At 36.0% G+C, this 283,017-nt stretch overlaps 8 protein-coding genes and 3 long non-coding RNA genes across 31 annotated transcripts; 7 read left to right on the forward strand and 4 right to left on the reverse strand.

Moving 5' to 3' along the window:
• The first annotated feature begins 342 nt into the window (after nt 1–342).
• LOC127871041 (uncharacterized) lies at nt 343–26,355 on the forward strand. Of its 2 annotated transcripts, none has more exons than XR_008045066.1 (4): nt 343–648; nt 24,838–24,957; nt 25,249–25,323; nt 25,698–26,355. It is a non-coding gene; the product is annotated as an uncharacterized LOC127871041 (long non-coding RNA). The 2 variants fall into 2 exon arrangements; XR_008045065.1 differs by lacking the exon at nt 343–648 and adding an exon at nt 19,614–20,224.
• An 11,696-nt stretch (nt 26,356–38,051) lies between these two features.
• Nucleotides 38,052–109,793, reverse strand: LOC127871026 (hemicentin-1-like). 10 transcript variants are annotated; one of them, XM_052413635.1, is made up of 16 exons: nt 109,297–109,793; nt 91,289–91,330; nt 74,871–75,233; nt 73,691–74,011; nt 58,506–58,796; nt 58,091–58,390; nt 56,646–56,933; nt 47,006–47,323; nt 43,694–43,795; nt 42,541–42,687; nt 42,383–42,437; nt 42,192–42,227; nt 41,806–41,876; nt 41,435–41,447; nt 41,202–41,287; nt 38,052–41,075 (listed from the first exon to the last, which is right to left on the reverse strand). In XM_052413635.1, the coding sequence occupies exons 1-16, from the start codon at nt 109,364–109,366 to the stop codon at nt 41,035–41,037; spliced, it is 2,544 nt and encodes an 847-aa protein (XP_052269595.1). In that variant the 5' UTR covers nt 109,367–109,793; the 3' UTR covers nt 38,052–41,034. The 10 variants fall into 10 exon arrangements, 8 of the variants coding, with proteins under 8 accessions (XP_052269595.1, XP_052269594.1, XP_052269603.1 ...); XM_052413634.1 differs by having other exon boundaries at nt 41,202–41,290; XM_052413643.1 differs by lacking the exon at nt 91,289–91,330 and adding an exon at nt 91,399–91,473 and having other exon boundaries at nt 41,202–41,290; nt 109,297–109,791.
• A 2,524-nt stretch (nt 109,794–112,317) lies between these two features.
• Nucleotides 112,318–121,167, forward strand: LOC127871040 (uncharacterized). The gene is made up of 4 exons (XR_008045064.1): nt 112,318–112,470; nt 118,045–118,193; nt 118,793–118,916; nt 120,870–121,167. It is a non-coding gene; the product is annotated as an uncharacterized LOC127871040 (long non-coding RNA).
• Nucleotides 121,168–140,348: 19,181 nt separating this feature from the next.
• On the forward strand, nt 140,349–150,374 carry LOC127871031 (annexin A11-like). Its single transcript, XM_052413653.1, has 9 exons — nt 140,349–140,514; nt 142,587–142,662; nt 143,934–144,028; nt 144,662–144,775; nt 145,977–146,067; nt 146,441–146,589; nt 146,900–147,077; nt 147,378–147,490; nt 149,264–150,374. Exons 1-9 carry the CDS (start codon nt 140,470–140,472, stop codon nt 149,387–149,389), a joined length of 987 nt encoding a protein of 328 aa, XP_052269613.1. The 5' UTR covers nt 140,349–140,469; the 3' UTR covers nt 149,390–150,374.
• Nucleotides 150,375–153,380: 3,006 nt separating this feature from the next.
• LOC127871032 (galactose-binding lectin-like) lies at nt 153,381–159,200 on the reverse strand. Of its 2 annotated transcripts, none has more exons than XM_052413655.1 (4): nt 159,064–159,200; nt 154,835–155,161; nt 153,882–154,279; nt 153,381–153,597 (listed from the first exon to the last, which is right to left on the reverse strand). In XM_052413655.1, the coding sequence occupies exons 2-4, from the start codon at nt 155,149–155,151 to the stop codon at nt 153,473–153,475; spliced, it is 840 nt and encodes a 279-aa protein (XP_052269615.1). In that variant the 5' UTR covers nt 155,152–155,161; nt 159,064–159,200; the 3' UTR covers nt 153,381–153,472. The 2 variants fall into 2 exon arrangements, with proteins under 2 accessions (XP_052269615.1, XP_052269614.1); XM_052413654.1 differs by having other exon boundaries at nt 153,381–153,615.
• A 2,924-nt stretch (nt 159,201–162,124) lies between these two features.
• Nucleotides 162,125–175,741, forward strand: LOC127872500 (annexin A13-like). Its single transcript, XM_052415827.1, has 6 exons — nt 162,125–162,304; nt 173,352–173,442; nt 173,869–173,963; nt 174,352–174,465; nt 175,076–175,159; nt 175,605–175,741. The coding sequence occupies exons 1-6, from the start codon at nt 162,125–162,127 to the stop codon at nt 175,695–175,697; spliced, it is 657 nt and encodes a 218-aa protein (XP_052271787.1). The 3' UTR covers nt 175,698–175,741.
• Nucleotides 175,742–178,110: 2,369 nt separating this feature from the next.
• LOC127871028 (acetyl-coenzyme A synthetase 2-like, mitochondrial) lies at nt 178,111–211,994 on the forward strand. Its single transcript, XM_052413650.1, has 14 exons — nt 178,111–178,742; nt 181,006–181,102; nt 185,516–185,715; nt 187,749–187,924; nt 189,130–189,282; nt 189,930–190,081; nt 191,101–191,234; nt 195,875–195,967; nt 197,065–197,180; nt 197,495–197,621; nt 200,062–200,189; nt 200,739–200,802; nt 206,727–206,848; nt 207,797–211,994. Exons 1-14 carry the CDS (start codon nt 178,403–178,405, stop codon nt 207,965–207,967), a joined length of 2,073 nt encoding a protein of 690 aa, XP_052269610.1. The 5' UTR covers nt 178,111–178,402; the 3' UTR covers nt 207,968–211,994.
• Nucleotides 211,995–221,170: 9,176 nt separating this feature from the next.
• LOC127871024 (uncharacterized) lies at nt 221,171–228,828 on the reverse strand. 3 transcript variants are annotated; one of them, XM_052413633.1, is made up of 3 exons: nt 224,425–228,828; nt 223,777–224,316; nt 221,171–223,452 (listed from the first exon to the last, which is right to left on the reverse strand). In XM_052413633.1, exons 1-3 carry the CDS (start codon nt 227,318–227,320, stop codon nt 222,848–222,850), a joined length of 4,041 nt encoding a protein of 1,346 aa, XP_052269593.1. In that variant the 5' UTR covers nt 227,321–228,828; the 3' UTR covers nt 221,171–222,847. The 3 variants fall into 3 exon arrangements, with proteins under 3 accessions (XP_052269593.1, XP_052269592.1, XP_052269591.1); XM_052413632.1 differs by having other exon boundaries at nt 221,171–224,316; nt 224,533–228,828; XM_052413631.1 differs by having other exon boundaries at nt 221,171–224,316.
• Nucleotides 228,829–229,277: 449 nt separating this feature from the next.
• On the forward strand, nt 229,278–281,903 carry LOC127871027 (U4/U6.U5 tri-snRNP-associated protein 1-like). 5 transcript variants are annotated; one of them, XM_052413647.1, is made up of 19 exons: nt 229,278–229,589; nt 243,893–243,941; nt 245,760–245,815; nt 246,771–246,903; nt 248,587–248,689; nt 251,648–251,728; nt 252,588–252,684; nt 253,218–253,363; nt 255,017–255,166; nt 256,821–256,877; nt 257,446–257,564; nt 258,061–258,233; nt 259,486–259,607; nt 260,079–260,246; nt 261,690–261,800; nt 262,120–262,298; nt 263,537–263,762; nt 281,179–281,294; nt 281,819–281,903. In XM_052413647.1, exons 1-19 carry the CDS (start codon nt 229,361–229,363, stop codon nt 281,844–281,846), a joined length of 2,343 nt encoding a protein of 780 aa, XP_052269607.1. In that variant the 5' UTR covers nt 229,278–229,360; the 3' UTR covers nt 281,847–281,903. The 5 variants fall into 5 exon arrangements, with proteins under 5 accessions (XP_052269607.1, XP_052269605.1, XP_052269609.1 ...); XM_052413645.1 differs by lacking the exon at nt 263,537–263,762 and adding an exon at nt 279,021–279,246; XM_052413649.1 differs by lacking the exons at nt 262,120–262,298; nt 263,537–263,762 and adding exons at nt 277,607–277,785; nt 279,021–279,246.
• On the forward strand, nt 229,795–238,210 carry LOC127871034 (sentrin-specific protease 1-like). Of its 4 annotated transcripts, none has more exons than XR_008045049.1 (4): nt 229,825–230,020; nt 234,843–234,991; nt 235,579–235,702; nt 237,601–238,210. XR_008045049.1 is itself a non-coding variant. In XM_052413658.1 (3 exons), exons 1-3 carry the CDS (start codon nt 229,938–229,940, stop codon nt 237,673–237,675), a joined length of 282 nt encoding a protein of 93 aa, XP_052269618.1. In that variant the 5' UTR covers nt 229,795–229,937; the 3' UTR covers nt 237,676–238,210. The 4 variants fall into 4 exon arrangements, 2 of the variants coding, with proteins under 2 accessions (XP_052269618.1, XP_052269619.1); XR_008045050.1 differs by lacking the exon at nt 229,825–230,020 and adding an exon at nt 230,176–231,089; XM_052413658.1 differs by lacking the exon at nt 234,843–234,991 and having other exon boundaries at nt 229,795–230,020.
• LOC127871035 (uncharacterized) lies at nt 273,982–275,419 on the reverse strand. The gene is made up of 3 exons (XR_008045051.1): nt 275,210–275,419; nt 274,643–274,730; nt 273,982–274,148 (listed from the first exon to the last, which is right to left on the reverse strand). It is a non-coding gene; the product is annotated as an uncharacterized LOC127871035 (long non-coding RNA).
• Nucleotides 281,904–283,017: the final 1,114 nt, after the last annotated feature.

Raw genomic sequence — 283,017 nt, forward strand, 5'->3', positions numbered from 1 at the left:
TGGCAAGCATATATGCATTAGTAGGTTGTTTCGTGATTATTCAGAAACGACTACATAATTCTTTTGGTTCAGCCAGTGCAACTTAACAGAAATAAGTATAAAAAGTTTCTACATCTGACATCAATGTGCCAACTTAATACAAGGTAAGTTGTTTACATTATTTAAAATATTGCAAGCTTACAGTACTCAACAATAAACAGCTGGTACAATGTAATATCATCGTTTTAATTTTAATAAGCCCTTGGTTAATTACCCTTTTTAATGTTATGGATCAATGCATCTCTAACACCTTCAATCGACTTGTTCATGAAAAATATACACCCTCAGTGCATGTTATCCCATACACCATCAATCACTTACGAAGGCTCGATTGGTCATTCTCGGCTCGGGTACTACTTACCGGTACATGTACCCCGGGTACTCTTAACTTTACTTACATGTTCCCTGGGTACGGTAAATAAACTTAAACATACCCGCAAATATTAGATTGTATCCGAGTTGTATATCCGCCAAAAATCCGATGTCGTTAAACATGCTACCGATAACGTAAAACAAAATTGTTAACCTTAAACAACCTTCTCTTTTAAAAAATCTGCATCAACATGCTTTTTAGTTTGAGTGTTGAGAGGACGCCGTAGGAATAAGCAAGTAATCAAGAATACGTCTCTGTTTCTGCTTTTATTTCCTTCATGTATAATGACGATAAGGATTGACGACTAACATTGACGACAATGATCACAAGCATTTACGACTAACACTGACGACAAGCATTGTTAAATTAACGATTTAATTTGAATAATAAGATTATAGTACAACAGATATGCTTTTCAAAGTATAATATAATAGCATACACTCATTAGAATAAGAGGTTTCATAAATAACATATGAAACATTTTCAATCAATATCGAAATATCTTATTCAATATTTATTACACAGCATGAATTAATTGTTAAAACATAATATAAATACTGAATATGGTGTTCCCCATTTAACGGACCTTGCAAACCAAAAAATGTTTCTTTAAAAAAAATCTATGACGGTTAAAAGTGAGCGTGCGATGTCGCGGAAAATATTATACTTGACGACGTCATACAATGACGCGACTTTAAACAATTTAAGATTTAAAATTAAATCACATCATTGATTTTAACAATGAGTTTTGATAAAATAAATGCCATTGAACAGAAAATTGACATAAATGTAAACATAATTAATTTTTACAAAATACCCGACAACAACCGATTTAGTGTTAAAATTCCCGGGTACGTTTTAGTATATTTACCGTACCCAGGGTACGAGCCTTACTAACTGTATTATTATTATATCTCACCGACTACAAGGTACCTTTACCTTGTTGTGTTTATCAACCTGGAATTTATGTAAAATCCGGCTTTCTTTACTTTTTTTTTTTCATTCATTTGATTACACAAAACGTACCTCGTGGAAAATTATTTGAATCTTTGGATTTTAATGGCGACAAGCTGGAAGTGTCAATTTATTTTAAAAACGAATCTAAGATTTTAAGTATTGTGTGTTTTTCATGCATAATTCAGTGTTTTCCAGAAAATTGAGTACCAGTTATATGGCCGGCAACTATGCAGCAAAACAAAAGCATTTATGACATTTACTTGATATATTTGGGAAAAGAAGCAGTCATGTAAATGTAAGAGTAAATGTAACCGGCAGAATCGCTGGCTGCCGGTATTTAAAGAGAACACTGATAATAGTAAACTAAATCTCTACGACACGATTACAGCGTTGTAAAATTGTGTTTTGGGTGATAATGGTTAGTAATTCATACAAATGTTATTAAAAAATATTGTGCTTTAAAATTAATTTTGAGAATGGGATGGAAGAACAGAAAATGAAGAGCATACAGGGATGGAAATAAGTGGTTTCCCATGAGCCCGGGGCAAGTAGATTTTGGCCTGGGCAACTCAATTTCAAAAGTTGGTAAACTTGTTTTTTTTTTAATCTTAAAACAATTCAGTGCAATAAAAATTGAAAAACAATTGATCACCATGGATCAATACTAGTTAAATAACATTCATTATATAGGAATAGGACATGATTCAATTCAGGCTCATAATAATACATCATGCATTGAACATGTGTATTGTCAGCAAATGTATATAATTATCTATTATTTTATTAAAAAAATATAATAATATTCACATGTTCATATTTCTGGGCTCGTTATTCTTTATCTGGGCAACCAAAATACTAAAGATGGTTGCACACAATAGTAAAAAGTTAGTTTCAATCCCTGGCATATCATTGTAACTTTATTGTTTAACTGCATTGCATTAAAATTGTGATTGAGGTAAGCTTGTTGTTTATAGTATATTTTCTTTTGAGCTCGACTATTATATATGAAATATATATAGTGTAGCTATCCTACTCACCCCGACGTAGGTGCGCGCATTGGAATGTTTGCGTACCACCTCGAATATATTTCCTATGTCCATTGACATATTGCTTTCATACATGTATTTTGCTTCTTAACCAACATGACCCCAATGTATAAACAAAAGCAGATAACTGTATCAAGCATTTTGTAACAATTATGGCCTTTTTTTCACTAAGAATAAGCATATAATTGATAAATCTATTTTAAAGTTTGCGTACCACCTTTAAATTGCCACAACTTTTTTATTATGCTCTCCCCAAATTTTTTAAGGGGGGAGCATATAGTCGCTGCTTCGTCTGTCCGTCCATGCACAATTTTTGTCCGGGCTATTTCTCAGCAACTAATGACTGGAATTCAATTTAACTTAATGGGAAGCTTCACTACCAAGAGGAGACATGCATATTATCAGCCGGTTCTGGTCAGATGATTTTTCACAGAGTTACAATATATGGCCCTATGAAATTTTCCATTAACTGTACATATAACGCGATCTACCTGTTGGCGTATTCGTTATTACTGGGAAAAATCTAGTTTTTGATTAAATCACGAAAAAGTGTTGTTTTTTATTGCGCAATCGCTATAAACACGTGGCTTGGCCGGAAGTACATGTAGCCTTAATAGCAACCCCAAGACAATTCACCCCCAGGAGACAATTGACGGGCTAGACAATTCAAATTAGATTTTTCATACCCCAATTTTTCGATTTTCGTAATCATTTTTGTCGTACCCAAATGTTTTTCGTACCCAAATTTGTTCGTACCTAAAAAAAAATTCGTGCCCATTATTTTCGTACCCAAATGTTTTTCGTACCCAAATTTTTCGTACCCAATTTTTTTCGTACCCCTTTTTTTTCGTGCCCAATTTTTTTCGTACCCATTTTTTTCGTACCTAAATTTTTGTTCGTACCAAATTTTTTCCGTAACAATTTTTTTTTTTTCGTACCCATTTTTTTCGTACCCAAATGTTTTTTGTTCCTAATTGTTTTCGTACCCAATTTTTTTTTCGTACCCATTTTTTTCGTACCCAAATTTGTTCGTACCCATTTTTTTTCGTACCCATTTTTTTTCGTACCAATCTTTTTCGTACCCAAATTTGTTCGTACCCAATTTTTTTTTCATACCCATTTTTTTCGTACCCAAATAAAAAAATCGTACCCATTTTTTTAGTACCCAAATTTGTTTCGTACCCAAATTTTTATTTGTACACATTTTTTTCGTACCCAAATAGTTTTCGTACCCTAATTTTTTTTGTTTCCTTTATTTTTTTGTACTCTAATTTGTTTTCGTAACCAAATTAGTTTTTTTTCCTGCCCATATTATGTTCGTACCCATTATTTCTTCGTACACAAATTTGTTCGTACCCAAATTTTTTCGTACCCATATGTCGTACTCAAATTTTTTTCGTACACAAATTTGTTCGTACCTAATTTTTTATTCGTACCCATTTTTTTCGTACCCAAATAGTTTTTCGTACCTTTATTTTGTTCGTACCCTTTTTTTTTCGTACTCAAATTTGTTTTCGTACCCAAATTATTTTTTTTCGTACCCACTGCCCACATATTTTTTCGTACCCAAATTTTTGTCGAAATAATCGGCTTTCAATTTGATTTGATCTCCCCACTCATTCCATCCCGCGAAACCCTTAAGGTGTCGCAACTCTAGTAGTAAGTATGGAATGAGTGATGTATTGGACGTCATCATTGATGACGTTCATTCGAACGAATGATAAAGGGGGCTAAGTTTCATTAAGTTGGTGCATATAGTCGCGATTTGGGAGTCTTGAAAACTGGCCCAGCACGTTTGCTGAAATTTGACATGCATATGGACAAGAATGCGATCTACCTGTTGGCGTAGGCGTTATACCTGGGAAAAATCTAGTTTTTGATGAAATCACGAAAAAATTTCGCAAGTTTTACATAACCGGAATTACAAAATGCGTTATGTGGATATACCGATACTCTACCGAAATATCCGAAATCAAACTTTCATAAAAACAATGTTTCATTAGTTATTTCAGTGTATTTCGCAACAATCTATATTAAAATACGCAGTTTTTCGATAAATAATCAATATTAATGGGGATTTCGTGGGATCTCGGGGATTCCTGGGGATTTTGGTAATTAGGGGAACTTCGGTATTTCTTCACACCCGTCAAAATGGTTAGCCTTATTTGTAAAGAGTTAGACACTCGCTCATACAAAATGACAAGAGTTAGGAGCATTGTCGCAAAGGATGTCGCAAAGTCGTTTGCATTGAACATCCGAGTCCAAAAATGACAAGAGTTAGAAAAAAATTGCTTTAATAGTGTTTCATGGTGCAAGCAGTCAATAAACCTTAATTTATTCACAAGAAAATGACAAGAGTTAGAAAGAAACACGTGCTTTAACTGTGTTTTCGGTCACGAGCGGTCAATATACTTTATATATTTACATGCAAAATGACAAAAGTTAGAAAAAAACCTGTCGTTTGCATTGAACATCTGAGTCCAAAAATGACAAGAGTTAGAAAAAATTGTTTTTAATAGTGTTTCACGTTGCAAGCAGTCAATAAACCATAATTTATTCACAAGAAAAATGACAAGAGTTAGAAAGAAACACGTGCTTTAACTGTGTGTTAGGTCACGAGCGGTCAATATACTTTATATATTTACATGCAAAATGACAAGAGTTAGAAAAAAAACCTGTGGTTTGCATTGAACATCTGAGTCCAAAAATGACAAGAGTTAGAAAAAATTGCTTTAATAGCGTTTCACGTGAGTCCAAAAATGACAAGAGTTAGAAAAAATTGCTTTAATAGTGTTTCACGGTGCAAGCAGTCAATAAACCTAAATTTATTCACAAGAAAAATGACAAGAGTTAGATAGAAGCAGGTGCTTTAACTGTATTTTCAGTCACGAGCGGTCAATATACTTTATATATTTACACGCAAAATGACAAGAGTTAGAAAAAATCCTTTCGTTTTCATTGAACATCTGAGTCCAAAAATGACAAGAGTTAGATAAAATTGCTTTAATAGTGTTTCAAGGTGCAAGCAGTCAACACACCTAAATTTATTCACAAGAAAAATGACAAGAGTTAGAAAGAAACACGTGCTTTAACTGTGTTTTCGGTCACAAGCGGTCAATATACTTTATATATTTACATGCAAAATGACAAGAGTTAGAAAAAAACCTGTGGTTTGCATTGAACATCTGAGTCCAAAAATGACAAGAGTTAGAAAAAATTGCTTTAATAGCGTTTCACGTGAGTCCAAAAATGACAAGAGTTAGAAAAAATTGCTTTAATAGTGTTTCACGGTGCAAGCAGTCAATAAACCTAAATTTATTCACAAGAAAAATGACAAGAGTTAGATAGAAACACGTGCTTTAACTGTATTTTCAGTCACGAGCGGTCAATATACTTTATATATTTACACGCAAAATGACAAGAGTTAGAAAAAATCCTTTCGTTTTCATTGAACATCTGAGTCCAAAAATGACAAGAGTTACGGTAGATAAAATTGCTTTAATAGTGTTTCAAGGTGCAAGCAGTCAACACACCTAAATTTATTCACAAGAAAAATGACAAGAGTTAGAAAGAAACACGTGCTTTAACTGTGTTTTCGGTCACGAGCGGTCAATATACTTTATATATTTACATGCAAAATGACAAGAGTTAGAAAAAAACCTGTCTTTTGCATTGAACATCTGAGTCCAAAAATGACAAGAGTTGGAAAAAATTGCTTTAATAGTGTTTCACGTTGCAAGCGGTCAATAAACCTTAATTTATTCACAAGAAAAATGACAAGAGTTAGAAAGAAACAGGTGCTTTAACTGTGTTTTCGGTCACGAGCGGTCTATATACTGTATATATTTACATGCAAAATGACAAGAGTTAGAAAAAAACCTGTCGTTTGCATTGAACATCTGAATCCAAAATGACAAGAGTTAGAAAAATTGCTTTAATAGTTTTTCACGGTGCAAGCAGTCAATAAACCTAAATTTATTCACAAGAAAAATGACAAGAGTTAGAAAGAAACACGTGCTTTAACTGTGTTTTCGGTCACGAGCGGTCAATATACTTTATATATTTACATGCAAAATGACAAGAGTTAGAAAAAAAACCTGTCTTTTGCATTGAACATCTGAGTCCAAAAATGACAAGATTTGGAAAAAATTGCTTTAATAGTGTTTCACGTTGCAAGCGGTCAATAAACCTTAATTTATTCACAAGAAAAATGACAAGAGTTAGAAAGAAACAGGTGCTTTAACTGTGTTTTCGGTCACGAGCGGTCTATATACTTTATATATTTACATGCAAAATGACAAGAGTTAGAAAAAAAAACTGTCGTTTGCATTGAACATCTGAATCCAAAATGACAAGAGTTAGAAAAAATTGCTTTAATAGTGTTTCACGGTGCAAGCAGTCAATAAACCTAAATTTATTCACAAGAAAAATGACAAGAGTTAGAAAGAAACACGTGCTTTAACTGTGTTTTAGGTCACGAGCGGTCAATATACTTTATATATTTACATGCAAAATGACAAGAGTTAGAAGAGTTGAGAGAGGCCAGCAGTAAATATACGTCATTTATTCGAATGGAAAAATGACAAGAGTTAGAAGAAACATATCATTTAATTGTGTTTCACGAGGCCAGCAGTCAATTTACTCAATTTATTCAAATGCAAAATGACAAGAGCTAGAAAAACACTTGCTTTAATTGTGTATCACGAGGCCAGCATTAAATATACGTCATTTATTCACATGCAAAATGACAAGAGCTAGAAAAACATATCGTTTAGTTGTGTTTCACGAGGCCAGCAGTCAATTTACTTCATTTATTCAAATGCAAAATTACAAATGCTAGAAAAACACATGCTTTAATTGTGTATCACGAGGCCAGCAGTAAATATACTTCATTTATTCACCTGCACAATGACAAAAGATATTAAAAGCAATTCTTTAATTGTGTTTCATGGTGCCAGCAGTCAATAATACTTAATTTATTCATATGCAAAATAACAAGAGTTTAGAAGAAACTTATCGTTTAATTGTGTTTTATGTCGCGAGCAGTAAATATACTTCATTATTTACATGCAAAATGACAAGAGCTAGAAAAAGCACATGCCGGTACGCGGTGACCCCAGCTTTATTTGATTATGTTTGCATGTTGTTATGTATTGTGTAATGCTGTTTTTTGTATCGTGCAGTGCGGTTTTGGCCATTGATCACTTGCAATAAATAAAGGACCACATGCTAGTGTATAATGAGAAAGCAATACTGCAATAGTTTCAATGATAACAATATAATTGAAGGTCGCGGTGGTGTAATGGATTTGTTGTCCGCCTAGCAATCGGGAGTTCGTGGGTTCGATCCCTACTCTGGGAGCGTTCTCATTATCTCTTCGATAGATACCAAGTTCTGGTTCTTCCAAGGAAACGGACTCGAGAGTGTCTCAATAAGCCTTAGGATTTTGATGTAATCGAGCAAAAATAAATAAGCTTAAATTAGTTCAAACATTAACTTATGTAATTGATATCATTTGGCAAATGTATGAAGCCGTTTTACGATGGAAGTAATTAGTAAGCTTTAATAACGCCTTTGAGAGCATACTCAAGACACAACAGTGATTCACTATAGCAAAAATATATGCATAATTTATTTATAGAGCTTGAATTATACAAAAACAATACATAATACAAAAGGCTGTCACATACATGTTATGCTCGAGGAGTGGGCAAATGTATGAAGCTGTTTTACGATGGAAGTTATTAGTAAGCTTTAATTACGCCTTTTTTAGAGCAAATTAAAAAAATTATGTTTCGGTCGTCCTAAAGGTAATGACGTTATGCATTTTCGGTCATATTATGTACCGTAGTGATGTTACACATACTGATACATGTAGTGGAATGTTGCCAAAAATTTAATATGAAATTGTTCAAAATGATCTTACTTAAGTAAACTTCAACAAATTGCTTAATGTATTATTATTTATTCGGTTACTAATCATCCGATCATTATGTTTTACAACATTGCAATAAGTGAGCAAATATGTATTTAAAGTTTAAAAGACATACTCATAAATACATACTCAAGACACAACAGTGATTCACTATAGCAAAAATATATGCATAATTTATTTATAGAGCTTGAATTATACAAAAACAATACATAATACAAAAGGCTGTCACATACAAGTAATGCTCGAGGAGTGGGCTTTGTCACAGATATTGGCTATACAAGTTCAAAGTGGTTGGCATATGAAACATGTGTTAGGACTTATTATCATCAAAATACAATAAAGCTACCTTTACAATTCAGTAGAAACGAAAGTTTGTATAAATATTACTCAACACTTCATAGAGAAATAACTCATGAAAAAAATTATTGAACTTACAATATTTGCTTACATGTACATGTATTTCTTGATACTTAAGTTCCAATTCGGTATTAGCAACTTTATTTTCGTTTAAGTTCACACATATTTTTAAACACTGCGTACCCAGCTATTTTAATTGTATGTATACATGTATTTAACTCACGTTCATACAGTATCCTTTTATGTTTGATAAATGTGGCATAAAAAATCATCGATCTGTGAACACACTCCTTTAAATGTCATTAACAAATTTCAGACCCTCACTGCAACAACTAACTAACTCTACCACAATTTTCTAAAAATAATCATGCACAGTTCTTAAATTAATTTGAAATTAACACAAGAAAAGGCCAATAACCATACAAAACACCATTAACAAACAGTTATAGAAAATACATATGCAGGGCTGCGGGAGAAACACACAATTTCAGATTTGTATTGTATTGTATTGCCATGAAGAGGTAACACCTTCACACAGGCATCTTCTCCTTAATGGTAGTCCCTGTACAAAGAAAGAAGCAACAAGGGCTGTTTGTAAAACATGCATGCCCCCCTATATGGGCTATAAGTTGTAGTAGCAGCCATTGTGTGAATACGTTTTTTGTCACTGTAAACAACGGTGGTGGTGGTGGTGGTTGTGGTGGTGGTGGTTGTGGTGGTGGTGGTGGTGGTGGCAGTGGTGGTGGTGGTTGTCTTGGTGGTGACGGTGGTGGTGGTCGTGGTGGTGGCGGTGGTGGTGGCGGCGGTGGTGGTGTTGGTGGTTGTCGTGGTGGTGACGGTGGTGGTGGTGGATACAATGCATTACAAAAATGCAGTTAGCCTTACATTTGGTAAATTTTAAATATATTACAAGGGAGGCAAATGCTGTAACAAAACAGAACATGCATAAACGGTAGTTGTTTCCCTTGTTTGAACCATGCTAAATCCTTAAAATGCCTATTTCCAGTAACTGACCTTCACCTGTGACCTTTGACCTAGTGACCTCAAAATCAATAGGGATCATCTGCGAGTCATGATCAATGTACCTATGAAGTTTCATGATCCTAGGCCCAAGCGTTCTTGAGTTATTGTCTGACAACCACCTGGTGGACAGACCGACGGACAGACAGACCGACATGAGCAAAGCAATATACCCCCTCTTGTTCGAAGGGGGGCATAAAAAAACTATGATAACTACACAGAATGTTTACACATTTAATGTTTTAGAACATTTTTATTGTAAAAGAATATATTCTGTCATCATTGTTATTTGGTAAATTAGATGTTGATGTATCTCATTAACTGTGAATTCGAGTATTGGTATGCTTCTGTTTTTATCCCCACGCTTTTTGAAAAAAATGTGGGGATATTGTGGTTATCTCCGCCGTCCGTCGGTCTGTCTGTCCGTCCGTCCTGGCCACTATCTCCTCCTACACTAAAAGCACTAGAACCTTGAAACTTACACACATGGTAGCTATGAGCATATGTGCGACCCTGCACTATTTGGAATTTTGATCTGACCCCTGGGTCAAAAGTTATAGCGGTTGGGGTGGGGCCGCGTCAGAAATTATCACTCATTTTTTTAGGTTATTTTACATTTACTTCTTTATTTCTACACCGATTCACTTCAAATTGATACTGGACCTCTCTTATGACAATACGGTCAATCTCAACCATGCATGGCCCCATTCCCAACCCTGGGGCGCCCCGCCCACATAGGCCACACCCACCAAAAAATTCCATTTACTATAATTTTTTCATTTCTACACGGATTCACTTAAAATTGATACTGAACTTTTGTTATGACATTAGGGTCAATCTCAACTATGCATGGCCCCAATCCCAACCATGGGGCGCCCGCCCACATAGGCCACACCCACCAAAAAATTCCATTTACTATAATTTTTTCATTTCTACACGGATTCACTTCAAATTGATACTGAACTTCTCTTATGACATTAGGGTCAATTTCAACTATGCATGGCCCCAATCCCAACCCTGGGGCGCCCGCCCACATAGGCCACACCCACCAAAAAATTCCATTTACTATAATTTTTTAATTTCTACACGGATTCACTTCAAATTGATACTGAACTTCTCTTATGACATTAGGGTCAATCTCAACTATGCATGGCCCCATAACCAACCCTGGGGCCCGCCCACATAGACCACACCCACCCAAAATTGCCTTTACTATAATTTCTTCATTTCTACACCGATTCACTTCAAATTGATACTGAACCTCTCTTATGACAATACGGTCAATCTCAACTATGCATGGCCCCATTACCAACCCTGGGGCCCCGCCCACATAGACCACACCCGCCCAAAATTGCCTTTTACTATAATTTCTTCATTTCTACACCGATTCACTTCAAATTGATACTGAACTTCTCTTATGACAATACGGTCAATCTCAACTATGCATGGCACAATTACCAACCCTGGGGCGCCCTGCCCACATATGTCACACCCACCCAAAATTGCCTTTTACTATAACTTCTTCATTTCTACACCAATTCACTTCTAATTGATGATGAACTTCTCTTATGACAATACGGTCAATCTCAGCTATGCATGGCCCCATTACCAACCCTGGGGCACACCTAGGTCAAACATTCGGCGTGGGGATACGCGTCGGCCTCTGCCGCGCCATTTCTAGTTTAATTTTATTAGTATTCTGCTTTAACTATGTTGGGTCAGGCTCTTAATTTCTGTCAACGGAATGAAATATCAGCATCTTCCTGCATCATGTACACTCAGTGACCCTGTGATAATCCTTCTGCATCCTCCTAGAATCCTCCTCATGTGATTATCCTTCTTGCATCCTCCTACTGTGATTATCCTCGTTGCATCCTCCAACTATAATTATCCTCCTTGCATCCTCCTGTGATTATCCTCCTTGCATCCTCCTTCTGAGATTATCCTCCTTGAATTCCCCTCCTGAGATTATCCTCCTTGCATCCTCCTGTGATTATCCTCCTTGCATCCTCCTTCTGAGATTATCCTCCTTGAATTCCCCTCCTGAGATTATCCTCCTTGCATCCTCCTCCTGAGATTATCCTCCTTGCATCCTCCTGTGATTATCCTCCTTGCATTCTCATCCTGTGATTATCCTCCTTGCATTCCCCTCTTGTGATTATCCTCCTTGCATCCTCCTCCTGAGATTATCCTCCTTGCATCCTCCTCCTGAGATTATCCTCCTTGCATCCTCCTCCTGAGATTATCCTCCTTGCATCCTCCTCCTGTGATTATCCTCCTTGCATCCTCCTCCTGAGATTATCCTCCTTGCATCCTCCTCCTGAGATTATCCTCCTTGCATTCTCATCCTGTGATTATCCTCCTTGCATTCCCCTCTTGTGATTATCCTCCTTGCATCCTCCTCCTGAGATTATCCTCCTTGCATCCTCCTCCTGAGATTATCCTCCTTGCATCCTCCTCCTGTGATTATCCTCCTTGCATCCTCCTCCTGAGATTATCCTCCTTGCATCCTCCTCCTGTGATTATCCTCCTTGCATCCTCCTCATATGATTATCCTCCTTGCATCCTCTTCCTGTGATTATCCTCCTTGCATCCTCCTCCTGAGATTATCCTCCTTGCATCCTCCTCCTGAGATTATCCTCCTTGCATCCTCTTCCTGTGATTATCCTCCTTGCATCCTCCTCATATGATTATCCTCCTTGCATCCTCTTCCTGTGATTATCCTCCTTGCATCCTCCTCATGTGATTATCCTCCTTGCATCCTCCTCTTGTGATTATCCTCTTCCTGTGATTATCCTCCTTGCATCCTCCTGTGATTATCCTCCTTGCATTTTAACACGCAATACATGTATGATTACAATATGATGATTACAACAGACTTGCATTTACATAACAGCAGCCACAATTACCTTAGGCTGGTTGTAATGAAGTGCAAATCTGCTTATCGATCACTTCCACATTCACCGAAATTTAATCTGAACACACACAGAAGTGTTGTTTTCAATGCCGAGTGTGGTACATCATTTTAAAACTTCAGTATTATTAAAAGAAACATTGTAAATGTCTACTGTACAAAATATACATGCTTTAGGCATTAGGCTATGGGGAACAGTTTCCCATACAGCCACTGGACCCTTTTGTTGTTGACAATATTTGAGCCTGATTCGATAACAAACAAGAACATATAAATAAATTGATTATGTTTCTACTATTACCATATGTTTGCTACATAACAAGCTATTATATGTACCTACTTAATGAAAAGGTTTGTTTATGTCTATAACTGATGTTCTAGTTAAGAGTAAGGGTGTCACGTTTACAGATTTTTCTAAACGTTTAAACGAAATGAAATAAACGAAACGTTCCCGTTTAAACGGTATCAGGGGTTTTTCTGCCTATTTTGGGAAAAGGAGTCTGACCAAATTGGGAATTTTTTATTGACAAAATTGGTCATTTTGGGAATTTTTGCTTCGATGAAACGGCTCATTTGGGAAAAAAATGTGAATTAATCATGCTTAAAAAATTCAGTGGTTTAACAAATAAATTTGTTTTTATTTGGTTATTTTGTCTTCTTTTTGTAAACAGATGCAATATTGGGCATGTTCAACGTTAATTCAATTACTGCAGTTTTGTTTTTCAGTTACAGTTACACTCTGTGATAAGAACTAAACAGTTAAAACCTTATAGCAAATATTTTGACCAAAACAAACACTGGTTAGTCACACAAGTTATAAGACACTTCATTCTTAAAAAAAAAAATTTGGAAATTGTTTTTTTTTTATAATTTCGGTTTGGGATCGGGTCCGTTTGCTTTGGGAGTGCCTCCATTGTCCGGAGGCGCAGACAGTGCTGAAAAACCCCTGGGTATCCCTATGTCCGTTTTAAAATCATCACGCATCAGTGCCATCACTTCTTCAAACTGAAAGAAGTACTTATTTCCCGATATTATATTTAGTGCATATCCCATTCGCACATGATGTCATACTAAAACCAACTGTTCTCATCGTTGTCTAACCAATGGGTTACAATTTGTCTACTTACATGCCGTAATATTTTGACACGAATGTGAATTATTTACCAACATTCCTTAAACAAGAGTAAACCAGTTTTAAAGTTTATTACGTTTTACTTATAACACGATGTATATCAAAAGATGCATACTTAAATTTTAGTAAAATGTTCCTATACGGAGATTGTTCGCCATATCTCGAGAAATGAATGGCGATGAATAAACGTCGTGAATATTTCCTCAGGCCGACGCGCGTTGAATGTTCAAGAGGATTCGGGGCATTCTCATGCAGCAAAAGCCGGGAATTTCATGATGATGCGCGTTAAATATTCAAGAGGTCTAGTCCGTACATGGTGTATTGTTATGCTTACGGTATTATGAATAAGGGCCATCTGGAGCACAGGATACAAATAGTTTTTAATACGAGTCTTTTTCAGCAACGAGGGCCCTCTCTACACTTTGGAGGATTGGGGCCGGGGCCCTTAGAGGGGGGAATTTTGCGTCGTTTTGGGCGAAAATGGGAATTTTAGAAGATCTTTTCACCAACCATTGAGCACTTAAAATTGCGATATTTTCATATGATTTATATAAATAAACAACTAATCAAAGTTAGTAGCACCATACCAGCAGGCAACATAGGTATAACATTAAATAAAAAAAGGGAGGGGGGATTTATAGCTGAAATAGGGGAAAAAAGTATACTTTTTTCATGTTGGAAAGCCGCCGATATTCGGCAGTAAAAAATGCCAAACGAGGGCCCTGGCAGCTGTTAAAAAGCTATGAAACGTCACAACGTAATGAACTAAAACGAATTTTATTGATATAGACTGGCGTTTAAAGGTTAACTGTTTTTGTAAAGGTTTTTGAGCAAAACACGAAACGTGGCCGTTCAAACGTTTAAACGTGACACCCTTAGTTAAGAGTAGTAATGTTTTGAGTAAATAAATAAGTGGCGATAACAAAAAAAGTAAACGATATATATGTTTCTTCAAACTCTTGTCATTTTTAATATGAATATATAAAGCATATTGAAGGCTGGTGACCTAAAATACAAATAAAGCATGTGTTTATTCTTACTCTTGTCATTTTGCATGCGAATAAATGAAGTATATTGACTTTCCCCGGACCCAACCTGCCACCCCCATTTATCCCAGGGTTCCAGATTGTTAAATGTACACATATTGGGATTGGTTTGACTTTTCAACAAGGAATATTGACGAAAATACACAGTTTGAAAAAAGAACCTGTGTTAATGTATTATATAAAAACAAAGTATAAAACGCACTATGTGCCTATACTCCTATAAATATGAGGTCGATTTACATCGACCTCATATCGTTTAACGTTATTTTGCAATAGCATCGTTCCGACATGAATTTATGTCGGAAGCTTTAACGGCATCAAATTCATGTAACAGCACAGAATAATCATGCAATAAATTATTAAACATAAAATATAAACATTATTTTACTAATTGCATTAGAAAAATGTTTACACAAACTTACAAGTAATGATAGTCCAGACCTTAAAACACTACCACTGTTCAAATTCCATATTGTTGCCATATAGCACTGTGTAAATTGAAAGTTGCATAATGTTACCTCATTGGTCGGTTATAAATACATTGTTTCTCTATATATAGTATTCGATTTAGACGAAAATAATAATTTACGTGGAATGTCATATTAGTTTTCCATTAAAACTTTGATCTTGCCGTGTGTGTTTATGGACGTTATTAATTATGTTATTCATAAGACACGGAAAATAGTTAAAGCGACACTTTCATTTAAAGGTTTAATGTGAACAATATTAAATGAAACTCTTTTTGGTATTAATATATTTTATTGACATGTTAAATTCAATACTTGAAAAGGTGTTTAGTCTTTAAAAAGATGTCGCTGATATTGTTAATTTTAATAACTGTTAATATGCTTAATGTTGTATAAGAAATTGAATAGTTTCACTGAGTTGTATTCACGCCTAAAATCCGATATCGTAAAACGCGCAACGGTTAAGAATAAGGTCTGAATAAGTTTAAGTATTCAGATTCGAATATCAGCAGCTGTGCCAGCTGGGAAGCCCCGTTTTGGATTTAACAACCGCAAGCGAAACAACATACTTTTTTTTAAGTCTTGCACTTAGACTCCATGATCACAAGTATTGGTCCCTGCTGTGGCGTATGACACCATAGTGTTATTTAGTATTGGTCGGCACAGTATCTGATCATAACGAGATAATTGGTTTGTGCTGAACACAGGGGCAATAAAACCACAGATCTATCAATAAACAAGATTATTGAGATATCTTTTATTGAACACCGCGATAAAGATGCTCAAACCACGGACTCTAGATTACACGGATAAGAAACATGGCAACATTCTCAGAATCATCATTGCTATATGTGTAATCACCTAACAATTCGTCTAAAAATAATTTGTATATTTGAGTTGAAGACGATGTACTGTTATATAAGTCTGAATAAACTATCTGTCTGCCTGTCTAATTCTAAGCCGTCATCGTCCCAGTGAAAAAGAAATCTGATTTTGAATAGTTGGACATGATGCCCTGATGTCAAAATACGAAATGACCCGCGTAACACCGACCGTGATTTTCAAGAATCTTTATAATTTAAGGTAAATAACATTTCATATAATTATACACAATTCCCTCGTTGATAATTAACAGCAAACGATGAATGTTTTTGACACCCATTTTATTTCAAGTATGCATGCAAAGCCGAATAAAATCGAGAGGGTCCGCTATATACGCTGTTTCATCATAAATTTAACACCCTTTCTGTGTTATAAACAAGAGCTGAAATCGTTAATGTATTCAGATTTATTTATAATAAGCTTTATTGATATGTTTCGTGAACAAAATCCTACAATATATTCCATAAAAAATATAATAATCATGGCAAAGGAAATTCAATGGCCGGTTTCTAAACAAAAGCATAATCGCCAAAAACGTAGCATCAGTTAAGTGCGTTAGGAACGCGCGCTACTTTCTTCCGCCTTCATTCCTTAATTACTTTCGTTTTTAAACATTTTTTTTTCTATCGTATACAGAATTCTATTCTCCTAAGCAAGATGTAATTTTAAAAACTGAACTCCAAATATAAACGCTACAAATTGGTATTAAGTACCATGGTTCAAACAAAAATCTCAAACCTAAATTCAAGCACTTTTCAAGGACTTTTTAAGGCCAAATTTTCATTTTCAAGGCCGAGAACCGTATGTTAGTTTCCTTTAAAAAATGCATTTTCAAGCCAGATTAACACAGTATATATCATTAATTTGCTCTAACACATTAAAATAATTTCACAATAAATCATTTGTGTTATTTCTAATTATTACATACACATAAATGTTATCCATCCTTAACTCAATAAGTCTCACATATGTATTTACTTTTTAAAGTTATTACAAACAAACACACTGTCTCTTTATATGCTCACATCAAACAGACTAGTTCATTTCATTTAAACAGAAGTCAGTTACTATAACATTTTGTATTTCACAGGGCTGTTGTTGTTAATGTCTGTTTTAGATTGCACAGTTTTAACAATAGCACCTTCCTGTTTCACCAAAAAGCACAATGCAGGACCCCTGTTTGCTTCTCAATTTCATGTTTTCTTTGTGGGTTTCCCCTTTATCGTGGCTTTTCAAAGCGCTTTCACCCATTCCCCCCGACACCAATGGTCTTTATATAGACCCAACAATGTGCTTTTTAAATGTCATTTGTTTTCTGTTCCGAGGAACATTCATAAGTTTCGCGCAAAACATAACGATAAACGTCATTTTGACAACTTCTTTATGACCAGAAAATAGCGCCATGAATATTCATGTTTAAAGAATGTTGACGTATCGTATAAGTTGAAATTATTTAAGCATTTTTCTGCATATCATCGGTGTTTATGACCAGAAAGTAGCGCCAGGAATATTCAGTTAACCACTCTGGTTTGAAACGACACTTCCCCATCGCTGAATTTTTACTCGCGAAAATTGATCACAATGGCGAACCTCTGACGTAGCACACATAATCTGTGACGTGTACACTTAATGTTTCGTACCCAATAGTGTACGAAACTTATATTTTGGTACACATTTTTTGCGCGAAGGAATTTATGATAAATGTTCGTAATATTTTCCATAAGAACGATTCAAGTTTATGGCGATGATAAAAGTAATTTTGAACAAAATAAAAATTTTCAAGGCTTTTTTACATGAAATAAGTACTTTTCTAGCACTTTTTCAAGGCCAACCTTTGTTCAAGGGCTTTTCAAGCCTAGGACTCGTTTTCAAGCACTTTTCAAGCCCTGTGCGAACCCTGAGTACGAACATGTCAAACGTAAATCTAGATTCTAAAACTCCAAAACGGTATGATATTTGCAAAAGTTAAATTTATAACTCGCCGGGCTGTCGAAATCAGAAGAAAAACTTAATATATATTTATATATCTGTTTACTACGTAACGTAAGCTTTCTAATGATATATAATTTGTCAAAATCGGCCGAGAAATGAAACTATAATTCAACAAAAGACGTGAGTGGGTACATCAAAATGTATAACCTCGGCGCTTCGCTGTACGCTAATTGTACAAGATCGATAGCCACAACACGGTAAAACGCGTGGTGGTATAACAAAAAATGTGTATTTCTTGTGTTTATCTCGCTATAAATCCATTAATAACAACGGGAATATACTAAAACGTATATTTTTTTAAAGAGGAATTAATAAGCAACAAGATAACGTATAAACCAATAAAATCGGATGAATAGTTTTTGCATAAGATTGAATTTACTACAGTAAGGGTCAAATACTCGATTCATCAATATACACTCCGTGATACAACTGGCAGTTTTAACACACACATATACTTTTCATTTAATAAAGAGTACAGAAAGCTAAAAAGTGATGTGGTTTGTTGTACAACAACAATTGGTTATGTGTAACCTATTCAAAAAATAATTTCTTTCAAGATAATTCAATGTAATTCTATAAACGACAAACACACTTTGTGTGTTGTGTATGTTTATTTTTAAAAATGTACATAGGTGGTTTAAAAGCACAATTTTTACACATTTAAGAGGTAATCGCTCACATTTATGTCTAATTAATGATAATTTTATGCATTAGCAAAGATTTAACGAGAAAAACTGAAGTTTAAGTTGAACTCAATTTGCTATAGGAAAACGACGGTAGCCGTTTAGACGTAAGCGGGATAGCTTACGTCTAATTATTTGGACTATATGTGCCTATTGACAAAAGATTGAGGAACACTGGACAAGACCGTTTTCATCGAGAACACTCGAGTTGCCATGCCTGTTTATAATACCTATACGCATATTTTTGTCATTATTTGTAGTTGAAAAGTCAAACCAAACACAATAGGTGTACATTTAACAATCTGGAAACCAAGGGTAAGCTGGGGTGGGGGGTAGGGTCCTGGGGAAGGTTGGTAGGGGGAATTAATTATACTGCTGCTTTTTCAGTGAATTATGCAATATTCTATCTTAATATCCGCAGTATTTTGATAAATTATTAATATTAATAGGATTTCGGTATATCTACACACCGATTTAAACGCACTTAATGCACAAGGTTAAACAAACCCTAGTCATTTTTCATTTTAATAATGTATTTTGACTGCTGGTGACCTACCGGTACTTCTTTTGCCAAAGCCTTTGCTGCTGAAGCCAACAGCATACCTCGTATTTGTTTGTATTTCGTGGTCTTTTTATGCATTCTTCAAGTGATCCAAAAAGCACGGTCACATCCTTGGCCATTTTGAAGTGGAACAGTTTTCGGTAACTCGCAAGACAGAGAACGATTTGTGGTACACACATAACTCTTGTCATCTACCGTTCTAACTCTTTACAAATAGGGTCTACGCGTCAAAATGGTCGACTTCGTCAGAATGAACGCTTAGAAAGTATTTACAAAAAAACATCATCTCAAACGATGTAAAGTGAACGCTACTTATCTGTTTTGTAGATAAGCATACGATCCATTGGAAAACACTAACATTTGACATAAAAAAACGCCAGTGGATATGGAAATCTTCATCGTTTGAAATAGCAGACGGCGTCGACCAAAGGCGAAAAGAACGCGAGAAAGTATTAACAAAATAACATAATTAAAAATGATGTCAAGTGAACGCTAATTCGCTGTTTTGTAGATAAGTATACGATCTATTGAAAAACCATAACATTTGACATAAAACACCCGTGGATATGCAAATCTTCTGCGTACCAAATAGCAGACATCATGCGGCGTCTAATCTGAGTCTACGCTGTTTGCCAAGGCCGATAGTATAATGAATGGAAATGCACAAACTCAGCAACTGGCAAGCATATATGCATTAGTAGATTGTTTCGTGATTATTTAGAAACGACTACATAATTCTTTTGGTTCAGCCAGTGCAACTTAACAGAAATAAGTATAATAGTTTCTACACCTGACAACAATGTGCCAACTTTATACAAGGTAAGTTGTTTACATTATTTAAAATATTTCAAGCTTACAGTATACAACAATAAACAGCTGGTACAATGTAATGTCATCGTTTTAATTTTAATAAGCCCGTGGTTAATTACCCTTTTTAATCTTATGGTTAAATGCATCTCTAACACCTTCAATTGACATTCTCGGCTCGGGTACTACTTACCGGTACATGTACCCCGGGTACTCTTAACTTTACTTACATGTAGCCCGGGTACGGTAAAGAAACTTAAACATACCCGCAAATATTAGATTGTATCCGAGTTGTATATCTGCCAAAAATCCGATGTCGTTAAACATGTTAGCGATTAAAGTAAAACAATATTGTTTACCTTAAAGAAACTTCTCTTTAAAAAAAATCTGCATCAACATGCTTTTTAGTATGAGTGTTGAGAGGACGCCGTAGGAATAATCAAGTAATCAAGAATACATCTCTGTTTCTGCTTTTATTTCCTTCATGTATAATGACGATAAGGATTGACGACTAACATTGACGGCAATGATAACAAGCATTGAAAACTAACACTAACGACAAGGATTGGGGACTAGATGTAACATTGACGATTCTCTACAATGAATGAAATTAACAATAAAGAATGAATAATACGATTATAGTACAACAGATCTGCTATTCGAAGTATAATATGATAGCATACACTCATTAGAATAAAAGGTTTCTTAAATAACAATTTGAAACATTTTCAATAAATATCGAAATATCTTATACAATATTTATTACACAGCATGAATTATTTGTTAAAACATAATATAAATACCAAATATGGTGTTCCCCATTTAACGGACCTCGCAAACCAAAAAAAGTTTCTTTAAAAAAATCTATGACGGTAAAAAGTGAACGTGCGACATCGCGGAAAATATACTTGACAACGTCATACAATGACGCGACTTTAAACAATTTAAGATTTTAAATTGAATCACATTAATGATTGTAAAAATGAGTTTTGATAATACATTGTATAAATGCCATTTAACAGAAAATTGACATAAATGTAAACATAATTAATTTTTACAAAATAGCCGACAACAACCGATTTAGTGTTAAAATTCCTGGGTATGTTTTAGTATATTTACCGTACCCAGGGTACGAGCCTTACTAACTGTATTATTATTATATCTCACCGACTACCTTTACCTTGTTGTGTTTCAACCTGAAATTTATGTAAAATCCGGCTTTCTTTACTTTTATTTTTCATTCATTTGATTACGCAATTGTTGACGTATCTCGTGGAAAATTATTTGAATCTTTGGATTTTAGTGACGACAAGCTGGAAGTGTCAATTTATTTTTTACAATGAATCTAAGATGTATTTAATTTTTGTGTGTTTGTCATGCATAGTTCAGTGTTTTCCAGAAAAATTTGAGTAGCCAGTTATATGGCCGGCAACTATGCAGTAAAACCAAAGCATTTGTGACATTTACTTGATATATTTGGGAAAAGTAGCCGGCATCAAGAGTTAATGTAACCGGCAAGATCGCTAGCAGCCGGTATTTAAAGAGAACACTGATAATAGTAAACTAAATCTCTACGACAGGATTACAGCTTTGTAAAATTGTTTTTTGGGTGATAATGGTTAGTAATTCATACTAATGTTATTAAAAAATATCGGCTTTAAATTTAATTTTGAGAATGGGATGGAAGAACAGAAAATGAAGAGCATACAGGGATGGAAATAAGTGGTTTACCGTGAACCCGGGGCAAGTAGATTTTGGCCTGGGCAACTCAATTTCAAAAGTTGGTAAACTTCTTTTTTTTAAAGCTTAAAACAATTCACTGCAATAAAAATTGAAAAACAATTGATCACCATGGATCAATACTAGTTAAATAACATTCATTATTTAGGAATAGGACATGATTCAATTCAGGCTCATAATAAAACATCATGCATTGAACATGTGTTGTCAGCAAATGTATTTAATTATCTATTATTTTATTAAAAGAATGTATAATATTCACATGTTCATATTTCTGGGCTCGTTATTCTTTATCTGGGCAACCAAAATACTAAAGATGGTTGCCCACAATAGTAAACAGTTAGTTTCAATCCCTGGCATATCATTGTATCTCTATTGTTATAAGCATTGCATTAAAGTTGTGATTGAGGTTAGCCTGTTGTTTATGGTATATTTACATTTTAGCTTGAATGTTATATATGAAATATATATAGTCGAGCTATCCTACTCAACCCGGCGTCGGCGTGCGCATTGGAATGTTTGCGTACCACCTCAAATATATTTCCTATGTCCATTGACATATTGCTTTTATATTTTGCATACTTCATTACCGACATAACCCCAATCTATAAACAAGAGCAGACAACTCATTTACTGTATCAAGCATTTTAACAGAATTAGGCCCTTTTTCACTTAGAATTATATGCATATTATTGATAAATCTATGTTAAAGTTTGCATATGACCTCAAATATTTTTTATGTCCCTTGACATATTGCGTTCATACACCATGTATTTTGCTTATTAACCAACATGACCCCAATGTATAAACAAGAGCAGATAACTGTATCAAGCATTTTGTAACAATTATGGCCTTTTTTTCACTTAGAATAAGCATATAATTGATAAATCTATTATTAAAATTGCGTACCACCTTTAAATTGCCATAACTTGTTTATTATGCTCCCCCCCAAATTTTTTAGGGGGAGCATATAGTCGCCGCTTCGTCTGTCCGTCGGTGCACAAATTTGTTTCGTACCCAATTTTTTTTGTACCCAAATTTATATATGTACCCTTTTTTTTTCGTACCCAAATAGTTTTTTGTACCCTAATTTTTTCGTTCCCTATAGGTTTTCATAACCAAATTTTTTTTCGTACCCAATTTTTTTTTACACAAATTTGTTCGAACCCCAATTTCTTTGAACCCATTTGTTCGTACTCAAATTTTTTTCGTACCCAAATTCGTTTTGTTCCCAATTTTTTTTGTACCCAAATTTTTATTTGAACCTTTTTTTTCGTACCCAAATAGTTTTTCGTACCCTAATTTTTTTTCATAACCAATTTTTTTTTCGTACCCACATTTTTTTGTACCCAATTTTTTCGTACACAAATTTGTTCGTACCCAAATTTCTTCGTACCCATTTGTTCGTACTTTTTTTTTTTTGTACACAAATTTTTTCGTACCTTATTTTTTATTTGTACCCATTTTTTTCGTACCAAAATAGTTTTTTCGTTCCCTTATTTTGTTTGTACCCTTTTTATCGTACTCAAATTTGTTTTCGTACCCAAATTTGTTTTTTTTTTCCTACCCACATATTTTTTCGTACCATTTTTTTTAAGAAATAATCGATTTTCAATTTGATTTGATCTCTCCACTCATTCCATCACGCGAAACCCTTAAGGTGTCGCAACTCTAGTATAGTTGTAACCCCGCGAAAATGACGTCACTTAAGAATTTATTGGCGCGAACATTTTGAAAGCGGTATCTGTACAGGACGCTATGGAAGATGGCGGGTCTATCGATGGGAAGTTGCACATTTTCATGCGTATGCTTTTTACACGTCATTACCGAACGACCACTCATGTCCCTTTAAATGCATATTTGACCGTTTTATATGTATATTACTATCAACGTAAGTTACCTCTTTACTATCAATGTTTATAATAGCATGATTATAATCGACAGACGCTTATAGAAATGTTTTTTTCGAAAAATGTCATTTCCGAAACGGTCATTACCGAAACGAATAAAATGTTGCGGTAATGACAAGAACGTTTCGGAGATTACATTAAACATGCAATCTTGAAAAAAGTTTTTATTAGTATACTAAGAGTACTTCAATTGCTTATTCTAAAAAAAATGAAAAAATGAAACAAGTTACTTGTATAATTGTTTTCTTAAAAAATGAAATCAGATAGGAGACGTAGTCGTTTTATAATGTCTTTAACGGTAATTACTAATATCTTTTTCACCAACGCTGCTTGATAAAATTTTATAATGTTCGCATTGTTTTATCATAATTTTGATGAATAAATAAATAAATAAAAATAAATAAATAAATATTTTATACAGTCAGTATTCAGTACATACGGAATATGATGGATGATCCAGATGCATGGCGATTGCACCGCTTCAGCATAACGCAGCTGTATACTGCTATATAGAAAGAGAAACTTTTAAAATCAATATGCACTAATGACTATACAGTACATTACATTAAGCTTTTTGAAGTCAACGAGGAAAAGATGGAAGAAATAGAAAAGGAGATCCCGAAAAGATAAAGCTAGTTAAAAATACTATAAAAATACATCAGGTATTTGCAATAATTTAAATTGCTTTCTTTTTTTAATTACGAGTTAAGTAGTTTGTCGTTTTTACCCCAGGTCAACTGAGCTTAGCCTTTGCAAACAAGGTGGAGCTATATGCCAGACGCAGAGTAACTACGCTCTTGATTAGATACCAATGCACTTACAGAAATTGATATTCAGACAGTATTACTTCAAAATTTTGATACCAAATGCCCAAACAGGTAAACTCAACATTAAGCAGACAGATGACAATTATCCCAGCATGCAAAGGGTTCAACGTTGCAGGATAATGACGTTAATAACTTGTGTTTTTTTCAGGTGACAACTACTGAACAGCTGAAGATTAGTGCAAGAATACTCAGTTGTTCTAGCTGTGTGGATCTTAAGTGCAGGTGCTATATTCCCGAGGACACATGCTTTACTGACCATGCTAACGAGGTTAATCTAATAAATTGATGCACTTTATTAGTATTAAAACTGGATAAATTAATTGGCAAAACTTTCCTTTCGTTATAGCTTTAATTCCGCATATTTTATTTATTTAGCGCTATTGATGTAGAATTATATGCATTTATGCACACTAATTAGAATGGAGATTTTTTTTCATTTTTACATTCATTTGTATACTGCCAAGTGCCAACAATACTGGTCGCAAACACACTTTAGCGTTTAATATAAGTACATCTCATTCATTTATCATTCTGGACTAATTTACAGTTGTAAATTCAGATTGCTGTGAATACTGAGGTCTCAGTCGGGGGTCCATGTCCTGAAAATTCTACAGAAGATGTACCCAGTGAAAAGGTAATGTGATTTATTAATTATTATACACAAATAGATACATCTATGTATCGTGAAAAGTAATCGGAAATCCTAGAAGTTACATCCATGCGGACGTTATATGTATATACTAAAATGTTATGTCGCGTAGCAAGTTTAAATTTGTATACCCGTTGGTATTAAATATTTGCCAAAAACTGAATGCGTATTCTGTTATGATCTTTAATTAATATGACTCCGTCTTATGTGCACATTGCTTTCTTATTTCAATGTTATATAAACCATATTGAATTTTGCCCAATACGTAGTTTACGGAATGTGCAATCCGTCCGTAAACGTGCATAATATTATAGACCTTAAAGCCATTTATTTCAATTTTTGAATTTTTCAATATTCAGAGTCTTCTTAAGCCGGTTGATGTTGTTGACGAGTCACATGTTGGAAAGTACTGCATGGTCCTCTACGTTTACGATGGGCTATCCTATCCAGGGATCATTTTACCCGTTGACGAGGATTACGTTGAAGTCAAAACCATGAGTAGAGTTGGGCGAAATACTTCAAATAGGTGGTTCTGGCCTATGAGAGATGACGTACTGTGGTACGATAGAAAGTCAATCATAACACTTCTTGATGAAGAGCCAGTACACGTAACAAAGAGACACCTTAAAATAAACGACGACATTTGGGCTGCGGTTGAAAGTGCGCTAGAATGAATTTAACTGTTTATATTGTGCCAAACACTGCTAAATTGAATCGGACGCAAATAAATTGATGTTTAAAGTTAATTGTTTGAAATCAACGTTCTGTTCAACTTTTGAGTTTTGTGTGAATAGGAAGTTCTGCTTTACGTGTCGTTGGAGGAAGATTTTTGAACTGTGAAATCGAACATATGCATCAGTACATGTCAAATTAACGGACTTATATCAGTGACAGCGTGATTATTTACCATTGAAAAGTGTGAAAATGTGGAAATGTTGAAATGTTTATATCTTAGTCGACTTTTAATTAAGTTAGAATTTACTTATTATTTCTGAGAATAAAATTTTGTGAAACGTGTATTCCTACATTTTCGTAAACATTTACATTCCGTTTACCTGGGTGTATTCAATCACTATAATTACAGCATTAATACAAAACCCAATATTTACAGTAGTGCCGCGTTTCCAAATCAGTCTCGTTTCAATTATGAAAGTACGTTGCGCTCACAAACCGGCCAAGATCAAAACGAGACACTAATGTCACTATTGTTTTGTGTCGTGCTGTAACTGCAGTACTTAATGGTCGTATGATGTGATTTATATGGAAATAGAAATGATTAGATCACTATATTAAAAGAAGGATGAAATCACGTTATGTGTATGTCGAAGTACATGTTTGTAACTTGTTTTATGAGTATCTAGATTTACTATCTAGTCTACAAACATATAACAAACGAGTGTCATTCATTTGAGTTATAAAATATATATATATATATAAGTTGAACAATTTTTACTTGTCATTACCACAATGTTTCGTCATTTCCGCAACTATTTGTCATTTCCGCGACTGTCAAGATTTTTTAATATATTTGCAACTGTAAATATTCTGAAACATGAGTTCAAAGACATTCACAATTAAGTAAACTGTATGGATTTCAGTGAAAATTGTTTTTCACATTTGACACAAATAGAAGATAATCATCTCGAAATTGTATCTTTTTCGAAACAAAGAACTTCTTTGCAATCTACTTCAATTGTATAATATTTTCGTAAGTAACTTTCATGTATGAACGAGAAAATTGTACATATAACTATATTATTTGTGAAAATTATAAACGAAAACTAAGCCAATGAAATATATATAGTGTATTATTATATATTACATGATTTAGTACACTATATATTTTATTCATAGTGGCTACACATATTCAGGCTAAGTCCCTCGTAGTTTAGTGCCTACGCATCAGAACTCCTAATTGCTGCATATTGACGGATCCGAATCTTTAAGTAGCAGTTTTAGCAGAGTGATGTTTCATAACATGATATCTTATGTATAATTAAACGACCTTAGTACCTTTATGATTACATAATTATACATGCTTCAGATCAACCGTTTCGCTACAAGGAACGTTAGTTAAAATTGTTTAAGCTCGTGTACTTTGCGAAGATCAGGCGGTTGGGTGACTCGAAAACTGGACATATATGTATTGTCCTCGGTGGTAATGAAACAGTCATAGACCGGACGGACTCGTATGACTTGAAGGAATGAACAAACACAATAGTGTTGATTGAAAACGGTCATTTATTATAAAATGCCATAAAGTAGATACAAATAGAACATATTCTTTCCAGAAAGGCATAATGGGTGGTAAAAACACGCGTATACACATACAAAACATGAATTTGTGAATTTGAATGTGATGTCGGCGGTAAAAACACGCCCAAAAAGTATAAAAGAAAAATAGTTGATGCTTATAACAGTAAAATAATATACAAATGTCTTTTACACACAGGTAAAAACATACATAGTATGGGAGTCAAAACCTTATGGTGCAGAAAGGGTGGAGGTGGGTTGTTAATTTTGACCACACTGGATTACCACGTCACAGTCTAGAAGGAACAATTAAAGGACCACAATGGCCAAGACCAAATTTGATTAGTCAAAAGAGCCTATGTGACCCAACACTAAGGTTATATACAAGTAGTTAAATATAAGGCTTGAACAAGTATAATTGTAACAGACAATTAAACAATTAAGAAAGCGTACAATGACATAAACTCTTGTATGTGTTCATAAAATATTATTTATGTATTGTCCTCGGTGGTAATGAAACGGTCATAGACGGACGGACTCGTATGACTTGAAGGAATGAACAAACACAATATTGTTGATTGAAAACGGGCATTTATTATAAAATGCCATAAAGTAAATAAAAATAGAACAGATTAAATTCTTTCATGAAAGGCATAATGGGTGGTAAAAACACGCCACAAAGGGGACCGGAACGGGAACACCGCCGCCCGTGAATATGGTCACTATGGGTGCGTTTCACTAACATAGCGTATATTTACGCAACTTTAGGTTAACGCAGAGAATTTACGCCGAACGTAAATTAATGCGTACGCAGTTTCACTAAAATGTGCGCAAAATTTACGCTGCGTGTAAGTGTTGTTTAGCCTGTCAGGTGCGCGCGGACGCTTAAGAAAGTAATCGTCTGCAACAGTATCTAATGTAAAGCGAGATTATACGATTTTTTACAAGTGTTAAATTGTAATATATTGATAAAATATGTAACAATAACACAAAATAGGCAAAAAAAATTGCATTGAAGACGAATTTCATAGCATGCAGCAAAGACAAATTAGCGACCGGAGCCGATTGTGACGAATGTATTTATTTTATTTTATCAATATAAAGCATTTAATGACAAACTTCAAAACATGCCAAAATCTGTGAAAAGGCCCCTTTAAACATTTGAATTTTCTCAAATACGTTAGTAAACTAAAATGTAACATGTTGTAACATTAATGGATATATTGAACTTTTATTTCGAAAAGTAAGCATGTTCTTTGTGTATTTCCAAGTATTTTTATTTTGTTAAAATGTGTACTTATCATACAATTCATGCTCATTATCGATAGAATTTTATTGTTTTTGTTTATATAATCCACCGTTTTTCTGCGAATTTCTTTCTTCGCAATACGAAGTGCTATACCATTAATCGACCAAACAATGTCCCGTGTCTGAAAACCGAATTAACAGAACATAAATTTACAAAGCTGAAAATATCTCCACTCGTGCGTGGCTTTTGTTGTTCTCTGTTATCGAAGTGTCATCTGTTATCAAATGATCCGTATACCCGGCTTGTTTTTGATCGTCAACCAGGAATTGCAATTGCCAAATGCGATTTTGGCGATCGTTAACGCTAACGTAGCTATTATAATATAGCGCGGCCAATCTCAAAGTAAAGACGGGATCGGGTAGAATTTTATATAACTAATTAACACGTGATGAGTCCTATTATAAATGAACTTTTCAATACGATTTAACATTCTGGAAACTTTATTAATGTTAGGAGTGAGAGTATAATCGTACCGTTATATAAAACGGGATCGCGGGTTGATCCTTCAAATTACCGAGGTATATCTCTCTTTGACCTTATGAAGAAGACATGTGCAGGTATTATAAATGATATATTATTCAGGTTTGCGAATTCTATGATTAAATTTGACGAGGCGCATGCCGGGTATCAGAGCAGGATAATCGGTTGCCTGTTATATGTTTATTTTACAGAGCTTGGTTCAAAAATATATTTTAAGCCAGGTGGTTAATTCTATGTGTTATATATTAGGATTTCTCAGAGTTCGATGCCTTGGTGCATTATAAACTGTAATATCGTCTGCGTCTGCAATGCTTCGTGTTTGAGAAGCTGGGAATTTTTTTACAAGGTCTTAAAGGGATCTTTTCACGCTTTGGTAAATTGACAAAATTGAAAAAGTTGTTTCAGATTCGCAAAGTTTCGTTTTAGTTATGATATTTGTGAGGAAACAGTAATACTGAACATTTACCATGGTCTAATATAGCCATTATATGCATCTTTTGACGATTTTAAAACCTAAAAATTATAAAGCGTTGCAACGCGAAACGATTGAATAATTTGGAAAGTTCTGCTTTTGTCGTTAAATTTTGTGAAACTACGAAGATTGCTTATATAACGTATAAAATACGTCTAGTATGTGTATTCGGCGGAATAGCTCAGTAGGCTAGAGCGTTTTTACTTCAGGACTCTTGCAGGACTCCAGGGGTCACTGGTTCGAAACCTGGTCCAGGCAATGTTCTTTTCCTTTTCTTAATTTTATTCTTGATTTTTTACTGGAGCTTTTACGATCCAATGTTTACATTTATCGATATAAAGCATTCAATGAATAAGTTAAAAAATGCCAAAATTTGTGAAAAGGCCCCTTTAAAATCTAACCCCAAGGAAAAAGCTGAAGTCTTAAATAAACAATTTTCTTCTGTTTTTACTAATGACACAAACAGCTCATATCCAGATCTTGGTAATAGCCCGTATAAAAACATGCCATCAATTAATATTACGGTAAATAGTGTTAAGAAACTCCTACTCAAACTGAATCCTTACAAGGCCGCAGGGCCAGACCAAATCAAACCCAGAATCTTACGGGAATGTGAAAAGTACCAAGCTAGTGATTATAGACCAGTCTCATTAACATGTATTGCTTGTAAATTGCTGGAGCATATCGTTATTAGTTTTAGACCATATTGACAAGCTTAATATTAGTTATTTGATGCATTTGTTGGTTCTATTCTTAACTATGCCTCCGAAATATGGGGTTTTACAAAGTCTAAAGAAATAGAACGTATCCATTTAAAGTTCTGTAAACGAATGCTACAAGTAAGACTCAACAGTTGTAACGCATGTGTTTACGGAGAGTTGGGTAGATACCCACTTTACATAAATCGTTTTATAAGAATGTTAAAATATTGGTTTAAAATTAGATTGATTGATAATATTATTCTCCAAACTGTGTATAATATGAATGTTGTAGAGTGTCATAAAGGAAACATCAATTGGGTCTCACATATTAAACAGTTGTTAAACGATTATGGTTATGGATATGTTTTTAATAAACCTAGCTCTGTGTGTGTTAATTCTTTTATATGTCAGTTTAGAAATAGACTTATAGATACATTTAAACAGGAATGGTTTGGTACATTAAGTAACAGTACTGTATTAGACATGTACAGAGTTTTTAAACCTACAATTGTATACGAATCTTACTTGGATTTGTTACCAAGGAGTTTGCGTACCCAATTTGTTGAGTTAAGAATTTCTGTTCACTCACTGAGAATCCAAACTGGGAGATATGGGCGTAATAATATTCCTCGCAACGAAAGATACTGTGTTTGTTGCAATAGTAGAGATATTGAAGATGAGTTTCACTTTGTTTGTATTTGTCCATGTTTTAGTGTTTTACGACAAAAATACCTTAAAAGGCATTTATATGTTAATCCATCTGTGTTTAAGTATCATCAATTACTGACTTCATCCGATAAAAACGAACTTGTCAAGTTGTGTAAATATATAAAAGAAGCATTTGTAATTCGCAATTCATTTATCAATAATACCATATAGAGTCTAACCGGTATCACCTACAAATCTTTCTGTCATTATATGTTTAGAAAATTTACTATATGCTTTTTCTTCATTTTTATTTTGTGTGTGTGTGTGTTTTATATATATATATTTGTTTTCAACTTAAATGAAATGAAAACGTGACATATTTATTTTATACTGTTTGTATTAAGACGATGTACTTATGTATAAGTCTAAATAAAATGTCTGTTCTGTTCTGTTCTTAATATCCTGGTGGACAACCAACATGGCTTTCGAGCCCGGCGGTCTTGCGAAACCCAACTTGTGGGTTTTATCCATGACTTAGCTTCTACCATGCAGAGAGACCAGATGAATGTTGCCATCATGGATTTTAGCAAAGCCTTCGATGTTGTACATCACGGTAGATTGTTGCTGAAACAAGCCCATTATGGCATCACGGACACTACACACTCTTGGATTAAAGCATTTCTTGGTAACCGTAGTCAACAGGTTGTTGTAGATGGGGCTACTTCCACCATGGCCCCTGTAATTTCTGGCGTACCCCAGGGATCAGTTCTTGGGCCTCTTCTGTTTATGCTCTACATTAATGATCTACCTTCGTCTGCGAAGTCAGACGTCCGTCTATTTGCGGATGACTGTGTCATGTACAGATCGATCCATAAAAACTTTGGCTGACACTATTCAGTTTCAGAGAGATCTAGATAGTCTATCATTGTGGGAGCTGAAATGGAAGATGTCTTTTAACATAGAAAAATGTCATATCATGCATGTTACGAGAGACCGTAAACCATTAGAAACAGCCTACACTCTTCACAATCGACCTCTGTCTGTTGTAAATCAAGCCACACATCTTGGCGTTGAAGTAAGCTCAACTTTAAACTGGTCACCTCACGTAAATAAAATTAGTAGTAAAGCAAGCCAGAGCTTAGGTTTCTTAAAACGAAACATTCATTCTTCTAAAATGGAAACTAAGGCAGCGGCATATAACAGCATTGTTAGACCATCCTTGGAATATTGCTCTAGTGTGTGGGACCCTTACCATCAGAAGGATATTGATTAAATTGAAAACAATAGTGTTCCTTCCTTAGATCAAATGTTTCTGCTTTTATCCTGTTTTTAACTCGACTAATATTCTCACCACATGCACAGTAGTATATGTATATATTTAAGTCTTAAGGGCTTAAGGTGTTAGGTTTTGCACCTTTTTTATCACTGTTGATAGAATTTTCCTGAGTGGATTGAGTAACTCGGGTAACCTATCAATCTATTTCTTTTTAGCCCCCCACGCATGGCCATAATGTATCAGTATTGGACATAGCCATTATTATTAAAGAAGAAGAAGAAGAAGGTATTGATTGATTACTGTTCTATTGCACCCTAGGAACGATTAAAATTTGCCGAATACTTACAATTTGTATTATCTGTCCATAAAAACTCATGAAAACTCAGCATTAAAACCATTTCGCTATTAAAACCACTTTATGTCCCTGTAGCATACTGCATATCAACCAATTACTGTATGTCTCATGTTTTGTAGCAAGCTAAACCGACACCAAAGTAATACAAGTCAAGTATAGCATTGAAATGGATTATCAACCCATTAAAAATCTGTGTTTCCCAAAATTGCAAGTGTGTATTCAAGTCTACAAAATATTTTACTTAGACAGTTAATATTTAACTTTGGTAATTCAGTACCGAATATATAAAATGTTATCGCACTGACCTCAATGCTTTAATGTTTAAGGACATGATATGAAATAGATAAGTAAACAACACCAAAGTGAGCTGATTGATAAGAAACCACGCGAGTAAATTTATAATATATTATACCGGTATATACGATTTTGTCAAATATTTATGAATTTATATAAAATGTGTAAAAACGTATTATATATATATATTTCAATATAAATTAAAATAAAAGTTAAGAAGAACATGTATCGAAAAATGCGAAATAAGCCAGATATTTAATTCTGAAATTGAAAACGGCTGTACAGCCGAATTCGCCAGCATGTATACCATACATGTATGATGTGAATCTAAACTTAGTTTAACGGTTTATTTGAATTCCTGCAACGATATCTATTCATACGACACACGAACACTAACTCCGATCCTAATACAAAGACGAATGCTTCGGTTATTGTAGGAAAATATGTACGTCACAATCGGCTCGGGGCGCTAATTTTTCTTTGCTGCATTTTATGAAATTCGGCTTTAATGTATAATTTTTCTTGCCTATTTTGTGTTATTGTAACATATTTTATCAATATATTACAATCAAACACATATAAAAAATCGTATATACCCGCTTTAAGATTATCTACTAATAACTTCTGGTGCATTCGAAAATTTCAAGCATGATCGGCATTTTGACCTGATGCATTTCAAATCATTCATAAATGACTTAATATTGAAAACATTATCTCATTCTATAATTTTATAGCGCCATTTTAATGTTTTTTCTTATTTCATTATATTTCACAGTAAGCTACGTACCACGTGTAACAATTCAATTTGCCCTTGAGATGAATGCGATGTGACCTTATGCAGACATGAGTTTTCCTACACACAGATGCACACGGATGGGGATTAACAGTATATGTATTTCAGTTAACAAAATCTACATAGAATTACTAAGCTCATAAAGAAGAACATTTGATACGTACTTATCTACGTCTCCGCAAGTGCTACATCTGTCTTTCTAAAAATTTATTTTAGTCAAAATACAATATTACTGTTATTATTATATTTTTATAATTAAATCTAGGGAGTGGTTATTCTAATCATTGCTAATAACAAATATATATGTTCGTCTTAGAGGCGTTCGACGTACTCGTGGGTGAAATCGACGGGTATTGAAAATAAACCATTTTTCAACGAAAACATAATGAGAACCAAAAGGTTATTTACAAAAATCATAAGACATTATATCCAAAGCCTTTGCAAGCTTAGTCTCGGCTTTGAACTAATGAAAGTGAACCGTGAACCTGTTCGACTCAAAGGAGAGTTACCATACAGTATTGAACGTAAAAAAAGAATAAATGATATGTTGAGAAATGTGAGAAATTCAGCTGCTTTTCACACACACACGCACGCACGCATGCACGCACACACTCGCACGCACGCACGCACACACACACACACACATCTTGTTAATTCAAATGCAAGTTTCATTAGTCAACTACTGCATGCGCACGCGCTAGCTATTGTGTGCGCACGTTATAGCTATCATGTGCGCACGTAACAGATATCGCGCGCATGTCATAGCAATTGCGTGCGCAGGAACTAAAGATGTCCTCTTTATGCCACCGTATATTTACGATCGATCGAATATTATTTCATAAGCCGTGGTGTCAACATTGCTATTTTCCAATACGCAAACCAACACGAGTTTGGTGTTATCTTAAAGCCATACGGGGGTTGCGTTATCTTTGATTACAGAGTTTCATGCGATCGCATGAACATTAAAACCGCCGTAAAAATTACACATCGAAGTTATAAATAGACCGATTTTAGCGAGCACTATCATCCGATCAAATAATATTCGCTGCACAGGTTAAAGGTCCATTAACACTCAAAATCAACAAATATTTCGTAACATATTTCGTAAAATAAAGTTAATCAATAACAAATCAGTGTTCTTTATAGCAATAGCCAAAATGTCAACGCTAGATATGGTCACGTAACATAGATTTAACAAGATACAAAATGCTCTTTGTTATATTTTTGTGGTGCAATATATTCCATTTAAATTTCCCGCAACTATATATATATTCATACTGCACACGAACACTAAATTGGTTGATGAACATGTTTTAAAAATATTGTACCACAAAAAATAAAACAGATTTATTTGTATCTTGTTAAATCTGTGTTACCAGACCACATCTAGCGTTGAAATGTGGGCTGTTGGTATAAGGAACACTGATGTTTTATTTGTTAACTTTATTTTATGAAATATTTTACGCAATAATCGTTGATTTTGAGTGTTAATGGGGCTTTAAGTTTGGATATTATCTCTCTAGCTTTCTAAACACACGTTAACCTAGCTCGAACTCCGAAGCTGATGCCGGGTGAGCAGACTGGATCACCTGTTCTTCTAACAGTGGAGCTACAAATAGCGGATATTATTACATTTCCTTTAGGCAACATAGCGAAGATTTTGTATATATGTGTCGTGTTCTTAGAAAACTAGGCATAATGCTTGTGTGCGTAAATTGTCATCCAATATAAGCCTGTGCAGTCCGCACAGGCTAATCAGGGACGACAATTTCCGCTTTTATGGAATTTTTCGTTTACATCTTCTTAGCGAAAATCCCGTTTAGGCGGAAAGTGTCGTCCCTGATTAGCCTGTGCGGACTGCACAGGCTTATATTGGATGACAATTTACGCACAGGCTAATCTGTGATGATACTTTACGCACAAGCATTATGCCCAGTTTTCTCAGAACAAGACACATATAAAGAGTATGATTCCTTGTGTTTCGAAATGATAAGGCTCCATTCTAGTTTCTACAGAAAATAATTCAATTCATTTTATAAGACATCAGTTATATTTATGAAATTTATTTATATCACTAAAACTGTTTCGTTCGATGTAAAAAATGCATTAAAATAATGTTTATGTTCACAAGCGCTAGGTGGGAAAGGAATACAATATATCAAAGTTTAACAACTACGAATTGTATATTTTAACTTTATGTATTCTAGAGGAATCATGTACCAGCTATAGTGTGTACTAAAACTATATGTTAAATAATAACCAAATGCTTTATTATTTTACAGGCTTCTAAGAAGACTTGTTTCCATGGTTTGGTCGATCTGTTATGCATGCATAATGGACATGCATTACGTTTTGGAAGTGTTTTCACCAATGTTCTTATGTGTCCAAGGTAAACGTCGCTGTTATCAGCAAACATGAGATGTCGGAATATTGAGAACCTTTCAATACGCTGGGTATTGTTTTCGTATTATGTTAGCGGACAAATGTTATGTCTGTTGAACTAATACAATCAATGCTTTTATTTTTAAATAACACAATACCATCTCAAAGTATGTGCATATCACTGATTGTGAACCAAATCATGGGCGCGAATATTATTTTCGCGGGTGAATTATTTATGTTCATATCAAAATTATCAGCAGACGAGTCACGGCATTCGAAGTATGTATTACCCGCATAAACATGTAACTGATTTATCTTGACAGTCGCTTATATGGAACACTATCATTATTGAAATACAAATATTCATATATCACATGTAGCGTTGAAATTGTGGCTATAACTTTAAGGAACGCTGATTGTTTATGGCTTTAAACAAATCTATTCTCGATATTGAAACGAACCCATAGGCCAAGTTTGGCAATTCCAGCTTGAAAATTTCTAAATTAAGAGGCTTTTTGTTCATGAAAACGTTATACATGTAACGCTAAACAGCTTAAGTAACAGCCGTTAAAACTTAGATATTGTCATCAACTTTTAATTATAGATACCGTGTATCCCAATCAACGAGTGCCTTACAAACCATCGGAAAAATAAAACCATGAACTATTCAATTTGTATATACCTCCTTACGATACAAAACAAGTCAATGGTCCGTTTAATACGGAAACGGTTTTCACGAAAATCTGATTTGGTCTTATGTATTTGATACAAATATTTCACCATTTTTGCAGTCAGAATATCTATAGGATATATGTGTCGTGTTCTGAGATAACTGGGCATTATGCATGTGCGTAAAATGTCGTCCCAGATTAGCCTGTGCAGTCCGCACAGGCTAATCAGGGACGACACTTTCCGCATTACTGGATTTTCGCTACAAAGAGAAATCATTTAAACGAAAAATTCCATAAAAGCGGAAATTGTCGTCCCTGATTAGCCTGTGCGGACTGCACAGGCTAATCTGGGACGACAATTAACGCACAAGCATTTTGCCCAGTTTTCTCAGAACACGACATCATTATTCAACCAGAATTTCTGAGTACTATTGATTGATAACAATCCACATCGAGCGTACTCATATACTGAACGACGAGTTAATTGATGACCTGAATATTTGACCTATAGGGCTGTCAAAAGGTTGTCGTGCGTCATCGGGTCCTTGAGGACTATTTTAACATGATATTGCTATGGTTACCACGGCGATTGACGGAGAGCTAAGATCGATATGCAATGGAAGTTAACTTTTGAACGACTGCTTTAATGTCTTAAAATCAGTAAAAGGCCTTTTTTATCTGGCTCTCTGCAAGGATGAACATAATTTACCACTCGATTATCTGTGTATGTTCACCTAGTTATGGTCGATTTATCACGACCAGCGACTATTGTTTTAAAAACAGTTCCGGAAATTGTAAGAAATTGGTCAGTAAAATGCTGGCTCTTAAACGCGTGAACTAGCAAACTTTAGGCAAACAAACAATTTCTCCTTGATGCGTCGTAGTAAAACAATATTACTTGATAATTGTTATATTTAAGTATATACAAATGCTTTCGTTTGGCTAATTTGACATTTACTTTTCATTTTAAATGACCATCACAAGCACGATATTATCAAGTGTGGCACACATACCACATACAATTATTCCGCTTTCTGAGCCTTTGAATATGGAAACGGATGCCATACGGTGCAATACGGAACTTATATCGGGTGCTGGAGGTTTCGGTAAATGACATGTTCGGTAAATTGATTTATATAGTAAATGCCGTGGAGGTTTCGGTAAATTGGTTTTTATAGAGGTGGTATACCTACAACGAGGTGTTAATGACACCTATTATTGGCTTACAATAACATTAGGGGCATTTATTTGCAAACTGTGGATTAATTTTGAGTTGAGTAATTAATGCTATGCCTACGGTAAAGAATTAAGGGAAATGAATGAGCTACCTCTGAAAAGCGAATTCTGTTAGGAAATTGTAGGTAAATTTACGATTTAAATAACGCAATACTGTTGTGTTTTTTTATAATTGGTGCTTTTATTTAAATAACATAATAGTAATAATAAATAATGATTTATGACGGAATCAATACCGTAAGCACAACAATACACCATGTTCGGACTAGACCTCTTGAATATTTAACGCGCATCATCATGAAATTCCCGGCTTTTGTTGCATGAGAATGCCCCGAATCCTCTTGAACATTCAACGCGCGTCGGCCTGAGGAAATATTCACGACGTTTATTCATCGCCATTCATTTCTCGAGATATGGCGAACAATCTCCGTATAGGAACATTTTATTAAAATTTAAGTATGCATCTTTTGATATACATCGTGTTATAAGTAAAACGTTATAAACTTTAAAACTGGTTTACTCTTGTTTAAGGAATGTTGGTAAATAATTCACATTCGTGTCAAAATATTACGGCATGTAAGTAGACAAATTGTAACCCATTGGTTAGACAACGATGGGAACAGTTGGTTTTAGTATGACATCATGTGCGAATGGGATATGCACTAAATATAATTTCCGGAAATAAGTACTACTTTCAGTTTGAAGAAGTGATGGCACTGATGCGTGATGATTTTAAAACGGACATAGGAATACCGTTTAAACGGTAACGTTTCGTTTATTTCATTTCGTTTAAACGTTTAGAAAAATCTGTAAACGTGACACCCTTACTCTTAACTAGAACATCAGTTATAGACATAAACAAACCTTTTCATTAAGTTGGTACATGTAATAGCTTGTTATGTAGCAAACATATGGTAATAGTAGAAACATAATCAATTTATTTATATTTTCTTGTTTGTTATTGAATCAGGCTCAAATATTGTCAACAACAAAAGGGTCAAGTGGCTGAATGGGAAACCGTTTAACAGCCTTGGATTAAAGGTGTATTTTTGTCATCATGGCAAAAATTACCGACCAAACAATAATTCAAGAACTCCAAAGGTATTGTACTATCGACATAAGCTGTAGCAAAGTTGTGCAAATATATTTAGATTTGCTGGAAAAGCACAAGTATCACGAAACAGGCATTGTAAGCATTGTGATCAAAATCTGTATTACTGGTAATATTCATGTCCATCAAGTATATTTCAAAACATCTATAATTGACATTAAAAGAACAGGTGCCTTATTAAATGGCTATAATTTTAGTAACTCTTTATGCATGTGACTGCTAAAGAAACAGAGATATACGAGTGCCAAAATGAACGTGATTTACCCGCAGCCTGTCTACACATCTCCCCAAAGATAATACAATTTAGATAATTATACCAAAAAAAATATATTGGTTTCCACTATTATCTCCCACCTAATAGGGTAGGTAGGTCAGCTTAACTTGTATATAAATAACCTTTCGATTCCCAGTTTGATAAGAATATACAATGACATGCACAAATTTCTATTTAACATCATTTACCTAGTTATTATAGTGATTTTAAATTAATTTAGCGAATATTATCAAATGCTACAAAAATGATCGCAAAGTTTTTAATTAATTCAGCGAATTTGATCGAATTTAGCAATCATGATCGAATATCGACACTTAAAACGGTTAAGGGTCGGCACAACACTTAGTATCGGCAGTGAAAACAAAACAACGTTGAACGCCTGGCCCTTAGTTTAAACGGATAATTGTGAAAACATTAAACGTTTCTTTTTTAAGGTCACGTTTGGGATATATTATACCATTATTGTCCGTCCGTATAATATAAACAAATGAAGTGATGAGTATATAAAATATAACAAAAGTATGACACAATGAGGAATGGTTGATTATTGAATTTGTATTAAGGCATATATACAATATGCATGAATGGGTATATACATATTTTCATAGTAAAACAAAATGATCTATCATTTAATAATATAATTTAGTAATACAAATTTAATGTATTAAAATAGACATGTATATATTAAATATAAAACATATTGCTAATAAAAATATTGATTTAAACTATATTTTAAATATATTGTTTTTTAATGTGTCTTATTTATCGTTAACATACACATATATTCGATATAAAATATATTATTTACTTTCCATTCATTTGAATCTATCAATGAATACATGTACGCACAACGATCATTACACATTTCATCATAAAACATTCAACATAAAATGTTTAATTCCAAAATTAAACAAAGTACATAATTAGTCAACTGATACATTTATTTCCGAATATAAAGTGTCGAATTGTTTTTAAATTACTATTTATCCCGTACTTATTTATCTATGAACAACCGGATATATACATTAACTTTATTAAGAAACATAATGTGCAATGACCCAGCTCGTGTTCGAAAGTACACAAAATGCGCACTTTAATGAGAATTTCTTCTACTTCAGAACCGTTAAATAGCGATATTCACCAGTAGTTTGATAAACTTAAGGTGATGCTTTTTTCATAGTTATAGATTTTAAACAAAACAGTAAATTACTTTGTGTGTAGATAAATGAGACCGATTTGTCAATATTTCAATATATCTTTTTTTACACTAATCATTCGCTTAAAAACTAATTTCCTACTGGCCGTCTATATTCCGCTTGTAGGTCTTAATTATATACAAACGATTGGTTACATAGGATCAAATAATTGGAATGTTGATCTAACATACACATAACACCGATGCTGCAAAATGTCTATCATTAGACCATGGGTAAATTGCGTGTTAAGCATTTTCAAACGTTGTATTCACATACACAGCTGTTCCTGCAACACATAATATTGTTTGTTAATTTAATATTTGTTCAATGGTATCGTCTTTTTTTTCAATAATATTTGACATTAAATCATTTAAATGCATGTTTAATTGAGGGTTTAAAAAGATAACTTCACCTGAATCTAGATGTACAGCATTATTTTCATACAGACGTGTGTTTCCTGTCCTCGGCTGATGTCCTAATTCGGAGTACACATGCTTGCTGCTACGTATAAAACATGATATTCAATATGCAAGTGCATAACATTGAGATTCATTGTAGAAAGTAATATTGAAATTACATGATATATTTCAATGCACGCTTTTAAAGGAAATACTACATTGCAGCTTATGATAGGTGTTTTATTACCTCTGATGAGCATCTGAAACAGAAAACAAAGCATTATAACTTGTTTGAAGAGCTATTCAAAAAGCTTATGCGTGAACGCAACGCCGAACACAAGCGCCGTGCATCATTACATAATAGCAACGTCGCAAATATTTAGATTGATAGTACACATACATATAATCGAATTTACATATTAATATAAAATTGCCTTCTTGAGAACAACAGTTATTTATAATATAGTTCTAAAAACTAGCTTTTCCGCTATGAAGTTAAACGAAAACAATGAATAAAAGTGTAATTTAGTGGAAATAACTGTTGTTGTATCAACAGAGTAAGTGGATTGCAAATGTGGTAATGTAAGAAACTGACAGCTCTACACAAATACAACTTACCTAAACTATCGTAAGCATTTGTCCCTAGTTCATTGTCATTACTACAAGAGTTTATGTCAGGTTGATTGCGTCTAGAAAAAGAACACAGTGTTATGGTACTTTGAGACAATTTAATACTAGATGCATTTACAAATAATCTTCAGTTTCTTCAGCTGCATGTTTTACTTGTGACTTAGCGGTTGTTGAATAAATGGTATAGTTTCAAATTACTGCTTAAGTACTTAAATTCAATAACAATTACTCGTGAAATCCTCATAAGGTTTTTTTGTAAGTGTTTAGTGACAAATATTCATTTTTAATGTTTGTGTTTTTTAAAGAATACATTTGATTTCAATAACTCGATTAAATATGTTTGAATACCACAATTTATACGCAGTTTTACGTACCGAATATCATTACGAATTCCAAGGGACTCATATGCTCATAAAATCAAAATACACTCACTAAATATACAATAGTTAACAAAAGTAAATTGTATTAAAAAGATATGTTTTGACATGTATTAGAAAAGTGCTAAAATGTATTCCACTTGTTTCATTTGAGCAGTTTTAAATACTTTTTCAATCTACGTTTCGTACCATGGTTTATCGCTGAAACAGCGGAGGCCTCATACAGCGCTTGTCCGTTTGATTCTGAAATATGTACATAAATATTAATATTGTAAAATATAAATATTAATATTGTAAAAAATGCAATTACATAAACTCATTTTAAAAGAAAATTAAATGTATTTACCCTTTCGAGCGCATTTACAAATACACGTGAGTTCGTATTTTCTGAGTGCAACCACAGTTATCACTATGACAAGTAATCCAATTAGTCCTCCTACTATACTGCCGGCAATCACCCCGGATTTGGAACTGGTTGTGGAGGAGCCTTGATCTGCAACGGTAAAATACAAGTCGCCTTTACTACAAAACCAATACATGTTAAGACTCTGGTTAAATATAAAAATGAACGCGGACCATAAAATACACGTGCAATTTAATTTTCTTTATTCATTACAGCCTGAATTTATTCCGATGTGTCTACAAACTAAAGAAGGCTAATTCCTTGCATTCAATTGAAAAAATGTGCATAATATGCTTCGTTTACACAACACTGGTCAACGGAAACTGTTTTTTTCCTGTATTAGGCAAACTCCGACTTGAACTTGATACGACAAGCCCAAAAACAATTACAAGCGATATTTTCACGCACGCTTTCTATATTCAAAGATTCATCAATATAGTCAATGCAAACTAAAGTTACTAACAGGAAACCACATGTTGGTGCTTCGACTGCCCTTTACGTGGTTTATTAGGTGTCACATATATTATATTTGAAACAATTTTACTACTGAGTTTCTATAATCTAAACAGTACCGGAACTTAAATATTGAAGATAGACATACATATTATTATGTTTCTTATCTTGATTATTCATTCCTGTATTTTACAGTTTTTGCAAGTTTCAAACTATTTAATAGTGTTGAGTATGTCCTACATGGAACACAAGACCAACAAGTACGTCCAAAACATAAATGCAATACTTGTTTGCCCACAAGAACGCCTACTGGCGACTGTCAAACGACAAAATCTGGCTTAGTTTGGACAGGTCACCAGGCACGACTCTCTATGCAGGACTGGGCTTCAGGGCACGCCAGAGGGAGGTCGTCGTCGAGGCCGTCAGAAGAAAAACTGGATGGACAACGTGAACAAGTGGACATCACTTGCCATTTATAAATTACTCTTAGCAGCCCATAATAGACATAACTGGCAGAGGATTTATGTATCGTCGTCCTTCTTTTCCCTCCAAAAACCGAACCGGTCAAAGGAATGATAATGATGATGATGCATATGATGAAGCAGTATATGAATGTCTTAGTAACAATATTTAATTAACATACCTATCCGCATAAGTGTAGAAAATGTTTCCTTCACATATGACGAATTTCCCTTAGCATTTGAAGAAAACAACTCAATGCTGTACTTTGAATTGCTGCGGAGACCTGTGATAAAAAATGCATGTCCTGCTTTGCCATTCTTGATTGGTCTGGCAATTGTTGTACGGTCCAATCATTAGTTCCATCTAATCTATAACGTAGATGGAATGTCTGCTGCATACCTCTATCAAAACCAGATTTCCATGTTATATTTGCCGATGATTCTGTCACAGATTCGTAAATGACAGTCAATTCTGATGGTGGGTCGGGTCTGTCTGAAAATACTTCATCACCTGGTGAGCTTCTTTTGTCTAAAGCGTTTTTGGGAAAACAGAATATAAAGATACTAACGTGGTAATAATATTATTATTCAGCAATTTACACAAGACGCAGATAAGAGAAGAATATGTTATTAATGATTGACAATGAAAATACAGTTTAACAAGACCTGCATTCCTGAAACACAATGCCCGCTTTAGTGCTATGAAGCTACACAGTAGGTATTTAAGAGAAAATTTGTAAATCCAGGGCTCATTATTTCACAAAAAGTCAATGGACTGGAACGAAACTCACACTTCATTTGTGAATCATGTAGGTAGAGTAGACTCACATACGAAAAATCAGCTAAATATCTAAAAGTATTGCATAAGAAAACATCCAGAAAACGTTAACTATAGAGAAATCATAGGAATAGAACAAATTTCACACTTCATCTGTAGGTCATGTAGGTTTACTAACATACACAAAATCAGTTCAATATCTGAATGCGTTGCATGAAAAAACTTCCAGAAAACGGTTATTATAGGTCCAAGTCCAAGGCCCATATCTTCCCCCAAAATCAATGGACAGGAAAGAAACTCACACTTTATTTATCGTTAGGTCATGTAGCAAATATCAGCTCAATATATAAAAGCTTTGCCCAAAAATCCCTCTGAAAACCGAATGCCAGACGGACAGATGTACGGTGCAACTGCTATATACCACCCCTAACGGGCGGCATAAAAACATGTTGAATTTTAAGACTTTCACACAAATACAGTTTATTGCATCTTTTCCAAAACATTTGCAAAGGTTCTTAGTTTATGTTCCAAGAAAGTCAATTTATGTTCTTTGTTGGAAGTAGGCTGGGTTAAGAACGTAATCAATTATAGTGTGCATGCTGACTTCCCCCAGAGGCTTAATCATAATCGCCTACTAAATTATACTATATCAAAGTACTGACAGTACTGGTGTGACGATGCTTTTGAAAAGGATGGATATAAAAGCATCAATTTAAGTTTATCTACATCACAATTGTGTATGTGGGTACGAAAATTTTGGGTACGAAAAAAATGGGTACGAACATTTTGGGTACAAAAATTATGCCAAAAACATTGGGTACGAAAAACAATTTGGTTACCATGAAAAATGTGGGTACGAAAAACTAATTGGGAACGAAAAAAAATTGGGAACGAAAAAAAATTGGGTACAAAAAAAATGGGTAAGAACAAAATTGGGTGCGACAAATGTTGGGTACGAAAGAAAAAATTGGGGGTACGGGGAAGCAGTACCCGTGGGGAACTTGAGCCATTCAGCGAAACTGAGAGGCGGGTTACATTCTCGATCAAATATGACAAGAAATATCTTTAAAAAGATTTTCGACGTGTATTTTCTATACCACTTATCTTAAAAAAACGTTATGTTACAGTAAAACGTTTGTGGGTTATAACCTAACGTTACGTAGCAGATATGTACCAAACTTGACATGCTCTTTAATAAAACCATGCTCTTTAATTTCACATGTATATCATACCAAACTATATATTTCGTTGTTGCCTTTTGTAGGTTAATGATGTTATGTGTACGGACATGATTTCACATGCCAATGTGCATGAACATATAATTTTTCTCTTGTGATTTTTGTTCTTTCTCTAATTCAATAAGCTTAGGCATGTTTGTTCGTTAAGTACGGCAATACTTTCATGATGATTCCCGAAAGAAGGTATAAGCACATAGTCGAATACGACTTGAATACGTGAATTCGCCCATGAACACAAGGTCAGGTTAACTAAATCTCCGCGATATGACCTAATTTGTGTTTAAAACAGCAAACAATATCCAACAAACGAATGAATTATCAAACATAGTGTGTGCCCTGATGTGGCTCTGTAATTTCTGTTAGAAAAGTTTATTAAATATGCAAATTGTGAGAGCATGCATAAGAGCGAGTTTCATGGATGTCGTACGGCGATACCGGTCTGCTGTTTATATACCATACTCGCTATAACATTTACAAATGGCAGGTTCGAAATAATTAGTTTTCTTTACACTCATAATCGCGTTAAACGTTAATAATACACGTTTTCATTCGCAATTTATATACAGAATCACGACAAATGTCAAATACAATACAGAAAATGCATAGTTGTTTCATTGATCTATAAACATATAATGGATTGAATATAACTGATTTAAAAATAACGTTTTCAAACTATTACTAAATCTTTTTCCCAGAATATGCTGTCCTATTTATAGATGAGCTTCCTTTACCTTTATCAATGATAATCAGCGAGGTATGCCGATAAGAAAAATCGAGCTATCTCAATCGGACTGGCTCGGTCTTTTACATTGGTCGACATTGTGAAGAATGTGTTCATGGTATGATAACTTAGACGAGCTGCTTCGCAGCATCGTCAAAATGTCGACAGTGTAACACATCACAGGTCACAGTTAAGGGTCTTTCTCAGTATTCTTAAATGAAGACTATAAAGACCTTTATGAACTTTCTAATTACAATTTTCAAAAGATAGGTAGTTTATAAGTAGTTAAAGGATATAAGATAACAATGTATGAAGTTTCATAGCACAAGTTCAATTTTTCCTTAAGTTAAGAGAATAAACATTTTTCCATATTTAAGTACGGTAAATTTGCCTCCATTAAAATCATGATAGGTCAGGATGTAATCTATTTATGTATGAAGTATCTGAACAGTTGCTCAATTTGATCTATCTGTCTGTCTGTCTGTCTACCTATACTCTACCCCGCAAATACGTCATGCCAATTGACTTCTCAATACAAGATATCTATATATGTTATGAGTTTAGATAAAATATGTCAATTCATTTACCCAATAATTCTGGAATTCTACGATGGCTTCACACAGAGTAGAAAAGCTTGCCTTTTCTTATTTTCTTGTACACTATGTTTGAAGCTACTAACAATGTAAATGACATTATTAATGTGTATATATTTGACACAAGATTTGTATCATAAAATAAATAAATCACGCATGTTTACCTTCAGCATTGAGATAGAAGAGTGCTGACCACACTTGACTGTCTGATCCTGTAATAGTCAGCTTATATTGTCCATAGTCGTTCTGCTGTACATCCAGTAGCGTCATGTTGCACTTCGCAATGCTCTTACCAAACCCATGCAATGAGAAAGTTTCCTTTCCTTTTGACACCGGAAAAAATCCTGAAGTATTACATTTCTGCCACAAAACTTGTTCCACCGGTGGATATGCCAGGGCTGTGAAACTTAGCGCAGTATTTACCTGCTGTGCAATTGTCACGTTGTAGTCTATTGAAATACTTGGTGCCGGTCGTGGTGTGCCTATCAAAACAGTTAAAGCATTGATCTTACTCCACAACATATACAAGGACATAAAAACAAGACCTGAGCTTGATTCTAAGTACAATTCCCATAACTTCGCCAAAAATCAATGGACCGAAATGAATTTCACACTTCTTCAGTTGGTTATGTAACACTATAATAATCAAATATCAGCTCAATATCTTAAAGCATGGCATAAAACACTCAAGAAAATCGATTATTATAGTGAGAAGTTCTAAGTCCAAGGCCCATAACTTCGCAAAAAAATGGACAGGACCACATTTCACACTTCATCTGTAGGTCATGTAGGTAGACACATATAGTAACAAGAGGGCCATGATGGTCCTGAATCGCTCACCTGAATAACCTTGCTAAATCAACTTAAATTCTATCAGACCCATATACAATCCCAAGAAAGATTTCATTAATTAATACATTCTGACAAAATGTCATTAAGACGTGATGAAAACTGTGACCTCTTTCATCTACACAAGGTTTTACTAGCATTGGTCCGGTGAACTAATTTTTGACCTCAGATGACCCATATACGATCCAAAATCAGATATTATCAAGATAAACATTCTGACCATACTTCATTAAAATCAGAGGAAAACTATGACCTCTATTTTTTACACAAGGTTCTTCTATGATTTGACCTGGTGACTTAGTTTTTGACCACAGATGACCCTAATACAATCCCAACCCAGATGTCATCAAGATTAACATTCTGGCCAAATTTAATTAAGTTTGGATGAAAACTGTGACCTCTACTGTCTACAAAAGTTGTTTTTTTAATTTGACCTAGTGACCTAGTTTTTTACCCTAGATGACCCAAATTCAATCCCAACTCAGATTTTAACATGACAAACACTCTGACAATATTTAATTAAGATCTGATGAGAACTGTGACCTCTATTGTCTACACAAGTGTTTTCTATGATTTGACCTAGTGACCTAGATTTTGACCCATATGACCCAAATACAATCCCAACCCGGATTTCATCAAGGTAAACATTCTGACCAAATTTCATAAAGATTGGATGAAAACTTTGACCTCTATTTTCTACACAAGGGTTTTCTAATATTTGACCTAGTGACCTAGTTTTTGACCCCAGATGATCCAAATACAATCCCAACCCAGATTTCATCAAGACAAACATTCTGACCAAATTTAATAAATATTTGATGAAAACTGTGACCTCTATTGTCTACACAAGGTTTTTCTATTATTTGATCTAGTGACCTAGTTTTTGATTCCAGATGACCCAAATACAATCCAAACCCAGATTTCATCAAGATAAACATGCTGACCAAATTTCATACAGATTGAATTAAAACTGCGATCTCTATTGTCTACACAAGGTTTTTCTATTATTTGACCTAGTAACATAGTTTTTGACCTAGTAACCTAGTTTTTGACCCCAGATGACTCAAATACAATTCCAACCCAGATTTCATAAATATAAACATTCTGACCAAAATTCATAAAGACTGGATGAAAACTGTGACCTCTACTGTCTACACAAACTGATTGTTGACCTTTTTTGACTATGATTTGACCTAGTGACCTACTTTTTGACCCCAGATGACCAAAATACAATCCCAACCCAGATTTCATCAAGATAAACATTCTGACCAAATTTCATTAAGATTGGATGAAAATTGCGACCTCTATTGTCTACACAAGGTTTTTCTATAATTTGACCTAGTGACCTTGTTTTTTGACCTAGTGACCTAGTTTATTACTCCAGATGACCCAAAAACAATCCCAACCCAGATTTTATCAAGATAAACATTCTGACTAAATTTCATAAAGATTGGATAAAAACTGTGACCTCTACTGTCTACACAAACAAATTGTTGACGGACGCACGCACGCACTCACACACGCACAACGGACGCCGGACATCACACGGTCACATGAGCTCACCATGTCACTTCGTGACAGGTGAGCTAAAAATCAGCTCAATATCTGACAGTGTGGTGTAAAAAAACTTCCGGAAAACAGTTATAATAACATTTGTAAATGCAAGGCACATAACTTCGCAGAAAATAAATAGGCTGGAAAAAAATGACACACTTCATCTGTGAGTCATGTAGGTAGACTTATATACCAACTAGATGTAAGCCATTTTTAATAGGGTTCGAGTCCTCATTAATATCAACACACTGAACAAGTTTGAAAAGAATCGGATGAAAAATGTGGACTTTATCGGATAAACAAGAGAAAGTCTAACGCACACACACACACACACACACACACACACACACACACACACACACACACAGACAGACAGACAGACAGACAGACAGACAGACAGACAGACAGACAGACAGACAGACAGACAGACAGACAGACAGACAGACAGCAGACAGACAGACAGACACCAAGCCATCCCATAAGCTCTTCTGGCCTATAACCAGTAGAGCTTAAAGTTTGGTATGAAAAAAAATTTGCATACGAAAAAACTAGGGAACAAAAACATTATACCAAAAAAAAATTTGGATCCGAAATAAAATTTGGGTAGGAAAGAAAATTAGGGTAAGAAAATTGTGGGTAGGAAAAAAAATGTGGGTATGAAAAAAATGTGGGTTAGAAAAAAAAATGTGGGAACGAAATAAATTTGGGAAAGAATAAAAAATAACGAAAAAAAATTGGTTAAAAAAAATTTGGTAAGAAAAAAATTTCCATATGCAAACATTTGGGAACAAAAATTTTATGCCAAAAAAAAATTGGGTCCAAAATAAAATTTGGGTAGGAAAAATCATTTAGGTACCAACATTTTGGGCAGGAAAAAATAATGCCAACAAAATTTGGGGTACGAACAAAAATGTGGGTACGAAAAAAAAATTGGGTACGAAAACAAATTTGGGTACGAAAAAGAATTTGGGAAAGACAAAAAAATTGGAACGAAAAAAAATTTGGAAACGAAAAAAAAATTGGTAAGAACAAAAATTTGCATACAGAATAATTTGGGAACTAAAACATTATGCCCAAAAAAATTTGGGTCCGAAATAAAATTTGGGTAGGAAAACAAAATGGGTATCAAAAAAAAATGTGGGTACGCAAAACAAATTCGGTACGAAACACAAATTGGGTATGAAATAATATTTGGGTAACTGTACCAAACAAAAATTGGGTACGAAAAAAAAATGTGTACAAAAAAATTGGGGTACGAAAAAACAAATTGGAAATAAAACATTTGGGTACAAAAAAAAAATTAGGTACGCCAAAAAATATGGGTACGAAAAACAAGAGGGCCTGAAAGGCCCAAAGTCGCTCACCTGAGATATAAAGGAACTGACCTGCTCAGTGCAGCCCCAGGATATCATTAGAACAAATGTTCTGACCAAGTTTCATGCAGAGTGAACAATAAATGTAACTTTTAGAGTGCTAACAAGGTTTGACTATAGCCATATTATGATAAATTCCCAGACCGCTGGCGGCTATCTGTTTTTTTTAATGGCAACTTCGAGGCCGATATTCGGTTCCATTCCCCTCAAGAAAGAGTATATATTTCTCACCAATTTTGTAGAAAAAAATCCCCTCCAGAAGAAAAAAAGAGGGCCTGAAAGGCCCAAAGTCGCTCATCTGAGATAACAAGATATTATTGAGACAAATCTTCTGTCCAAGTTTCATGAAGATCGGAAAATAAAAGTAACCTCAATAGAGTGTTAACAAAGTTTTACTATAGCCATATAAGAAAAAATGCCCCGCACCCTGGCAGCCATGTTTTTCAACCAACCGGCATCATTGTTTAACTCGTCCAAGATATTATTGGGATAAATTTTCTGACCAAGTTTCATGATGATCGGAAAATACATGTGACCTCAACAGTGTTAACAAAGTTTTACAATAGCCATATAAGGAAAAAAGGCCCCGCCCCTGTGGTGGCCATGTTTTTCAACCAACCGGCATCATTTTTTAACTCGTCCAAGATATAATTGGGATGAATCTCCTGACCGACTTTCATGAAGATCGGACTATAAATGTGCCCTCTAGCGTGTTAACAAGATTTTACTATAGCCATATAGAGCCATATAAGGAAAAATGCCGGGCCCCTTGGCAGCCATGTTTTTCAAGCAAACGTTACCATTTTCGAACTCATCCAAGATATCAATAAGACAAATCTTCTGACCATATTTCATGAAGATTGGACAATAAATGTGGCCTCTATAGAGTGTTAACAAGGTTTTTCTATAGCCATACAAGGAAAAAGCCCTGCCCCCTGGCGGCCATGTTTTTCAACCAACCGGCATCATTTTTTAACTCTTCCAAGAAATTATTGGGATGAATCTTCTAACCAATTTTCATGAAGATTGGACAATAAATGTGGCCTCTAGAGTGTTAACAAGATTATACTATAGCCATATAAGGAAAAATGCCCTGCCCCTTGGCAGCCATGTTTTTCAAGCAAAGATTACCATTTTTTAGCTCATCCAAGATATCATTGGGACAAATCTTCTGAGCAAGTTTCATAAAGATCGGAAACTAAATGTGGCCTCTATAGTGTTAACAAGGTTTTACTATAGCCATATAAGGAACAAGAGATGTGTTTGTAAGAAACACAATGCCATCTATTGCGCCGCTTTGAAATAAAAGTTCAATATATCATTTGGCAGGTTTAGGAATTATCTCCCTTTTATAGCTTATTACTTCCCTTGGATTGTGTTTTTTTACTTTTGAATGTGAAGGATGACTTTGACCTTAAAATTTGTTTCAGATCAGTCTGCAAAATTCCCCTATCGCCTAATCGCCAATGCGAAGAAATCTCGGCTCTGAGGATAGAACAATTGAATATAGATCGCCTGAATTGCGATGAAAGAAAATCAAAGAAAATAAACAAAAACATAATCAATTTACACATTTCAGGTGTAAATTCTTACAGTGACACCGCTTGGTTACTTCCCTTAGTTTTATATCATTAGTGATCTCCCTTAGCTGTTATAGAGAGTTTAAAGTCCGACTCGCGTATTAAAAATGTTGTAATACTTTTGGTAAACTGAACTTGAATTCTACGCCGATAAAAGAAATAATATTGCGAATTTTTAGTTTGTAAATAAAGTAAAACGGTCAAATGTGTGTTATTAATAACCGTAACAGTGTAACACTTCAATATCTACACATGTCATAAAGTCGCCGATGACGCTTTTAAAATATCGGTTTATCATCATGATCACTGATGTAAAAGCTTATCCAGTCAAGTAGCATACATAGGCATTCACTCCAAACAACTAAAGGGGCCTTTTCACAGATTTTGGCATGTTTTGAAGTTTGTCATTATATGCTTTATATTGATAAATATAAACATTAAATTTCAAAAAAGCTCCAGTAAAAAATCAAAAATAAAATTTAAAAAAGGAAAAAAAAGTTGACCGCAGCAGGGCTTGAACCAGTAACTCCCGGAATCCTGCAGATAAAACGCATTAGCCAACTGAGCTATCCTGCCAAGCATACATAATATGCGTATTTTATACGTTATATAAGCAATCTTCGTAGTTTTACAAATTTAAACGACAACAACAGAACTCTCCAAATTATTCAATCGTTTTGCGTTGCAACGCTTTATAAATCGTCAAAAGATGCATATAATGGCTATATTAGACCATGGCAAATGTTCAGTAATACTGTTTCTTCACAATTATCATAACTAAACCGAAAATTTGCGAATCTGAAATAACTTTTGTAAATGTTGTCAATTTACCAAACCGTGAAAAGATCCCTTTAAGGCTTAGATCAAAAGAGCGAGTGTCATTTTGCCGACAGTTTTGATAGTTTTCTGTTCTGGAAGCGCAATTAGTACACCGCCTTGCAGGCGGAGTTAAGCGGTACATTAACATCGATAGTAACCAATGAGAACGCGCGCTGTGTATATACATATGCAGTTATTTACCTAAGCGATGAAATGACGTCGTTATGGACATGTATTTACGCACAAAAAGTTAACACGCGCAACACATTCCCAATAGTTAATATAAATACGATTTACTCTAGGGTGTTATACTGTTAACTTGTTTCATGTTTCAAAACTCTTAAAAAATAATTCCCCAGTCGATGCGCAATTTATTCTGAATTCATAACCATACACACGTTAACTAACTCACCCGTGCATAGTGCCAATGTATCCATACGTTGACGACTTTATTTTATATCCGTCTTAGTGTATTATGTAAGTAAATGCATACACATAAAAAAATATTTTTCAAAATATAGTGATCAATTAAATCAAAACACTTGAACTCCTGAGCCCTGGTGTTTATCATTCATATTATTAAGATCGATACCCGTGAGCATCGGTTTTGTATTTTTACTGGTAACTACTTGCTGCCGAGAATTACACTTTTATTGTGCTGCTAAAGCCAATCATTTTTAAACTGAAACTGAAAGCTACGAAGGAATAAAAGTTTGAAACCTGGAATACTGACTTGTTTACAATATTACGGTTACCCCCAAAATGCAATCTAAATATAACGACTGTTTTCGTCCTTTCATGAAACTGTCATTGTAAATTCATTCATTTTTCTGACTATGAAAAATTTCCTCTGGCTATGACATTTTTGAAGTATCATAGCCACATTGGCTATGAAGACAAAAAAGTGAGTTTTGCAGACTGTTTTTAAGAATATATCCTTTTAAAAATATTACTGCCCTAGTGTTAAGAATCTGTACCTGCCAAATGATATAAAATAGAAATTATCGCCCTTTAAAGCTTGTTACTTCCCTTGGATTTTGTTTTTTGACATTTAACCTTGAAGGATGACCTTGACCTTGACTTTTCAACACTCAAAATGTGCAGCTTCATGAGATACACATGCACGCCAAATATCAAGTTGCTATCTTCAATATTCCAAAAGTTATCACCAAGTTAAATGTTTTCCGACGGACGGACTGACGCCATAATTTTGACCTTTGACTTTTAAGGACGACCATGACCTTTCACCACTTAAAATGTGCAATCCATGAGATACACATGCATGCGAAATATCAAGTTGCTATCTTCAATATTGCAAAAGGTATGGCCAAAGTTTTAAATTTTCGGATGGATGCACAGACTGACGGACAGTACAACTGCTACAGGGGGCATTAAAAAAAAGGAAAAAAACTTTAGGTGGGGGGGGGGGCTGGGGATTCTGGGGTTGGGCCTGGGGGATGGTTTGGGTGGAGTCCATTGTGGTATGTCAGGTAAGCGTCGTTTTCTCAACGCATGAATCAAATCTGATCCTAAATAAAGAAGTTATGGCAATTTAAGCAAAAATTATTAATTGGACCATAAGATTTAAGGTGATTCAACGGTCAAGGTTAAATTTAACTTGCCAGGAACAGTTCCCTCGTGATAGTAAGAAAGTATTTGAAGTTTGAAAGCAATAGCCTTGATCCTTTAGAAGTTAAGTGCATCCAAACACAAACTTTAACAAAATATTCCGTCAAAATGCCAACCAGAGTTATCCAACTTGTCCTGTACAGTCCCCGTATGATAGTTAGTGAGTGTTACAAGTCTGAAAGCAATAGCTATGATACTTCATGAGTAAAATGGACCAAAACACAAAACTTAACCAAATTTTCAATTTTCTAAGTATAAAAGGGGCCATAATTCTTTCAAAATGCCACTCAGAGTTACATAACTTTGCCTGCACAGTCCTCTTATGATAGTTAGTAAGTGTTGCAAGTATAAAAGCAATAGCTTTGATACTTTAGGTATAAAGTGGACCTAAACACAAAACTTAACCAATTTTTCAATTTTCTAAGTATAAAAAGGGCCATAACTCTAAAGATAATGCTGACAGAGTTATGCAACTTGACATACAGAATTGTCTTGTTGCCATAAAGAAGTATTCCAAGTTTGAGTTAATTATCTTTGATAGTGTTAAAGTTATTCGACTTTATAAAAAACTTTAACCAAAGGTGAAGCCGACGCCGACGCTGGGGCAAGTAGTATTGCTCTCATTTTTATTCGAAAAGTCCAGCTAAAAATAATAATAAATAATGATAATCATAAATAAATAACAAGAGCTGTCACCATAGGATGACATATGCCCCCTATAAACGCTTTGATAGAAGATATGAGCATTTTTCGAAACCAAAAAGCAGAGTTTGAAACCTAAACGCGGACCCAAAGTTCAAGGTCAAGGTCATATGGGTCAAAATTTGTGTGCGTATGGAAAAGCCTTGTCCATATACACATGCATACCAAATATGAAGGTTATATCTCAAGGGACATAGAAGTTATGTCCGATTAGTGCGACGTGTATAAAAAAGCTAACAGACTGCCACAAAACCATTCACTCATGGCAATTATGTCACTCGTCGTCCGCATGATTTTACTGCAGTAATTAACTACCTATGAGTGCTGTCGCTCATTAAAAGGGTTCCTCTCCTTGGGAAATATTAATTTTCTAATACAGCCAAGCTCTGTCTTTAGGCGGCGGGCTTTAATTAGGTACAGTAATACATGTAATTGACAGACAAACGTAAATTGGCTCTCAACATTTTCAGCGAAGTGGAAATGGCTTTGCTCTTTAAAATAACACTCCTGAACATCGAGCACGCTAATTATCTCGCACACATGCCAAAAAATGTGTCAGATTTTTGGAAAAATAGCGTGAACTGCACAGTCTAGAATAGACACTGACAAAGTGAGCTTTTTTGACCGCTTTTTGTGTGTCCTGTGTCATGTGTCATCAGTCATACCTAAACTAATCATTCAAATGCCATCATCAGGAAACAATTTTAATGTTTCACGTCACTGTGACCTTGATCTTTGACCTAGTGACTTAAAAATTAATAGGGGTCATCTGCCAGTCATGATCAATGTACCTATGCAGTTTCATGATCCTAGGCGTAAGCATTCTTGAGTTGTCATCCGGAAACCATTTTACTGATTCGAGTCACTGTGACCTTGACCTTTGACCTAGTGACCTGAAAAAATCAATAGGGATCATCTGCAAGTCATTATCAATGTACCTATGAAGTTTCATGATCCTAGGCCTAAGCGTTCTTGAGTTATAATCTGGAAACCATCTGGTGGACGGACGGACCGGACCGACCGACCGACATGTGCAAAACAATATACACCCTCTTCTTCGAAGGGGGGGGGGGGGCATAAAAAGATGGTCACATTAGGCCAGGAATTATTCAAGGGTGACCTGCTTTCAATGTTGTTTAATTAGTGTGGGTTTAAATATGCATTAAAATGGGGATTATTTTGCATTGAAAAATCAAATTGATTTTATGAATGTACGGATCAAGTGGTCCTGTCTGAATGACTAATAAACATGGACAAAGTTAACCAAACTAACACAAAGTACAGCTATTACAACTTACATTTGACATAATAATTGATATTCCTCATTGACGCCCCATCCTTGTTGTGTTGATTTGCGATTGAACACGTGTATACCCCAGCGTCAGTGCAGCCATTTCTTATCGAAGACTCAAGCTGACGGCTGTTCTCAGTCATATTTATAGATACGCCATCTTTCAGTAAAGTTATTGTAGATCCTGGGTTACTGTCCACAAAGCAGGCCAATGTGGAGGTGACGTTTTCATTGACAGTGATATCAGAAGAACTCATATTTCCCACTATTCCAAAACGATCAACAGACGACTTATCTGAAATAAGGTTTCATAATACTAAGAGAATAATAAGTGGAGCAATAGTATTGAACAAAACGTAACACTAATGAGAATTATCAGAGTTACAATAGTATTTAACAAAGAAATGTTCAGATGAAATTAATGTAATTTTACAAATATAATTCAGAAACAACAAGAATGGAATGTTAAGCTTTTAACACAAACCACTTCTTAGAAGTTACAGCAGGGCCTTTGCTACACTTTGGGTGTTTGGGGCCGTGGCCCTAAGAGGGGGGAATTTCACGTCGTTTTGGGCAAAAAGGGGAATTTTAGAAGATCTTTTCACAAACCATTCAACACTTAAAATTGCTATATTTTAATGTAATTCGCATAAATATACATTTAATCAAGGTTAATAGCACGATACCAGCTGGCAACATAGGTATAAAAGTTTAAAAAAAATGTTTTTTTGGGGGGAATTTTAAGCTGAAATAAGGGGAAAAAGTATACTATTTTAGGGGGGCCCTGTACAGGATGCAAACAATACAACTTTTAGCACTGCATATCTTTCAATATGATCCTCATTTACTACACTAAGAATGATGCGTAACTACAAATCAAGTCCCAATTTCAGCTATGACATAAGCACAGACCATATATGCGCATCATGTGCATAATTCCAGTATCACAATTCTACTCAATTTTCGAATTCTTTGCAGTTGCACCAAATTTAATATAGAAAAATGAATCATACACAATAAAGTAACTCCAAAGTTATAATAAATCAACATACACCTCAACAATGCTGTCATAAATTATGGATAACAAGGCGGCCTTGATGATCCTTAAGTGCTCACCGCAATTCAGAGACACAAGAGTTAACAACTTTACAAAGAGAACTAGTTTTTTACCATGCTTTACCAACAGTTAAACAATAAAATTGTCAAGATAAGCATTCTGGCCATGTTTTATCAAGACTGAGTAATAAATGTTGCCTATAGTGGTTGCACTTCTTGTTAAAGATTTTAAATGGTGACCTAGTTTTAAGGTGCAGTTTTTTTGTTTTGAAATAAGCGTTAATATTGTCAAGATTACACTTCAGACCCAGTGTCATAAAGACAATAATTACAGTATTGTTAACCTTAAAATTCGATAAAAATAGACAGGTGACCTGTTAATATACAAACACTTACATAAAACATCAACATAAATGGAAGAGTTTGTGGATCGAATCACTGTCTCACTCCTTGACGTTACCATTGTGTTCTTTACAACACACAAGTATGCGCCTTGATCTGAGGTCTGGATGTTTTTCAGTGAGAGTGTTTGGCCCTCAGTAGTGCCAGTAGGTCGAGTCCAACTCCACGTATTAGGGGCAGGATAACTTGTACTTAAACACCTTATGTCCGTGTTGTTTCCTTTGACTACCTTGATTGTTCCAGGTTGTATGGATGAGCTGGAACCCACATCGTATTTGGGAGTTGTTGGTGGATCTTAAGAATTTAATAAGTATATTAACACAAAATATATATTATGAAGCATGTAAAGTATATATTAGTAATTGTTTATAGTTTTAAACAGGAAATTTATATAATAATACAATCTTACAAAAAATTTTGATGTTCAGAGCCATATTCAGTGTACCAGCCAATATATGACTAGATGTACATGTGCATGGCTGTTCAGAGCTACTGGCCACAAAGGCGATCCTCAATGAAACAGTTCCAGATAAAGATGAAGGACTGTCAATAGTTCCACCATAGCAGTTGTTCCACTTGAGTGTGGCTAAAGGGTTCCCACCAGTGACTGAGCATGTAAGAGTCTGCTGGGTGTCTCGTATCGCAAAAAAGCTGCCGTCGGCAGAGAAGCTTTCTATACGGGGTGGACTGTCAGGCGGAACTGAAACAAAGTACATTATGCAATCACAGATATAATATTTACGTGTAAATAGTACTATTGTCGTACGTATTACTACTTTTTTCGGTGTATTGAGTTTAATGAGTATCACTGACTCAACCTCAATTAATTACATCATTGGTCATTGATCTCAACTGCAAAACTGGACTTAAAAATTATCATTACTTTTGCAACAGTAGAATCAATTAAAATTCATGCATTTGTTTAAATAACAGAGGATATAACTTTGATAATGTGTATTTATTTATTTTATATTTTTAATAATTTATAACACATAATGAATGCTCCAGAAAAAACTAGAAACAAGAGGGCCATGATGGCCCTAGTTCGTTCACCTGAGAGGAGTCGTTTCATTTAATCTTTACCAAACGTCAAACTTGACCTAGATATTTTTAAGACAAACATCCTGGTAAAGTATTATCATTATTGAACCAAAACTCTTGCATATTGAGTGATTTTGTTTTTGTAAGATTTGACCTGGTGACCTATATTTTGAGTTGACCCCCATACCAAACATCAAACTTTGCTTACAAAAATAAATATTATGACCAAAATTCATAAAATCTGAAACAAAAGTGTGACCTCTAGATTGTGTACAAAGATTTTGTATTATAAAATGAAAATTTGGACATTCTAAAGGCAATAATTATGGCATTAGTTATGTGATATATATATAACCAATCTTTTCACCAAGTTTCATGATGATTGGGCAAAAAAATGTGACTTCTAGAGTATTCACAAGCTTTGTTTACTATATAAATATGAGAAAACTGCCCCCCCCCCGGCAGCCATGTTATTCAACTGACCGGAACCATTTTCGAACAAAAATCTCATATCAAGGAAACAAATGTTCTGACCAAATTTCATGAAAATTGGGCCCAAAATGTGACTTCTAGAGTGTTCACATGTTTCCACTATATACATATAGAGAAAAATGCCCCGCCTAATGGCGGCCATGTTTATCATCGATCTGGACCATTTTCAAACTTGTCCGAGATATTAATTAAACCAATGTCTTGACCAACTTTCATGATAATTGGGCGAAAATTGTGACTTCAAGAGTGTTTACAAGGTTTTACTATAGCCAAATCAGGAAAACTGCCCCCCCCCCTTCCTTGGCAGCCATGTTATTCAACTGACCGAAACCATTTTCGAACTTAACTCTCATATCAAGGAAACAAATGTTTTGACCAAATTTCATGAAAATTTCTAGAGTGTTCACATGTTTTCACTATATACATGTACATATAGAGAAAAATGCCCCGCCCACTGGCGGCCATGTTTTTTCACCGATCTGGATCCATGTTATTCAACTGACCGGAACCATTTTCGAACTCAACTCTCATAGCAAGGAAACAGATGTTCTGACCAAATTTCATGAAAATTGGGCAAACAAATGTGAATTTTAGAGTGTTCACATGTTTTCACTCTATACATATAGAGAAAAATGCCCCGCCCACTGGCGGCAATGTTTTTTCACCGATCTCGACCATTTTCGAACTCGTCCGAGATATCAATAAAGCCAATGTTTCAATCAACTTTCATGATGATTGGGCAAAACTTGTGACGTCTAGAGTTTTTACAATGTTTCTCTATAGCCAAAAAAGGAAAACTGCCCCGCCCACTGGCGGCCATGTTTTAAAACCGACCGGAACCACTTTTGAACTCAATCAACATATCATTAAGACAAACATTTTGACAAAGTTACATGAAGATTGGGCATGAAATGTGACTTGTAGAGAGTTTACAAGTTTTTTTCTTTTTTTTTTGACTTAGTGACCTAGTTTTTGACCCGGCACGACACAGTTTCGAACTCGACCGAGATTTCATTGGAACAAAGCTTCTGACCACGTTTCATGAAGATAGGACAATAAATGTGGCCTCTAGAGTGTTTACGAACAAATGTGTACGAACGGACGACGGACGTACGGACGGACGGACAACGGACAAAGACCGGTCACAAAAGCTCACCTGAGCAACCAGGTGAGCTTAGAAAACAGTAGATTAATACATGCACACACATATTGATTAATTTCACTCAATTAGTATACCAATAACTTATTTGACACTTGGAAATATACAATTTGAATACATTGAGTCAAATATGTAGTTACATTTCCCATTACATTTATCTTACACTACAATACATTTAATACCCGCTACAACAATTGAGGTCTTAGTAGTGGTGTTGTTGTCTCAAAGTTTATGAACTTGTCATTGTTTCTCATAGTTTTAAAGAAACCATGACGAACAATATGTGTTTGTGAAACATTAGCTATGTCCCCCCATATATTTGACCTTTAACCTTGACCTTTGACCTTGAAGGATGACCTTAACACCACTCAAAATGTGTAGCTCCATTAGATACACCTGCATGCCAAACATCAAGTTGCTATCTTCAATTTTGAAAAATTTGACCTTTGACCTTGAAGGATGACCTTGACCTTTCACCACCCTAAATGTTCAGCTTGTTTTCCAATCATGTCGCCACGGCGCTTGAAAATTTCACAGGCGCTTGCAAGCTCTGATCAGAATTTTGTCTGCATTCGGCAAACGACCTATCAAAACAAATGCACACGCTAACCAGCTGCGTGTGCATTAGGGACCTAGATAAGACTTGCGATTGATTTACGGGTCGTTAAAGGAGTCATTTATGGTGTTTGTCTTCTAATAATGATCGATAATGATCTATTTTTAGCGGGAATTAAAGGTATGCTCAATTTAATTGTTTAATTTTATGTGTCAACGAATTTTTCCGCAGTGTTTCAAACAAGAGGGCCTGAAAGGCCCAAAGTCGCTCACCTGAGATTCAAAGGAACTGGCCTGTTGTGTGCAGCCAAGGATGTCATTAGAACAAATGTTCTAACCAACTATCATGAATAGTGAACACCCTGGCGACCACGTTTTTTTAACAGACCGGATAGATTTTCGTACACATCAAAAATATCATTTAAACAAATTTTCTGATTAAGTTTCATGAAGATTGGACAATAAATGTGACACAAAGAGTGTTTTCAAGTTTTTCCAAATAACCATATAAGGAAAAATACCCCGACCCCTGGTGGCCATCTTTTTCAACCAACTGGAACAATTTTTGAACGCGTCCACGATATTATTGGGCCAATTCTCGTGACCAAGTTGCATGAAAATCAGATAATAAATGAGGCATATAGAGTGTTAACAAGGTTTTACTATACAGAATAGCCATATAGCCATATAAGGACAAATGCACTGCCCGCTCGTGCCCATGTTTTTCTACAAATCAGAACTATTTGTCAACTCATCTTAGATATCATTGGGAAATATCTTCTGACCATGTTTCATGATGATCGGACAATTAATGTGGCCTCTAGAGTGTTAAAAGGTTTTACTATAGCCATAAAAGGAAAAATGCCCGCCATCTGGTGGTCATGATTTTCAACAAACACAAACCATTTTCAAACTCGCCCAAGATATTATAAGAAAGGTGAATCTTCTGACCAAGTTTCATGAAGATCGAACAATAAATGTGGCCTCTAGAGTGTTAACAAGGTTTTACAAAAGCCATATACAGCCATATTAGGAAAAATGCCCCGCCCCTTGGCAGCCATGTTTTTCAAGCAAACATAACCATTTTTAAACTTATCCAAGATACCATTGAGACCAATTTGTTGACCAAATTTCATTAAGATTGGACAATAAATATGGCTTCTAGAGTGTTAACAATGCAAATGTTGACGCTGCACACAGAACAACGGACGACGGACGAAAGGCAATCGTCATGAGCACATTATGCTCAGGTGAAGTAACAAGAGCTGTCAAAAGACAGCACGCGCGACTATTCGAGTGCTTGACAATATAACGTAAGCCATCATGGGGAAATTGTTCATATTCAATAAGGTCAAGGTAATATAGTCATATACTAATTTGAAGAGGGCTATAATTGAAAGATATTGATCGCTTATGTTTTAAAGAAGTTGTACTTTATAGACGATTCTGAGTTCATGTATATTTTCCAAAATCTATTGAACATTTGTAAAAACATAAAATAAACTTACAATATTTTATTTCAAGTTTGATAGCAATAGCTTGGGTTGGATGGTTGGACGGTCCTTTAAAAATAAAATAAAACAAGGGCTGTTTGTAAAACACACATGCCCTCATATGGACTATCAGTTCTCGTGGCAGTCATTGTGTGAATACGTTTTTTGTCAACGTGACCTTGACCTTTGACCTAGTGACCTGAAAATCAATAGGGGTCATCTGTCAGTCATGATCAATGTACCTGTGAAGTTTCATGATCCTAGGCCTAATTATTCTTGAGTTATCATCAGGAAACCATTTAACTGTCTCGAGTTACTGTGACCTTGACCTTTGACCTAGTGACCTGAAAATTAATAGGGGCCATCTGCCAGTAATGATCAATGTACCTATGCAGTTTCATGATCCTATGCGTAAGCATTCTTGAGTTATCATCCGGAAACCATTTTACTGTTTCGAGTCACTGTGACCTTGACCTTTGACCTAGTGACCTGAAAATCAATAGGGGTCATCAGCCAGTCATTATCAATGTACCTTTGAAGTTTCATGATCCTAGGCGTAAGAATTCTTGAGTTATCATCCTGAAACCATTTTACTGTTTCGAGTCACTGTGACCTTGACCTTTGGCCTAGTAACCCGAAATCAACAGGGGTCAACTGCTAGTCTTGATCAATGTACCTATGACGTTTTATGATCCTAGGCGTAAGCATACTTGAGTTATCATCCGGAAACCATTTTACTGTTACGAGTCACTGTGACCTTGACCTTTGACATAGTGACCTGAAATCAATAGTGATCATCTGCCAGTCATGATCAATGTACCTATGCAGTTTCATGATCCTAAGCATAGGCATTCTTGAGTTATCATCCGAAAACCATTTTAAAATTTCGAGTCACTGTGACCTTCACCTTTGACCTAGTCATGATCGATCAATGTACCTATGAAGTTTGATGATCGTAGGCCTAAGCATTCTTGAGTTATCATCCGGAAACCATTTTACTATTTCAAGTCACTGTGACCTTGACTTTTTACCTAGTGACCTCAAAATCAATAGGGGCCATCTGGCAGTCATGATCAATGTACGTATGAAGATTCATGATCCTAGGCTTAAGCATTCTTGAGTTATCATCCGGAAACCATCTGGTTGACGGATGGACCGACCGACCAACGGACCGACCGACCGACCGACATGTGCAAAACAATATACCCGCTCTTCTCCGAAGGGGAGGGGGGCATAATAAACAAGAGATTGCCAAGCAGTATGGTCCCCTACCGGTGAAACTCCACCATTTTCAGTAAAAAAAATAATTTGTATTTGTTGCCATAGCAACCAGATTTTTGACGTAGGAACAAATGAAATGATGTGCATAATCTCCATATTGCCATCTATCCATGTTTCAAGTTTCATGAAAAAATACGAAAATATTTTTAAGTTATCGCAGGATCCAGAAAAGTGTGACGGACTTACTGACTGACAGACAGACAGACTGACTGACAGACAGACAGACAGACTGACAGACGGAGTGCAAACCACAAGGGGACAATGAATATTTGTGGTGTTTTTTTTAAAACCATGTTTCAGAAACAAAATCTTTTTGAGTGGGGAGGGTGGGGTGGGGGTGGAGAGGGGGGTATAATGATCTTTCAAAAATAAGAAAAAAAGGGAAAAAATAATTATTTTTTTTTGGGGGGGGGAGATTCTGGGGTGGGGCGTTGGGGAAGGTTTGGGTGGAGTCCATTGTGATGTGTCATGTAAGTGTTGTTTTGTCAAAGTATGAATTAAATCTAATCATAAATAAAGAAATTGTGGCAATTTAAGCAAAATTTACGAATTTGACCTTGAGGCAAGGTCATTCAAAGGTCAAGGTCAATATCAACTTGCCAGGTACAGTACCCTTATGATAGTAAGAAAGTATTTGAAGTTTGAAAGCAATAGCCTTGATGCAAGAAGTAAAGTGGATCTAAACACAAAATTTAATAAGATATTCAAAGTTACTAAGACAAAAAGGGCCGATATTCCATAAAAATGCCAACCAGAGTTATGCAACTTGCCCTGTACAGTCCACGTACGATAGCTAGCGAGTTGTTCAAGTCGCAAAGCAGTAGCTGAGATACTTTAGGAGTAAAACGGACCAAAACACAAAACGTAACAAAACGTAATAAAATGTTAACTTATCTAAGTATAAAATGGGTCATAATTCTGTCAAAATGCCAGTAACAATGCAATAACTTTGCCTGCACAGTCCCCTAATGCTAGTCAGTAATTGTTGCAAGTATGAAAGCAATAGCTTTGATGCTTTAGGAATAAAGTGAACCTAAACACACAACCTAACCAAATTTCATTTTTTAAGTATAAAAAGGGAACATAATTCTTACAAAATGCTTGATACAGTTGCTTGCTCTCGTTTATAGATTGGGGTCATGTTGGTAAAGAAATGTTCAAAATATAAAAGCTATATGACAAGGTACATATACAATATTTGAGGTGGTACGCAAACTTTAACATAGATTTATCAATAATATGCATATTCTAAGTGGAAAAAGGGCCATAATTCTTACAAAATGCTTGTTACAGTTGTTTACCCCTGTTTATAGATCGGAGTCATTTTGGTAAAGAAGTATGGAAAATATGAATGCAATATGTCAAGGGAAATAGAAAATATATGAGGTAGTACGCAAACTTTAACATAGATGTATCAAAAATATGCATATTCTAAGTGAAAAAGGGCCATAATTCTTACAAAATGCTCGATACAGTTGTCTGCTTTTGTTTATAGGTTGGGGTCATGTTGGTAAAGAAGTATTCACACTATAAAAGCAATATATCAAGGGAAATAGAAAATATTTGTGGTGGTACGCAAACTTTAACATAGATGTATCAAAAATATGCATATTCTAAGTGAAAAAGGGCCATAATTCTTACAAAATGCTTGATACAGTTGTCTGCTTTTGTTTATAGGTTGGGGTCATGTTGGTAAAGAAGTATGCACACTATAAAAGCAATATGTAAAGGGACATAGGAAAAATTTGAGGTGGTACGCAAACTTTAACATAGATGTATCAAAACTATGCATATTCTAAGTGAAAAGGGGCCATAATTCTTACAAAATGCTTGATACAGTTGTCTGCTTTTTTTTATAGATTGGGGTCATGTTGGTAAAGAAGTATGTACATTATAAAAGCAATATTTCAAGGAAATATTTGAGGTGGTACGCAAACTTTAAGATTGCAACGCTCACGGGAACGCTGACGCAGGGGTGAGAAGGATAGCTCCACTATATATATTTCATATATAATAGTCGAGCTAAAACAATGTGAAGCGGTACGCAAACTTCAACATAGATTTATAAAAAATATGCACATTCAAAGTGAAAAAGGGCCATACTTCTTACAAAATGCTTGATACAGTTGTCTGCTCTAGTTTATAGATTGGGGTCATGTTGGTTAATAAGTATGCAAAATATAAAGGCAATATTTAAAAGGAAAATATTTGAGGTGGTTCGCAAACTTTAACATTTACACGCTCATGCTAACGCTCACGCTAACGCAGACGCCGGGGTTAGTAAGATAGCTCCACTATATATATTTCATATATAATAGTCCAGCAAAAAATAACAGTAACAGGCCTTTATTGCGGCTGTGCGTAATTTAAGTTATGATTACTATAAATTGGAATCAAACGCCCCATTGCTCCTGCCCACTTAAAATGTGTTCACACTGTTTTCACAACAGATGTACTTTAAATTAAGAGGATCAACATTTCATGTATTCACATCCAATAATTACTTAAATATTAACGAAATATGCTATATACTTGCAACATTTTTTTTTCTTAAGTGTTTGTGCATGATAGAATGAAAAGATCTAAGAAACGACCAGTCCCTGTGTCAGAAAAATATTCAAATACTAATTTATTTGTCAGGACTTCTTATGAATCCTTCTCAGAGAGTGGTAAGGAGGAGGTAAGAATATAATTACTTTAAGAAATTATAAAAAAAGTTTGTAGCAAAAACAACACAACATAAAATCGCAAGTGAATAATAAATTTGAAAAGTAATTGAAACAGTTTATTAAACATTTGTTTTGCTGTTTTAAAGAAAAGAGATGTGTTTGTCAGAATCACAATGCCCCTACTGCGCCGCTTTGATTGATTGTTTTTTTTTTGTATTATATCTCTTTAAAAAATATTACTTCCCTTGTAAAAATTATCTGTACCTGCCAAATGATAAATAGAAGTTATCTCCCTTTAAAGCTTGTTGCTTTTTTTACCTTTGACCTTTCAACACTCAAAATGTACAGCTCCATGAACTACACATGCATGCCAAATATCAAGTCGCTATCTTCAATATTGCAAAAATTATGGCCAATGTTGAAGTTTTCGGACAGACGTCGGACAGACAGACAGTTAAAATGCCATATGCCACCCTACCGGGTGCATAATTCGATATTAAATATATAATTACATTTCAAGGCATATCTTAAAGAAACTTTATTAACATGTAGAACATGTTATTTAATGTTATAATATATGGCTTTAATGAAATAAATTGAGGAAAAATAAATAAATAATAAAAGAAAATGTTGTGTTTAAGTAGCTTCAAAGTAGTGTACATTTTGATTTAGAACATTTAAAAACAAGAAACCGTCGGAGACGGGTGATGCTCCACAAAGGTTATTTTTGTCAAATATTGCACTATATATTCAGATTAAAGGGGCCTTTTCACAGATTTTGGCATTTTTTTAACTTATTCATTAAATGCTTTATATTGATAAATGTAAACATTGGATCATAAAAGCTCCAGTAAAAAAATCAAGAAAAAAATTAAAAAAAGGAAAAGAACATTGCCCGGAGCAGGTTTCGAACCAGTGACCCCTGGAGTCCTGCCAGAGTCCTGAAGTAAAAACGCTTTAGCCTACTGAGCTATTCCGCCGTGTACACAGTTCAGTCGTATTTTATACCTTATATAAGCAATCTTCGTAGTTTCACAAAATTTAACGACAAAAACAGAACTCTCCAAATTATTCAATCGTTTCGCGTTGCAACGCTTTATAATTTTTAGGTTTTAAAATCGTCAAAAGATGCATATAATGGCTATATTAGAGCATGGTTAATGTTCAGTATTACTGTTCCCTCACAAATATCATAACTAAAACGAAAACTTACGAATCTGAAACAACTTTTTTCAATTTTGTCAATTTACCAAAGCGTGAAAAGATCCCTTTAAAGGAAACGTCTTGAGGGGCATAACTTTAGACAAAATAATATAATGGATGGTTTAGCAACTTAAACATTTCAAAGGGCCATAACTCTCTAAATAAATCATCTAACCAGCACCCACTAATAACATGCGCATCTCCTCAAGGTAGTTAAGCTTCCCATAAAACTTCATTGTATTCCAGTCAGAAGTTGGGGAGAAATAGCCCGGACAAGAATTGCACTATATGTACAGTTTATAGAAAATTTCAAATGACAATAACTCTGTAAAAAAAATCTTCCGACCATAACCGGCTGATAATATGCATATCTCCTCTTGGTAGTGAAGCTTCCCATAAAGTTTCATTGAATTCCTGTTATGGGTTGCTGAGAAAAAGCTCGGACAAGAATTGCATTATATGGACAATGGAAAATTTCAAATGGCCATAACTCTGTGAAAAATCATCCGACGAGAACCGGCTGATAATATGCAAATCTCCTCTTGGTAGTGAAGCTTCCCATAAAGTTTCTTTGAATTCCGGTCATTAGTTGCTGAGAAAAAGCTCGGACATGAATTGCACTATATGTACAATGGAAAATTTCAAAGGGCCATAACTCTGTGAAAAATCATCCGACAAGAACCGGCTGATGATATGCACATCTCCTCTTGGTAGTGAAGCTTCCAATAAAGTTTAATTGAATTCCGGTCATTAATTGCTGAGAAATAGCCCGCCAAGAATTGTACTATATGTACAGTTAATGGAAATGTCAAAGGGCCATAACTCTGTGAAAAATCATCCGACCAGAACCCGCTGATAATATGCACATCTCCTCTTGGTAGTGAAGCTTCCCATAAAGTTTCATTGAATTCCGGTCATTAGTTGTTGAGAAATAGCCCGGACAAAAATTATGCACGGACGGACGGAAACACGGACGGCCAGACGAAGCGGCGACTATATGCTCCACCCAAAAGTTTTTTAAAAAATTTCGCGCGAAGGAGGCCAGCCCTCTGCCGCACCATTACCCTTCCGGACTGCCTTGAAGCTGTGCCTAAACAAAATCCTGGGGAAATGCCTGAGCAATATAAGAAAAAATGCCCCGCCATTATCTTATTCAGACAGGAAAAAACATCAACGATGTTGTTGTTTTCAATTTTACTTTATATCTTATAATGATATCATTGGGCAAATCTTCTGACCAAGTTTCATGAAGATTGGACAATAAATGTGACTTTAAGGGTGTTAACAATTTTTGACTTAAGCCATATTAGGAAAAATGCCCCGCCCCCCTGGTGGCCATGTTTTTCAACAATCTTGAATCATTTTCAAACTCGTACAAGATATCATTGGGATGAATCTTCTGACCAAGTTTCATCATGATCAGACAATAAATGAGGCCTTTAGAGTGTAAACAGGGTTTTACTTAAGCCATATCAGGAAAAATGCCCCGCACCCTGGCGGCCATGTTATTTTTAACAAACCTGAACCATTTTCGATCTCATCCAAGAAATCATTAGAATGAATGGTCTGACCGAGTTTCATGAAAATTGGACTATAAATGTGACTTATAGAGTGTTAACGAGTTTTTATTATAGCCAGATAAGGAAAATTGCCCCGCCCCCTGTCGACCGTGTTTTTCAACCAACAGAAAATATTTTCAAACTTTTCAAAGATACCATTCGGATAAATGTTCTGACCAAGTTTCATGCAGATCAGACAATAAATGTGGCCTCTAGAGTGTTAACAAGGTTTTACTATAGCCATATAAAGCCATAGAAGGGAAAATGCCCTGCCCCTTGGCGGCCATGTTTTTCAAGAAACTGGAAACGTTTTCAAACTTGTGCAAGATATTATTGCGAAAAATCTTCTGACCAAGTTTCATGATGACCAGACAATAAATGTTGCTTCTAGAGTGTTAACAAGGTTTTACTATAGTCATATAGCAAAAAAATGCCCCGCCCTCTGGCGGCCATGTTTTTCAATCAACCAGAACCATTTTCTAACTTTCCCAAGATATCATTTACCAAATTTCATGAAGATCGGACCATACATGTGACCTCTACAGTGTTAACAAGGCAGATGTTGACCTCGCACAACACACCACACAAGACAGACAACAGACAAAAGGCGATCACAAAAGCTCAACATGAGCACATTGTGCTCAGGTGAGCTAAAAACAAAAAAAGAAGATTGCTTTTGTTGATAACACAAGGGGAAACATCAGTTTCTTGATACAAATGTATTGCACAATTTATTTATATGGGTAAAAAGATATAAAAACTATACAAATTAACAATGTTAATTTTCACGTTTTACCATTACAATAGGAATTAATTCATCGAAGAATATTCAATAAACAAGAGCATTACATAACGGTTGCCACGCTCGGCTGCGAAACTGGACAGAATTTATCTTTTTTATATTTTCTTAGAGGTCACAATGACCTTGACCTTGACCTAGTGACCAAAAAATGGGCGTGGTGTGTAGAACTCATCAAGGTGCATGTACATATGAAGTTTCAAAGTTGTAGGTGAAAGCACTTTAATTTTAGAGCCAATGTAAAGGTTTAAGCGCGACGCCGGACTGCGGACGGCGGACGACGACGAGGCTTTGACAATACCTCGGGTTTTCTCCAAAAACAGCCGAGCTAATAAGGATGTGATTAAGTATGATGATCTGAAATAATGTTAGTTAGTTATGTTTTCTAACGTACTGTACCATTAAACTTTGAAATAATTACATTAATACTATATTTAATGATTTTAACTATTCGACTGTTCTTTTGTAAATAAATAAGTTTAATAATTTGCTTTCTTAATTTTCTTAAAACTTGCCTCAAATGGTGGTGGTGGCATTGTTGATGATGTAAATTACTACGAATTATATTTAATTCTGATAGAGTAAATACGACGTTATATCTAACTGTTCCAGATTTTAATAATAATGATAACCTTGATACAATTGTTATTTCTGACCACTTTATTTTTGAGAGTAATCAGTCTTGGATATTGGTTAACAAAACATCAAAATAAGCAGATACATATCTCGACTGATGGGTATTTATTGTGGGTTAATTAAATGTGTCAATCACGGCTACGCGTGTAGTTTTGCGAGTAAAACAAAACAAAACAAGGGACAAAATTGTCGCAAAACCAGGTTTTCAACTTGAAAAAAAAGTCTGAACAAGGGAGACGATTCAAAATGTGCATTGTTACTGATTGTTCCTAGTCACCCCCTTGTGTCAAATTCAATCTATTTTAGTCGTGGCCACCTTGATTTCAATTTGGAAATAAATTGATAAAGGGAGACAATGCACAGTGTGCATTGTTACTGATTGTTACTAGTTACCCCCCTTGTGTCAAATTCAATCTATAGTCGTGGTAACCTTTACCTTGGAGATGTCGACGTAATTCTTTTGCATGACACACCGTCCAATGACTGTGAACAAATGTACCGAATAATGTTAACATCCCACAATGAATGACATAGTTATGGCCCGGACAAGATTATTTATGGCCATTTTTGACCTTTGAACTCAAAGTGTGACCTTGACGTTGCAGATATGGACGTAATTCTTTCGCATAACACACCGTCCAATGATGGTGAACAAATGTGCCAAATGATTTAACAAGAGCTGTAAAAAGACAGCGCGCTCGACTATTCGAGTGCTTGACAGTATAACGTAAGCCATCATGGGGACATTGTTCATATTCAATAGGTCAGGGTAATATAGTCATATTCTAAGTGGAAGAGGACCATAATTGAATCATATTGATCGCTTATGTTTTCAACAAGTTGTACATTATAGACGATTCTGATTTCAGACATATTTTCCACAAACCATTGAACATTTGTAAAGACATAAAAAAAAAAACTAATACGATTTTATTTCAAGTTTGATAGCAATAGCTGGGTCGGGATGGTTGGACGGTTCTTCAAAAATAAAATAAATATTTGTGTTTGTTTCAGCGTGTTTTTTTTCCTTCTTCAACTAGTACCGGGGAACGGTACCTTTTCCAAAGCCTACCTGTTGATTCCCAATTTTATAACCGGACCTTTCCCAATCTCCATATCTACCGTTCCCAACGATCCTTGGTGCCGTTCCCAATCGCCAGTGGCTTTTATTTTCGCTGGAAATATCTTTTGAAATCGTCGAGCCATTCATTCTCGGCCATTGATTTTTTTGCTGGACATCGTTGCGTAGAAAGTAAACAAAACTTTTCAAAGGGGCGCAACTCTAACCGTTGAGTAAAATGTGACTTGATTACATAACCGCGACGAGTGATCAATTTTTCCCGTGAAAGAATTCCATCGAAAAGACCAGTCTTCCTTACATCAATAAACTTTCTCAACACTTATTTTTGTTAACATTGAAAAAAAACATATTGAATTAAATGCTCATATTACATAAGATCTTTGTATAGTTTTTTAAGTGCCAAATCCGGTCAGAAACTTTTCGGATACGGATGTAAAAAAATACAAGTTTAACATACAAGAGCACCGCATAACGGGTGCCACGCTCGGCTGCGGGTGCAGTTTTTAATAAATGAAAGCTTGTCAGAATGTTTTTAATTACTTTCAGAGGTCACAGTGACCTTGAACTTTGACCTAGCGACCCAAAAATGGGTGTGACATGTATAGCTCATCAAGGTGCAGCTACATGTGAAGTTTCAAAGTTGTAGATTGAAGCACTTTGATTTAAGAGCCAATGTTCAAAACCTTAACAAAATGTAAAGGTTTTAGCACAACGCGGACGTCGGGCGACGAGCTGGCTGTGACAATACATTGGGTTTTTTCCGAAAACAGCCGAGCTTAAAATAAAAAATTAATGAGACATGTGTGTAAAATACTATAGTTATTTACAACATATACCGGTACATTAGCATTTTATGGCAGATAATCTTAATATCTTATTTCATGATTTGAAAAAATCAAAACAATATATAAGACTAACCTTTTAAAATTGTTGTTTAAGCATTCCATTTTAAAAACACATTTTGGTTATGTGTGGCTTTTCTCACTGTCTATTGTTGAAAGATTTCAAACCAGTCCAACTTAATGTTCTATTGTTGTTGTTTTGTGTTTTAAGTTTTTAATATAACTCACATAAAACATTGCAGGGCTTGTGGGACTTTTAAGGGCTTAAACAAAATTATTAATATTATTTTTTATGCAACCTCAGTGATTATGCCTATCACTAGAAGTTATTTTTTTCATTGACAGGCACATTCCTACTGAAGTGGCAATAACACAATTTTCACATGACATGATGTGATTGTCAAAATATCATCACTAGTAGTTTTTCTGTTAAAACCTAGAGCTTAACATGCTTTGTAATGCAGAATATAGCCCCTAATGATAGATAAAATACATTTTAAAGATTCCCAATTCATCAATTTTGCGACTCAAATTTTTCCCAAATCATTGATATTGCGACTCGTTTTTTCCCCAATTTGAAGACCGGTCAACCTTGAAATAACGAGGTTTGATTGTCTATTGAACTAATACTTGTGATTTAGCACTTACAATGTTTGCCATGACAAGACATACAATATTAATATTAATATAGTGCTATAGAACTTACACTGACAATAAAGTGTTATCAGTACAGTTGTAAGCTCCTTTGCTTACACGAGACAGTTAAACTAACCATTGAACTTACACTGAACGTTAAGCATTGTCTGTCGTGACGTAGTGCTGGCTCCTCCACTGCTCGCAATACAATACATCCCCACTCCACTGTCTGTCTTGCTGGGACTTAACGTGTATCTATTAGTAGTCATTACAGTCCGATCAGGGTTGGAAGAGTAACTGTAACTGTTGGAAGGAATAAGGGCACTGATCACCCCTGAACTGTTCTTGTACCATACTATTGTCGCACTGGGTAGTGAACGTGGAACGGTGCATTCGAAGGTGGCTTGCTGAGACACGTTGAGTGTTGTGACATCAGTTGAAGGACTGAGGGCAACGTTAGTTACTGGGACTGTAAACAAATATGTATACAAATGATTTTGAGCTTATGAAACAAATAAGTTTACATGTATGAAATCAGCAACAATACAACTAAGCAGGATATATATGAGCAGCCATGCATACGGGAAATGTAGTTGCTTATTTATAATATATTTTAGAAAGTGAAAAGTACACAAATTGACTGGAACGATCGTTACAGCAGACTGTGCGTTCAATCAAATGAAATGACTTTACAACAAGTTACCAACATATGCAAAATAATTATAATGTGATATGTGCATTGTAAATTTTACAAAGTTGTATCTCCTTATTCACCTTATATTACCTTTTTTAGTTTACACAATAAGTATCTGTTTATATTGATGTAAACCCTACGAGTAACACATGCACATATTTCACGTTTTAATACAGCATCTGTGTTTAATAATTATATTTATGTTGTTTTTAATGAGAGTTACCCTACAATAACCTTTAGATTTACAAAAAAAAGTTTGAGATCATAATTTTAAGTCCCATATTGAACATTGTGTGCTGCTTTTAAAATGATTGCCGTCATATAAGCATAAAATCTCTTGCTCATACCTATTTATAACAATCATTTATGCGGATAATTACATATACAAGCATTATGTAATCTTGTACCCTGATGGTCACATTATTGCAGTGATAATAGCATTAACCTTTTGAACATAATATATATATATATATATATATATATATATATATATATATATATATTTATATAGTTACGTATACAAACATCATCTAACCTAGTATGCTATTTGTAACATTATTACAGTCATAATTGCATAAAACTAGTGCACATAATTATATATTACAATCAAGTTTGATATGCAAAACTATCTTACCTTGCACGCTGATAGTAACACTATTGCTGGTTATCGTCGTGTAATTCGCTGATAGGATCGCTGAACATCTCCATATCTCTCCATGGTTACCCGAAGTCACAATCCTTACCACCATAGTCTGAGTGGATGCACTGGGACAGGTGTAGTTGTACAGTGTGGCATTGGGTTTAAACGGAGGAGCAGGATCAAAAGGCTCACATGATTCACTTAATATATACCCAACATTAGTATATGATTGAGTAGTACTGTTTGAACGTTTGAACCAGTTAAAATATAAGACTGTGCCTTCTGAGTACTCACACGTCAGACTTAACTGAGAACCTTCTGTCCCTAGTGGAACTGACAGCCGTGTCGCCTCTGCAGCTAAACATGAACAGAGATAGTATTATGTACTAGACTCCATTACATACTCGTAAACTTTCGTAAACTTTTATAATCATAAGAATGTATTTATTTACACAATACTGAGATTCAGTACATTTTTTATGGGCAAAGAGTTACATTAGCACTGTTCATCACTTTTGTCAAAACATTGCAGTTTTATTATAGATCAACCAACCTGCTGAGCCTGTTTTCACACCCTTCCCAAAATAAAATACGCTTTTTACCAAAAAATTTCTTCAACAAGAGCTTGTCACAGTAGTGCCAAATCCACGCCGAAATGTGTTTGCTTGTATGACAACATTTGTTTTAGAGAGTAGAATAATATTTGTAAAACATGGCACCTGTGTAATCTATTTATATTTCAAGGATCAATTAGTTATATAGTGTTGGAGTATTGCTGTAGAGAATAAAATATATGGAAATAATCAGTTACTGTTCTTGATCACTGTATTTTTCCTTAAACTCATCTATTCATTTTACAGTGAATACTTCAGTGTTCAAATTGAAATATTATTGAGGCCGAATATCAGCTTGCCCTCGTAGCCCTTGAGCTAGAGCTAGACTTTTATTCAGATTATTGAAATTTAAAAACAGTTGCAATTTAAATGTGCTTTTTTCAGTTTGAGAGATTTCAAATGAATATTTTATATTCTATGAAAAATGTTGTTTAACTTCAATCTTAAAAGCTTTATTGAATGTGCCAGATTGCACCATTTCACTCCTTAAATTTTAACATTTTATAGGGGGAGGTCCCCCAAACCTCCCTGACAGGAGGAAGACACCCCTCCCAAACCTTCCCGACTCGCCAGTACGCTGCTCGAGCACGCAAAAAGCCGCGCGCTTAATCACCGGCTAATCAAATAATAAAGCAGGCTACTCTATTTTTATGGAGAACACTGATATAAGAGCACCTTAAATGTTCAGTAAAAATATGAGACTGTGCCTTCTGAGTACTCACACGTCAGACTCAACTGAGAACCTTCTGTCCCTAGTGGGACTGACAGCCTTGTCGCCTCTGCAGCTAAACAATAACGGACATAGTATTTTGTACTAGACTGTGTGTGTTAAATTACAAAAGACATAAGAGCAAAGAAGTCCGTTCATAGGCTGCCTGTTTGCCGTCGATATATAAAAATTTATGGCATGTCCGGCGCTCCCTTCATTATGCATTATTCACATAACATTCCAGTCTGTACAATGTACTGTTTAAGTTTATATGACTGTCTGAATTGAAAAGCCAAAATTGACATTTGACAATGAGCAAAAGAGGAAAGAGATTTCTATCAATTAAATCCGTAATCTTGCAAGATTTATTAATTTTGTAAGTACAGCTGTACAGACAGATATATGGGTGTATGCACAGTAAGATGATGATATAGATTGTCACAGCCATCTGATTTTTAATTTCGACTGTTCAACAATTATGGAATAATAATCTCACATTTAAAAGAGCACTATACAAAGTTTTTATTTATTTAGATTGCTTGCGAGAAGCAATACATACGCACATCGGTTACAGTTTGGTAAACCTTAGAGCGAAACACTTAACCTGTAATTTGCCAATGCAAGCAGTTTTGCATCTTTGGGTAAATCATTACCGTGATTGTGTGTTTGTCACTAGCATGTGTATTATATTAATTTGATTGTATTGTGACAAAGTTTAACACTTAACACTTAACCCCTCGGTGTAAAAAAAAGCATTGGACACTATATAATATATATCAAATAACATTAAATGCACATGTCTATGCAAATGGTTTTAAACGAATAATGATAGATAACTAAGTAATCATTTTTTTATTTGAAAATACATCCGTATGATTTATTTTCTCAATTATATTTAGTGAGTATCACTTGTGTTCAAATAGCAATCCTGATTCTTTAAGCGTATTACTAACGCTTTGAATTACTATGTGTGTGTTGCAATATTGATACATAAGTTAAAAAAGATTATTTTTTGTAAACAATCTGTTTTTGAAGTTTATCTCATGAACTTAATCCATCCACATAACCGTATTTAAGGACAACACCTTGACGTTTTGTATTTTATCCATTTTAAAATCCATGCAAGATGATACATATTTGTAGACATACCTTTGTTCTGTGTTAAAAAATTGGAAGTTTTACACTGTGTTTAAGGTTACTTTGATGCAAACAGATGTACGCATGTAGTACTAGTATACATGCATGCATACATACGTACGCACATACCTACCTAACTACCTACGTGCGTGCGTGCGTGCGTGCGTGCGTGCGTGCGTGCGTGCGTGCGTCCGTCCGTCCGCCCGTCCGCCCGCCCGCCCGTCCGTCCGTCCGTCCGTCCGTCCGTCCGTCCGTCCGTCCGTACGTACGTACGTACATACGTACATACGTACAAACGTACATACGTACATACGTACATACGTACATACGTACATACATACATTCATACATACATACATACATACATACATACATACATACATACATACATACATACATACATACATACATACATACATACATACATACATACATACATACATACATACATACATACATACATACATACATACATACATACATACATACATACATACATACATACATACATACATATGAGTAATGCACATTACTACTGATATAGGTAAGGCTGGCATGTGGACTATTGAATTTTTTTCGCAGTATATTTTGAAATGTTCAAATGAAGAAATATATTTCTTCACCATACTGTCTGTTCTTGTTTGCACCAAGTATATAGCAATTACTATTCTCTCCATATCATGCTTCATCGAAGCCTTGTACTCTGCCAAACAGAACTTCAACTTTTCATCTGCAATATTGATAATTAAACTGATTTGTTCTTCAATTTTAATTGAACGATATTGACATGTTGACGATCCGATAGAACTGATATCGTACGCTATTTATAAATAGCCATACACAAAAAAAACTTGCAAAACCGGTTAGTTTTCTCATGTCTGTCAGGACAAAAAGAACCCCGCTATTCGAGGTAACGCTCAGTACTTATACTTTATATCAGTCACAAAGCTCGTTCATTATTAACACAGTTGTTCAAATTTCAATTATCAAGAGATATTGCTATGATCTTGCCTTTCGCTTTTATTATTTTTATTTATTTCTTATAAAGTAAAATGAGTACGAATTTCTATACTTATGTTAATGGTAATCGATATTTTCTAAGCTTATTAGTAATGTGTTCGTTGTGATGAAATGAGAATGATTTATTTTAATAAAAATTATTTTCCGTAAATGTCTGCGATAATGTTTTTCGTCCGCAATGTTGAACTAGTATAAATAGAGCCATACTGTCGTTTGGGTCGCAGTTGACTTCCGGTCGCTCACGGGAAATTTTTACAGAGACATGGAATACCAAGTAATGAAATGTTTCAGTTATACGAACCAAGGTAACTTACGATAGCATTATGACTATGATATAGTTTTTAATACAGGCTGTTGAAATGTGTATGTATTTTGTTGTTTCATATATTTAGCTTTTGCGATGTTGGGGCAGACTGACTGACCTACTGACTGATCGACCCAACGACGCAACAACCCAAAGACACAACGACCCACCGGGATTGATTTCTCGTCAGACCGACCCCGACCGACAGAATAACTGACATACTTTCTGAATGTAAGGTTCTTGTAAAAGTAGTTTACCGCCACATTCGATTATCGTCAAATCAAAAGCATGCTTATTGTAATCTTTTTAAGCCCCATGTTGCTCGCTGCCTAAAAACATGCAATCACCGCAGGTCAAGCGCACATTTTAAAATGAAACAGTCCGCAGCTGTTACTTGAAAGCATTAATGGACGTGGTATATTGTTCGTAACTTATCTTTCCTAATACAAAATTACAAGACAAACACAAACCAATAGAACGATCAAGCAAGTGTAACCGAAAAGACAACCGAGAAACTTGATTGGTATAAACCCAATAGAATGATCTCCCCGAATATCTTTCGCTGTTTTATCCGTCCCAGTTGTTATCCTCGGAAACCCGGATTTAAGTCCCACTAAAAGCGAATGTTAGTTTGGTTCGTGACCGCCATTAAGGAAAGGTGGCGTTTCCCCCGGTTTTTCCGGCTTCAACCCACAGAAAAAGAATACACCACAACTAAATATCTGTCAGCATTACATAATTAATAAAAAAAATGTATTATTAAAAATTCGTCCCATTTTTCGTGAGTCTAGTTAGTGAATAAATTATGAGTGTAAGGACACACAGCGGGTCATAACATAATGCAGTCGGATGCGCGGAAAGACCTCATAAAATTCGTTATACACACACGCGTCTGTCCGCTTCTACATCTTATGTGATGCTTATCAATAACTGAGCAGAATTCAAAACACTTTCAGGCATTATGTTATAGAACACTGCGTTTGCCTCAAGTATACGTATCTTATAATCTCGGAAGAAATATATTCGCATTAAGTTTATCAATGTCTGAGATTTTCGCATGTGTATAACATAGTGCATATATATTTTTCAGACTCACGCTGTCGTGTACGTCAATGAGAGAAATAGCAAAAATATAAATATAGATAAATAAGGTTATTTATTTAAAGTGCATATGCATTCATGATACCATTGAGACAATGACTAATGCAATATTGGACAAGAAAACTTACATCATAACGTGCATCACAACTATTCATTTACAAAGATTTTTATTTTTGTGAAAGTTTTCAAAAATATTTTATTGCGAATTCCATAGTCAAATAATTATATATTTTGAACCTGTTTAGCTCCTTAAACTGTTACACATTTAGTTACAATTAGCGAGTTTTATTTAAATGCGTGTAATTGGCAATTTATGGACTGATTAATACATTTTCGGAATTGCATCAATGTAGCGAAGAACCCAAAGAAAACTGCATATGTTATAGACAAAGACGCATAATATGCCGTGCGGACAAAAATGTATTTTGCTAAATCTTCAAGCAGAAAATTGATATCGTTATATAATCGGCGCAAGCCGTGAGTGAAGATCATGATTCCGATGAATACAAAACATTAATGCGGCCCGTTTTAAATGATAAATCGACGACTTAAGGATAGTGATCTCCTATTTTCTACCAATTTATCTATTTAGCATCTCTTGATTGTTAAACAGACTGTACCTAGTATTCTGTCATTTTGCATTACGTGCCAAAAATGCGTAATTTCTCATTTAACATTACGTGGTGCTAAACTGTTCAATTCGCATAAGTTTTATATTACTTTATGATGACAGTTTTGGGTATCACGCGGCTATTCAGCCACAGGAGTGATGTGTACACTCGCTTCTGACCTAGTAGGCTGACTTTTTACAACCCCACCCGATGGGTTTAGTAGTCGGTCATCATACTAGACTAATTGGGCTTTCTCCGGGTACTCCGAACACCTTATAACCTCGCCAAGTGAAAGTTTAAAATCAGTAATTCAAAGCTTTCTCATTAAAATATTAATAACTTTAAAATGAAATATTCAATGATGCTGGTTTACGACCCGCACAATCCAATTCCTAGCACAACGCAGCTTCGGAGTGCACACTTGCATAATCGACATACGCAACCAACTCTCACATGCACACACATTCACCGCACACTCTTGTACAAACATATATACAAGCATGCATACACGCGCATGCAAACATGCGATTATCGTGTGGCCGTAATAGGTTAACCAACTAAACAAAAGGGTTTAATCCGGGTCCTCCGATTACCTTATAAATCGCCCGGTTAAAATTAAAGTCCATATTTCAAAGCTATCTCATCAAAAATTAAATACTTTTAAAAATGAAATATTCATTGATGCTGATTCACAACCTGCACAATCCTATTCCTTGCACAACGCAGCTTCGGAATGCACACTTGCATAATCGACATACGCCAACAACACACACATGCACACACATTCAATGCACACTCGTGTAGGCACATATGTAAACGCATGCATTACGCGCATATACACATGTGAGTACCCGCCGTTCGTTCAAATGTGCGTATTTTGTTTGGCAATTCGCAAATCTAGCATATTCTTTTATTTCAACTTATCTTATAAAAACCATCTCTTTGATGAACAGCAAAATCGGCTCGCACGCCAATAGCATTGTTTCGACAAAAGAAGTCTTATTTGTCTCCATGTATAATAATTTGCTCCAGAACGTACAGTTTCTTTTTATTGTAAACCTATTTATTTTAGCTCGATTGCGTCGAAAGCCTAAGGATTAGATAAACGCTCTCAAGTCCGTTTCCTGGGCCTAGAACCAGTACTTGGTGTCTTTGGGGGAGATCTAAAGAACGCTCCCATGGTGTGGTTCGAACCCTTGACCTCCCCGGTCGCTAGGCGGACACCATATCCATTACATTACGGCGAACTTTTCTTTTTGATTACCTGTAATACAATAACGCAGTACATGTACAGAAAGATCAACGAAAAAGTAATTCGCCTCCTGCATGTCGGCAGTGATAAGGTTGATGCCTTTAGGCAAGCATAGAATGTTAATATAAACTGTTAATATATGAAGCATGAATACTATTTAATGATACAGTAAGTAATACAAAACGTTAAAAGCACTTGTCAAGGACAAGTTTTGCTGCTTAAATGCAGTTGAATAAAAACGAAAACGAATTCGGATAGTCTCTGTGTACAGCGTATTTTTAAATCGTAGCTGACCGTTATTACTTGTATTAGAATGATCGAATGAGTTTCGACAGGTGCTGCAGCCCGTGACGTACAAGTTAAAAAAACTTGGGACGCAAAATGTTTAATTCTTGAGATGCGAGAAAGACTTTTCCAATTAACCTCATACACGTTTATAAACTTTCATTTAAATGTTTAAACATAAATTTTATCATCCAACAAGAGATGTGTTTGTCAGAAACACAATGTCCCATACTGCGCCGCTTTGAAGCCATATATTTGACCTTAGACCTTGAAGGATAACCTTGACATTGATCTTTCACCACTCAAAATGTGAAGCTACATGAGATACACATGCATGCCAAATATCAAGTTGCTATCTTTAATATTGCAAAAATGTATATTAAATGAGTGATTTTGACCCATATATTTCACCTTGAAGGATGACCTTGACCTTCTTCCACTCAAGATGTGCAGCTCCATGAGATACAGATGCATGCCAAATCTGAAGTTTCTATCTTCAAAATTGCAAAAGTTATGGCAAATGTTAAAGTTTGCACAAACAAACAAAGCAACGAACCAACAAACCAACAGACAGGGCAAAAACAATATGTCCCCCACTATAGTGGCGGGGGACATAAAAAGGCCTCAAGGGATTATTTCTGAAAATAAAGAATGAATAATGCAGCATTCTGAGTTTTACACAATGTTCGTTGCTTGGATTCAACGGTTCGATGTTCAAATTTTGAGCGAGTAGTAAGTTTATTTGAAACAAGTGCAAGCTAATAACCTAGTTTGATGCCGACTCAACATCATGTTTACCCAAAACGAGATTTTGTTTTTTAATAGTCAGCGGCATCATATTTATGTCATCATCCTTATCAACAGAATCTCAATCATCGTCATATCATCATCATTATCATTATTGTCATAATCATCTTCATTAATATAACAGATGCACTAGTAAAATTCGCTTTCAATAGGTCAAAGCCCATACACATTTGAAAATGCATCCATGAATACTATGGTACATAGACAACGAAGATGAGTTGATGGTTGTGAAGATCCATATGATGACGGCTGTGATAATGGCGATGATGGTTTGTTTGTAATAACTTTTGCTAATGGTAATGATAAGAAGGACAAGTATACGCAGATAACAATACTTTGTACCAATCTATCCTACATTTGTGTTATGATCGCTAAAAACAAAAATCAGACACACTTAAGTGGGTCTTGTTGGTGACATTTGGACTTAGTCATCTGTATAACACCCACATGACGCCACGCGTGTTGAGCATTGCTCAGCATTGCACAAAACATACTATATACGAGTATTTGCGTTTAGACACACTATTTCTCAATCAACATTTCGAGAGTATTATCTTTATTTTATTGTTCATATTTGTTAAGTGACATACATGTATGCCAAATGTTTTTCAAAATCGAACAGCCTGTTTGAAATATTCGCTAGTCAATATTGCTGTTAACCTGAAACAAAATTCATTATGCTTGAGTTAAATCGAACATTAACATTTAAAAATTAGTGTGTGACAATAAGAGCAAATATGCATGAACACCTTATATTTAATTCCATTTAATGAATACATATGTTTCGTTTGCCTTTATGTTATCTTTGATTTTAATGTAAATTCAACAATTGATTACACACGATTTGCATGAATCGACTAAATGCATTTTCATTTAAATTAACCTGCATGCTCAAATAATCATAAATGAATGTTTGCGTTATGTTGCGCTTTCTTATAATCAAACGTCTCTTAACGATTATTTGAATGCTGACTCAAAATATCAGTTTTGTGGAAAACACATTGATGAGCTTAAAGCACAGTAATTTTTGGAAGAAATACAAATAGGGCCACGTAATATTTAAGCAACATGGTAATTAACATATGTCTATACGAAAGTTGCATATTCACTAGGACTAACCAGTTGCCCATAGATTGGTAACGCGTGTTTTTCGTAACATTAATTATGTTTTTCCCCCGCAATATCCAGTATAGTTAACCCGTTTTGAAGCAGTTCAATGTTTTGAGATTAAAAAACCCTTAAGCGTGGCATTTGTCCTTAAGCACTGTGTTCAAGATGGCATAGCAACCTAGTTGAGTTGATCAAATTACCTAGTTTCTAACTTACTCTATATAATGTTAGACAGCACGCAGAAGGCTATTTTGGCAGTAATTATAATCAAAACGAAATGTTAACATTGAATTCTGCACAAACAACAAGCGCTCACTGATTACTTATTTAAATAAGGAACAAGATAAGTATTGATGCAAAGCATCAAAGGGCGTCGGGAATTTCAGGGTAAAAGGCAGTCAATGAAGTTACATGGACCGTTTTTTTCTACTGTAAATATTAATATATTGGCCGATTATATTAAACAAAATAAAAAAAGATACTGGTCTAACTATTATCTATGATTGTGTGTTATAACCCCAAAATAACCATTATCTATGATGTTGTGTTATAACCCCAAATAACCATTATCTATGATTTTGTGTTGTAACCCCCAAATATTTCATAATTCATTTTATTTACATTGGTTTCCTTTTTTACTGGCATCCGTGAGCAATTTTCTTTAATGGAACAGAACTGTGTAGGTTTTAAAAAATCTGCTTCATCTTGTAAGCGTAACTTCATATTTTTCTCAACTTCAAGTGGAGATGATTCTGAACTTATTCTTACGTTGCTCATTTTCGATAGGGGTTGATAACTCATTGATATGAAAAAACTGTAAAAGATTTAATGTGTTTACGAACCCCCCCCCCCCCCCCCATCCTCACACACATATATTTCATGGGCATAATAAAAACAAAAACTGGTTACAATAAAACAGAATATTTATTTAAACTAAAATGTCTACATCAAAACAAAAAGTTAACATAGAACACAAATAAAATAATTTCATTCTACTGGGGCTCAAACCTTGGGCCTCTCACATGTGAAACGAGCGTGTAACCACTACACTACGGAACCGCTTGAAAAATCACCTTCCAACTAAGATATTAATAAGCTATTAATAGTCGGTTTAAATGTTAACTCGGAAGTTTAAACGCTGGATAGTGAGCGGGGTTAAAGGTCCATACCAAAGGGTCCATACCACTGGCAAGATACGGGTCAGGCCTGTGGCCTTCTTTATGTGGTTCTTTAAAAAAACCTGTAGGAGGACTTGATAGTAATGAGACCGGGGTGCTGTGATGGTGCTCTACATTGATAAGCGGCTGCTTCCTTTATCAAGACTCATTATTACAATTAGTAATACGTTTCGCGCTTTGCGCTCTATAGCGCCTTTATTAGACGCTAGGTGGTTGCTAGGATAGTTGAACAAAGAAGGTTTTAATGTGTTTACGAACCCCCCCCCCCACACTCGCTCACAAATATATTCCATGCGCATAATAAAAACAAAAAATGGTTACAATAAAACAGCATATTTATTTAAACTAAAATGTCTACATCAAAACAAAAAGTTGACATGGAACACAAATAAAATAATTTGATTCTACTTGGGCTTGAACCTTGGTCATTTCACATGTGAAGCCAGCGTGTAACCACTACACAACCGAACCGCTTAAAAAATCACCTTCTTACTAATATATTAAGGTAGTGGGAGCCTAATGGGTACTTTCCAGAAACACTCTTTGTTATTATTTCCACATAGTAAATTGTATATCACAACCAATTGTAAAATTTTAAAACTTTTTACCAGCCGGTTAACTGTTTATACTTGTATGAAAACACCTACCCCTTGACTCGGTTGGGCGTTTTCTATGGATTTACCCTATATCCAAAATATATAGTTTTTGTAACGGGATATACATATATTTTGACAATTAACTTAATAAACGTACTCGACTGATTTTATTAGTAGATACAAAATTAAAAATGTGTAATTGAAAGAGATGTCCAATAATATATGCACTTATCTGGATAAAATGGAAAATACGACAACAAATGGTTCCGTGACAATAAACTATAATTACGTTTTATGTCACTTGTAGTGTGATAAAATGCATATATTGTACATATTTATTTAACACAACATATTTTCTACACACTGAATGAATTTCAGGAAGTTTTAACGTTCCTATCTCAAGAAATTTTATTTTGAGTATGCCTACCCCAATTCATTTTCACGCAAGAAATTTAAGTATAAATTTGTATATCACTTCTTTTTGGGGGTTTTCTAGTTGCTTATTAAAAGCTACAGTTATAAACCATTACATGTGAAGAAATATAGCTAACTTTAAATTAATATTTATATAATAATACATTAACAAGAGCACCGCATAACGGGTGCCACGCTCGGCTGCGAAAGCTTGTCATACTTTTTTAGAGGTCACAGTGACCTTGACCTTTGACCTAGTGTGGCATATAAAACCCATCAAGGTGCATCTACATATGAAGTTTCAAAGTTGTAGGTGGAAGTACTGTGATGTAAGAGGCAAAGTAAAAGTTTTATATAAGAGGTCACAGTGACCTTGACCTTTGACCAAGTGACCAAAAAATGGGTGTGGTGTGTAGAACTCAAAAAGGTGCATGTACATATGAAGTTTCAAAGTTGTAGGTGGAAGCACTATGATATTAGAGGCAAAGTTAAAGTTTTATATTAGAGGTCACAGTGACCTTGACCTTTGACCTAGTGACTCAAAAATGGGAGTGGCGTGTAAAACTCATCAAGATGCATGTACAAATGAAGTTTCAAAGTTGTAGGTGGAAGCACTGTGATGTAAGAAGCAAAGTTAAAGTTTTATATTGGAGGTCTCAGTGACCTTGACCTTTGACCTAGTGACCAAAAAATGTGTGAGGCATGTAGAACTCATCAAGGTGCATGTACAAATGAAGTTTCAAAGTTGTAGGTGGAAGCACTATGCTGTTAGAGGAAAAGTTAAAGTTTTATATTAGAGGTCACGGTGACCTTGACCTTTGACCTAGTGACCCAAAAATGGGTATGGCGTGTAGAACTCATCAAGGTGCATGTACATATGAAATTTCAAAGTTGTAGGTGGAAGCACTATAATTTAGAGCCAATGTAAAGGTTTAAGCGCGACGCCGGACTGCGGACGGCGGACGACGAGGAGGCTATGACAATACCTCGGGTTTTCTCCAAAAACAGCCGAGCTAATAAGGATGTGATTAAGTATGATGATCTGAAATAATGTTAGTTAGTTATGTTGTCTAACGTACTGTACCATTAAACTTTGAAATAATTATATAAATACTATATTTAATGATTTTAACTATTCGACTGTTCTTTTGTAAATAAACAAGTTTAATAATTTGCTTTCTTAATTTAAACTTGCCCAAATGGTGGTGGTGGCATTGTTGATGATGTAAATTGCTACGAATTATATTTAATTCTGACAGAGTAAATACGACGTTATATCTAACTGTTCCAGATTTTAATAATAATGATAACCTTGATACAATTGTTATTTCTGACCACTTTATTTTTGAGAGTAATCAGTCTTGGATATTGGTTAACAAAACATCAAAATAAGCAGATACATATCTCGACTGATGGGTATTTATTGTGGGTTAATTAAATGTGTCAATCACGGCTACGCGTGTAGTTTTGCGAGTAAAAGAAAACAAAACAAGAAACAAAATTGTCGCAAAACCAGGTTTTCAACTTGAAAAAAAGTTTGAACAAGGGAGACGATTCCAAATGTGCATTGTTACTGATTGTTCCTAGTCACCCCCTTGTGTCAAATTTAATCTATTTTTAGTCGTGGCCACCTTGATTTCAATTTTCAATTTTAAAATCCCACAATGAATGACATAGTTATGGCCCGGACAAGATTATTTATGGCCATGTTTGACCTTTGAACTCAAAGTGTGACCTTGACGTTGCAGATATCGACTTAATTCTTTCGCATGACACACCGTCCAATGATGGTGAACAAATGTGCCAAATGATTTAACAAGAGCTGTAAAAAGACAGCGCGCTCGACTATTCGAGTGCTTGACAGTATAACGTAAGCCATCATGGGGACATTGTTCATATTCAATAAGGTCAGGGTAATATAGTCATATTCTAAGTGGAAGAGGACCATAATTGAATCATATTGATCGCTTATGTTTTCAAAAAGTTGTACATTATAGACGATTCTGATTTCAGACATATTTTCCACAATCTATTGAACATTTGTAAAGACATAAAAAAAATCTAATAAGATTTTATTTCAAGTTTGATAGCAATAGCTTGGTCGGGATGGTTGGACGGTTCTCCAAAAATAAAATAAATATTTGTGTTTGTTTCAGCGTTGTTTTCCTTTTTCAACTAGTACCGGGGAACGGTACCTTTCCCAAAGCCTACCGGATAATTCCCAATTTTATAACCGGACCTTTCCCAATCTCCATATCTACCGTTCCCAACGATCCGTGGTGCCGTTCCCAATCGCCAGTGGCTTTTATTTTCGCTGGAAATATCTTTTGAAATCGTCGAGCCATTCATTTTCGGCCATTGATTTTTTTGCTGGACATCGTATCGTAGAAAGTAAACAAAACTTTTTAAAGGGGCGCAACTCTAACCGTTGTGTAAAATGTGACTTGATTACATAACCGCGACGAGTGACTTGATTACATAACCTAGAACTCATCAAGGTGCATGTACATATGAAGTTTCAAAGTTGTAGGTGGAAGCACTTAAATTTTAGAGCCAATGTAAAGGTTTTAGCACGACGGCGGACGTCGGACGGCGGACGACGAAGAGGCTATGACAATACCTCGGAGTTTTCCCCGAAAACAGCCGAGCTAATAATACAATCTTAAGGTCACCTAAAGACAAAAGGCAACATATGAATACAGGCGCAGTTCACCACAAAATGTCAAAGTTGTCCCAATATTACGTAGCATAAAGATGTATAAGTTATCATGTTTCTTTAAACATGTAGCACAATAACATACAACTTATATTTTAATAAAAGCCGCCAGATTAATGACAACTAGATGTACATAATTTAGTATCAATATAAAGCTATTGCGTGATTTTGACTGGCTACGTTTCATTTGAAAGCCATATTATCTCGTTCCGTCACTTTTGGCACTGAAAAACTGACCGATTTTAGGGATCACTTCAGATAAAACATTTTTTTTGCGTTTGTTACTTTTAGTAGTCCCTCATTGTTTTTAGCAATTAAAGTATCCCTAAAGTCGTCCTCTCCGGAACTAGAAAATATGGCTTTCAAATGACACAAGGCCAGTCCATATCCCGCAATGTTTTCAGCTGTTTGGTCGCTTTAGAGTTCCTCTATGTAACAGCACGTCTAACAATCTAATGTTCTTTGCCTTTAAGACTTTTCATGACTTAAACAAACTGAATTATGGATTGCAGTACCAGTAAAGATGTGGGCAATATTGTCAGTAATTATACATGTTTTAAGTAAAGATCCCAGTACTTTAACATCATCAGGAGCACTGTGAGCGTTGCAGGTTGCCTGGAGAAGACGTTCACTAGATCTTCCTGTTTGTGTGACTGTCCAGGATACGATTTTTGAAAACCGGCAAAGAGTCAACAAAACTGCTTACACAATTACAAAACGTTTCATAACAGTGTGTGTTCTGCAATGCACTAACCAAAACCGGAAAATCAAACCTGCGCCCATTATGAGCAATAAAAATAGCTCTGGGAAACTTTGCAAGCCACATCATACAATCATGTAGAGAAGTTTTAATTGATACACTATCAACACTTCCACCATTTACACGAATTATGCCATGATCATCAACAGAGATGTCAATCACTTTCTGAGCTACGGAAGAAATTGTCACTGTTGTCTTCACATATGTCGAGAACTTAAAACCCGTCTTCAACTGCACAGCAGCAATCTGAGTAATATCATAATTCCCCTTTAAGTTTCATTTTGACGCATAATATGATCGTTGGTTATGAGAAAAATTAATTTCAATTGAAAATGATAAGAACATGAAAACGAAATAATGCCGTAGGTACTTAATAATGACGTCACAATGTTTTTTCATAGAATCCATTCGTATCATCATTAAATTATTAAATAACATGAATGAGCAATCGATTGGATTTAACAACACAAATGCGAAACTAAATTTCAAAACTGAATGTGATGGACACCGGAATGTTTCCTTATATATTACACGATAAACAAATATTCACTGGTCGGAAAATGTGTAAGAAGTCCAAAGATAAATGTAAATTGTACAATGATTAAACATTGATAGAAATGGCAGGTTAAAAAATGAAGACATGCATACCTGTTCCAAGCTTGGTATTGACGTCAAAGCATGGCGTTCCCCTAAGCAACACGGTTGACTTTTCTACAGTCATGGTTTTCACAAAAAACGAACAAATAACCACTGAGGCCATTTTGTAGTTCGCCAACAATGTTATATATTGTCAAAGGAATGGGACACAGATTACAAAACTGACCATACTGTAATTTGTTTAGCAAAACCTCTAGCTCAACGAGTCAATAAATCTTCCTCCATCCTCCCACCCACTTCGGCTTACTCTTTTCACGCCATTTAGCAAATGCGAATAGCTTTTACGTGAGTAATTTTCACACGAATCGCCATCGCAGAGCTCGGTAAATGAATAATTGTTATCGTACACAACGTTGTCGATCGGTGTTTGCTTCTTTTTCCATTTTGCAAATCGCTCGCTTTTATTTCACACTTTCATTTTGCTAAGAAAATGTCAACAACCGTGACGTCATGAACACAAACATTATATGAAACGAATTAATTTGACTTATATCTGTATTGTGTAGTCATTAAATCTTAAAGAGATAAGCAAGTTTAACTCTTAAATAATAAAATACAAATTTATTTCGTGTAATTAGTTTTATTTCCGGACTTTACCGTAGATATCGCTTATAGCCGAAACGCTTTCCGCTATTGTTAGAAAAAACACAAAATAAATATATTTTGATTATGTCTTGTGTTTATACACAACCATAAAGTTTCGCGTATTTGTCAAGTCCCTGTGATCTTTCCCCTGTGATCAGTTATTAATTAAAAAATTAGCTTTGCAATATTGGCAATGTATATTGTAATAAATATAATAGGCACAAATGCAGTACTTATTTACACTAATTTACACAAAAAATCACCACTATGCAAGATATTCTTAAAACAAAAATATATACATTGATCCGTAAAATAACTTCTCCACCCATAAGAAAAAAAATGCATTACATACTAGTCGCGCACTCCAGTGCGACGCCAATAAGAAACACATGCGAATTCCTTAATCAAGCTAAACATATTCGACATAAGGCTTTAAAAAAAAACCCCACACTATTCTTAGTTAAATCAAACAAAATAACTAGAACACATTTTCTTTAAGTATTACGATACGATATGTTTCTATTTCGCGCGTGTATAGGATTTTTTTTAACCTTACCGTCATTTTCTACTTCAAATACTGACTTCATATCCACCAAACCTACAACATATAATTATAATATAAAAATGCATTCTAGTAACTTTCAATATATTTGTTATTATTTATACCCGAGTCCCATTTCCGCTGTTGAAAAAGGGAAACAGAAACCAGCTCCTTTGTCCTTATTCAAGCCAAATCAGGAACTAGAAAAAAAAAATCTTTATTTAAAGAAGATAGACTTGTTAAGAAATACATCAGATGAAATTACATTATATGCAATTTATATAATACATTTCTTATATTCAACAAGGTCTTCTAACAAGATACAATTTACAACAAATACATCATCTTGAGCAATAAGAACAAAACATAAAGAATCATATGCATGCACATATAATGATATATATTATAATTTAAAACAAATGACAGACATAAAACTACAATAACCATCTATGCAAGAACAGTATTTAAACATTAAACTAATGTTATTTACTAAAACAACATGAAGCATGTTCAGTTTATTTCATAAAGTGTGGAAGAAAGATAAGCTTTTAATTTTTTCTTAAATGTAATTAAATTGTTTGTTTGACGTATATATTGGGGTAACGAATTCCAAATTGTTTTGCTAGAAAATTCAAACGATTGTTTGAAATAGTTTGTTTTGGGTATTCGCACTAGCTTTAAATCCCCCTTTTCGCAAGATCGCAAGTTATAGTGATTATTTTGTGAAGGTGTCAAAAGGTCACGTATGTATGTTGGGGTTTGATTGTGAAATGCCTTAAATACAATAACTGACGTGAAATAGTGATTACGCTGTTCGAAAGTCAACCATTTTAAATAGTGTTTTTGAATTAGTGTTGTACTTTTTATTTAAAATATGTGCACCACAACGCTTTTGTATTTTGACTATTCTATTAATTTCCGTTTTGGCCGCTGAACTCCAGGTAACGCATGCGTAGTCGGATATAGGTAAGATATAACCATTATAGAAGAGCTTACGCATTTCAAGGGTTAGATATGGTTTTATATTTTGCAAAAGAAACATTCGTGATGACATTTTTGATATATTGAATATATTAAAGCTTGGAAAAGCATCTGGCAGCGATGGTATTAGTAAAAGTATGCTAAAACATACATCTAAAACGGTATGTGTTCCCATTAGTATATTGTTTAATATGTCTTTATATTAATGTCAATTTCCAAAATTATGGAAAAACAATATCTAATTACCTTGTTTAAGAAAGGCGATACACATGATTGCAGTAATTACCGTCCTGTTTTACTACTCTCGTGTGTTGGTAAAGTATTTGAAAGAGTATTATTAAAACATTTCATTTTTCTAACTTTATGTTGGCTTACGATCTATTTCATAGTTCTGAAAAATACAATTTTATACATCTGTTCAAAACACGATTACAAGATTGTTATCTTCAAGTATGGAAATCAAAAATTGACAATTCTCCTTAAGCATTGCATTATAGATTTTTTTAAACTGATTTGTACTGTGAACCATATCTGAATATCAATATGTCTTTTGTTTTAAGGAAAACTTTGTCAAGTTTTCGTTGCTCAGCGCATGATCTCATGATTGAGAAAGGTCGACATTTATCAATAGATAGACATTTAAGATTGTGTCCATTATGTGTAAAAAATAATCTAAGCGTAGTTGAAGATGAATATCATTTCTTTTTTGAATGTAATGAATACGAAACATTTAGGCAAACATTCTCTAAACCTGACTGGTTAAGAAACCGATCTCATCAAATGTTTTATTCTATCTCATGCTTAAAAGATGAACATAATATAATAAGGATTGCTAAGTTTTTGCAAAAGTCGCTTGTGAGAAGAAAAGAAATTTTAAACATACATACTTGAATATATTTTTGTAATGCTCGATCTAACATTTTAATCATGTGTATCATTTCAGAAACTTTTTTCTTTTTTGCCTAAATGTTTCTAAAATGTATGATTATATGATTATGTATCACTCTGCCTGATATATCTTGTAAATGCTGTATTTTGGGCCGGTGGCCTATATTACTTAATAGAAATGTCTATGTCTATGTCTATGAAACAGGATTTCGGGTCATAGCGCTGTCTATCAACTGTTAGAAATGTAAGACTCTGTAAAAATCTGAATGAAAAGAAATAAACTTGTCTTGTTTTGTGTTCGATAGAGTGTGGAACAGAGGTCTTATTCACAAACTTGAAGCGTATTGTTTTAAACATGAATAACTATGGCTTACTTAATATATCTCAAACAGGTCACAACCAGGTCTTATTAAAGATACCATCTCTGACAGTAAGCCTATTAAAGCAGGTGTACCCCAGGGTCCTGTATTATTCTTTATCTACATTAATGATATATCTGAAAATCTTGATAGTCTTACTAGACTATTTGCTGACGACACTTCTCTTGCGTATGCTTCTAAAGACATTTCCGAAATAACCGCAATTATTAACTCTTACCTTGACAAGTTAAACTGTTGGTCAGGCAATGGCTTATGTCTTTAAATCCAAATTAAACTGAATTCAATTTTGTGTCGAACACCTTATCTTGAGACGCATTAAAACTCTAATTTCCAAATACCGTGTTATCATCATCAAACAACCATAAACATGTTGGGGTTAAATTGAGTTCAAATGCGAAATTGTCGTACGATGTAAATACTGTTTGTGATTCATGTTCAAAAATAAATTAATTTTCTTCAAAAACTTAAGTTTATACTATCGAAAAGCAACATACTTACAATCTATAGAACCTTTATTCTTCCAAGTTTTTCGAGTATGCAAGTAAAGTTTGGGACGATTGTACTGAATATGAAAGCAATAGGCTTAAAAACTTAATTGGAAGTTGCTAGAATTGCTTGTAGGTTACCCCTCTTCTGAAGTTAAGAGAACTTATATACAGAATCTGGTGTTGGGCCCTTAGCCTCGAGGAAAAAAATGAAAAAGCTAGTAACGTTCTATTAAATTCACTTTAAAGTGACATTGGACGCATCTAACTGTATATGCTATGTTTAAAGGTGTTTATCGCAACCGTTGTTTTTTTGGTGTTTTCACTTCATATACACTTATATTTGTTAATGCAACATCAACATACTACAACAATATCCCGGAGAGAGACAAATAATGCATTCGAATATAAACCGTACTTTCGTTTGACAAGTGACGACAGAAATGATTCGTTTTCCTGCAATGATATCTATTCATACGACACACGAACACTAACTCCGATCCTAATATAAAGACAGTTCCGCTGGGCTTTGAGGACTGAGGCAGTCATGTAAAATATCGAATATAATATACATGTTTTGATAAACAACTGTAAGCAAGATGAGTTGCAGATAATTGGTCAGTTACCATATTTTAACTAACTTGTTTGACCTGCTAATTCTTTTGAGCTCAATTCAACAGTGAAAAATGCCCAACATTTCACTAATTTCGATTAACATCATACAGTAATTCGTATTTTCCATCTACAATAAAATTTTGGAATGACCTTAATATAGACACAAGAGAAAAACCATCAATCTCGTCTCTCAGATCAGCGATAACCCCACAGTCATCTGTGTGCCCAAACTACTATAATATAGGCAGTAGAAAAGTAAACATTGCTCACACTAGACTTTTCGGAAGTAATTTATACTGCGATCTTTATAGATCAAATCGTATCGTTAATCCATCTTGTTATTGCTGAGCTCCTTGTGAAAATGAGTGGCATTACTTTTTTAAATGTTTAAAATGTGTACCCTTAAGGGGATTCACAATAAGCAAATTGAACCATAACCGTTTCTTAAGTTTCGCTATGTTGTGAACCCAACATGTCTTCGAATTTTAATGACATGGTGTTTAGAACGGTACAGGTTCAAAAAGACTGTTAATTGTGTATGCAATTATTATTAGAAGATAACTCTTATCAATAACTTAAAAATTAATTGTTTACCTACTTTCATGTTTAGTAATTTTTTTATATGTTACACTAACTGATTGTTTATGACCTAAAAAAATGTATTTAGCAATTTATGTTATACAATAATCTGGGAGAGGGATTCAGATATTATTGCAAAAACTTGTAATCCTATACCATGCATATTTCATGCAATAAATATGTTTAAGCTAACCAACCTTCATATACATGTACATTTACAATGCTTTGTTATATATGTAGGGCACGTTAGTTATATAATTTTATGCTGAAGGAAAAAAAAAGATTATTCATTATTTTGCCTAAATAAGGAAAAAGAAACTGGTTCCTTATTCAGTCGCGCAAAGAAAATGTTAAATAAGTAAAAACAATTATGTTGAAATGTACTAGATTTAATGTTTATTTCACATAAAGGTTCAAAATTGAATAGGGTTTAAGTTTCATAGAAGTGAAGTTAGTATTCGACGTAGAAAATGTCGGTTCGGTTTAAAAGAGAAATCCAAGAGCGAGGGAGAAACATCGATATGTATCGTGATACATACAGTGTATTCTTGCTATTTGGTTTTGGTTAATTTAAACAATGTATTTATTATTTTTCTTAAAACAATTTATTAAATACGTTAAATAAATTAGTTTGAATAATGTCTATGGAAATGTTCCTCGTTCTTTATTCGAATAAGAAACTAGGGAAAGGGAACCAATTTAATCTAAAAAAAACAAGGTAGCATTACTGCGTACGCGTTTTATAATACATTACGATATTACACTGAAGATTGACATTTACTGTCTGTGAATTGATGTTTAAGAGACAGAAAATAATGATGGAATAAAAATATAAATGTTTTATTGACGTTATGGAAGGACAAGGTTGATGAACATTGCCATTCTCATTCCTTCCGCTTTGTATGGGCATGCACAATAATTAAATACAATGCATGCTTAATGTTAGAAAGTAGAAAAAAATGTTCACAAAATTAATTATAAATAATATTTTGCTCCTCCCATTCCCCAAATGCTGACCAATATATACTACCCTTTCCTTCAATTTTGTTATTGGAAAGGTACTACAATCCTTTAGTTAACTGTACGATGCAAATTATACTTCAATCGTTTACTTGTCATTAATCAACAGGATGAATGTATTGCAGCTGTTCGCTATTCATTTAAGAGGGCACTGTAGCATCGCGTTTTGGTGTAAACCAAACTTTTTTCAACGCGACAGAGCGTCGAAATAGTGCATACATATGGTCAATAGCACTCCCGCTGATCTATGTTACAATGAGAGGTGCGTCTGTACGAAAACGCGATACGGCGTCATAACTACAACGGTTACAGCGTCTTGACAGTTATAGACATACACACGCGTTTAAACAGGTAAATTCTTTGTTTAAACTTACACATAAACGGAATATGGCATTTATTTTTATTTATTGATGTTTCTTTACTCGCTACCGAAGCTATCGATACATTTTCTAGCGTGAAATCATGATAAAAGAAAGAATTTCAAGCTCAAAACATAGAAAATCCAATTAATTCGTTGTTTCTGGCTTGCAGTTTCTGTCACGATAATTATTTTCAATGGTTTTTATCAAGTTCACTCTTTTACACACATGTGACGCCCATGTGTATAGTATTACTGGTGATTTCTATCCGATTTTGCAAAATAGTTGTAGCATGTCAACTCCGCGTACATGTTACGGTATCTTCTCTTACAACTAAAACACGTTACGGTGTCTTCTTTACAACGTTACAGCGCCTGCAGGAAGGCAAATTTACAAACATGGAGATTTCGTTCCACGATAATAGCATTTTGGACGTTAGTATGGAGGTCGTCATTGATTGGAACAACAACGATGTGCCTGAGGGAACATCTGGACCGTGTACATCGACGCCTATTGTCACAAAACAGAAGGTAGATCTGTTCTCATGCCCCAGCTGTCCATATAATACAAACTCTAGGGGCAATCTTTACCGCCATAAGCGTTCCGTCCACCAGAAGAAGAAGGACGAGTGTCCCACGTGTGGTAAAACTTACGCCTCCTCATATGATCTACGGACTCATGTTAGAGTTGTTCACGGAGAAACCCCATTTTTGTGTGAATCTTGTAGCCAGAGGTTCAATAATCGCGCTGCTTTAAAGAGACATCGTGATGAGAAACATGCCGATGTGTGTAAGTTCATTTGTGCAACATGTGGAAAGAAATACCACGAAAGGGCATATGAACAAACATATAGGTTCGAAACCGTTTTCATGTAAATGTGGAACATCATTTGGCTTCAAGTCGTGCTTAAGGCGACACTTGCAGACTTGCCAACAGCAGAGTACCAAAAAGGAACACAAATGTGACTTTTGTGGGGTAGTTCTTAATTCAAGGGCTGTACTGCTGGATCATGTACAAGAGAAACACGGAGACAAACTGTATACATGCCCGTGCGGGAAATCGTACTCGTGGAGGCCTTCCATGACACGCCATAAAAAGGCTTGTAAATCCGCCTAAGTAACTATAGGCCAGTGCACTTTCAAGTTTGACCTGTTTTCCTTGAATACTTAAGATCACTTTCACTGACACTGTTTGATATGTTCACTTCAATTCAATATGTTCACTTTTGGTTTGGCATTAGTCAAATGCTTTTTCTTTGGTAACGCATAGGCAAATAAAGTGCATCCTGATCAAGCAGCTCCTAAAGGAGCTGCCTGATTTGGAAATACTTTATTTGCAAAAGACGTATCAAGGCGTCAATAGTGCTGATTGGGTTAATTGTTTTCTTTTATGAATTTCTTTATTTAAACTAGCGATGTTGAATCAGGTGATCCATGTGTTTCAAATCGTTTTTATTTTAATCAAGTATCATGGTGTACCCTTTAATGTGTCCTTCTGACTAGTCGATACTATTTGTTTTTTTGCCGTGAGATATAAGATATATAAGATATGCGGCAAACAAACACATGTTCTACTTCTTATATGCTAACTTTATTTAACCTTATTCATTTTTGGCCATTTGATGCGTTTCAACGAAATTCATTTTGCGCGTGTGCAATATGACGTAGATACACGCGCGGAATTGACGACTTCATTAACAGCTTCATTGCTACAAATGACGTACGTCATCAGTTTGGCGCTCAGAACACGTTTTGTTGAAATAACTCGTCAAATTGTCAAACATTGATATACACAAAATACGATAGCATATAATAAATATAATACTTATTTGCTTACCGTAACATATTCGATTATATCATCACAAGTAATGGAGATAATTTCAACACTCACTCGCGCTACGCGCTCATGAAAATACGAATTATCTCCCTTACCGATGATGATATATTCTTTTATCTCACTGCAAACAAGCAAATATTTTCAATGTATTCATTTCACCACATATTATCATTTAGCTATCTGGAATGGCACATTTTTATTTTTTTCATTGAAGGCTTAGTACAGGATTTACTGTAATTACTAGAAGGACATTTTAAGGAGATGTGTTAATGCGCTTTTAAATAAAACAGACGCTTATTGTGAATATTGTCATTTATTTTTATTTTGTACCATCCGCATGCTGCTTTAAAGGGGCCTTTTCACAGATTTTGGCATTTTTTAACTTATTCATTAAATGCTTTATATCGATAAATGTAAACATTGGATCGTAAAAGCTGCAGTAAAAAATCAAGAATAAAATTAAAAAAAGGAAAAGAACATTGCCCGGACCAGGTGACCCCTGGAGTCCTGCCAGAGTCCTGAAGTAAAAACGCTTTATCCTACTGAGCTATTCCGCCGTGTACACATACTGAACGTATTTTATACCTTATATAAGCAATCTTCGTAGTTTCACAAAATTTAACGACAAAAACAGAACTCTCCAAATTATTCAATCGTTTCGCGTTGCAACGCTTTATAATTTTTAGGTTTTAAAATCGTCAAAAGATGCATATAATGGCTATATATTAGACCATGGTAAATGTTCAGTATTACTGTTTCCTCACAAATATCATAACTAAAACGAAAATTTGCGAATCTGGAAAAACCTTTTTTCAATTTTGTCAATTTACCAAAGCGTGAAAAGATCCCTTTAATTCGCCAATGTGCACCTTCATATTACGTTCGGGTCCGAGGCGCTAAAGGTCGTATCCAATTAAAGTTTCAGTGGCAGCTCATTCATGCCCCTAACTTCTTTACTGTTGGCATTGCATTAATTAGTCAATAAAAAATAATCACCGGCTTGCAAATATATGCCCCTGATGAAAGCCAATAATAGGTGTCATTAACACCTCATTGTAGGTATACCTCTATAAAGATCCATTTTACCGAAACCTCCACAATATTTACTATATAAATACAATTTACCGAACTTGATATTTACCGAAACCCATAGTTCCTGTCGATACTTTACCGTAACCTTAAACATGGTGTAGTAAATGCACTGTAACACTATCTGTAAGGCGCCGTAACATTTTAATTAATCAAAATTTATCTCGTTACACTTACATGCAGTTAATTTTGAGACATATCTTGATAAGATTGATTCAATATTCTTTCTTGCTAACGCTAGTTTGCATTTTCTTCTGTTTAATGTCAGACTTTGAATTATATTCAAGGATTTTATGAGTTGTCTATACAGGTCTGTATAACTTCCATTTTATTGATAAGATAGGAATAAATTACATGGCAGGCTATGAAAGAGGAACACAATATCCGTATCTAAATAAACGTTGGCTTACACATACAAAAACTATTTAAGATAACCGTTATTTACCATTTATTTTAACAAATTCCCGTATCGTCAACAAACTGTGGAAAGACGCCGTAACCGTTGTAGTTATGACGCTGTATCGCGCTGTCGTACAGACGCACCTCTCATTGTAACGTTGTTCAGCGGGAGTGAATAGGCCCTAGGTAAGGATTTATTAAGATTTGGCTATTTCACCATCGTCATTTTTATGTTCATGGATGCAGATAGGTGCTAGGCGCATTGGGTCACACCATACGCGGTGTTCAACCACCTGCTTACTGTAAACAATTTACTTGGTAACAAAATTCAAATAAACATTACAAATGACATTAATTAATTTAGTTTTTTTCTTTACCGTTTAAGGTTTAAACATTAATTCTGATTTGAATGGAAGTCTGCCCCATTATCTATTGAACACAGACCCGACTCAGCTTGGTAACGTTCAACTAGTTTGTGGTGGTGTTGCATTCCCATGTAATGCACAGGCAGCAGTATCATAAAAAAAAATTGCCCCCCCCCCCCCCGGACCATACCCCCCCCCCCGAGCTTACCCCAGGGGTTCCAGATTGTTAAATGTACACCTATTGTGTATGGTTTAACTTTCCAACAACGAACATTGACAAAAAATAACAGTTTAAAAAAATACCCCTCTTATAGGTATTATATATACACAAGGTATGAAACGCACTATATGCCTATTGCTGAAAGATTGTGGAACACTGGACGTGACCTTTTTCATTGAAAACACACATGTTCCCATGCAGTTGCCGACAAAAAGCAACTGGGTTCGTTAAAAGACAGTAAACGCAACAGATTACACTACTAACCGAGCCCCGTACTTATAAAGCTACGCAACAACTCTGCGAAATCTGCCATCATGCGGAAATGGGCTCCAATGAAGAGCAACGGTTACAAGCTGGTTGACGATGTCACGAAACCGAACCAGGGCTTAATCAACAGGCTTCTTCTGCATCCAAATATTGACAGTGCGTGGTATTTTAATGGGGCGGTATATGGACAAACTGTTGCCGGTGAGCGAATCAAATTCGACATATATGATAATGTGAATGATGTTATCGAAAGCTTTAGGCAATATAGAAGAAATGGCGTGAGCGGACACCCGGAGAAATGAACATTACTTGCATAAGTGGTATGTTTCTAATTTTATGACTGTACATCTATATTACATGTAAAACCAAAACAGCGCATTTTTAGCTTTAATCTGTTCTATGTTGAACCCGTTTGTGTTGTTATCTTCTAAAATTTATGTACGTAGATGTTTAACAAACACCTTAACCTAATCTTTGGAATAATCATATAACTTTAAAAAAAGACATTAATAATTTTTTTTTTCTAAAACAAAAAAACAAAACAATTTATGTCTAATTTTGTAGAAATTAGCAATTGATTAATCGAAAGCAGAAATCACACAAGTAAATAAAGATACTAACTATATAATCACCGGCTGGGTAAAAAAAAATAGACTATAGATTTATAGTTTCTTTTTTTAGCATGACCATATAGCCTTTACCAAAAACTACGATTAATTGCAAGCAGCAATCACAAAGTAAATAAAGATACTAACTATAAAATCACCTGTTGGATTGAAAAATTGACTATAGAATCATACTTTCTATTTTTAGCATGACCATATAGCACTTATGCAATAATACAGTGCAGAACATAGTCCTTATCTAGTTTAAAATACTAATCCCATTAATTTTAAAATCTGTGAAGATGTATGAACTACGGTTATGTAAATTACACATCAAATGTCATAATCAACAGTAAATATTCCCAATTTATTAACTGGTTGCTGCATTAAGATTTGTGGATAATGTATGCATTAATAAACCTAACCTACATAGTGATGTACAAACATTACAGGGGAACTATTGAACTAAATTACATCCTTTTTGAAAGTCAGAAACTATTGTATTCAATGTAAATACAGACATTGTACTTGTTTTTATTATGTTCCATACTCTGGCACAGATGATTGTGATGCACATTTTATGATTGTACTTGTTTTTATTATGTTCCATACTCTGGCACAGATGATTGTGTTGCACATTTTATGATTGTACTTGTTTTTATTATGTTCCATACTCTGGCACAGATGATTGTGTTGCACATTTTATGATTGTACTTGTTTTTATTATGTTCCATACTCTGGCACAGAGGATTGTGTTGCACATTTTATGATTGTTATCCCTATACCTATCCGTATGGGTCTATTACGAACAATGTATTGCTCTTTAAAGAAAAAAATATTGTAAATTGCAATTTCTACTGATGCTCTTAAATTATTGAAAATTAAACATCCTTATAATTATATTTTAACGGTTTATCTGATCACATTGATTATTTTCCTTTATACATGTAAGCTTGACAAGATAAAACTACATGTTCTTATATTGGCTCCTTTAAAACTACTCTATGCTTATAATTCTACTGTGAGTGGTAAGAACTACAACTATTGTAAACTAGCCTTTTCTTGTATACTATATCTCAGATGTAAAGATAGATATGAATGTAATTGTTCTTTACAAAATACGCAGTTTATCACAATGGTTAATTATTCAACTGGACTTGTTCGTTTTCTTTATTAATGTTTAAAATAAGAGTCTGTAAAGGACACATATTTTAGAACATAAATAAGTTTTGATATATGTTTTAAATATTGTCATGTCTATAAATGAATGTAATTGATATCTGCAACAAGTGAACTTTGATGAAAATTCTTATTATCCGAGATATGTATCCTTTCATTAATTATATGATTAACACGTGTACATGTGTAAAAAGTATGTGTAAATGCAGTTTTTATGAAATAAGTAAGTCTGGATTAAGTGAGCTTTCCATATAAAAAATTATTGCGAAATGTTCTAATTATTAGAAATATGAATGTCAATGAAAAATTTTTCATTTTAGGGATGTGTTTTTTCTTTCTTACCAAATGTTTTCAATGAATATAATTGATATCTGCAATACACGAATGTTGATGAAAATCCTTAATTTAATATATCTGGTGATGTTTTTTCTTTCCATAAATATATGTTTAGCTCAAATGTATTTGTAATAAGTATATTTAAGTGTAGATTTTTCCAAATTATCCAACTTTATTGCTTAATTAATAATTATTTAAATTATAAACATATAAAAAGTAGAAATAAAATGAACCATCATACATTGTTGCATTCGGGTTTTATTTGTGTGAATTATGAAGACAGTAGTTTGTTTGTCACATGTTTATGTTTCACCATACATAATACATTACCCATAAAATTACATATAATATATTTTCATATGTTGTAAATCATGTATTTTAATGTAAATAAGCCCCTATGTTTGATTGCAACCACAATCATTCATTATACCTTAAGCCTCCTTTTGTACTTTTTGTTATTTTGTTCTTATACTGTATGTTTGTGTTTAAGTTGCTGAATTGTTTGTGTCTAAACATGCAGAAGCTGAAAGTTATGAATATTGTATTATATATATTGCTCCAAGATACCTGTTTTGGGATTCATATTTTACAGCTCATTTTTCTTCCTTCTGTCATTATTTCTTTTCACTTCTTCACGTCTATAGAATCTTCATATTTTTGGATCTTTAATTTTTGTTTTCTAATTTTGTATGTATGGACGGACATCTTTAAAATAGAAACTTACTGGACAAACCCACATAATAATATTTACACACCCTCCCTCTCTTTAAATGATTAAATTATGCACTCTGAACGTAAAAGGGCTAAACAATAAAGACAAACGCATTAAAATCTTCAAATGGTTAGACGAAAAAAAATATAGTATATGCCTACTACAAGAAAGTCACTTGACACATACTTTAGCACAAACCTTAAAAGATGAATGGGACGGAGACATCTATCTTAGTGGACAACATACAAATAAACAAGGCATTGCCTTTCTGATAAAAAATAATATAGGGATCACAGTCAATAACTTTAACGAAATAATAATTGGCAGACAAGCAAGTATAGATATCAAAATACACGAAACAGAATTAACATTAATTAATGTTTACGGCCCTAACATAGATGATTCCACATTCTATGAAACATTACAATCCTTTATAATTAATAACCAAGATAAAAACATTATAATCGGTGGTGATTTTAATACCCATTATTAGACAAAAAGAATGGAAACCTTTATACTCATCCTAAAAATAGAAACATTTTAAATAACATAATTGAAAACTACAATATGATAGACATCTGGCGTACAATATATCCAAACGAAAGCAAATTCACCTGGCACTCAAACACAAAACCAACAATATTTTGTAGATTAGACTATTTTTTAATATCTGAATCTCTTTGCAACATTATTGACACGTGTAACATAAAACCAGGATTCATGACTGACCACTCTCTAGTTGAACTTAAACTGCACAATATACAAACTGAAAGAGGCCCAGGATACTTTAAAATTAACAAGAGCATCTTATTAGATACACAATATCAAACACAAATAAAACAGGAAATATTAAATACAGTTCAAAATAATAAAGATGCAAACCCAAACACCTTATGGGAAGTAATTAAAGGAAATATACGCAACACAACAATTAGATACACATCATTTAAACAAAAAGAAACACACAAACTTGAAACTGAAACCATCAAAACCATTGAAACACTTGAAAAACAATTGCACCAAACAAACACAAATGATACCACCGACATTGAAAATGAAATAACATTAAAAAAACAAATATTAGATGGAATCTATCATACACATCTCAATGGAATAATACTAAGAGCGCGTGCTCAGCATGTTGAACACAATGAAAAAAACACAAAATATTTCGCAAACATTGAAAAACGTAGAAGTGAACAAAAAACTGTACACAAATTAGTAGTCAATGGCAAAGATATAACAAACAGAACTCAAATACTAGAAGAACAACGTTTATTTTTCGAAACCCTCTATAAACGAAAAAATGTTGAAAATAACACCCTTTTTAAAAATACACATCACGCTTTAAACCAGGAGGAAAAACAACACTACTAACCGATCTCCTGCTCGGCTAATAACTTTAATATTCCATTAAATTCGACTTTCTCGCTACATGTCTGTGTTTTGCTGTCATATTTTGTCGATCGAATGCTCGGTTCTAAAACGCCATATCATTGGCCAACACAATGAGAACAACCAACCAGATGACGCGTTATAAAATTAAAATGGTGTGCATGTGTAGATGAAACACCGAGTGACATATAGCGTGAAAGTCAAATTTAATTGAATATTAAAGTTATTAGCCGAGCAGGAGATCGGTTAGTAGTGTAATCTCGTTGCTTTTACTGTCTTTTAACGAACCCAGTTGCATTTTGTCGGCAACTGCATGGGAACATGTGTGTTTTCGGTGAAAAAGGTCACGTCCAGTGTTCCACAATCTTTCAGCAATAGACAGATAGTATGTTTCATACCGTGTGTATATATAATAACAATACGAGGGTTATTTTTTCAAACTGTGTATTTTTGTCAATATTCGTTGTTGAAAAGTCAAACCATACACAATAGTTGGGGGGGGGAGGTTGGGTCCCCGGGGGGGGGGGGTAGGGTCCCCGGGGGGGGGGGCAAATTTATGATACTGCTGCCTGTGATGTAATGGAATATTCATGCCCTATGAATTTTCACCATCTAACCTAGTTCAAGTGTGTTCTCGCTTTCGAAGTCATGTCACAATAGCTGCCGGCCCGTAAGCGTAGCGTTGTATCCTGGCTAATACGATCAATAATTTTGTCGCTTCCACCGCGTTTAGATTACAGACTTTAGAACTGTGCAAATGTAAACTTGTAACATTGCAAGATGTAAAGATACGCGTTGACAAAGCTATACGTTTTTACATGCTCACAGTGAAAATTAGCAGTTCTTTTAATTTAATCTTACCAATGCGTATACTTTAGCATTCACCTTTGTAAAGAAGCGTTAGAGTTGTGACAAAGTTTTGTGCGTTGTGTATGCGATTTCAAAATAAAAGAAATTATTGTTTACATTTTTAACATTTTTTAATTATCCCCACGCTTTTTGAAAAAAAGGTTAGGATATTGTGGTTATCTCCGCCGTCCGTCCGTCCGTCCGTCCGTCCGTCCGTCTGTCTGTCTGTCTGTCTGTCCGTCCGTCCTGGCCACTATCTCCTCCTACACTAAAAGCACTAGAACCTTGAAACTTACACACATGGTAGCTATTAGCATATGTGCGACCCTGCACTATTTGGAATTTTGATCTGACCCCTGGGTCAAAAGTTATAGCGGTTGGGGTGGGGCCGCGTCAGAAATTATCACTCATTTTTTTAGGTTATTTTACATTTACTTCTTTATTTCTACACCGATTCACTTCAAATTGATACTGGACCTCTCTTATGACAATACGGTCAATCTCAACCATGCATGGCCCCATTCCCAACCCTGGGGCGCCCCGCCCACATAGGCCACACCCACCAAAAATTTCCATTTACTATAATTTTTTTCATTTCTACACGGATTCACTTCAAATTGATACTGAACTTTTGTTATGACATTAGAGTCAATCTCAACTATGCATGGCCCCAATCCCAACCCTGGGGCGCCCGCCCACATAGGCCACACCCACCAAAAAATTCCATTTACTATAATTTTTTCATTTCTACACGGATTCACTTCAAATTGATACTTAACTTCTCTTATGACATTAGGGTCAATCTCAACTATGCATGGCCCCATAACCAACCCTGGGGCCCCGCCCACATAGACCACACCCACCCAAAATTGCCTTTACTATAATTTCTTCATTTCTACACCGATTCACTTCAAATTGATATTGAACTTCTCTTATGACAATACAGTCAATCTCAACTATGCATGGCCCCATTACCAACCCTGGGGCGCCCCGCCCACATAGACCACACCCACCCAAAATTGCCTTTTACTATAATTTCTTTATTTCTACACCGATTCACTTCAAATTGATACTGAACCTCTCTTATGACAATACGGTCAATCTCAACTATGCATGGCCCCATTACCAACCCTGGGGCCCCGCCCACATAGACCACACCCGCCCAAAATTGCCTTTTACTATAATTTCTTCATTTCTACACCGATTCACTTCAAATTGATACTGAACTTATCTTATGACAATACGGTCAATCTCAACTATGCATGGCACAATAACCAACCCTGGGGCGCCCTGCCCACATATGTCACACCCACCCAAAATTGCCTTTTACTATAACTTCTTCCTTTCTACACCAATTCACTTCTAATTGATGATGAACTTCTCTTATGACAATACGGTCAATCTCAGCTATGCATGGCCCCATTACCAACCCTGGGGCACACCTAGGTCAAACATTCGGCGTGGGGATACGCGTCGGCCTCTGCCGCGCCATTTCTAGTTAATTGAATAGTTTTAATTCCACAATGCACATGATAAACTTGTGTGATGTCTCCACCTTAAGAATTAGCATTTTCGAAAATTGAAATATAAAATAGCAAACTTTGTTTATTAGAACGGATTTCATTTTACATGTATGGATAATAAATCATTGCAACATAGAACATATCAGCTGAATACTCAACACGTGCAACATTTCTGGTGATAAATATTACTGGCGGGGTTTCCCTTCCATAAAATTCTACTATTTCTTACAAAGCTCCGCTCATAATCGTCAGTCACGGCCGTTCTATCGATTAATGTTTTTATTTTCGTTTAATTCTGACAGTCGCATACATAAACTAACATTTAAAGATTGCACATAAAAGCACCAAAAGATACATAAATATAATTTTGAGCTATAACCAAAAAACTAAATTTGTTTACTTAATATTCCGGTGCGTGACGTTCATTGATAAGTCATATGATCTTCTTACTAGGGGTACGCAACCATTGGTTTTTATAGAATGAAATGAATGTTTTTGCTGCGTCTAACATTATTTCAGAAAACTTATGACTGATTTCCGTCTTAGTTTAGAAGACATATATTATCGTCATGAAGGATGCCGACAACATATCACTATGCTGTAAAACAAACACTATTCATTAGATGTAAATAATGCTTGTTAAACGTGAGTGACTCTTATTTATCTGTGATTAGTTTGTTCAGTATAAACCTTTAATATCCGTACATAGATTTTTTTCTGATCTTAAGCTAAACGCGCTGTTAACAGTTTGGGTAAGTAATCGCTGATTTTACCTGAGTTTTATTTTACCTGACCTATTTGAAGACGCAGATTCTAAATGATTACCTGTGCTGTTAAATGTCTTTCGTTCATTATCATTCTTCATCAAATGAACAGTTTTAAGACTTAAAAAGGTTATATAAATGCATTACATCAACTTATATTCAACAAATATACTCATAAGAATGCTCTCATTAATGAATGGACAATTTATTCAAAGTATAGTACTGTGTTCCACACTTGTTACTCAAAAGATGATTGTGCACGGGCAGTAAAACAGACCATCTCTTTATTTTAAAATTGCTTTAAATATATAATGTTCTTGTACCTTTTTCATCATAACGATGCACGCGTTTGCGAAATCATTTATTTTCGCAAAACGGCACTGTTTTCCGCGTATATTAAACGATGCGATTGCATATTCTTTCACAGTTTGACAATGTGACAGTGGCGTATCGTATCGTCCTTTTTTGCATAAATGTATTAATCTGTGAAAAAACGCGTTTTCCGTTTTCGTTGTGTGTTTTATTAGACTAGGACATAAGACTCCTTTAAAATAAAATCTTTCTAACATTGTTTTATACAGCAAATTATATAAAAATTAGACAATCTCTTCTCGTTTCCAACGGCACTTATTTCTATGAGAATGCTGTTGAGAATAAAACAAATGTAACTCATCAAGGAATATTAAGCAGTTACAATAGTTTGCACTCAAACCTCCATTTGTGTGTGATTTGGTGAATCGTAGTAAGACCAAACTACTTCCAAAATTGTGTAGTATTAACATTAGTTCGCACGCAAACATCTACACACTGGGATCTGAATCTGGGCCTGGTTATTTGTGCATAACTATCATTTAAGGATTTTTTTACATGTGAATTAATAAATGAAGCGCGTATGTTGCTGTGTGTAACCACTTAACCTTACCGATTACGATAATTCAGGTACAAGATTATTATCTTTCCGTTCTACATTTGTTTGCAAGTAAACATTTACTATAATATCGTATAGCATATTTGGTTTTAAATCGTGATTGTAAAGATAAAATATGTTTTTAACAATATAAGTAAAACATCATGTCTCTAATAATGTCTAAATGCTATTATTTTAGCAAGCTTTATTGTTTTTACAATTCCAAGTAAATAACATAAACATACACAACTAGTTAGGAAACAAACTTACTTATGTGGTATTTTATCCATGTTGAAATGAATAGAAGTTGATAAAAACTCCTGAATATATCCTCGTCCATATTGCAATTTTACATATAGGAAGTTTGAATCGACGATATGAATATGGCTCCATTCAGCCGATAAACACGTTCGCTATGCACACACGCTAGTTAAACCGTATATACATATACATCCGTTTAAAGGGACTTGTTCAAAGAAGTTTGCATTTGAAGTAAGTCGTCACTTAAAGCTTTAAATTGATAATTGGAAACATCGGACACTCCAGTATAAAACAATATTAATAAATGAAAGAATAAACTGAAAAAAATTAATTCCACCTTGGCGCAAACCATTGATCTTTGAATTAAATAGCTATCGCCTGAAAAACTCGGCCATTCAGGCTGAAACTCCCTTATATGCATTTAATATTCCATATATTGAATGCGTGTCTTGCCTTAAAATAAAACGAAAACGTTAGAAACACTTAACATTATTCCGTCGTTTCGCGTTTGTTACGCTTTATACGAGTACGTGTTATTTTATCAATGTGCTGATATGATGATTAGTCGTAAACGAACATTTATTTTCGGTAAAAGTCTACTTCGTGAGTGTTGTTTCGCTCCGTGATGTTTAATTTTATAACATCTGTAACAAAAAGTTGGAAACTTTATTGTCGACAATCGTTGAACAATCCCTTAATAAGGATATGTTTTGTACTAGTAGCAAATGTTTTTTTTATATACTAGTAGGACAAAATGGCCATGTCAACAAAGGATGTACTGGTATTAAATACGTCACTGTTGAATAACATCTTCACAGTATTTGCTTAAATAATAAATACTGTACCAAACAAGTTTCAATTTGAAGCCAGTTGAATCCAACTCGACAAATGTGACTCTTTAAAAATATATAGTAATTATAACAATGTGCTTAAACACTATCCATGTTGTCATATTCTTAAAACTGGCGTCAAGATTGTATATATAATAATTTTAATGCATGATATTTAATGGACACCACTGACATCACACCATCGTAAGCTAAACGCAGCCTCTAGCATAAGGAATTTTTATATACAAGTTATATACAGGAACATTTATACGAATAAAAGAGTTCTGTCCCTTACAACAATAATTATTTAATGATACAACTCATTCGATTGTTAAAATACACCATATCGATTTTCATGTAGTTAAAAATAAAATATAAGGCCGATTAACATCGAAAAATTAATACCAAGGCCATATGCAACCAAACCGGCAGTCAAACTCGCTTTCAATTTCACAACTGTTAATGTTTTGGTTATATTCGTTCGGTTACGATTTATAAGAGGAAATAACATTTTAATAATAATATTGTGTTCGTTCAGGAGATTTAATAAAATTTATGTTCTTAAGTCCAATTTCACAATGGGCCGCAATGTTGGAAAACAATAGCCATTCGCTTGGAATATACAAAAAAAAGCCAACATGAGTAAACAGTAAAACATCTGTGAATATAAAGGACAATGCTTCAATAAAAAATTAACGTTTGAAATTATATGGAACAAAATGAGTGTTTGAATAGACGGTACATTCTCAGAGAAGAGCAGAATAGAAAGATTATTTAGACTGTGTACATCCAATACAAGCTCAAAACATAATACAATCAGAGAAAAAAAACATTTTGAAACTAAGTTACAAACTAATTGTAAAGGCAGTAAGGATACACTATAAATTTTAATTGACTATGATATAATTTTAACAAAAAATAAAATAAGAAAGTCAATTAATCTACATAATATCTATGACTGAAAAGTGATACATATCCTTATTTTACTTTTTGACGTCAATAAACTATGGAATTTAACAACAGATATGTTCATGTAATAAATACGTTTTATTTATGTTTTACTTAGTAAACGGTAGCACGGACAACCAGATACGAAACGAAATTCATCCGCTACATGTATGTCCCGTTGATTTAAACAAAGACAATAACGTCATTCACGCGGGATATTGTTGCGTGCGAATCTTCCGGTCTGAATTCTCAACGGGTGGGCAAATTTTACAAAGTATAAACGTAGATTCTTAGGCAGTAAATACAAGTAGTATTCATACTCAAAGGTAGTTTTTAAAATTCTTTACATACCTAGAGTACAACTTCTATTTATAAAAACTAAACCATTCCTGCTTAATGGTGTCATTAACTCTGCAATTAGATTCACATATGAAAGAATTAATTTTAGTTATATTTGTCGTTTCAAAAAACTGGGAAAATCCGTTTTCGTTTAACAATGGGTTTACATTTGCAACCCGATCTTTGCATCATTTTAAACAATCAATCTTTTTTTTAATTCAATATAAGACATATACTGTATACATGTATATGATCATAAAACAAAGTGATACTATGTAGCAGCAATAATGTTCAAACATGTTACACAAAATATACAATTATATACTTTTTTGATCTTGTGGTTTCCTTTTGATTTAAAAAATATATATGTATTTATGTTTCTTTAGTTGTTTGTGGTAGGTGTTTTAAAAAAAGAAAAACAAAAGAATAGTTATGAATGATGTGGGTAGAAAGCATACTGGACTCGTTTATGACAGTTAAAATTTTTCCATTTTTGTTCAAATATATAGAGTGTATAATTATTAAGGGCAATTTCTTGTTCAATTTGAATCTTCAGTTTTAAATAATTGATAAAACAATTCATTGTATGTACTTGTTTTCTGTATTTCATGCTGAATATAAATATTTCATTAATATAATTATGTCATTCCCAGCGTTATTAACCAGTGTTCACCTACAATGGCCAGAATGCTCCGGGTGCTTTAAGTATCATTCAAGGCAGAACACTCAGTATTATGGGATACCAAAGGGGTCGAAACTTTAACTTCTGCTCGAGCAGAAAAAAATGCTGCTCCAGCAGCATTTAAATGCTGCTCGACCAGCAAAATACTGCTCGAGCAGCAAATTTACTGCTCGACCAGCATTTGTTCTGCTCGGGCAGAAAAATCCTGCTCGACCAGCATTTATTTTTAGATTATGGCATTAGCCAATCAGAACTCTTGTTATATTTGCCATTTGGTGCAAAACTGGTTTGTTTGGAAAAAATGGCTGCCGCCATGATGGTGCCTTTTACACATCTTCTGCAAGTTTATGTGACGACCTGTTTAAAGTTTAACATTGACACGCGGTAAGTGCTTTATATTTTGGCTGCAAACTAGTCGATCAAAAAATTGTTGCCATTCGCTTAATAAGAAAATCGATCATAAATGTCTAACGGCTGTTAAAACTTTTGCGAAAATCACGACGATGACTGATAAGAGTTGCTCAATGGGTGCGCAAGTGTAGGTTCTCTGTTTCTATCGATTTACTTTCTTAATGATTCTTAATTATTGCTTCCGACACAGGTGCCGATTGCCTGTGATTGTGCCTTTCTGGTTAACATTGTTTACGATTCTTGTTCTCCCCATACATGTATATCTGCTGTCCTAACTTTTACAATTATCCAAAATATCATGTCTGTTAACCAGTTCTCAGTGCCCCGGATCAGCTGCGTATCTGCGTCTTTCACCCTATTAAAATATTTAAAAATGCAAAGAAATACAATATCATGAGTATTGAAAACGCAACCAATTTGACTTTTACGCGAATTCGTCAAATTAACGATACAAAACTTCGATTAAAAATGCTTTGCTCATTTTAGGTATTTTCTCTTTGGAATTATTATTGTAACGCGGTGACGCTTACACTCTGCAAGCTTAGCAAACGGTCATAGTTATTCAAACGCTATGCGTTTTCAATCTGACCTAATTCGTCGCTCATTGTGCATGTATTTGTAAAGCGTCTGTAGTTTCAGTTTCTATTACGATGCGAAATAAAAATAGCTAAGAGAGGTCGAAAGACGTCCGAGATTGTTGCGCCAAAATATCAGCCGATCGCAAACTTTTTCGAATCAAGAAAGCAAGATCCAATAAGTGCCGAATCATTCGTGTTATCGATTTTGTTAGAAACTGTGCATACAGCAGTTGAGTTGACATCCAAAAAACATGATGGAAAGTCTGTGACTTAACAAATCTGTCAAAAGTATAAAAAGGCATGTCATTGGTTAGAAATTGTCGACATTTTTTAAAGTTTATATCATGGACAGTTTCAAGGATTAAAGATTTTACGAAACATCAGTTTATTAAAATTTATGATGATAGTTTACAGTTCTATTGAATCAATACAATTGTGCAGCGTCAACGGAAGTAAATCAGCAATTATTTAAAGGTATGCATTTTTATTACTCATTTCACTCTATATGAAGAATGGAATCACCCTATTTTTCAAAATCAATGGTTGAAAACCCTATTTCCCAAATAATTATCTGGGGCACTGAGTTCTCGAGGACTTTTCTCAATTTCAATGTAAATTATTTTTCACCGAGGCCTATTAGCTTGTTCAAAGCTAACAACATGTAAAATGTGAGTTGTGTCTGAATTACAAGTTGTTTAATGTTTCATAATTTAAATGTTTACAATTTACTATTTATTGAATAATTTGGCAGTGCATAATTAAGTTCTGGGATGTTATTTTCAGCTCTGAACTGCGAAAAAAATGCATAATAATTACATTGGTGGCACTATAATGAGTTACCTTTCATCTGTCCTTCCATTATAATGTCCCTAAAGCAGACTTCCCAAACTTTGCAGAAAGAGATTAGGCATTGTATTACACACTCATTTTAACCATGGCATGCTATTGTACAACATGTCTTGACGGAAATAATTTCGATAAAAAATATTTGCAGGAAATAATGTTTCCATTGCGAATCGTTTGTATCTTTTTATCTTTATTCTGAAATGCCCCTCTTAAGAATAATGTCATGTATAGCTGGTTTAGAATTAAGGATGATGATATGTCCTAACAGCATTTTGTCATGTCATTTACTGTACTTCTTAACCTACATGTATTTGAATATTCAGTCCCCATGTAACTACGTTCATATGTTGTGGACATTTTCATACAAGAATACAAACAGGAATATGTATTGGAGTTTGCTGTTAAAATTAACAGTCAATCGGAGGGTAACAGGTTTGTTTTTAACCAGAAGTGAGGAACTAAACGCAATTTGCAGGGAAAAAAATATATATAGCAGTGCTCCAGATAACATGCGTAAAGGCGTAAAAACGAATAAAATTTCTTAAATAACGATTTAGATTTAAAATCTTTGCATAAAGTTATGCATTGAAAAAATAAAACACGAATTCGACATTTTCGAACGTGCGTAAAACTTCCAGTAGCAAATTATATATGGTAAACATTTCATCCCGGGTCTGACTCGTCGAGGCGCTCAATTAAAACTACAGCTTTAAGTCAACGTCACTTTGCTGTTAGGAAGGGCCACACTTAAGAACGGTCGAAAGGCCAAACAGTCTCGATTCTGTTCTCCTGGTATTACAGGCGAGTCATTACTGTTTATTGTACTTTTTTAATTACACTTATCGTAATTTTTATTCACAAGTAATAAACAATATACATATTCAAAATGTCATTAAAATTAAATGTTAAATATATATTTTTGATATGACTTTAACGGCGACCAAAATGCCATTATGACCTAAGCCGAAGTGACAGTTACTGTTTTAAATAAAAAATCAAAATGGCCGACCGAAGCGGTGTATCGAAGCGTGGAAGGCAAAAAAAGCAAGATGAGCAAGATAGATGTGGGGTCTTTTGAGCCAGAAAAAGCTGTCCGATTATGGGAAAGCAAGAAACGGAAAAGAAAGCCAGGCTTTTCCAAGACTATAAACCAAAATGTTGGATTGCTGATGTGTCGAAAACAATGCATAAAAATTATTTGGTAATATAGTGTTAAGAATTAATTTTATAAATAGGGGGTAAAATAAGAATTAATTTTTATAATAGGGAGTAAATAAGAATTTGACCAAATTTTTATCTGGAGCTCTGATATAGAATGTCAAAGCACAGATTAATTCTTAAATTTTAATGTATTTTTCTTCTATTAAATTAATTAATAGCATAATTTTTAACCCCAATATTCAGAATTCACTTGAAGTCTTTATAGCATAGAACATTCTCAGAATGCCAAGAAAATATGCTTTAAATCTGCAAAAATATGCTCAAATGCAAATGCAAATACCTTAGAATACAATTCCATTTGATAAATAGTTATCTTAAACATCAATCATATACAATGTTGAATTTAAATTTCACTTTGGCAATCAATTATTAACAGATTTGACTTATTGTATGCCCCCAGTTGCTATATTTATGCTTAAGTGTGTGTTCCTGTTAATAGCATATTCCTGTTATTAGCATAATTTTTGCTGACATGGTATGCTAAGAACAGGAATCCACTGTAGCAACATATTAATCAAGAATTATGGTTTGAATCCGTGAACTATTATTTTTTATGGTGAAAGAAAATCTCCATGGCGCTTTTTCAAAAATTCCTAATCAAGCTTGGTAAAATAACACACAGAATAGCAAATTTATTACAGCGCCAACTTCCGGGTAAAAATGATTGATTTTTTTATATTCCTTAAAGACATGTGCCGCATCATATCCTATGGGTGATTTAAAAAATAATGAAGCCTAAATAAAACATGCATTTATTTTCTTACCATTAAGCATGTTTGAGCTCTTTTTCTATCTTACAGAAGTGTTTCCATGTGATTAACTTAAATGGGAAAATTCTTCTCAATAACTTGCTTCATTAACAAAATATATTGAAAAATATCCTTAAAATTGCCCCAAGTGTACTGGTTTTGCGTGACATTTTATGTAAAAGGCAATTTTCAATTCTATACTTCAATAAAACTTTCAGAAATATTAGGTATTGCCATCATTAAATAAATATATATAAATATATATGCTTTAAGAAAAATAAAACAATGCTTCTAACTTAGGTTGATATCTCTTGTAGCAAGTGTTCAAAGCAATGATGTTCTTGTCAATTTTGTGCCACAATTTTCAACTCTCTTCACGTATATTAAGAGGTGGCATCATAAAGTGCTTCAATATTTATAGGCAAAAAGTGTCCTTTTAACCTGTCACATGTTTTTTCTACACATTTGTACAGGTATTTATACAATTATTTGTTCATGTAAATTTTGAACAGCTGAATACTAAATGTGGTCAGAATTTGTCCCTGTCCCAAGTGTACATTTTGCAAGAAAGTTATTTTAAATTTTTCATAAGATAGAATTTTCAATGTTTTACATCATTTTCTTCAAACCATTAATGCTTATCACTAGATGTACTGAAAATTTGATGCCAAAACCTTGTGAACTTTTTTTGCAAGACAAATATCGCATTGTCCCAAGTGTACGAAATTTTTATCATGTTTGATGGACAGGTGATAGCTTTTAAAAAATAAACAAAGGCACCAATTTTCTGGAAAGAAGTACACAGAAGGGTGTAATCTCCAAGAGAAAAAGGTGGTTTCTTCACTCTGGGGGTGAACTACTCTTTTGTGAAATCTTTCAAAACCTTCTCATCCATAACCATTTGGCATAGGGATATCAAATTTGGTATGTAGAGACATCTAATAGTCCTCCACCAAATTTGTTCAAATTATGCCCCTGGGTTCAAATTTGAAACTGCCCCGGGGGTCTCAAAATTTAACATATGCTTATATACTTTACAAATCTTTTTGTCCATAACCATTGGGCCTAGGGTTACCAAATTTGGTATATAGTGACATCTTATAGTCCTCTACCAAGTTTGCTCAAATTATGTCCCTGGGGTCAAGTTTGACCCTGCCCAGAGGGTCACAAAATGAACATATGCTTGTATGAGGCCTATTTTGTGAAAACTTAAAAAATCTACTTGTCCATAACTGTATGGCATAGTGCTACCAAATTTGGTATGTATTGACATGTATTAATTCTCTTCTTAGTTTGTTCAAACTATGCCCCTGGGGTCAAATTTGAAACTGCCCCGGGGGTCACAAAATTGAACATATGCTTATAAATGGCTAATTTAGGGTAAACTTTAAAAATCATTCTTGTCCATAACCATTGGGCCTAGGGCTACCAAATTTGGTATGAAGTGACATCTTATAGTCCTCTACCAAGTTTGTTCAAATTATGCCTCTGGGGTCAACTTTGACCCTGCCCCGGGGACAAAATTGAATAAACGCTTATAAAGTGCCTATTTTGTGAAAATTTTAAAAATCTTCTTGTTGAAAACCATTCGGACTATGGCTACCAAATTTGGTTTGCAGTAACATCTTATTGTCCTCTACCAAGTTTGTTCAAATTATGCCCTTTGGGTCAAATTTGACCCTGACCCGCGGGTCACAAAATTGAACATTATATACCCTTTTTTTTTGCTTATTTTGTGAAAACTTTAAAAATATTCTTGTCCTTAACTCTCGGATCTAGGGCTACCACATTTTGTATGTAGTGAGATATAGTAGTTCTCTATGTGTCCAATAATTATGTTGATGAAGTTGGCAGTGGTAATGACTTGATATGTCTGTGAGATATGAATGCCAAAGTCTTTGTTTTACATAACATGAATTTTTATGTAAAAGTGGTGGTTCTACATAAATTCTACATGTTCTTTGCAAATGATGACCTCTACAAAGTTGTTCCAGGAGTACCATATTGCCTGACAATCTTTTGTTTTATTGTTAACTTAAACTGTACTTGATTCTAGCATGCCACTATACTTCTTTGAAGTAATTTGAGCAAATTTCTCACTGTTTAGTAATGTATACATTGTTTAAGGTACATTATAATTTCCCATTTTGTAGGTGGACTTCAATATGTATGATCTACTTATGCTGCCACAATGTAAAGGCAACAATCACTGGGTTTTGCTGGTTGCAAGTGTTATGTCCAGGACTGTAACCATTTATGACTCGTTGGGTGGTAACAACAAGGCCTTGTTCGATTTGTTCTGGTAAGGTTCAAAGCTGTAATTCATTTTTTGTCTTACCTGCTTGATATAGCAGTCACAGTAGTAGTTGGTGTATGTGCATTTTATGTGTGTCTCTGAGCTTAACCAAACTGTGATCGATAATTGAATATGCAATTTTTAATATAGCTTACCACATATGTTCTCCATGTAGAGAAGCTGTAGAGAAGCTGCAGAGCATGCGTTAACAAGAGATCAAAGGTCACATTTAGGAAGCTTTTTTGGCCAGTTCCAGTTATCATTCATCAGGCAATATAGCAAACAAGATATTCAAAAAACTTTGTAAATCTTATTTGTTTTCTATATTTGGATCTTTATCTTAAATATTAACTTGTAATGACCACCAACACTTAAAAAATGATAGGCTATATATAAATTTAAGCTTGCTTTCTTAGTTCATTCTTATTTATTATTGTGTCCTATCTCTCACACTTATGTGTTTCAAATAATGTGTTAATAGATTCACATATATATATATATGTTTGAAAACTGATTACCAAAACAATTTGGTATAGATAAAGTACCGCTTAAGTATATAGGCACATGATTTTTGTTGATTTTTACCAACAAAATATTTGTTGCAGCCAGTTCATGTGTCAACGAGCGCAAATTGTGAAAGATGGCTTGGAAAAAATCAGTTCAGAGTTCAAAGCGCCACCTTGCAACAAACAGCGCCACGGAAACAGCTGTGGAGTGTTTGCATTGATGGTAATAAATAAGCATTATATTTCTATATAGGAGTCACTTTGTCGTACAGTCGGTCGGTCTGTCTCGAAATTTCATCCGATCTTCACCAAACTTGGTCACATGTTGTATCTTGATGATGTTTAGGCCAAGTTTGAATATGGGTCATGCTGAGTCAAAAACTAGGTCACGGGGTCACTTAGTGTGTTTTAAACCGAAAGTTTGTCCGGACCATAACTATGTCATTTATCGTTAGATTTTAAAATAACTTGGTACATTTGTTCCCCATCATGGAACGGGGTGTTGCGTGAAAAAAGTACGTCGATATCTCCAAGATCAAGGTCACACTTGGAGTTCAAGGGTCAAATGCTTGTCCGGGCCATAACTTTATCATTTATTGTGAGATTTTAAAATCATTTAGCAAATTTGTTCACCATCATGGGGCGGTGTGTTGCGTGAAAGAATGACTTCAATATCTCGAAGGTCAAGGTCACACTTTGAGTTCAAAGATTAAAAATGGCCATAAATGAGCTTGTCTGGGCAATAACTATGTCATTCATTGTGAGATTTTAAAATCATTTGGCACATTTGTTCACCATCATTGGACGGTGTGTCGCGCAAAAGAATTACGTCTATATCTGCATTTTCAAGGTCACACTGTGAGTTCAAAGGTCAAAATTGGCCATAAATGATCTTGTCTGGGCCATAACTATGTCATTTATTGTGAGATTTTAAAAATACGTGTAACATTTGTTCACAGTCATTAGACGATGTGTCATGCGAAAGAATTATGTTGATAACTCCAAGGTCTTCGTCACACTTGGAGTTCAAAAGTAAAAAAAATGGCCATACATTTGGACTGCATGTCATGCTAAAGAATTCAAGAGTTCAAAGGTCGAAATGGCCATAAATGATAATGGCATTATCATTCTTAAAAATAGCCATAAATTTGATTCTCTTGTTTTGTGAAGACAGCATGCAAAATAGTCTGTGTCAATTCGGCACGTGGGGGTATTTGTCAAGTCTGTGACAAAGCTCTAGTTTGCTTAGTAAAGATCTGCATTAACTTTTATTCAACAAAATAATGGGAGAATGTAGAATATAATCATCGTACCTTTCGGTTGGTGCATTGGTTTTTAGAGCCTTGCATTTTCTTTTAATTTATAAAGGACATGATATTTATGCCCCCCTTCGAAGAAGAGGGGGTATATTGCTTTGCTCATGTCGGTCGGTCTGTCGGTCTGTCCGTCCACCAGGTGGTTGTCAGACGATAACTCGAGAACCCTTGGGCCTAGGATCATGAAACTTCATAGGTACATTGATCATGACTTGCAGATGACCCCTATTGATTTTGAGGTCACTAGGTCAAAGGTCACGGTGACCAGAAATAGTGAAATGGTTTTTGAATGATAACTCAAGAACGCATACGCCTAAGATCATGAAACTTCATGGGTAGATTGATCATGACTTGCAGATGACCCCAATTGATTTTGAGGTCACTAGGTCAAAGGTCAAGGTCACGGTGACCCGAAATAGTAAAATGGTTTCCGGATGAAAAAATCAAGAACGCATACGCCTAAGATCATGAAACTTCATGGGTAGATTGATCATGACTCGCAGATGACCCCTATTGATTTTGAGGTCACTAGGTCAAAGGTCAAGGTCACAGTGACCCGAAATAGTAAAATGGTTTTTGGATGATAACACAAGAACGCATACACCTAGGATCATGAAACTTCATAGGTAGATTGATCATGACTTGCAGATGACCCCTATTGATTTTGAGGTCACAAGGTCAAAGGTCAAGGTCACAGTGACCCGAAATAGTAAAATGATTTTCGGATGATAACTCAAGAATGCTTTTGCCTAGGATCATGACACTTCATAGGTACATTGATCGTGACCCGCAGATGACCCCTATTGATTTTCAGGTCACTACTTTAAGTTAAGTATGAATGACTTTTACTTTATTTCCAGACTGCCAAATGTTTGGTCATGAAAAAGCATCCCACAATGTTGTGACAGGCCCATGATTCAGTTTATCGAGACTAGTTGTGAGAAGCAGACTTCTGATTCCTGGAGTGCGGCAAACATATCTGTGCGACTCGATCACTCCACTGTAAAGACCCGCACGGCATTAAAATGGATATTATCAATATGTGTTGTTGCTCGAAAATATGTTTGTGTAGCAGGAAGTGCTTTGGGCTCGATTAATCTGAGAACTCAACAAAATATTAATAAAATCCTTCTGTGCCTTTTAGTTCTGAAAACAGAAGTAGCCAGTTGGTATTACACATCTCCTAAACAAGTACAGCACGATAAAACTTAAGATTTTATAATCCTAAATTTTTATAGCATTGTTATATCCACACAAAAATATTGATGATTGTGGTGCTCAGATTGCAAAACCACCTGTTTGGCAAAAATAATGCAGATGGTTAGATTATGATAACTGCAAGAAAAAAAGAATAACTCTGGAGATAATAATTGATATGATAATCATTGCTTGACAGAATCACATTTGACCTAGATATTTATTTATGTAGTGGTGTATTTTTCAATGAGTGCCTTAAGATTCCAAAACATATTGACTTAAAATAAATAATCCTGATGGCGTAAATGACTTATCATTTCATGTTCATGAACCGGCTTTAAAATACTTTGTAGACTTATCTGCTAGGCGGTGAGGACTTTTAGACCACCTGATAAACTTCAACTTTATTTGCCCTAGTTCAGTAACCGACTAAAGATATGCTAACATAATACTGATGACTGATGAGTCTGTTGTGTCTTATATTCTCATTGCTACTTAAAATATTAGGTCTATTTCAACGTTTAGACTAATAATAAGCAATTTCTTTAAATTGATATCCCAGCCAAATAAATTTTGAGTATTGATGGGTGCAGAACTAACAGAAAAGTTTATTTGAAGGGTTGTACCCTTATCTCACTTATTTAATAGTAACAATATAAAAAAAAAATTGGCAATAATTCTTATTTAAGAAAGTGTAGGGTTATAGATTTTGTGCATGACACCTCTCCTCATTGATATCTTTACATCCATTAAATTTCATCTTTAAATCGTGTATAGTATCTGTGATATAGTCCTGTAAAGTAACATCAGACATGTACATATGTACTAGGGTTATGTTTCTTGTGCATGGCACTTATTCTCATTGACAATTATACACCCATTAAATTTTATGTTGAAATCTTGTATTTATAGTTTCTGAGATAAAGCCCTGAAAAGTTACATCATACAAAAACATCAAAGGGCAATAACTGTTATTTAAGAAAGTGAAGGGTTGTGGTTCTTATGCATGGTTGTATAAATGAGATATAGCCCTGAAAAGTTACATCATAAAATAACAATAACAAGAAAGGGCAATAACCGTTATGTAAGAAAGTATACGGTTATGGTTCTCGTGCATTGATAATTATACACCCATGAAGTTTCATGTTAAAATCTTGTATAGTATCTGAGATATAGCCCTAGTTACATCATAGAAAAACATCAAAGCGCAATAACTCTTATTTCAGAAAGCGACGGGTTATGGTTCTTGTACATGGCACCTCTCCTCAGCTATATTTATACACCCATAAAGTTTCATGTTGAATACTTATATTGAGTTTCTGAGATAGAGCACTGACAAGTTTGTGAGTGACTGCACTGACAGACAGACCAACGGTACGTTTAAGTATATTTAGCGTACCCGGGGTACATTAAAGTATACTTAAGAGTACACGGGGTACTTTAAAGCATTACCCGAGCCGAAGCGACAATTGCCAATCAAGCTTATTGACATATTAAATAAATGATGATAGTGGTAACTATGATTGTGTGAAATATAATAAAATAGTTTTCCTGAATTGAGTGTACATGTGAATTAGCTAAAATAATGATAAAAACACCGATTGGGATTATATATTTCTGGAACTGAATTTGGTTCATAATCAGTTTTTAACTTTTTTAAGCTGAAATAATATATATATATATAATCTGAAAATATTTTCTTAAATCAATGTTATATCTTTTGTATTAAAAAAGTGCAACACTCATGACTGTAAATTAGGCATTACCATATTTCTTTACAACGTAATGCATGTACATCATCGATATATATAACATTTAAAACGAAAATCGTTTTAAAATTCAAATGTTTGCATGGTTTTAGAACTACTGTTTTGATATCTTTGTTGTGAACAATGTGTTTAGGTTCAACGTCCGAAAAAAAGATGTCCGAAAATAACTGCAAGCTGTAAAAACGCGAAATTAAGTTGAATTGAAACAACAATGCGTTAAATATTATTTTTCATCAATCTGACATTTTTCACGGCGACTGATCGGAGCAATATCACGGAGGTACTGTGAAAACGTCAGATCTCACGATCTGACAATATTGACGCTACACCGGTCTATTTCGTTTCCGTAGAGATAGCTAATGTCGTCCGTTTGTAAGCTCAAATTTGATTGGCTGACGGGTTCAATGGCTTATTCTAAAAATAAATGCTGCTCGAGCAGCAAATTGCTGCTCGAGCAGGAATTTTGCTGCTCGAGCAGCATTTAAATGCTGCTCGACCAGTAAATTGCTGCTCGAGCAGCAATATGCTGCTCGAGCAGCATTTAAATGCTGCTAGAGCAGCATTTTTTTCTGCTCGAGCAGAAGTTAAAGTTTCGACCCCTTTTAAGCGTCTTATTGTAACAGTAGCAGACAACAGGCATCAGGTTAATAAGAATAACTGATGTATTTATTGAACGTGAATTCCGGAGGGGGTTTCTTCCGTACACCGAATAACATCACGAAGTAACATGTTTTGAAATTACAAATAATAGTATAACATTATTCATCTATCAATGGTCATTAAAAGCTATGTTTAAAAGCAAATAATATCAAAATGTTTGCCGAAATAAACTATTGTGCTGTGTTTGTGTCACGCTCTAATTGGTGGTATTTAAGTCGGTCCATACAATCACCGAAAAGCAATCAATTTCTCTCTATATATTTGCAATATATCGTTTCTAGCGTGTGTTAACGGGTTTAATTAGTTATAAATGGTTATATGATTGTATGTCTATACTACAGTTTGCCCAAAATTGGATAAATATCGGCAATATACCGACCGAATAGCACTTCATGTGAAGACCGAAAAGCACTCAATTTCTCGCTATATAAATGAAAAATTGCGTTTCTATTGTGTGTAACGGATTAAATAAGTTATTAATGGTTATATTTTATGCATACTTATACTACCTTTTGTTTATTATGATGTATTAATGCCCAAAATTGGATAAATATCGGCAATATACCGACCGAAAAGCACTTCATGCGACGACCGAAAAGCACTTAGTTTCTCGCTATATATATATGAAAACTTGCGTTTCTATTGTGTGTAAACGGACTAAATTAGTTATAAATGGTTATATTTCATGCATATTTATACTACCTTGTGTTTATTATGATGTATTAATGCCCAAAATTGGATAAATATCGGCAATATACCGACCGAAAAGCACTTCATGCGACGACCGAAAAGCACTAAATTTCTCGCTATATATATATGAAAACTTGCGTTTCTATTGTGTGTAAACGGACTAAATTAGTTATAAATGGTTATATTTCATGCATATTTATACTACCTTGTGTTTATTATGATGTATTAATGCCCAAAATTGGATAAATATCGGCAATATACCGACCGAAAAGCACTTCATGCGACGACCGAAAAGCACTAAATTTCTCGCTATATATATGAAAACTTGCGTTTCTATTGTGTGTAAACGGACTAAATTAGTTATAAATGGTTATATTTCATGCATATTTATACTACCTTGTGGTTATTATGATGTATTAATGCCCAAAATTGGATAAATATCGGCAATAAACCGACCGAAAAGCACTTCATGTGAAGACCGAAAAGCACTCAATTTCTCGCTATATATATGAAAACTTGCGTTTCTATTGTGTGTAAACGGACTAAATTAGTTATAAATGGTTATATTTCATGCATATTTATACTACCTTGTGTTTATTATGATGTATTAATGCCCAAAATTGGATAAATATCGGCAATATACCGACCGAAAAGCACTCCCGCGACAGCACAGAATCACCGAAAAGCACTCAATTTCTTCATATTTACGTGAAAGTAAGCTATAAGTGCCGTTTATAATGGATTGAAAACATGAACGTATTAATTAAGTCATTAATGACTTCGTTAAATATTGATTCAAGTTTTAAAGATCAAGCACAATAGTATTTTTATTTGCAACCGAAAAGCACTATCGCGCCAGCACAGAATCACCGAAAAGCACTCAATTATTCTATATATACATGAAAGTAAACTATAAGGGCCGATTTTAATGGAGTGAAAAAATGTACATATTTATTTACCCGTTAATACACACTAGAAACGATATATTGCATATATATATAGCGAGAAATTAAGTGTTTTTTCGGTGCTTTTCGGTACTTTTCGGTGATTGTATGCACCCGGAAATAACTATGTATAGACATCGTGAACAATACATAGTGAGCAATCTACCCATATATACAATATATAATCATATCATAATATAAGTACTGTGCACGGTACTTACCGAAAAGAAAGTCGCAACTTCAAAAACGTCCCTCTCGTACATAAACTGGAGCGTTTTATATCCAGAATACGAGAACACTGTGTACGATCCCTTACACAAATAATCAGACAAGTACTTTGTCTGGCTATGTCCCACCACTAAAGCCATTGTTAGTAAATAAAATCAAACACAACAATTCGAGCACAAGGTCAATTAACACACTTTATATCAACATCGATTCATAAAATGTTTATATGATTTATATCGTGATCAAAGCTAGACTTGTATTGCAGTTATGATTTTTTTCTTAACAAAAAACTTCTTATTTAAGTATTCAGATCGGAACGGTTTGATAACAAGCTGTATATCTACCCAAGACAGAAATCTCCGATTGACAGGAAGTAAGAACAACATGCCAAGAGCAGATAAACATAAGTGGCACTAACCTGTGATCGCGACCATTGTATCCTTAATAAGCAGTTGTTGTTACTGTGTCCCCGGAAAATTTCAGGGTATTGCATGAACCATGTCACCAAATTGACATTTTACTGGTAATATCAATGTCAAAAGTAGCAGTAACAGACGAAGTTACCGTGACTTAGTGGTCTAAGGTGCCCATCTTCCTACCCAGGGGTTGTGGATTGATATGGCATCTTTTCGTATTGGTATAAACACGGCCGTAGGAATAGGTCCATTGTTTACATTACAATGGTATCAAATAATATACGGTCGGTTGGGAAAGTGATGATTTTATCACCTTTTCCGGGTAGTCCTTAAGGCATTTGCGCATGTAAAAACGTTAAAATAGGCCGACTTTGACCGCGATTTACAGGCTGAATCTGAACCTGCCTTAAAATATTTTTACATGGTTAGAAACTGTGGAGGTTCTCCTGTACAACAATACCATTATAATTAATATCGAGTCAATAATACTGTTTTTATAACCCCGCTTACCTTTTCCGGGTTTTCCTTAAGGCATTTTCATGTGTAAAAAAACCCGTTAAAACAGGCTGACTTTGACCGCGATTTACAGGCGGACTCTGACCCTGCCATAAAATATTTTGACATGGTTAATAACTGTGGAGTATCTTCTTTACAACGGTACCATTATAATTAATATCGGACGAATAATAATGCATTTATAACCATTTTCGCTTTGATGCTTCGCCTTATTTCATATTATGCTTTCTCACAATATTTTTTACATATTTAGAAACAGTGGAAGAATACCATAACAACGGTACCAAAACTGTATGGTCGGTTGGAAAAAGGATGCTTTTATAACCCCTTTTAGCTTTTCCGTGTTTTCCTCAAGACATTGTTCTGTGTAAAAAAACACGGTATTTTTCGGTCAACTTTAACCGCGATTTACAGGTTGACACTGTCCCTGTCATAAAATATTTTAACATCATTAGAAACTGTGGAGGTCCTTCTTTGCAACGGTACCATTATAATTAATATCGGACGAATAATAATGCATTTATAACCATTTGTATCGGTTCCGGGTTTTCTTTACGGCATTTGCGTGTGTAAAAAAAAAACGTTAAAACAGGCCGACTTTGTCCGCGATTTACAGGCCGACTACGACCCTGCCATAAAATATTTTGATATGGTTAGAAACTGTAGAGGATCTTCTTTACAACGGTACCATTATAATTAATATCGGACTAATAATAATGCATTTATAACCATTTATATCGGTTCCGGGTTTTCTTTACGGCATTTGCGTGTGTAAAAAAAAAAATTAAAACAGGCCGACTTTGTCCGCGATTTAATGGCCGACTACGACCCTGCCATAAAATATTTTCATATGGTTAGAAACTGTAGAGGATCTTCTTTAAAACGGTACCATTATAATTAATATCGGACGGATAATAATGTATTTATAACCATTTATATCGGTTCCGGGTTTTCTTTACGGCATTTGCGTGTGTAAAAAAAACAACGTTAAAACAGGCTGACTTTGTCCGCGATTTACAGGCCGACTACGTCCCTGCCATAAAATATTTTGATATGGTTAGAAACTGTAGAGGATCTTCTTTACAACGGTACCATTATAATTAATATTGGACGAATAATAATGCATTTATAACCATTTATATCGGTTCCGGGTTTTCTTTACGGCATTTGCGTGTGTAAAAAAAAACGTTAAAACAGGCCGACTTTGTCCGCGATTTACTGGCCGACTACGACCCTGCCATAAAATATTTTGATATGCTTAGAAACTGTAGAGATCTTCTTTATAACGGTACCATTATAATTAATATCGGACGAATAATAATGCTTTTATAACCATTTATATCGGTTCCGGGTTATACCTAAAAGATTTCCCGGGTTTTCCGATATTTCCGGGTTTTTTTCCTCGCCCGAAATAAGCATACATAGTTCAGTGTGCGAAAAACTGTCCATTTTCATTATAATTCATCTTCTGAGAGGGAAAAAATTAGTTTTAGGAGAAAATAATATACTTTTCCGGTGGGGGACTGCCGCCGAAATTCGGCGGCAGATTTGATAGATTGAGGGCCCTGCAGGGTTTATAAGATGCCCATATCTTTTCCATCTATTTAGGATTTTCAACAGATAATTCACACAAGAACGTCATGCGTTAAGTGTAGATACAAGAAAACATATAGAAAACATTGGTTAATAACAAAAAATGAATATAATTTATAACTGGCCATGTAACTCCGTCATTGTAAACAACACAGTTCATGTTTCAACAGTTCAAATAGCGTGTTAGATGCCCACCTAAATGGTTTCTATCACGTGATCCATTATGGCTACAACTGATCCGTTTAATAAATGCATGAATTCTGAGGCGAAAAAATGTATCACAAATACATTTTGCCTGCGCTTAAAAATGAAACTATTCCCTGAAACAGTAAGAGAAGGTACTATTCAATCAAGCTGGTGTAAAAGAAGTATCAAAACATTTATTGCTTTTCACCAGAACAACATTATTACGGTACTGATCTGGTAGGGTGCTGGAGGTTTCGGTAAATGACATGTTCGGTAAATTGATTTATATAGTAAATGCCGTGGAGGTTTCGGTAAATTGGTTTTTATAGAGGTGGTATACCTACAACGAGGTGTTAATGACACCTATTATTGGCTTACAATAACATTAGGGGCTTTTATTTGCAAACTGTGGATTAATGTTGAGTTGAGTAATTAATGCTATGCCTACGGTAAAGAATTAAGGGAAATGAATGAGCTACCTCTGAAAAGCGAATTCTGTTAGGAAATTGTAGGTAAATTTACGATTTAAATAACGCAATACTGTTTTGTTTTTTTAAATAATTGGTGCTTTTATTTAAATAACATAATAGTTATAATAAATAATGATTTATGGCGGAATCAATGTAAGATCTTCAATTAAGTTTAATGCTATTTAAAAAAGTTTCTTGTAAAATATGATTTAATAAAAATGATTTCAGTTTAAATATAAAGCGCAATAGTATTTTAGACCACCGATAAACACTCAATTTCTCAATATATAAACATTGGGTAGTTTGCCAACATAATGAATATGAAACCAAAGCTCTTGCCACGTGGAGGCCACCTCTTGTAAGAGCCAAATGTTGAATTTTATATTACATGTTTTATTATTTCTGTCTGGTTGAGAAAAACACAAGAAAAGAACAATATATAAAATCTAATACGTGTACGTAATTAATAAAAAGTAATATAATGATACGCGTTATGTTTTATAATTATGTTACATGCGCGTGCCATTGAACGTTGAGTTAAGCGAAGAGATACACATAATTGAAAACTGATAAAAATGACATCTAACACAACGCCAGCAGAATGAATACACTTTGTAATAGCAAGCTGCTGTGATGATCACTATCTTATCAACTTAATACACAGGCACCTGGCTACTGTACTGGAACAATGGGTTTTACGGCCGCAATAACTGATATCGTTTTTAACCTGAACAAATCCGTTGAATAAAAAAAGGACATATTTGAATATTTCATGTCATTTAAAAAAAAATGAGGGAGTAGTCACATATTAATAAGATACATTTATGACACAGTACAATATTAATACGACACATTATTATCATTCAGATTTTCCGCATGCTGATTTAATTTCATTTCTAATAAAAATGAGATACATTTATGACACAGCACAATTTAATGTGACATTTCAACCATATCAGTCATTCACATCGTTCAAAACTCGTCGGCGTCGAGCATGTGGATGGTCCCAGGGCATTGATATGGCTGATGATCCTCAGTAGATCAGTGGTTGTCAGCTTCTCCTCTTCGTAGTCATCCCATGCTTGATATAGTCTGCCGTGTATCGCAACATATTTCTTCCGTCTGATCTTCGTGAGAAGGTGCTGGCTCACCAGCCGTATATGAAGATCAACTGTCTCAGATTCCTCTCTAAGAAGGTTGGCCAACTTGTACAGACCAAGGTTTGCAGAACACGCTCGTGCGTTGATGTCACCAGCAGTATTTTTGTACACATGGTTAAAGAAGGAAAACGTTTGTTTATTTCACAGTTTGAAAGTTACTGATCGTGTATGTAAAAACTCGGCCGCTAATGTTAAAGCATGTTCACGATCTAAACATACATATCTAGATTATTTTAAGAATAATACCTTATGTGCTGATCTGATTGTAGGAAAAAGAAGCGAGGAATTTATTTATATAAGAAACAAACATATTTGTTCTTAGTATTTTAAACCACCGAAAATTTCTCATTATATAAACATGAGGTAATATGCCAACATAATGAATATGTTGCCCAGCTCTTGCCACGTGGAGGCCACCTCTTGTAATAAGCACATTATTATTATTTTTTTTATCTGATACGCTTTATCCTAATTAAACTTTGAAAAAGCCTAATAAGGCGAAATATATCAGGAAAGAGTGGAACTTGTTCTGTGTAAATTTATATTTATTCTTACTGGATACAAAACTGAGTGATACGCTTTAATTAAGGTTTTTATCAACTAATTGTTTAAAAACATATATAAAATACAAAACGATCATGACCTAAAGATAAACTTTTAATATATAATTTACCTCCCTTGATTAGAATATTTACAGGTTGCAAGCCTGGATAATTAATATTAACACTTTGCAAACATCTCTAAATTGATAAAATCAACTCCGTACATTTAAACAGATAATTTAATTAGTGCCAAACAACTCAATTAATGTACACGCTTATCGACAAAAGGTGCGATAATCCCTATTTAGACCAATTTACCGAAACCTCCACGGCATTTACTATATAAATCAATTTACCGAACTTGTCATTTACCGAAACCTCCAGAACCCCTTCTATCCAATTGCTTTTATTCGATCGTGGAAATGCCCCCATAATTGTTCAGTATGTGTTTTAATATGTATAAAATAAAACAAAGTTTATTTCATCAATCTTCGAACAAACGAAGTATAATGCGTCAGTGCGCACCTAACTACCGCATGAAGTATCATTGCAATTTGCACATATTTGCAGAGAAATAGATTAACTGAGTATTCTTGAAAATGCGAACTTCATACGTATTAAAAGCAAGATAACTTTTAGAAATATATAGCTGCAGGAAACCCTAGTTATGTCCCTTGCTATTAAGAAGTATCCAACTAGGCAGTTTTTGTCCTGAAAAAGAATAATGTCATCCCACACATTAAATGATAGTTCCTTATGTACTTTTTTGATAAGCTCTATTAGCGCAACTTTTCCAGCTTCCGGAATCATAGTGGGAATACACGTTTTCGACTGAAAAGCGGTAACAGGTGTTGGAGCTCATATGAAGTTTGTTAAACTATCAAACCTACAGGAAACCAGGGACCTATACATAGGTCCCTGAGGAAACTAACATTCGAATAATGGTATGGTTTAAGTATTTTGACGCAGGTGAATAAGCTTTATGGCTAATAGCTTAATGAATCCGAAACATGTACATTTAATGTCACTTGGAAGCATTGTTAAGTGCAAACAGGTTTTTCTTGTTTGTCACAAGAAATGTAGCTGGAACATGTGTATAACACTCATCATATGATGTAAATACTTCATTTGACACTAAATGTAATGTTTTGGACCACACGTGTGGCAGTTGGTTTACTAGTTTAGTTAACTACGAATATAATTTGATATTTTGAGCTTACTTATCCTACATTAGTAGAATGACTATTTCTATGACGGTACTATCCGAAATACCTCCGAACTCGGTTTAAACATTGTAAATAACCGTACATATGCTTTCATCCGTTAAATTAATAGCGAGTTTTCTCTTTAAAAATCCATTTTTATTAAACATTGAATTTGTGTACTATAATTTTAACTTCATGAATGCATAACGCAACTTTTAACTTATTCAATACGTGTTTATTAAACAAAACAACGAAGGAATGGCATAAGACAAATATTAAAAACGTATTTTTTTTAAATACCAACTATTGAAGGAGAAGTATATAAATATAACATGTCTGACAGGGTGACAGTAAATTTGTCAACTTGAGGAAATACTGTCAACCGAGGCGAAAACATGTAATATTTATTTTACTATACCGAAAAAAACTATTAAACTATTAACAATTTATATGAACCATGAACAATTTTAATATTCAATAATTGTATTTAATGTCAGCAATGAACAACCATTAATATTTTGACAACAATATTAAAAGAACACTGGTTAACATAGTCAATTTCTTAGCACAGAAACTAAAAATATCAATAGTTGAACAGTATTAAGTATGCCAATTAAAGTGTTTTCGAAGTCTAACAGTATTATAGTATTACAATTTATGTCAGATTTACAGATTTGTTCGTCTGTTTACAAAGGAAATGCAAAACTGCGTACTGCGCATGCGCGAATGGGACAGTATACTTTTTTAACCATTCCGCACGTGATAGCTAAGGTAGCGGGCGACAGTATTTTTTGGACAGTAAATTTTTTTCCGCTGGGTTTTTACAGTTTTTCTATGTCACGATGGCCTATGGGAGTTTGTGATCATTGTGAATAAAAGTGAGGTATAATAATCTTATATATCCAATCTGTTCATAGCCTTTCTTTATTGTCTCCCTCATTCGTATATCGAAATGCTTTCTGTTGTACACATGATACACGACGATATTACAAATAATGTCTTACATTAGGCAATATGAACACACGTGTTTAGAAAAAAGAAAACCCTAGAAACAGGCGATACTGTCTTGTAAATAACACTTGTTTATGAAGTAAATGCAATAGCCTCTACTGAAATGAAGACCATTTTATAATTTAAACTTGATTTAGCATTTTATGCGTAACATATATGGAAAAAGGTTGAGTTATATGCTACCTCGTTTATTAATACCTATTGCAAACGAAATTGGACATTGAATTCGTATGATGTATGTCATGAAAACAAAAGCCAATACGAAAGTAAAACGATCGCACAATCTGAAGAATGATTTGTTTATGTATCACATAACGAATTTACAGCAACCTACGTGTACACTTGTTAAAAGGAACTAAGTTTATGTATCACATAACGAATTTACAGCAACCTACGTGTACAATTGTTAAAAGGAGCTATGTACTAATGGACGCCTAGTCTTGAAATATATATCATGAAACATGACAAGTTCTTGTAATCTTTCAAATAAGTGTATAATCTAGTGCCATTCCATTTGTATTTACAAGAATCGCATATGGTCGTCCAATGAAATAATAACATCTACCATTGAATAATGGTCATGTCCCAGAGCAACAACTAGATCTAGTATAACCGCAGTAGTATGCTGTCGGAAATCGATATGACCATGTCAACAAAAACAAACGGCATTTAACAACACAACACTGATAATACATGCACACGTGCTTTACTGCCTACCGTTTTTTTTTTTTGGTAGTATTACTACTCCTAAAATATAAGAAACCAAATTCGTATATCATACTGGACATATGCACAAAAGAACTGTTAAAATTGTCTCATTAACATAAAACCCCAGAGCTTTGATATATAGTATGTAGCATAAGATGCTGGTCTTCAGAAATGTTTGTTATCAAAAGCAGCCGCACACCAGGGATCTTGAGTAGTATACTGACTTAACCCATTTATGCCTAGTGGACTCTCCCATCCTTCTAAGTTAGATTAATTTATTTCCAAAATTAGGGATGTCTTGTATATTTATTTCTATATTTAGAATATTTCTTACAGAAATTCCTTTAAGCAAACAGCGCAGACCCTGATGAGACGCCGCATCATGCGGCGTCTCATCTGGGTATGCGATGTTTGCCAAGGCCTTTTTTCTAGACGCTAGGCATAAATGGGTTAAGCAGGTGTTGTTTTCTGTTTGTATTATGTAATTGAATACTTTTAAATATTTTGTTATTTGATGGTATTTACATTTAGTTAGTCTAACTGATGAGTAATTGTTTTATGTCCACTGTATAATATTTCATTCCTAATGTTAATATATTAGTCTAACGTCTAATATGTACTCAACTCTTATATAGATTCGATGAGTATCTATATTTGACCATTTATTAAATTTGTAATTTGTTTTCTTGATTTTCTCCAATTTATTTGTATATATGAATAATATGTGAACATGTCCCTCTAATGCTCACAAAACATGTAAATTAAGTTCGTTAACACAACGACGAGAATGATGATGACGACGACTATGATAATGATGATAAAACTTACAAAATAACGATATACTAAGCACAACCAAAATGCATTTCGGTTTACTTTGTATAATGTACTTATTAAACGCACTGTGGCCGCTCTTTGATTTTGAAGACCGACGTTGATTTTAAACCACAGTTCGGTACTACAATTATCTCTGTTTAAAATAGCGAACAACTGGAGAGCTTTCTGCGCTTTGATCCCTGTAACTGGTTCCGCATTTAGAAAAAGATAAATTTGCTTCCTGATGAAGACTTGTTGTTGGTAGAAAACTTTATGTTTTTTGGCAATGTGCCAATTCATTTTCACATATTAATAGCAAGTGTCGCAGTACTTGCTCGAACACTTTCAAAGACAAGTATGTATAAATAGTTCGAAAACATTAACCTGGTACTCGTGAAAACACAATTAGCATACATTATACTCTTAGATTGTTTCCTGAATTTGCATTCGTTTTGTTCGAGCGCGTTTCGCGCAAGTTTAATTGGCCATAACATTATGCTTGGTGAGGTAAGCTTCAATCGATTTAAATTGCTTCGAGTATGAACACAAATATATTCATCGAAACGGTGTTTTTATATAATCAAAGGTCCATATTAGGTTAATAGCGACGAGTACTCACTAATCTTAATGGTAAAAACAAGTATGCATATTGATATATGCCCGTACTCTTAAAGGGGCCTTTTCACAGATTTTGGCATTGTTTAACTTATTCATTAAATGCTTTATATTGATAAATGTAAACATTGGATCGTAAAAGCTCCAGTAAAAAATCAAGAATAAAATTAAAGAAAGGAAAAGAACATTGCCCGAAGCAGGTTTCGAACCAGTGACCCCTGCAGTCCTGCCAGAGTCCTGAAGTAAAAACGCTTTAGCCAACTGAGCTATTCCGCCGAATACACATATTTGATGTATTTTATACCTTATATAAGCAATCTTCGTAGTTTCACAAAATTTAACGACAAAAACAGAACTCTCCAAATTATTCAATCGTTTCGCGTTGCAACGCTTTATAATTTTTATGTTTTAAAATCGTCAAAAGATGCATATAATGGCTATATTAGACCATGGTAAATGTTCAGTATTACTGTTTCCTTACAAATATCATAACTAAAACGAAACTGTGCGAATCTGAAACAACTTTTTTCAATTTTGTCAATTTACCAAAGCGTGAAAAGATCCCTTTAAAACACACACAATTTTCTTAAATCCATTTCCAAAATCCATAAACTAAACACATTAAAAAAGAATGTGCTATTATTGTCATTTTACAACTCACTGGTTCTTCGACATTCAATATTTTTATTATATACCGAACGATTCACAATTTTACCAGATGTGACTTCCTGTAAAACTGTTTTGAATTGTCTAATGTAATCTCATTTTTTCTTAATTTAACATATCGATAAAGACCATTTTATCTTTATTGTAATATACGAAATGGTTTCTCGCCACTGAAATGGTTTCTCGCCACTGTAACTACATTCATTTTCAATAGTTCACCCACACGGGCTTGATCAAATCATAAACATATAACAGCTACATGGTTGTGTATATTTGCATCTTTACAAAAGTGACATTAAGTAAAAACCTGACACGTGAGAATACGTGATTTAAGCGTCAAAATATTACACCAAACTGCACCTAAATTGACTTCCTTATAATAATAGCACAGTCTTAATAATCATACGTATATGAGTCGACCACGAACTTATGACAATACTGTTATATAAAATTATAATTTTAGGATAATACCATTAAATCAAATATGTTACCAACAATGCTGTACGCATATAACAAACAAATCTAAATCATACGCAAAAGATAATGTCTCTTTTGCTTTTAATAGTAAACAACTGTTGATATCCGTGTTATTCTAATATACAAATCGATGGACTACTTGCGGCCTGAGTGAGGTCAGATTTAAGACGTAGGGATTTCATTAAATACGTAGGAAAAGTGATCAAGAGATCCGTGATGGTATCTTTAAAACATGAACCGGAAAAAACAACAATTAAAAATATGGATAGTCACGTAAGTGATCGTCGATGGGAACTCATTAAATACGAAGGATCGATGATGGGGATATCCGCGATGTTATCTTGCAGACCTGAAGTGGACTGTTTACAGGACTGATTTTTAGCATAGTTGCGGTTACGCAACTATGCTTATGTTAGATCTACATTTCGAAAACCGACATGGAACGGTTGACCATTATGAAGCCTTACCTGATCAAAAATCTGACGAAATATCTTTTTAATGTATTATATGGTAATTCTAACATTTTTTTATTTAGAAACGTTTTTCTAACGTTTTCTTCCAAGAATATTGCTGACAACGTTTTTAGTGAATTTTTCTAAGACCGTTTTACGTGAAAAACCCTTCTAAGAAACTAAAACGAATTTCGTTCGTTAAACAATTCTGTTCTGGTTGATAATGATCTCACACATACTTTCTATTTCCTTTGTTTACTGTTCTGGGAGAGGTCAAATTCATTAGGCCCTGGTTTAAGGATATGTAGAATTTCATTGGTTAGTTATTAATAGAAATAAACATATTCTCAACAGAAAGTGGGACATAAAGCACTTTCGTTCTTTGTAAATGTGTAAAAAAAATAGCGGCGTACGATGAATGTTTTCTGATTTATGACATGGATTCTGACCTGCCTTTCTATGGATTTAATGAAGTAGAGTTTGAAAGTAACAGAGATGTGTTAATTGAAATTAAAATGATTTACTTTGAGCCAGAAATTAACGTTACGAGTAGAGCTAACGGTTTAAATGTGGCATCGAATTCAATGGATTCTCGCAAATTCTGGACGAGTGTTGTGTCTGTAAAATATTAAATGGAATGCCGTAAATGTATCGAGTCGGAAAAGAAAACGGATGGTTGCATACTGGTATGCGTGAAATAATGTAATTCTACCTATTTATTTTCATAGTTATGTCATTTTGTAACCATTCACATTCGTCACGATTTGGAATTCCCGTTTCTAAAAATAGAACATTTTGGTAGCATGAACCAACAAGGGAGGCGACTCGTGATGTCAGAAATTGTTAAGGTTACAATAAACTAAATAATCGAGTCATGAATATTCGAGTCATGAAGGTCTGTACTCTCTAAACCAGGGACCTATACTGTATAGGTCCATGTCTAAACAAATAATCATATTTTCCTCGAAGGCATGTTTTACACTTTAGACTTGTTCTGGTTTTATCGTTTGGAGATATTGATAGGGTAAGCATAGGTGTTCACTATTAAATACCTAAAATAGGATAAAGTTAGAGATTAAAGTAAAAAATGGTACTGCAAAAGGTTACAATCCACTAGAAAACGGCCGAAAAAAGAAGGTGCAAAAACAGTCGATTTTGATTTGAGTCGAACTCTTTTTTGGTTTGAACATGACATATCTTCTTTATTACTTAAATCGATTCAGCTTAGAATGCCCGTCAAGAAAATGTATGGTTATGGGGGTCTCTATGTGCAAAATGTTGTGTTTATTTTCGCTCAAATTTGTCGCTTTTACATTGAAACATATAAGGAAACAATTTAGTATATTTTTACCTAAACATTTACTTCAGCAGCAACTTCCCTGTATCTTGCAACTATGCTTTCAAGGCCATCGGCGCTCTCGTTGCGTACGTGATCAAATCAACATTAACAGGATGTTTTCCCGAATGTCGATTGCCCTCTGAATATTGTTTGATTGTGCCACTAGGATGTGACCTTAACCCATTTATGCCTAGTGGGCTCTCCCATCCTTCGAAATTGGATCAATTTATTTCCAAAATTAGGGATGTCTAGTATATTTATTTCTATATTTATAATATTTCGTACAGAAATTCCTCTAAGCAAACAGCGCAGACCCTGATGAGACGCCGCATCATGCGGCGTCTCATCTGGGTCTACGCTGTTTGGCAAGGCCTTTTTTTTAGACGCTAGGCATAAATGGGTTAATAAAGACACACACGGTTATATGTTTAGTTCACAACTATATGATTCACAATTTAAATAGCAGTTCAATATATTAATCCAGGTAGTCATATATTTAAGTGGAAAAGTGATAATATTTGAAGCAGTATTACATGACAGCCACATGCAATAATACCATACTTTTATAGGCACGGGCATACAATTCAGAGACAATAAGATGGTATGTCTGAGCAATATATCACGTTTAATTGACTGCCTATGAGATCAATACAATTGTTACATCTTTATTTAAATACTTGACTTATAAACATCATTTTTCATGTTGCAAACTCATTTTTATAACTTTTTACTTAAAACATGCTCTTTATATAGTTTTTACCTTTTTACACAGAGCTTTTTATCAAATGCTTAATATTTTTCTGCAATACTCTAAAAGCTTAACGCCCAATGCTCAAAGGGAACGTTTTACAACAAATTCTGGCTGGACGTTAAACGATTAATGTCGTGTGTTTACGGTTTTATAGTTAATTATACATATTTGTTTCACTTTTGACATAACTCGATAAGTCTTACTTGACTTTTTCTATTATATCTATTCATATGCATTAATTTTGAATGAATAACGGCTTAGTTAATCATTTGAGGTATGCACAGAATATTGTATATATAATTAAAAACAAAAGGCAATAACCCCTTTATAAAAGCGCTTGATACCCAGATATTCTTCAGCTGATGGAAGGCTGCTCGTGCTTTAATGACGCGGGTTAAAACTTTTGCAATCGTTCCTCCATTTCCAGGATGCTGCCCAGATAAGTGAAGCTGTCCACCTCCTCCAGCGCCTCGCCTTGGACTTTGATGTGTGTGTCGTTGATCTTCCCTCTGTTGATGGTGAGGCCCAGTCTAGCTGAGTTTTCCGCCAACATGTTGGTATTGTCATGTATCTGTTGTGTGTGGGAGGGAAGAGCCAGATCGTCGGCAAAGTCGAAGTCATCCAGCTGTTTCCATAGTATCAACTGGATTCCGTTTCTCTTCTGGTCCTTTGAGGTATTCACACGACCCAGTCTATGGCCAGCAAGAACAGGAAAGATGAGAGAAAGCAGCATTGGCTCACTCCGAAGGCGTCGGTGAGCTGTCTGCCATGAACGATTCTTCAGGTCATCCCTTCATAAGACTTTCGAATGATGTTGAAGATCTTTTCTGGCACTTCGTAGTGTCTCAGAAGTCTCCAGAGGGACTGCCGGTCAACATTGTCAAACGCCTTCTCATACTCGATGAGGATGACATACAGGGGCAAATTCCAGGGATTGTTACAGAATGATGCGCAGGGTTGCGATCTGATCCGTGCACAATCTCTCTGTTCGGAAGACGGTTTGTTGATCACGAGGATGAGGGTCTACTGCGTCTTTCATTCGGATGAGCACGATGCGATTAAACACCTTTCCTGGGATGGAAAACTTCATTATCCCTCGATAGTTTGAGCAGGAACAGAGGTCGCCTTTTATTTGGGAGCTTAATGAGATATTCTTCTTTCCAATCTGTTGGTAGTTTTTATTCTTCCCTTTTCTTGCATATCTTTCCATACGAGCGGATCGAGTAGCTCCACACTGGTCTCGACGTCAGGCTTCAGCGCGTCTGCCGATATGCACTTGATTGCCAGATCGCTTGTAACTGGCGGTATCACCGTTGTGCTCGCCGGAGCTGACATGTTCAGTAGCTTCTGGAAGTGCTCAATCCACTTTTTTCTTCTGCCATTGGTCATCTGCTATCACTCCTCCGGGTTTCTTTTTTTACTGGCCTTTTTGGTTTAGCATTTTTTCCTGCTATTCTCTTCGGTATTGAGTACAAGTAGGCAAGGAGCCAATTCCAAACAGTACGAAATATTAAAGAATTGTCGAAAGACACATACGTACAAAGCAAACTTTGCAAAATAATTAGACTGGGATAACAGGATATGAAAGGTCAATGCAACGCATTGGGGGATTAAAACTATAGTATAGATTTTTGTATTAAAACATTTTAGTAACTGGAGCGTCATTTGTTTGAAAATAATGTATATATTATTTTCTGAATCTATTGCATTTTTGAATTTTCGCTCTTCACATATTTGGACACGTTTCTGTAGGAGTGCGAGCACACTTTAGCACTTGTTTTTTCCTGGCCTACCAAGTTTGGAGATGTTATTGACTTCATTTACGCGTGCTTAGTGACACTTGAGAAAGTGCATGTGTTGCATTTAACTCTCTGCGTCAATCTAAGGGAACACTTAAGACCCCGATTAGCACGGCCATTATGTGGTTCAACAGGGCACGGACTATCTTTCAATCAATAGTATATAATAAGGCAGCGGTTGAGCGAAAGCATAAAATCATCCGATCTTAAGAGCACTGACTTCAAAATTTAAATTATACAGTTAAAGGTAGTTATGTGTGACTCTTACAAGGAACATAAAATGGCTACTCACACACAGGTAAATGGATTAACGTTTATTTCAAATCTGACTTTTAAACGTTATTATCAGTGTTCGTAACAGTAGTTAGTTCTTATTATAGTACTCATATGTTTTGATCAACATACACAACTGTAAACAATTGATTCTTTTTCTCGATCAGCGCCACACTTACATACCGGGGGCAATGATGAAACGGGTGACATTTATTCTTTTTCTCGATCAGCGCCACACTTACATACCGGGGGCAATGATGAAACGGGTGGTCTTCTGTAGAGCATCAGCCGTAGCGTGGAGACGCCACAAGGCGGAATCTCTTGTGCATGTGGTGATTAAGTCTATTTTGCCCTGCTCGCAGTCGTGAGGTGATTGTTCTAGTCTCGACAGGCGATTGTAGCTGTCCTATGGCTGTTTATTTCTGAACAGGCACTTAAAATTGTGTTAATTTTTTCTAGTCTGACTTTAATCTCCTCTTGGTCTTCTTCCGCTCCCAGCTTTGCCATTCTGTCTGCATCATCATTTCCGCGTATCCCGCATTCACCCATTTATGCCGAACTGACTCTCCCATCCTTCTAAATTGGGGCAATTTAATTCCAAAATTAGGGATGTCGAGTATATTTATTTCTATATTTAGATATTTCTTACAGAAATTCCTTTAAGCAAACAGCGTAGACCCAGATGAGACGCCGCATCACGCGGCGTCTCATCTGGGTCTTCGCTTTTTGCCAAGGCCTTTTTTGAGACGCTAGGCAAAAATTGGTTAAAGAGGTTCCGTGTATTCCGCAGTGAGAGGGGTCCACTGGATTACAATTCTGAAGCACTGAATGTTTAGTATCCAAAGGTTTTATCATGATTTTATGATAAATGTCGTTTAGTATATGGTCTACAGCATTTTATAGGGAATTGGTCATTTGCCCTTAAATAAGAGACTAGCGAACAATAAATTATATCTTGCTAATGTTTCTGGAGTTTCACTATGTCTATACATTTGTCACGCTGCGGTCTTAAGTTCGTAGCTATTAAGTGTAGTTGGTAATTATTCATTTGACCATAGCGCTTTCGAACATAAAAAATAATGTTCATGTATTTCGTACATCAAACGAAATAGTTTTATTGAAACAAATCGACATTATACAACTGATGCCTTTTACAACGCATTGATTTATTTTCGGTAGAATGGGGTATAATCATTTTGAAACACAACGAATCATACTGATTTTAGAAACAAAAATCATCGCTTTTTTGGCTTCATAAAACTGTGCAATATTCTTATCTTCGTAGCCTGATGTTTTTCGCTACGTCAGTTTGGGGATTTTTCCGCACGCATAGGGTGTTCTCACGTTCCATGTTCTTATGGTTGTTCCCTTGGTTGAAAGCTCGATCATTGTCTTAGCTCCAGTAGCTAAATGATCGTATTCACCCCTTTAGACAGAAAAACACATATTATATTCAGACTTATACAACAGTACATCCTCTTCAAACTTTAGACTGGCCTTGGAGTGCACGGTCTTTGTAATTCCGGGCCTCGACCAATCCTGCTGAGTATTCTTTTGTCGAGTCCTCATCATTTTCTTTTAGTGGGCTTGGATTACTCTTGGCGTCACGGGCCTCCTTTCCAGGCGGAAATGTTAACTTGGCAAATAAATAGATTTGTTTAAACGTTTTTTTAAATTTTCTTTAATGTATGTATTTAAAACACTATACTATTAGGAAAAGGCTACACTAAGTATAATACCAAAAAAGAGCGTTGATAAAAAAGTTTGCCAACCACGGGAATCGAACCCAGGACTTGTGAACGCAAAAGCGAACGATTACTTTACACCACAGAGGCATTGAGTATTCCCAGGCGAATAATAGAACAGATATAAAGTTTTGATTTTGACCAAATGATTGCAATTTAAGGCAAGTTAACTTTTATTAGTTATAACACATTACGTGAACGGAAGAAATCGAGGTAGTCAACTCGTCTGTCGTTTAGTTTAAACATAATTTTTAGATAAATAGGTCGACAAAGACAAAAAAATAATTAATCTCACAATCAGGCAACACATAAACAGAGAACACACTTATGACAGCTACTGTATTTTATTCAGGGAACGGTGGTGCCCAGCAAACCATTCTCAGCAGAGAAGCTTGCTCAGCAACTACACGAGGCTATGGACGGCCTAGGTAGGTTGTGTATGGTAGACTACGCTCTGGTTTGACTGTTTTTGCTACTCGCCAGTGATATTTAACCCATTTATCCCTTACGTCTAGAAAAAAGGCTTTGGCAAACAGCGTAGACCTAGATGAGACGCCGCATGATGCGGCGTCTCATCAGGGTCCGCGCTGTTTGCTTAAAAGAATTGCTGCAAGAAATATTCTAAATATAGAATAAATATACTAGACATCCCTAATTTTGGAAATAAATTGATCCAATTTAGAAGGATGGGAAAGTCCACTAGGCATAAATGGGTTAAGATGAAGATTTAGGTTTTGTCTTGGCGTAAGAACTATTTAGTAGGTTATTGTTATTAGTTATTATCCGGTATTAACTATGTTCTACTCGAAGTTAAAATTGAAGTTAAATATGCCTCTTTACAACAGTACTTAGAATGTATGTGTCGTGTTCTGAGAAAGCTGGGCATAATGCATGTGCGTAAAGTGTCGTCCCCCATTAACCTGCGCAGTCCGCACAGGCTTATCCGGGACGAAACTTTCCGCCTAAACTGGATTTTCGCTAAAAAGAGACATCTTTAAACGAAATATTCCATAAAAGCGGAAAGTGTCGTCCCTGATTAGCCTGTGCGGACTGCACAGGCTAATCTGGGATGACAATTAACGAACAAGCATTATGCCCAGTTTTCTCACAACACGACACATATACACTCACGTAACAAGAGATAACATTATGGTGCTATCTTTGTTACTAAGGGGGATTATTACAACAGGTAATGGCAAGGAAATTAACCCATGTATGCCTAGTGGACTCTCCTATCCTTTTAAATTGGATTAATTTATTTTCAAAATTAGGGATGTCTAGTATATTTATTTCTATATTTAGAATATTTCATACAAAAACTCCTTTAAGCAAACAGCGCAGACCCTGATGAGACGCCGCATCATGCGGCGTCTCATCTGGGTCTACGCTGTTTGCCAAGGCCTTTTTTCTAGACGCTAGGCATAAAAGGGTTAAATAAGCGTCATTTAATTACTAAGCGGTATTTTACAATAGTGCAGCAAGCTTAGACAATGAAATAGAATGGGTGTTATCTTTATAAGTAATTAGGATGACTTGAATAACCGCCTGGTTATTTCCGAAGTTTGACGTCTGGTTAAGCGGACAATTTTGTCACCCATGGTCAGGTTTTATACTTTTTCTAATTCAAATAACTTACCAAGCGTTCCAATTAAAACAAAATAAAATATGTTGTTGTTAATGTACCTTGTTTTAACGACAGGGACGGAGGAGAAGCCGATCATTGACGTCATGGCGTCCCACGACAATAAACAGCGTCAGGAGATCGCGCTCTCGTACAAAACTCAGTTTGGCAAGGTATGCGGGAAAATTGAATTTATGTGATAAGATGCAATCTTTGTTCTCTTACACATGTGTATTCAACTCGTAATTGTAAAGCATTTCTGAAAATAAAACAGCAACCAAATTTCGGATTATGATTATAATTGAGTCGCGTTCTGAGAAAACTGGGCATAATGCATGTGCGTTTAGTGTCGTCCCTGATTAGCCTGTGCAGTCCGCACAGGCTAATCAGTGACGACACTTTCCACCAAAACTAGATTTTCGCTAAGAAGAGACATCATTTAAACGAAAAATTCCTTAAAAGCGGAAATTGTCGTCCCTGATTAGCTTGTGCGGACTGCACAGGCTAATCTGGGATGACAATTTACGCACAAGCATTATGCCCAGTTTTCTCAGAACGCGACACAATTACAGTCTGATTATATATTGCATATTTATTATGGTTACGATAGACTTTGATTTCGGCCTTTACGCAGCCTCCATCCCCTGAGAAGACGATACATGTTCATAGCGAACTTAAACTACTTGAATGGGCATTTAACTGCTCATAACAATTAAACACGCTATAATTTTACCCTGCGAGCTGTACAAATGTACTCTTATACCATGATGACACTTATGATCAAACACCTTCCATAACCATTGTAGGACCTGCGAGCGGAGTTGAAGTGCGAAACAAGCGGCAATTTCGAGAACCTGCTTGTGGCCCTTCTGGAGACCCCTATCAACTACGACGCCAAGTCTATCAATGACGCCATTAAGGTATATGAACTTGGCAACGCAAGCACCGCACAGTGGTCTCCTCTTCTGTACTGGATTTTATCCAATATCTGAGGAGGTCAAACCTTTGCAATGGAGTCATCAAGTTTTTTGTAAATTATACTTGGATTTAACTCGTTTTATTTGATTAATCTCTTGAGATAATGTATTCATGCCGATTGTAATTATCACACACATGCATGTTTAGCTTATCTAAGACCAATGTGCTAAAAGTGAACATTTTGATCGCCTCTTGGTCGTGGTTCATCGTGCGTCGCGAAATGTGCGTCGTCAACATTCACCTTGTGAACAGCATTTATAGCCCAATCTTCCTGAAACATTTGTCCCCATAGTATCTTTGCCGACTTTGAATCTGGGTCACGTTAGGTCAAAAGCTTAGTCAGTAGGTTTAATTTATGAAAAAAGCTTGTTGATACTCTATAAGTCAAACTTTTTTCCAATCGTCATGATACTTGGTCAGAACATGTGTTTTATTGACGGCTGAGTTCGAGAAATGTTCCGGTCCATTTTAAATTTTAAAAATTGCCTCCGGGGGGGGGGGACTGATTTCCTTTTATAGCTATATTGAATCCTTGTGCAATATCAGTAAGTCAAATATTTTGTCCAATCATAATGAAACTTGGTCTTATCATTGCTCATGATATCGCGGCTGAGTGTACGGATCCATTGAAAAACATTATCGCCAGGGGACAGTTTTCATTGTATGGCTATATTGAAACCTTTTAAACAGTCAAGATGTCATATTTTTGTGCAATCTTTATGAAACTTGGTCAGAACAACTTTACTTTTCATATCTCGGCTGAGTTTGAAAAGGGTTCCAGTCCATTAAATTACATGGCCGACAGGGGGTGGGAGTGGCATATTTCCTTATATGGATAAAATGAAACCTTGTGAACTTTATAGAAGTCACTTTTTTATTCATGAAACTTGGTCAGTTAATGTGTTCTTCTGATATCTCAACCTAATTCAAAAATGGTTCCAAGTGAAAATCACGACCCGAAGACACATTTATATTAAATACAACACAAGCTGCTTAGATTTGTTTAGTGACTAAGATTCTCAGGTGAGCGAGGTTCGAACATTTTAATCGGTTGCACATCCAATAGTTTACTCTGACGTTTCCAAAACGGTGCCCCAAATTTGTATAATTGTTCGTGTTATTTGATCTTCATTTACTTTTTAGTTCGTGGGCACTGACGAGGGAGCGCTGATAGAGATCCTGAGTTCAAGGTCGAAGGTGCAGATAAAGTCCATCAAGGCGGCTTACAAAACACGTATTAAACTAATTCTTAATCTCGCACTTGCAATTGTGTTGAAACTCTTTCAAGATGTATAATTCATCAAAACCTGTTTTAACAGATGATAAAACCATAATTATAAATATAATTTAAATTCCAGTCGAAGCTAATGCAACATAAATGTTCTTGGATGTCTGGTTTTTATACAGCTCAAGTACATGAACATAGTTTAATACATTATATTTACATGTTCGTTGTGTACTGAGTGCAAAAGTAGTGTCTGGTTTAACTATTTCCAGTATTTAAGAAAGGCATTATCATGAAAAATTTAACGGTTGTAAATCAACATACGTCAGCTTATAATAGAAAGGACATATTCTATATCATTGTTTTTTCGTCCCATTTCTAGTGTTTAATAGCGACATTGAAAAAGACATTTCAAGCGACACAAGCGGACATTTGAGGCGCTTCTTGGTCTCTCAGCTTGCTGCCGGTCGTAGTGATGACGTTACTGTTGACGCTGGTCTAGCCGCAAAGGAGGCCGACGAGCTATTTGCCGTAAGATTGTTGTGTGGTACACTCTTGTTGGAAAGCAAACTCGCAAGTATTGATAGCATTATGTTTTGGAGCATCGGTTTGGCAAATGGTTTCTGTTTTATGGTCACAGCGATTCTATGAATAAGTTTACATACTATTGATTATAAGTCCAAAAACCAAGATACCGTTAGTATTTGTGGTGTCCATAACAGGTGTCCACAATGCTGAAGACACAGGCAAAAGTATAGTTAGGCCTGCAGAAGCCACATTTAACCGCACACCACATTTAAAACATCTATGAACTGTGTGTGTTTGTGGGTTTGTTATACAGGCGGGCGAATATCAAGTGGGCACGGACGAATCTGTATTTAACCGCATCCTGACGGTGCGGAGTTACCCGCAACTGTTGGCCACGTTCAACGCATACAAAGTGAAACACGGCAAGGAGATCGAAACCGCTATCAAGTCCGAGACGAGCGGCTATCTAGAAGATGGCTATCTTGCCGTTGGTAAGATTCAAACCCTTCATTGTCACCGTTTATCATACCGTTGAAAATGAATACAATTATAATTAGAATATTCTATAGTAGCTTTATTGTGTCAGAGGGCGAAACAAATGGTGCGGAGAGTCTTGTACTCGACCCTTGGACCATGTGCGATCGGGGCGAATATAATATATATATAATTTATATAAATAGTACGTGTAACGAAATTTGCATGATACGTTTGAAACGTGTTAAAGACTTTCCTTAACAAAATTGGCAAAACAACGCTTATTTTCTAAAAATATTTGTGTTTGCATTTTCTAGTGAAATTGGCACGAAGCGTTCCTGCCTACTTTGCTGAACGCCTTTACAACAGCATGAACAGGCCAGGGACCAAAGACAGCACATTAATCAGAGTAATCGTAACCAGAAGCGAGGTAGATTTCCAATTGTATGATCTATAATATATTTTTTCATCAACAAAAACATTACCTATTAGAAAATGCAAAAATGCTTTAGAATTCTTGTCTGATAAAGCAAAGTCAAGATGTTTCCAATTCGTAATGGAACAAGGTATAGTTGTTCATTGACACTATTGTTCGAATTTTGTCCTTTCAGTAAAAGCGGAAATAGTGCATTGACTCTGATACACGCTAAGATAAAGAAGACTTAAATGTAATAAACATGTATATAATTATTACAGATGTGTGATTCCGCTGGGCCAAGCGATTTCGTCTACCATGTCATAATTGTCCTCTACACAAATTGTCACTTAACCCTTTGAGCGCTGGAACCGGATTTTGAAGGCCTTTGCAAACAGTTCGGATCCAGATGAGACGCCACAGAACGTGGCGTCTCAACAGGACCCAAACTGTTTGCTATTCTGATAGTGGTCTTAGAAAAAAAATCGAAGAAAATGCTAATTTTAGAAATTCAGCAGACGACATTTTAGCAGACGACAAATTTCCCAGCATGCAAAGGGTTAGTTAAGTCAAACGTGCCTCCAACTTCTCTGGATGGCACATGCTTTATATAAACTAATACGTTTATCTTTTGTTCAACTGTTAATTAAAGAGGTAAAATTAAATATTTATAGTGGTTCATTACAAATGTAGTTTAAATCGCCATGGCGTTAAAGTGTGCCAGTCCCCATGTGTAACACTGTTTACTAGTATTAAGAATTTTGTAACGAACTGACTCACAAAAACTGTTCTGAAAACAGGTATCGCTCTTTATACTAGAACTAGTGTACTGAATTGCACCGCAAAAAGGTTTACTTGATGTAAAAGATGCAATAACGACAAATAATTTAACTTCGGGGGTTATGTGAAACAGCACATCAATATACCTTTTATGTGTCAAGAGATATTTTGTTAAAGTCATTCAGGCAACACACATCATGTAGTCAATACTGAGGCGAACTCTTAAAGCCTCTATAACGCTCAAATTCAACGAATATTTCGTAAAATAATTCGTAAAATATTCGTAAAATAAAGTGACCCCATAAATAATCATTGTTCCATATAGCAATTGCCGTAATTTCAATGCCAGATATTGTCTGGTAACATAGATTTTATGTAGATACAAATGCTCGTTTTTATTTGTGTGTATCGTAATGAATTCCATTTTGATTTTCCGCAACGATATCTATTCATACGATACATAAACACTAACATGGTACCATTTTAGTGTTCGAGTGTCGTATGAATAGATATATTTGCGTGAAATTAAATGGAATGCATTGTGTAAAACAAATAAAGTGAAAACGAGCATTTTGTATCTACACAAATCTATGTTACCAGACAACATCTGGCGTTGAACTTTCGGCAATTGCTATAAGGAACAGTGAGTTTTAATTGTTAAACTTTATTTTACGAAAATTTCTACAAAATGTTTGTTGATTTGAGTAGTAATGGGACTTTAATACAACGAATTGTAACAAATATGGATGCACATATTGTTAATAGTAATATTTACAATTCTTGTATTCATAAATGCTGCAAATTTGTGTAGCGTTCTGAGAAAACTGGGCATAACGCATGCGCGTAAATTGTCATCCCAGATAAAATGTGCGGACTGCACAGGCTAATCTGGGATGACAATTTACGCACAAGCATTATGCCCAGTTTTCTCAGAACACGACACATATAGTCACTGGTAAACCACATATTTACAATTCTTGTATTCATAAATGCCGCAATTTATTCCAGATCGACATGGTGCAGATTAAGTCGGAGTTCGAGCGAAAGTATGGAAAATCTCTGGCAAGCTTCATCAAGGGAGACACGAGCGGAGACTATGAGAAGTTGCTGCTGGCTCTGATTAAGGAGAAATAGAATAGTGGATAGTTGAGAGCGAGTTTATATGAACTCAATACTATTGTTCTAAACAGATAATACGTTGATAAATGTAAAACTTGGGTAGAATTTCAAAAGAAGCAGTAGCAAAAAATAAACAAAAGTAACGTTTTATTTAATTGCAAATAGTTATGCAAGTTGCACAACATTCCTCTTTCATATTAAAACGTTGGTTAAAGATTATCAGAATGAACTTTTTGGCATTGAAATCATATATACTCGCTTTAATAAGTTGATGCTGGGTCTTATTAAGGAGACATTTACTAAAATATGAACGTATCGTGCACTCTTTTACCCTGACTTTGTATTGATTTAGCTTAAAGTGTTATATTCTTTATAATATAGTGCAATCAACAATGTATTTGCAGTAGAGTAAATCATTTTTCTTTTCTTCTTTTACATGGAGAATCTTTCGTTAATATTAATTTTTGTTTATATTTAAACCAATTACAGTGTTATTATCTGTGTAAATGTAAATTTTGTAAAAAGAAAGTGTACAACAAATATTTGATAAAACAATCGGCATTGAATTGAAATTGTGATTGCAAAAGTAAAATTTCGGTGGTCGCACGTGATCTGCCTTGTTTGAGCGGTGTTGAACATCTGATTTGTGTCGTGCTCTGAGAAAACTGGACAAAATGCTTGTGCGTAAATTGTCATCCCAGAGTAGCCTGTGCAGTCCGCAGAGGCTAATCAGGGACGACAATTTCCGCTTTTATGGAATTTTTCGTTAAATGATGTCTCTTCTTAGCGAAAATCCAGTTTAGGCGGAAAGTGTCGTCCCGTATTAGCCTGTGCGGACTGCACAGGCTAATCTGGGATGACACTTTACGCACATGCATTTTGTCCAGTTTTCTCAGAACATGACACATTTGCCGGTTCATTTTGTATGTTGTCAAAGTTTCATGCTGCTTTTATTCTGTAACTGCTAGCGCATTTAAAAATAAACGTTCTTTCTAAATAATACTTGTCGTTTATAAACTTCGTGGTTTTTCGCAATATGGCCAAGATTTTGAAGGGACTTGTTCGCAGATTTTGGCCTGTTTTGAAGTTTTTCATTAAATGCTTTAAATTGAAAAATATAAACATCAGAACTAAAGAGCTTCAATATAAAAACAAGAATAAAAGTAAAAAAAGAAAAAGAAAGTTAACCACACCAGGGCTCGAACCACTGATACATAGAGTAAATGCCAGCGCCAAAGCCACTCAGGCGTCCGTCTTCACGTGTGTATGTGTGTTAGTCAGAGTTTATGTTCGGGTCGTCGTTGTGTCTTAACGACTACATTATGTGCGGACCTGACCATCAGTCTTCACATGGGTTGCCATTTATTTTATACTTTGTATAACCATCCACGTGTTGTTACAAAATATAACAATAACACAAGAAATTGAATTTTGTTAATCGTTTCGCGTCTGAGACGCTTTATAATTTTATCAATTTCTAACGATGATTTTTCGAAAACGAAAGTGTATTTTCACACACTGATGTACCTTGTTCATTTTTTTTTATTGAATCTGTGACAAAAAGTTGAAAAATTCTCATTTTGATAAACTGTGAGCAAGTCCTTTTAATATTGTAAAGTTTACTGCTTAACATTTTACGTATTTAGCGGGTACCAGTAAATTGAAACTAAGTCATTAGTTAAAACAGATTTACCTTACGGCAATTTACGATAAAATGTCATTATATAGAAAAACTGTAACCTTTCGATAACTACGAGAGATAAATATTGAAATATTTAAACAGGCAATCACAGAGTCAGAAATACAATTTGAAAATATACATGACCCTGAAACCCTTGTCCAAACTTATGATACTAAACTTTCAGCTTTGGTAGACAAACATGCTCAACTAAGAACAAAATCTATAACCCTGCGGCCGACTTGCCCGTGGTACACAGATGAGCTTCATGACGCTAAACACATCAAACGAAATTTGGAAAGAAAATGGCTAAAATCGAGACTTACTATTAATCATGAAATTTATAGAAACCACTGCGCCAAAATGAACAAAATTTTGAAAAAAGCACGCGTAGATTTTTATTCAGATAAAGTAACATCCTGTGGCCGTGATCAAAAGAGCATGCACAAAATCACAAAACACTTACTAGATGGCCCATCTGAGATAGCTCTCCCGTCTGGCAAAGCATCCGATGAGTTAGCACACGATTTCAATGATTTTTTCATAAATAAAGTTGAAGGTATCAGAAAAGATATTTTTGAGCATGCCCTATCTCATGCAAATTCAAAACAGAGTAATGATTATAACCCTACAGCACAAACATATAGTTTGACGTATTTCCGTCCGACAACTTAGGAAGAAGTTGAAAAAATCCCCAAATAAATCTTGCGAGCTTGACCCTATTCCAACTTGGCTCCTGAAAGAATGCAAAAATGAACTGCTACCAATACTGACAAAAATCATCAATCTTTCGATGTAAACAGCAAGTGTGCCAAGATCCTTTAAAACATCACGTATAAGACCTTTATTAAAAAAGCCCACCTTAGATAAAGAAACACTTATATATTGCATTTACCCATTTTAAGCTATTTCTTCTGCATAACTCGGGGAAAACTTTTTTGAAAAACATTATCATTAATAAACTGACCCAAATAGTATGTGATGCGAGTATTGCCTTATTTTATTGTTTTAGGGCAAAGATGCATAATGAGATTTTTTTTTAAATAACAATGTTTGTTTATAGGTTTTTGTTGCGTAGTGAATGTAGTCCAAACCACGAACACTGCTACCTAGTAATATTCTTCTGTTCTTCATCATTCTGACTCGTTTCAGATTGCTCCATTCACTACCATGCGTCCGATTACCTTGCCATGTTATAGTTTGTTATAAAAGGTATTATTTAATTATATGTAATATTTATAACGGTATCCGAAAAAGTGCTTTGTTTTATAAGTTCCAAGTATAAGGTATACACTTTCAAATTATATCCCATGCTGGTCTGCACATTGGCATAGATCTCCATTATCTACGAGGTCTTACTTATATATATATGTATATCTTTCAAAAGAAGCTTGCTTTATTTCTATTTCGAGTTTTCATTTGTTAAAGAAACGATATTCACAGAGCAATTGTAAGACGTTGCATTTTATTCAAACGAATACTATTGTATTCTGTCTTGCAAAACTCACCAACGCGCACTAATCTGTTCTTTCAGAACAAGACGTCCATTAAAAATCTGTTTAAAATCACATATCATGTCAACTGCAAGTATTTGAATGAATCAACAGTTTGTCAACAAAAGAGGTCGACGTTGTTTCTTTTCTCCTAAATATGTTGAGATCACGATTTCAACTTTTGCTTAGTTAAATTTCTTGTCTTGCCAACAGTCTCTCTACGCTACCATCGTTATGATTATGTTTTCGTATTGTTTGTGTTGTGTGAGTGTTTGGCTCACTGAATTAAAATTAAGACGTTGTACATGTTCTGTCTGTTATTTGCTGCTGATGGTGACTTGAGTTTTACTTTATTGTACACTTTTATTCATAAAAAAGCAAGAAACTACAACGGGCTTACATAGGTTAATTGTACAAGCATACGTTTAGCAACCATAACACAAGAACAAGAAAAGCAAAAAAACAAATTAATACGGCATCATTTAGTTACAAAATAACATCGAGTATTTGCGTATATGGACGATCTAATAAATTTAAAAAACAACAACAACCACCAAACAGATAAAACGTACATGAATAACACGCTAGAATATAGGTCCGAAAATCAAAATATCATCATAATATTTTTAATATTTTTTTCAAAAACAGGTCTCAAACCCATTCATGTAAATAACACCTGTGCAATATTGGGAATATGATAAATATTTTGTCCGTGTGTGTCCCTATACTACATGTACACAATTGGGGTAGAATTATTTAAAGGAAATTTGTCACTATAAAGTTCCAAAAAACAAGTATTTAAAAAATGTTATATATAACCGTGAATGCAGTTTCATTTTTATTTGAATTTAACTCGTTCATTTGCAGACGAACACAGATCTACGCAGCACAAAGGCGTTTAACGAGAGATTCCATATCCTGTCCTGTTTAGACCTTGTACTGCAGGTCTCTGGGTACCTCGGTCTCACTTCCAGTGTCGGCCAGAAGGTTGCTCTGGAACACAGACTTGTTTTCGTTTTGCTCCACGTCAAACACCCACTGCCAAGTGACCACTGTTTGACCAGGTTTCACTGAAATGTAAATTATTTGATTATATACATTACATGGAAACTGCAATGGATTCTATTTAATTAATTTAAAAAAAAAACAATTAACTATCTTGTATACATAATAAGCAGATTAGGTTTTTAATAGTTTTAATAACATATACATATATATATATATGTATATATATATATATATATATATATATATATATATATATATATATATATATATATATATATATATATATATATATATATATATATATATATATATATATATATATATATACCATTGATTTGAGATGTTGTGGTCGTTTCGTTGGACCAGGTCTGGGAGGAAGTTTGTTCCATCATGTATTTGATGGACTGCGAAGCTGACAAACTGAGAATTTCGATGTTGACACCACCAGAGCTCTCCCAGCTGTACTCAAATCCGCTTGTTTTGCTCTCAGTCTTGGACATGCCAACTTTGACCTCTAGTGTAAACGTATGCTCTGCCGACGGGTTAAGAACCATATGGATGATTTTCCACTTTCCGAACATTTTCGGGAAGCCGTAAACAAGCACCTCTTTATTCGGATTGCTAGGCGAGAAAAATCCAAACTTCATGGCATCGTGCTGTTCCCAGTGAAGGTTAATAGTTGTATGGTCTCCTGCGTCTGGTCTGCCACCTTTTGGATGTGCAAACCTGCGAATGTACCATTGTCAATGAGTATTAGTTCGAACTCATAAAATATTATAAATAACTATTATATGCTTTATTCGTTCTCAGTAGGGGATTTGTAGTGTGTGATGCTAGGTTCTAATATTATGTCAACAATAAAGGACTGAGCTAATACTTAAATGTTATTCATTTCATCCTTCCTCAAAATGTTGTAATTGTGTTGCTCTCTTGTATCTTAATTATTGAGTCATTTGATTGCAATTACATCGGATAATTTTCTTTTTAGTCTTTTTAATTTGCACGTGTTTGTTTTGTGATTGATTCTCGGCTAAATATGAACCCAGGCTTGTCAGCTTGCGTTATAATCCCAAATGATTTGCATTGACCGTACCAAGGCATTGTCCCAGTTATAATAATTGTTTATAATAAATATTTGTAAACTATGTATTGTTAGTATTTTATATGCAAATAGTAACTGGTCTTGAATATAAAAAACTGGAGGTTTAGAAGAATTTATCTCCTGTGTATGCCTCTGGAGTTTGCTTGTTATATGTGTACATACACATTACTCGTACTCACTTTCCTCCCTTGTGAATCACGTGATGGTTGTTACAGTCGAGAGCAAACAGCGCTCCCCAATGCCGAGCACTGTCGACTACCAGGTCTGTGTGGTCCCCAGGTGTCAAACTCCCTCCCCTCGGATGTACGACCTTGCCACTTGCCACGTGCTCAATGTATCCCCAGTGATCTACCACCGGTACAAATCGCCAGTGCATTCTGTCATGTATGGCGCTATGCAGGTCAAGGTTAGTTCCGTCGCCAGGGTTACTCCAACCGCCACTTGGATGGATGAACCTTCCGCTAGACAAATGCTTAATTACAAATGTCTCTGACATATTCGCAGTCCTATATTAAAAAAAAGAGAATGTTTAAATAGCTAGGAAGAACTTAATAATTCAAACGTTTGTTTAACTGTCTACGACGACACTTTTTATGATGATGATGATGATGATGATGATGATGATGATGATGATGATAATGATGATGATGATAATGCTGATGATAATGATGATGATAATGATGATGATGATGATGATGATGATGATGATGATGATGATGATGATGATGATGATGATGATGATGATGATGATGATGATGATGACGATGACGATGACGATGATGATGATGATGATGATGATGATGATGATGATGATGATGATGATGATGATGATGATAATGATTTTAAAACTGTACGGAACACCTTTACTTAGCGGTCCTCGTAAATAACATATTCTTCGTAACTAATGGCTAAGTGCGCGTAGTATGAAGACAGCAGCGATTTTGAAAAATCTGCCTAAAATCGAAAAAATAACCCCCAATTCGTGAGTATCGTGTAAAGTTTAATTAATTTTTGTAAAATATTCTGAAAATATTGACTAGATTTTGAATAATCTTAACATTAACCTGCCTTCAACGAAAACGGTAACAATATTGAGATTCATCAGATGCAACGTTTCATGTCTGACAAAAGTGAAGTCTTGTTGTTGTAAACCACAAAGTAAATTTAACTGTTATTTATCGGAAAGCCTCCCCAAAACATCCAGGGATTAACACTCAAACGCTTCCCTTCCCATACTGTTTTGATATTTTGAAATAAATCCACAACAAACGGGGCCGTGGGGGGGATGGCTCCCATCAAGAAATGTACAAGTCATAAGTAGCAACGTCGATGCAGGCGCAAAACGTTGTTAGCATGCGCTATTTAAGGGACCGCTAAAGTAGAAACTACTCTATTGTCATGATGGTACAAATAGATTATTAAAGTAAATACAGTAAACAAATAAACTCCACAAACTATTATCTCTAATAGTTAAAAACATAAAATTATCAAAACTGGGGTCACCGCCTCGATACGTTCAATTCAATTGGGACTTGAAAGCGGATTGATGGCTATCCGAACCTCACACTTACCCCAGAATTAATCAGAAAACGTTCCCACGTCACAAAAGATTTTAATAAAATGTACATATGCAGACAGAAAATGAAAACATGAAAACGCGACGCGCGAGTCGAGTATTACCCATTTTAGAGTTCTTGTGTCGGATTCATGAAATCTATGAAAACGATGAGGGTGTAGGTTTTAAAATCATTAGTTTACAAAGACATATGGTCCATCAATTTACAGAAATGTTTAAAAAAATAAGGTGTAAGAAAGATGTAAATACTTTTTATCCACATAACAAAAATAGCTCTACTGCTTACAGCCAATGGAGACTGACATATGACAACATTGACGATAAGAATGGTTTAATATACAAATACTAATGCATGATACGTTATTTGTGTGCTTATATATTGCATGCCTTAATTTGTAAGTGTTATTATACTGTAGAGAATCGAACACTCTGACTATCGATCTTATCGAACGAATGAAAAGAAACGAATACAACATTCGCATGCTTGACTTCTTTCATAAACGAAGGTATGTAACAATTATAATTAATAGTAATAATACTGATTATTTTTATGATAGATAAGTATAAATTATCTGATAATCAATTTAATCTTTCGAAAGTTCATACCTGTTTTTCTGAATGCCCTCGTTAAGAATAACTCCTAGTTAAATTTGATAAAATGACAGCGTCTGAATTTTCGCCTAGACTGCAAGGTATTCCATCTGTTCAGCCTTTTTAGTTCCCGGGAAAAAACAACTTATTCTACGTAACTAAGGACTGTGCGCGTCTATAAAGAAAGCTGCGCGGTATGTGTCAGGTAAAACACTATCGTTTTATTGAAGCATTTACAAACGGCGATGATCTCGTACTTGTTTTACTAACGAAAGTATAGAGGCAAATTGAAACACTGAGGATTAACGAATTAGAGTAAAAAGTTGATAAGCAATTTAATCTGACCAGCCTCAAAATAAAACGTTTACGGCGTTAGAATTGTTGCATTCCAATTGTTTTCACTTGTATTGAAACAGAAAAATTATACTGAATAATTATATTTTAACGCCCATATATTAGATACATGGTTCATCACACAGCACGCCTTGTCCAGCCAACTAGATTTCAAGACATTGTTTAAATGGAATACGATAAAACGTATATGTACCTTTGCTTTAAGCTTGTTTTATTTTAAGCATAGTATTAAGTTATTGTGAACGTATAACTATTGCATGGGCTCATAACACAATGATTTAAGCACTTATTAAAACAAGAGGCATTGCATTGATCATATTCGTTTCAACATCTTATTGATATACGTTTTACCACTGCCTTTGGCAATTTATTTTTCTGCAACAGAGCAAAATGAACAACAAGATCGTTAAACATAATACACTTCAATTGTGGTCTCCTTCTGTTTAGTACAGACAGATAGCCCTTAGCACATAGGCTTCTTTATAAAACGTGTTATACACATTTGCTTTATCACGGTCTTGTTGTTTTTTTTTCTTCAACAAGCGTAACTGTAACCAAGAAATCAAGGCCGACATTTTCGGTTTGTACCAGTCATACTATCTCTATACGAACCAGGTGCCATGCTATTATATATCGTTGTTTTTATTTTCTAATTTAAACTATAAACAAGACGATTTTCTTTATATTGCAAGCCATATATATTTTATTGTTGTTTTTTGTTTCAATAAAACAATGGTTTATTCGATGGTAACGGTAATGTTTAAGGTTTTATAAAACATGGTTTATTGAGCACGATGAATAAAATAAATAAATAAAACCCAGACATATCATTTTCTTGCATAATTAGATTTTAAAAAACTTATAAATGTTCATTCGACATGAAGATATGTCAACGTGACATGAAGAAGAGCAATGCTACATAAAAGGGTTCTTTCTTTTTCTCTACTGTATTTATATAGTTTTTCTTCTTTTCGTGTTGCTTAACCTTGAAGGTGTAAACATATGTCTCAAAACGGAGGCTCTGCTATTCAATAACATATCGAGATAGATACGCATGCTTGCATGGTATAACATTTCTGTATCAAAATAAAACAGTTTTTCTATCAACCTTTCTTTTTATGTTCGACTTAAAAGAAACTTAAACATGAATTCGCGATTTTGTATTTTGCGATTTGCGATACGCACTGATTTGCACAATGCATATAAGACAAACACAGAACATAAATGTACAGCTAAAATACCAGGACTTATATGTTATGATTGAATTACAGATGTTATTAAATGAGTTATGTATTATGTGAAAACGACAATCGGCGTAACTATTTTACCCGTAAACAGGACCAAGATTATTGGTTAGGGTAAACGTAATATTGTAATCTGAACTTGTAAGAATGGAAGAATCAATAAGACCTTATTTCGTATGTCTTAAACAAAGTTGCAAGTCTTCCTTTACCACTTTCCTGCAATTCCGTTACTTAATACTGTATAGCTATTCCGTTAAATATATTATTTATTGGTTTTGAACGTGACTTTTTTCACCAACCTTTCTTGGTGCTGACTCAAACATTTATAGGTATACAACGTTGAAAGCTCTAGTATTTTGATATATTCAAATATGTAATCAAACTTCGCTAGTAGAAAGAAACCATTTTGTAATTGATAATTCGTATTCAAGTTAGAAATAATTTATGAATTTTAAACAAATCAACGAATCAAATAATATTTCCGAAATATTTATCGTATTTTGCGATGTTATTAAGCAAACAACATAATCGTTTCTCGCCTAAGTTTTCTATCGTGTTAACCCTTCGATTCCTGTTTAGTTTCAACGCTTAAAAGAATGCTAAGCAGCAAAGCGAAGCTATAGTGAAATTGTAAATGAGTTACCTTTTTTATTCACATGTTGAGCAGCTATGTTCGCTTCTGAAACACTCCGACTTTGCATGACTGTGCCTGCTTTATTTAAATACCCCAAAATGAATAAAAAAAACAAACAATGTATCGTCTAAACCGTAAATGATAAAAAAACTTAAAATAGGATATACCAATTATTTACAGTAATGTTGCTATTAAACTCTGGAAACATGTGCAAGAACAAAACCGAGTGTGAACAAAGGGAACAATGGGCGTTAGTTATGCATGCTTTGTGAATTTGATCAGGCTTGTGGTTGCCCATTAATTCCATTTGGAAATGCAATACGGCAATTATATATTATTTATGCAGATGTGATGCATGTTATGATAACCACATGTCCATTAAGGAATTGTTACTGATACACACATGCTTTTTCACTAATTTTGTTAACAACGGAATAAAAAGGTATCATGTCCCATTGTGTAGTGTCACAGATGGTATCATATTCGAAAATGTCACAAATTGTATCATATTCGAAGAGTGAGGGATCTGATCGGTATAGAACATTTTTGATTTGTATCAGTTACAGTATAAAGCTATTATGCAACATATGTTATTATTTAGATATCGCATTAAATGTAAAAAGAACAACAACGCCAGCTTGTGTAATGTATTGTATTCGCAAATATCATCATGCCATAAGACTCCTTCCAATTCCACCAGGCTGAACGAAGCGTTTTTCCTCCACCCGTAATATCTCTCTATATATTATATTACGATGATCACATAATAAACAAGTGTGCTGTTTATTGTATGATATTTATCGAGTAACATCTGGGGCCAGCTGATGCAAGGTAATTTTTAGGTAAATCCACAAAAGAAACGTTACTATCGACAAATTGTCTAAATATTACAACACCCAATTACAGCTATCTGAATAACAAAAGAACAACATACAGTATTACTATTTGTATGTAATGCAACAATACTTGACACGTCCAACACCGATTGTAACAATTAAAAAACATAAAAACAATGTGATAACAAATTGTGTTAATATTTTTGTTATGTTCTGATATAGATAACTAATGGATAATGACTTGTTTCCGACTATTTTTTTATCAATTGTGGTTACCAGCGACAGCTTGTTGACAGAACTAACCGCGGTCACACACAAGGCTTCATACACATTTATACCTTCACACTAAGCATCAGTGACATGTGTTCCCTAAGAGTATTTAAAGGCGTTAAACTAACTTTCCATTAATTGATATAGAACAAATATTACTATAAAAATATCGCACTAGTTTGATCTTGATCAAAATTGATCGCTGATGTTACCCCCATCCCACAAATATATATTGAATTTTCTATGTAGTTAAACCTCTGTATAAACACACACAAGATCTATCTATTAATATCTAATAAATCCTGGCACAAACACACGTACAATTAATACACTTATTTCTCATCCAGTTCAAAATGATATATTTGCTGTCTCAAATAAAGAGTTATTTACTTGAAGTTGTATATATATAATGCTCTACTACTAACCTTATTCATTTATTAAGCAAAGTGCTCCCTTGGTTACAACCCAAATGGATTTGATTACACTTTTCTAACGTAATTGCCACGTGTCATTTTCTTCAAAAAAGAGGTCATGTGTTCATAAAAGATTTTGTTGTTTTCAATGTATAAGACATGGTTTTGCAGCAATACTTTGACAATCAGTATCTAAAAACTCTAGTTTAAATTACATTGTTTCTTAATAGCGACACTTTACTGGTAATAAAATGGTAATTATAATTTGTTTTATGTTTAAGTTAACTTTGTTTATCAAGAAGTAAATTAAGTAATTATTTATGGATGCAATTAAAATAAACTTATCAATAAATATACATAAATCAATAAATATTATATTTATATAAATATTAGTAGAATGACAACTTTTTTAAATTAATCGAACATATAATTTAATTTATTGCTCATTTCTGCCAAAAAATGATTGATTGTAAGCCAAGCAAGAAGTGTAAATTGCAGTTCAAGAGCTATCTGTGCATTTAAAAGATTATTTTCCCCATGATACTGAATTCCGAGACACAAAACTCAGTCATGAGTATACAAGATAATATTACACAAACAATGTTTACAGTAAAATTAACTAAATATTTTAACATATTGTTCTGATATCTTAAAGACGACCAATAAGTCTACACAAAACGATTATAAAATTATTTCACTTAATTATAAAATCAGCTAATTTACACCGAAAATTTGATCTAACAATGTTTTATTCAGCATTTTTTTCTTGAGATTGTTCGTTAATAGATACGTCTATAAATCTAAAACTAATAAGTGAGTGGCCTAGTACCTACAAACTGAGTGCTACATTTTTCTCATTACAGTAGTTTTTTTAAATAACATCTTTGTTCATAAGTGAAATTTATATTTTTTTATTGTTTAGAAAAAGTCTAAAAATAGAATATGTCATTTTTTACTACAGAAATTGTTATGTGTATATTTGTTGAACATGTGAAACAGGCTTTGAAAACTCGATTTGTCGATCGAAGCGAGGCATTGGCGGCCATTTTTTCTCAATTTTGACCACGTGATTCCCCACATCGGATACAGGACGCAAATGTTCCAAGGAAATATAAGCCATTCAGATAAATTAAAACAGCACGAAATAAAATATTATGACAACGTCAAACGTCTGACTGTGTTGTGCGTGTAAGCTCTTAGACTATAATTATAAAATATTTAGTATAATTTTGTATATTTGCTGCCTAGTTTCGGATTAATTTCTTCGACACATCACGTGGGACATAAATATTATTGTCAGTTTGTATTCGCATTGAAAACATGTTTTAAGAAACACTACAAAACTATCGCCCGGTTTCGAATCTGCCATATGTTTCAAAATTATTGGAGAAGGTTGTCAGCAAAAGAATAGATTAACATTTAACAGAAAACAATTTAAATGAAGAAAACCAGTCTGCAAACAGGAAGTTTCACTCAACAGAATCAGCTTTGTTAAAGGTTCAAAATGATATCCTTCAATCATTAGATAAGAAAAAGGTCACTGTTTTTGTTATGCTGGATCTCTCTGCCGCTTTTGACACCATCGACCACATAGCCCTTTTAAACCGCCTCGAACAACAGTTTGGATTTTCTGAAAAACCACTACAGTGGGTAGCTTCCTACCTATCTGACCGCTTCCAAACGGTGAGCATTGACGGCAAGGTATCAGAACCAGTGCTGCTGACCTTCAGTGTACCCCAGGGATCTGTGTTAGGCCCAAAATTTTATACGATGTATACTAAACCTGTCGGGGAACTTTGCAAAAAACATGGACTCGGGCATCACTTCTACGCCGATGACTCGCAGCTCTACCTTTCCTTTGAACCCACCGATAAAGCAGCCCAAAACGAAACACTAAATCGTGTTGAAAAGTGCCTCCAAGATATCATCTCGTGGATGAATACATATATGCTCAAACTTAACACCGACAAAACCGAGGTCATAGTATTTTCAAGTCAAAACAAGTTCGTAGAAGGGTTAACTGTTAAAGTAGGGGACTCGACAATTAAACCATCACAATACGTTCGAAATCTCGGTGCTTGGTTTAATTCAAGAATGAACATGGAACACCATATTAATGCTATAAGTAGATCATGTTTCTGTCAGATTAGGCAATTAGGTCACATCAGGCAATATCTTACACCAAATGCCACAAAATCCTTGGTCAATTCACTTGTCACATCTCGGTTAGACTATTGCAACGCACTGCTGTATGGAACACAAACATCAGCTATCAAGAAACTACAAAATGTTCAAAACACTGCGGCGCGTGTTATCACAAGAACGTCCCGCTATAGTCATATAACTCCGATTCTAAAAGAATTACACTGGCTCCCAGTAGAAAAAAGAATCCACTTCAAAATACTTACCAATGCGTTCAAAGCCTTAAATGGACAATCGCCTGTATATCTTAAAAACTACTTACGAACCAAGGCGAAACTTAAGATCAAAGAACGAAGCGACTTTATAAGTGATTCCAACGAAGATTAAATCCGTAACATACGGGGAGCGAAGTTTCATGAACGCTGTTCCCAAACTCTGGAACTCACTTCGATCAAACGTCCGGGGTTCTTTAGCCCTGAATTCCTTCAAAAAGGCACTGAAAACTCACCTCTTCCTCCAATCGTATGCAACATAAGCAGTGGTTTATTCAATTCATTATATAAAATCTCAATCATCATGAACTTGAATTAACCCTTTTAAAGGAAGCATAATTATTCCTTTGGGGGTGTGTGGACTCGTGGTAATGGTATCCTGACGTTACCCATGTCTCAACCAGCATGAACTTGAATGTATCCTTTTAAAGGAAGCATAATTATTCCTTTGGGGGGGGGGGGGGGTTGTGGACTCGTGGTAACGGTATCCTGACGTTACCCTTATCTCAATCAATCAGCATGAACTTGAATGTACCCTTTTAAAGAAAGCATAATTATTCCTGTGGGTGTTCGTGGACTCGTGGTAATGGTATAATTTATTTATTTATTTTTATATTTTTTTTACGCAGTACTTATAGTTTTCAGTTGTAGATTTTATTGTTTCATTAATTGTCTTAATTGATCTTTCTAATCTAGGGTTACTGTGTATGTTTTTACGTAGTACTTATAGTATAAGTATAATAGAGTAGTTTTATAGTATAATTTAGTAGTTTTGATCGATTTCTTATGAAACAGTGTTGCAAAATGTATTCGTATCTGCGATACGTCAAATGTTCTTATGTAAAGCGCATTTGAACGTGCACTCTTGCATGAAAAGGGCGCTATATAAATCCGGTATAAGTAATAATAATAATTTTAACAAACTGTTACCTTTGTCCACAACGGGGTTACATGCTATTTGCGAAAAAAGTAAAAACATATATACATATTCAGGATATGAAATTGCAGATATTTTATCACTCATAATCACTAGTAGACAAGAGCTTTCAATATACATACATTGAAAGTTCAGTTTTCACAATGTGCCTGATTGTCTTCAGTTTTAAATTTTAATTCATTAATATTTTCAATTGACGCAAATAAAAAACTTAACTCAATGTAAAAGAAAATAAACATAGCATTTTAATATTTTAATGTACCCGTCCTTCGCTTTTTTTTATAGAGCTTTGTTTTATGGTTGATTCAATTCACCTCTTAAACTTTCGATCGTTCATGAAAAATAACATACACTAAAACACACATAAGAATGGTAATTAAACTTATAAAATTATATGTATCATTATTTGTGTCAATAAATTTATTATATTACTTATAACAAATAATAGCCTGTTTTTGTGCAATTTACGGTGTTAAGTCTTTAGACCACCTTTACTGTGATGTTTATGACTTACTTTTTTATAATGATCAAATTAAATTCAGTAATATACAATATTGGTATTAAATGTGATATCTTTGAATTATTATAAGTTGTTTTAATGTTTACTTCGGAGTTTCTTGTCGATTTATTGACTAAACACATGCCTGTATTCATATGGATAACGTATTTGTAACCAGCGCGTGTGTCAAACAGTCAGTGCGCATGTGCGGAATATCCCGTATGTAAACAATAACAATCAATTTGTCTGTATTTCCGGAAGCATGTGAGTTTGGTTGGTGGTCACAATACCAGACAGGATGGTTTTCTCCGGGTTATCACAAGACCAAACCATTATTACAAATAGCTTTCTGTAAAAAGCAAATAGCTGGAAATTGCAGCTATAAGTGGTATTAACCCATTTATGCCTAGTGTCTAGAAAAAAGGCATTGGCAAACAGCCAGCATGATGCGGCGTCTCATCAGGGTCTGCGCTGATTTGCTTCAAGGGATTTCTGAAAGAAATATTCTAAATATAGAAAAAAAACTAGATATCCCTAATTTTGGAAATAAATTGATCCAACTTAGAAGGATGAGAGAGTCCACTAGGCATAAATCGGTTAATAAGATTAGAGTGCTGGGACACTATTCTCAAATAATGCGGCCTAGGGCAGCGGAAGGACCTCATAAACTCCGAAATACAAACACATACACAATTGTGTGGTGTTCTGAGAAAACTGGGCGTTATACTTGTGCGTAAATTGTCATCCCAGATTAGCCTGTGCAGTCCGCACAGGCTTATCAGGGACGACAAATTCCGTTTTTATGAAATTTTTCGTTTACATGATGTCTGTTCTTAGCGAAAATCCAGTTTAGGCGGAAAGTGTCTTCCCGGATTAGCCTGTGCTTACTGGGACGACACTATACGCACATGCATTATGCCCAGTTTTCTCAGAACACGACACAATTGGTCTAGGCGTTGGCTTCCGAAAAGCACTATCAGTCAGTATATCTTTAATGCCCCAAGTGATATGAAGGTTGTTGTAGCTTTAACGAAAAGTATATAAAGTACAAACAAGTGGACATGATAACATTTTTAAACGCACTAAATGGCAGATGTAAGTGGTGAAAAATAACCTCCTAGGTCAAGATGTAAATCCTGTTAAAATGGACTCATCAATCAATATGGTTTGGCTCTGTTTTTAACCAGGTTTTCCGAAGGAAAAAACTGGTTATTAGATTGGCGAATGCGGGCGGGCTGGCGGGCTGGCGGGCTGGCGGGCTGGCGGGCTGGCGGGCTGGCGGGCTGGCTGGCGGGCTGGCTGGTGGGCTGGCGGGCGGGCGGAACAAGCTTGTCCGGGCCATAACTTTGTCGTTCATTGTGAGATTTTAAAATCATTTGTCACATTTGTTAACCATCATTAGACGGTGTGTCGCGCGAAAAAATTACGTCAATATCTCCAAGGTCAAGGTCACACTTTGAGTTCAAAGGTAAAAAATAGCCATAAATGAGCTTGTCTGGGCTATAACTATGTCATTCATTGTGAGATTTTAAAATCATTTGGCACATTTGTTCACCATCATGGGACGGTGTGTCGCACGAAAGAATCACGTCAATATCTCCAATGTCAAGGTCGCCACGACTAAAAATAGATTTATTTTAAAACAAACTTACAAAGGGGGTTAATTTTGTTTGTTCATTTCAAAAGTTCAGTTTGAGTTGTCTCCCTTTATCAGATTTTTTTTCACAATGAAAACCTGGTTTTGTGACAATTTTGTCCCTTGTTATTTATAAGAATACAATCATCGACGTATGAGTATCTTGTATATTTTTTATATGTGTCGTGTTCTGAGAAAACTGGGCATAATGCATGTGCGTAAAGTGTCCGCACAGGCTAATCAGGGACGACACTTCCCTCCTAAACTGGATTTTCGCTAAGAAGAGACATCATTCAAACAAAAAAGTCCATAAAAGCGGAAATTGTCGTCCCTGATTAGCCTGTGCGGACCGCACAGACTAATCTGGGATGACAATTTACGCACAAGCATTATGCCCAGTTTTCTCAGAACGCGACACATAATATCTTGACATGTGTTAAGGATGTCAAAAACAAAAACAACTTAAGACCTGGTATGCCCTTTCTGTACTTAAACATACTTGAAACTCGAATGTTAAGTGTTTATAAACCAGTATAGTAGGAAGTAACATCACTCTGGCAAAACACAGATCCGTGTACAGTAGGATATCGACATGCCTGTGTTAGAACTGATAAATCAAAGCCAAATATCTGTATTAACCCATTTATGCCTATTGGACTCTCCGATCCTTCTAAATTGGATCAATTTAATTCCAAAATTAGGGATGTGTAGTATATTTATTTCTATATTTAGAATATTTCTTACAGAAAACATTATGCGGCGTCTCATCTGGGTCTACGCTGTTTGCCAAGGCCTTTTTTTATAGACGCTAGGCATAAATGGAAAACGAAACCGTCCCAACTGTTTTAGATCTTATAAAACACTTAATAATGACAAACTTGACAAACAGTTTTCTTTCGTTTAGCAGGGTTACAAAGAAGAGAATGGTGCATTTATAAACGGTTCATTATTTTATGCAATTGTTAATTTGAATATGGTCAAACTCGCTAAATATCAACAACATGCTCTTCACAGTCTGTTGAAAAGGATACCTGCAACGAAACACAAACACGATATCAAAAAACTCAAGAACCTGTTATCTGGACAACACGTTGAGTAGGTCGGTTTGTAGACCCGAACCGAATATATGTGTCGCGTTCTGAAAAAAACTGGGCAAAATGCTTGTGCGTAAATTGTCATCCCAGATTAGCCTGTGCAGTCTGCACAGGCTAATCAGGGACGACAATTTCCTCTTTTATGGAATTTTTTCGTTAAAATGATGTCTCTTCTTAGCGAAAATCCAATTTAGGCGGAATGTGTCGGCCCTGATTGTTCGGACTGCACAGGCTAATCTGGGACGACACTTTACGCACAAGCATTATGCCCAGTTTTCACAGAACACGACACATATGTGTTTAATCACCTAAGTACTAGTGTCCATATTTGACATAACTTCAGTTTTACGTTAAAATTCATAATTTTTATCATTCATTGTAAAAGAAAATTAATATCCCATTAAAATACTGCTATGTACTTTGCTTGTTATAAGCTTTGCTTTATGGTTGATATATTGCACCCATTACACGTTCAAACTTCCATGAAAAATAACTAACACTAGCACAGCCAGTACATTGATAATTGAAAGTACATTATTGGCATCGAGATATTCATGTTTCGTTATATGTGTTGTTGTTCTCTTTAATTTAATTTCTTGAATTTCTTGTACAAGAAATAGATCGGCTACTTTATAGCTTTATTTTAAATCTTTACAACAGTGAAATTGTCGATGTTTATTCTTGAGAACACCTTTAGCATGATTTTGATTACTAACTTTTCTTAAAAAAACACATGTACTAATATATTCACAATTGGTACTAAGTATGATTGAACATTAAAATTACAATTGATGTGTTTTAATGATGGTTCTTAATGTTGTTTCAATTTATTGACTTAACGCATGTATGTATGCATACATATAACATTACTGATACTAGTGTTTTTGCCAGCAAGTCAGTGCAGTGCGCATGCGCGAAAAATGACATTTGTAAACAATAACAGTAAACAGGTCTAAAGAAGACTCTGACTGAATTACTATTACCATAACAACAGATTTAATAACAATCTATTTCTTACCAGGAACTTTAACCCATTTATGCCTTGTGGAATCTCCCATCCTTCTAAATTGGATCAGTTTATTTCCAAAATTAGGGATGTCTAGTATATTTGTTTCTATATTTTGAATAATTCTTACAGAAATTCCTTTAAGCAAACAGCGCAGACCCTGATGAGACGCCGCATCATGCGGCGTCTCATCTGGGTCTACGCTGTTTGCCAAGGCCTTTTTTTCTCGACGCTAGGCATAACTGGGTTAAGCAGTAAAAAGAGCACAATGCTATTTCCGTATACATCTAGCAAAATTTAATAAAGGTTCCCTTCATTGTTCAATAAATTCATGCAACACAGCCTTAACCGTAAAAGAAATGCACTAACTCAATCAATCTACACATTACTTTGCATTAACAGATTGAGCGGAATGAATCCGACTGAGTAAGTGGACAGAACAAAAGCTCCTAAAATATACATCAAAAGTACCAGGCGTCGGCCGAAATATGGTTAATTTAAAATGTATATTTCTTAATTTCTACGCTTTAAGTCCTTAAAATCAAATTTAATATACTTGGAAATCATTGGTTTCGTTTTGAAGAGATTCTTGTCATGAAGCCTGCTGCAGAAATTAATGTGCTAGCATGGAACGACAACTCTGTTGGGAGTTTAAAGCCACACACCTTGAAATGAAATACCTCTTAATCAATACATATAGATGTAATTTGAAAGTGTGCAAAATTGTCATTAAATCTATAGCCTAGTTAGCAAGTAATTTATTATTCTTCAAACGGTACAGCTTTTTAAACCGAAAGTAGGATTTCTAGACGTATACGTCCATTTCGACAAACGCGATTATTTTTAAGTTTTAACGCGCAAAAGGACGGATTTTTACCTTGTAACCACCAGATATATTTATTATTGGCATAAATAAAATTATTTCTTAAGCCTGGTTAGCAAGTTATTTATTATTTTTCAAACGGTACCGCTTTTAAAACCGAAAGTAGGATTTCTAGACGTATACGTCCATTTCGACAAAAGCGATTATTTTTAAGTTTTAACGCGCAAAATGGACGGATTTCTACCTTGTAACCACCAGATATATTCTAATTGGCATAGATAAAATATGTTTCTTATTGATACTTAAAAGTTACTATGCCACATAAGGTGTGTGGCTTTAAGGGCTTCCACGTTTGGACACATTATTGCCTGTATTTGCCTGTGCTAAGTGACACTAATAATGTGTGTGTGTGTGATTCGAAATTTTGAGATCCTTGCGCGACTGAGGATTCATTATGTGAGTCGTGTTCTGAGAAAACTGGGCATAATGCATGTGCGTAAATTGTCATCCCAGATTAGTCTGTGCAGTCCGCACAGGCTAATCAGGGACGACAATTTCCGCCTAAATTGGATTTTTGCTAAGAAGAGACTTCATTTAAACGAAAAATGTCATAAAAGCGGAAATCGTCGTCCCTGATTAGCCTGTGCGGACTGCACATGCTAATCTGGGATGACAATTTACGCACAAGCATTATGCCCAGTTTTCCCAGAACACGACACATATGGACCCGGCACGTGTTACAGCACTTCTACCTGATTAAATGTTTTACTCACGAAAGTTGGACGAATTTGAATTAAAGCTGCAATGTCTAGCTTTTGTTTATTGAAAGATATTAATAAGTTGTGTGTGGTATTGTGTTGTGGGGTGAAGCCGTAGTAAACCTCACCAGTCCGGTATGGTGACCACCAACCTTACTCACATGTGTCAGGAACGGCGATTGCACCAGTGTCGTCTAGAGGAGAAGCGCTTTTACCAACCATTTGCGTACCTGACAGACAACTTTAAAAGCGAAAAGCACGGCCACAATATAGTTATTGTCAACCGGACACGGGTTGCCCGCTATCTTGTAATCATAAGTGTCCACTAATGACGTGTAAATAGATATCGACGCTTTAAAAAGACACCGGTTGAGTGGGAGCTTAAAATCATCCGATTGTATTGGGTGAAAAATTATACATTTGAATATAGTTTGTATGTTTATGTTACAAGGAACATACAATGGCTTCTTTCAAACAGGTCGGTGAAATAAATTATTATGCCCCAGGCATGTGCTGATGCGGGAGACATGTACCTATTGATTCGTCCGTTCGTTCGTTCGTTCGTTCGTTCGTTCGAGATAAAACCTTAGATGACACTTTTCGTATAGGAACAATAATGCTTCCTACAAAGCTTTTATACTGTCTAGGATGATATACCCCGGTATTTGAACACTATCAACACACGCCCATCACTTGTCCTCATTTTTACCGTGACATTGACCTACGTTTGGAGTTGTGGTTAACTAAAATTGAACGTTCGCTAAACATACATACTAATTACTTAAAGGTATGATATCTCTATTCAACACTCAGAATATTCACACTGACACGCATGCGTATGCTGCACTATATGTAACTCTATATAACTGTACGTGATCACGTCAATCTTATACTTTTACTTCTTTGTTTGCATTTAACGAGGACTTTTAGTATTATTTATTGCAGACCAGATTGCGAATAGTTTGCAAATAGTTTGAGTACAACTGCCAAATTTTATAAACACATTTACTTGTATGATGTTCCATTGCAATTTGTTTCTTGTTTCTTTAAACAGTGTGTGTAGTATTTCTTAATTTGTATCGTAGATCTATATAATGTATATGGATAACTCGTTGGAACACTCGAAGCGAAATATACAGATAAATAGACAAAAATAAAGAATGCATGAGATAGTAGTTTTTTTATTAAGCACTTTAATTTTTAATTTCACAATAAGAATTGAGCGAACAATCCTACATATTACAGATGCTATTGAATGCGTAGTTGCAACGGTCTATCGATAAAAAATTCTTTCCAACCATTGTTTAGTTATATATATATATAAAAAATTAATTTGTTCATACTCTGTCAGATAACAATTATAAATGTTTGTAAATAAATGCTTATATTCAAGTCTATATATATGCATTTTGTTATGTGCCGGTGGCCTTGAATCAAAGACCGAATAAACTTGTAAACTTGTATACAAACTTGTTATCATGATCAAAACTGCCATGTGCATTCAGCCTCGTTTATATAAAAAGGTAAGTTGCGTAAAGAAAGTGATTTTTTTAAATGAAACTTAAAACAGGAAGCTGCAATCAAATATTTACACATAAGGTATATATATATATAGTTATACACAGTATTAGTGGTCTCAATGAAAATTGGATAACACTACAATGTTGAACTGTTATATCCTGTAAATGACGGGGAAATAGTCTAGCAAAAGGTAAAATGTTTCATCAACCAAATTTACAGTTTGTTGAATCCAAGTTGCTTGGTAGATCTAAAAACTCCTTTTAAAACAATTTTCATTTGGGGAAATTGTTAAATGTCTTGCCAATCTGTATCTGCATTTCTTCTTTCTGCATGATTTATTGAATAAAACTTATATTTCCATTTTGTTTTATCAAAGGCAACATTGACATCGCCAACAGCTTCGACGAAAAAGCTTCTTGTGAACAAATTAACGTTGCTGGTTAACAAAATGAATGAGTTTTTGTATCTTCATTTGCGTATGATTTTACCTGCCATATTCAAAAAAGGTCTAGACTGCATGCTTACTGTTAAACTCTCGCCGTCAGTGAGAGGCTATCTAGACTGCATGCTTACTGTTAAACTCTCGTCGTCAGTGAGAGGCTGTCTGGACTGCATGCTTACTGCTAAACTCTCGTCGTCAGTGAGAGGCTGTCTAGACTGCATGCTTACTGTTAAACTCTCGCCGTCAGTGAGAGGCTTTTTAAAAATCTCTTATTTTTTATATTTGCACGAAATCCTTATCAATCCTATTTTGTTTTTCGCGACCATTATTTACCCGTTGAAGCATTTTCTTTCTTGTAAGCGCTATACTATTTAGTTGTCTACGAATTGGGATCGCCAAGTAAACGAACAATTAAATTTAATTTACATATGCTGTGTAAAGGAATTCGTGTAGGTTTGAAATAATGTTCACAACTTGTCGTCCTAGATTAGCATGTGCAGTCCTCACGGTCATATCATGGACGACACATTCCGCCTTAACTTAATGTTCGTCAAGAAGAGTCTTCATTTAAAGGAAAAAATACAATAAAGCCGGAAAGTGTCGTCCCTGATTAGCATGTGCGGACTGCACAGGCTCATCTGAGAGAACACGTTACTCACATGTTTTAAACCCCATTTTCACAGAGCGAGGCTCGTTTAATTGTATTGGCTTCATTTATATCATGTCCAGAGATCGTTGATGGGCAACGTTCACATCACGTTTGAATAATATTCTACCACAGTCCCACACGCATGCACATTAGAATGAGAAGGGAGCTTACCGTGGGTTATTACCCCGATATACCAACGGTTGTTTCCCTCGCACAGCGCGTGAATACATTATACCGAATAAACTTACAAAATCTTGTTTCTTTACTTCTTAAAGTACTTAAAGTGTATAACAGAACTTACGCACTGGAAGCAAAGTTATTTCAATTTTTCTTTATATAAAATAAGTTTTAACAAGAAGAAAAGGCACATTTAAGCTGTTTACAAGTTGCTACTCGACAAAAAATAGTGCCGTACAGTAAAACACTTTTTCGCGGTGGAATTGTCGTAGAATCGAAATAATCGACGGGTAAGCGTAAGTTATTGCGGTAATAACCAACGGTATGTCGTTCCGATGCTTGTTATCAAACCACTCGGGCTACGCCTTCGTGGTTTAATTCCTACGCATCGGAACTCCATACCGTTGGTTATTACCGCAATAACCAACGCTTACCCGTCGATTATTTCTTAAACACATGATAGTGATGTTTAAACGAAAAACTATAGCCCTGATTACCCGCACACGAGGCCTTAATGGATTTCGCATCCTTTCACCTGGCGCGTCATAATTTTACCCCAATATTTTTCTTTGTGGAGTACAACTATATTGTGTCATAGAGCAAATATGATACCTCTGAGCCTTGAAGTTTTATAACAAAACCTTGATTTAATGTTCGATTTACCATTGATTGAACGATCAATGGCGTTTCTAAAAGTCAAGGTTTGACAGTTTTAAAACGGTGAATGCGTCTATACAATCTGAACGAAACAGATTCAAGACACATTTTGGGACAGACACATGCTACGTTAGTAATACACGTGTATTGTCTTTTAAAAACCAGGTGAAGTTGATACAGGGCACGGTGGTGCCCAACAGTCCCTTTACAGCGGAGATTTCGGCCCAGAAGCTTCACAAGGCTATGAAGGGCTTAGGTATGATGTCATTGGTAGACCTCGCTTTCGTATAAATGTATTTTAAACTTGCAGATGATATATAACATTCAGTCAGCTTGTACACATAAACTTATTTGAATGGTTACCAAAATGGTTACCTAATTATTTTAGGTGGGTATGAACTTGTTGGATACCCGATTGTGATATTAAAGACGAATATACATTTAGTGCAGCGAATTTAGAATATCTTAGTGACTAAGCAGGAATTTAGGATGACAAAACCAATACTGGCAATTAAGTCAAACTAGTGTTATAATTTATTACTGTCAGGATGCCGTGGTTAATCGCTATGATTCTTTTTCCGACTTTGAGACCAGAATTAGTGTACAATAAGATCAAACAATGACAGATGTTGATATTTGGTTAAAGCCGCCATAACTGACAAGGCGTTCTTATTTTTTTAAGACACAGATGAGAAGACAATCATTGACGTCATGGCGTCCCATACCAATCAGCAGCGTCAGGAAATCGCGCTCGCATACGAAAAGCTGTATGACAAGGTATATGTTTGATATTATATGGAATCAAACTTAAACACAATGATACCCATGCATCTATGTTGTTTTCGCTTATACATATATACGACCCGCAATTTTTAAATGAGAACATACATTTTAAGTGATAAATATGCAACCGAAAAGTCTATTAATTAAATGTTTTGTTAAACACTAATTTCTTCCGCCTCAATAATTAATCTGATATCACATATAAACTTAATATGTGCAACAGAATAAACATTGAGTTCGTCTTTTACTATTTCTGCCGTATTGTGATGAGAGTCAAGCCGAACGTTTTTCTAACGAATGCAATGGGCTTGATGAACTAAGTTTATGTACTCATGTGCAAAGACAACACTAACTGTATCACACCTTCCACCACGCTTACCAGAACCTTCCAGCGGAGTTGAAGTCCGAGATAAGCGGCAATTTTGAGAACCTGGTTCTGGCCCTTCTGGAGACCCCTGCAAATTACGACGCCAAGGAGATCAAATTTGCTATAAAAGTATGATAAAACCTTAAGAACGGAATTACACAACCTTCTTAGTGATTTCCCTGTCTGCGCAATTTTTCATGCTAAATATGTAGAGATTACTATCAGTCCATTACATGTTAACATAGAGTGAAACGTAGTTATCAATATATTATAAATATTTAAAATCTTATAAGAATTGATGGTCCAATCCATTTTACGCCTTTCCAATAATACAATCACCAATATATATGTATATCTTTTCAATGGATGGTAGTACGATTACACAAACTCACTATCTTTTTTTGCATATTAAAGTGATAATTAAAAACCGAACATGGATGAATTCGCACAGCATCCAGACAAATCGTTTTAGAATATGTATATATATATATATATATATATATATATATATATATATATATATATATATATATATATATATATATATATATATATATTATATCTTTAATTGTGGTTTAATTGTTAAGTTGTTAAATATAAGTAATTGATAATTAATTTTAGACCAATGTGTGATGCAAAGATAACTCATTTTGGCCTCATCTCCACACTGACCTTTCCTTTGCGATGTCCGAATTGTGTAATCATTCTTTTCTTTAATTTACAAAGTTTGAATTTGAAGGGCGCCGGCACGGATGAGGGGACATTGATAGAAATTCTGAGTTCAAGGTCAAACCAAAGGCCACCAAACAGGCTTACAAAACACGTAATACATAAGGAGTTAGTTTCGAATATAAGCTGATCAATTTTGTTGAAAATCTTATGAGAAGCTTTTCTTCGACATCATTTTCCTGAATCCATTTGTTTCTTATTAACAATTTAAAAAAAATCTACAATACAAGTCAATACCTGTCGAAACTATTGAAAAAATAGTATTCATGATTGACTGGCTTAAATACAGTTTACACATGTACTTTAATGTAAATGTAAGTCAAGAACTTGTATTTACCATATGTGATGATTGCATATTTCCAGCATTTAAGAACGACATTTATATGGGCATTAGGAGTTATAAAACGTTTTAATTATGCCGATGTGTTTTTAGTCATTTAACAAAGCAATTGTCTGCAAACATAAGGATATATTGTGCAAAGTAGGCCAAATATTTACTCATCTTGTGGTATTCCCGAACAAAGCACTTTTTATTCCAGATCGACATGGTACAGATTAAGTCGGAGTTCCAGCGACTGTATGGAAAATCTCTGGCAAGCTTCATCAAGGGCGACACGAGCGGAGACTTTTAGACGTTGCTGCTGGCTCTGATTAAGGAGAAATAGAAAAGTATCGGTTTTGAAATGTTGCCATTGCCTGCCATTTATAATTCACAGACGAGGGAACAATTTATTTTTCTCCATAAGCTATCCTTCTTGTGATGTAATCATGGCACATAAGAGTCGTATTCTGAGAAAACTGGGCATAATGCATGTGCGTAAAGTGTCGTCCCAGATTAGCATGTTCAGTCCGCACAGGCTAATCTGGGACGACACTTTCCGCTTTTATGACATTTTTCGTTTAACTAAAGTCTCTGCTTAGCAAAAATCCAATATAGGGATTTTCATGTATTTTCATTTCAGTTACTAGGTCGTGTCAGATGGGACTCTATCAATATCCGGTTCCACTGCTGGAGTAGGATGGCGCACCGTTTACGGATGCCATGACAATTCTTCAATTTAGCCGGTGGTGGTGCTGGTGGTGATGATGGTGAAGGTGATGGTTGTGATGGTGGTGGTGATGATGGTGATGTTGTATTTTATAATAGACATGTACAAAACTTGCTAAATTCGCTTAATAGGCGGAAAATACTGGTACATATGCTTTTAGGATTTATTTTTTCAAAAGACAGTGCTTGTAAGTGTGAATAGTGTTTAAAAGTTCGGTTAAGGAAAATGAAAAAACAACAACACATGTATCACGTAAAACGAAAAAGAAAAAAAAATTAATTTGTTGACTAAAATACCGCTAAAAGTATTGAAAACAACGAGTATATTACCGAATTTAAGCAGAACATAAACACACATTTATATGTTTGTTGTTTTCCACATGAAAGCGATAGCCATTTTACAAATGCGCGCCCAAATGTGTGTGAATACTTTTACGGAATCCACTCCTTTTGAACTTTCGAAACTGACAATTTTTATCGTAAATAAAAGGTTTTCGTGCTGCAACTAATTTGGAAAAATGAAATCACATTGTGATTTGGAACACTATAACTTTAATCAATAGATTTCGACAAACCATATTGGCGACATGTCCTTTGTCTGTATTTATTATACGTTGTGGGTGTCATCTCTAACATATCTTTTTTCGAACAGCTGTCCGTTTATTTGGATACAGGCAGTAACTGGCGACGGGATCGGATAAACCATGACCAACTGCTGGAGGTCATAGTAAAAAGACCGAAGTATGGATCGTTGAAATGTCACCCCTGCCACTGCTGTAAATACAAAGATAAGTGATAATATATCTTTTTGAAATATTGCCTGCCATTCCATGTCGGTGAAATGGGGCTCTGTTTGAATGTTCATGCTTTTCGCACAAGCAATTGTTGCGTTACTGGATCACGGAGTCCCTGGCGTTGAATTCTGACTTCATGTTACACATTAACACTACACGGTCACCCAATATGCGGTTGCTATGTAACGGTGGGGGGTCAACTTTAAAAACAGCTATTTCAGGTCAAATAAATTGAATTCATGCATTTAATGCACTTATTTTCTTCTCTTTTGCTAAGAAATGACCAAAAATCTGCTTTCCCAGTCATATTTTGCACTTGCAGATGATATTTCATTTTTACCATAAGTTACTTTAGGTCACAATATACCAAAAGATTTCCTACACAAATTCAATGTAAAAGCAATAACTTTAACAAAAAATAAAGTCAAACTTTTGCGCGTAGACACCCCCATAACCATACCTTTTCTTAAAGAGCATTCCAAGCCGCAATGATTTAAACAATAAAAAAGATAGGTCATCCAGTATGTAAGAAAGAACTCATTGCGAATCAGCGGGCACTCTTTTATGGCCATCTTTTTACCGGCATCTCTCCAGTTGATGATGGTTTCCCGCCAATTGTCAAAGTCTCATGTAGTCTCCAACCTAAAAGCAAAACAGTGAATTTGTAGCATTCAACAATGTTTTCCCTATCACATGAACACAGAAATATTCAAAAATAAAGCCATGGCAAGTGCCCGTACAGAGAATTGTGTCTTCAAATAAATGAAGATTTTGTTTTAAGGGGGTATAGCATTGAACACCAAAAGTATTTAGTAAATTGTAACCTTAAAAACGCTAAAGGTCACAATATACTAAATGTAAAAGCGACAACTTTGAGCGAAAATAAATGCAACATTTTGCACATAGAGACCCCATAACCATACCTTTTCTTAAAGGCCATTCTAAGCGGAATCGATTTATGCAATAAAAAAGATATGTCATGTTCAAACCAAAAAAGAACTTGACGCTAATCAAAATCGACTGTTTTTGCAACTTTTTTTCGGCCGTTTCTTAGTGGAATGTAAACTTTTTCAGTGCAAGGCTTTACCAAAGACCTATATATAGGTGTATTATAGGTCTTTGGCTTTACTAAAGTCTCCCAAGTTTATCATATTTCAGGGATTCGGTCGTGAACACCTATTTATGCCCTACCATTATCTCCGAAAGATAAAACCCGAACAATAGTTTAAGATGTAAAACATGCCTTCGAGTCAACTATGATATTTTTTTTTTAGAGAGTACAGCCTACATGAAACGAGTATTTAGTATATTGTAACCTAAACGTAAGCTAGTAGTGTGTAGCCTTCACTGAGATAATTGGTTCTCTGTTTCACTTTTGGCGAATGTAAACAAAGAAACGGGAACCGTCTCTACGAGCTATTTAATTAAGTTTTTACTGGTTCAAACTTTTGATAAATAGGTCAGTTGTTATCTAGTGTCATCTCTGGTAGCAACAATGTTTCCTTTGCTAAGTGTATTACCACAAACTATGCATCAACATGCGAGAAAGTTATTGGTGCAAAAGGCTAAACATGGTAAAAGCGTTCTGCAGCAAGCATCAACCAAAAAACTGTCAACAGCTTCTGTCACCTCAACTCCTATGCAAGAATTCACAAATGACGATATAAAGAGCCACGAAGAACTGTATCGGTTAAGCCTCGAAAAGCCCGACTATTTTTGGGGCAAGCTTGCACGATCTCGTCTACAATGGATGCGGGATTTCGGACTGGTCAAGGACTGCAATATGCAGACTGGGCACATCCGATGGTTCCTGGATGGGAAAATAAACGCTGCTGGTTTGTTTATCCGAAATCTTAAATTGTTTTAAATGACACAAGTACTTTAAATGTCAATCTTGTAATGGTATTTATTGGAAAAACAACCGAGTTGATTGAAACTTTTTCAAGGCATGGTAGTCTATTGGTAGACATGCAGTGCAAGTGACTTGACACATTTTAGCTAAAGAAACTTCAGCGTACAGTTTATATAGTATTGACATACCTATAAAGTCGCCCCAGTCAAAATTCATAAACAGTGACATTTAAAGTTATGGTAGCCAGAACTAGACACATTTTACCCCTCCACACACACGCACACACACACACACAAACTTTAAGAGGGTGTGGTCATATAAAATAAAATATTTACCCTTGTCTGTCTGTTTATAGCATATGTAACTAAAAATGTATTAGTGCTCAATGAACAAAACTTGAAACAAAAAAAAAAATTAGCATGTGAGCTAGTACAAAGCCGTATTTTGAGTTTGACTTTTTTCACAAAACCAGAATATTTAGCAAAAATGACATTTTTTTTATTTTTATTTTGTCGCGCCTAACTTTTTTTAATTTTGATTTTGTTGCGCCTAGCTCAAAGCTGGAGGGCTGATATTTTTCAAGCATATTAAACATAATGTGAAGTTAAGCAAGTTAATTAATTTGTGGGGACAGTGGTCTAGTGGTAGGATGCTGGTCTAGGGATCGGAAGGTCCCTGGTTCGTATCCCGCTCAGGACACTGGATTTTTCTGAGCAAAAAATTAATCTTGCTTGCTCCTCTACACCCAGGCGTATAAATGGGTACCTGTGAGGGAAATAAGTCAATGTGCCGTGGCTGCCTTCAGCGCCATATGTAAAGGGACGACTTAAATCCCAGTCATTTGGATCATAATTTCACAAAGAATTGGACTGGTGCTCTATAAGAAGTGTTAAGTATTTAATCACAAAATGTGCACATGTTATTCTAGAAGTTTTAAGGTATGTATCATCAAATAGGGAATGGTCATTAATTGGGATTTTGTTGTTATAAGAGAATTTATTGTTGTTGTGCTTTTATGCCTTCCTTTGTTCATTTATTATAATCTGACTTTCTTTGTTTCATCACTCAATTTGCAATACTTTTTTAAGTTTCATGGAACACAATTTCAGAGTTGCTTTATATGTTCATAACTCTACTTGTCCTGTAAAAGAAAAACACTAAAAAACTCAGATGTTTAAGTTCACATGCTGAGCTATGGAATTCTTGACTTACGCGCAACACAAAAATAAGACAGAGAAACAGACAAGGGAAATTCCATAATGATCCCCACAAAAGTTTTGGGCCAAACAAAATGTAATATTTGGTCAGGCAAACATAATAGCATTAATCTTTAACAGCAAATCTGAATTGTGCATTATTATTTTTATTAATAAAGGAAATAAAATAAGTAAATATTAGTGAGAAATTATGTGCACTTTTTAAGAGCACAAAAAACAACAACATGTGTTTGCTATCATTTAGCTTCCTGCTTGTGCTGTTAAGTTAATACACGTTTTTTGAGCTGTTTAAACAAAGATGTTTCTTATCACTAAACCTAGGAAAAAGTTGATTATAATTAAACTTAAAGTCTTCTAAATTAAACTTTGTGTTACATATTGTAGCATCTGTTGTTTTGTTTGGTTTTTAATTTCTTCTGCTCCTGAGTACACTTTAAAAGTTGCTATTTACCTGAAATGAGGGAAAAACAGCTCCTTTTTTCCTTAAGTTGTAAAGTTTTCAATATGATCTTCCGTAAAATTCATCAAATGTTGTGGTTATGACATCTAGGTCTAGTTCAATAAAATAGCAGCTAAATCTTCTCAAAATGGTCTCAAAACATCTGCCTTTTAAGGAAATAGCACCATGTTTAAAGAGCATGTCATTTTTTTTTCAACATATCTGCTGTACATACAAAAAGCTGTTTTCACAGATTGCGTTTTAATAACTAAAGGAGCAGCTCTTGTTTATTAATTACTGGATGCAAAACAAATGATGAAAATAAATTAATACAATGATATCTTCCATGGCCAGCTTATCTTTAAAACAACACTTGGGCTGTGCTCTATGAAAAGGGGGGTTTAATGCTTGAGTGTAAAGTGTTGTCTCAGATTAGCCTAAGCAGTCCTCACACGCTAATCAGGGAGGACACTTTCTGCTTTTATGATATTTTCTGTTTATAGAAAGTCTCTTCTTAGCAAAAATCTAGTTTAGGCAGAGAGTGTCGTCCCTGATTAGCCTGTGCTATATTTTATTCTTATATTATACAGTGAACTGTGTTGATCGTCATGCAGCCAAGGATCCTAATAGGCTTGCCCTGATCTGGGAGAAAGATGAACCTGGCACTCAGGAGTATGTCACATACAGGTATAGTATGACAGGCACTCTGGAGTATGTCACATACAGATATAGTAGGACAGGCACTAAGGCGTATGTCACATACAGATATAGTATGACAGGCACTCAGGAGTATGTCACATACAGGTATAGTATGACAGGCACTCAGGAGTATGTCACATACAGGTATAATATGACAGGCACTCAGGAGTATGTCACATACAGATATAGTAGGACAGGCACTTAGGAGTATGTCACAAACAGATATAGTATGACAGGCACTCAGGAGTATGTCACATACAGGTATAGTATGACAGGCACTCAGGAGTATGTCACATACAGGTAAAGTATGACAGGCACTCAGGAGTATGTCACAAACAGGTATAGTAGGACAGGCACTCAGGAGTATGTCACATACAGGTATAATATAACAGGCACTCAGGAGTATGTCACATACAGGTATAGAAGGACAGGCACTTAGGAGTATGTCACATGCAGGTATAGTATGACAGGCACTCAGGAGTATGTCACATACAGGTATTGTATGACAGGCACTCAGGAGTATGTCACATACAGGTATAGTATGACAGGCACTCAGGAGTATGTCACATACAGGTATAGTGTGACAGACACTCAGGAGTATGTCACATACAGGTATAGTGTGACAGGCACTCAGGAGTATGTCACATACAGGTATAGAATGACAGGCACTCAGGAGTATGTCACATACAGGTATAGTGTGACAGGCACTCTGGAGTATGTCACATACAGGTATAGTATGACAGGCACTCAGGAGTATGTCACATACAGGTATAGAATGACAGGCACTCAGGAGTATGTCACATACAGGTATAGTGTGACAGGCACTCTGGAGTATGTCACATACAGGTATAGTATGACAGGCACTCTGGAGTATGTCTCATACAGGTATAGTATGACAGGCACTCAATAGTATGTCACATACAGGTATAGTGTGACAGGCACTCTGGAGTATGTCACATACAGGTATAGTATGACAGGCACTCAGTAGTATGTCACATACAGGTATAGTAGGACAGGCACTCAGGAGTATGTCACATACAGGTATAGTATGACAGGCACTCAGGAGTATGTTACATACAGGTATAGTGTGACAGGCACTCAGGAGTATGTCACATACAGGTATAGTTTGACAGGCACTCAGGAGTATGTCACATACAGGTATAGTGTGATAGGCACTCAGGAGTATGTCACATACAGGTATAGTATGACAGGCACTCAGAAATATTTCACATACAGGTATAGTAGGACAGGCACTCAGGAGTATGTCACATACAGGTATAATATAACAGGCACTCAGGAGTATGTCACATACAGGTATAGAAGGACAGGCACTTAGGAGTATGTCACATACAGGTATAGTATGACAGGCACTCAGGAGTATGTCACATACAGGTATAGTGTGACAGGCACTCAGGAGTATGTCACATACAGGTATAGTATGACAGGCACTCAGGAGTATGTCACATACAGGTTTAGTGTGACAGACACTCAGGAGTATGTCACATACAGGTATAGTAGGACAGGCACTCAGGAGTATGCCACATACAGGTATAGTATGACAGGAACTCAGGAGTATGTCACATACAGGTAAAGTATGACAGGCACTCAGGAGTATGTCACAAACAGGTATAGTAGGACAGGCACTCAGGAGTATGTCACATACAGGTATAATATAACAGGCACTCAGGAGTATGTCACATACAGGTATAGAAGGACAGGCACTTAGGAGTATGTCACATGCAGGTATAGTATGACAGGCACTCAGTAGTATGTCACATACAGGTATTGTATGACAGGCACTCAGGAGTATGTCACATACAGGTATAGTATGACAGGCACTCAGGAGTATGTCACATACAGGTATAGTGTGACAGACACTCAGGAGTATGTCACATACGGGTATAGTGTGACAGGCACTCAGGAGTATGTCACATACAGGTATAGAATGACAGGCACTCAGGAGTATGTCACATACAGGTATAGTGTGACAGGCACTCTGGAGTATGTCACATACAGGTATAGTATGACAGGCACTCAGGAGTATGTCACATACAGGTATAGAATGACAGGCACTCAGGAGTATGTCACATACAGGTATAGTGTGACAGGCACTCTGGAGTATGTCACATACAGGTATAGTATGACAGGCACTCTGGAGTATGTCTCATACAGGTATAGTATGACAGGCACTCAATAGTATGTCACATACAGGTATAGTGTGACAGGCACTCTGGAGTATGTCACATACAGGTATAGTATGACAGGCACTCAGTAGTATGTCACATACAGGTATAGTAGGACAGGCACTCAGGAGTATGTCACATACAGGTATAGTATGACAGGCACTCAGGAGTATGTTACATACAGGTATAGTGTGACAGGCACTCAGGAGTATGTCACATACAGGTATAGTTTGACAGGCACTCAGGAGTATGTCACATACAGGTATAGTGTGATAGGCACTCAGGAGTATGTCACATACAGGTATAGTATGACAGGCACTCAGAAATATTTCACATACAGGTATAGTAGGACAGGCACTCAGGAGTATGTCACATACAGGTATAATATAACAGGCACTCAGGAGTATGTCACATACAGGTATAGAAGGACAGGCACTTAGGAGTATGTCACATACAGGTATAGTATGACAGGCACTCAGGAGTATGTCACATACAGGTATAGTGTGACAGGCACTCAGGAGTATGTCACATACAGGTATAGTATGACAGGCACTCAGGAGTATGTCACATACAGGTTTAGTGTGACAGACACTCAGGAGTATGTCACATACAGGTATAGTAGGACAGGCACTCAGGAGTATGCCACATACAGGTATAGTGTGACAGGCACTCAGGAGTATGTCACATACAGGTATAGTATGACAGGCACCCAGGAGTATGTCACATACAGGTATAGTATGACAGGCACTCAGGAGTATGTCACATACAGGTATAGTGTGACAGGCACTCAGGAGTATGTCACATTCAGGTATAGTGTGACAGGCACTCAGGAGTATGTCACATACAGGTATAGTGTGACAGGCACTCAGTAGTATGTCACATACAGGTATTAAATTGACAGGCACTCTGGAGTATGTCACATGCAGGTATAGTATGACAGGCACACAGGAGTATGTCACATACAGGTATAGTATGACAGGCACTCAGGAGTATGTCACACACAGGTATAGTAGGACAGGCACTCAGGAGTATGTCACATAAAGGTATAGTATAACAGGCTCTCAGGAGTATGTCGCATACAGGTATAGTATTACATCTGAGATCTCATTTCTTCAGTTGACACAAAATCATCATCTCATCTTCGCCTGTGGTCCCATCTGGGACAGCTGTTGACACGAAATACTAAACTTTTAATAACAGGTAAAATATTGCGATGCTTTAAGCAGCATAAAGTTTTAAGCAATATATACATCACGCTTTCCAGGCAGATGAAGGGACATTGTACATGCCGCTTAATGTGTGGAGTTTGGAAAAAGAACAAATTATTTCACACTAAAAACATGAAAAAATACTATCAATGTATAGACCTGAATATTCTATAGATTTTTCTTTGAAGGCCTGGTTTGACTGATCAAGACTATTTAGTAGGAAAAAATGATTTCCACCAGGAACATAATTAGACGTATTTTCTTGTATCTATATTGCACTTGTCCAGCGACAAGTTGACAGCAAAAAATAACTATTAAGAAAGTGAAATAACCATTGTAAAGCATCCAAATGATAATTACAAAACCTTTAATAAGCTTGGCTTTTTAAAGCTAAGCTGGTTAATATTTGATCGTATTGAAATGATTTAGGTCAAAATTTCAAGATCAATGAACGTTTCAATAATAATTTGCTATATACTTGTATACCAGCCTCACTGAGGGAAAACAGTGGTTAATGCATTCTGCTAAAAGTGTGGTCTCCGATTAGCCAGTGCAGTCTGCACTGGCCTATCAGTCTGCACTGGCCTATCAGTCTGCACTGGCCTATCAGTCTGCACTGGCCTATCAGTCTGCACTGGCCTATCAGTCTGCACTGGCCTATCAGTCTGCACTGGCCTATCAGTCTGCACTGGCCTATCAGTCTGCACTGGCCTATCAGTCTGCACTGGCCTATCAGTCTGCACTGGCCTATCAGTCTGCACTGGCCTATCAGTCTGCACTGGCCTATCAGTCTGCACTGGCCTATCAGGTACTACACTTTTCGCCTTGACTGGAATTTGGTAAAGAAGATACATATTTTGAACAAAAAATCAATAAAAGTGGATAATGTCGTTCCTGATTAGCCTGTGCATCCTATACTGTCAGTCTTGAGTGATACATTACACACAATCAATTAAGTCCCATTTTCTTTAATTGCATCTCATATAAATGCCCACATGTACCTTCCACAGAGAGCTCCAAATAATGGTGTGCAAGATGGCAAATGTCCTTACAAACCATGGGGTCAAAAGGGGGGACCGTGTGGCCATCTACCTGCCCAAAACTCCGACAGCAGTGGTGGCCATGTTGGCCTGCGCGCGCATCGGAGCCATACACAGCGTAGTGTTTGCTGGGTTCTCATCAGAGGCCCTGGCAGGGAGGATTATTGATGGTACATGAATTTGCATGAATACTCCGCATGATCTATGAACAGATATGAGGGTCCCTCTGTACAAACTGGGCTTAATGCATGTGTGTAAAGGGTTTTCCCAGACAGGCTAATCAGTTACAACACTTTCCTTTTTTTGTATTCTTTTTGTTATAAGGAAGACTGTTCTCAACCCTTTCAGTGTGGGAACCAAATTTTAAAGGCCTTTGCAAACAGTTTGGATCCAGATGAGACGCCACAGAATGTGGCGTCTCATCTGGATCCAAACTGTTTGCTATTCTGATAGTATTCTTTGAAAAAAAATGAAGAAAATGCTTATTTTACAAATTCAGCAGACGACATTTTAGCAGACGACAAATTTCCCAGCATGCAAAGGGTTAACAGAAATCCATTATATGCAGAAAGTGTTGTCACTGATAAGCCTGTGCTAAGGCTATTCTGGGAGGATACTTTACACACATGCATTAAACCCCTTTTCTCACAGTGATAATCATAGACTAATTTCTGTTGAAATATGTTTGTATCCTGTTTCAACATGCAACATTTTACCTTAAAAGGGTTGAGTGGATTTCTTTTTTTATCTTCAGATAACCAGAACTGGTTAGTATGGATAGTAGTGTGTTCATATGTGTGGGATAAAATAATGACCCAGCATTTCATTAAAAAAAACGTACTGTACTTACCCAAGGTTTCCTACAAAAAAATCTGTAACCGCTGTGGTGTAATGTTTAGTTAATATTGTAGTTTCTTCTTAGAATTGTTAATCTACACTTGGCATTCAAAAATTTGGCAGTTACATTGTTTTTCCATGTCCATGTTCTTACACTTGAGGCAATTGGGCCATTATTTGAGTATGTATATCTTTGATTTAATATACTCACTATATCTCACCTCTTACAAAAATGACCTACAAGTAAGCCCATTGGCTTAGAGTGGTCACATGCCCATGGCGCATAGTCCATACACCCCGAGTAATGGCTCTCCTATCGTATGAAATAACTGAGGTTGTATATCCCATACCCCATCTGCAGTTACTGACAGTATAACTAATAATACATCAAAGAAATAACCTGTAATGCCTTAAGGTAAATTTCTTTTCAAAATTAAACAAATTTATGAAGATTATAACTACACATTTATTTTAATTCAATTTGCAAAGGATGTGCTTTATCGTTTGCTTACTGTTTTAAGATTCAAGGCATATTATTCTTTACAGTTATTTTACTTACTACCGTTAAATTAATTTATCCAAAAACAGCAACATTAAACATATTCATACAAATTGCATTGAAATTCAATAACATTTTCCTTTTTTTGTAAAAAACAAACAAACTGAATGACTAATTTAATAAGCTAATGTTTTTAGAGCTTTTTTAGGATTAAGAGTTAAAATGACTAGAAATGATGGGAAGAATAAGAGGACTAATAATTTGGCATTACGCATAAATATAAGCGGAGTTAGGTTGGAAACTTGTTGAGAAACATGTTATAAACTTTCAGTTAACTAAAGTGCTTTAATAGAGCAAGTTACTTTAAACAGGATACATAAAAGGCTGGTTAGGTGACATTAAGATTTAAGTTGATAAATTTGGGCACAGAAACAATAGGGTTTGTCCTATTTTAATTTTCTAAGCCTCACTGGATACATTTTCTCCATCCCAGCACCAATCATGTATTACCTATATACCAAACAATGTAACGTTGTAGGGAAAACATGTTCTGGCTAAATTGTATCTAATATAATGAAAATTTCATTTTAGCCAATATGTTTATAAACAGGTTGATATGTTTGCACTGAACATTTTATCATGTTTTTCGAACATTTTTCTTTAACCATATTGGATACAAGGCTTTGGTATAGCATCTCCTTTGACGGGTTTGGTCTCATCATTCCATTTCAAACGTGCCGTGTACATTCCACTGTGTGGACTACACAGTCTAATCTGGGACATCACTTTACGCTTATGCATTAAGCCCTTTTTTCCGAATACACTGCTTATAAATTATTATTTATGATCTTGATGCCTGTTTTTCAGCCCAAGCTGAGACTGTGATAACTGCTGATGAGGGGGTTAGAGGAGGCAAGAAAATACCCCTGAAGAAGATGGTTGACAGTGCTGTCAAGATGTGCGACAGCGTGAAGCGTGTGTTTGTGTACCAGCGGACAGGAGGGGACGTACCTATGTCATCCATTGATATCCCACTTGAAAAGGTGAGCTGATGTGATGCAACAATGAAAGAGTGATATAATGACCAATGTGATGTTTGAAATATTCCGTTTGCTTTTTCATGGGCATAAAATAATATAGTAAAGAAAGAAAAATTGATTTTCGTTTATTAATTTATGTTTTAAGGTGCATCAAAAAATATGCTCATTTTGTATGTGTGTTGCAAAAATGAAGTAATTCATTTATTGCACAAATATGTTGTTTTTACTTGACCTGAAGTGCTCATGGTGAGGTATTGTGGTTATTTCAAGTCTGGCGGCATCCATCGTGTGTTGTTTACTTTGAGCTTGGTACCACTCTAGAGTCAACATTTCTTATTCAATCTTGATAAAACTGAATCAGAATAGCTCCATTTCGACAATATCTAGGTAGAGTTCAAATCTGGGCCACATGAGTTCAAAAACATGGTCACCACGAAATATCTAACACAAAACTTTAGTACAATTCTAGAGGCTACATTATGGCTCAATCTTGATGAAACTTGTTCAGAATTGTTGTCTTTACATAATCTAGGGCAAGTTCGAATCTGGGTTACCCTCGTTAAAAATCTCGGTCAACTGGTCATTTTTAGAATGGTCATATCTTAGAAAGTCCTTGTTGCCTGTCTAGAAGCCACCTTTATTATTTTAATCTTAAGATGGTCAAAAACATTTCTTGACAATATCTAGACCGAGTTATGTTTTAAACAATTGGTTACCAAAATATTGTGTGTTAAACAAGTTAAAAAAAATCACTTAACAGCTTGAGTTTTTTTGGGTGAATTTCTCAGAAATTGTATGCGTTTGTAGCCATCATGCAGACTAAGGTTTAGATTGCATGAATCTCTTATTTATATAAAATATTGAATACATGGTTTTGTGGTGTTGTCATTTTTTTATGCCCCCTGATCGAATGATCGGGGTATATTGTTTTTGGCCTGTCTGTCTGTCATTGTATGTGTCTGTCTGTCATTCTGTCCCAAAGCTTCAACCTTGGTAATAACTTTTGCAATATTGAAGATAGCAACTTGATATTTGGCATGCATGTGTATCTCATGGAGCTGCACATTTTGAGTGGTGAAAGGTGTCAAATAAATGGCTTCAACGTGGGGCAGTAGGGGGCATTGTGTTTCTGACAAACACATCTCTTGTTTGTATTTTTTGTACTGCTAAAATAAAAATTTAACAAAGTAAAATTTTTAATTATTCAGGAACTGGCGGCGGCCTCAGATACGCATCACCCAATGGCTTTTGACAGTGAGGATGTGTTGTTTATGCTGTATACCTCTGGATCCACGGGCAAGCCAAAGGGCGTCGTTCACACACAAGGCGGGTACCTGCTATATGCCAATGTCACCATGAAGGTCAGTATAAGACTTAAGTTACCCAACCTACCTGCTGAACATAAATGTCTCTGTGAAAGCAAGTATAGGACAAGAAGTTTGTTTTAAGTTACCAGATTTTCCCTTACATTTGTCCTTGCCTTTCAGTACTGTATTGAACCTTTACCCAACAGTACTGATTGAGCCTTGACCCTACAGAACTGTAATGAGCCTTGACCCTACAATACTGTATTGAGCCATCCCTGTACAATACTGTCCCTAGTGTCCAAACGTTATTGAGCATTGAACGTTTGAATCTCAGATTCTCGAATATAGTTTTTTATTTTACATCTATTTTTCTGATTATTTTTTTTTAATCTTAATTTTTATTTTATTTTTCATTTATGCATTTCCTAAAAGGTTCCTGTCATGCAGTTTTCACATTTCCTTAATAATTTTGTTCCAAAATAATTTGACTTCACTTATTGTACATACAATTCAAAGATGTTTTTAAAAATTTGATGTGCTTACAAACAATTTAGGAACTAATAGTTTTAAACAAGTTAAATATATTGGAATATCAACAAATCCAAATATGGAACCCAGAAACAATAATCTTATCGTCATTCCAGCAGAGGTAATTCATTTTTATGATGTTTGTGATGTGTGTCATTGGAGATGTGTTGCAGCAAGTATTTGACTACCGCGAAGGAGAACTGTTCGGGTGCGTGGCTGACATTGGCTGGATCACGGGGCACTCTTACGTCGTGTACGGTCCACTTAGCAACGGGGCAACCACCCTACTGTTTGAGAGCACACCCACATACCCAAACCCTGGCAGGTAGTACAGTTGTCTGTGGGCTTCAAGTCAGTGAATTTGGTTAACATATGGGCCTTGTTCTGGGAAAACTGGTCTTAATGCATTGGCCTAAAGTTGCGTATCAGATTAGTCTGTGCAGTCTGCGCAGGCTAATCAGGGCAGACACTTTCCGCATTTATGGATGTTTAGTTAAAAGGAAGTCTCTTTTAAACGAAAATTTAGTTATGGAGGAAAAGTGTCGTCTCTCATTAACCTGTGCGGCCTTCACAGACTAATCTAGAATGACACTTTAAACACATGCATTAAGCTAAGTTTTCCCAGACCAAGACTTATATTTGTGTACTGCTTAACAGCAACTTGGAACAGCATTAAGAGGGATTTTATTTGTCATTACTTTGACAAGTTATAGTTTTTGACTATCGGATCTTAATTTTGACCTTAAAAACTTGGTCCGAATGTACCCTTTAACTTAACTTAGTTTTTTCAACATTGTAAGCTATTGTGGTCAGTATGGTATATGTCTTCCTGTATTTGCCATATCTCTCTAGTACAATTTTTGTCAAACATTTTCTCTAAAACAGCATGGTAGTTTTGAACCAAACTTGCAAGGATGTACCTAGTCTGGTTTTCTTTTAAACTCCTTCAATATCCTATTATGATATGATATTTATATTAGGGATGGCAAACCTAAGCAAATCCGTAACCAGTTAACCTGTTTTGATATTCGAGCAGTTAACCGACTGTCGTTTTACCTCTAATCGCTTTTGATCCACAGGGGGGCATCAAGGGATGGTAATTGCTGATAATTTGCTATAAGATAAGCAGATTAACCAATACAGTGAAATGGAGTAAAACAAAACTAATGGTTTGAGCATTTATTGCGTTCAACCAAATATTGTGTTTTCTGCAAAGTTACTGAATAGTAATTTTGTAACTGGTTAATCTCCTCTAGAAACGAATAACCAGTTAACTGAATAACCGTTGCCATCCATAATTTATATACACCTTTTAGACCTAATGTTCTCTATATCCCTGTTTAGGTACTGGGAGATGGTTGAAAGACTGAAGCTGAACCACATCTACCTTGCGCCCACTGCACTGCGCACGCTGCTCAAAAATGGTGACTCCTGGGTCACCAAGTATGACCGCTCCTCTCTCAGAAAGCTTGGCTGTGGTAAGTAGTTAAGACACTATAAAAGGATCATTATCAAAATTGTCTGTAGTGTTACCAGACAGGTCTTTACTGATGTAGCTAGGATGTGGTATGTACTGTAGTGTTACCAGATATGACAGGTCTTCACTGATGTAGCTAGGATATGGTATGTAGTGTTACCCGCTTACCAGCATTTATACTACTTTGAGTCATTAAGGAGCTTTCAAGTTTGTCATTTATAAGAAATATACTACTTTGTAAATGTTTTCTATTGTGAGTTAAGCATGTATAACCATCAATATATAAATTCTCATTATCCCTGAGGTGAGTTTCACACAAACCTAACAGGTCAAAATTGCAATGCTTAATACAACTTTCTCTTAATTTTTTTTTGTCTGACTGAGAGTTTGAACAAAACTTTTGCACGGTTCCAAACCCCGCTCACCACCTTGTATCTTCTGGTAGGTCTTCTTTGCTGCGTGCACCAACCATCCGTGTTCTGGTCCTGCCATCCTCTGTTAGATGATGAACGTTGTTCACTGGAGTACCCACCCCGCCTGTCAAAAGAGTTTTCACTTCTATCCGAATACCTACCCCGCCTGTCACTATGATTTCTATTACCCATACTGGGATACCCACCCTGCCTGTCAGAATAATTACCACAACCAGTATCGCTGTAGCTATCGCGATAACGACTAGCATCTTGGTAGTTATCACAATTTTCACCTTTATCTGGGTACCCTTCACGCCTCCACGTAGGACCAAGATCCCTGCGAGAACTTCCAACGAGACTACCAGTGCTCCGCTTCCGTTCATCTGATTTCATCTGATTTGTTTCCACCCGCATCGTTTGTTCCAGGGATAATACGAGCTCCCTTTACCTGTATGTCGTTTTGACCAGTCTTATAGGCCCCAACCAAAGTGCAAAAGTTTGCTGCCATGAGACGTTCCTCTCTGGTTTTATCCTTTAGAATATACACTTGTTCATACTGTTTGTCTGAGTGTAGAATAGTCTATCCGCCTCTGACTCAAATTTTATGATCACCACACCCGGATTTTTGTTGTAAGACATTTTCCTTTCTGCACTAGTTATTTTAATGTTATTTAACTTTAGACCGTCACAGAATAGTGCATGAACTTTCCTTTCTAGATTTTCATTGGAACTATACGGGAGCATACATACCACTAAATTCAGTTTTTTGTCGTCTTTCCTGGTTTGTAGATTATCCTGTAGTTTTTGTAAATCATCAATTTTTTTAGTCAAATAATTAATCTCTTTATCGAATTCCGATCTTACATTGTTCACACTTTCTGTTATTTCCTTTTTTAATTTGGAAGATTCCGTGTTCACACGCTTGTCCACTATTTTTGCAAGTTTCTCTGCCAATTTTTTCTCGAAGTTATCCTCTAGCACATCCATACGAGTTTCAATAGCGCTCAAGTTAGTGTGCATTTCTGAATACATTTTGACCACTAAATTGCGTGTCAAGATTATCAATATCATTGTCACATTGTTCACTTACCCTTACGGGTTCCTCATCTGATGATTTGTTTTTTCCTTTACCACCTCTTGTTTTTTTCACATTTTTACCAGTCTCTATATTTGTGGTAACAGCCATGGTCGCCTTGCGCTTCCGCTTCACAATTTCCCTACTATTATCTGAAAGATGCCTCTTCCTCGAATTTGCAACCTTGGTGTCCCTATCTCCGATACATTATGATCCATGGGCAAAAATTCACTTTGCCTTGACTGCAGAGCATCCTCCACAGTTCTTGCAGCCTGAGATAACGAAATATTAAAAATATTTAAAACATCAGCGTCAATGTCAGTGTCATTTGTATCCATTTCTTCTTTTTTTGAAGTTGCTCCCGCATCCCGGAAACTAGTATTGTCAGTTGTTATAGTGTAGTGTAATGTACACCGGTACCTAGTGCAAATCGTCCCCCAGTACAGAAATCCTTTCACAGTACTTATGACTGTCTACAGTTCTTTGAAGGTCTAATCTTCCACCTTCCACAAAAATCTAACACACAAAATGCCTCCAATCATCAGTAAAAAAAAATAATTTCTAGCCACATTTCCACAATAAAAATTACGTGTTACTCAGTACGGTTACACACCACTGATGTAGCTAGGATGTGGTATGTAGTGTTACCAGATATGACAGGTCTTCACTGATGTAGCTAGGGATATGGTATGTATTGTTACCTGCTTACCAGATATGACAGGTCTCTACTGATGTAGCTAGGATGTGTTATGTAGTGTTACCAGATATGACAGGTCTTCACTGGTGTAGCTAGGATGTGGTATGTAGTGTTACCAGATATGACAGATCTTCACTGATATAGCTAGGACATGGTATGTAGTGTTACCAGATATGACAGGTCTTCACTAATGTAGCTAGGATGTGACATGTAGTGTTACCAGATATGACAGGTCTTCAGTGGTTTAGCTAGGATGTGGTATGCAGTGTTACCAGATATGACAGGTCTTCACTGATGTAGCTAGGATGTGGTATATAGTGTAACCAGATATGACAGGTCTTCACTGATGTAGCTCTGTAGTGTTACCAGATATGACAGGTCTTCACTGATATAGTTAGGATGTGGTATGTAGTGTAACCAGATATGACAGGTCTTCAGTGATGTAGCTCTGTAGTGTTACCAGATATGACAGGTCTTCACTGATGTAGTTAGGATATGGTATGTAGTGTTACCAGATATGACTGGTCTTTGCTGATGTAGCTAGGGTATGGTATATGTAGTGTTACCAGATGTGACTTGTCTTCACTGATGTAGCTAGGATGTGGTATCTGTAGTGTTACTAGATATGACTGGTCTTCACTGATGTAGCTAGGATGGGGTATGTAGTGTAGCCAGATATGAGAGGTCTTCACTGATGTAGCTAGGATGTGGTATGTAGTGTTACCAGATATGACAGGTCTTCACTTGTGTAGCTAGGATGTGGTATGTAGTGTTACCAGATATGACAGGTCTTCACTGATGTAGCTAGGATGTGGTATGTAGTGTAACCAGATATGACAGGTCTTCACTGATGTAGCTAGGATGTGGTATGTAGTGATACCAGATATGACAGGTCTTCATTGATGTAGCTAGGATGTTGTATGTAGTGATACCAGATACAACAGGTCTTCACTGGTGTAGCTAGGATGTGGTATGTAGTTTTACCAGATATGACAGGTCTTCACTGATATAGCTAGGATGTGGTATGTAGTGTTACCAGATATGGCAGGTCTTCACTGATATAGCTAGGATGTGGTATGTAGTGTTACCAGATATGACAGGTCTTCACTGGTGTAGCTAGGATGTGAATGTAGTGTTACCAGATATGACAGGTCTTCAATGGTGTAGCTAGGATGTGGTATGTAGTGTTACCAGATATGACAGCTCTTCACTGGTGTAGCTAGGATGTGGTATGTAGTGTTACCAGATATGACAGGTCTTCACTGGTGTAGCTAGGATGTGGTATGTAGTGTTACCAGATATGACAGGTCTACACTGATGTAGCTCTGTAGTGTTACCAGATATGACAGGTTTTCACTGATGTAGCTAGGATGTGGATGTAGCGTTACCATATATGACAGGTCTTCACTGATGTAGCTAGGATGTGGTATGTTGTGTTACCAGATATGACAGGTCTACACTGATGTAGCTAGGATGTGGTATGCAGTGGGGTGGTGTGGTGGTCGAGTGGCAACACTCTGGTCTACCATTCCAGAGGTCCCTGATTCAAATCCCGGCCGGGGCACTGGAAATTTCAGAAATGCTTCAAGTGTTTCCCATCCAACTAGAGATGTACTGGTATGAAACCCAGGTAATTCTCACGTGTATCGGTGCTATACACTGAGCACGTAAAAGAACCAAGGTATCTATTCGCAAAGAGCTAGAGTATCGCACCCGGATTCCTTGTATCCCAATACTGTCTCTTCTGCTTGCTGTCTCTTCAGCAAAACCAAAGGACCCCATTGGAAATAAGTGCTTGCACTTTCATGGGTTATCCTTCACCGCAAGGTCAAAATAAATACATACATACATACAGTGTTACCAGATATGACAGGTCTTCACTGATGTAGTTAGGATGTGGTATGTAGTGTTACCAGATATGACAGGTCTTCACTAAAAAAAATTAATAAATTTCCACAAATGTTGACCATTACAAGACAATGTGTAGTGGGTCACACCTGTCCCCTACCTCAAAGGTCAAGGTCACTCAAAATGGTCTAATGTTACATTTTGCCAAAAAAGAGCATGTCTGGAGTGTAACTTCATAATTCATCTTGCAATTTCTTTTTTTCTTCAAATGTTCCCTACATAGAGACAGCGTGTCAATGTAATCTACGTACATACCTCAAAGGTTAAGGTCATATTCACCATTAAGCATTTTGTTAAGATTCTAACTTCATCCTTCATCATGCAATTTTCCTTACAGTTAACCATGGATTATTCAACATTTGAAGTAGTTGTGTCATCCAAAAGTCTTGTCCACTGGGTGTGTATGGTGCAACAAGTTAAATAGTTACAGGCTTTAATGACCATGGGCTCGACATGTTGCACAGAGGAAACTGGTTTGAATTTCTTTTCTTATTTCCTTCTTTCGCTAGTAATTGCTATTTTTCCAAGTCTTGTTTTGTTTCCACCAGTGGGTGAGCCACTGAACCATGAGGCTTGGGAGTGGTACTATCATGTGGTGGGCGAGGGAAAGTCGGACATCGTCGACACCTGGTGGCAAACAGGTAATATCAGGGGAGGTGATTCTTGATTGCATGATGCATGTCAAGTTATCTGGATGTGATGGTTATTTCCCTTTTCTGACAGTGATTAATTAAGTTTGTCCATTATTGTCCCCTACCGGTGAAACCGGAGGGGACTTATGGTTTGCGCTCTGTCTGTCAGTCTGTCTGTCAGTCAGTCTGTCTGTCTGTCATTCATTCTGTCTGTCAGTCTGTCTGTCAGTCTGTCACACTTTTCTGGATCGTGCGATAACTTTTAAAGTTCTTCAAATTTTTTCATGAATCTTAAAACACGGATAGATGGCAATATGAAGATTGTGCATGTCATTTCATTTTGTACCTACATCAAGAATTCTGGTTTCTATGGCAACAAATATATATTTAAAAAAAATACTGACAATGGTGGAGTTTCACTGGTAGGGGACCATATTGCTTGGCAATCCCTTGTTGTTTTAAATTCATGCTTCATTGGTCAATGACGTTTTATCCATAGTTATGTCATGCAGGAGTATTAAAAATTGTATTTTCATATGAAACATAATAATATTTGTTATAACCCTTTTTATAATTGCAAGTAACAAAAAGGCACACTCTAAAATTTATAAATTAGAGGTTGTTTTTTTATAAATGAAGTTTGAACAGACCATTTCATGCAGTCAACTGTTTGTTTAGAATAATATAAAAGCCTATTGAAAACAGCCACGTTTATTGTATTGTCATTTCATATTCAAAGGCAGGAATGAATTTTTAAAACAATTTGTCATAATGTTTGGTTAATTTGTGTTAGTCATAAAATTCTCCCAGATTGTTTGTTTGTTTGTTTTTCAAGCTGTTAAACTGAATTTTGGTCATATACTGTTGTCAGTTACTAACACATTCCAGAGCAAGTAAAGCCAATCAACCATATGTTAACCTTTACTAAGTGCACATACTAATTCCAGTAACTGGCAATAGCCTATAAACAAATCTGCACAGAATAGATTTTCCAACAGAGGACATGTCTTTCGTACATTTATGAGTTTTCCAATGTACTTATGAAAAGTAGTAAGGCTGCAGAAATTACTTCACAAACAATGCCCATACAAGTTTTTCTGTTTCAGAGACGGGTGGTATAGCAATTAGTCCCCGCCCTTCGGCCCCAGGGGCTGAAATCAGGCCCGCCATGCCCATGAGACCGTTTTTCGGCATTGATCCAGTTCTCATTGATCCTGTGACAGTAATTTCGCTTTGATGTTGATCTTTTTCTTAATGAGGGTTGAATGGTGCTTTTAAATATTTTGCTACAAATGGGAAGGCTAGTAATAATAATAATGTTCATCATACTAAAATGCCTTTGTCATTTTCAATGAATACTTTTGAATAAATCATTTTTGTTTGTCATAGAAAAAAGTTAGTAAAAAAAGTTGTTTTTTTTTCTGAGAAACAAAGTTGGGTTAACGATTATTGATATAATGTGTTAAAACAGCCGTTTTCATAAAATATATCTGACACACATCAAAAACATATGAGTACGTAGCATGTGTTATTAAGCGGGAAGAGTTTACAACTGGAGAAGCCAGGGGTGCATTGTGTATTCGTCGGCCCTGGCCAGGCATGGCGAGGACTATATATGGCGACCACCAGCGCTTCTATGACACTTACTTCAAAGACTACCCAGGTTGGTATTTTATTATGCCCCCCTTCGAAGAAGAGGGGGTATATTGTTTTGCACGTTTCGGTCCGTCCGTCGGTCCTTCCACAAGATGGTTTCTGGATGATAACTCAAGAACACTTAGGCCTAGGATCATGAAACTTCATAGGTATATTGATCATGACTGGCAGATGACCCCTTTAGATTTTCAGGTCACTAGGTCAAAGGTCAAGGTCACAATGACTCGAAATAGAAAAATGGTTTCCGGATGATAACTCAAGAATGCTTATGCCTAGGATCATGAAACTTCATAGGTACATTGATCATGACTGGCAGATGACCTCTATTGATTTTCAGGTTACTAGGTCAAAGGTCAAGGTCACAGTGACTCGAAACAGTAAAATGGTTTCCGGATGATAACTCAAGAATGCTTGGGCCTAGGATCATGAAACTTCATAGGTACATTGATCAGGACTAGCAGATGACCCCTATTAATTTTCAGATCAAAGGTCAAGGTCACAGTGACTCAAAACAGTCAAATGGTTTCCTGATGATAAGTCAAGAATAATTATTCCTAGGATCATGAAACTTCATAGGTACATTGATCATGACTGGCAGATGACCCCTATTGATTTTCAGGTCACTAGGTCAAGGTCACAGTGAATAAAAAAACGTATTCACACAATGGCTGCCACTACAACTGACAGCCCATATGGGGGGCATGCATGTTTTACAAACAGCCCTTGTTAATTGTTTAGATTCTCTAGATTGGGTGTTTATCTGAGGGTTTATAGCCGATAGAAATTTGATGCAGATACGATGCACTCAAAGAAACTTTTACTGGTTTCCAGATGATTACTCAAGAACGCTTAGGCCTAGGATCATGAAACTTCATAGGTACATTGATCATGACTGGCAGATGATCCCTATTGATTTTCAGGTCACTAGGTCAAAGTTCAAGGTCTCAGGGACTCGAAAATGTTAAAATGGTTTCCGGATGATAACTCAAGAATGCTAAGGCCTAGGATCATGAAACTTCATATGTACATTGATCATGACTGGCAGATAACCCCTATTGATTTTCAGGTCGCTAGGTCAAAGGTCAAGGTCACAGTGACTCAAAATAATAAAATGGTTTCCGGATGATAACTCAAGAATGCTTAGGCCTAGGATCATGAAACTTCAAAGGAACATTGATCGTGACTGGCAGATGACCCCTATTGATTTTCAGGTCACTAGGTCAAAGGTCAAGGTCACAGTGACTCGAAATAATAAAATGGCTTCCGGATGATGACTCAAGAACGCTTAGGCCTAGGATCATGAAACTTCATAGGTACATTGATCATGACTGGCAAAGACCCCCATTGATTTTCAGGTCACTAGGTCAAAGGTCAAGGTCAGAGTGACTCGAAAAAGAAAAGAATTGTTTCCAAATTATAACTCAAGAATGCTTATGCTTATGATCATGAAACTTCATAGGTACATTGATCATGACTGGCAGATGACCCCTATTGATTTTCAGGTCAAAGGTCAAGGTCACAGTGACTCGAACAGTAAAATGGTTTCCGGATGATAACTCAAGAATGCGTACGCCTAGGATCATGAAACTTTATAGGAACATTGATCATGACTGGCAGATGACCCCTATTGATTTTTAGGTCACTAGGTCAAAGGTCAAGGTCACAGTGACTCGAAGTAGTTAAATGGTTTCCGTATGATAACTCAAGAATGCTTATGCTTAGGATCTTGAAACTTCATAGGTACATTGATCATGACTGGCCGATGACCCCTATTAATTTTCAGGTCACTAGGTCAAAGGTCAGGGTCACAGTGACTTGAAACAGTGAAATGGTTTCCTTATGATAGCTCAAGAGTAATTAGGCCTAGGATCATGAAACTTCATAGTTACATTGATCATGACTGGCAGATGACCCCTATTGATGTTCAGGTCACTAGGTCAAAGGTCAAGGTCATATTGGGGCATGCATGTTTTACAAACAGCCCTTGTTTTTCATAGTTTATCAAAAGATTTTGTCAGAAATAGAAATGAATCATATTTAATGCCTTTTGAATTATTTCGTATGCATGCCACACATTTTTGCTCTCTGACATTCTGGACAATTTGATACACTGGTTTGAAATATAATGCATCACCATTTTTGCTTCAAATCTCCATGCAACTTCCCAGGGTTGTATATCTCTGGTCTCCATTTTCCCAGGGTTGTATTTCTCTGTTCTTCATTTTCCCAGGGTTGTATTTCTCTGTTCGTCATTTTCCCAGGGTTGTATTTCTCTGTTCTCCATTTTCCAAGGGTTGTATTTCTCTGTTCTCCATTTTCCCAGGGTTGTATTTCTCTGTTCTCCATTTTCCCAGGGTTGTATTTCTCTGTTCTCCATTTTCCCAGGATTGTATTTCTCTGTTCTCCATTTTCCCAGGATTGTATTTCTCTGTTCTCCATTTTCCCAGGGTTGTATTTCTCTGGGGATGGGGCTCACAGAACGGAGGAAGGTTACTACCAGATCACAGGCCGCATGGACGATGTGGTCAATGTAAGCGGCCACAGACTGGGCACTGCAGAAATTGAGGATGTCATTGTAAGACAGCATTTTGTATTAATACCCACCGAAGTTAGTCTTTATGATTTTAATATCAGTATTTTATTTTCACAGACTTACAAAATCATGGATATGATAAAGGAATGTTAAATGAAAATTAATGAACTATATTTGAATGGTGCCATTACTCAAGTTTTGTTTTAGTTCAATGAAATTTATATTGACAAATTTGGAGGACACCAATATGGTGACAGGAGCTTTGATCTTCTTTTGATATTTCCAATAGCCTTCAAAGGGGGTACAGTTCTCTGTAGCTTGAATCTATCTTGAGCTCACTTTGAGAGAATTAAAACAAAATACGATGGATTGTCTTCAATATCTTTAAATACCTAAGTTTTGTTATGTAAATTTCAACAGAATTTAAAAATTGTGTTATGTATCGCAACATTTATTTTCTTATTTAAATTAATGTTCTTATTTAAATTAATGTTATGTACTTTGCGGTAGACTGGTAAGCAAAGAATGCAATTTAAAAAAAAAAGCAAATTGGTTACCATGACTATATTGACATGTCCTTCTCTACATCAGGATGACCATGCTGACACCGCAGAATCTGCAGTGGTAGGGTTCCCACATGAGATCAAGGGGGAAGGTTAGCTCTAGGAAAAAATCTTGAAGTTTTCTAAAAAATAACCATTAGTAGAAGAGATTTAGTGTTTGTATTTCCTATTGGTGTGGACAAGTCCTTGGTTCCTATTCACCAATATATTTTTAGATTTAAGTAAAAAACTACAGATTATACTAAAAACTGTACTGTACTAAAAGTGCTTGAAAGTCATGCTTAGCATGGCAGTTATCTGTTATAATTATTAAATTCTTTGTTTACTTAAATAGGTAAATGATATAAACACCATTTTTAGCATCATTATATGCAAACTCTGAGGTGTTCTTATTGTGTCTAAGACTATTTTATATTCTTGAGTGTAAGAATGGGTTGGTGAATATGGGCTGCGGTTTTTGTCTGTACCAAAATGTGATTCATTCCTCTAAATGTATAGTGGAATTTGTCCTGCACAAATCATGGAATCTATAAAAAAATGATTAGAGAATGAAAAGTTCCATTAAATATGGCTGTTCCAAGGTGTTTTGTCTTCTGTATATATATGTATAGGTTTGCGTTTGGGAAGTTGACTCCACTTCCATAAAACAGGAAGACACTGAAGCTTGATGAACATTTTAAGACGATGATTTTCTGTTAGGGCCAAGTAATAATCATTCTAATGTGAAAAAATATGGTCAAAATGAAATTGCTTTTTGTTTTAGCTTGTTAACTCAACAAAAATATAATAGACCCAATGGAAATTGTTTTCTTGTATTTGATTCGAAGAACTGCATCTTGACAAAGATCACTTTTGATTTTTCTTATTTGCACATGAATACAAAATTATATGAAAAACAATCTTAGCACTGCTGTCATCAAAAAGTTATGTAGCAATTAATAAATTAAGCCTAGCTCTGGGAAATCTGGCAGAAAGTGTTGTCCCAGTAAACACAGGTAAATCTGTGACAACACTAAGCACATGCATTAAGCCTTGCTTTCCCAGAGAGCAACTCAAATGTACAACGTGGTCAATTAGATGAGTGTATACTGCATGTGTTGTGTCTTCAAGGCATTTATGTATTTGTAGTGCTGAATTGTATTGTTTATCACTGGCATCTGTGCTTTTGTTGTGCTGAATTGTCTTGTTTCTCACAGGCATTTGTGCATTTGTTGTGCTGAATTGTCTTGTTCCTCACAGGCATCGAGATGTAAACAGTCGTTAAACTGCTGGACTACTGACATCCTCAGTCGAGAGCCACCGATCACTGAATGTTTCGACCCATTAATCTCGATACATTCTCCTGGTGGTGGGTCCGCAGGGGTTGATCAATCCCCTACGTGTCAGTAGACGGCTGCCAGCTCCTCTCTTCTCTCCTCAGCCAAAGCCATCTCGATGCTCTCTCCGCTGCATCCCCAAGTCTGTTGACCGCTCGCTTTCTGTCTCTTCCTGTCAGGCCAAGTGCAGTGAAAAGTCTCCAGAGAGACTTTGACGGAAAGCCTCGGACGCTGACCTCCACTGGGAATAGCCACGTGTGCCACCCCTTCTCCTTGCATTCCCTCTGCAGATCAGCATATTTTGCTGTTTTCCTCTCCATCGCCTCATCACAGCGCGACTCCCAAGGAACTGTGAGTTCAACCATCACCAGACACTTGTCCTTTGCCGACCAGATCACCATGTCGGGGCGTTGTGTTGTCTGGACTACACTTGGGAAAACCAGCCTGCGTTTCAGGTCAACAACCATCTCCCATGACTGCGCATGATCTAGGATCGATGCTTCTTGATGGTTTTCCCCTCCTTTACAAACTGCATCTTCCTGGTCTCTTTCACAGTCCTCTTCTTTCGCCTCTCCCTTTCCACTATGTCTGCCAGTTCTTGGAGGACCTTGTCGTGTCTCCACCTGTATCTTCCTTGTGTAAGGGCTGTCTGGCAAGATGATAGTGTATGTTCTAGCGTGCCTATCTTTCCGCAAAGTTGGCAGGTTGGGTCGTCACGTTTTCCCCATCTGTGCAGGTTTGCTGGTGAAGGTAGCAGGTCGTAGACTGACCTGAGCAGGAAACTGATGCGCAGAGGTTCGCTACGCCAGATATCCGCCCATGTCATCTTCCTTCCTGTAGTCTGCCACTTTGTCCAAGCACCCTGGCACCCCATTGCCACTGCCCTTATGCCTCGATCTTCTTCTTCGGCCAGACGTACCTCTGCCTGGACCATCTCCCTCCTTGTCCTACTGTCCGCCTTCTTCCAACTCCTCGTCTCCGCAGAGCCCAGACCTTGTGTTCCCACTGCCGTTGTTCCCACAATGTCTTTGTGTCGCAGGCGGCTCTCGGCTTGCGCTACAGCCTGGCTTGCGGACCACTTTCTTCCCGTCCTGGTCTCAACACCTGCTCTTCGGACCATGTCATCCCTTGAATCCTTCAGCGTCATGACAAGTCTGGCCTTTGCCACCTTGTACTCCTCCACCAACGAACTCAATGGGAGCTGTAGTTGATTTGATCGTCCATAGAGTCCAATGTTGCTGAAGCTGGGTGGTACGCCAAGCCACTTTCGCAAATGCCTACTAATGGTTCTCTCCAGTCCTTCCACCACTGTTGTTGCCACCTCATAAAGCATATGTGATTTTTGTTGTCTCTCACAGGCATTATTGCATTTGTTGTTGTTGTCCCTAACAACCATTTTGTTGTTGTTCCTCACAGGCATCTATGCATATGTTGTTGTCTCGTACAGGCATCTATGCCTTTGTTGTTGTTCTTCACAGGCATCTGTACATTTGTTGTTGTTCCTCACAATCATCTATGCGTTTGTTGTTGTCTCTCACAGGCATCTATGGGTTAGTTGTTGTTCCTCACAGGCGTCTATACATTTGTTGTTGTTCCTCACAGGCATCTATGCATTTGTTGTTGTCTTGCACAGGCATCTATGTGTTTGCTGTTGACTCACACAGGCATCTATGCGTTTTTTGTTGTTCCTCACAAGCATTGATGCGTTTTTTGTTGTTCCTCACAAGCATCTATGTGTTTGTTGTTTTTCCTCACAGGCATCTATGCGTTTGTTGTTGTCTCACACAGGCACCTGTGTGTTTGCTGTTGACTCACACTTGCATCTATGTGTTTGTTTTTGTTCCTCACAAGCATCTATGCATTTGTTGTTGTTCCTCACAGGTATCTATACGTTTGTTGTTGTTCCTCACAAGCATCTATGCATTTGTTGTTGTCTCTCACAGGCATCTATGCGTTTGTTGTTGTTTCTCACAGGCATCTATGTGTTTGCTGTTGACTCACACAGGCATCAATGTGTTTGTTGTTTTTTCTCAAAGGTATCTATGGGTTTGTTGTTGTCTCTCACAGGCGTCTGTGCATTTGTTGTTGTCTCTCACAGGCAACTATGCGTTTGTTGTTGTTTCTCACAGGCCTCTATGTGTTTGTTGTCTCTCACAGGCATCTATGCGTTTGTTGTTGTCTCTTACAGGCATCTATGTATTTGTTGTCTCTCACAGGCATCTATGCGTTTGTTGGTGTCTCTCACGGCATCTATGTATTTCTTGTCTCTCACAGACATCTATGTATTTGTTGTCTCTCACAGGCATCTATGCATTTCTTTTTGTCTCTCACAGGCATCTATTCTTTTGTTGTGGTTCCTCAAGGCATCTTTGCGTTTGTTGTGGTTCCTCAAGGCATCTATGCATTTGTTGTTGTTCCTCACAGGCATCTATGCTTTTGTTGTCTCTATCAGGCATCTATACTTTGTTGTTCTTCCTAACAGGCATCTATGCATTTATTGTCTCTCAAAGGCATATATGTGTTTGTTGTTGTTCCTCATAGGCATCTTTGTGTTTGTTGTCTCTTACAGGCATCTATAAGTTTATTGTTGTTCCTCACAAGCATCTATGCATTTGTATTGTTCCTCACATGCATCTATGCGTTTGTTGTTGTTCCTCACAAGCATCTATGCGCTTGTTGTTGTCTCTCACAGGCATCTATGCGTTTGTTGTTGTCTGCACAGGCATCTGTGTGTTTGCTGTTGACTCACACAGGCATCTATGCTTTTGTTGTTGTTCCTCACAAGCATCTATGCGTTTTTTGTTGTTCCTCACAGGCATCTATGCGTTTGTTTTTGTCTCGCACAGGCATCTGTGTGTTTGCTGTTGTTTCACCCAAGCATCTATGTGTTTGTTGTTTTTTCTCAAATGTATCAATGGGTTTGTTGTTGTTTCTCGCAGGCATCTGTGCGTTTGTTGTTGTTCCTCACAGGCATCAATGCAATTGTTGTCGCTCACAGGCATCTATGCGTTTGTTGTTGTTTCTCACAGGCATCTATGTGTTTGCTGTTGTCTCGCACACGCATCTATGCCTTTGTTGTTGTTCCTCACAGGCATCGATGTGTTTGTTGTTTTTAGTTCACCTGTCACAAAGTGACATGGTGAGCTTATGTGACTGTGTGATGTCCAGCGCCCGTTGTGCGTGCATGCGTGTGTCCGTCAACAATTTTTTTGTGTAGACAGTAGAGGTCACAGTTTTCATCCAATCTTTATGAAATTTGGTCAGAATGTTTATCATGATGAAATCTGGGTTGGGATTATATATGGGTCATCTGGGGTCAAAAACTAGGTCACTAGTTCAAATAATAGAAAAACCTTGTGAAGACAATAGAGGTCACAGTTTTCATCTGATCTTAATGAAATTTGGTCAGAATGTTTATCTTGATGAAATCTGGGTTGGGATTGTATTTGGGTCATCTGGGGTCAAAAACTAGGTCACTAGGTCAAATAATAGAAAAACCTTGTGTATACAATAGATGTCGCATTTTCATAAGATCTTTATGAAATTTGGTCAGAATGTTTATCTTGATGAAATCTGGGTTGGGATTGTATTTGGGTCATCTGGGGTTATAAACTAGGTCACTAGGTCAAATAATAGAAAAACCTTGTGTAGACAATAGAGGTCATAGTTTTCATCTGATCTTAATGAAATATGGTCAGAATGTTTATCTTGATAATATCTGATTTTGGATCGTATATGGGGCATCTGGGGTCAAAAATTAGGTCACCAGGCCAATTCTACTTATACCTTGTGTAGATGAAAGAGGTCACAGTTTTCATCACGTCTTAATGAAATTTTGTCAGAATGTATTAATTAATGAAATCTGGCTTCGGATTGTATATGGATCTGATTGAATTTAAGTTGATGTAGCAAAGTTAGTCAGGTGAGCGATTTAGGTCCATTATTGCCCTCTTGTTTTTAAAAAGAATCTATGGGTTTGTTGTTGTCTCTCACAGGCATCTGTGTGTTTGTTGTTGTTTCTCACAGGCCTCTATGTGTTTGTTGTCTCTCACAGGCATCTATGCGTTTGTTGTTGTCTCTCACAGGCATCTTTGTACTAGTATTTGTTGTCTCTCACAGGCATCTATGCGTTTGTTGTTGTCTCTCACAGGCATCTATGTATTTGTTGTCTCTCACAGGCATCTATGCTTTTCTTGTCTCTCACAGGCATCTATGCGTTTGTTGTTGTTCCTCACAGGCATCTATGCATTTGTTGTAGTTTCTCACAGGCATCTATGCGTATGTTGTCTCTCACAGGCATCTATACTTTGTTGTTGTTTCTCACAGGTATCTATGCATTTGTTGTTGTCTGTCCCATGCATCTATACTGTTGTTGTTTCTCACAGGTATCTATGTGTTTGTTGTTGTTCCTCAAAAGTATCTATGCATTTGTTGTTGTCTCTCGCATGCATCTATACTGTTGTTTCTCACAGGTATCTATGTGTTTGTTGTTGTTTCTCACAGGTAACTATGCCCTTGTTGTTGTCTCTCACAGGCATCTATACTTTTGTTGTTGTTTATCACAGGCATCTATGTGTTTGTTTTTGTTTCTCACAGGCATCTATATGTTTGTCATGCTGAAGTGTCCTGCTCCAGCAGGAATCTATGCTTTTGTTGTTGTTTCCCACAGGTATCTGAGTGTTTGTTGTTGTTTCTCACAGGCATCTATGCGTTTGTTGTGCTGAAGGACAACGTCACTAAGGATGAGGCTGAGCTGGCGTCTGACCTGCGACTCATGTGCAAAGCCAAGGTGTCCTCCTTTGCTCAACCTGATGTTATTATTGTAAGTTGGACTATTTTATGTTGTAAAAATGTGCTTTGATTCCTATATTTTATAAGAAGAAATTCTTAATTTTGGACAACATCCAATATTTCCTGTGCCATACCGGTAGTTTCTTAATTAATTATTATTAACTTGTTGTTTCTTATAGTTTTGTACAGTTTTGTTCTATTTTTCTTTTGAATTGTAGGGAAATATAAGGTTTTTTTATTGGAAATTCTCTGTTTCAAACAGTGCAATATAAAAGTGAAATTATCAATAATTTATATAGTTTTAATGTTGGTACTTTTTTCTGTTTCCAAAATTAATAGTCATGATTAATGAATCAGATTAACAACCATGTTTGACCCACAAATGTGTTAGATAATCTAATGTGATATTGCTATACAAATTCCAGAAATACATCCAGGTCACACCCTCCTAAAATGTCAACAAACAGTTGTCAGGCATAAAATAACAAGAACATTTGGTGATTTTGGTAGATAATCAATATTTTAGTCACCTGTAATCATTTAAGTAAATGTTCATTTCTTTCATCGCTTGTGAATTAATAATCAATTATCTACAAAAATGCACTAATCTCCGGTTTAAATTATATTTCTTAAATCAAAAAAGGCAACATGTCACTCATGAACCCAGTAAAATGTTTGCCCCCATGACCCTTTTCCAATATCCTACCTTTGTCAATAACTATTGATAGCCATTTTTTACGAAGGCATCAATTAATTTAATTTGAATTAGAACATGCTTCCTTATGTCAACATTTTAGAAATAACCAAGTTGAAGGTTGAAATGATCATAGCATTTACATTAAATGGCCGTATATTTATGCCAACCAAATAGCACTTTGTGTTCATATCAGCCATGTCACGTGAAAATGTGTTATGGTTGAACTAAGAAACAATATGCACTTTTAATATAAACCTGTCTGTTGAACACAAATCTTTTCAGTTCACACCAAGTCTTCCTAAAACACGCTCAGGGAAAATCATGCGAAGAATCCTGCGCAAGATTGCTGCCAATAAACCAGACGAGTTAGGGGACGTGTCAACGCTCCTCGACCCTTCCATTGTGGACATTCTCGTGCAGAAACATGAACTATTGATGAAATCAAAATCTTAAGGTACCTCAATATTTAGGTATTTAGGTGACAGGACAAGTACCGGTATATTTCATAAGATGACTTGCATTTAAACAATCGCTTGAAATTAATGAGATGTTTTACAGAATATTTGTATGTTAGTAAAGTACTTTACAAGGTAAAATTGATAGATGATGCAGATTTTGTTAATGTTTTATATAACATTTGTATTTTGTGATATTATGATGTATTTACAGGGAATTTGAAACACGTTTATATAACATTTGAGGTGTAATAAATATAATTTTTGAATTGTTATTGTCACGGTACCGAACTTAAGTGGGATTGGTGAAAAGATGTGTGGCATTCGCCCTGTAAGCGAGGTGTCCCGGGTTCGAGTCCCGGACTGGCTGCACACTTTTCACCGCCCGGCGACATTATGTTATGTGTTAATGCTGTGAAATTTATTAAATAAATCCATAAAATTTGCATGAATTTTATAGGCAGCTATTTAAGGAACACGGATAATGTATCATGAAAGTTTATAAGCTCATGACATTTAATTGTCAAACATGTTATAATGTTATACACATTGTGAATGGCATTATAATGATATACTTAAGGGCCACATAATAAACTTTAAGTATAACAGGAAAAACAAGAGCAAGAAGATATTTGATTTCGATAAAATAATAATTCCGTAACGCTTATTAGAATAACTGTATGTATATAATTATATATTCATGCTATGCAGATTGATTACTTAAATGACAGATTTGTCAGTTAGAGCACCTTTTTCATGTTTGATACCAGTATATTTTACCCTATAAAGGCTTTATAGTCTTCTTTTTTGAAGGGTTGCCATCAAATTTAATGGTGCTTGTTTACTAAATAAAAATACATACAGTATTACTTGTTAACTATTTTTTTAAACATTTGTTATTGAAATGTAACAAAATTACACAGCTTTTTCTGTTATCAAGACATTTAAAATAAATTGAATGACAAGATTAAATTGTTAAAATTCAAGTTATGATAAGTGAACTTTTATATTATTAATTTAATATTAATTTAAAGTTTTTTATTTGATTGGTTGGTGGTTGTTTTTGATTTATTAAGTCATTTCATCATTTATTGGAATACTTTATTTCCTTTAATCTTAATGAATATGAACGGTCCTATTCATTTGTAATTTTGTCAATGTTGACATCTTAGTACACTTTATTGTATACCTTTTTTATAAGAATTTGTTTTGTAGTATATTTAGTATATTCAGATCGTCTAGTCAGAGTTATTCTGTGTTAGTTGTAACCAATAGAAGTTTTGGACCAAGCCTTTTTGATAAGTGATATAGTTAATGTTGTTTTTTTTGCAATACTTGAACATAGGCTAGTATTTATATATGAAAACAGTTGAATTTTTTTCATCGCAACATTGTGACTTAGACATTGTGACTATAATGTTATGGGACTGTTTTAAACATATGGCTGTTGTTTTAAATAAATTCAGTTATGCAGAGAATATATAATGATCGTGTTGTATTTTGATGCTCCCATACAATATGGGGCAAGCGTATCATTGCTGTTGTGATTATCATCCTTCTTTCTATCTGTCTTTCTGTCACAGTTTATTGTACTTACTATTTATTAGCTACTACAAACATTTAAAACGCTTTGTTACCAAGGTAAGCTTTATTCCACTGCTTCTGTTTTTTGTCCAGAAATATGGGACTACGAAGATTAATGATTTTAGAAGTTAAAACACAATGCATGCCTTTTCTGTTTAGGGAATTTCTCATGAAGTACTAGCTGGTCTTCAACAAATATTTATTGAAAGCTTACCAAGAAGGGTGCATACTACAAGGTCCTTCTGTTTCAAGTATGTGTCTCAAAGTTCTTGGACTTAGGAATATTGTGACATAAATTAACAATTAGTAAATTTTTGTGGAAGCTATCTGTCTACAACTGCCAGGTGCAGATTTTAGAGAGAAAATAGAGAACTTCATGACCAAGAGTTGATAACCTTCTACAAGGACTATTTATTTAAATGATTTTTATGCCCCTGGATCAAATGATCGGGGGTATATTGTTTTTGACCTGTCTGTCTGTCATTGTATGTTTGTGTCTGTCGTTAAAACTTTAACCTTGCTCAAAACTTTTGCAATATTGAAGATAGCAACTTGATATTTGGCTTGCATGTGTATCTCATGGAGCTGCGCATTTTTAGTGGTGAAAGGTCAAGGTCATCCTTGAAGGTCAAAGGTCAAATATATGGCTTCAAAGCGCAGTAGAGGGCATTGTGTTTCACAAACACAGCTTTTGTTCTGAGAGTTCTTAACAAATTTGACATGTTTTTATTTGTTAGTCATTTTTTACTTGTCTGGTCTTTTCTATAAACTTTGTTAAAAATGCCCCTGTAGCTAAAACTGGCCATGGCACAGGTTCCCATTTTAAATTGTTAAATGTGCTACATATTGGTGCATGTAGCATTAAGGGATATTTGTTAACACTGTGATAAGTTCTCATGTAGATATGGTTGATGGTTTTGCATCTATGAGTATTGTACATTTGACTAATTTATTTGTGAATTCCTTATTAGTTGATTGATACTGCTTTACAAAGAGCAGTGGGGAACATCCATCCGTTCACTGATTTCTTTGTTTACAGTTGAAAATCAGTTTTTATGAAACCAACATTTTATAATAATCATACTACTAGTAAATAACTTTGTTATATATAGTGTTTGCATATTGGCAATAAGACATGTATACAGGGGTACCTCATCATGTATTGATTATTCATAAAAACCTTTCTACAACCGTTCTCCCTCTTACCACACATTCAAGTTGGGCAGTAACTGACATGTACAGTTGTGCACTTAAAACTGGTTGACCAGCTTATTTCTTTATTTACATTCTTGGTGAAACCAGATAACAATATCACAAAACATAAAAGCATAAAACATAGTTACACCAATGTTATTCTGACAGCTGTAATTATCAAATAATATATAAATATTTAAATAAATTCAAATCTTTATATTATAACAGTTATAAAAATTAGTTATCAATTGAAATGCTATATTTAACCTATGGATAACCCATTAAGCTAAAAGCTTATTTCCAATTGGATCCATCAAAAGTAAGAGAAAAAATTATCAAGTTGTTATAATATGATCTAACTTATACACATATACTTTGATTTTTGATTGAGAGAAAACATGTGAATTACCTAGCGTTTTGTCTCAATCCGACAACTAAACCAATGTTAACAAAAAATGAATAACATTACCAAACATTAGGCTTGACTAAATAAATATTATTGCAAATATGGAAATATTTCAATTCAAATAGTATGTATCACAGATTCCAATTGTTTCTATATCACAGTCATATTCTTATATCAATAATACATATATATGTCCTCACTTCTCTCAGTTTGTTTGTCTTGTAGATGTTTCTTAACCAATCTTTTAAATTTGTCAAAATGTTCCACTTTTTAGCTCGACTATTATTTATGAAATACATATTGTGGAGCTATCCTACTCACCCCGGCGTCGGCGTTTCCGTTCCGTTAGCGTTAGCGTGCAAATGTTAAAGTTTTCATACTACCCCAATTATTTTCATTGTCCCTTGACATATTGCTTTCATATTTTGCATACTTGTTTACCAACATGACCCCAACCTATAAACACGAGCAGACAACTCTATCAAGCATTTTGTCATAATTATGGCCCCTTTTCCACTTAAGATATGCAGCAAAAAATTAAGTTTTTGTACTACCCTGTTTATTTTCATTGTCCCTTGACATATTGCTTCATATTTTGCATACTTGTTTACCAACATCACCCCAACCTATAAACAAGAGCAGACAACTCTATCAAGCATTTTATCATTATTATTGCCCCTTTTATACTTAGAATATGCATATTATTGATAAATCTTTGTTAAAGTTTGCGTACTACCCCAAATATTTTCTATATCCTTTGACATATTGCTTTTATATGTTGCATACTTGTTTACCAACATGACCCCAACCTATAAACAAGAGCAGACCACTGTATCAAGCATTTTGACATAATTATCGCCCCTTTTACACTTAGATAATGGAACATTTTGCTTAAATTGCCATAACTTCTTTATTTGTGATCACATTTTATTATTACTTTGACAAAACAACACTTACCTGAATAACCACAACAATGGATTCCATCCAAACAATACCCCATGCCCCTACCCAGAATCCCTTCCCCCCACTCCCCCCCCCCCCCCCCACCGCAACCTCCCCCCCCCCCACAATTTTTTTTTTCTCTTTTTTTTTTTAAACATCATCTTATAAATTACCACACATTATACCCCCCTCTCACCCCCCTACCCCCCCCCCCCCCCCCAAAAAAAAAAAATAATTTTTTTTTCCTTTTTTTATTTTTGCAAGATCGTCTAATAAATGACCACACCCCACATTATACCCCCTCTCAACCCCCCCCCCCCCCAAAAAAAAATTTTTTTTTCCTTTTTTTATTTTTGAAAGATCATCTAATAAATTATTGAATATGAACAATTTCCCCATGATGGCTTATGTTATACTGTCAAGCACTCGAATAGTCGAGCCCGCTGTCCGCTGACAGCTCTTGTTTGATGTCCTCTGGAAGGGAATACCAGTCTGTAGACCCAGAGTATTTGAATGTTTTTTTTAATAAGCATTTGTCACAGTTGGTATTATGAAATTACTTTTTTCAGATCTTGATGATTTTTCAAAGTTCTTGCTGAGATATGAAGGACATTTTCCATAATAAATTGTATGCATATAATTTAATTTAAGTTGTTTCACTCTGTTTTCCACATTTAACATTTGCAATTGTACAAAATCATCATTGGTAATGGAAGCTAACCCAGAAAAGGGTGAGTTGGTAAACTGGTTGCTATGATATGACTTAAATTCTGTTAAAAACTGCAAGAAAACACACAAATGGATATCGATTAATAGCTGATGGTGGATTTGTATATTTCAGATATGTTTTATTTGTGCCATTTAATTTTCAACTATATGTGTAAACTTGTTTACTTTATGTTAAAATCATAGTATGTTGTTTTGTTAAATATGAACTATTTTATTATGACTAAATGGTTGTTAGATTTGTATTTGAAACTTGTGATGCTTGCTAGAAAATGTACACAAATATTAAATGTAACCAGGTGTAGTGTTGGTTTTTTTTACATTTATGGAATGAGTGCTATATTGAAGTCATCTATTGATGACGCTCAATTGAACGCATGATAATGGCGACTAAAATTCGTTAAGCTCCAGGGTATAGCAGCGATTTGAGTGTTATGAAAACTGGCCCAACACTTGTGCTGAAATTTGAAATGTATATGGATCAGAACGCGATCAACCTGTTGGCGTATTCGTTATAACTGGGAAAAATCCAGTTTTTGATAAAATGACGAAAAAGTGGTGTTTTTTATTGCCCAATCGCTATTAACACGTGGCTTGGGCGGATGTACATGTAGCTTTAATAGCAACCCCAAGACAATTCACCCCCAGGAGACAATTCACGCGCTAGACAATTCAATTTGATTTTAAATTAAAAAAAATCATACCCAAAATATTTCGTACCCATTTTTTTTCATAGCCATTTTTTTCATACCCAAATTTTTTGCGTACCTACATTTTTTCATACACAATTTCTTTTTTTGTACCCATTTTTTTCGTACCCAAATGATTTTCGTACCCTAATTTGTTCATACCCAAAAATGTGTTAGTACCCAAATGTTTTTCGTACAAAAATTTATCCGTACCCATTTTTTTGTTTGTAACGAAAACAATTTTGTACCCATTTTTTGTACCCATTTTTTTTTCCCATTTTTTCGTACACAATTTTTTTTTCGTAAACATTTTTTAGTACCCAATTATTTTTCATACCAAAATTTGTTCGTACACAAAAAATAAATGTTGTACCCATTTTTTTCGTACCCAAACGTTTTTCGTAACCAAACTTTTTTTAATCAAATTTTGTGTTTGTACCCAAATTTTGTTCGTACCCATTTTTTCGTACCCAATTTTTTTGTGTACCCAATTTTTTTTCCCTACCCATTTTTTCCGAACCCAATTTTTTTTCGTACCCAAATTTTTTTGCACCCATTTATTTCCTACCCATTTTTTTTCGTACCCAATTGGTTTCATACCAAAATGTGTTCGTGCCCATTTTTTTTGTACCCATTTTTTACGTACCCATTTTTTTTCCCTACCCAATTTTGTTCGTACTCAAATTTTTATTAATTACCATTTTTTTCGTACTTAAATAGTCTTTTGTACCCTTATTTTGTTCATCCCCTATTTTATTTTGTACCCAAATGTGTTTGTAACCAAATTTTTTTCGTACCCATATTTTTTCGTACCAAATTTTATATTCGTACCCATTTTTTTCATACCCAAATAGTATTTCGTACCCTTATTTGATTCGTACCCTATTTTTTTGGTACTATTTTTTGTTTTTGTACCCAAATTTGTTGTTTTTTCGCACACATATTTTTTCGTATCCAAATTTTTTTCGTACAATGTTGTTTTCGTACCCAAATTTTTGTTCGTACCCTAATTTTATTTTGTTCCCACATTTTTTTTGACATATTTTTTTTTGTACACAAATATTTTCATACTCTGAAATATATTTCGTACCCACATTTTTTAAACATATTTTTTCGAACCCAATATTTTTGCATTCCCATTTTTTGTACCCATTTTTTTCGTACCCATATTTTCGTACCCAATTATTTTGTTCGTATCATTTTTTTTTCATACTCAAATTTTGTTTCGTACCCAATTGTTTTTCGTAACTTAATTTTTCGTACCTTTTTTTCGAAATAATCGGTTTTCAATTTGATTTGATCTCCCCACTCATTCCATCCAGCGAAACCCTTAAGGTATCGCAACTCTAGTACTGAAAGAACACTCAAATCACGTTTTAATTTTAATTGCAGTCAGCTGAATTTACTGCAAACTTCTACAATATACACAATACTTCCATACAAAAGTTTCAATAACGTCCTCTCAGGTAGTCGGGGCCTTTTTGTTGTCTGATTCGACTATATTGAAAACTGTAACAACCTTCTTGTACGACACCTCTTGACTGAATGTAATACCAACTTGTCAAGCATATCAGTTTCAACAAAAGGCACTTATGGTTTGTCATAGTTTGCGCATTCTGCTTCGCACATTCACATGTTAATAATGATGCATTTTTGCAGATTAAGCAGACTTGTAGAAGAACTGGTGAACATTTACACCATACATAAATACGCTATTCCTGCGCAGAACTTTTTCCGCAATTCTTGCGGAGATCAGCAGCAAAAACTATAGTGCGGAATGCGAAATATTTGACGCGGAACTTGATTCTTCCGCATTTAACGCGGAAATTCATATTTCTACAGTTGCGGAACTTCTGCTGAAATTCTACGCATTTTTTCCGCATTCTGAAATTATGCGGAAAATCTCCTTATTTTTCCACAGTCGGGAATAATCTGCGTTTATTTGCACCTTTTCCCAATGGGCCGTTTAACATATTTAACAGAATTTGGCATGTATTGAAGCATGGCATTAAATGCTTTATATTGATAAATTTAAACATTTGACCTAAAAATCTCCAGTAAAAAACAGGAATACAATTTAAAAAGGGAAAAAAATAACCCTCAACAGAGCTCGAACCACTGAGTCCTGGAGTAAAAAGTCTCCCGCCTAGACCACTCGAACCATCCATGCTCATGCTTAGAGCGGATGTATTTTTTACCTATGTATGCAATCCTCGTAGTTTCCCAACATATAACTACAACAACAGAATTTTCCAAATTATTCAATCGTTTCGCGTCACACAACGCTTTATAATTTTCAGGTTTTGAAATCGTTAAAAGATGCATATACAGTAATGGATATTTAAAAGCATGGTAAATGGTCAGTATTACTATTTCCGCAAAAATATCATAACAAAAACGAAAATTGCGAATCTGAAACAACTTTTTTTAATTTTGTCAATTTACCAAAACGTTAACGGCCCCTTTAAAGCCACGTAGTTGATAACTAAAGTTGGGGAATGTTAGGCCACTCTTCCACAAGGGCCTGTTCTTATTCGCGTAGATTTTTTGGTGACAGTGGTCTTTTGCGTACCCGCCTGTCCAATTCGTCCAAAAGGTGTTCGATTGCATTGAGATCGGGTGACTTTGGAGGAAAAGGAAGCAGACGAACGTTCTGTTGTTGGATCAAAGCTTGCGTTGCGCGTGCTGTATGAGCAGGTGCTCCGTCGAGCTGAAAAAAAAATCCGCGTCCGCCGGGCCATAGGTGCGGAATAGCAATAAGAAGCAAAATTTCCTGCTGATATCTAACAGTTAAGGTCCCCGTGGATTATCGCCAAATTTATCTTGGTGTGTAAAGACACTTTAGACCTCAGTATTACGGATCCGCCGCCATAGGGATCACACTCAAACACACAATCATTGTTTAAACGTTCGCCCCGACATCTGTACACGCGAATCCGCCCAATGTTGTGGGACAGGTTGAAACGACTCTCGTCAGTGAAAAAGACCAGTGTCCAGTCTGCTGGCGTCAAACGTTGTCGCTGACGACCACATCGGTCCCACAGGTGCCGGTGGTGTGGTTAACGAATGAGCCCCCGAAAAGGATGGATAGTAAGTTTTTATTTTTAATCCAGTTCCTTATTCGAGGCTGAATAAGGAAAAGGGAACTGGTTTCTTATTCCTTATTCAAATCGAATAAGTAAATGGCATTGTCCTACTAAACAAACCATTAAAAGAGGCCAATAAATAAACCAATATGTTACGCGTGAATAAGAAACCGTTCCTTATTCGAATTAGGAATAAGGAACTAGGAAAAAGGAACCAACTTACTATCCATCCGAAAAGGCTCGCAGTCCCTTAGCGCGGAGCTGCCTCACAACAGTTATAGTACATGTACGAGTATACCGTGCGTTCCAATAGTTGCCTTCGCTGAATCTGCTGCACTCTTGTAGCGGTTTTAAAGATGATCTGCAATAATCTGGTCATCTTGATATTGTTGCTGTAACCTTCATGTGAGGTTGCCTTGGGAACTCTTCAACTCTACCAATATTTTGAAATTTCTGCCAAAGCCTAGCTATGGAGGACACGTGTCTACCAAAGACACGTGCAACCTTAAAAACAAACAGTACAAAACTTGCTTTATTAAACATAACAACATTTTTAATTAATTATATTTAATACAGTTATGATGCATAAAAACTAAATGTAATAATAAATGCATTAACGTACACGTCTTAATGATTGACCGGCCTGCAACATGCCTATTGCGCGGTTGCGCTCCTAATTATTCATCCGAGCCATATTGCTTATTTTAACTAATTGTTTTTCTGGTTTAAGAACCCAACCAGAATGATAATCAGAGCGCTGAAGGCACTGAATTTGTTCCTTGCTGTATAAACTTAGACGCAACTCAGTTTTCAAAATTATGTTATAGCTTTTTATATCGCAAGTTTGAAATCACCACAACCCATTCACATTTATAAAGTGTGTGTTTTAAAACATAGGTCGAGATGTTTTTGTGTTGTTGTTGTTTTTTTTTCAAATCATTGATACAGCTAATCAGTGTGCACAGGATAATCTTATTTGACATGCATTAAGCCCCGTTTTCCCTGAAGGCAGCCAATATGTACAGATTTCAATGATAAACACTAGACTGGCCAACTTTTTTTTTTTTAATCAGAGTTTATTTACAGGTCCTACCGGCCTCTTCACGAGGTCTTTGAGGTCCGACCTGAAGACTGGCCAACGTTGTCTTACAAGCTCTTAAATACACACTATGTACTGTACCAGTGAGAACAGGCAGATGCGGTGGTTAGAGCAGACGCTTTTAGCATTAGTCGTCTGCTTAATTCTACTGCAGTTATCCACACAGGCAGTCACGGGTTACGGTTCCTAGCGTAGCTAAGCCCTTACTGATTTGCAAAATTGCGTCTGCATTATTTGTGATCTAACGCTCACAAATAAAAATGAAATTAAGTGACAATAATATCGCGTTTCACCGTTTGCACGCGCAAAAACGTGGAACCACACCTACCACACGTACTAATTGTCACGGATGAATGATTTTATCATGAGCTTGCAGAGAAGGTAGTAAAATGATCGGATGTATAATTTTATATCGATGTCCATATTCAAAACTGATATTACAGTTTGAAAAATGATGCGTTTAAAAAAAGTCTCTAAGTGTATACTATGCTATGGCTTTTTCGCAAATTAAATCACAACCCAGTTTACCTTTCAAATAAAAATTACATTTCCGTTCTTTCAATCTTGAAAAAGTGGGATGAAGCACTCATCATCATCTTCTTCATATTTCATTTTATACTCTGTCTTTATTGGATTTTTACTTTTTTTTAAATCACATATTACACGCCTCCTATACCATTCCATGTCTCCACTATCTGGATCTCTGCATTTGTGTTATTATTGTTTGTTAACTATTGCTTGTGGCTTTAAATTTATCCGATTAAGACATTGATGATAATTTATCCGATTAAGACATTGATGATAATTTATCCGATTAAGACATTGATGATAATTTATCCGATTAAGACATTGATGATAAGAAGCATTTCTGGGTGTTGCCCTATCAGAACTGTACGTGTGTCTATTCTCATAACTATTTTATATTTAGTGTTTGTTTTATATGTCTTATGCCGGCTTAACTCGTACCAGTGTCTTTGCATGTGATTTGTTTCCATTACCTCGGGTTAATCCGCAGGCATGTTCAATACTTATAACAAATTATTTTCTAATTCTGACATTGTGAATTGCTTGTTTTAATTGACTAAAGAGGTGTTTTGGTATATTTACACAGCCCAACCAGGCTTTCCTATATTGTAGCTGATAGATGATAATTGCTTCCCAATAGTCACTTACAGAGCATTTTACAGATGCGTATTAAATTCATCACGTTTAGTCCTTGGATCTTCATTTTTCTGTAGTTGTAATGTAATTTGTTTTTGTTGGTGGTAAGTTTTTCTTCAGGTTATTTTTATTTGTTTTGTTTTGATTTCAAATTTTCAAGTTTTGCTTTATAAAATGTACTGTTTCTGTTTCAGTGTGGCCATATACCCGTGAAAGATTTGCAGGTATTCTGAAAAAAACATCTTCAAATTGGTAACATGGAAGGCTATGGAGCCAGTCAGCTGTCTTGTTATTGGACCATGTCACGGAGTGATTTATAAGTGACAAGCGGTTCGAGCCTTGATCATGGAAATGATAATGGAAACAGATGTAAATATTTCATTAAATAGATGTCTTAATATGTGCTACGTTTTACTACACCACTAATGTTAGTAGAAACCGCATGCATATTAGTTTATTCTAATCACTACCAGATAAAATTGTAACAATAATAAAAAACAAAAAACAAACAAAAAAACAACAACATAAAGTCACTGGCCAACTAAAATGTCACATCTGTCAACAAATCACACAACTCTCACGCTAAGTCCTCGACCCTTTGGTGGCGTCAAATATGTCTGACCCACCGCGGCACGGATGGCCCTCGCCTGACCCTCAATCCTATGGCGGCGTCCAATATCATATATGTCCAGCCCACCGCGGCACAGATGACCTTCGCCTGACCCTCGGTCCTCTGGCGGCGTCCAATGCCCGGTTGCTGGCGCGTCCCGGTCGGCCCTTGTTGCCGAAACCGTCTTCTTCTCCCGGTTATGGCAGCTATCTGCCGAACCGTCGTTGGGTGATGGCCTCTGCCGCACCCACCCGAAAACTTCCCATTGGGCGATGCCCGTCTGCTGCACCCGACCGGAAACTGGGATCTATTCATTCATAATAATCCCTAACAGTGCTATTGCGTGGTTTGTACATATTATATTTATACAGCCAGCATTTAATCACTAAATCTATCAACACGTAGACAAATGAAAAGTACACATGCATAACTGCAAAATTAACACAAAAATACAAATACCATTTAAACATTCAAATAAACATTGATTCAGCCGATATTTAATAAATGTCACTGTGTTTTAAATCTCAGAAGCTTGCAGGGTTTCAGTGCAAAAATTAACTAAAAATGTAATAAAACTGATTAAAGTAATATTTACCCCAGCTCCTTATAAATAAGTTATCCAAGTATCAGCCCCTTGGGCACTTTTCAGAGCGTCCACACTAATCGAAACATGCGACGGCACTGAGTTGAATTGCTTAAAATTTCTGGGAACATCGGGTGTAAAATAAACAATTCACTGATCTGTTGTTTATCAACTGGGCATGCCTTTGCTATAAAATGCCAGAGTTCGTGATTAGTTTGCATCCCAGAGCCCTATTATTATGATAACCCAGGCCACATCGAGGACAAGCACAGATTAGGTTTGGTGTAGGGGAACATTGCACAAGTACAAGCATGAATCTAGAATCTTGACAGACCATATTACTATTGACTCATCTGTCGAAATACTGGCTGATGGCTTTTCTCTCATACAATGGTTCAACTGATATGGTATTGGTAGTGGGGACAGCCTTCAGGTGTGCTTTTTTCATCAAGATGCCAGTACCTACAACCTTGAAGTTTGTACTGCCCGTGTGTACGTTCTCAAATCATTTGCATCTCCACTAAGTTCCAGATTTGTTAAATTATTTCTATACAGAGATCGGGCAGCTGCATAATATTGTGGTGTTTATTTCGGTTAGCTCTCAGTGGGTTTCTTCTACGATTACACAACCGCTAGCAATAACACTACTAGACTACTCACATGGTCGTCGACTGGAAACCTTGTCAGGATGGCAGACGTCGTCCTCGGCAGTACACACTTCGAGGGAAACACTCGTCGCTATCGTCTTCGGCTACACGCCACTGATCCTCTGGGAATACTTACCGCGCGCACAGGCTAAACCTCCCAGGCAAGACACTAAGTCACACGCTAATACTTACACGTCACAGGCTCACATACACAGGCTCATCTACACAGGCTAATACATACCGGCTCACACTTATGCTCCTGGAAATACTCACCTCAGGAAACACGTCTGCACACGTCCGCGGACACGGTAGCAAGAGAGCATGGTCATCCCATCAGGCATCTGCGTCCATCCCATTGGCTCCACATCATGCAGCATGGTCCCGTCACATGAGCGACGCAAGACGGGTACCACTCTGCAGGGGGGCGTGGCACTGTCACTACACTCCCCTCACTTTTCTCCTTTTGGGACGACCCATACTCACAAAGGAATCGTCCCACCGAATGTCATAGTCAGTCCGCCACAGACGTCCCGTCGCACCCGAGGAAGTATATTGACTATCTCTCGGACCCCAATGCCCCTTTCGTAAGCAAGGAGGGCGCCTTCGCCATGCCACGTACTCTAAAGCCACTGCGCCCAAGCCGTCCCATGCACTCCAAGGAAGTATATTGACTATCTCTCGGACCCCAATGCCCCTTTCGTAAGCAAGGAGGGCGCCTTTGCCATGCGATGTACGCCTAGACGCAGCGACTTAGCGGAACTATGACAGTGCCCAGACTCCCCAAAGTCGGGACAACCTAATTGTTTCAAAACTACAGGCACGCCACAACGTGCGCAGAATGGGGGCCTCAACCCTAGATAGACCACAACTAATTTTAACCCATTGGCCGGTTTTCGTACGACCACCAAGAATATTTTAATATGCATGCATACATATTATTGTGATTTTGTTATAGACATATTAACATCTAATATTATTATTATGTTCCCGGACAAGAATATCTAAAGTTCTTATGCAGTGTTATTTTGATTTATAGTGTACTGCAGTGGGCGACTCGTGCATAGACGAAATCAGGAATATTACAAAAACAAGAAAGAAGGGACTCTGGGATAAATGGGCTCGCCCTGCCAGTTCATCTACAAAGTGGAGCAATTAACAGCCTTCGGCTGCAAACAGCTACAGCATTGAAATTGGCCATTATAGAGGCCTGGATAGACAGCAAAACACGCTACACAAAAGAAACACTGAATTAATGTACTGGAGACTGGAGGGTTACGCACAATTATGTTGATCGCCATGGCGGTGGCTGTAAATAACAACATAAATTATTATTAATATTTAAATAACAATAACAACAGTTTCCCACGGCAGTGACATGCTCACAAGTCCGGATTTTCAGAGAACTACCAATAATAGTAGGCTGAAAGAGCTCACCGTTAGACTACACTAGATGCAACTTATTACTGCCTGAATCTCTCGCCCTGCCGCCAACTACCCGCCAGTATTTAGCGAGGCTACGCGTACCTATTTACGACCTTATGCGTGTTACATTTGGGTGAAAACACACCATCAGTCCAGGCACGAAAATAGAAATAATAAAAATGTAAATATAAATAATATATTTTTTTAATATCTAATAACAAAATTATAATGATCTTTATTTATTCTCTATTTATTTCCGGGTGGCAATACCAACTTCAGCATATCCACTCCCAATCAGGGAAACATGAATAAACAGATATACTAAACAATCCGACGAGACAAAAAATGATAAGAGTACATGAATGATGTACACAAAGAGGGGAAGCCGAGGTATGAGTGTCAGGTCTACAATCACCGCCTTACAGTGGCCAACGTGCAACTACATCCTACCAGCCAAACTTTACATTACAAAAAATATCCGAATTATATAAAAAAAAGAGAAGGTATATTAAACAAGAAAAATGAAAAGAACCTACCAGTGAGTTCTACTCACAGAAGAACGTACAAAAATAAAAAGAACCAAAAGAATAATGGACTTGTGGGCGAGGCCAATAAAGGGCTAATGGAATCTACACTTCACTGACACTAAGTGGAGCAAAACACAACTAAAACAAGAAAAACAGAGAGAGGACTATTAAAGGTACCCACCCCCACCCTTTAAATAGATAATTACTTCATGCCCCCACGCTCGCTTACACACTTACTTAATTTCCACCGCTGGGACCGCTCCCAACGGCGAGAACTTGAGGGTCGCCACCCTTCAGAGCCACGCCTGAAAGGTCCCCGAGATCCATCCTCCGAGATCTTCTGGCGTACACACGCGACGACTCCGTAACCGCACGCACCGCTCTGGCGGTTTACCGAGGGGTCGCCGTGACTAAACTGGTTCCTCTGGGTGTTACCAGAGGGAAACCGGCGACTGGACAACTCCTGTGGGACTATGCTGACAGATCTTTTGGGCAACCCTGTAAGGACTATGCCGACAGGGTTCCCGTAGCTAGACGATTCTTCTGACGTGCTCCGAAAACTGGACAACTCCTTCGGGACTATGCCGGCAGGTCTCTTGGGCAACTCTATAAGGACTATGCCGACAGAGTTCCCGTAGCTAGACGATTCTTCTGACGTGTTCCGAAAACTGGACAACTCCTGCTGGACTATGCCGGCAGGTCTCTTGGGCAACTCTGTAAGGACTATGCCGACAGAGTTCCCGTAGCTAGACGATTCTTCTGACGTGCTCCGAAAACTGGACAACTCCTGCGGGACTATGCCGGCAGGTCTCTTGGGCAACTCTGTAAGGACTATGCCGACAGAGTTCCCGTAGCTAGACGATTCTTCTGACGTACTCCGAAAACTGGACAACTCCTGCGGGACTATGCCGGCAGGCCTCTTGGGCAACTCTGTAAGGACTATGCCGACCGAGTTCCCGTAGCTAGACGATTCTTCTGACGAACTCTGAAAACTAGACAACTCCTGCGGGACTATGCCGGCAGGTCTCTTGGGCAACTCTGTAAGGACTTTGTCGACAGAGTTCCCGTAGCTAGACGATTCTTCTGACGTACTCTGAAAACTGGACAACTCCTGCGGGACTATGCCGGCAGGTCTCTTGGGCAACTCTGTAAGGACTATGCCGACAGAGTTCCCGTAGCTAGACGATTCTTCTGACGTGCTCCGAAAACTGGACAACTCCTGCGGGACTATGCCGGCAGGTCTCTTGGGCAACTCTGTAAGGACTATGCCGACAGAGTTCCCGTAGCTAGACGATTCTTCTGACGTACTCCGAAAACTGGACAACTCCTGCGGGACTATGCCGGCAGGCCTCTTGGGCAACTCTGTAAGGACTATGCCGACCGAGTTCCCGTAGCTAGACGATTCTTCTGACGAACTCTGAAAACTGGACAACTCCTGCGGGACTATGCCGGCAGGTCTCTTGGGCAACTCTGTAAGGACTTTGTCGACAGAGTTCCCGTAGCTAGACGATTCTTCTGACGTACTCTGAAAACTGGACAACTCCTGCGGGACTATGCCGGCAGGTCTCTTGGGCAACTCTGTAAGGACTATGCCGACAGAGTTCCCGTAGCTAGACGATTCTTCTGACGTGCTCCGAAAACTGGACAACTCCTGCGGGACTATGCCGGCAGGTCTCTTGGGCAACTCTCTAAGGACTATGCCGACAGAGTTCCCGTAGCTAGACGATTCTTCTGACGTACTCTGAAAACTGGACAACTCCTGCGGGACTATGCCGGCAGGTCTCTTGGGCAACTCTGTAAGGACTATGCCGACAGAGTTCCCGTAGCTAGACGATTCTTCTGACGTACTCTGAAAACTGGACAACTCCTGCGGGACTATGCCGGCAGGTCTCTTGGGCAACTCTGTAAGGACTATGCCGACAGAGTTCCCGTAGCTAGACGATTCTTCTGACGTGCTCCGAAAACTGGACAACTCCTGCGGGACTGGATACGGCTTGCAACTGTTTTCTCCCTCCGCTGTAGCTTCACCGTCACCGACGCCGCCAGTCTCACCGTTGCCCCTTACAGTGCTCATGTCGGTGCACACCCCAATGTGACGGACAACTTCGCAAACTGTAGGTAGCTGCAACGGAACCGCATCATCGATGCCTTCGGTGAACTCGTCTTCTCTGTCGCCGACGCCGCCAGTCTTACCGTTGCCTCCTTCAGTGCTCTCGTCGGTGCACACCCCAATGTGACGGACAACTTCTTGAACGGTCGGCAGCTTGATGTTACTAGTGGAGACTCGGTAACCGCACGCACTGTTCCAGCGGACTTCCGATGTTACGCCATAACCGGAAGCCCTTTTCCGACGGTCTGCCGCGGTGACACCACAACTGGACGCTTTCTCCCGGCTGTCTTCCGCGGTGACGCCAGCCGGATCTGCATGTCCGGCGGTCGGGGTGGCCCTAACTCCGGACTGGACCGCCACCCGCTGCACGCGAAACGTACCGACATAACTAGAACCCCCATGGTCCCGCTCAGTGCTCTCATCGGTGACCATCTGTGGATCCCGGACGACTTCTGAAGCTGTCGGCAACGCAAACGGAACTGCGTCATGCACGTGGTCGGTATGCTGTAGGCTTCCCCCCTCGAGGCTCAAAACCTGCCCATCAAAAATAATAGTGGCCTCTGCCATATTGATTATGGCCCTGCCCGGATTCATCAAAATGTCGAAACCAAGTAGCATATCGACATCTGTCGGGGCTACATACAAATGTTGCTGATACCAGTAGTTACCAATCTTTAACTTAACTGGGCCTACAACAAAACCCTGCATGGAGGCATCCCTCCCTGTCATCAACAGCTTGACATCACGCTGCTTGGGAGGTGGCTGCTTCATGGCCTTATAGACCCGATCTGAGATGAGGCTGACCTCCGCTGCCGAATCAATCACTGCATCAACCATTACGTCACCAACCTGAACCTTCAAACAAAACTGCGCAGCTGAACCCAACTGGTTGACGCGACCTACTTCCGGTCTACTCTGCTGCTCCGCCGCCTCGGTAACTGACATCGGTATCGACTCATTGTTGGCAACGGACCCGGCGCCCACACGACAATCACACCAGAAATGTTCCAAATCACCAAACAAGCACGATATGTCCCGCCTCGCCATCCCGGGATACTCGCCCCAATTTGAACCATACCTGCCTCGCTTCGATCCCTCGGGGCGGACATTTGAATTTTGGTACCCACTACGGTACCCGTTGTTTCGCCCGTTACCGGCGCCGCTCCCTTGGTAAGCATTTGGGCCGGATCCCCTTTCGTAGGCATGTATGTCCCGATGCCCACGTGGACCGCCGCCACCTGTACCCTCGTGACACCTAACGTGGCGTTGCTTGTTGAACCCCCGGTTCTGGGTGCCGTCTTCATTGGAACCTTCGGCTGCATACTCGCCATACAATCCCTCGTCTTCATCGGAACGGAACACCTGAACCGGTTGTCTGACGCGAGAATCATCGTCCTGGCTCCCACAAGAGTCCGATAATTGCCCCACAGAACCCAGCAGCCGATCGACCACCTGGGTCAATTTGTCGACCGCCGACCCAATTACCGTATCTGGAGAGGGTGCTCTTCTCACCTCATGAACACACCTCGACACTCGCTCACTCTCTTGGCTATCCCTCGGAGCCGCGGCGCAAGCCAACTGAACATGGCTATATATCTTCATCATGTTCATCGCATCTCCCATCGATGTGGGTAACTGCAGGCTTACATGCTTGGCGGCCTCCTTGTCAAGCAAACCGTGACAAAACTTCGTCACTGCCTGCTCAGTGGCGTACGCATAGGGCAGATCACGAAATGCCGTTGTTGCCAGCGTCAGCACTCGATCGGACCAATCGTACAGGGACTCGCCTACTTCTTGTTGGATATCCTGAAAACGACCCTGCGCGGTGGCTGGGAGCTCCCTGGCACCAAAGCGCTCCTGAAGCCGCTGCATAAGCTCGGCGTAAGGTAACGTCTCCCTTCCTTCGGTCAGTAATGCATAAAAATCCACCGCCTTACCAGTTAAACACCAACCAAGACAAGCACCGCATTCTTCGTCAGACCAATCTTGCATTCTGGCGTAACGCTCAAACTTCCTCTTAAACAACAACCAATTGCTGCATCCATCAAATAGCAGGCTCTTTGGCAGCTTGGTCAAAACATCCCGATCCCGCTGGGACGGGGGGTTAATTGGGACCGGAGGGCTTGTCTGAACGGGGACACTGCTGAGTAGGGTAGGGTTACCTGCAACGGGTGGATTGTTGTGTGCAGGGTTATTACCTAATATAGGTAAATTGCTGGCTACTGTGAGATTACCAACCACCGGTAGGGTGCTTTGCACGGGAACACTACTCACAACGGGTGGGTTGTTTGGCATTGAGAAGCCACTTGCAACAGGTTGGTGGTTATACAATGGGACGCCACTTACAACAGGTTGGTTGCTAGGCATGGTGAAATGGGTTGGACAAGGACGCATTATAGGAGCAGGAGGGCTTCTTGGGGTCCGAAAGTGTCCCAAATGCTCTGCGGACGTCTCTCTAAATTGTGCTGGCACATTGTAATCTGCCCTACCAGCCCTCATCTGGGGCAAACCTAACGACTGGGGCGGGGCGGGGACGCTTGATGCGACATCAGACAGTATCGGCATGCCTGTCACCACCACAGGATCTGGCTGAAACAACAGACGCTTGGGGAACAAAGGCTTTGCAAACTGGGGAAGGAAATCGCTCCATATCCCCGGGAACTCCTCCCATCGAGTGATCTCCGCCTCTAAATCTGTTATCTGAGAGGCTAGCTATGCCTTTATCTGGTCCTGGTTTAGGTATGGCGTGCTTTCAAACATTGGCTCAGGGGCCCTGGACCTACTTGGGTGTTCTCCCGTTCCACTGGACTGGGACGTCGCTGCAAGCATTGGATTTTCTGCAAAATCCAGCTGGTCTAACTCCCTCTCACTTAGGGGCCGCCTAATCAGGACCTCCAAGGTGTCCAGGTCCAAGTTACCTGATTCCTGTCGAAGTTGGACAATGATCCGCGCCAATTTGGGCCCTATTCCGGAGATCAACATCAAAGTTTGTGGGGGGTCGAAATTTACACGTACAAGACCCGGAGACTTATTTGGGCTACTCATTTCTAATGCAGCACAGTACACACACAAAAAAATGAAGAAACACAGCACGCACAATAAAAAATACGTCTATTAATTTATTTCAAAATTCAATGAAACAATTAAATATTAATTGCAATAAAACAATTATTAAACCATATCCATAACACCAATCCAAAACAAAACACTACCCAACACGCGCTGGTCTAGCTATGCTACAGACGGACTTGCTCATAAAACCCGATTTCTCGCGACGCAAATAATGTAAACATTCAGGTCAGCTAGTGCACTTAAAACTACTCCGCACCAATGATCACGCGACCTCGAATGCAGACAAGCGTGGTTTTCCAGCAGTGAGACCACGTGGTCACCTTGCAACACGTCTAAAAATAGACGGCTGGTGCGTTACACATGTCTAGCATAGACCACTTTACGGTACAATTGGATTGGAAAAAATATACAAACTAAATACGATTCGTGGTTCAATTTTAACACAGGATGCCGACTTTTGCAAAGAATAAGCCTAACCGTTAAAACACGACTGCACTAAATCCCACTTCTGACACCATTGTGGTGTTTATTTCGGTTAGCTCTCAGTGGGTTTCTTCTACGATTACACAACCGCTAGCAATGACACTACTAGACTACTCACATGGTCGTCGACTGGAAACCTTGTCAGGATGGCAGACGTCGTCCTCGGCAGTACACACTTCGAGGGAAACACTCGTCGCTATCGTCTTCGGCTACACGCCACTGATCCTCTGGGAATACTTACCGCGCGCACAGGCTAAACCTCCCAGGCAAGACACTAAGTCACACGCTAATACTTACACGTCACAGGCTCACATACACAGGCTCATCTACACAGGCTAATACATACCGGCTCACACTTATGCTCCTGGAAATACTCACCTCAGGAAACACGTCTGCACACGTCCGCGGACACGGTAGCAAGAGAGCATGGTCATCCCATCAGGCATCTGCGTCCATCCCATTGGCTCCACATCATGCAGCATGGTCCCGTCACATGAGCGACGCAAGACGGGTACCACTCTGCAGGGGGGGGGGTGGCACTGGCACTACAATATATAGAATGTTAAACCCATGGCAACAACATAAGATAATGTGATGCACCAGAGTTTTCACATCCTGTCTCTGCAAACGCCTTTTTTACAATATGCATGGTGCCATATTCTTGCTTGTTAATTGTGTGCCCGTCAGCAATAACCATGCCAATTAGCTAATGCATGCATTTTTCACTTATGCTACTACTACTGAACCTGAAAATCATTAGAATAAATACTTGAAAAGTATATGGAACGTGATAAAGTTTTAATATTATGATTCTAGTATATTGTTTGAATCTCAAACAGAATTTTACAAAATTTAGAATGCAGTTAAAGTGCACATTAATAATACTTTATGTTATTATTCACAGCCCGTTTATATTTCATACCGATTTGCCTGGGTTACATTGCGGTTGCTACGAGTAAATAAAATATAAGAAACCATTTCCGTTTTCAGAACGTGAAGTTTGCGTTTTGTTTACTTTTTCATTTTATAGTTTGTGCACGTAGTTTGAACATGGGTTCTTCGAAAAAACACAAGGATAAAGACCGTGAACACAAGAAAAAGCGAAAACATCGTTCTAGATCGAAAGAAAAGGGCGAACGGTCTCGCTCCAGGGACAGGGATCCAAAACGCCGACATCGCGAAAACGATGACACTAACAGACAATTTGATGACTATCAAGGGAGCCATTATGCACCAGAGGAAGGAGAAATTGATGACACCTACAAGTCTGAGTCCACTGGTATATGTTACTGCCATGTTGTTGTTGTTGTAAGATTCCCCTGTTGACTTGTCCTAGTACCCAAGGTGTAGCTAAAGAAACTTCAGCGTACAGTTTATTATGGGATACCAAAGGGGTCGAAACTTTAACTTCTGCTCGAGCAGAAAAAAATGCTGCTCGAGCAGCATTTAAATGCTGCTCGACCAGCAAAATACTGCTCGACCAGCAAATTTACTGCTCGACCAGCATTTTTTCTGCTCGAGCAGAAAAATCCTGCTCGACCAGCATTTATTTTTAGATTATGGCATTAGCCAATCAGAACTCTTGTTATATTTGCCATTTGGTGCAAAACTGGTTTGTTTGGAAAAAATGGCTGCCGCCGTGATGGTGCCTTTTTCACATCTTCTGCAAGTTTATGTGACGATCTGTTTAAAGTTTAACATTGACACGCGGTAAGTGCTTTATATTTTGGCTGCAAACTAGTCGATCAAAAAATTGTTGCCATTCGCTTAATGAGAAAATCGATCATAAATGTCTAACGGCTGTTAAAACTTTTGCGAAAATCACGACGATGACTGATAAGAATTGGTCAATGGGTGGGTTCTCTGTTTCTATCGATTTACTTTCTTAATGATGTTTAATTATTGCTTCCGACACAGGTGCCGATTGCCTGTGATTGTGCCTTTCTGGTTAACATTGTTTACGTTTCTCGTTCTCCCCATATATGTATATCTGCTGTCCTAACTTTTACAATTATCCAAAATATCATGTCTGTTAACCAGTTCTCAGTGCCCCAGATAAGCTGCGTATCTGCGTCTTTCACCCTATTAAAATATTTAAAAATGCAAAGAAATACAATATCATGAGTATTGAAAACGCAACCAATTTGACTTTTACGCAAATTCGTCAAATTAACGATACAAAACTTCGATTAAAAATGCTATGCTCATTTTAGGTATTTTCTCTTTGGAATTATTATCATAACGCGGTGAAGCTTACACTCAGCAAGCTTAGCAAACGGTCATAGTTATTCAAACGCTATGCGTTTTCAATCTGACCTAATTCGTCGCTCATTGTGCATGTATTTGTAAAGCGTCTGTAGTTTCAGTTTCTATTACGATGCGAAATAAAAATAGCTAAGAGAGGTCGAAAGACGTCCGAGATTGTTGCGCCAAAATATCAGCCGATCGCAAACTTTTTCGAATCAAGAAAGCAAGAGCCAATAAGTGCCGAATCATTCGTGTTATCGATTTTGTTAGAAACTGTGCATACAGCATTTGAGTTGACATCCAAAAAACATGATGGAAAGTCTGTGACTTAACAAATCTGTCAAAAGTATAAAAAGGCATGTCATTGGTTAGAAATTCTCGACATTTTTAAAAGTTTATATCATGGACAGTTTCAAGGATAAAAGATGTTACGAAACATCAGTTTATTAAAATGTATGATGATAGTTTACAGTTCTATTGAATCAATACAAGTGTGCAGCGTCAACGGAAGTAAATCAGCAATTATTTAAAGGTATGCATTTTTATTACTCATTTCACTCTATATGAAGAATGGAATCACCCTATTTTTTAAAATCAATGGTTGAAAACCCAATTTTCCCAAATAATTATCTGGGGCACTGAGTTCTCGAGGACTTTTCTCAATTTCAATGTAAATTATTTTTCACCGAGGCCTATTAGCTTGTTCAAAGCTAACAACAGGTAAAATGTGAGTTGTGTCTGAATTACAAGTTGTTTAATTTTTCATATTGAAATGTTTACAATTTACTATTTATTGAATAACTTGGCAGTGCATAATTAAGTTCTGGGATGTTATTTTCAGCTCTGAACTGCGAAAAAAATGCATAATAATTACATTGGTGGCACTATACTGTAATGAGTTACCTTTCATCTGTCCTTCCATTATAATGTCCCTAAAGCAGACTTCCCAAACTTTGCAGAAAGAGATTAGGCATTGTATTACACACTCATTTTAACCATGGCATGCTATTGTACAACATGTCTTGACGGAAATAATTTCGCTAAAAAATATTTGCAGGAAATAATTTTTCCATGGCGAATCGTTTGTATCTTTTTATCTTTATTCTGAAATGCCCCTCTTAAGAATAATGTCATGTATAGCTGGTTTAGAATTAAGGATGATGATATGTCCTAACAGCATTTTGTCATGTCATTTACTGTACTTCTTAACCTACATGTATTTGAATATTCAGTCCCCATGTAACTACGCCCATATGTTGTGGACATTTTCATACAAGAATACAAACAGGAATATGTATTGGAGTTTGCTGTTTAAATTTACAGTCAATCGGAGGGTAACAGGTTTGTTTTTAACCAGAAGTGAGGAACTAAACGCAATTTGCAGGGAAAAAAATATCTCTTTATACCACTTAAGTATATTTGCATCACAGGAGCTCTGGTGTCGTGAGGTTGAGGAAACTAGTGTTGAATCTAAAACATTTAGCATCATGGACTCAAAAGTGAGAAGCCAAGTCAGACACCGCAAAATGTAAAATAATCTGTCAGATGTTTGGTCTGACAGGCTACGAAATTCTGTCAGACTGAAGGATAATTTCTGGATTCCACTTATTAGCATACCTGATAATAGCATATTTCTGTAATTAGCATATAGCAGTGCTCCAGATAACATGTGTAAAGGCGTAAAAACGAATAAAATTTCTTAAATAACGATTTAGATTTAAAATCTTTGCATAAAGTTACGCATTGAAAAAATAAAACACGAATTCGACATTTTCGAACGTGCGTAAAACTTCCAGTAGCAAAATTTCATCCCGGTTCTGACACGTCGAGGCGCTCAATTAAAACTACAGCTTTAAGTCAACGTCTCTTTGCTGTTAGGAAGGGCCACACTTAAGAACGGTCGAAAGGCCAAACAGTCTCGATTCTGTTCTCCTGGTATTACAGGCTAGTCATTACTGTTTATTGTACCTTTTTAATTACACTTATCGTAATTTTTATTCACAAGTAATAAACAATATACCTATTCAAAATGTCATTAAAATTAAATGTTAAATATATATTTTTGATATGACTTTAACGGCGCCCAAAATGCCATTATGACCTAAGCCGAATTGACAGTTACTGTTTTAAATAAAAAATCAAAATGGCCAACCGAAGCGGTGTATCGAAGCGTGGAAGGCAAAAAAAGCAAGATGAGCAAGATAGATGTGGGGTCTTTTGAGCCAGAAAAAGCTGTCCGATTATGGGAAAGCAAGAAACAGAAAAGAAAGCCAGGCTTTTCCAAGACTATAAACCAAAATGTTGGATTGTTGATGGGTCAAAAACAATGCATAAAAATTATTTGGTAATATAGTGTTAAGAATTAATTTAATAAATAGGGGGTAAAATAAGAATTAATTTTTGAAATAGGGAGTAAATAAGAATTTGACCAAATTTTTATCTGGAGCTCTGATATAGAATGTCAAAGCACAGATTAATTCTTAAATTTTAATGTATTTTTCTTCTATTAATAGCATAATTTTAACCCCAATATTCAGAATTCACTTAAAGTCTTTATAGCATAGAACATTCTCAGAATGCCAAGAAAATATGCTTTAAATCTGCAAAAATATGCTCAAATGCAAATGCAAATACCTTAGAATACAATTCCATTTGATAAATAGTTATCTTAAACATCAATCATATACAATGTTGAATTTAAATTTCACTTTGACGATCAATTATTAACAGATTTGACTTATTGTATGCCCCCAGTTGCTATATTTATGCTAAAATGTGTGTTCCTGTTAATAGCATATTCCTGTTATTAGCATAATTTTTGCTGACATGGTATGCTAAGAACAGGAATCCACTGTAGCAACATATTAATCAAGAATTATGGTTTGAATCCGTGAACTATTATTTTTTATGGTGAAAGAAAATCTCTGGGGTTACAAAATTGAACATATGCTTATATAAGGCCTATTTTGTGAAATCTTTCAAAATCTTCGCATCCATAACCATTTGGCATAGGGCTATCAAATTTGGTATGTAGAGACATCTAATAGTCCTCTACCAAATTTGTTTAAATTATGCCCCTGGGTTCAAATTTGAAACTGCCCCGGGGGTCACAAAATTTAACATATGCTAATATAGGGTCTATTTTGTGAAAACTTTACAACTCTTTTTGTCCATAACCATTGGGCCTAGGGCTACCAAATTTGGAAGATAGTGACATCTTATAGTCCTCTACCAAGTTTGCTCAAATAATGTCCCTGGGGTCAAGTTTGACCCTGCCCCGAGGGTCACAAAATTGAACATATGCTTGTATGAGGCCTATTTTGTGAAAACTTAAAAAATCTACTTGTCCATAACTGTATGGCATAGTGCTACCAAATTTGGTATGTATTGACATGTATTAATTCTCTTCTTAGTTTGTTCAAACTATGCCCCTGGGGTCAAATTTGAAACTGCCCCGGGGGTCACAAAATTGAACATATGCTTATAAATGGCTAATTTAGGGTAAACTTTAAAAATCATTCTTGTCCATAACCATTGGGCCTAGGGCTACCAAATTTGGTATGAAGTGACATCTTATAGTCCTCTACCAAGTTTGTTCAAATTATGCCTCTGGGGTCAACTTTGACCCTGCCCCGGGGGGAGGGGGGTCACAAAATTGAATAAACGCTTATAAAGCGCCTATTTTGTGAAAATTTTAAAAATCTTCTAGTTGAAAACCATTCGGACTATGGCTACCAAATTTGGTTTGCAGTAACATCTTATTGTCCTCTACCAAGTTTGTTCAAATTATGCCCTTTGGGTCAAATTTGACCCTGACCCGCGGGTCACAAAATTGAACATTATATACACTTCTTTCTTGCTTATTTTGTGAAAACTTTTAAAATATTCTTGTCCTTAACTCTCGGATCTAGGGCTACAACATTTTGTATGTAGTGAGATATAGTAGTTCTCTATGTGTCCAATAATTATGTTGATGAAGGTGGCAGTGGTAATGACTTGATATGTCTGTGAGATATGAATGCCAAAGTCTTCGATTTACATAACATGAATTTTTATGTAAAAGTGGTGGTTCTTTATAAATTCTACATGTTCTTTGTAAATGATGACCTCTACAAAGTTGTTCCAGGAGTACCATATTGCCTGACAATCTTTTGTTTTATTGTTAACTTAAACTGTACTTGATTCTAGCATGCCACTATACTTCTTTGAAGTAATTTGAGCAAAGTTCCCACTGTTTAGTAATGTATACATTGTTTAAGGTACATTTTAATTTCACATTTTGTAGGTGGACTTCAATATGTATGATCTACTTATGCTGCCACAATGTAAAGGCAACAATCACTGGGTTTTGCTGGTTGCAAGTGTTATGTCCAGGACTGTAACCATTTACGACTCATTGGGTGGTAACAACAAGGCCTTGTTCGATTTGTTCTGGTAAGGTTCAAAGCTGAAATTCATTTTTTGTCTTACCTGCTTGATATAGCAGTCACAGTAGCAGTTGGTGTATGTGCATTTTATGTGTGTCTCTGAGCTTATCCAAACTGTGATTCGATAATTAAATATGCAATTTTTAATATAGCTTACCACATATGTTCTCCATGTAGAGAAGCTGCAGAGCATGCGTTAACAAGAGATCAAAGGTCACATTTAGGGAGCTTTTTTGGCCAGTTCCAGTTATCATTCATCAGGCAATATAGCAAACAAGATATTCAAAAAACTTTGTAAATCTTATTTGTTTTCTATATTTGGATTGTTATCTTAAATATTAACTTGTAATGAGCACCAACACTTAAAAATGATATAAATATATATAAATTTAAGCTTGCTTTCTTAGTTCATTCTTATTTATTATTGTGTCCTATCTCTCACACTTATGTGTTTCAAATAATGTGTTAATAGATTCACATATATATATATGTTTGAAAACTGATTACCAAAACAATTTGGTATAGATAAAGTACCGCTTAAGTATATAGGCACATGATTTTTGTTGATTTTTACCAACAAAATATTTGTTGCAGCCAGTTCATGTGTCAACGAGGGCAAATTGTGAAAGATGGCTTGGAAAAAATCAGTTCAGAGTTAAAAGCGCCACCTTGCAACAAACAGCGCCACGGAAACAGCTGTGGAGTGTTTGCATTGATGGTAATAAATAAGCTTTATATTTCTATATAGGTGTCACTTTGTCGTACTGTCGGTCGGTCTGTCTCGAAATTTCATCCGATCTTCACCAAACTTGGTCACAAGTTGTATCTTGATGATGTTTAGGCCAAGTTTGAATATGGGTCATGCTGGGTCAAAAACTAGGTCACGGGGTCACTTAGTGTGTTTTAAACCGAAAGTTTGTCCGGACCATAACTATGTCATTTATCGTTAGATTTTAAAATTACTTGGTACATTTGTTCACCATCATGGAACGGTGTGTTGCGTGAAAAAAGTACGTCGATATCCCCAAGATCAAGGTCACACTTGGAGTTCAAGGGTCAAATGCTTGTCCGGGCCATAACTTTATCATTTATTGTGAGATTTTAAAATCATTTAGCAAATTTGTTCACCATCATGGGGCGGTGTGTCGCGCGAAAGAATTACTTCAATATCTCGAAGGTCAAGGTCACACTTTGAGTTCAAAGATTAAAAATGGCCATAAATGAGCTTGTCTGGGCAATAACTATGTCATTCATAGTGAGATTTTAAAATCATTTGGCACATTTGTTCACCATCATTGGACGGTGTGTCGCGCGAAAGAATTACGTCGATAACTCCAAGTTCAAGGTCACACTTTGAGTTCAGAGGTAAAAAAAGGCCATGTTGATAACTCCAAGGTCTTGGTCACACTTGGAGTTCAAATGTAAAAAAAAATGGCCATACATTTGGACTGCATGTCATGCTATAGAATTCAAGAGTTCAAAGGTCAAAATGGCCATAAATGATAATGGCATTATCATTCTTAAAAATAGCCATAAATTTGATTCTCTTGTTTTGTGAAGACAGCATGCAAAATAGTCTGTGTCAATTCGGCCATGGGGGTATTTGTCACGTCTGTGACAAAGCTCTAGTTTGCTTAGTAAAGATCTGCATTAACTTTTATTCAACAAAATAATGGGAGAATGTAGAATATAATCATCGTACGTTTCTGTTGGTGCATTGGTTTTTAGAGCCTTGCATTTTCTTTTAATTTATAAAGGACATGATATTTCATATGTAATATCATAACCTGAGGATCAAACTGTGTTATAGAGTCTTTTGTCAAATAACCCTGAAAAAAGGTTAAACAAGAAGATTACTCATATTTTAATTTATTAATGTGTCATATAATGAAAAAAAGCATTCTCTTTGCTCCAATATATTGTTTTGTATGAAAAGTTGTTTTTCAGTGTCTTAATGTGATTGTATATTTATGATGCATAAAACATGAATACTTTTCACTGTCAAACTATCGTTCTTGCAATTTTATTTTCAGAAATAGTATTTTTTGTGAACACTTAATCTAGTGAATATATATGCTTTTCTTATTGCAAACAACTGTTGTTGTTTTTATGCCCCCCTTCGAAGAAGAGGGGGTATATTGCTTTGCTCATGTCGGTCGGTCTGTCGGTCCGTCCACCAGGTGGTTGTCAGACGATAACTCAAGAACGCTTGGGCCTAGGATCATGAAACTTCATAGGTAGATTGATCATGACTCGCAGATGACCCTTATTGATTTTGAGGTCACTAGGTCAAAGGTGAAGGTCACAGCGACCAGAAATAGTAAAATGGTTTTTTAATGATAACTCAAGAACGCATACGCCTAGGATCATGAAACTTCATGGGTAGATTGATCATGACTTGCAGATGACCCTAATTGATTTTGAGGTCACTAGGTCAAAGGTCCAGGTCACGGTGACCCGAAATAGTAAAATGGTTTCCGGATGATAACTCAAGAACGCATACGCCTAGGATCATGAAACTTCATGGGTAGATTGATCATGACTCGCAGATGACCCCTATTGATTTTCAGGTCACTATTTTAACACAAGTATGAATGACTTTTACTTTATTTCCAGACTGCCAAATGTTTGGTCATTAAAAAGCATCCCACAATGTTGCGACAGGCCCATGATTCAGTTTATCGAGACTAGTCGTGAGAAGCAGACTTCTGATTCCTGGAGTGCGGCAAACATATCTGTGCGACTCGATCACTCCACTGTAAAGACCCGCACGGCATTTAAATGGATATTATCAATATGTGTTGTTGCTCGAAAATATGTTTGTGTAGCAGGAAGTGCTTTGGGCTCGATTAATCTGAGAACTCAACAAAATATTAATAAAATCCTTCTGTGCCTTTTAGTTCTGAAAACAGAAGTAGCCAGTTGGTATTACACATCTCCTAAACAAGTACAGCACGATAAAACTTATAAACCTAGATATTTATTTATGTAGTGGTGTATTTTTCAATGAGTGCCTTATGATTCCAAAAACATATTGACTTAAAATAAATAATCCCGATGGCGTAAATGACTTATCATTTCATGTTCATGAACCGGCTTTAAAATACTTTGTAGACTTATCTGCTAGGCGGTGAGGACTTTTAGACCACCTGATAAACTTCAACTTTATTTGCCCTAGTTCAGTAACCGACTAAACATATGCTAACATTATACTGATGACTGATGAGTCTGTTGTGTCTTATATTCTCATTGCTACTTAAAATATTAAGTCTATTTCAACGTTTAGACTAATAATAAGCAAATTCGTTAAATTGATATCCCCGCCAAATAAATTTTGATTATTGATGGGTGCAGAACTAACAGAAAAGTTTATTTGAAGGGTTGTACCCTTATCTCACTTATTTTATAGTAACAACATAAAAAAACAATTGGCAATAACTCTTATTTAAGAAAGTGTAGGGTTATAGATTTTGTGCATGACACCTCTCCTCATTTATATCTTAACGTCCATTAAATTTCATCTTTAAATCGTGTATAGTATCTGTGATATAGTCCTGTAAAGTAACATCAGACATGTACATATGTACTAGGGTTATGTTTCTTGTGCATGGCACTTATTCTCATTGACAATTATACACCCATGAAATTTCATGTTGAAATCTTGTATTTATAGTTTCTGAGATAAAGCCCTGAAAAGTTACATCATACAAAAACAACAAAGGGCAATAACTCTTATTTAAGAAAGTGAAGGGTTGTGGTTCTTATGCATGGTTCTATAAATGAGATATAGCCCTGAAAAGTTACATCATAAAATAACAATAACAAGAAAGGGCAATAACCGTTATGTAAGAAAGTATACTGTTATGGTTCTCGTGCATTGATAATTATACACCCATGAAGTTTCATGTTAAAATCTTGTATAGTATCTGAGATATAGCCCTAGTTACATCATAGAAAAACAACAAAGCGCAATAACTCTTATTTCAGAAAGCGACGGGTTATGGTTCTTGTACATGGCACCTCTCCTCAGCTATATTTATACACCCATAAAGTTTCATGTTGAATACTTATATTGAGTTTCTGAGATAGAGCACTGACAAGTTTGTGAGTGACTGCACTGACAGACAGACCAACGGTACGTTTAAGTATATTTAGCGTACCCGGGGTACATTAAAGTATACTTAAGAGTACACGGGGTACTTTAAAGCATTACCCGAGCTGAAGCGACAATTGCCAATCAAGCTTATTGACATATTAAATAAATGATGATAGTGGTAACTATGATTGTATGAAATATAATAAAATAGTTTTCCTGAATTGAGTGTACATGTGAATTAGCTAAAATAATGATAAAAACACCGATTGGGATTATATATTTCTGGAACTGAATTTGGTTCATAATAAGTTTTTAACTTTTTTAAGCTAAAATAATATATATATATTATATAATCTGAAAATATTTTCTTCAATCAATGTTATATCTTTGTATTAAAAAAGTGCAACACTCATGACTGTAAATTAGGCATTACCATATTTCTTTACAACGTAATGCATGTACATCATCGATATATATAACATTTAAAACGAAAATCGTTTTAAAATTCAAATGTTTGCATTGTGTTAGAACTACTGTTTCGATATCTTTGTTGTGAATAATGTGTTAAGGTTCAACGTCCGAAAAAAAGATGTCCGAAAATAACTGCAAGCTGTAAAAACGCGAAATGAAGTTGAATTGAAACAACAATGCGTTAAATATTATTTTTCATCAATCTGACATTTTTCACGGCGACTGATCGGAGCAATATCACGGAGGTACTGTGAAATCGTCAGATCTCACGATCTGACAATATTGACGCTACACCGGTCTATTTCGTTTCCGTAGAGATAGCTAATCTCGTCCGTTTGTAAGCTCAAATTTGATTGGCCGACGGGTTCAATGGTTTATTCTAAAAATAAATGCTGCTCGAGCAGCATATTGCTGCTCGAGCAGGAATTTTGCTGCTCGAGCAGCATTTAAATGCTGCTCGACCAGTAAATTGCTGCTCGAGCAGCAATATGCTGCTCGAGCAGCATTTAAATGCTGCTCGAGCAGCATTTTTTTCTGCTCGAGCAGAAGTTAAAGTTTCGACCCCTTTGGTGCGCCATAGTTTATATCCTCTATTCCTATAACTTCGTGCAGCCCTATAACATCGTGTACTTTTTTATGACGTAAACTTCTAAGCAACATTCAAACAAACGTGCCCGAAAACTGTTCACTTTTGTAACGCGAGAATTTCCACAGCCGATAAGACAAAAATCATGAGGAAAAAACAATAAATATGATATAAATTGTCCGTTTTTCTGACCTCGTTCCAAAGAAATAGCCAAAACAATGTTTAAAATCTGCACATTTCCTTCACCAGACGGCTATGTTTGTCAATGTTTTGATCGTAAAATGTTTTAAGAGTAGTTTCCCTTGGAGGCCCGTCTCGAATTTGTATTGTGCTCTCTGTACTTTGCATTACAATACGATTAAAGTATGCTGTGTATGCGGGAATTTTTACCCCCAAAGGATGACACGAGACCATACGTTAAGATCGTGTCCGGCCTATTGGGATAAAGGTTCTCACGGCGTCAATTTGGGATTTTGTCACAAAACAACTGTCATTAGAAGGGTGACAGCCTTTTATGCCCCCATTGTGAATAGAATTTTATTTAGCTATTTTACGTTAGTAAATACACTTTATCTAGACCTCTGAATACAGTTATCACAGTTCATATTTCGTTTTTATGAAGACCAGTTTTGTTTAAACCATTATTTTCAATACAGTTTATTCACGAAATTCATCTAAAACAACACATATTTAATACAAATAAACACATATTCACAAAAACATATATCGGCTATTATAAACACATCCCAGGGCCTCGCTGTGACGTCATCAAAATCGTTGCACGATCTTATAGGGTAATTCTGTGTGACGCAGACTACCATATACATGAATGTTTAAAGGTACGTAACTCCATTATTATTATCTGTCAACCAACATATTTCACTCGTTATTTGTTAAACAAAAGATAAATCATAAAGTATATATCAAGTTTAGTTATTGTCTAATGAATTTTCATGAAAGATATGCCATTGAGATTTAAGGTGCACGAACTTATAGGTTTAGAGGCTATAGTATTGACAGACCTGTACGCTGAAGCTAACCCTGTATCTAAAGTCAACCAGAGTCATAACATATTTATGGCACGCTATAAATCAAAGAAAGCTCATTTTCTTGGATACATTTCTACATATATTGGTGAATGAATATAAATTACTGCATCGGGGATTATTTTAAGGTTCAAATGTTTCAAATGCATCTCACAATATATGAAAATAATTCTCATCAGTCTGAAATTCACAATTTTGACGCCATTGTTGCTTTGTCACTTGACGAGTTTTCATTTGGATACTTTCGCATCGACCTTTACATTATTTGCTGAATTTGTAAACATCACTTTCGTGTTCTGAAATTTATTATTTGTGATAAACAACTTACGTCTGGTGGATTATAAGACTGATTTCAGTGTGAATCAGGTAGTTTTAAATAATATTTACTTTGAGTTTGTATTTACACTACAATTTGTTTACAAAACAAGCCAGAATAATCTAAAATACCGGGAAATGTCATTCTGAATTTGAAAACACTTGAGCACATGGTATGTTACTAAAAATAGAAATAACGTCATATGACCGTGAAATCTCGTGAGATTTGCAATTCAAGTAAGTCTGTCACATTGCTGTTTTTGCTCGATATGTAAAAGAAGAAAAGATAAATTTTAAATGTTTAAGTTAGTATTTTGTGAAAGATTATATCAGTTAAATGTGAAAAATGTCAATCTTTCCGATCAAGTGGTTGATTTGGGCCAATAACTGCATTTAAAAGCTGTTTTGGACCGGTCTTTGTTAACTGTCAACTTTTCGGGAATTTCTGGTTGACTTTCCAAATGAGGTTGGTCCATAACTATAAAGTCCCGCCAGTCAAAAATCATAAAAAGCGACATTAAAAGTTATGTTAGCCAAAACTACCCTAGGTGTAGAGCTATACAAAATTATATACGTATGCAATAAAATATGCCTTTGTACATTATATCAGGAATCCGGATGTTAAAAAGTGTCTTATCACGATAAAATGTAGTCCATATAAACGGACTCCCAGAACCTTTGATAATTTTTGCTATGGCGGCTCTGGTAGTCCATATGCACCCCTTCATAAACATGGGTGCAGTTCAGCGCACGGAATTTGTGCGCTTCACTAAACAGACGTCGTTTGAGACAAATTAAGGAAAATAATGAATAAACTTCATAAACATGTTAAATTTACCTGAATGGCAACCTACCTATGTAATCCTTTGCATGCATCCTATAAAAACAAGACGATGTTTCAACACACTTTTCTCGCTGATGTTTTTATGTTTAAATTTGAAACAGTGTATTCTGTATCGAATACCACGTCGTTATCCACTTTAATAGGCTCCATCACACAACCCTAAGTGCAAAATATTGGTGTACTGCGACCTTACCAATTTTGGGTCAATTTTCCAATATGGCAGATACAGTGTACAAACGAAAAACTGAGTCAATAAAAAGCAATTATTTATTGCTTTAATGGTACCATTTGGATGAGTTGGTGGTTTAGACAGGTAAACTTTAATAAGTTCTTGCAATTTCAGTGTTCCTTAACCCTTGCATTGTGGAAAACATATTGCACCCATGGACAAGAGAGAGCGAATTGCAACTCTCTGCAACCCATTGGGTTATAAAGCTGAGAGTTGAATTATTGCAACTACGATAAAATGTAAAATAAATCCGGTACACCTTTATGACCTTTTTGTGGTTATTTATGCCAGAAGATATTTTTTGTTTCACACATAAATACCAATTAAAGTGGTTTACATGAAAAAAGGCTTTATACGTTGCAACTTCCAGCCACCCAGAGGGTCAATAGCTAGGAGTTTTATTAGTGCAACTAGTTGTTCCTGCTAAAAACTGAGTTCTAGTTGGACTTTACGTAATTTACCATAAAACAATGAACTTTCTTAAATAACCTGGCCAGGAATGCCACAACCCTTGAAATCCATAGAAACTGTTATCCCAATTCAATGACATTGCAGATCTTTAGTGGCCAATTGAAAAATCAAAAATCTTAATATTTCTTTATATCATTTTAAATATGAATAAACAGTAATTACTTAACATTGCATTAGTACCTAACAGGGACGAAAAAGCATGAGCCAACCAGCATATGGCTCCACTGGTATGATTGAAATATCCCTAAATAATGGTTACATATTGGTTATTAGTCACTTTACAGTGTAAAGGACAGAAATTATAGGTTCTCCCAGGCCGTCCACTTGAACTTCAGTCTGTTTGTCCTTCCAAATTTGGACCCTGTGATAACTTAAAAAGGACTAACTTTATAAAACATGACATGTGGTTGAGATGCCATATGGGGAATATCCATGTTATATCAGCTTTTTCGTCAAACCAAAATTGTGGTTGCTATTGTTAAAGAAATAATCAAAAACTTAAATCTGCTACATTGGTGGTCATTTTCTTGCTCCGGCAATGAACACTGTTTTGTCTGTGAAAAAGCCTTCTTTTTTAAACTTAGATTCCATTAGAAACAGACCAACAAATGGAAACAAGTCTACTTATTGTGCAGAGGAACCAGCCCAAAAATCAATCAAACCAATAAAGCTATATGCTAAATTGCAAGAAATAATAAATGCTGTCTGACATCAACATTCAATGCATTATTGTTGTAGTACAGTGTAAAAATTCATGTTATATATAATATTATTATGTTGTTTTTTTAGGATAAATTTTTATAGAACCCTGTAACCATTCTCATTTTATAAATTACTTATTTGTTTACAGGTGCTTCTGGTGGAGGTGGAGACATTAGTCTCTCAATTGAAGAAACAAAGTAAGTAAACACTTAAGATATGGTGTACTATAGATTGGAATTTATTGATGTCTTGAACAGAATTCCTCTTGTAGTAGGAGGGATTGTATTACTTAAATATGTACAGTACACAAAAAAAATCATGATAAAGCAGTTTTCATGTTTTATTAATTTTGAGTAATGAGAATTTTTGTTATTGATTGTTTTTGTGCAGTAAATGTGGAAAAGACTTTAAATTGACTGAGGTAGCGTTAAAAGTATTTTTAGCTCAGCTGTTTTCGGAGAAAATCCGAGGTATTGTCATAGCCAGTTGTTGTCCGCCGTAGGCATCGTGCTAAAACCTTAACATTGGCTCTAAAGTCAAAGTGCTTCCACCTACAACTTTGAAACTTCATATGTAGATGCACCTTGATGAGTTCTACATGCCACACCCATTTTTGGGTCACTAGGTCAAAGGTCAGTTTCACTGTGACCTCTAATAAAAAACTTTAACATAGGCTCTAAAATCAAAGTGCTTCCACCAACAACTTTGAAACTTCATATTTAGATGCACCTTGATGAGTATTACACGCAACACCAAATTTTAGCTTGGCTGTTTTCGGAGAAAACCAGAGCTATTGTCATAGCCAGCTCGTCGTCAGCCGTCCGCTGTAGGCATCGTGCTAAAACCTTAACATTGGCTCTAAAGTCAAAGTGCTTCCACCTACAACTTTGAAACTTCATATGTAGATGCACCTTGATGAGTTCTACATGCCACACCCATTTTTGGGTCACTAGGTCAAAGGTCAGTTTCACTGTGACCTCTAATAAAAAACTTTAACATAGGCTCTAAAATCAAAGTGCTTCCACCAACAACTTTGAAACTTCATATTTAGATGCACCTTGATGAGTATTACACGCAACACCAAATTTTAGCTTGGCTGTTTTCGGAGAAAACCCGAGCTATTGTCATAGCCAGCTCGTCGTCAGCCGTCCGCCGTAGGCGTTGTGCTAAAACCTTAACATTGCCTCTAACATGAAAGTGCTTCCACCTACAATTTTGAAACTTCATGTGTACATGCCACACCCATTTTTGGGTCACTAGGTCAAAGGTCAAGGTCACTGTGACCTCTTATATAAAACTTTAACATAAACCTTAGTATTGGCTCTAAAATCAAAGTGCTTCCACCTACAACTTTGAAACTTCATATGTATATGCACCTTGATGAGTTCTACACGCCACACCCATTTTTGGGTCACTAGGTCAACGGTCAAGGTCACTGTGACCTCTAATATAAAACTTTTAACATAGGCTCTAAAATCAAGGTGCTTCCACCTACAACTTTGAAACTTCATATGTAGATGCACCTTGATGATTTCTACATGCCACACCCATTTTTGGGTCACTAGGTCAAAGGTCAAGGTCACTGTGACCTCTAATATATAACTTTAACATAAACCTTAACATTCGCTCTAAAATCAAAGCGCTTCCACCTACAACTTTGAAACTTCAAATGTTCATGCACCTTGATGAGTTCTACACGCCACACCCATTTTTGGGTCACTAGGTCAAAGGCCAAGGTCACTGTGACCGCTAATATAAAACTTTTACATAGGCTCTTTAATCAAAGTGCTTCCACCTACAACTTTGAAACTTCATATGTAGATTCGCCTTGATGAGTTCTACACGCCACACCCAATTTTGGGTCAATAGGTCAAAGGTCAAGGTCACGGTGACCTCTAAAAAAAATAAAAAATTCTGACAAGCTTTCGCAGCCAAGCGTTGGCACCCGTTATGCGGTGCTCTTGTTAGTTATTCATGTTTATGTCAAATAAAACAAAATGATTTATTTCTTCTAGCAAATTGAGGGCAAAGCTGGGGTTGAAGCCTCTGGAAGTAGGAGCTAAGAAACCAGGTAAGTACTTTGAATGTGAAACAGTTTAAGGCTTTGTAATTGATTTCTAATGTGTTAATGTGAATATGTCTGTTTATCATTATTTGCAATTTAATGTTTATGCCAGATTCTAGCATGTTTATCAAATGACACATATCATTATATGAGCCTCATTCTGGGAAATTTGAACTTCATGCACGAGTGAAAAGTGATGTCTCATATCAGCCTGAGCTAATCAAGGACAACACTTTCTGCTTACACTGTATTTTTGTTTTCAAAGAAAATCCTAAAAAAAAATCCATAAAAGTGGGAAGTGTCATACCTTATTAGTCTGTGTGAATTGCAAAGGCTAATGTGGGATAACACTTTACACACATGCATTAAAGGGGCCTTTTCACAGATTTTGGCATTTTGTAACTTATTCATTAAATGCTTTATATTGATAAATGTAAACATTGGACCGTAAAAGCTCCAGTAAAAAATCAAGAATAAAATTAAAAAAAGGAAAAGAACATTGCCCGGAGCAGGTTTCGAACCAGTGACCCCTGGAGTCCTGCCAGAGTCCTGAAGTAAAAACGCTTTAGCCTACTGAGCTATTCCGCCGAGTACACATACTTGACGTATTTTATACGTTATATAAGCAATTTTCGTAGTTTAACAAAATTTAACGACAAAAACAGAACTCTCCAAATTATTCAATCGTTTCGCATTGCAACGCTTTATAATTTTTAGGTTTTAAAATCGTCAAAAGATGCATATAATGGCTATATTAGACCATGGTAAATGTTCAGTATTACTGTTTCCTCACAAATATCATAACTAAAAAGAAAATTTGCGAATCTGAAACAACTTTTTTCAATTTTGTCAATTTACCAAAGCGTGAAAAGATCCCTTTAAGCCCTATTTACCTAGAATAATGCTCATATTGTAGTTTTAAAGTAACCTGATGAGATGATGTGTACTATGTTGATGGCAGATGCTGAGAAAGAGTCTCTCAAAGATGATATCCACCAGCCTGCGCAAAACTTGTGGAAAATGAAGGAAACTGAAAAAATAAAAGAAAAACTGGAGCGATCAAAGCAGAGGCGTGATGTAGAAAAGAAATTAGAGTGAGTTTTGTAGGAATTCATATCTGTTGTTGGCATGTACAGGATCATATTTTGGTTCATAAGTATGGGGAGATCATTATCAAAGCATTTATTATTTGAGACGCGTTCTGAGAAAAACTGGGCTTAATGCATGTGCGTAAAGTGTCGTCCCAGATTAGCCTGTGCAGTCCTCACAGGCTATCAGGGACAACACTTTCCGCTTTTATGGGTTTTTTTAGTTTCAAGGAAGTCTCTCCTTATCGAAAATCAAGTATAGGCGGAAAGTGTCGTCCCTGTTTAGCCTGTGCAAACTGTACAGGCTAATCTGAGACAACACTTTACGCACATGCATTATGCTCTGTTTTCTCAGAACACTACACATTTGAATTACCCAAATTGATTTAGTTAAGTAATTGAATCACTTATAATTATAGTATGTTTGACCATTTTCTGAAATTCCGAAACCTCTATTGAAATTGGGGTCTCTAGGTTGAAGGTCAAGGTCACAGTCACAATAAGTGTGAAAATCATTTCTTTTTATAAACTCAACAAATTGACTGACTTGATACTTCAAATGTGACTTGGCCTTGTACAGTAGATGACCCCTATGAAAATTGGGTTCACTAGGTCCAAGGTCGCTGTCACAATGAGAGTGAAAATCGTTTCCGATCAATAACTTGTCAACGAATTTTCCAATTGACTTGATACTTTAAAGTGCATTGGCCTTGGACAGTAGATGACCTCTATTGACATTGGGGTCACTAGGTCAAAGGTCAGGGTCACTGACACAATAAGTGAAAAAACAGTTACCGATCAATAACTTGTCAAGGAATAGACCCATTTACTCGAAACTTCACATGTGCATTGACCTTGGACAGTAGATGACCCCTATTGACATTGGGGTCACTAGTTCAAAGGTCAAGGTCATTGTGACACAAAAAATCCTGTGTCAAGGCCCTGTTTCGGTGGCTAGGGGGCATAAGTCTCTGACTGCGGAGCTCTTGTTAAGTTTGGATTTTTTTCTAAAACTTTGGAAAACATAGTTTGCTTCGGTAAAGGGTCAGATCTTCTGACCCTTGAGTACAGTAGAAAAAGGCCCATTTCAAGGCCAACCAATTTAGATGTGTTCTGAGAAAACTGGTCTTAATTCATTAGCCTAAAGTGTCCTCACAAAATAGTCTGTGCAGCAATCCATGCAAAAGACAATGAAATCTTATCGGACATGAGGTCCGCTAAAACTTTTAAAATTTACTGTACCTCTCCAGATTTTACAGGACCTTATTGTTCTTTAACCAGACAATAGAAAATGTCTTTTAAATAGTATTTTATTATTATGACATTCACAATGTTTACCCATTTTAAACACAACAAATAGCGTCTTAATTAAAACACATCCTATGAAACCATATTGTAAAACGTTGAATTAAAGTGAAGAAAGCTTGTGATTTTGTATACATTACAAGTAATTTTAACAGCAATAAAAAACACTAGTACTCCAGAGGGGGTAATCAGGTGACGATCATGATGGCGATGTCCGTGCGGATCCGTTTTACAGACTGCACAGTCTAATTTCGAATGAGACTTAACACTCATGCAACCTGTTTGCCCTGATTGAGGCTCTTAATAATACTAAATAATACTTACTATATTATACAGAATAGTTATTAAGTAATTTAGTACAGAAACTGCTGCTTCTTTGTACAGCAAAATTAAGACTCTTGGTGAGAGTGACTCAGATGAAGATGCAGCCGCCTGGGTGAGGAAGAACAGGATGAAACAGCGAGAAAAGGACCGCGCTGACAAAACTGTAAGTTATGCAACGGGTTGTGTTTTTTTGGGGAAAATTTTTGTTTTGTTTTTTTCGGCCATATTCCTGATTTAAAAAAGAATAGATTTTAAAAAAAAATGACGGCCTTAACAAACCAACTGAAGGTTTAGAAAACAAGTGTAAATAAAATGAAACTTTTAGTTTATTTCCCTATGCAGCTCTATGGATTGAACTTGAGTAAATATAATATAAATAACACTTATTCTCAATATTTAATATTTGTTACAAATATATACACCAATTTTTCAACTCAAGTCGAAACCATGTGTTTTGCCGTTGATTTTTTTTTTATCATAAAGATGAAAATGTTATTGTTACATCGAATTAAAAGCAGTCAAATATTTTGCATAAATAATCTATTTGCCTGAAATTGAATAGCTTTAAAGTTTTGCTTTTATTTGACTACAATTCTTTATAAATACCAGTTTATGCCCAAAATTATGCTGCTTTTCAACCTTTTACAACATAATGTATACTTCAATCAAAGTTGAAAATACTCAACCAAACCGTCAATACATACGGAATATTACGCTAGTCAATTGTTCCAAGAGTTTGTATCACTCGAGTGGCTTGTGTGATGACGTATCACACGAGAGGTGGAGCCTCGAGTGTGATGCGAAATAGCACAAGCCACGAGAGTGATACAAACACTTGGAACAATTGACTAGGGTAATATTCCTTTTATTATATACAACAACTAACGAAAAAGTTAACAAATGTATTTTTTAATTTAACAAAACTGACAAAACAATGGCTAAAACGGTACGCCATAGTTTATTTAAGACGCGTATGAATACAGTTTATGTAAACTAACGTGTAAACATTCGAACCGGGAAAACACAGGTTTCGACACGCTTACCTTAATGCTATCGTTAATCCAATTTTTATAACAAATAAGTTGACAACTTTAATCAGATGTTTATAACAAAAACGTTTAAACGATATGCACTTCCACTTCTATCTTCCATGTCTTTATCGAAACTTAGTTTTAACCACACTATTTTATTGTATTCCTTTCGAAATATACATTTATGCATGATAATTACACACTCCAAAATACGTTTTTAACACATACATGTAGTTTACTGTTACAAAACACCACGTCCGACATGTCCTTACAGAGTTTAGATAAAACTATTGTGTTTTGTCACAGAAATGACGTCACACGATGTACTACATAATATATTTCTTAATATAAACTATTTCAATTTTCGGTGCGTGTAATGTGACGTCATTAAATGGGTCGAAGTAGTCCGGCTAGTATGGTAATACGGAGTTGGAAATAGTGAGTAGCGTAATACGGGATTTTTTATTTCAACGATTGATACAACCTGTATTTGTTAAAAGCATTAAACAGGTATATAATAAATTCGTTTTATGTATCATATGGTTTAAATGTAGTCTTTAGGGTTTATATATATGAGCCACACTCTGGGAAAACAGGGCTTAATGCATGTAGTCATAGATTAGCCTGTGCAGTCAACATAGGGCTTAATGCATGTGCATCGTGTTGTCATAGATTAGCCTGTGCAGTCAACATAGGGCTTAATGCATGTGCATCGTGTTGTCATAGATTAGCCTGTGCAGTCAACATAGGGCTAAATGCATGTGCATCGTGTTGTCATAGATTAGCCTGTGCAGTCAACATAGGGCTTAATGCATGTGCATCGTGTTGTCATAGATTAGCCTGTGCAGTCAACATAGGGCTAAATGCATGTGCATCGTGTTGTCATAGATTAGCCTGTGCAGTCAACATAGGGCTAAATGCATGTGCATAGTGTTGTCATAGATTAGCCTGTGCAGTCAACATAGGGCTAAATGCATGTGCATAGTGTTGTCATAGATTAGCCTGTGCAGTCAACATAGGGCTAAATGCATGTGCATAGAGTTGTCATAGATTAGCCTGTGCAGTCAACATAAGGCTTAATGCATGTGCATCGTGTTGTCATAGATTAGCCTGTGCAGTCAACATAGGGCTTAATGCATGTGCATAGTGTTGTCATTGATTAGCCTGTGCAGTCAACATAGGGCTAAATGCATGTGCATAGAGTTGTCATAGATTAGCCTGTGCAGTCAACATAGGGCTTAATGCATGTGCATCGTGTTGTCATAGATTAGCCTGTGCAGTCAACATAGGGCTTAATGCATGTGCATCGTGTTGTCATAGATTAGCCTGTGCAGTCAACATAGGGCTAAATGCATGTGCATCGTGTTGTCATAGATTAGCCTGTGCAGTCAACATAGGGCTTAATGCATGTGCATCGTGTTGTCATAGATTAGCCTGTGCAGTCAACATAGGGCTAAATGCATGTGCATCGTGTTGTCATAGATTAGCCTGTGCAGTCAACATAGGGCTAAATGCATGTGCATAGTGTTGTCATAGATTAGCCTGTGCAGTCAACATAGGGCTAAATGCATGTGCATAGTGTTGTCATAGATTAGCCTGTGCAGTTAACATAGGGCTAAATGCATGTGCATAGAGTTGTCATAGATTAGCCTGTGCAGTCAACATAGGGCTTAATGCATGTGCATAGCGTTGTCATAGATTAGCCTGTGCAGTCAACATAGGGCTTAATGCATGTGCATAGTGTTGTCATAGATTAGCCTGTGCAGTCAGCATAGGGCTTAATGCATGTGCATAGTGTTGTCATAGATAAGCCTGTGCAGTCAGCATAGGGCTAAATGCATGTACATAGTGTTGTCATAGATTAGCCTGTGCAGTCAACATAGGCTAATCGTGGATGATATTTTCTGCCTATACTGGATTTTAGTTTAGAGGAGAAATCCTTTAAACAAAAACACACAATTCCATAAACTTAAAGCGGAATGTTTTGTCGCTGATTAGCCTTTGCAGACTGCACATGGTAATCTTGGATGACACGTTACTCACATTGAACCCTGTGCTCAGAGCTTGTGTTATAGTTTTGTTATTTCTAGGCAAAAATGTTAGAAGAGATGGATGAAGAGTTTGGCATTGCAAATCTGGTTGAAGAAGAATTCAAAACTGTCAAGACAAAGGTAGTATATAAAGTCTCACAGTTGTTGATGTACAATAAAAGATTTTAGTTTCAGTGATGTCTGTATGACACCAATTTAATGGAGAAACTTTAACGTCAATAGTTAATTGTATCATCATGATCTAAGCATTAGAAAAGTGTATCTGGATGATTTACTGGAATGATTAATGGCAATGTTCATTCAGTGATTTTTAGCAATGTTCATTCAATTATTATTTTAGCAATATTAATCCATTGATTATTTCAGCAATATTTATCCCATGATTATTTCAGCTTCATTCATCCAATTATTATTTCAGCAATATTCACATAATTATAATTTTAGCAATATTCATCCTATTATTATTTCAGTAATAATAATCTTATGACCATTTCAGCAATATTTGTCCAATTTTTATTTCATTAATAATTATCCAATTATTATTTCAGCAATTGTTTAAGCAATAGTCATCTAATTATTGTTTCAGCAATATTCATCCACTAATATGTACAGCAGTATTCATCCAATTATTATTTCAGCAATATTTATCCACTTATTTTTTAAGCAGTATTTATCCAATTATTATTTCAGTAATAATCATTCAATTATTATTTTAGCAATATTTCCCTAGTGGTTATTTCAGCAATATTCATTCAATTATTATTATATAAGCAGTAGTCATCCAATTATTATTTCAGCAATATTCATTCAATTATTATTTTAGCAATATTTCCCTAGTGGTTATTTCAGCAATATTCAACCAATTATTATTTCAGCAATATTCATTCAATTGTTATTTTAACAATACTAGCCCAATGCTTTTTTTAGCAGTATTCATCCCATGATTATTTTAGCAATATTCATCCAATGATTATTTCAGAAATATTCATCCAAAGATCTGAAAGGTTTGAAGGTTCAGCATGATGTCTCCAGCTTCAAAGAAGGCCAGACAGTTATCCTAACTCTGAAAGACAGAGGTACTGTTGTTGATGACATGAGCTCCGTTCCTGAAAATCTGGCCTAATGCATGTGTGTAAAGTGTCATCACAGGCTAATTGGGCAAACACTTTCTGCAAAGACTGGATTTTCGTTTAGAAAAAACTGCCTTACAACAAAAAACTTAAATGCATTAAGTCCATTTTTTCCAGAATGCTGTTCATATGTGGTTTAGCTTTGATTTATTGTGCCATGTCAGAAGCATACTTTGGAATCTTCCATTTAAAGTGCCATAATTCTGCTGAGAGGTTTTGGTTATTTGTTTGTGTGCTTCCCTCGCTTTAATGCATTCATTTCTTACTTCAATATTTTTTGGGTTCTAGCCTGTACATGCTTCACAGGCCAATCAGGGATGATTTTTTCTGCAAGAAAATGATTTTCTTTAAGATGAGACTTCTTTTGAATGGACAATACAGTAAAATTGGAAAGTGTCATCCCTGATTAGCCTTTGCAGACTGCACAGGCTAATCCTGGACAACACTTTACGCGCATGCATTATGTCTTGTTTTTACAGGTATTTTGGATGAGGAGGATGAAGCGGAGACTCTGATCAATGTTAACATGGTGGACAGTGAAAAGGCGGACAAGTTTGTGGAGCTAATGAAGAAGAAGCCAGACTACAACCCCTATGATGACGGGGAGGAGGACGAGTATGGAATGGTGAGCCAAACTTGCTACTGAATTCATCTTCTCCAAACTTGGAGTTATTTCCTGCAACTGTGGGTTCTGTTATTAGTTTCTTCCTTTAAACGAAGCCTGTGCAAACTGTAAAGGCTTAACAAGAGCGACACATTCCAATTTTGTGGAATTGTTTTTGCCCTGTCTGTTGGTTGGTCTGTCTGTCTGTCTGTCTGTCTGTCTGTCTGTCTGTCTGTCTGTCTGTCTGTCTGTCTGTCTGTCTGTCTGTCTGTCTGTCTGTCTGTCTGTCTGTCTGTCTGTCTGTCTGTCTGTCTGTCTGTCTGTCTGTCTGTCTGTCTGTCTGTCTGTCTGTCTGTCTGTCTGTCTGTCTGTCTGTCTGTCTGATATTTGGCATGCATATGTATCTCATGGAGCTGCACATTTTGAGTGGTGAAAGCTCAAGGTCAAGGTCATCCTTCAAGGTCAAAGGTCAAATATATGGGTCAAAATCGCTAATTTAATGTACACTTTTGTAGTATTTCAATATTCAAGATAGCAACTTGATATTTGGCATGCATGTGTATCTCATGGAGCTGCACATTTTGAGTGGTGAAAGGTCAAGGTCAAGGTCATCCTTCAAGGTCAGAGGTCAAATATATGTGGCCAAAATCGCTCATTTTATGAGTACTTTTGCAATATTGAAGATCGCAACTTGATATTTGGCATGCATGTGTATCTCGTGGAGCTGCACATTTTGAGTGGTGAAAGGTCAAGGTCATTCTTCAAGGTCAGAGGTCAAATATATGTGGCCCAAATCGCTTATTTTATGAATACGTTTGCAATATTGAAGATAGCAACTTGATATTTGAAATGCATGTGTATCTCATAGAGCTGCACATTTTGAGTGGTGACGGGTCAAGGTCAAGGTCATCCTACAAGGTCAAACGTCATATAGGGGGACATTGTGTTTCACAAACGCATCTTGTTTGTTTTAAAAAAGTCTCTTCTTTACCAAAATCCAGTCAAGGCAGAAAGGGTTGTCCATGAATACCCTGTGTCTACTGCACAGGCTAATCAAAGCCATCCTTTTTCGCTTTTATCGAATTTTTCGTTTAATAAAGGTATTAAAATAGAAAATCTACTCTTGGCAGAAAGTATCTCACTGATTAGCCTGTGCAGTCTGTGTCGACAGTTTACTCAAATATATTGAGAGTCTCAGAGGGAGGCTCGGTTGACAAGCTCATTGGACAACATGGGCTGTGGCTCGGTTGACAACATGGGCTGTCAATGTTTGCAGATCAAGCCCAAAGATGTGCTGTCCAACTTAAAACATGCAAAAAAAATTGCATTGATACAGTTCTTACAAAAATTAACCTAGGGCATTGAAACTAATGGATAATAGTTTATTTTTACACATTTGATGAGCTCATTGTACAACATGGAAACTAAACTGTTTCATTTCAAGCCAAAGAATGTGCTGTGCAAGTATAAAAACCAAGTATTTTTAAAAAATGCATTTTAATATTTCTTTAAAAAAAATTGACATAGTTTGAAACTAATGGTTTATAATTTGGAAAACATGGGCACTAAACTGTTTCAGTTCAAGCAAAGCTAGGGTTTTGAAACTTATGGCTAAAATTTTTTTAAATTAATTGTATGACGTCATGTGATATCATGGGCACTACTTTGTTTCAGTTCAAGCCGAAGGAAGTGCTGTCCAAGTATGACGAGGAGATAGCGGGTAAGGAGAGGATGAAGGAGTTCAAGCTGGGAGCCCGGGGCTCGTACAGTGCTGAGGAGGACAAACAGATGGAAAGAATCAAGGCCGAACTGCGGGCTCAGTCGGTACGTACAACAACAAGTTGTTGGACTACTTTTTTTCTTATCAATTTTTTACTAACTTGTGTCTAGGGGTACAAACAGATAGAGCTAATCAAGGCAGAAGCATTAAGTCAAAGAATAAAGAATATTCTTTGCATTGGAAAATTCTAGAATCGCTTTGAGTCAAACTTGACATTAACTACCTCTATCTTCATCATTCTTTATAAAGAACTTTTTGTTAATTACACGATTACCAGTGGTAGTGTTTATATATTCATGTGCTCGACGTATCGTTCTTGGTGCTAAGTATATTCTTTATTCCAAAGTCTCAAGTCCAGGTTGGTAAATATGGGCCCAGTTGTTGGGTCGCATTTGTGGGGATTTACTCTTTTGTAGCTTAGAAATTAGAAGTCATAAACTTGTTTAGTTAGTTGTTAATGTGTGAATTGAACTTGTAATCAAAGTATATCGAGTGGAATTTTCAAATCTCACTTAAAAAAATACAATGTGCGATTATACATAGATAAATAGTCTCGATATATATGAGTGGCAGTCAGGGAAAACAGAGCTTAATGAATGTGTGAAAAGTGTTGTCCCAGATTAGCGTGTGTAAACAACACTTTCTGTCTAGATTGGATTTTTTTTATTAAGAAGAGCCTTTTTTTAAACAAAAATAAAAGTTTAAGTGGGTAGTGTAGTCCCTGAATCTGCACAAGCTAAACTGGGACAACACTTTACAGTATTTGCAGTCTACACATGCTAATCAGGTACGACACTTTCCACTTTAACAACAAAAATTGTTTACAGGAACTCTCTTCTTTACAAAAATCAAGTCTAGATGGAAAGTGTCGTCCCTGATTAGCCTGTCCTGACTGTACAAGCTAGTCTGGGATGGAAAGTGTCGTCCCTGATTAGCCTGTCCTGACTGTACAAGCTAGTCTGGGATGGAAAGTGTCGTCCCTGATTAGCCTGTCCTGACTGTACAAGCTATTCTGGGATGGAAAGTGTCGTCCCTGATTAGCCTGTCCTGACTGTACAAGCTAGTCTGGGATGGAAAGTGTCGTCCCTGATTAGCCTGTCCTGACTGTACAAGCTAGTCTGGGATGGAAAGTGTCGTCCCTGATTAGCCTGTCCTGAGTGTACAAGCTAGTCTGGGACAACTCTTGGGGCTTATGCATTTAGTCCAGTTTTCCAAGATCAAGGCTTATTAAATCATGTCAGTTTGTGTGTTTTTGCTCAAATTGGGGCCAGTACTTCGGCCCCATTCCTATTAGAAGAAGTATAATTTTTCCCAAGTGGGACCTAAAAATTCCCAATTGAAGGTTTTCACACACACAAATATATTTTTTAGATTTCAACATGAAGTTTATCTCCCATTCAGCTCTATAAGTTTCACCTAAGTAAAACTAATATTGAAAACATTTTTATTCTCAATTTTGAAGCATCAGTAAGCAAAACAACAACAATATTAATTTCCTAATTTAAGTCAAAACGCGATGATTTTTCCCATTTCAATGGGACCCGGACTCGTTCCCAAAATGGTGAAAATTATAATTTGATAAGTTTCATAATTTGTTCTGAAACATAATCCCTGTACAGTCAACTCAATCCTTGATCAAGAGTATTTTAAGAAATACCACTCATTGAATAAACACCACTTATTGAATCTTGTTTTCAGCAAACCCTATCATCTGCCAGGACAATACTGACCGAGTATATGACACCAGAAGAAGCTGTAAGTTACTTCTCTATGAAATTATAGTAAGCGCATATGCAGACCATGTGTTAACATGGATCTAATGCTATACTTCATAAAATAAATGACAGTTCCATTATACATTATAGAAATAAAATTGTTTACAAAAAATCTGTAATAAATGTTTACTTGTCCATCATTTTAAAATATAGTAACTTGTCTTTCATTTGCTGCTTCTCTTAACTGATTGTATTTCTGATGTCAAATTTGCTTTTTTACGCTGCTTTTATGTTTGTAGTAAAGGGCAACTACTGGGGGTGTGATTTCTTCTTCATGTTGCTGATTTTCTCCCTTTCAATGTCACACATATTTTACAAAGATTTATCAACTTTAAGCATGTATGTACAAATTAATAGTTTAATTGATCCTTGTAAGTTGGGAAGCGCATTCTCCTCCCCTGAGGTGATGCTGAAATCACACTCCTGCTACTGAATACCAAAGCATATTTTACAAGTATTCTAATTATCCTGTAAAACACTTGTGTTATATCTGGACACTTGATCCCAAATTTTAACTTCAACTTAGCGCTAATTTGTTATTTTGTCAGCAATCAACGTTTAAAAAGGTTAAGAAGAAGGTACGGAAGATTCGCAAGAAGAAAGCATTGAGAGCAGATGACCTGTTACCTTTGAACGACGACATCACACGTGAAGACTACGGGTCTAGGTGAATATAAGATTCATCACAGCCTTGTTGTGTCTACCATACATCAAGGGATTTTCAAATGCATAGTTATAATTGTTCATCGTTATCAGGTAGTGAGGCACAAGCAAGACTCATGACCCTATGACCAGGGTCAAGGTCATAAAAATGGCACACCACCTTTTTATGTCAGAGTTATCACCAGTTCTTACTCAAAAATATCTTTTCTTTGGTAGATTCAATTAAAACTTGGTAGCAAGTATATACACAGATAGCTGAATCGGGCACAACAATTTTCCTTACACACCATCTATTAATCACACTACCTTTTAATAGCATCATTTATTACTGTAAAAAATACAATCTTATTTCAGATCTTTTAATTTCGGAGCTTTATTTGAGAACTGCTTTTATAGGTTTTATAATTTCGCGGGAGATAGCAATTAAACTAATTTGCTTATCGCACTTTCCATATTCCAATACATGAGTTTATATTGATACTGCTCTACTCTGTACGAAGGGTGCGGGGTCGAGGTGTAGTGAAGGAGGAGGCCACGCCTATCCCTGGCCTTGACCTTGTGCCAGGTCAGGTCGCCGCCCCCCATGTGGTGGGAGATGTTAGGAAGACGATTAAAGTAGAGCCCATTGACAGTGATGAAGATGACGGGGTAATGATGTCAGATGAAGATGATGGTAAGTTGGATGAGATCATTTGAGTTGTGTTCTATGAAAACTGAGCTTTAATGCATGTGCGTTAATTGTCTTCCTAGAAAAGTCTATGCAGTCTGCAGACACTTTCTTCTTTTATGGAATTTATGCCCCCGGTAGGGTGGCATATAGCAGTTGAACTGTCTGTCAGTCAGTATGTCAGTATGTGTGTTTGTCAGTCTGTCCGTCCATCCGGAAAAAAACCTTTTAACGTTGGCCATAACTTTTGCTTTATTGAAGATAGAAATTTGATATTTGGCATGCATGTGTATCTCATGAAGCTGCACATTTTGAGTGGTGGAAGTTCCAGGTCATCCTTCAAGGTCAAAGGTAAAAAAAAAAAAAATCAAAGCGGCGTTCTCATGAAACTGCACATTTTGAGTGGTGGAAGTTCAAGGTCAAGATCATCCTTCAAGGTCAAAGGTAATTTTTATTTTTTTTCAAAGCGGCGCAATAGGGGGCATTGTGTTTCTGACGAACACATCTCTTGTTCATTTAAGAGGGGTCTCTTCTAAATAAGAATCCAGTATAGGCGGAAAAAGTTGTCATGGTTGGCATGTGAACACTGCACAGGCTTATCTTGGATGACAATTTTATGCACATGAAATAAGCCCAGTTTTCTCAGAATGTAGTTCTTTTTTACATGTGTTTTGTTTATGATCATGTTTTTGTTACTAAAATTTAGTTAAATTGTATGGCTCTTATTTAAATGTAAATTGGTTTTAATGCAATGTTTGTTGCAAAATATTGTGTGATTGTGATGATCTTAAGCTATACTGTGATCTGTTGAATGACTAAGAAATTAAAACTTGTTTTCACCATTTCACCATATATCCTAGTTTTTTTACTTTAATACAATGTATGTGAACTTTTTTTTATATGTGTCACAACTGTTTTGTTTGTTCATGTAAATGTTGAATTTAATGTAAATTGATGTTAATAAGTCAGCTCAGGGCTGTTATTAATCATGTGTTTGTTACAGATTCTTTGATACAATGAACTGTAACCTCTGCATAGAAGTTAACCTTGCTCTGGGTAAACCAGGTTAAATGTATGTGCGTAAAGTAACCCCACATGCTTGCCAGGGACAATGCTCTCCACCTAAACTGGATTTTTGCAAAGAAAAAACTGCCTTAAAAAAATGTGTTCCCTAACAGGCTGATCTGGGACAATACTTAATCATCAAGCCCAGTTTTGCCAGAGCAAGACTCACATCTATTCTACTCTTTGTTTGCAGTAGAGGTAGAAGACCTAACAGGTGTGCGCATTGATGATGACGAGGCCAATATTGAATTACAATCTGCTCTTGATGTGGCGAGAAAAATACAACATAAAAAGAGCAAATTGAATCCAGAAAAGGTAAAAATCAAATGAAATATATTAATTATTTTTTGGTGTTTGTACAAAACAAATAGGATGCCTTGTCAATTTATGCCCTGTGGATTTTTTCATAACCCAAATCCAGTTTATGCAAAGTGTTGCCCCTGATTAGCCTGTGCAGAAGCAATTTAACCCTTTCAGTGCGGGAACCGAATTTTGAAGGCCTTTGCAAACAGTTCGGATCCAGATGAGACGCCACAGAACGTGGCGTCTCATCAGTATCCAAACTGTTTGCTTTTCTGATAATATTCTTGAAAAAAAAAAATTCGAAGAAAATGCTAATTTTAGAAATTCAGCAGACGACATTTTAGCAGACGACAAATTTCCCAGCATGCAAAGGGTTAAGGCTGATCCGGTACAACACTTGACGCACATGCATAAGGCCTGTTTTACCAGAGCAGCTTAACTTCTATATAGTTAACAAGCACTTTACTTTCAATCATGTTGCAGATAGCAGAGAAGCTCAAAGCTGAGCTTAGTGAGACGGAGATGGAGGGGGGAGGGCAGGACGCGACTATCACCCTCAATGCCACGTCAGAGTTCTGTAGGGCCCTGGGAGATATACCCACGTATGGACAGTCAGGGAACAGGGAGGAAATAGAGAGAGATGAGCTAGTGGTGAGTGTTAACAGGGCTTCCCTTGATCAACAATTTATTGCATCCAAATTGTCTTTGATATGAAAAAATTCTTGTCATTTGGCTATTTTATTGAGTTTCATTAGGAAAAGATTGTAGCCAAATACAATTTTGGTCGGAATGGGTTAATTTGTAGCCATGGGCTAATTTGGCAAATGGCAGAGTAAGCACTTGTTTATAGCACATGGTTCCTTTGCATCATGTTTTATGTTACCAGCTGGCTAATCAGAAAAAACATTTTTATGTCCCCCACTATAGTAGTGGGGACATATTGTTTTTGCCCTGTCTGTTGGTTGGTCTGTTGGTTGGTCTGTTTGCGCCATCTTTAACATTTTACAATAACTTTTGCTATATTGAATATAGCAACTTGATATTTGGCATGCATGTGTATCTCATGGAGCTGCACATTTTGAGTGGTGAAAGGTCAAGGTCATCCTTCAAGGTCAAATATATGGTCAAAATTGCTCATGTAATGTCACTTCTGCAATATTGAAGCTAGCAATTTTATATTTGAAATGCATGTGTATCTCATGGAGCTGCACATTTTGAGTGGTGAAGGGTCAAGGTCAAGGTTATCCTTCAAGGTCAAACGTCATATATGGGGACATTGTGTTTTACAAACGCATCTTGTTTATCATTTAAAAAAACCCATCTGTGAATGGATAAGGCTGTTGTTAAACATAAACATGTGCAACAAAGTGTTCCTGTACTTTTCAACATACAACATGTTAACATTAATACACTGTTTCTAATTATATGAAGCAAAAATTTATAACAGTTTTCACGAATTTTTAAATACAATTTCTGTATCATAATTATAACAACTTGCTACATAATATGAAATAAAGCATCAGGGGTGCTCATCACTTATGTGACAAGCTCTAATTTAATTGACCTTCTTTTAAAAACGGTTTTAATACATGTACGTAAAGTGTCATCTCAGAATAGTCTGTGCAGGCTACAAAGGAACAAAGACACTTCTTTGTGAAAATCCTGATAAACCTGTGTGTTATGCACAAGCTAATCTGGCAATACACTTAACGCAGATGCATAAAGCCCGGTTTTCCCAGAGCAAGGGTTGTTTAAACGTTTTAAAAAAAAGGAAAATGTAAAAAGATTTAGTATTATACCAGTTTGTTTGAATATGGTATGTCGTAGGATTTCATACATAGAAATGGATATGAAATACAAAAATCTTTGGAGCAGAATTGTCTTTGGCAAAATTGTACTCGCTGTGGCTAAATTCTACCTATTTGTATTTTTTTATGTGTTAAAGATTTAGCCAAAAAAAGATTTTTCTGTAGCCAATTTGGTCAATTTGTGTATCAGCTAACTTTGCTGATGGCAGAGTCAGCACTAGTTAAGTTTGCCTAGGTGCTCTGTGGCCATGGTCTCTCTACATGTTGGTGTTGTTGTTGATTGCAGGAGCTAGAGAAAGAGTTACAAGATGAGAGACGGCGAATGGAGGAAGAAGAGGAGGAGGAGCAGTCTGGCTGGAACCGGGTCGAGATAGACGAGACACCTGTCAATCTTGTGGTAGGTTGTGTTTACATGAAAGCCAGAAACTGTCAAGATGTGCAATCAAGCTCCATCAAGGACTTATCACATCTGGGATGTTATTTTTCCCCTGATGTGATTTTGCCAAGGGCCCCTTGTGATATACATGTTAATTCTTTTCAAAATGGGGTAGGGATGACAGATTTTTCGGAATATTTCATGGACAGCCAGAAAAATCCGATTTTGAAAATTTGCTGATTATAACATTGCCAGCAAAAGAAAAAAAAAATGCAATGAGCAATTTTATTGGCTGTCATTTCTCAACCTCTGTAGATATGTCTTCCCACTAATTTCGCAGGGTGAGGACACAGCTATCTTGGAGGACGAGCCTGTGATCAACAAGGGCATGGGTGCAGCCTTGAGCGTGGCCGTCAACAAGGGATTTCTGGAGAGGGAGGTAATACGGACGCACCGCATCACGGCCGGAATGATGGAGATCAAGGCCCAGAATTACTCCATCGAGGACAAGAGATATGAGTAGGTGGACTGGGGAAGCCCATGTGCGGCAAGTTTCATCCCAGATTAGCCTGTGCAGTCCACATTTTAATTTCGATTAAAGCCTTTAAAAAATAGAATGAAGGCACGGAACTGTTTCATCCCTTGTGGGGCTGCTCTCTTATGAGATGTTAATTGTGCCTCGTTCTGGGAAAATTGGGCTCAAAGCATGTGATTTAATTGTCGTCAAACACATGCTTGAGCAGTTTGCAAGAACAACACTTTGCGCATAAATATGTAAATGTAAAAATACGATAAAAGCCTGCACAGGCTATCCTGGGACGACTCTTTACGTACATGCATTAAAACTTTATTCTGCAAGCAAGGCTCAAATGATATTTTGATTACATAGTGAATAACAGGTTTGTGTTAATTATAGATCAGGTTTATCATGCGAGGCTTAGAAAACAAAAAGCACGAGCCTTTGCGATTGCTTTTTTGTTTTCGTGCCGAGCATGATTAACCTGATCTATTATCAACACTTATCTATTATTCTATTTATCCCACTTTTTATTCAGTGAACCTTTTTTACACAAAATTTTGTCGAAAAAATGACATCATTTCGTGCAATGGAATATAGCAGAAATTTAATCAACAGGGCTTTAATCAACCGAATTTGCTGTAAAAGTGGGATAAAATAAATTATCATGGAAATCCTTGTTAAAAACATGTAAATAATATTTGAACTTACTTTCTAGCTAATCCTTCAAGTTTATATTTAATAGGTTTACTTACATCTTCCCTGAGTTACGTGCATCACCGAGCATTACCCAACGAATCCCACTATTCCACCCCAACCCCCCTTTTAAGACTGATGCAGTGACTTACATACTGATGCAGTAACCTACATTCTGTTGCAGTGACGTACATACTGATGAAAAGACTTGCATACCGATGCAATAACTTACATACTGATGCAGTCACTTCCATACTGATGCAGTGACTTACATATTGATGCAGTGACTTACATATTGATGCAGTTACTTACATATTGATGCAGTTACTTACATATTGATGCAGTGACTTACATATTGATGCAGTTACTTACATATTGATGCAGTTACTTACATATTGATGCAGGGACTGACATACTGATGAAGTGACTTCCATACTTATGCAGTGACTTAAATACTAATGCAGTGACTTAAATACTGATTCAGTGACTTAAGTACTGATGCAGTGACTTCCATACTGATGCAGTGTTTTACATACTGTTTCAGTGACCTAGATGAGAAGTACAAGAAGCGAGATCGGTACACGGGCAATTTGTCCGAGTTCAAGGAGAAGGTAGGGTACAAACCGGATGTGAAACTCGAGTATGCTGACGAGTCCGGGCGGCAACTTAACGAGAAAGAGGCCTTCCGCCAGCTCTCACATCGTTTCCATGGGAAAGGTTCAGGCAAGAAGAAGACAGAGAAGAGGTCCAAGAAACTAGAGGAGGCACAGGTGGGTCTTTTCTTTTGTAAAGCTTCCATCATAGATAGCAGTGCCCTCTCTCTAAATTTCTTCCAATGATTTTACTGCGAACAGTTGGTTATCCATTAAGCAACGTTCTGGGGAAACTTGGCTTAATGCATGCATGTTAATTTTTGTCCTGGATTAGCCTGTGCAGCCAAATCAGGGACAGGCCAATCAGTGTCGTACTTTCTGCTTTTTGGGAATTTTTAGCTTAAAGGAGGTTAATTTTAGATTCAAATCCAGTGTAGGCAGAAAGTGTTATCCCTGATAAGCCTATGTTGACTGCACAGGCTGATCTGGGACACATTTTAGGCACATGCATGAAGGCTTTTATTCCCAGAATGAGGCTCAATTGATTTTGATTATGCTCTCAAAGGTTGGCATATAGTTTCCACGCTGTGTTAACATGATTTTGTCCACTTTTTTTTGTTTCTACTCTCTATCTCAACCAGTTTTCATCAGATATTCATCGCCCTTTCTGAGAATGTTGATAAGCCTAAAATTTAGGCAAATCTTAACAACCATTCACCATTCACAATGCACATTTGAGTTATGGTCATTGAATTTTTCTTAATGTGGTTCTTTGATGATTTCTGCTGTCTCACTCAATCATTTTTTCATCTGATTGTCACCAAAATGTTTTAAATATAATCTATCATGAGATTATTTTTCTTGTGTTTTAAACCTCCTACCTTGAAGGCAAAACCTAAAGGTCATATGTCAAATTTGGACATGAGGCCACCATAACATTGCCATATATTTATTGATTTTACTTGACATTAACTTACATTATCATAAAACTTAATGTTGCGTGTAACAACCATCTCCCAATCTCAAAGATCAAGCTCAAGCTTAAGGGTTAAAGGATAACAAATTTGGCTTTATTATTGGCTGTAGATTTGTTAGTCCCCTACCGGTTTCACCGGAGTGGACTTATGGTTTGCGCTCTGTGTGTCAGTCAGTCTGTCTGTCTGTCTGTCTGTCACATTTTTCTGGATCCTGCGATAACTTTTAAAGTTCTTAATATTTTTTCATGAAACTTGGAACATGGATAGATGGCAATATGGACATTATGCACGGCATTTCATTTTGTTCCTACGTCAAAAATTCTGGTTGCTATGGCTACAAATAAAAAAAATATTCTGACAATGGTGGAATTTCTGACAATGGTGGAGTCGGTAGGGGACTTTTATTGCTTTGCAATAGTCTTGTTTATTGTATTTTAAAATAACTTACCACTTATGACCACCATTAGGAGACAGCATGTAGTATGTAATTATTCCCACAACAAAGGCGATTAACCATGGACATCTTACCAATAATATTTTAAAAAGTTTTGCAATTTTTATTTTCCTATGTATGTAAATTAAATCTACATCTATAAATTAAACCATGAGGGTTTAAGTTTGAGAGTTTTAGTGTAAGGAATGGACACTGATTGAGGGTACATTATTTCTATTTGGATATGGCCTGAAAGTTACTGCAGCAATAACAATCCCAGTTTTATTTAACATTTAGTAAACTTTCTTATTGCATGATATTGTTTTAAGAAACTTGAATTGTTTCCTTCTTGATTTTTGTATTTTATAATGGAGAATTGTATTGTTTGTCTTTGAAAAACTGTTCCATGTTATGATAAGCATGTGTCTGAGCCTGGTTCTGGAACAAGTGGACTTCTTGCATGTGTGTAGAATGATGTGTAAGATTACCTTGCGCAGTCTGCACAGGCTAGTAAGGGCAACACTTACTGCCTAAATTGGATTTTTGTTAAGAAGAGAGTTCCTTAAAAAGAAAAAAAATCATAAAAATGGAAAGTGTCTCCCCTTATTATCCTGGTTGACTCTTTTCATACATGCATGAAGACCAGTTTTCGCAGCACAAGGCTCCAATAAGCATGTGGGTGTATATGGCCTTTGTATTACAGCTGATGTTGAAGATGAGCACGACAGATACACCGCTAAACACGGTGGCCTTGCTGAAAGAGAAGCAGCAGCAGGAGAAGACTCCCTACATTCTGCTCACCGGAAACAAGGGATTCACGTATGTTCAGATCAAAGAGCCTCACTCTGGCAAAACAGGGCTTAATGCATGTGCGTAAAGTTCATCCCAGATTAGCATGTGCAATCGGCTCAAAACAAATCTCTTCTTAGCGGAAGACCAGTTTAGGCAAAAAGTGTCATACCTGACAGCCGAATTTTGGAGACACTTGATGCACATGCATTAAGCCCCATTTTTCCTGTGCAAGGCTCATTTATGTTTGTCAGAGTTTTGTGAAAGGTTTCTTGTCGGAAAGTTTGGAAGTAATTTTTTTACAATTTTTTCACATGGCTTCAAAAATCACATTCCTGGATGTTCCAAGAAGGGATGAAATGTCAAAAGAATGTTTACTTCTTTTCGTGTTGCTCACAAGTACAGAAAGGCAATCATAAATCCTGTTTAGAACATTGGTGAAAATAGGCTTAAAAAATCGTACATAATGATTTTTTTATGCGGGGGCTTCTTTTCATATTCAAATTATAGTAGTGATTAAAAAAATAGATATAAAATAACATGTTTTTTTCTATTTTCAGGCAAACAATGGTGAAGCCAAAAACTTGAGGCACACTGACTGCTTCTTTGGACAAGAACAGAATGGGGCACTGCTCACTAATGCAACTGAACTATTCACAGAGCCTAGATTTGTGCTCGAACTCTTTAATTTGATAGTGTCACTTGCATCACAGGCGTTAAAAGTACCTTTCTACATGTATACATGTATTTGAAAAATGTAGTGGAAAAGCATAATAAAAAAGGATTTCTAAATGTTATATGTGTAGATTAAAAATATTTCTTCAGTATGTTTTCAACACAATAAGTTCAATTTGCCTAAAGTGGCTCATCAACTTTTGCCATAGTTTTATCAGGCTGTTTTCAAATGTCTGGCATGAGATTGTAGATCTTGTTACTGATCAAGACCATTTTCGAAACAGATAGTCTTTGAAATCTTTACATCAATTTACGTGTGAAATGGTAGACATCCTGTACTGAATTGAACTTTTAATATGGATTATAGTAAGAACCTCAATTCAGTACTAGGTTTTTATCGCGATTTTATTGTAATATTGTATTGTCTTGGTTAATAAACCAAATAAAAACTGCATATTTTAATATATATGTGTATGCCCCACGGGTTGAGAGACATTGAGCATTGCATTTGTAGGCATGTACGGCCTCAAGTTTGTGTTATCAGCTTTTCTTAAGAAGATGGATTTCATGAAGATCTAAATAGTTTAATTACCTTTATGTGAAGATGGTCGGATTATATTTTTTTGCTATGACGAGATTGAACAGAAATATTGACCTTTGTCTTTTTTTCTTCTTTTTTCAAATATATACCGATAGTCCGAAATGTTGGGTTTTCAACTTCTAGTTAAGTCCTTGGTGGATCTTGCTTAAACTTTAACAGTTGAATGACACAAACGTGTGGATGATCGTAAATAAATTAATTTTGGCTACGACTAGTTTAGGCTAAATAATGTGCCCTTTTCTATATGTCCACAAAACAAATAGTGGATTCGTGTCTAAACGTGCGGTAAAGGCATCCTTTGTCCTTGACACATTTCTAGTGTTAACTAAATACAATGAAGTAACGTTTTAGGCTTCTGATTTTAATAAAATTATTATGCAATATACTGTGTATGCAATCAATATCTTGCATTCCATTGGACGATTTGACTAATCATAGTTAACCATTTTCGCAGCGCTGTCAATTTATCTGTGCTTTCCACAAGGTTTAGAAAATGGTAGATCAAGTATACGATTTCTTTCAATGGCTAAATTGTTGCATCTATATCGGTCCGCGGCAAGGACGAGGATCGCCTGTTTGATCCCCGGTCCGAGCGCAATCCTTGTGTGGGAATTGATTGGTCTTGAAATCCTCTCTGCTGCCATTCTCCTTCTACCAATTATTCAAGGAAGATAGTTCTCAATTTCTGGGATAAATATGTACACTTAGCACTGGTAAACCAGCTATCACAGGAAAAGTGTGAGTTGTGAAAAGTGTCACTGCCTGCCGTGACTGAAAAAGTGTTTATTACATCTTAAAAATCAAACGGAACAAACAAAGCATTATTTACTATGATACGCCACGTATCTCTAGCATTATTGTAGTGTATGTGTAAGCGGGACATGTTTTAGATACTTAATAAAAGCGATATTCTGGTGCGGTATTTTCAGAATTGCATCTTAGTGTGGCGATGCCACATGAATGTCAGACACATGCCCTCCCGTCAAAACAAATCATTTACCACACAAAAAGGTATGCGATAGTAGTGCAGACATCATATTGATCGATAAAGCACCGTTAGCACACGTGTATTGTTTTAGTTGGCATCCTTTATCTTATTTTTTTACTTGGCAAATTTCATATACGCAGTTTATTCATTCCAGTGGCTAACATATATCCACTAAAGACAAAGAAAAAAGTGATCGTTGTTACAACAACTTAATTAACAACATTGTTAATTAGTGTATTATTAAAATATAGTTATTTTGCCAACCAACACAGTGCAATTCACACAGGCTTATCAGCGATGTAATTGACCGCCTGGATTAAATTTTTCCTTTTTAAGGAATTCTCTTCTAAATGAAAATCCATTTAAAGTGGAAAATGTTGTCCCAGATTAGCCTTTGCGGACCGCACATGCTAATCGTGGACGGCACTTTACGCACATTCATCAAGTCCAGTTGTCCCAGAACGAGACTTATGTGAATGCTATACTTAGTAACAACTGTTCAAATCAAATGGTTTCATGCGAGGGCTTCACGGAACGTTCCAATTTATCTGACAAGAGTGTGTAGCCCTTTTTGAATACTGATTTGTAAATGAGAACGTTCCCATTTATGCATCAGATCATGTTGTCGGTAATCGCGTTCTTATCTGGAGTCTGTAAGATGTCTTAACATGCACGTATCGCCCTTGAAGTCTGTCTAGCGACCTTCGAGTCTGTCTAGAACATGACACGATAAGGCTCATGTCAAGTAGTGCTCATGTGGATAATGTTGAATGAATAGTACCTCGACATGTATTCTGCTCTTGTTCAAATGCCAAAAGAAGGGCATGTCCAGACTGTCACTTCATCATGATTTGGGAAACGTGTAAAGGCGCGTGTAAGCCCGATGTCATAGACTCCAAAAGGTCAGTTCTCATATCATGCGGTGTTTTACATCTTGTTCAGATCGGAACTTCAACATTTTAAATGGGCCATGCTCTGTGAAAAAGGGGTTTATGCATGTGTGTAATATTTCTTTCCAGATTAGCCTGTGCAGTCCGCACAGGCTAATAAGGGACGACACTTTCCGCATGTATGGTATTTTTCGCTTACAGAAAGTATTTTCTTATAACTATTCCAGTTTAGGCGAAAATTGTCGTCCCTGATTAGCCTGTGCTGACAGCACAGGCTAATCTGGGACGACACGTTAAGCACATGCATCAAACCCTCTTTTCACAGATAAATATGCTCAAATAATTACCAAATTTTATAACAACTTGTGTGCTGATCATGTGTCCCATGTTCAAAGGCCATTGTCTGTGACTTGTTCACAGGTTTACGCTATTTTAATGCAATATCGGTAAATGCATTTACTTAAAAAACTAAAGTTGATCCTAACTCGCTAGCATTGCACCGGATTAGCTTTTGATACTGGATGATACTTTAATCGCTAAATGTTACTTGTACATGTATTTATAATAAAAAATTGTCAAACTGCGATTTATTTTTCCGACTTCGATTGATCGATATGCATAAGCGGACTGATGTGGTTTTTAGTCAGGGGTACTATCACTTGTATGTATTTCTTTTAACTTGCAGTCAAGGATAACCCATGAAAGTGCAAGCACTTATTTCCAAGGGGGTCCTTTGGTTTTGCTGAAGAGACAAAAAGCAGAAGAGACAGTATTGGGATACAAGGAATCCGGGTGCGATACCCTAGCTCTTTGCGAATAGATCCCTTGGTTCTTTTACGTGCTCAGTGTATAGCACCGATACACGCGAGAATTACCTTGGGTTTCATACCAGTACATCTCTCTACTTGGGTGTGAAACACTTGAAGCATTTCTGAAATTTCCAGTGCCCCGGCCGGGCATTGGACCGAGGACCTCTGGAATGGCAGACCAGAGTGTTACCACTCGACCACCGCACCACCATACCGTTATACTTTGGCTGTATAAATGCACTAAATAAAGTGTTATATTTATTTGTTACTGTTTGCATCGTCATTTTGCAAAACAGTGAACAAGTGGCTTCCAAGATAAATGCTCAAACTGTTAGTATGATACACTAAGTCACCCCGTCAAACTGTTAGTATGATACACTAAGTCACCCTGTCAAACTGTTAGTATGATACACTAAGTCACCCTGTCAAACTGTTAGTATGATACACAAAGTCACCCTGTCAAACTGTTAGTATGATACACAAAGTCACCCTGTCAAACTGTTAGTATGATACACTAAGTCACCCTGTCAAACTGTTAGTATGATACACTAAGTCACCCTGTCAAACTGTTAGTATGATACACTAAGTCACCCTGTCAAACTGTTAGTATGATACACTAAGTCACCCTGTCAAACTGTTAGTATGATACACAAAGTCACCCTGTCAAACTGTTAGTATGATACACAAAGTCACCCTGTCAAACTGTTAGTATGATACACAAAGTCACCCTGTCAAACTGTTAGTATGATACACTAAGTCACCCTGTCAAACTGTTAGTATGATACACAAAGTCACCCTGTCAAACTGTTAGTATGATACACAAAGTCACCCTGTCAAACTGTTAGTATGATACACAAAGTCACCCTGTCAAACTGTTAGTATGATACACTAAGTCACCCTGTCAAACTGTTAGTATGATACACTAAGTCACCCTGTCAAACTGTTAGTATGAAACACAAAGTCACCCTGTCAAACTGTTAGTATGATACACTAAGTCACCCTGTCAAACTGTTAGTATGATACACAAAGTCACCCTGTCAAACTGTTAGTATGATACACTAAGTCACCCTGTCAAACTGTTAGTATGATACACTAAGTCACCCTGTCAAACTGTTAGTATGATACACTAAGTCACCCTGTCAAACTGTTAGTATGATACACAAAGTCACCCTGTCAAACTGTTAGTATGATACACTAAGTCACCCTGTCAAACTGTTAGTATGATACACTAAGTCACCCTGTCAAACTGTTAGTATGATACACTAAGTCACCCTGTCAAACTGTTAGTATGATACACTAAGTCACCCTGTCAAACTGTTAGTATGATACACTAAGTCACCCTGTCAAACTGTTAGTATGATACACTAAGTCACCCTGTCAAACTGTTAGTATGATACACTAAGTCACCCTGTCAAACTGTTAGTATGATACACTAAGTCACCCTGTCAAACTGTTAGTATGATACACTAAGTCACCCTGTCAAACTGTTAGTATGATACACTAAGTCACCCTGTCAAACTGTTAGTATGATACACTAAGTCACCCTGTCAAACTGTTAGTATGATACACTAAGTCACCCTGTCAAACTGTTAGTATGATACACTAAGTCACCCTGTCAAACTGTTAGTATGATACACTAAGTCACCCTGTCAAACTGTTAGTATGATACACTAAGTCACCCTGTCAAACTGTTAGTATGATACACTAAGTCACCCCGTCAAACTGTTAGTATGATACACTAAGTCACCCCGTCAAACTGTTAGTATGATACACTAAGTCACCCTGTCAAACTGTTAGTATGATACACTAAGTCACCCTGTCAAACTGTTAGTATGATACACTAAGTCACCCCCGTCAAACTGTTAGTATGATACACTAAGTCACCCTGTCAAACTGTTAGTATGATACACTAAGTCACCCTGTCAAACTGTTAGTATGATACACAAAGTCACCCTGTCAAACTGTTAGTATGATACACAAAGTCACCCTGTCAAACTGTTAGTATGATACACTAAGTCACCCCGTCAAACTGTTAGTATGATACACTAAGTCACCCTGTCAAACTGTTAGTATGATACACTAAGTCACCCTGTCAAACTGTTAGTATGATACACAAGTCACCCTGTCAAACTGTTAGTATGATACACTAAGTCACCCTGTCAAACTGTTAGTATGATACACTAAGTCACCCTGTCAAACTGTTAGTATGATACACAAAGTCACCCTGTCAAACTGTTAGTATGATACACAAAGTCACCCTGTCAAACTGTTAGTATGATACACTGTTAGTATGATACACTAAGTCACCCTGTTAAACTGTTAGTATGATACACTGTTAGTATGATACACTAAGTCACCCTGTCAAACTGTTAGTATGATACACTGTTAGTATGATACACAAAGTCACCCTGTCAAACTGTTAGTATGATACACTAAGTCACCCTGTCAAACTGTTAGTATGATACACTAAGTCACCCTGTCAAACTGTTAGTATGATACACAAAGTCACCCTGTCAAACTGTTAGTATGATACACTAAGTCACCCTGTCAAACTGTTAGTATGATACACAAAGTCACCCTGTCAAACTGTTAGTATGATACACAAAGTCACCCTGTCAAAACTGTTAGTATGATACACTGTTAGTATGATACACTAAGTCACCCTCAAACTGTTAGTATGATACACTAAGTCACCCTGTTGAAAGGACATAAATGCCCGAGTCCCGCATTGAAAGCTGAAGTTAACAAGCTTTTTGATAACGGGTATTATTGCATATGCGTATATTTTCGCACCAGATTAGCCTGTGCAGTCACTCAGCACTATACTCTCCTTCTTAACTGGATTTCTATAAGAAATCATTTATTTAACTACTTCCTTTAAATGAAAAATTCCATGAAAGCGGGAAGTGTCCGTTATTAGCCTGTGCGGACTTTAAAGGCTGATCCGGTACGTCACTTATCGTACATGTATTGAGCCCCGTCTTCCCGTACTAGACTCAATAACGTTATGATAGGTATAATGGACAACGGGCTCGGCATCTTGTCTCAGTATATTACTCAACACTTCCCATTTTTAATGTAGCCGTTTCACAGATTTTGGCATGTATTAAAGTTTGTCGTTAAATGCTTTATATTGATAAATGCAAACATTGGATCTAAAGCGTTCCAGTAAAAAAATAATAAAATTAAAGAAAGAAAAAAGTAACTCTCAACTGGGCTCGAACCACTGACCCCTGGAGTAAAAGTCTATCACTTAGACTACTCGGCCATCCGTGCTCATACAATGAGTGATGTATTTTATACTTTATGCCAGCAATCCTCGTAGTATCACAAAATATAACGACAACAACAGAAATCAGGTTATTGTCAGAAGATGCATATAATGGATATTTTAGAGCACGGTAAATGTTCAGTATTACTGTTTTTCTCAAAAACATCAACGAACATTTGCGAATCTAAAACGTTTTTTTTTAAATTTTGTCAATTAACCAAAACGTGAAAAGGCCCCTTTAAAATAGACAATGGCATAATCCCGATTTTGCTCACTTTGTGTAAAAAAATAATAAAATTAAAGAAAGAAAAAAGTAACTCTCAACTGGGCTCGAACCACTGACACCTGGAGTAAAAGTCTATCACTTAGACTACTCGGCCATCCGTGCTCATACAATGAGTGATGTATTTTATACTTTATGCCAGCAATCATCGTAGTATCACAAAATATAACGACAACAACAGAAATCAGGTTATTGTCAGAAGATGCATATAATGGATATTTTAGAGAACGGTAAATGTTCAGTATTACTGTTTTTCTCAAAAACATCAACGAACATTTGCGAATCTGAAATTTTTTTTTTATTTTGTCAATTAACCAAAACGTGAAAAGGCCCCTTTAAAATAGACAATGGCATAATCCCGATTTTGCTCACTTTGTCCCAATCACGAAAACACATAATGTTCAGCGTTAAAGTGATATTAAATCTATTGCTTTGTTGAAATTTTCTTCGTTGTATTTAAAAATACGTTTAAAAGAGGGAGAATGAAGAAAGTATAGGGAACATACATTGCTAATTCGTTTTGGTTGTTTTCACCTTCATCCAGTGTCAAAGAAATGCCTAATTTAAAAATGCGTGCTTAAATATCCCATGTTTACGATATTGCGCAACGTGATTATTTCTACGGCCGTTTAACAACGACAAGCAATTGGGAAGATAACAGATATAACAACTCAACTTGCTTATCCATGTGTTACAAAGTCAATTTTATTATGTATCTACTGTTTTTATTAATTTGAACAATCATAATACAAGAAAGTAATGTAATGCACACGATTAAAGACCGGCGCACTCGGCAGGCGGAATGAAAACGCTGGGGTCAGAAATACCGGCGTGAATATCGAAGAAACTGAAAAAATAAATAAAATGAATTATCAAAGTGCTGAGAGCGAAAGAAGACTGGCAAGACATGGATATACGCATAGGCAAAGGGAAATAGTGCAAACATATTCTCCCATAAAGGGCACGATCGTTTTAATAGTTTAATTTTATTTCAAAAGTCATACGACAAATAATATTTCCGATGTTTACATTTCCTACTTGGTTATACTCGCTTCTGTGGCGTCAAACAATTAAAAACTAATCTAGCTATTGAACGTAAAAAACAATATTGGAATGTATCTATATTTAGTGGTTTAGTAGCCTGTGAGACACACTTCTGCTTAGGATAACAATGGCGAGAAAGTGAACGTTCCCGCTAAATTTCAGTTTATAAAACAAACGTTTGCAATTTATTTATAAATTGGATACTATTTGTTTTTAAAATCAAATTGTATATTAAATTTTAAGTGGAAAAACCATCATCAAATCCTCAAACGTAGCGGGTAGTAAATCAGTACTTACTTCTCAATCAAGAAGCCGATTTCTTTGTTATAATATGCTGCGAAGACGGGTACACAGGTGGGCGATGTAACAGCTATAGCGTATTTTGCTGAAATGGTTACATGCATTGTTTCTCTAGAATGCAGAAAGTTTAATGGAAATGTCTTCATATGAGCAGATAATCAACAAAAATAAAATATTTTACAAAACGCGTGTATGGCAGATGGTTCTACTTTTTGTGACTATTTAAATAATTGCAACACATACGTTAATATCCTTAAACAATTATGTCTATGACTGAAATTCTTATTTTGATTGCGTGAAGTTTCATTATAAATATTCAAACACAAGCCTATACAAGTCTGCAAAAACGCCAAAATCACCAAAGGCCGTCAATACGCATATAGAAATTCATTTGCGACAATAAGTGTAGGCTATACATATTAAGACAATCACACCACGAAACCATATGCATACTACTAGACAGTTTCACAAACATTGACGGTAGTTTCCGTATACGTTTATAGGCGTTACACTGCAGATATTTCTGTAATACATCTCAAAGCGCATGTACCAAAAGCGTCTTACCTCCATTGTCGAATGTAATGTCCCAGTTCTGGACAGTAAGGTGCTCAAATGGAATGGACGCCGCCCCTGCCTCGGCCTCGAACAGGAACTTGGAGCCCGGGACAACGCCTGTCTTCCAGAACGGATGCGAGGGAACCGTTACGTTGCATTTCTTGGTCACCAGGTTCAGCCTGTACTCTTTGTTCTGAAAGTTAAAAAAATATACACCATTGTCGTATCATTTGTGATTATCAGCAGGATTTTTTTAACTGCAAGATATAATACATGCACCAGCGGGATTATTATTACTATACATAAATTTAAAAAAAACTATTGCAAAAAGATCACATCAAAGTAAAAGGTATTTTATTTAAAATCAAATCCTTTTATTAAACTTTTTACAACGTAACGTCACAAATACATGTGCGTTACCTAAACATTAAACTACGTCAAGCACCTATTCACGACAGACGTCATGGGTTATTATAGCGATGGAAAAAACATAAAAGTGACGCCATAATTCTAAGTCACATACCCAATCTAAGTCACACCCATGGTCGATAAAAGAGAAAGAGGACATCATCGAAATGCTAACATAAATGGTCATGGATAATAGGGGCGGATCCAGGATTTCTTGTTTGGGGGGGGGGGGGGCGGGATATTGAAAGATTTGCTGGGGGTCAAGGGGGCCGCTAGGGCCCCTGGCGGGTGCAGGGCAAAGCTCTACTAGGGGGTCCAGGGGGCGATGCCCACCGTAAGCTTCACGATTTTAGTGATTTCGAAGGCTTTGACAACCACTTCTCGAGCATGTCACGCCTTATACTTTCATCAAAGTACCTTCTTATAATGCCAAAAAAGTGCATAGTTTGTGGCTTAGGGGGTCCAGGGGGCGAAGCCCCCCCCCCCCATCCCCCCCGGAAGCTTCACGATTTTAATGATTTTGAAGGCTTTGACAACCACTTCTCGAGCATGTCACGCCTTATGTACTTTCATCAAAGTACCTTCTTATAATGCCAAAAAGTGCATAGTTTATAGTTTTGGGGGTCCAGGGGGGAGGGGGGCGAAGCTCCACGATTTTAGTGGTTTTGAAGGCTTTGACAAGTTTTAATAGGTGATTTAGATGTAGTTAAGTGTAAAACATAAAATGAATTGACTTTATTTTGAAGATTTTAGGGGGGGGGGGGAGAAATCTGGAACCCTGGAACTGCCTTTGGATGACATCACAGAAGTTTCTTCGAAATTGAGCCCCATGAGCTTAAATTGTCATCCCAGATTACCGGTAGCATGTGCAGCCCTCTTAAGGGGCAAACACTTACCGCTTTTATTGAATGTTTCGTTTAAAGGACCTCCATTTAATCGAAATACACTTTGGACGTAAAATGTCGTCCCTGACAAGCTTGTGGTGACCGCTCAGGCTATTTAAACAGGATAACACTTAACACATGCAATATAAGCATTTTCCCCAAAACGAGGCCCAAATAAACGTCTCGTATTCAAATCTACCAAACATACCTCACGTGATAAGGTTACACAAGCATTACTTGTCAGACCCTCGATCCTGATAAACCTGTGTGTTATGCACAAGCTAATCTGGCAATACACTTAACGCAGATGCATAAAGCCCGGTTTTCCCAGAGCAAGGGTTGTTTAAACGTTTTAAAAAAAAAGGAAAATGTAAAAAGATTTAGTATTATACCAGTTTGTTTGAATATGGTATGTCGTAGGATTTCATACATAGAAATGGATATGAAATACAAAAATCTTTGGAGCAGAATTGTCTTTGGCAAAATTGTACTCGCTGTGGCTAAATTCTACCTATTTGTATTTTTTTATGTGTTAAAGATTTAGCCAAAAAAAGATTTTTCTGTAGCCAATTTGGTCAATTTGTGTATCAGCTAACTTTGCTGATGGCAGAGTCAGCACTAGTTAAGTTTGCCTAGGTGCTCTGTGGCCATGGTCTCTCTACATGTTGGTGTTGTTGTTGATTGCAGGAGCTAGAGAAAGAGTTACAAGATGAGAGACGGCGAATGGAGGAAGAAGAGGAGGAGGAGCAGTCTGGCTGGAACCGGGTCGAGATAGACGAGACACCTGTCATCTTGTGGTAGGTTGTGTTTACATGAAAGCCAGAAACTGTCAAGATGTGCAATCAAGCTCCATCAAGGACTTATCACATCTGGGATGTTATTTTTCCCCTGATGTGATTTTGCCAAGGGCCCCTTGTGATATACATGTTAATTCTTTTCAAAATGGGGTAGGGATGACAGATTTTTCGGAATATTTCATGGACAGCCAGAAAAATCCGATTTGAAAATTTGCTGATTATAACATTGCCAGCAAAAGAAAAAAAAAATGCAATGAGCAATTTATTGGCTGTCATTTCTCAACCTCTGTAGATATGTCTTCCCACTAATTTCGCAGGGTGAGGACACAGCTATCTTGGAGGACGAGCCTGTGATCAACAAGGGCATGGGTGCAGCCTTGAGCGTGGCCGTCAACAAGGGATTTCTGGAGAGGGAGGTAATACGGACGCACCGCATCACGGCCGGAATGATGGAGATCAAGGCCCAGAATTACTCCATCGAGGACAAGAGATATGAGTAGGTGGACTGGGGAAGCCCATGTGCGGCAAGTTTCATCCCAGATTAGCCTGTGCAGTCCACATTTTTAATTTCGATTAAAGCCTTTAAAAAATAGAATGAAGGCACGGAACTGTTTCATCCCTTGTGGGGCTGCTCTCTTATGAGATGTTAATTGTGCCTCGTTCTGGGAAAATTGGCTCAAAGCATGTGATTTATTGTCGTCAAACACATGCTTGAGCAGTTTGCAAGAACAACACTTTGCGCATAAATATGTAAATGTAAAAATACGATAAAAGCCTGCACAGGCTATCCTGGGACGACTCTTTACGTACATGCATTAAAACTTTATTCTGCAAGCAAGGCTCAAATGATATTTTGATTACATAGTGAATAACAGGTTTGTGTTAATTATAGATCAGGTTTATCATGCGAGGCTTAGAAAACAAAAAGCACGAGCCTTTGCGATTGCTTTTTTGTTTTCGTGCCGAGCATGATTAACCTGATCTATTATCAACACTTATCTATTATTCTATTTATCCCACTTTTTATTCAGTGAACCTTTTTTACACAAAATTTTGTCGAAAAAATGACATCATTTCGTGCAATGGAATATAGCAGAAATTTAATCAACAGGGCTTTAATCAACCGAATTTGCTGTAAAAGTGGGATAAAATAAATTATCATGGAAATCCTTGTTAAAAACATGTAAATAATATTTGAACTTACTTTCTAGCTAATCCTTCAAGTTTATATTTAATAGGTTACTTACATCTTCCCTGAGTTACGTGCATCACCGAGCATTACCCAACGAATCCCACTATTCCACCCCAACCCCCCTTTAAGACTGATGCAGTGACTTACATACTGATGCAGTAACCTACATTCTGTTGCAGTGACGTACATACTGATGAAAAGACTTGCATACCGATGCAATAACTTACATACTGATGCAGTCACTTCCATACTGATGCAGTGACTTACATATTGATGCAGTGACTTACATATTGATGCAGTTACTTACATATTGATGCAGTTACTTACATATTGATGCAGTGACTTACATATTGATGCAGTTACTTACATATTGATGCAGTTACTTACATATTGATGCAGGGACTGACATACTGATGAAGTGACTTCCATACTTATGCAGTGACTTAAATACTAATGCAGTGACTTAAATACTGATTCAGTGACTTAAGTACTGATGCAGTGACTTCCATACTGATGCAGTGTTTTACATACTGTTTCAGTGACCTAGATGAGAAGTACAAGAAGCGAGATCGGTACACGGGCAATTTGTCCGAGTTCAAGGAGAAGGTAGGGTACAAACCGGATGTGAAACTCGAGTATGCTGACGAGTCCGGGCGGCAACTTAACGAGAAAGAGGCCTTCCGCCAGCTCTCACATCGTTTCCATGGGAAAGGTTCAGGCAAGAAGAAGACAGAGAAGAGGTCCAAGAAACTAGAGGAGGCACAGGTGGGTCTTTTCTTTTGTAAAGCTTCCATCATAGATAGCAGTGCCCTCTCTCTAAATTTCTTCCAATGATTTTACTGCGAACAGTTGGTTATCCATTAAGCAACGTTCTGGGGAAACTTGGCTTAATGCATGCATGTTAATTTTTGTCCTGGATTAGCCTGTGCAGCAAATCAGGGACAGGCCAATCAGTGTCGTACTTTCTGCTTTTTGGGAATTTTTAGCTTAAAGGAGGTTAATTTTAGATTCAAATCCAGTGTAGGCAGAAAGTGTTATCCCTGATAAGCCTATGTTGACTGCACAGGCTGATCTGGGACACATTTTAGGCACATGCATGAAGGCTTTTATTCCCAGAATGAGGCTCAATTGATTTTGATTATGCTCTCAAAGGTTGGCATATAGTTTCCACGCTGTGTTAACATGATTTTGTCCACTTTTTTTTGTTTCTACTCTCTATCTCAACCAGTTTTCATCAGATATTCATCGCCCTTTCTGAGAATGTTGATAAGCCTAAAATTAGGCAAATCTTAACAACCATTCACCATTCACAATGCACATTTGAGTTATGGTCATTGAATTTTTCTTAATGTGGTTCTTTGATGATTTCTGCTGTCTCACTCAATCATTTTTTCATCTGATTGTCACCAAAATGTTTTAAATATAATCTATCATGAGATTATTTTTCTTGTGTTTTAAACCTCCTACCTTGAAGGCAAAACCTAAAGGTCATATGTCAAATTTGGACATGAGGCCACCATAACATTGCCATATATTTATTGATTTTACTTGACATTAACTTACATTATCATAAAACTTAATGTTGCGTGTAACAACCATCTCCCAATCTCAAAGATCAAGCTCAAGCTTAAGGGTTAAAGGATAACAAATTTGGCTTTATTATTGGCTGTAGATTTGTTAGTCCCCTACCGGTTTCACCGGAGTGGACTTATGGTTTGCGCTCTGTGTGTCAGTCAGTCTGTCTGTCTGTCTGTCTGTCACATTTTTCTGGATCCTGCGATAACTTTTAAAGTTCTTAATATTTTTTCATGAAACTTGGAACATGGATAGATGGCAATATGGACATTATGCACGGCATTTCATTTTGTTCCTACGTCAAAAATTCTGGTTGCTATGGCTACAAATAAAAAAAATATTCTGACAATGGTGGAATTTCTGACAATGGTGGAGTCGGTAGGGGACTTTTATTGCTTTGCAATAGTCTTGTTTATTGTATTTTAAAATAACTTACCACTTATGACCACCATTAGGAGACAGCATGTAGTATGTAATTATTCCCACAACAAAGGCGATTAACCATGGACATCTTACAATAATATTTTAAAAAGTTTTGCAATTTTATTTTCCTATGTATGTAAATTAAATCTACATCTATAAATTAAACCATGAGGGTTTAAGTTTGAGAGTTTTAGTGTAAGGAATGGACACTGATTGAGGGATTGAGGGGATTTATTGGTGGATATGGCCTGAAAGTTACTGCAGCAATAACAATCCCAGTTTTATTTAACATTTAGTAAACTTTCTTATTGCATGATATTGTTTTAAGAAACTTGAATTGTTTCCTTCTTGATTTTTGTATTTTATAATGGAGAATTGTATTGTTTGTCTTTGAAAAACTGTTCCATGTTATGATAAGCATGTGTCTGAGCCTGGTTCTGGAACAAGTGGACTTCTTGCATGTGTGTAGAATGATGTGTAAGATTACTTGCGCAGTCTGCACAGGCTAGTAAGGGCAACACTTACTGCCTAAATTGGATTTTTGTTAAGAAGAGAGTTCCTTAAAAGAAAAAAATCATTAAAAATGGAAAGTGTCTCCCTTATTATCCTGGTTGACTCTTTTCATACATGCATGAAGACCAGTTTTCGCAGCACAAGGCTCCAATAAGCATGTGGGTGTATATGGCCTTTGTATTACAGCTGATGTTGAAGATGAGCACGACAGATACACCGCTAAACACGGTGGCCTTGCTGAAAGAGAAGCAGCAGCAGGAGAAGACTCCCTACATTCTGCTCACCGGAAACAAGGGATTCACGTATGTTCAGATCAAAGAGCCTCACTCTGGCAAAACAGGGCTTAATGCATGTGCGTAAAGTTCATCCCAGATTAGCATGTGCAATCGGCTCAAACAAATCTCTTCTTAGCGGAAGACCAGTTTAGGCAAAAAGTGTCATACCTGACAGCCGAATTTTGGAGACACTTGATGCACATGCATTAAGCCCCATTTTCCTGTGCAAGGCTCATTTATGTTTGTCAGAGTTTTGTGAAAGGTTTCTTGTCGGAAAGTTTGGAAGTAATTTTTTACAATTTTTTCACATGGCTTCAAAAATCACATTCCTGGATGTTCCAAGAAGGGATGAAATGTCAAAAGAATGTTTACTTCTTTTCGTGTTGCTCACAAGTACAGAAAGGCAATCATAAATCCTGTTTAGAATTGGTGAAAATAGGCTTAAAAAATCGTACATATGATTTTTTTATGCGGGGGCTTCTTTTCATATTCAAATTATAGTAGTGATTAAAAAAATAGATATAAAATAACATGTTTTTTTCTATTTTCAGGCAAACAATGGTGAAGCCAAAAACTTGAGGCACACTGACTGCTTCTTTGGACAAGAACAGAATGGGGCACTGCTCACTAATGCAATGAACTATTCACAGAGCCTAGATTTGTGCTCGAACTCTTTAATTTGATAGTGTCACTTGCATCACAGGCGTTAAAAGTACCTTTCTACATGTATACATGTATTTGAAAAATGTAGTGGAAAAGCATAATAAAAAGGATTCTAAATGTATATGTGTAGATTAAAAATATTTCTTCAGTATGTTTTCAACACAATAAGTTCAATTTGCCTAAAGTGGCTCATCAACTTTTGCCATAGTTTTATCAGGCTGTTTTCAAATGTCTGGCATGAGATTGTAGATTTGTTACTGATCAAGACCATTTTCGAAACAGATAGTCTTTGAAATCTTTACATCAATTTACGTGTGAAATGGTAGACATCCTGTACTGAATGACTTTTAATAGGATTATAGTAAGAACCTCAATTCAGTACTAGGTTTTTATCGCGATTTTATTTTGTAATATTGTATTGTCTTGGTTAATAAACCAAATAAAACTGCATATTTTAATATATATGTGTATGCCCCACGGGTTGAGAGACATTGAGCATTGCATTTGTAGGCATGTACGGCCTCAAGTTTGTGTATCAGCTTTTTTAAGAAGATGGATTTCATGAAGATCTAAATAGTTTAATTACCTTTATGTGAAGATGGTCGGATTATATTTTTTTGCTATGACGAGATTGAACAGAAATATTGACCTTTGTCTTTTTTTCTTCTTTTTTCAAATATATACCGATAGTCCGAAATGTTGGGTTTTCAACTTCTAGTTAAGTCCTTGGTGGATCTTGCTTAAACTTAACAGTTGAATGACACAAACGTGTGGATGATCGTAAATAAATAATTTTGGCTACGACTAGTTAGGCTAAATAATGTGCCCTTTTCTATATGTCCACAAAACAAATAGTGGATTCGTGTCTAAACGTGCGGTAAAGGCATCCTTTGTCCTTGACACCTTTCTTAGTGTTACTAAATACAATGAAGTAACGTTTTAGGCTTCTGATTTTAATAAAATTATTATGCAATATACTGGTATGCAATCAAGATTTGCATTCCATTGGACGATTTGACTAATCATAGTAACCATTTTCGCAGCGCTGTCAATTTATCTGTGCTTTCCACCAAGGTTTAGAAAATGG

Source organism: Dreissena polymorpha, chromosome 3 (assembly GCF_020536995.1).
Source record: "Dreissena polymorpha isolate Duluth1 chromosome 3, UMN_Dpol_1.0, whole genome shotgun sequence".
NCBI classification, from domain to species: Eukaryota; Metazoa; Mollusca; class Bivalvia; order Myida; family Dreissenidae; genus Dreissena; species Dreissena polymorpha.

What these genes read in the sequence shown, in the direction of transcription:
- LOC127871026 (XM_052413634.1), bottom strand. Translation starts at nt 109,366, where the DNA reads ATGGACGAGGATATATTCAGGAGTTTTTATCAACTTCTATTCATTTCA. An exon ending in CATTTATGTTGATGTTTTAT is followed by an intron (nt 56,934 to 58,090) that starts GTAAGTGTTTGT and finishes ACCTTATTTCAG; the next exon opens with ATAAGTCGTCTGTTGATCGT. An exon ending in TGCTGTACATCTAGATTCAG is followed by an intron (nt 41,076 to 41,201) that starts GTGAAGTTATCT and finishes TATGTGTTGCAG; the next exon opens with GAACAGCTGTGTATGTGAAT.
- LOC127871031 (XM_052413653.1), top strand. Translation starts at nt 140,470, where the DNA reads ATGTGTGACTCTTACAAGGAACATAAAATGGCTACTCACACACAG. An exon ending in ACAAAACTCAGTTTGGCAAG is followed by an intron (nt 144,029 to 144,661) that starts GTATGCGGGAAA and finishes TAACCATTGTAG; the next exon opens with GACCTGCGAGCGGAGTTGAA. An exon ending in AGGCCGACGAGCTATTTGCC is followed by an intron (nt 146,590 to 146,899) that starts GTAAGATTGTTG and finishes TTTGTTATACAG; the next exon opens with GCGGGCGAATATCAAGTGGG.
- LOC127871032 (XM_052413654.1), bottom strand. Translation starts at nt 155,151, where the DNA reads ATGTCAGAGACATTTGTAATTAAGCATTTGTCTAGCGGAAGGTTCATC. An exon ending in GTGATTCACAAGGGAGGAAA is followed by an intron (nt 154,280 to 154,834) that starts GTGAGTACGAGT and finishes GTACATTCGCAG; the next exon opens with GTTTGCACATCCAAAAGGTG. An exon ending in CACAACATCTCAAATCAATG is followed by an intron (nt 153,616 to 153,881) that starts GTATATATATAT and finishes TTTACATTTCAG; the next exon opens with TGAAACCTGGTCAAACAGTG.
- LOC127872500 (XM_052415827.1), top strand. Translation starts at nt 162,125, where the DNA reads ATGCTGGATCTCTCTGCCGCTTTTGACACCATCGACCACATAGCCCTT. An exon ending in CAGTGCTGCTGACCTTCAGT is followed by an intron (nt 162,305 to 173,351) that starts GTACCCCAGGGA and finishes TTTAAAAACCAG; the next exon opens with GTGAAGTTGATACAGGGCAC. An exon ending in CAAGGCTATGAAGGGCTTAG is followed by an intron (nt 173,443 to 173,868) that starts GTATGATGTCAT and finishes TATTTTTTTAAG; the next exon opens with ACACAGATGAGAAGACAATC.
- LOC127871028 (XM_052413650.1), top strand. Translation starts at nt 178,403, where the DNA reads ATGTTTCCTTTGCTAAGTGTATTACCACAAACTATGCATCAACATGCG. An exon ending in CAGGAGTATGTCACATACAG is followed by an intron (nt 181,103 to 185,515) that starts GTATAGTATGAC and finishes TACCTTCCACAG; the next exon opens with AGAGCTCCAAATAATGGTGT. An exon ending in ACATGAGATCAAGGGGGAAG is followed by an intron (nt 200,803 to 206,726) that starts GTTAGCTCTAGG and finishes TGTTTCTCACAG; the next exon opens with GCATCTATGCGTTTGTTGTG.
- LOC127871024 (XM_052413631.1), bottom strand. Translation starts at nt 227,320, where the DNA reads ATGCCGATACTGTCTGATGTCGCATCAAGCGTCCCCGCCCCGCCCCAG. An exon ending in TACAGAGTTGCCCAAGAGAC is followed by an intron (nt 224,317 to 224,424) that starts CTGCCGGCATAG and finishes TGCCCAAGAGAC; the next exon opens with CTGCCGGCATAGTCCCGCAG.
- LOC127871027 (XM_052413647.1), top strand. Translation starts at nt 229,361, where the DNA reads ATGGGTTCTTCGAAAAAACACAAGGATAAAGACCGTGAACACAAGAAA. An exon ending in CTCTCAATTGAAGAAACAAA is followed by an intron (nt 243,942 to 245,759) that starts GTAAGTAAACAC and finishes TATTTCTTCTAG; the next exon opens with CAAATTGAGGGCAAAGCTGG. An exon ending in CCTAACTCTGAAAGACAGAG is followed by an intron (nt 252,685 to 253,217) that starts GTACTGTTGTTG and finishes TTGTTTTTACAG; the next exon opens with GTATTTTGGATGAGGAGGAT.
- LOC127871034 (XM_052413659.1), top strand. Translation starts at nt 234,855, where the DNA reads ATGTATGATCTACTTATGCTGCCACAATGTAAAGGCAACAATCACTGG. An exon ending in GCCTTGTTCGATTTGTTCTG is followed by an intron (nt 234,992 to 235,578) that starts GTAAGGTTCAAA and finishes TATTTGTTGCAG; the next exon opens with CCAGTTCATGTGTCAACGAG. An exon ending in GTGGAGTGTTTGCATTGATG is followed by an intron (nt 235,703 to 237,600) that starts GTAATAAATAAG and finishes CTTTATTTCCAG; the next exon opens with ACTGCCAAATGTTTGGTCAT.